The sequence below is a fragment of the Podarcis vaucheri genome (assembly GCF_965113315.1).
Source record: "Podarcis vaucheri genome assembly, chromosome: 16".
In the NCBI taxonomy this organism is placed as follows: domain Eukaryota; kingdom Metazoa; phylum Chordata; class Lepidosauria; order Squamata; family Lacertidae; genus Podarcis; species Podarcis vaucheri.
The window spans coordinates 34,729,500-34,975,122 of NC_138754.1; the positions used below are offsets into that span (position 1 = coordinate 34,729,500).

Here is a 245,623-nt window from a genome sequence, read left to right on the forward strand (position 1 = left end):
GGAAGCTTCCTATTGAGCCAGAAAGAGAAAATTCTTCGTTTGATAGAGCAGTTTGGCATGGAAAACTGCAAGCCAGTTCAGACTCCCATGACACCAGATTTCCCAAAGACAGTGTGTGAGGATGAATTTGATCAGCCTGAGTTGTATCACTCAAAAATAGGATCACTGCTGTATTTAAGCCAGTGGTCAAGGCCAGACGTTGCATGTGCTACAAATGTTCTGAGCCAACGTGTATCTAAACCCAGTACTGCCAATTGGTGTGCTTTGAGAAGGCTTATCAGATATCTAAAGGGGACATTAAATGTATGTTTGAAGATATCTAGTACACAAGACGAAAAACTAGAAGTATTTGTTGATGCGGACTGGGGAAGCTGTGTAGCTACTAGAAAATCTACAAGTGGAATGGTTATGATGTTTGCCAATTCCATAATTGGATGGAGGTCAAAGAAACAAGGATTTGTTGCGACCTTATCCTGTGAGGCAGAATATGGGAGCCTGTCGCTAGCATGCAATGAATTCATGTGGTTTATAAAGATACTAAAAGATCTAGATTGTAAAGTAGATTTGCCTATCCAAGTGTATGAAGATAGCCAATCGTGCATTGTGTTAGCGGGCTTGAAAATAATGAAATCCGCATCAAAACGTATTGCTATCTGTCAAGCAAATGTTAAAGATTGTGTACAGAATGGGGTAATCAAACTGGAGTATTGTCAATCACAGGATAACATTGCTGATTTGTTTACCAAGCCTTTGCCAGCAACATGCCATAATTAATTGATGACAAAACTAGGTTTATGTATATAGTGTACTGTATGTATGTATGTATGTATGTATGTATTTGACCTGTTGGGGTTTTTCGCATTTAAGAAACAGAAGGGGTGTCACGGCTAAAATGGCCGCTGTTTCTTTAATGCTTAAAAAAGCTGGGTCAGCATAAGTCAGCGGTCTGCACCGGGTTGTATATAGAGAGAGAAATGTTAGTTTGGTGTTGGGTTGGTTGGTTGGTTAGTGAAAGCTGGTAGTGTTGAGGTGTGTACAGTTGGCCAGTCGCTTTTGCACAAAGACTTTTAAGAATAAAAGCAGAAAGCACTCTGCAAGGATATTCTTGTGGACTCTTTTATGCCGACAAGGGTCTGAGGAGACAAAGGGAGGTCAGAACCCTTTCCTTTTTTTTACAAGCACTGACAGGGATCCCATCGGATGGCTTCAGGGGAAGACAAGGCTCCCGAGTAAACCCTACACAGATGCAGAGTGGAGTCCCTAAGATGGTTGGGTGGCATTTTGTAGGCCTCCTTCTGGCAACTCCAGCAGCCCAGTTGGTGCCTTATGCCTTGCTCTTCTTTCCTCTGGACCACCTCAGGGAGGCTGAGGGGGGAGGGTTTTGCCGTCTGGGCACAGGGCTGACACCTTTGCTTTTGCAAAAGACAGGACAGGGCAGGGGGCAGAGAGAGATCCGAAAATTATTAACATTATTTTGCCTCAAAAGATCTCACGGAATTTTAGGTTTTTCCATTCCTTAGGATATATGGTCTACTCCCTGTGTAACTCCACGTGTCAAGAAGAAAAAGAACTGGAAGAGAATGGAATAAAAATACAGTGGTGCCTCGCAAGGCGAAAAGAATCCGTTCTGTGATTCTCTTCGTCTAGCGGTTTTTTCGTCTTGCGAAGCAAGCCCATTGACGGATTAGTGGATTAGCGCTATTAGTGCTATTAGAGGCTTATCGGCTTATCGGATCAGCTGATAAGCGGCTTAGAAAAAGGGGGGAGGGGAAAAAACCCGCAGGAACTCGCAATACATTTTCATCTTGCGAAGCAAGCCCATATGAGATTCGTTTTGCGAAACACCTCCAAAACGGAAAACTCTTTCATCTAGCGAGTTTTCCGTCTTGCGAGGCATTCGTCTTGCGGGGCACCAGTGTAAATATTTTTAATGGATTATGAATAAATGCACAATAAATTGTTACTGTCTTGAATTTCATTGTCTTATTGTCTTCCATTCATTGGGACACCTTTGTTGTTACAGCCTGAAATAGAATTAGCATTTTTTGCTGCTGCATCACTCTCAGGTTTACTCATCTTAAGCTTGTGGTCCACTAAGATCCCTAGGTTTCCCTACGAGCAAACCAGTGTCCCTCATGTTATATTGGTGCAGCTGGTTTTTCCTGAACCTTAGATTGGCTACAGGTCCTCTTTGCTCACCACCAGGGAGTGACCATGTCGCAGTCAGTGCTGTGGTAGATTTTACTCCAAAGTTGAAGTTGTTGAGCTTTTTTTAGACTTGAAGTTGAGGGTTTTTTTTAGGATTTTACCCCACAAAATAAACTGCTACAGGGGCTGGATTCAACCGACCGGTGGGCCAGATTAGGCCCCGAAACAGACTTTGGACATGCCTGCCAGGGTTGGACTTAGACTCTCATCGTCTGGAGGGATGGCTCTCCGTGAGAGAGGAGCTTGCCTCCACTGGAGACAAGCAGTTGCGTTGCTGAGCCGCCCTGGCTCACCACAAGTGGGAGGAAATGTCCACAGTCAATTTAGGCACACCTGCACCACAGCTGAAAATACACATTTTCGAAATCTGTTTTGCCTGCTGAAACCCTGAAGCGTAGAACTATGGAGGGTCTGTTCACTGTTCTCACCTATCATTAGACCAGGACCACATATTCTGCCTATTAGTTTTTCAGATCTAGAGTCATGTTGCTCATTTAAAAAAAAAGCCCATGTTCAATGTTTAAGCATTGCATACAAAATGTGCTGACACTTCCTTCTATCATTGTTTCTTGTTGAAAATAAGGAAAATGCCTGTGGTTTCAGGGCATCGTTAGATTGCTACTGCACTCCAGCTAAACTTCACCTCTGAATGCAGCATACAATGCGCTTCGCTGATCAGCGATCCTACAAGTGAATAATAAAGGATATTCTAGCCTGTGTTCCTTAGTTTCAGGCACTCCAACACAGAAGCATACCCCACAAAGTGCAAAAATACTTTCTTCCAAGTAAATTGCCCTCAGATAGGAAAGTTGCACCCAGAATGATTGGCGGCAGCAACATAAAAGAAACGAGGCAGAAAAGAAAGCAGGGCAGAGATTAGCTGGAAGGGGCATAGGAAACAGCAAAGAACTGCAGTTAAGAGACGGGGAAAATTGGATAACCCAAAAGCCATATGGCCAAGCAAATCGCCACCTATTCTAATTGGTTGTGTAACCTTCACTGTGCCAGCTAGTAGAAAGGCAGATTTCATATGTAATCGGCATGTAATCCGATCAGTATAAACATCCTATGGTTTGTCTGAAAAAACTGAAGGAGCAAGTGAAAAAAGAGGCCGTTTTTGAGACTGGTGCAGATGGAGCTTCTTTTGCCACTGCAAGAATCTTATCTTCTTTCCCCAAAGTGCTAGGACTGAGCAGCAGAGGGCAGCCTGCACCTCCAAACCGACATGAGGAACTGCAGGAGGAGGAAGCTTTTAGGGGAGATTGCAAAGCCTGCCATGGGTACCAAGCGTAGTGTATACCACTCTCTTCCAAGAATCCCAGGAGCTGTAGTTTGCTTAAAGAGTGCTGGAACTGTAGCTCTGGGTAAGCCACAGTTCCCAGAAAGCAGGTGGGTGAGGGAGATATGCTTTAAATGCATCGTATGCCCTCTCATTTCCTGTTTTGTGAACCAGGGCTGGGGTACCTCTTTGAGCCTGAGGGGTGCCTTCCCTTCTGCACAAGCCGCCACACGCCAGGGGCAATCATGGGTAAAGCAATGATTGCAAAATTTACTTTTGTACAGTAGGATAGTTCAGGGGTCAGCAACCTTTGTCAGCCATGGGCCGGTCCACCGTCCCTCAGACCATGTGGTGGGCCAGACTGTATTTTTTGGGGGGGGGGCTGGAATGAATTCCTATGCCCCACAAATAACCCAGAGATGCATTTTAAATAAAAGCACGCATTCTACTTATGTAAAAACACACTGATTCCCGGACCGTCTGCAGGCCGGATTGAGAAGGCAATTGGGACACATCTGGATTGAGAAGGCAATTGGGTCGCATTCTCTGGAAAAGAAGAGGTGGTGGCAATGGCCGCTCATGTAGATGCCCTTTGAAAGGGGGCCAGACAAATTCACGGGAAGGAGACCTACCTATGGCAACTGGCACTCCTTCTATATGAAGCCTCCGCTGCCAGTACTGGTCTGCCACGGAATACTCTTTGCTGGGATGCAGCGCACGAAAACGAGAAGCCTAAGGTTACCAGGTGTCCCCGTTTCCCGGGACAGTCCCCAGATTTACGAATCAGTCCCCATACAAAATCCTATCACTCCTACTGAAGTTGAAAAGTGTCCCTGGATTCATTGGGGGGGGGGGAATCTGGTAACCTTAGACAAGCCCCTCCTTTACTCCAGATTTCTTCCCACACTTCTGAAGGGGAAACGTCTGCTTAGGTTTTCAAGCCAAGCAGGCTCCCGTTCTGAGATTCCCGGCAAACTTCTCAGGCCTCCTCCATCGTAGCTAAACTGCCCCAGAGGTCAGATTGTACGTCAGCTTCGGTCTGCAGAAATGTGTGGGGTTGAACTGTACACATTTCTCACTGGTTTTATTCAGCTTTGGCCAAGGGAAAGTACTTTTACAGAAGACGACAATGACGACACACAAACACACAGGCTGCATCCAGAGTACCCAAAAAGCTGCTATCCGATTGGCATCATTTAAACCAGAGGTGCTCCCATATTAAGAGGCAATTGCTGATAAGCTATTGGCATAATACACCCATGTCTAAGATCACTTTAGAATTTTAATGGGGGACCGCAGCCAGGCTAGGAAGGGCACACGAGCGGGGCGCAGCCGGGGTCCCTCTCCCTCTCCCTCTCCTTCCTTCCTCCACCAAGGGATCCCCTCGCTCCCCGCGCCTGCCCTCCGCCAAGAGCCGCTCCGGCCACTGACTCCGCCGCCGCCGCCGCCACCGCAGCTGCTCCTGCCCGGCAACCACGTGGGAGCCAAGGGAAGGGACAGCGGCAGCCGCGGAGGGGCGGAACGGGGCCGGCTTCGCGAAGGGGAGGAGCCCGGAGCTGGAGGGGAGGGCGAGCGCGCCGCGGGGCGGGCGGGGGAATGCGCGCTCCCGGGCATCGTCCCCCCGGCGAAGCGGCTGGAGCTGCGGGGGAGCGGGACCCGTCCAGCTGCGTTGGCAAAGGTGGTGCGCGCTCAGATATTCTCCAGCGTTTCTCCCACGCAAAATAGGGACGTCCTGTCCCGTGATATTGTTATAAGAAAAAGAACAACTCCTTTTCGCTTATGGGGCTCCCAAGAGCTCATCTAGAGTCCTAACGGTAGGAGGAAATAACAGAGGCCAAGCAGAGAATGTTGAGAAGCAAAGCAGCTCGTGATGGACTATATGGAATTGGCAGAAATGACTGGCAAAACCCGAGACCAGGGAGAAGAAACGGTGGAGGAAGATTGGAAGGAATTCAAAGACTATTTGCAGAAATACTGTAAAATTAATGAATGTTAAAATGATGTTGGACTGAAAAGAATTGGTTTTGGTAATAAGGTTAATAAGAACAGGTAAATATAGATATACGGATGAGAATATATAGTTTTAATAGGTTAAGATACAGAGTAAAGATAAATGAAAGAGGGTAAGGATTTGCTGAAAAGACTTTGAAAACGGGAATACAAAAGAGGAGGTGTGAGGAGGTCAAGGAAATAAGCAAATGAGCTTAAAGACACTGAAAATGGGTTTATCCTTTTTTAAAATATTTTTTTCCTTTTTTTATTTCTTAGTTATCTGGTTTTTGAATTTTGTACCATTTTCTTTCCCCCCCTTTTTTTCGTCTTCTTTCTAGGTTTTTTTTTGTTAACTTTCTCGTTAGCTTGTGTTTGTTAGTGTTTGTTTTCTTTTTATGTGTAATTTTTTGCATAATTTCAATAAATATTTTATAAAAAAAGAGAAGCAAAGCAGCTCGTAAGCCTGATCTTTCTTAAAGCTGTTGCAACAGGGTGCCCCCCACACACACACACAAAGGGGGAGAGGGACCCAGAACAATGGTGGGGAAACTCCTATACGTATTAACTTTTGAAATTCCCCGCCCTGGTGCTCAAGACCACCCCCATACATATATCACAGAAGGGGTGTAACCCAAGACCACCCCCCAATACCTCATACATCAGAGAAGGGGCTAGAAGGAAGCCCCTGCGTGGGTTTACCTGGAGAGCCTGGCCATTCTTTTGTGATGATAACTACTTAATTTCGGAAATCTGAAATGTGCCCTTAAGACAGGATTTGAGAGCAAAAAGACAATGGGGAGACAATATTTGAGGTAAATTTGGAAGGGACAAAATGCTTTCAGGACTTTTTCTGTGGGCTTCAGACATGTATATATATATGGGGGGGTGCTTGGTACATTTATGAACATTTATTTTATATATGTAAGACCTTAAAATTCTTAGAACAATAATAATATTGGATGGATCACTGCAGATGGTGACAGCAGTCACGAAATTAAAAGACGCCTGCTCCTTGGGAGAAAGGCGATGGCAAACCTAGACAGCATCTTAAAAAGCAGAGACATCACCTTACCAACAAAGGTCCGTATAGTTAAATCCATGGTTTTCCCAGTAGTGATGTATGGAAGTGAGAGCTGGACCATCAAGAAGGCTGATCGCTGAAGAATTGATGCTTTTGAATTATGGTGCGGGAGGAGACTCTTGAGATTCCCATGGACTGCAAGAAGATCAAACCTCTCCATTCTGAAGGAAATCAGCCCTGAGTGCTCACTGGAAGGACAGATCCTGAAGCTGAGGCTCCAATACTTTGGCCAGCTCATGAGAAGAGAAGACTCCCTGGAAAAGATCCTGATGCTGGGAAAGATGGAGGGCACAAGGAGACAGGGACGACAGAGGACAAGATGATTGGACAATGTTCTCGAAGCTACAAACATGAGTCTGACCAAACTGCGGGAGGCAGTGGAAGACAGGAGTGCCTGGTGTGTTCTGGTCCAGGGGGTCACGAAGAGTTGGGCACGACTAAATGACTAAACAACAACAATATTGGATGATAAAAATAGTATAATATATATACTATAATATATATACTATTATAATTATTATTTTTTTATTTATACCCCACCCATCTGACTAAGGCTGCCAGAACCACTCTGAGCTGCTTCCAACATACATAAAAACATAAGAAAACATTACGCACTTCCCTATACAGGGCTGCCTTCAGCTGCCTTCTAAAGGTTGCATAGTTACTTGATCTTTCTTGGCTCCAGGATCGCACGACTCCATGCCCTCACAACGTTTCTCTGATGAAAACAGGGACATCATACCACACCCTCCAACATTTCTCCAATGAAAATAGGGGCATCCTAAGGAAAAGTGGGACTTTCCTGGATCAAATCAGAAACCAGAATGACGCTTGGAGGATCTGTACTCTCTCACACACACCCCTGCAGTGTCAACCAACAATCCACAGCTGAGGGTCTTTCTTAAGGTCAGCTGAATTTATTTTTATTTTATACCAGAACATACGCCTCAGTTTGTAGAGCATGAGACTCTTAATCCCAGGGTGGAAGCCGTGCCATGTTGGGCAAAAGGATTCTTGTATTTCAGAGGGTTGGACTAGATGACCCTTGTGGTCCTTTCCAACTTTACAAGAGCTGCTTAAAATGCTGCTAAGTTACCCATTCCTGCAAAACTCTGGAATCCACAGCTAACGGTCAACAGACACTGGTGTCAGTAGTGGGATACGAACCATGCTTCCATTCAGAGACCAGAACAGAGGCAGAAGTACGAATGGCTTTCTGCTGCTAATGCCAGCAGGCAGACGCAGCAATACAGAGTTTTGCTGCTTAGCAAGAGATTTGGGGAATTTGTGACCGTTCTTCACTGTGATCAGAGTACTCGTCTCCCATTTACTGTGCAAGCAAGTCACCCAGGCCATAGCATGAGTACCTGCCAGCCATCTCATCCTAGGTCACCCCCTATGCAGCATCAGGCAGGTGAAGTCACTAACATAAAAAATATACCTACGGCGAATTCTGGGACTCCAGAATCCACAGATACCTGCACAGTCCAGCTCAGGTGTGGGGAACCTCTGGCCCTCCAGATGTTGCTGAACTCCTGCTTGCTGGAGTTGATGGGAGTTGCAGTCTAGCAAGAGCTGAGGTGGCTAAAGGTTCCCCACACCTCACCAGAGGAAAAGGATTCTGCATATGCTCAGGAGCACATTTGCCCTACGGTCTTTGAAATGCTACATCCCCCTTGGAGGTCAAGGATTTCTGTGCATGCTCCAGGACATTCAGCCAAGGTGCCAGAATTTTGATCAGCCAAAAGATAGCTGCTGCACTCTTGAGACACAACTTCTGCTGAAATTGCAGATAAATTTGCACTGGCTTCCTCGCCCTTTGAGACTATCTGAGGTGGGGACTGGAACAGGCCTGCCTCTTTGGGGACTTGTTAATTGATTTTAGCACTCCTTTGGAAAGAAGCAGGTATGTGCTCTTTGCGACTGGGCATATTTCCAAATGTGAATTTCGCAGAAAAACAACAGACTGTGAAGCATTCATGTGCCCCTGGCTCTGGAATTCATGTGCTCCCATGCCAGAGAGGTTTTATGAGCGAATTTGATGGTTCCTTTCCCCACTTAGGCCGGACAGGTCCGCAACATGCCTGCCTTTAATGTTATGGCCCACCATTAAACTTGCATGCACCACGAAATGTGCCCCCCACATGGAAAGAGCAGGCTGCATTTACCCTTTTCTCTCCCGATTTGAGTTCCACCTGAAAATTATGTGGCAGAAGTTACAAATGCTTTCAAATCCATGTCCTGCTTAATTCACTGAGTGCAGAAGGGTAGTGATATGATTAAGCCTCCCGCAGCAAACGTAGAAAAAGAGAGGCACCAAGCACCTTAGAAACAAATGGATTTATCGTGGCAGAGCCAGTCGTAGGGCTAGAGAGTTTGGGATCAGAGCATTCTGCAGGCAGAACAGCAGGTGCCTCCGAGTTCTGACAGAGGAGCATCACCACTCAGGAAGGGCCAGGTGGGGCCAGGTCCTGGGGGGGGGGGGGTTGCCACGGTGACAAGGCTCCGCCCTCCTTTGTGACATCTCTTGCTTCTCCTTTAAAAGCCACTGACTTGCAGGCGGCCATTGTGGGTTAGTGAGGAGTTGAGGAGAGAGGTGGCGGTTTCAGTTGGTGTGGCAGTTGGTGTTGAGTAAGAGGAGGAGGAGGAGTGTTTTGTTCTTTTTGTTTTCTTATTTTGATTTTGATTTCATTTATTACTTTTATTTGATTTGATTTATTTTGATTTTCTTTTATTCTTTTATTTTAACACTTTTATTTATTTTAATTTATTTTTTGTTCTTTGTTTTAATTTTTTTGTTTTGTTTTTTTGTGCACACCTGTGGACGGCATGGGCAGACTGTAAGTAGCACCCCTTTCTCTTCATCTCCGGGGGGGGGGGTGTCACAAACTGGGAGGTTTTTCTGGTTTGTCCCTGTCCCTCCCTTGACCTCCACCTTACACCCATTCAGTGAAACAAAGAAAAATATATACATGGTCCTGTTTCCCAGCCAAGTTGAGGACCCCCTATTGTCCTGGCCAAGTCCCCAATCCATGTACGATAGGTTGGATCCACTCTGGTCCTTGAGATGGCTACCTGTCTGGCACTCAGAGACCAGGAGGGCAGTGATGATCAGAAGGGTTGCTGTGTACGTGGTCTCATGCTTCAGGGATGATGGCTGCCCCTAGCCATGTCCCAAGTGCCTCCTCTGGTCGCCATCTTCCTTCTGAGCAGAAAAGAGTGTTTTAAGGCAGATCAAAGAAAAGGTTTTGCCAAAGAACAATCGCTATGGATGAAGAGGTAAAAGAAACAATGGTCAAATGGGCACAAGATATCGGCCATACTATATATTTAGAACAATGGGAGAAACTCTGTCGCGAGGATATTCGCTTTACCACCTGCTATACGATAAAGGAAAATTTGGTTAAAATGTTTTACAGGTGGTATTTAACACCAGTTAAACTCGCCAAAATTTATAAATTCAAATCCAACCTTTGTTGGAAATGTAACAAAGAACCTGGAATGATAATTCATATGTGGTGGGGTTGCAAGGAAATAAAGAAGTTTTGGGGAATAATACACGAGGAACTTAAGAAAATGCTAAACAAACCCTTGATAAAAAAAATCCCAAAGCTTATCTGTTCGGGTTGGTGGACAAAGCGAATATCTTCACGACAGATTTTCTCCCATTGTTCTAAATATATAGTATGGCCGATATCTTGTGCCCATTTGACCATTATTTCTTTTACCTCTTCATCAAATCATAGTCCAATAATAGTGTAAATTTTTGATAATAATTTCCTATTGTTTCGAAATATAATGGTGCTAAATAGCAATTGTTCTTTGGCAAAATTTTTGATCTGGCTCAAGCACACTTTTTAATTGTATATATTGCCAATTATCCATCCCATATTGTTTTAATTCTTCGTATGTTTTTAATTTTAACTTTCCTTGGTCTTCTTCCAGTATTTGTCTATATGTTGCCCAGTTCGGATTCATATTGTGTTTTTTAAATGCATGGGTTTCTAATGGAGAGATCCATAAAGGGATTTGTGGCTCTAATAGTTGTTTATTCCTAAACTTTAAAACTTTAAAGTTTATTCTAAACTTAAAGTTTATTCTAAACTTAAAACAATGAATTTCTGAGTATGTGCTTTTTGAAGCCATTATGTACCTTAACCTTCTCGTATGCTAGGTAGGTCTGCCATCCATACCTATTGTCAAAACTTTCTAGATTTAAAATACTAGTGTTTTCCAATATAATCCATTCTTTTAACCACACCAGACATTCTGCTTCATAATATAATTTTAGATTTCGTAATACCAGTCCTCCTCTCTCCCTTTTTGCTGTTAATAGTTTATACCTTATGCGTGGTTTTTTTGGTTTGCCATATGAATTTTGTTAGATCTTTTTTCCACTCATCAAAACAATTTTCTTTCATTATTATTGGTATTGTTTGGAACAAAGATATCTTTTTGGGTAAAACATTCATCTTAATTATAGATATTCTCCCCAGTAACGTCAGCTTTAATCTACTCCTGGTTTCTAGATCTCTTCTATTTTCCTTCCAGGCTTTTTCATAATTGTTTCCAAATAGATTAATATTTTTCATCGTCAATTCTATACCAAAATATTTTGCTTTTGTAACAATTTCCAAACCCAATTTCTCCTGTAGTTCGCTCTTTTCTAATTCCTGTATGTTTTTTGCCATAAGTTTTGTTTTTGACATATTTATCTTGAAGCCTGCTACTTTCCCGAACTCATTCATTATCCTCAGTGCTTTCATTAGACTGTTTCCTGGCTCCTCAGGTGCTAATATAATATTGTACGCAAAAGCTCTAATTTTGAAAACATCCTTGCCTCATGTAATTCCCTTTATCTCTTTTTCTTTCTTTCTTTCTAAAATCAGGATTTCCAAAGTTAGTATAAAAAGGAACGGTGAAAGCGGGCATCCTTGCCTGGTACCTTTCTCTAGATTTCAAGGATCCATCTTTTCACCATTTATTATTAAACATCCCTGCTGGTTTTCATATATTGTGTTTATTGCTCTGCAGTAGTTTTCAGCAGTCCTACTGTTTCTGCTACTTCCTGAAGGAACGATCTTGATAGGTTATCGAAAGCCTTCTCGGCATCTGTTAACATAAACGCCACTTTTTTGTTGGGTCTCATTTCCAAATATTCAATTAGATCAATTACTATTCTCGTATTTGCTTTTATATGCCTATTTGGGAGGAATCCTACTTGCTCTTGGTCTATTACATCTTTTAGGACCGATTTCAGCCTATTTGCTAATATCCCCGCGAACAATTTATAATCATTATTTAATAATGATATGGGTCTGTAATTGTTAACTCATTCTCTAGCTGTGCTTTGTTTGTGAATTACAGTGGTGCCCCGCAAGACGAATGCCTCGCAAGACGAAAAACTTGCTAGACAAAAGGGTTTTCCGTTTTTTTAGTCGTTCCGCAAGACGAATTTCCCTATGGGCTTGCTTCGCAAGACGAAATGTCTTGCGAGTTCTTGCGAGTTTGTTTCCTTTTTCTTAAAGCCGCTAAGCCGTTAATAGCCGCTAAGCCGTGCTTAGCAAGATGGAAAAACCGCAAGACGAAGAGACTCGTGGAACGGATTAATTTCGTCTTGCGAGGCACCACTGTAATACAATATTGGCTTCTTGCCATGACTTTGGTATTTTTCCTTCTTGCATGATCTCGTTCATTAATTTTTTTAAAGGCATTGTTATAGCATCTTCTAACCTTTGGTAGTGTATCGCGGATAGTCCATCTGCACCTGGAGCCTTCCCCAGTTTAAGATTGGAAATGGCTTCTTGTATCTCCATTGTTGTTACTGGTGCGTTTAGCTGCTTCCGTTTGGTTTCACCTATTTTGGGGATTTGTTTTCCTTGAAGATATTTTATAATTTGTTGTCGAGTTTCTGCACCTTTTTTATATAGATTGGTGAAGTCAATCAATCAATTTCTTTATTCGACCGATAGTCAGAATTAAAACATTGCACAATAATTATAAACTATAACATCATAGGAGATACAGATTGGTGAAGTATTTTACAAAGCATTTATTTATTCTTTCTTCTGCCACCACTGTTTTTCCTTCATATACTACTTTATTTGTCTTTCTCTTTGTCTTTTCTTTATCTGCCACGCAAGTAATTTACCTGGTCTGTTTCCAAATTCAAATGATTTCTGTTTCATCATTTAAGAGTGTTGAGAGCTGTGTTTGTAATATTTTAATGGTTTGGTTTGCAATCTCTTTTTTGGTGTTTTCGCTAATAATTTTTCTTGTTTGCCTATTTCTTCTTGTAAATGCTTGATTTTAGCCTCTCTTATTCTTTTTTGTATTATGTTTTGTTTATACAACATGTTTTTAGATTGGCCTTGAGATAGTCTTTAAACCTCTTTTGTTGGCCACCAGCATTACACCTTCCATTTTTAAGTTTGGAATAGAGTCGTTGCTTTGGAAGACAATCATCAGGCATCCGCACCACATGACCAGTCCAACGAAGTTGGGGTTGAAGAATCATTGCTTCAACACTGGTGATCTTTGCTTCTTCCAGGACACTGGTGTTAGTTCGCCTGCCTTCCCAAGTGGTGTGTCACATTTTTCGGAGACACCATTGATGGAATCTTTCAAGGAGTTGGAGATGGCGTTTATAAGTGGTCCATGTTTCACAAGCGTACAGTTGGGTTGGTAGTTCAAGAGCCTAGACTGAAACTTGAAAGACTAGTTTCAATGGACCAAGAATGCTTTTCATGGCTGGTTCTGACTTTCCCCTTTTCCCAGTGGGAATTCCTACTTGTAGAGCAGAAGCCATGGCTGGTCGGCAGCTGCAGTGCCTGTGTGCTTTGTTCTGTTGTTGTTGTCAGTGCTTTGTGCTGGAGGGCACTGTTTCGTGGCGCTCATTGGTTGCTGTTGGATATTTGGATAGTCTGAGCGGATTGGTTGAGCGCCTTGCGAGCAAAAGGCTCAGCCTTCATTAGGGCAAATGTTCTACCCTTATTTATGGCAGCCTTTGGAATAGAAAAAGGAAAGGACTGTGTCAGGATGTCTTTTGTGGGGACATTTGCAGACGTGAAGGTGTTGATCTGGGGTACAGTCGGAGTGGGGCATGGTACCTGCTGGAGGGCGAAACCCCCCGCCACCCTTTCCAAAAATTCTGGTAACAATGCTTCATGAAATTTATACACTGCTTGACTGCATGAATGAGGGGGCCAGGCTCTCTGGGCCCTGACATGGCGGTAGCTCTTGAACCCAGAGCACTTGGGACCTCCTTTCTCTCTCTGCCAGCCCTTCATGCTTTGGGCTGCCTCTTTCAGGCTCTGGTGATGCCCCTTCAGGTCACTGAACTGCAGAGAGATGGAAGGAATTGGTCAGAGTGGGCCGGCAAGGATCAATTAGGCTCCACATACGTATTTCTGTTCTGCCAATTCTGCAGTGGTTCACTGTTTTCTCCAGACTCCCCTCCTCACCCCCCAAGAATTGGGGCTGCCAGCATCTGAGTCACTCTTTCCGCTCATCTCTTCTAGGATCAGGTGCTTAAGGCGCCTCTTCAGGCGCTGCCACAGGGTGGCCCCCCAGCCAGACACAGAGCAGCCCGTGGCACCAGGTAAGCCAGTAGCCCTCCTTTTTTGGACAGAGGAGGGCAGGGATGGGCATGGGGGGCAACTGGTCCAAGAATGCAAAAGAGGACTCACCTCTTCCCCTGTCCTTCTGTTTGCAGTGCTGCTGCGGTTCAGCATCCCAGCCCCAGGGGTAAGTATTGGAGAAAACAAGAGCAGGGACTGGATCCCTCAGACCTGCCCCCGCTGTCCTCTGGGCTCTTTGCCCCTCATTCTGCACTCTCAGATGCGGAGAAGCCCTCCCCTCACGAGGAACTGACAGCCTGACTTTTGCATTTCAGCTGCTAGAGGATGAACAGCTTTACATCCTGGGGGTCATCAACAGCTGCCAGGCAGCTGAGCTCAGGGGGTGCCGATCCCTGACGTGCTCCAAGGAGGAGACAGCCCATAAAATTCTGGTGAGTGGTGGGGGGAAGGGGTTGTGCATCTGTGGGGAGGAGGACCCTGCTGGCTTAGGCCATGGGGTTGCCATTCCCCTGCAAAGCCAAGCCTGGTGTTTGGGGTCAGAGCTGATTTTCCTCCTCTGTTCTCTTCCAGGACATCTTGGGGCCCTTGGAGCACTTCAGGGATCGGCCCCTGACCTTGGCCCTTGCCTTGGAGGCCCTCCTCCAGCTAAGGTGAGTGGGGTCTTTGGCGTCCATGGGGTTGTGGGTGGGTGGGGCAGAACTCCAGGGGGAAAGAGCAGGCGGGAGGGAAAAGGGGCAAGCGAGAATCTAACCCTCTCCCTTTCATTTCTGCAGCACGATGAGGCCCAGATTCACCACTGACATGATTAGTGCCATACTGCATAGGATGTTGGAGGCTGTGTTGTGTGGGGCCAAAGAGGAGGAGGAGGAGGAGAAGAGAGAAGTATGTCCTTTGTTTTGACTTCCCTTCACAGGCTCTTTCTTCCTCTTCATCACACCCTTGCAGAATCCAACTCTCTTCTCTCTTTTCCCGCAGGAACTGAAGAGGCACTACCGGCTTCTGCTGGGCAGTCTTCTCATGGAGACACCCAACCCTGGCACCCTCCTCCAACTTCTAAGTGTAAGTGTCCCTATGGCATCCGGGGTGATTTTAGGGTTGTCCCCCCCCCCGTCCCTTACCCAATGGACTGCCCCATTTCTGGGGCACAGAGCCTGTTTGGCCCCCAATTTGGTCCAAGACCAAAGCTGGCAACCCCTCATGGTCCAGAAGTACCAGGGACTCCGTGGTGGGGGCAGTGGGGGCCGCTTTGGGCCAGACTGGCCCCTGACTCTGAAATGCTCTTTCCTCCTGCAGGACCTCAGAGGATATGCCCTGGGGGAAAGTGGGGAGGCACAACAACTTGCGGCCAGCAGCATCTCTTTGCTGCTGGCCATTGCCAGGAAATACCCCAAACTCAGAGTAAGTACCTTGCCTTCTTCTATTCATTTCTTTGGTTACTTCCATCCCCCCCAAGATCACATCCCCAAGTGATCTTTAGCGCAGAATTTGCGGGGGGTGTCCCTGGGGGCCAGGATGAGGCCAGAGGCTTTTACTGCCCCCTTTCCTGCTGCTGCCCTTCCACCTCTGCCCAGGAGGCTGCAGGGCCCAGGGAGGTCCTCTGGAACAAGGGACTGGGCCCAAGACAGAGGGAGACCTGTCCTTCCTGGCTTGGCGCTGCTTCTGTGCTCTCTTGCTCCCATCTGACCCCGATTTTTCTCTCCCCTGCAGATGACAGTCATTCGGCCGGAACTGGCGTGCTTCCGCCGGAAGCCAAAAGAAGGTAAGCCCCACACCTTGGAGACAGCGCCCTTTGACTAAAGGCCTGTGGGGAAATCTCATTTTCATTTGCATTTGCATTCTCTTCTCATTCTCTTCCATCCAGATGACATCCTCATTGAGGATTTGTAGCCGTAACTGTCTGCAGCGACACTGGAGCGGCCAGGATCTGAGGATCAGGAAAGCACTCAGCGTCGGCTACTGGAACAGTTTGAACTGCTAGAGCACCACAGTAGGCGACTCACAGAGCGGCTACACCAGTTGCAGAGCCAGGCGGGACCTGAGGGTCAACAGAGGCAGCAGCTAGAAGCCGGTGAGTGCCAGCCAGGACTGTCCAGTCGGACTCTAAAGATTAGAGAGTCAGGAGAGATTGCTGGAGACCCCACAGAAGGGGCTCAGCAAGCACCAGCAGAGATGGCAGATTTCCAGTCTTCCCAAGTTGTAAATATTGGGGGAGGCATCCCTTTTGAACTTCTCTCAGAAAGCAACTGGCTGAGTTGGTCAATAAAAATGCAGCAGTTGTTAAGGAGAGATGGACTATGGGACTGTGTTGAAACTGAGGTTTTGAGACGGGACTCTACTGAGAAAAGATGGCTGGATGAAAGGGCTCGTGCCCAAATTATGCTGTGTTTGAGCAACTCTCAGTTATTGCATGTAGCAAATGCCAGCACAGCGTTTGAGTGCTGGAATTTATTAAGGGCAATGCATGTCAGAGAAACTGCTGGAACTATAATTTCTCTGACCAAAAGGCTGTTCAGGACTGTTATGAAAGAAGGTGAGAGTTTGGCAACTCATCTTCAAACACTGAAACAGAGAGGTAAGCGTTAGGATGAAACTGATCAAACCTACATTATCCTTTCAAGTTTGCCTGAAAGTTGGTTGCCTGTGATTAACAGCATAGAGAGTATGCGTCCCCGAGATCTGACCCTTGAGTATGTGGTTGGAAGATTGACCGAAGAAGCAGAAAGAAGGTCAGACAGAGAGGCTGAACTCCAAGAGCGGAGGAGTTACAGCCGAGGGGGCCAGCAGCAGAATCTGCCAATGGGGCAACGCCAAGTTTGGGACTTGGGCATGGCGGTGAGGAGATGCTATAGATGCCACCAACCCGGGCATCTCCAACGTCAATGCAGGGCAAGACTTCCAGGAGACGACATGGAGCAGAGACAGCAATTGATGCAGCAATGTAAGCAGAAGGGGTTCTCTTCAGGTAAGAAGAAGACGCGTTCTGCTCATCTTGTGTCTGCATTTTCTCGAGAGGAGAGGAAGATACCTTGAGGAACATGGTTGCTGGACTCTGGTAGCAGCAGGATTATCTGCAACAGTCGGGAGGACTTTAAGACCCTGGGGAAGCCAGCTGATGGAAAAGACTCAATCTATCTTGCTGATGGTCATAGAAGCAAGATTGATGGCCAGGGAACATGTTTCCTGCAGTGCTTCAACACTACTCTACCAGAGACTCTGTTTGTCAGCAGTTTGGACTATTGTTTACTGTCTGTAAGCTGTTTGATTAATGCAGGGTATAGTGTTAAGTTCACGCAGGATGGTTGTCTGATAAAGAATGGAACTCAGGTATGTGGCCATGCAAAGTTGGAAAATGGGTTATATGTAATGCAGGTCAAGCCTGTTAAAGCAGCCCAGGTGGTTCAGGATAATTTGCCAGTTCATAAGGGGTGTGTGTGTATGAACTGCACAGAAAACTGGGTCACGTCAATTTCCATGTGCTTTCAGAGATGCAAAAGGTGTGCAAGAACCTAAAAGTAAATAGCTGTAACTGTGTCCTAGATTGCAATGTATGTAAAATGGCCAAATCTAAGAGGAAGCCTATGGCTTCTAAAAGTGACAGAGTATCTAAAGAGGTTTTAGAACTTGTCCATTGTGACGTGATAGGCCCTTTTCCACAGAAGACTGAAGGGGGCGCCAGATACGCTTTTCTGGTAACAGATGATAAATCACGTTTTAGTTGGTTGTTTTTGTTAAAGCAGAAATCGGAGTGTTTCCCCACATTCAGAGAATGGGTTGCCCAAGCTGAAAAGCTCTTCGCTCGCCCTGTTGTGCAGTTGCAAACAGATAGGGGTGGAGATTTTCTGAACAAACAATTTGGAGTATGGTTGCGACGTAAGGGGATCACTCACCGTTTGACTAACCCTTATAGCCCTGCTGAAAATGGTCTGTGTGAAAGACGTGGGGCTGTAATACAGTCAGTAAAGGATTGCGTGCTAGTGGATGCAGGATTGGGTAACAACCATAGGCTGTGGGGTGAGGCTTTCCTTACAACAAACTTTTTGATTAATAGAACCTAGTCTAGCTCTATAAAAGATATTCCTTATCGTGTGTTGTTTGGGAAAGAACCAGAGTGGACAATGCTCCATAACTGGGGTTCTTGGGCACATGTAAATATCCCCAAAGCTCAGCGCCAGAAAGGGGGCGCTAGAGCGCAGAGACTGCAGTTTGTGGGATATCAGCCCTATGGCAAAGAGTGGTGTTTCAATTTACGCCCAGAACGCGTGGTTCTGTCACAAAGTGCAGACTTTGCTGACCAGGACAGATGGACTGCGATCCATGCCAACCCAGATTGCCTACTGCTTCTGCAAGTAAGAGAAGAGGCTTCTTCTCAGCCATTGGCAACACAGGAGCAGGATGAGGAGGAGGCACAGATTTCCCCAAAAGATGTGGCAATAGATAATACTTCTCTAGAGGAAGAGGAAGAAGGGCCAGAGATAAGGAAGGAAGAAGAAGTAGTTGTGCCTAGGCACTCCCAGCGTTCAAACAAAGGTGTACCTCCTCAGTGTTTGACCCTAGGAGGAATGAAAGTATGCAGTGTGAGTTGTGTGGAACCACAAAGTTATGATGAAGTCTTACACTTATCCCCTGGGGAACGTGCTTTGTGGGAACAAGCTATGAAAGAAGAAATGGACTCTTAAACATAACAAAGTGTTTGAGGTCATAATGCCGCCACCTGGTGGCGGAGTGGTGTCATGCAAGTGGGTTTATCAAAGAAAAACCCTTGCATCTGGGGAACCACGTTTTTGAGCCAGATTAGTAGCCAGAGGGTTCACTCAGATTAAAGGGGAGAGTTATGATGAAGTGTTTTCTCCAACTGTAAAGAGTGAAACTTTTCGTTTAATGCTCTCTATTGCTGCTGCAAGACAATTAGCAGTGCACCATTTTGATGCTGATACTGCATATCTGCATGCAAATTTAGACCATGAAGTGTTAATGAGACAACCCCCTGGGTTTGAAGAGGGAATGGTGCAGTCTGGCCTTTAAAAAAGGCTGTTTACGGTCTCAAACAAAGTGGAAGGTGTTGGAACCAGTGTTTAAATGAAGCCCTTGTAAAACTTGGTTTTAAAAGGAGTGTGGCTGATCCATGCCTGTACACCAAGGGGACAGGCAACAAATATCTAATGCTCTTAGTCTTTGTTGATGATTTGCTTGTAGCAGGGAGTTCCACAGATGAGATCCAGAAGCTCACAAGTCAACTGGAAAGAAGTTTAAGCTTAAAGCCTTAGGGCCTGTAAGCAATTACTTGGGAGTAGAAGTAAGTTAGGAAGCTTCCTATTGAGCCAGAAAGAGAAAATTCTTCGTTTGATAGAGCAGTTTGGCATGGAAAACTGCAAGCCAGTTCAGACTCCCATGACACCAGATTTCCCAAAGACAGTGTGTGAGGATGAATTTGATCAGCCTGAGTTGTATCACTCAAAAATAGGATCACTGCTGTATTTAAGCCAGTGGTCAAGGCCAGACGTTGCATGTGCTACAAATGTTCTGAGGCAACGTGTATCTAAACCCAGTACTGCCAATTGGTGTGCTTTGAGAAGGCTTATCAGATATCTAAAGGGGACATTAAATGTATGTTTGAAGATATCTAGTACACAAGACGAAAAACTAGAAGTATTTGTTGATGCGGACTGGGGAAGCTGTGTAGCTACTAGAAAATCTACAAGTGGAATGGTTATGATGTTTGCCAATTCCATAATTGGATGGAGGTCAAAGAAACAAGGATTTGTTGCGACCTTATCCTGTGAGGCAGAATATGGGAGCCTGTCGCTAGCATGCAATGAATTCATGTGGTTTATAAAGATACTAAAAGATCTAGATTGTAAAGTAGATTTGCCTATCCAAGTGTATGAAGATAGCCAATCGTGCATTGTGTTAGCGGGCTTGAAAATAATGAAATCCGCATCAAAACGTATTGCTATCTGTCAAGCAAATGTTAAAGATTGTGTACAGAATGGGGTAATCAAACTGGAGTATTGTCAATCACAGGATAACATTGCTGATTTGTTTACCAAGCCTTTGCCAGCAACATGCCATAATTAATTGATGACAAAACTAGGTTTATGTATATAGTGTACTGTATGTATGTATGTATGTATGTATTTGACCTGTTGGGGTTTTTCGCATTTAAGAAACAGAAGGGGTGTCACGGCTAAAATGGCCGCTGTTTCTTTAATGCTTAAAAAAGCTGGGTCAGCATAAGTCAGCGGTCTGCACCGGGTTGTATATAGAGAGAGAAATGTTAGTTTGGTGTTGGGTTGGTTGGTTGGTTAGTGAAAGCTGGTAGTGTTGAGGTGTGTACAGTTGGCCAGTCGCTTTTGCACAAAGACTTTTAAGAATAAAAGCAGAAAGCACTCTGCAAGGATATTCTTGTGGACTCTTTTATGCCGACAAGGGTCTGAGGAGACAAAGGGAGGTCAGAACCCTTTCCTTTTTTTTACAAGCACTGACAGGGATCCCATCGGATGGCTTCAGGGGAAGACAAGGCTCCCGAGTAAACCCTACACAGATGCAGAGTGGAGTCCCTAAGATGGTTGGGTGGCATTTTGTAGGCCTCCTTCTGGCAACTCCAGCAGCCCAGTTGGTGCCTTATGCCTTGCTCTTCTTTCCTCTGGACCACCTCAGGGAGGCTGAGGGGGGAGGGTTTTGCCGTCTGGGCACAGGGCTGACACCTTTGCTTTTGCAAAAGACAGGACAGGGCAGGGGGCAGAGAGAGATCCGAAAATTATTAACATTATTTTGCCTCAAAAGATCTCACGGAATTTTAGGTTTTTCCATTCCTTAGGATATATGGTCTACTCCCTGTGTAACTCCACGTGTCAAGAAGAAAAAGAACTGGAAGAGAATGGAATAAAAATACAGTGGTGCCTCGCAAGACGAAAAGAATCCGTTCTGTGATTCTCTTCGTCTAGCGGTTTTTTCGTCTTGCGAAGCAAGCCCATTGACGGATTAGTGGATTAGCGCTATTAGTGCTATTAGAGGCTTATCGGCTTATCGGATCAGCTGATAAGCGGCTTAGAAAAAGGGGGGAGGGGAAAAAACCCGCAGGAACTCGCAATACATTTTCATCTTGCGAAGCAAGCCCATATGAGATTCGTTTTGCGAAACACCTCCAAAACGGAAAACTCTTTCGTCTAGCGAGTTTTCCGTCTTGCGAGGCATTCGTCTTGCGGGGCACCACTGTAAATATTTTTAATGGATTATGAATAAATGCACAATAAATTGTTACTGTCTTGAATTTCATTGTCTTATTGTCTTCCATTCATTGGGACACCTTTGTTGTTACAGCCTGAAATAGAATTAGCATTTTTTGCTGCTGCATCACTCTCAGGTTTACTCATCTTAAGCTTGTGGTCCACTAAGATCCCTAGGTTTCCCTACGAGCAAACCAGTGTCCCTCATGTTATATTGGTGCAGCTGGTTTTTCCTGAACCTTAGATTGGCTACAGGTCCTCTTTGCTCACCACCAGGGAGTGACCATGTCGCAGTCAGTGCTGTGGTAGATTTTACTCCAAAGTTGAAGTTGTTGAGCTTTTTTTAGACTTGAAGTTGAGGGTTTTTTTTAGGATTTTACCCCACAAAATAAACTGCTACAGGGGCTGGATTCAACCGACCGGTGGGCCAGATTAGGCCCCGAAACAGACTTTGGACATGCCTGCCAGGGTTGGACTTAGACTCTCATCGTCTGGAGGGATGGCTCTCCGTGAGAGAGGAGCTTGCCTCCACTGGAGACAAGCAGTTGCGTTGCTGAGCCGCCCTGGCTCACCACAAGTGGGAGGAAATGTCCACAGTCAATTTAGGCACACCTGCACCACAGCTGAAAATACACATTTTCGAAATCTGTTTTGCCTGCTGAAACCCTGAAGCGTAGAACTATGGAGGGTCTGTTCACTGTTCTCACCTATCATTAGACCAGGACCACATATTCTGCCTATTAGTTTTTCAGATCTAGAGTCATGTTGCTCATTTAAAAAAAAAGCCCATGTTCAATGTTTAAGCATTGCATACAAAATGTGCTGACACTTCCTTCTATCATTGTTTCTTGTTGAAAATAAGGAAAATGCCTGTGGTTTCAGGGCATCGTTAGATTGCTACTGCACTCCAGCTAAACTTCACCTCTGAATGCAGCATACAATGCGCTTCGCTGATCAGCGATCCTACAAGTGAATAATAAAGGATATTCTAGCCTGTGTTCCTTAGTTTCAGGCACTCCAACACAGAAGCATACCCCACAAAGTGCAAAAATACTTTCTTCCAAGTAAATTGCCCTCAGATAGGAAAGTTGCACCCAGAATGATTGGCGGCAGCAACATAAAAGAAACGAGGCAGAAAAGAAAGCAGGGCAGAGATTAGCTGGAAGGGGCATAGGAAACAGCAAAGAACTGCAGTTAAGAGACAGGGGGAAAATTGGATAACCCAAAAGCCATATGGCCAAGCAAATCGCCACCTATTCTAATTGGTTGTGTAACCTTCACTGTGCCAGCTAGTAGAAAGGCAGATTTCATATGTAATCGGCATGTAATCCGATCAGTATAAACATCCTATGGTTTGTCTGAAAAAACTGAAGGAGCAAGTGAAAAAAGAGGCCGTTTTTGAGACTGGTGCAGATGGAGCTTCTTTTGCCACTGCAAGAATCTTATCTTCTTTCCCCAAAGTGCTAGGACTGAGCAGCAGAGGGCAGCCTGCACCTCCAAACCGACATGAGGAACTGCAGGAGGAGGAAGCTTTTAGGGGAGATTGCAAAGCCTGCCATGGGTACCAAGCGTAGTGTATACCACTCTCTTCCAAGAATCCCAGGAGCTGTAGTTTGCTTAAAGAGTGCTGGAACTGTAGCTCTGGGTAAGCCACAGTTCCCAGAAAGCAGGTGGGTGAGGGAGATATGCTTTAAATGCATCGTATGCCCTCTCATTTCCTGTTTTGTGAACCAGGGCTGGGGTACCTCTTTGAGCCTGAGGGGTGCCTTCCCTTCTGCACAAGCCGCCACACGCCAGGGGCAATCATGGGTAAAGCAATGATTGCAAAATTTACTTTTGTACAGTAGGATAGTTCAGGGGTCAGCAACCTTTGTCAGCCATGGGCCGGTCCACCGTCCCTCAGACCATGTGGTGGGCCAGACTGTATTTTTTGGGGGGGGGGGCTGGAATGAATTCCTATGCCCCACAAATAACCCAGAGATGCATTTTAAATAAAAGCACGCATTCTACTTATGTAAAAACACACTGATTCCCGGACCGTCTGCAGGCCGGATTGAGAAGGCAATTGGGACACATCTGGATTGAGAAGGCAATTGGGACACATCTGGATTGAGAAGGCAATTGGGTCGCATTCTCTGGAAAAGAAGAGGTGGTGGCAATGGCCGCTCATGTAGATGCCCTTTGAAAGGGGGCCAGACAAATTCACGGGAAGGAGACCTACCTATGGCAACTGGCACTCCTTCTATATGAAGCCTCCGCTGCCAGTACTGGTCTGCCACGGAATACTCTTTGCTGGGATGCAGCGCACGAAAACGAGAAGCCTAAGGTTACCAGGTGTCCCCGTTTCCCGGGACAGTCCCCAGATTTACAAATCAGTCCCCATACAAAATCCTATCACTCCTACTGAAGTTGAAAAGTGTCCCTGGATTCATTGGGGGGGGGGGAATCTGGTAACCTTAGACAAGCCCCTCCTTTACTCCAGATTTCTTCCCACACTTCTGAAGGGGAAACGTCTGCTTAGGTTTTCAAGCCAAGCAGGCTCCCGTTCTGGGATTCCCGGCAAACTTCTCAGGCCTCCTCCATCGCAGCTCAGCTGCCCCACAGGTCAGATTGTACGTCAGCTTCGGTCTGCAGAAATGTGTGGGGTTGAACTGTACACATTTCTCACTGGTTTTATTCAGCCTTGGCCAAGGGAAAGTACTTTTACAGAAGAAGACAATGACGACACACAAACACACAGGCTGCATCCAGAGTACCCAAAAAGCTGCTACCCGATTGGCATCATTTAAACCAGAGGTGCTCCCATATTAAGAGGCAATTGCTGATAAGCTATTGGCATAATACACCCATGCCTAAGATCACTTTAGAATTTTAATGGGGGACCGCAGCCAGGCTAGGAAGGGCACACGAGCGGGGCGCAGCCGGGGTCCCTCTCCCTCTCCCTCTCCTTCCTTCCTCCACCAAGGGATCCCCTCGCTCCCCGCGCCTGCCCTCCGCCAAGAGCCGCTCCGGCCACTGACTCCGCCGCCGCCGCCGCCACCGCAGCTGCTCCTGCCCGGCAACCACGTGGGAGCCAAGGGAAGGGACAGCGGCAGCCGCCGAGGGGCGGAACGGGGCCGGCTTCGCGAAGGGGAGGAGCCCGGAGCTGGAGGGGAGGGCGAGCGCGCCGCGGGGCGGGCGGGGGAATGCGCGCTCCCGGGCATCGTCCCCCCGGCGAAGCGGCTGGAGCTGCGGGGGAGCGGGACCCGTCCAGCTGCGTTGGCAAAGGTGGTGCGCGCTCAGATATTCTCCAGCGTTTCTCCCACGCAAAATAGGGACGTCCTGTCCCGTGATATTGTTATAAGAAAAAGAACAACTCCTTTTCGCTTATGGGGCTCCCAAGAGCTCATCTAGAGTCCTAACGGTAGGAGGAAATAACAGAGGCCAAGCAGAGAATGTTGAGAAGCAAAGCAGCTCGTGATGGACTATATGGAATTGGCAGAAATGACTGGCAAAACCCGAGACCAGGGAGAAGAAACGGTGGAGGAAGATTGGAAGGAATTCAAAGACTATTTGCAGAAATACTGTAAAATTAATGAATGTTAAAATGATGTTGGACTGAAAAGAATTGGTTTTGGTAATAAGGTTAATAAGAACAGGTAAATATAGATATACGGATGAGAATATATAGTTATAATAGGTTAAGATACAGAGTAAAGATAAATGAAAGAGGGTAAGGATTTGCTGAAAAGACTTTGAAAACGGGAATACAAAAGAGGAGGTGTGAGGAGGTCAAGGAAATAAGCAAATGAGCTTAAAGACACTGAAAATGGGTTTATCCTTTTTTAAAATATTTTTTTCCTTTTTTTATTTCTTAGTTATCTGGTTTTTGAATTTTGTACCATTTTCTTTCCCCCCTTTTTTTCGTCTTCTTTCTAGGTTTTTTTTTGTTAACTTTCTCGTTAGCTTGTGTTTGTTAGTGTTTGTTTTCTTTTTATGTGTAATTTTTTGCATAATTTCAATAAATATTTTATAAAAAAAAGAGAAGCAAAGCAGCTCGTAAGCCTGATCTTTCTTAAAGCTGTTGCAACAGGGTGCCCCCCCCACACACACACACAAAGGGGGAGAGGGACCCAGAACAATGGTGGGGAAACTCCTATACGTATTAACTTTTGAAATTCCCCGCCCTGGTGCTCAAGACCACCCCCATACATATATCACAGAAGGGGTGTAACCCAAGACCACCCCCCAATACCTCATACATCAGAGAAGGGGCTAGAAGGAAGCCCCTGCGTGGGTTTACCTGGAGAGCCTGGCCATTCTTTTGTGATGATAACTACTTAATTTCGGAAATCTGAAATGTGCCCTTAAGACAGGATTTGAGAGCAAAAAGACAATGGGGAGACAATATTTGAGGTAAATTTGGAAGGGACAAAATGCTTTCAGGACTTTTTCTGTGGGCTTCAGACATGTATATATATATGGGGGGGTGCTTGGTACATTTATGAACATTTATTTTATATATGTAAGACCTTAAAATTCTTAGAACAATAATAATATTGGATGGATCACTGCAGATGGTGACAGCAGTCACGAAATTAAAAGATGCCTGCTCCTTGGGAGAAAGGCGATGGCAAACCTAGACAGCATCTTAAAAAGCAGAGACATCACCTTACCAACAAAGGTCCGTATAGTTAAATCCATGGTTTTCCCAGTAGTGATGTATGGAAGTGAGAGCTGGACCATCAAGAAGGCTGATCGCTGAAGAATTGATGCTTTTGAATTATGGTGCGGGAGGAGACTCTTGAGATTCCCATGGACTGCAAGAAGATCAAACCTCTCCATTCTGAAGGAAATCAGCCCTGAGTGCTCACTGGAAGGACAGATCCTGAAGCTGAGGCTCCAATACTTTGGCCAGCTCATGAGAAGAGAAGACTCCCTGGAAAAGATCCTGATGCTGGGAAAGATGGAGGGCACAAGGAGACAGGGACGACAGAGGACAAGATGATTGGACAATGTTCTCGAAGCTACAAACATGAGTCTGACCAAACTGCGGGAGGCAGTGGAAGACAGGAGTGCCTGGTGTGTTCTGGTCCAGGGGGTCACGAAGAGTTGGGCACGACTAAATGACTAAACAACAACAATATTGGATGATAAAAATAGTATAATATATATACTATAATATATATACTATTATAATTATTATTTTTTTATTTATACCCCACCCATCTGACTAAGGCTGCCAGAACCACTCTGAGCTGCTTCCAACATACATAAAAACATAAGAAAACATTACGCACTTCCCTATACAGGGCTGCCTTCAGCTGCCTTCTAAAGGTTGCATAGTTACTTGATCTTTCTTGGCTCCAGGATCGCACGACTCCATGCCCTCACAACGTTTCTCTGATGAAAACAGGGACATCATACCACACCCTCCAACATTTCTCCAATGAAAATAGGGGCATCCTAAGGAAAAGTGGGACTTTCCTGGATCAAATCAGAAACCAGAATGACGCTTGGAGGATCTGTACTCTCTCACACACACCCCTGCAGTGTCAACCAACAATCCACAGCTGAGGGTCTTTCTTAAGGTCAGCTGAATTTATTTTTATTTTATACCAGAACATACGCCTCAGTTTGTAGAGCATGAGACTCTTAATCCCAGGGTGGAAGCCGTGCCATGTTGGGCAAAAGGATTCTTGTATTTCAGAGGGTTGGACTAGATGACCCTTGTGGTCCTTTCCAACTTTACAAGAGCTGCTTAAAATGCTGCTAAGTTACCCATTCCTGCAAAACTCTGGAATCCACAGCTAACGGTCAACAGACACTGGTGTCAGTAGTGGGATACGAACCATGCTTCCATTCAGAGACCAGAACAGAGGCAGAAGTACGAATGGCTTTCTGCTGCTAATGCCAGCAGGCAGACGCAGCAATACAGAGTTTTGCTGCTTAGCAAGAGATTTGGGGAATTTGTGACCGTTCTTCACTGTGATCAGATTACACACTGAGTACTCGTCTCCCATTTACTGTGCAAGCAAGTCACCCAGGCCATAGCATGAGTACCTGCCAGCCATCTCATCCTAGGTCACCCCCTATGCAGCATCAGGCAGGTGAAGTCACTAACATAAAAAATATACCTACGGCGAATTCTGGGACTCCAGAATCCACAGATACCTGCACAGTCCAGCTCAGGTGTGGGGAACCTCTGGCCCTCCAGATGTTGCTGAACTCCTGCTTGCTGGAGTTGATGGGAGTTGCAGTCTAGCAAGAGCTGAGGTGGCTAAAGGTTCCCCACACCTCACCAGAGGAAAAGGATTCTGCATATGCTCAGGAGCACATTTGCCCTACGGTCTTTGAAATGCTACATCCCCCTTGGAGGTCAAGGATTTCTGTGCATGCTCCAGGACATTCAGCCAAGGTGCCAGAATTTTGATCAGCCAAAAGATAGCTGCTGCACTCTTGAGACACAACTTCTGCTGAAATTGCAGATAAATTTGCACTGGCTTCCTCGCCCTTTGAGACTATCTGAGGTGGGGACTGGAACAGGCCTGCCTCTTTGGGGACTTGTTAATTGATTTTAGCACTCCTTTGGAAAGAAGCAGGTATGTGCTCTTTGCGACTGGGCATATTTCCAAATGTGAATTTCGCAGAAAAACAACAGACTGTGAAGCATTCATGTGCCCCTGGCTCTGGAATTCATGTGCTCCCATGCCAGAGAGGTTTTATGAGCGAATTTGATGGTTCCTTTCCCCACTTAGGCCGGACAGGTCCGCAACATGCCTGCCTTTAATGTTATGGCCCACCATTAAACTTGCATGCACCACGAAATGTGCCCCCCACATGGAAAGAGCAGGCTGCATTTACCCTTTTCTCTCCCGATTTGAGTTCCACCTGAAAATTATGTGGCAGAAGTTACAAATGCTTTCAAATCCATGTCCTGCTTAATTCACTGAGTGCAGAAGGGTAGTGATATGATTAAGCCTCCCGCAGCAAACGTAGAAAAAGAGAGGCACCAAGCACCTTAGAAACAAATGGATTTATCGTGGCAGAGCCAGTCGTAGGGCTAGAGAGTTTGGGATCAGAGCATTCTGCAGGCGGAACAGCAGGTGCCTCCGAGTTCTGACAGAGGAGCATCACCACTCAGGAAGGGCCAGGTGGGGCCAGGTCCTGGGGGGGGGGGTTTGCCACAGTGACAAGGCTCCGCCCTCCTTTGTGACATCTCTTGCTTCTCCTTTAAAAGCCACTGACTTGCAGGCGGCCATTGTGGGTTAGTGAGGAGTTGAGGAGAGAGGTGGCGGTTTCAGTTGGTGTGGCAGTTGGTGTTGAGTAAGAGGAGGAGGAGGAGTGTTTTGTTCTTTTTGTTTTCTTATTTTGATTTTGATTTCATTTATTACTTTTATTTGATTTGATTTATTTTGATTTTCTTTTATTCTTTTCTTTTAACACTTTTATTTATTTTAATTTATTTTTTGTTCTTTGTTTTAATTTTTTTGTTTTGTTTTTTTGTGCACACCTGTGGACGGCATGGGCAGACTGTAAGTAGCACCCCTTTCTCTTCATCTCCGGGGGGGGGGTGTGTGTCACAAACTGGGAGGTTTTTCTGGTTTGTCCCTGTCCCTCCCTTGACCTCCACCTTACACCCATTCAGTGAAACAAAGAAAAATATATACATGGTCCTGTTTCCCAGCCAAGTTGAGGACCCCCTATTGTCCTGGCCAAGTCCCCAATCCATGTACGATAGGTTGGATCCACTCTGGTCCTTGAGATGGCTACCTGTCTGGCACTCAGAGACCAGGAGGGCAGTGATGATCAGAAGGGTTGCTGTGTACGTGGTCTCATGCTTCAGGGATGATGGCTGCCCCTAGCCATGTCCCAAGTGCCTCCTCTGGTCGCCATCTTCCTTCTGAGCAGAAAAGAGTGTTTTAAGGCAGATCAAAGAAAAGGTTTTGCCAAAGAACAATCGCTATGGATGAAGAGGTAAAAGAAACAATGGTCAAATGGGCACAAGATATCGGCCATACTATATATTTAGAACAATGGGAGAAACTCTGTCGCGAGGATATTCGCTTTACCACCTGCTATACGATAAAGGAAAATTTGGTTAAAATGTTTTACAGGTGGTATTTAACACCAGTTAAACTCGCCAAAATTTATAAATTCAAATCCAACCTTTGTTGGAAATGTAACAAAGAACCTGGAATGATAATTCATATGTGGTGGGGTTGCAAGGAAATAAAGAAGTTTTGGGGAATAATACACGAGGAACTTAAGAAAATGCTAAACAAACCCTTGATAAAAAAAATCCCAAAGCTTACCTGTTTGGGTTGGTGGACAAAGCGAATATCTTCACGACAGATTTTCTCCCATTGTTCTAAATATATAGTATGGCTGATATCTTGTGCCCATTTGACCATTATTTCTTTTACCTCTTCATCAAATCATAGTCCAATAATAGTGTAAATTTTTGATAATAATTTCCTATTGTTTCGAAATATAATGGTGCTAAATAGCAATTGTTCTTTGGCAAAATTTTTGATCTGGCTCAAGCACACTTTTTAATTGTATATATTGCCAATTATCCATCCCATATTGTTTTAATTCTTCGTATGTTTTTAATTTTAACTTTCCTTGGTCTTCTTCCAGTATTTGTCTATATGTTGCCCAGTTCGGATTCATATTGTGTTTTTTAAATGCATGGGTTTCTAATGGAGAGATCCATAAAGGGATTTGTGGCTCTAATAGTTGTTTATTCCTAAACTTTAAAACTTTAAAGTTTATTCTAAACTTAAAGTTTATTCTAAACTTAAAACAATGAATTTCTGAGTATGTGCTTTTTGAAGCCATTATGTACCTTAACCTTCTCGTATGCTAGGTAGGTCTGCCATCCATACCTATTGTCAAAACTTTCTAGATTTAAAATACTAGTGTTTTCCAATATAATCCATTCTTTTAACCACACCAGACATTCTGCTTCATAATATAATTTTAGATTTCGTAATACCAGTCCTCCTCTCTCCCTTTTTGCTGTTAATAGTTTATACCTTATGCGTGGTTTTTTTGGTTTGCCATATGAATTTTGTTAGATCTTTTTTCCACTCATCAAAACAATTTTCTTTCATTATTATTGGTATTGTTTGGAACAAAGATATCTTTTTGGGTAAAACATTCATCTTAATTATAGATATTCTCCCCAGTAACGTCAGCTTTAATCTACTCCTGGTTTCTAGATCTCTTCTATTTTCCTTCCAGGCTTTTTCATAATTGTTTCCAAATAGATTAATATTTTTCATCGTCAATTCTATACCAAAATATTTTGCTTTTGTAACAATTTCCAAACCCAATTTCTCCTGTAGTTCGCTCTTTTCTAATTCCTGTATGTTTTTTGCCATAAGTTTTGTTTTTGACATATTTATCTTGAAGCCTGCTACTTTCCCGAACTCATTCATTATCCTCAGTGCTTTCATTAGACTGTTTCCTGGCTCCTCAGGTGCTAATATAATATTGTACGCAAAAGCTCTAATTTTGAAAACATCCTTGCCTCATGTAATTCCCTTTATCTCTTTTTCTTTCTTTCTTTCTAAAATCAGGATTTCCAAAGTTAGTATAAAAAGGAACGGTGAAAGCGGGCATCCTTGCCTGGTACCTTTCTCTAGATTTCAAGGATCCATCTTTTCACCATTTATTATTAAACATCCCTGCTGGTTTTCATATATTGTGTTTATTGCTCTGCAGTAGTTTTCAGCAGTCCTACTGTTTCTGCTACTTCCTGAAGGAACGATCTTGATAGGTTATCGAAAGCCTTCTCGGCATCTGTTAACATAAACGCCACTTTTTTGTTGGGTCTCATTTCCAAATATTCAATTAGATCAATTACTATTCTCGTATTTGCTTTTATATGCCTATTTGGGAGGAATCCTACTTGCTCTTGGTCTATTACATCTTTTAGGACCGATTTCAGCCTATTTGCTAATATCCCCGCGAACAATTTATAATCATTATTTAATAATGATATGGGTCTGTAATTGTTAACTCATTCTCTAGCTGTGCTTTGTTTGTGAATTACAGTGGTGCCCCGCAAGACGAATGCCTCGCAAGACGAAAAACTTGCTAGACGAAAGGGTTTTCCGTTTTTTTAGTCGTTCCGCAAGACGAATTTCCCTATGGGCTTGCTTCACAAGACGAAATGTCTTGCGAGTTCTTGCGAGTTTGTTTCCTTTTTCTTAAAGCCGCTAAGCCGTTAATAGCCGCTAAGCCGTGCTTAGCAAGATGGAAAAACCGCAAGACGAAGAGACTCGTGGAACGGATTAATTTCGTCTTGCGAGGCACCACTGTAATACAATATTGGCTTCTTGCCATGACTTTGGTATTTTTCCTTCTTGCATGATCTCGTTCATTAATTTTTTTAAAGGCATTGTTATAGCATCTTCTAACCTTTGGTAGTGTATCGCGGATAGTCCATCTGCACCTGGAGCCTTCCCCAGTTTAAGATTGGAAATGGCTTCTTGTATCTCCATTGTTGTTACTGGTGCGTTTAGCTGCTTCCGTTTGGTTTCACCTATTTTGGGGATTTGTTTTCCTTGAAGATATTTTATAATTTGTTGTCGAGTTTCTGCACCTTTTTTATATAGATTGGTGAAGTCAATCAATCAATTTCTTTATTCGACCGATAGTCAGAATTAAAACATTGCACAATAGTTATAAACTATAACATCATAGGAGATACAGATTGGTGAAGTATTTTACAAAGCATTTATTTATTCTTTCTTCTGCCACCACTGTTTTTCCTTCATATACTACTTTATTTGTCTTTCTCTTTGTCTTTTCTTTATCTGCCACGCAAGTAATTTACCTGGTCTGTTTCCAAATTCAAATGATTTCTGTTTCATCATTTAAGAGTGTTGAGAGCTGTGTTTGTAATATTTTAATGGTTTGGTTTGCAATCTCTTTTTTGGTGTTTTCGCTAATAATTTTTCTTGTTTGCCTATTTCTTCTTGTAAATGCTTGATTTTAGCCTCTCTTATTCTTTTTTGTATTATGTTTTGTTTATACAACATGTTTTTAGATTGGCCTTGAGATAGTCTTTAAACCTCTTTTGTTGGCCACCAGCATTACACCTTCCATTTTTAAGTTTGGAATAGAGTCGTTGCTTTGGAAGACAATCATCAGGCATCCGCACCACATGACCAGTCCAACGAAGTTGGGGTTGAAGAATCATTGCTTCAACACTGGTGATCTTTGCTTCTTCCAGGACACTGGTGTTAGTTCGCCTGCCTTCCCAAGTGGTGTGTCACATTTTTCGGAGACACCATTGATGGAATCTTTCAAGGAGTTGGAGATGGCGTTTATAAGTGGTCCATGTTTCACAAGCGTACAGTTGGGTTGGTAGTTCAAGAGCCTAGACTGAAACTTGAAAGACTAGTTTCAATGGACCAAGAATGCTTTTCATGGCTGGTTCTGACTTTCCCCTTTTCCCAGTGGGAATTCCTACTTGTAGAGCAGAAGCCATGGCTGGTCGGCAGCTGCAGTGCCTGTGTGCTTTGTTCTGTTGTTGTTGTCAGTGCTTTGTGCTGGAGGGCACTGTTTCGTGGCGCTCATTGGTTGCTGTTGGATATTTGGATAGTCTGAGCGGATTGGTTGAGCGCCTTGCGAGCAAAAGGCTCAGCCTTCATTAGGGCAAATGTTCTACCCTTATTTATGGCAGCCTTTGGAATAGAAAAAGGAAAGGACTGTGTCAGGATGTCTTTTGTGGGGACATTTGCAGACGTGAAGGTGTTGATCTGGGGTACAGTCGGAGTGGGGCATGGTACCTGCTGGAGGGCGAAACCCCCCGCCACCCTTTCCAAAAATTCTGGTAACAATGCTTCATGAAATTTATACACTGCTTGACTGCATGAATGAGGGGGCCAGGCTCTCTGGGCCCTGACATGGCGGTAGCTCTTGAACCCAGAGCACTTGGGACCTCCTTTCTCTCTCTGCCAGCCCTTCATGCTTTGGGCTGCCTCTTTCAGGCTCTGGTGATGCCCCTTCAGGTCACTGAACTGCAGAGAGATGGAAGGAATTGGTCAGAGTGGGCCGGCAAGGATCAATTAGGCTCCACATACGTATTTCTGTTCTGCCAATTCTGCAGTGGTTCACTGTTTTCTCCAGACTCCCCTCCTCACCCCCCAAGAATTGGGGCTGCCAGCATCTGAGTCACTCTTTCCGCTCATCTCTTCTAGGATCAGGTGCTTAAGGCGCCTCTTCAGGCGCTGCCACAGGGTGGCCCCCCAGCCAGACACAGAGCAGCCCGTGGCACCAGGTAAGCCAGTAGCCCTCCTTTTTTGGACAGAGGAGGGCAGGGATGGGCATGGGGGGCAACTGGTCCAAGAATGCAAAAGAGGACTCACCTCTTCCCCTGTCCTTCTGTTTGCAGTGCTGCTGCGGTTCAGCATCCCAGCCCCAGGGGTAAGTATTGGAGAAAACAAGAGCAGGGACTGGATCCCTCAGACCTGCCCCCGCTGTCCTCTGGGCTCTTTGCCCCTCATTCTGCACTCTCAGATGCGGAGAAGCCCTCCCCTCACGAGGAACTGACAGCCTGACTTTTGCATTTCAGCTGCTAGAGGATGAACAGCTTTACATCCTGGGGGTCATCAACAGCTGCCAGGCAGCTGAGCTCAGGGGGTGCCGATCCCTGACGTGCTCCAAGGAGGAGACAGCCCATAAAATTCTGGTGAGTGGTGGGGGGAAGGGGTTGTGCATCTGTGGGGAGGAGGACCCTGCTGGCTTAGGCCATGGGGTTGCCATTCCCCTGCAAAGCCAAGCCTGGTGTTTGGGGTCAGAGCTGATTTTCCTCCTCTGTTCTCTTCCAGGACATCTTGGGGCCCTTGGAGCACTTCAGGGATCGGCCCCTGACCTTGGCCCTTGCCTTGGAGGCCCTCCTCCAGCTAAGGTGAGTGGGGTCTTTGGCGTCCATGGGGTTGTGGGGGGGGGGAGAACTCCAGGGGGAAAGAGCAGGCGGGAGGGAGAAAGGGGCAAGGGAGACTCTAACCCTCTCCCTTTCATTTCTGCAGCACGATGAGGCCCAGATTCACCACTGACATGATTAGTGCCATACTGCACAGAATGTTGGAGGCTGTGTTGTGTGGGGCCAAAGAGGAGGAGGAGGAGGAGAAGAGAGAAGTATGTCCTTTGTTTTGACTTCCCTTCACAGGCTCTTTCTTCCTCTTCATCACACCCTTGCAGAATCCAACTCTCTTCTCTCTTTTCCCGCAGGAACTGAAGAGGCACTACCGGCTTCTGCTGGGTAGTCTTCTCATGGAGACACCCAACCCTGGCACCCTCCTCCAACTTCTAAGTGTAAGTGTCCCTATGGCATCCGGGGTGATTTTAGGGTTGTCCCCCCCCCGTCCCTTACCCAATGGACTGCCCCATTTCTGGGGCACAGAGCCTGTTTGGCCCCCAATTTGGTCCAAGACCAAAGCTGGCAACCCCTCATGGTCCAGAAGTACCAGGGACTCCGTGGTGGGGGCAGTGGGGGCCGCTTTGGGCCAGACTGGCCCCTGACTCTGAAATGCTCTTTCCTCCTGCAGGACCTCAGAGGATATGCCCTGGGGGAAAGTGGGGAGGCACAACAACTTGCGGCCAGCAGCATCTCTTTGCTGCTGGCCATTGCCAGGAAATACCCCAAACTCAGAGTAAGTACCTTGCCTTCTTCTATTCATTTCTTTGGTTACTTCCATCCCCCCCAAGATCACATCCCCAAGTGATCTTTAGCGCAGAATTTGCGGGGGGTGTCCCTGGGGGCCAGGATGAGGCCAGAGGCTTTTACTGCCCCCTTTCCTGCTGCTGCCCTTCCACCTCTGCCCAGGAGGCTGCAGGGCCCAGGGAGGTCCTCTGGAACAAGGGACTGGGCCCAAGACAGAGGGAGACCTGTCCTTCCTGGCTTGGCGCTGCTTCTGTGCTCTCTTGCTCCCATCTGACCCCGATTTTTCTCTCCCCTGCAGATGACAGTCATTCGGCCGGAACTGGCGTGCTTCCGCCGGAAGCCAAAAGAAGGTAAGCCCCACACCTTGGAGACAGCGCCCTTTGACTAAAGGCCTGTGGGGAAATCTCATTTTCATTTGCATTTGCATTCTCTTCTCATTCTCTTCCATCCAGATGACATCCTCATTGAGGATTTGTAGCCGTAACTGTCTGCAGCGACACTGGAGCGGCCAGGATCTGAGGATCAGGAAAGCACTCAGCGTCGGCTACTGGAACAGTTTGAACTGCTAGAGCACCACAGTAGGCGACTCACAGAGCGGCTACACCAGTTGCAGAGCCAGGCGGGACCTGAGGGTCAACAGAGGCAGCAGCTAGAAGCTGGTGAGTGCCAGCCAGGACTGTCCAGTCGGACTCTAAAGATTAGAGAGTCAGGAGAGATTGCTGGAGACCCCACAGAAGGGGCTCAGCAAGCACCAGCAGAGATGGCAGATTTCCAGTCTTCCCAAGTTGTAAATATTGGGGGAGGCATCCCTTTTGAACTTCTCTCAGAAAGCAACTGGCTGAGTTGGTCAATAAAAATGCAGCAGTTGTTAAGGAGAGATGGACTATGGGACTGTGTTGAAACTGAGGTTTTGAGACGGGACTCTACTGAGAAAAGACGGCTGGATGAAAGGGCTCGTGTCCAAATTATGCTGTGTTTGAGCAACTCTCAGTTATTGCATGTAGCAAATGCCAGCACAGCGTTTGAGTGCTGGAATTTATTAAGGGCAATGCATGTCAGAGAAACTGCTGGAACTATAATTTCTCTGACCAAAAGGCTGTTCAGGACTGTTATGAAAGAAGGTGAGAGTTTGGCAACTCATCTTCAAACACTGAAACAGAGAGGTAAGCGTTAGGATGAAACTGATCAAACCTACATTATCCTTTCAAGTTTGCCTGAAAGCTGGTTGCCTGTGATTAACAGCATGGAGAGTATGCGTCCCCGAGATCTGACCCTTGAGTATGTGGTTGGAAGACTGACCGAAGAAGCAGAAAGAAGGTCAGACAGACAGGCTGAACTCCCAGAGCGGAGGAGTTACAGCCGAGGGGGCCAGCAGCAGAATCTGCCAATGGGGCAACGCCAAGTTTGGGACTTGGGCATGGCGGTGAGGAGATGCTATAGATGCAGCAAAGCCGGGCATCTCCAATGTCAATGCAGGGCAAGACCTCCAGGAGACGACATGGAGCAGAGACAGCAATTGATGCAGCAATGTAAGCAGAAGGGGTTCTCTTCAGGGAAGAAGAACACGCGTTCTGCTCATCTTGTGTCTGCATTTTCTCGAGAGGAGAGGAAGATACCTCGAGGAACATGGTTGCTGGACTCTGGTAGCAGCAGGATTATCTGCAACAGTCGGGAGGACTTTAAGACCCTGGGGAAGCCAGCTGATGGAAAAGACTCAATCTATCTTGCTGATGGTCATAGAAGCAAGATTGATGGCCAGGGAACATGTTTCCTGCAGTGCTTCAACACTACTCTACCAGAGACTCTGTTTGTCAGCAGTTTGGACTATTGTTTACTGTCTGTAAGCTGTTTGATTAATGCAGGGTATAGTGTTAAGTTCACGCAGGATGGTTGTCTGATAAAGAATGGAACTCAGGTATGTGGCCATGCAAAGTTGGAAAATGGGTTATATGCAATGCAGGTCAAGCCTGTTAAAGCAGCCCAGGTGGTTCAGGATAATTTGCCGGTTCATAAGGGGTGTGTGTGTATGAACTGCACAGAAAACTGGGTCACGCCAATTTCCATGTGCTTTCAGAGATGCAAAAGGTGTGCAAGAACCTAAAAGTAAATAGCTGTAACTGTTTCCTAGATTGCAATGTATGTAAAATGGCCAAATCTAAGAGGAAGCCTATGCCTTCTAAAAGTGACAGAGTATCTAAAGAGGTTTTAGAACTTGTCCATTGTGACGTGATAGGCCCTTTTCCACAGAAGACTGAAGGGGGCGCCAGATACGCTTTTCTGGTAACAGATGATAAATCACGTTTTAGTTGGTTGTTTTTGTTAAAGCAGAAATCAGAGTGTTTCCCCACATTCAGAGAATGGGTTGCCCAAGCTGAAAAGCTCTTCGCTCACCCTGTTGTGCAGTTGCAAACAGATAGGGGTGGAGATTTTCTGAACAAACAATTTGGAGCATGGTTGCGACGTAAGGGGATCACTCACCGTTTTACAAACCCTTTTTGTCCTGCTGAAAATGGTCTGTGTGAAAGACGTGGGGCTGTAATACAGTCAGTAAAGGATTGCCTGCTAGTGGATGCAGGATTGGGTAACAACCATAGGCTGTGGGGTGAGGCTTTCCTTACAACAAACTTTTTGATTAATAGAACCTAGTCTAGCTCTATAAAAGATATTCCTTATCGTGTGTTGTTTGGGAAAAAACCAGAGTGGACAATGCTCCATAACTGGGGTTCTTGGGCACATGTAAATATCCCCAAAGCTCAGCGCCAGAAAGGGGGCGCTAGAGCGCAGAGACTGCGGTTTGTGGGATATCAGCCCTATGGCAAAGGGGCTTCTTCTCAGCCATTGGCAACACAGGAGCAGGATGAGGAGGAGGCACAGATTTCCCCAAAAGATGTGGCAATAGATAATACTTCTCTAGAGGAAGAGGAAGAAGGGCCAGAGATAAGGAAGAAGTAGTTGTGCCTAGGCACTCCCAGCGTTCAAACAAAGGTGTACCTCCTCAGTGTTTGACCCTAGGAGGAATGAAAGTATGCAGTGTGAGTTGTGTGGAACCACAAAGTTATGAGGAAGTCTTAGACTTATCTGCTGGGGAACGTGCTTTGTGGGAACAAGCTATGAAAGAAGAAATGGACTCTTTTAAACGTAACAAAGTGTTTGAGGTCATAATGCCGTCACCTGGTGGCGGAGTGGTGTCATGCAAGTGGGTTTATAAAAGAAAAACCCTTGCATCTGGGGAACCACGTTTTTGAGCCAGATTAGTAGCCAGAGGGTTCACTCAGATTAAAGGGGAGAGTTATGATGAAGTGTTTTCTCCAACTGTAAAGAGTGAAACTTTTCGTTTAATGCTCTCTATTGCTGCTGCAAGACAATTAGCAGTGCACCATTTTGATGCTGATGCTGCATATCTGCATGCAAATTTAGACCATGAAGTGTTAATGAGACAACCCCCTGGGTTTGAAGAGGGAATGGTGCAGTCTGGCCTTTAAAAAAGGCTGTTTACGGTCTCAAACAAAGTGGAAGGTGTTGGAACCAGTGTTTAAATGAAGCCCTTGTAAAACTTGGTTTTAAAAGGAGTGTGGCTGATCCATGCCTGTACACCAAGGGGACAGGCAACAAATATCTAATGCTCTTAGTCTTTGTTGATGATTTGCTTGTAGCAGGGAGTTCCACAGATGAGATCCAGAAGCTCACAAGTCAACTGGAAAGAAGTTTAAGCTTAAAGCCTTAGGGCCTGTAAGCAATTACTTGGGAGTAGAAGTAAGTTAGGAAGCTTCCTATTGAGCCAGAAAGAGAAAATTCTTCGTTTGATAGAGCAGTTTGGCATGGAAAACTGCAAGCCAGTTCAGACTCCCATGACACCAGATTTCCCAAAGACAGTGTGTGAGGATGAATTTGATCAGCCTGAGTTGTATCACTCAAAAATAGGATCACTGCTGTATTTAAGCCAGTGGTCAAGGCCAGACGTTGTATGTGCTACAAATGTTCTGAGCCAACGTGTATCTAAACCCAGTACTGCCAATTGGTGTGCTTTGAGAAGGCTTATCGGATATCTAAAGGGGACATTAAATGTATGTTTGAAGATATCTAGTACACAAGACGAAAAACTAGAAGTATTTGTTGATGCGGACTGGGGAAGCTGTGTAGCTACTAGAAAATATACAAGTGGAATGGCTATGATGTTTGCCAATTCCATAATTGGATGGAGGTCAAAGAAACAAGGATTTGTTGCGACCTCATCCTGTGAGGCAGAATATGGGAGCCTGTCGCTAGCATGCAATGAAATCATGTGGTTTATACAGATACTAAAAGATCTAGATTGTAAAGTGGATTTGCCTATCCAAGTGTATGAAGATAGCCAATCGTGCATTGTGTTAGCGGGCTTGGAAATAATAAAATCCGCATCAAAACATATTGCTATCCGTCATGCAAATGTTAAAAGATTGTGTACAGAATGGGGTAATCAAACTGGAGTATTGTCAATCACAGGATAATATTGCTGATTTGTTTACCAAGCCTTTGCCAGCAACATGCCATAATTAATTGATGACAAAACTGGGTTTATGTATATAGTGTACTGTATGTATGTATGTATTTGACCTGTTGGGGTTTTTCGCATTTAAGAAACAGAAGGGGTGTCACCGCTAAAATGGCCGCTGTTTCTTTAACGCTTAAAAAAGCTTCATCAAAAAGCTGGGTCAGCATGAGTCAGCAGTCTGCACCGGGTTGTATATAGAGAGAGAAATGTTAGTTTGGTGTTGGGTTGGTTGGTGAAAGCTGGTAGTGTTGAGGTGTGTACAGTTGGTCAGTCGCTTTTGCACAAAGAGCTTTAAGAATAAAAGCAGAAAGCACTCTGCAAGGATATTCTTGTGGACTCTTTTATGCCGACAAGGGTCTGAGGAGACAAAGGGAGGTCAGAACACTTTCCTTTTTTTTTTACAATCACTGACAGGGATCCCATCAGATGGCTTCAGGGGAAGACAAGGCTCCCGAGTAAACCCTACACAGATGCAGAGTGGAGTCCCAACTAAATAAACTGCTACAGGGGCTGGATTCAACCGACCGGTGGGCCAGATTAGGCCCCGAAACAGACTTTGGACATGCCTGCCAGGGTTGGACTTAGACGCTCATCGTCTGGAGGGATGGCTCTCCGTGAGAGAGGAGCTTGCCTCCACTGGAGACAAGCAGTTGCGTTGCTGAGCCGCCCTGGCTCACCACAAGTGGGAGGAAATGTCCACAGTCAATTTAGGCACACCTGCACCACAGCTGAAAATACACATTTTCGAAATCTGTTTTGCCTGCTGAAACCTGAAGCGTAGAACTATGGAGGGTCTGTTCACTGTTCTCACCTATCATTAGACCAGGACCACATATTCTGCCTATTAGTTTTTCAGATCTAGAGTCATGTTGCTCATTTTTTTTAAAAGCCCATGCTCAATGTTTAAGCATTGCATAAAATCTGCTGACGCTTCCTTCTATCATTGTTTCTTGTTGAAAATAAGGAAAATGCCTGTGGTTTCATGGCATCGTTAGATTGCTACTGCACTTCAGCTAAACTTCACCTCTGAATGCAGCTAACAATGCGCTTCCTTAGTTTCAGGCACTCCAACACAGAAGCATACCCCACAAAGTGCAAAAATACTTTCTTCCAAGTAAATTGCCCTCAGATAGGAAAGTTGCACCCAGAAATGATTGGCGGCAGCAACATAAAAGAAACGAGGCAGAAAAGAAAGCAGGGCAGAGATTAGCTGGAAGGGGCATAGGAAACAGAAAAGAACTGCAGTTAAGAGACAGGGGGAAAATTGGATAACCCAAAAGCCATATGGCCAAGCAAATCGCCACCTATTCTAATTGGTTGTGAAACCTTCACTGTGCCAGCTAGTAGAAAGGCGGATTTCATATGTAATCGGCATGTAATCCGATCAGTATAAACATCCTATGGTTTGTCTGAAAAAACTGAAGGAGCAAGTGAAAAAAGAGGCCGTTTTTGAGACTGGTGCAGATGGAGCTTCTTTTGCCACTGCAAGAATCTTATCTTCTTTCCCCAAAGTGCTAGGACTGAGCAGCAGAGGGCAGCCTGCACCTCCAAACCGACATGAGGAACTGCAGGAGGAGGAAGCTTTTAGGGGAGATTGCAAAGCCTGCCATGGGTACCAAGCGTAGTGTATACCACTCTCTTCCAAGAATCCCAGGAGCTGTAGTTTGCTTAAGGGTGCTGGAACTGTAGCTCTGGGTAAGCCACAGTTCCCAGAAAGCAGGTGGGTGAGGGAGATATGCTTTAAATGCATAGTATGCCCTCTCATTTCCTGTTTTGTGAACCAGGGCTGGGGTACCTCTTTGAGCCTGAGGGGTGCCTTCCCTTCTGCACAAGCCGCCACACGCCAGGGGCAATCGTGGGTAAAGCAATGATTGCAAAATTTACTTTTGTACAGTAGGATAGTTCAGGGGTCAGCAACCTTTGTCAGCCATGGGCCGGTCCACCATCCCTCAGACCATGTGGTGGGCCAGACTGTATTTTGTGGGGGGGGGGCTGGAATGAATTCCTATGCCCCACAAATAACCCAGAGATGCATTTTAAATAAAAGCACGCATTCTACTTATGTAAAAACACACTGATTCCCGGACCGTCCGCAGGCCGGATTGAGAAGGCAATTGGGACACATCTGGATTGAGAAGGCAATTGGGTCGCATTCTCTGGAAAAGAAGAGGTGGTGGCAATGGCCGCTCATGTAGATGCCCTTTGAAAGGGGGCCAGACAAATTCACGGGAAGGAGACCTACCTATGGCAACTGGCACTCCTTCTATATGAAGGCTCCGCTGCCAGTACTGGTCTGCCACGGAATACTCTTTGCTGGGATGCAGCGCACGAAAACGACAAGCCTAAGGTTACCAGGTGTCCCCGTTTCCCGGGACAGTCCCCAGATTTACGAATCAGTCCCCATACAAAATCCTATCACTCCTACTGAAGTTGAAAAGTGTCCCTGGATTCATTGGGGGGGGGGGAATCTGGTAACCTTAGACAAGCCCCTCCTTTACTCCAGATTTCTTCCCACACTTCTGAAGGGGAAACGTCTGCTTAGGTTTTCAAGCCAAGCAGGCTCCCGTTCTGAGATTCCCGGCAAACTTCTCAGGCCTCCTCCATCGCAGCCAAACTGCCCCAGAGGTCCGATTGTACGTCAGCTTCGGTCTGCAGAAATGTGTGGGGTTGAACTGTACACATTTCTCACTGGTTTTATTCAGCTTTGGCCAAGGGAAAGTACTTTTACAGAAGACGACAATGACGACACACAAACACACAGGCTGCATCCAGAGTACCCAAAAAGCTGCTATCCGATTGGCATCATTTAAACCAGAGGTGCTCCCATATTAAGAGGCAATTGCTGATAAGCTATTGGCATAATACACCCATGTCTAAGATCACTTTAGAATTTTAATGGGGGACCGCAGCCAGGCTAGGAAGGGCACACGAGCGGGGCGCAGCCGGGGTCCCTCTCCCTCTCCCTCTCCTTCCTTCCTCCACCAAGGGATCCCCTCGCTCCCCGCGCCTGCCCTCCGCCAAGAGCCGCTCCGGCCACTGACTCCGCCGCCGCCGCCGCCACCGCAGCTGCTCCTGCCCGGCAACCACGTGGGAGCCAAGGGAAGGGACAGCGGCAGCCGCCGAGGGGCGGAACGGGGCCGGCTTCGCGAAGGGGAGGAGCCCGGAGCTGGAGGGGAGGGCGAGCGCGCCGCGGGGCGGGCGGGGGAATGCGCGCTCCCGGGCATCGTCCCCCCCCCCCGCGAAGCGGCTGGAGCTGCGGGGGAGCGGGACCCGTCCAGCTGCGTTGGCAAAGGTGGTGCGCGCTCAGATATTCTCCAGCGTTTCTCCCACGCAAAATAGGGACGTCCTGTCCCGTGATATTGTTATAAGAAAGAGAACAACTCCTTTTCGCTTATGGGGCTCCCAAGAGCTCATCTAGAGTCCTAACGGTAGGAGGAAATAACAGAGGCCAAGCAGAGAATGTTGAGAAGCAAAGCAGCTCGTGATGGACTATATGGAATTGGCAGAAATGACTGGCAAAACCCGAGACCAGGGAGAAGAAACGGTGGAGGAAGATTGGAAGGAATTCAAAGACTATTTGCAGAAATACTGTAAAATTAATGAATGTTAAAATGATGTTGGACTGAAAAGAATTGGTTTTGGTAATAAGGTTAATAAGAACAGGTAAATATAGATATACGGATGAGAATATATAGTTATAATAGGTTAAGATACAGAGTAAAGATAAATGAAAGAGGGTAAGGATTTGCTGAAAAGACTTTGAAAACGGGAATACAAAAGAGGAGGTGTGAGGAGGTCAAGGAAATAAGCAAATGAGCTTAAAGACACTGAAAATGGGTTTATCCTTTTTTAAAATATTTTTTTCCTTTTTTTATTTCTTAGTTATCTGGTTTTTGAATTTTGTACCATTTTCTTTCCCCCCCTTTTTTTCGTCTTCTTTCTAGGTTTTTTTTTGTTAACTTTCTCGTTAGCTTGTGTTTGTTAGTGTTTGTTTTCTTTTTATGTGTAATTTTTTGCATAATTTCAATAAATATTTTATAAAAAAAGAGAAGCAAAGCAGCTCGTAAGCCTGATCTTTCTTAAAGCTGTTGCAACAGGGTGCCCCCCCCACACACACACAAAGGGGGAGAGGGACCCAGAACAATGGTGGGGAAACTCCTATACGTATTAACTTTTGAAATTCCCCGCCCTGGTGCTCAAGACCACCCCCATACATATATCACAGAAGGGGTGTAACCCAAGACCACCCCCCAATACCTCATACATCAGAGAAGGGGCTAGAAGGAAGCCCCTGCGTGGGTTTACCTGGAGAGCCTGGCCATTCTTTTGTGATGATAACTACTTAATTTCGGAAATCTGAAATGTGCCCTTAAGACAGGATTTGAGAGCAAAAAGACAATGGGGAGACAATATTTGAGGTAAATTTGGAAGGGACAAAATGCTTTCAGGACTTTTTCTGTGGGCTTCAGACATGTATATATATATGGGGGGGTGCTTGGTACATTTATGAACATTTATTTTATATATGTAAGACCTTAAAATTCTTAGAACAATAATAATATTGGATGGATCACTGCAGATGGTGACAGCAGTCACGAAATTAAAAGACGCCTGCTCCTTGGGAGAAAGGCGATGGCAAACCTAGACAGCATCTTAAAAAGCAGAGACATCACCTTACCAACAAAGGTCCGTATAGTTAAATCCATGGTTTTCCCAGTAGTGATGTATGGAAGTGAGAGCTGGACCATCAAGAAGGCTGATCGCTGAAGAATTGATGCTTTTGAATTATGGTGCGGGAGGAGACTCTTGAGATTCCCATGGACTGCAAGAAGATCAAACCTCTCCATTCTGAAGGAAATCAGCCCTGAGTGCTCACTGGAAGGACAGATCCTGAAGCTGAGGCTCCAATACTTTGGCCAGCTCATGAGAAGAGAAGACTCCCTGGAAAAGATCCTGATGCTGGGAAAGATGGAGGGCACAAGGAGACAGGGACGACAGAGGACAAGATGATTGGACAATGTTCTCGAAGCTACAAACATGAGTCTGACCAAACTGCGGGAGGCAGTGGAAGACAGGAGTGCCTGGTGTGTTCTGGTCCAGGGGGTCACGAAGAGTTGGGCACGACTAAATGACTAAACAACAACAATATTGGATGATAAAAATAGTATAATATATATACTATAATATATATACTATTATAATTATTATTTTTTTATTTATACCCCACCCATCTGACTAAGGCTGCCAGAACCACTCTGAGCTGCTTCCAACATACATAAAAACATAAGAAAACATTACGCACTTCCCTATACAGGGCTGCCTTCAGCTGCCTTCTAAAGGTTGCATAGTTACTTGATCTTTCTTGGCTCCAGGATCGCACGACTCCATGCCCTCACAACGTTTCTCTGATGAAAACAGGGACATCATACCACACCCTCCAACATTTCTCCAATGAAAATAGGGGCATCCTAAGGAAAAGTGGGACTTTCCTGGATCAAATCAGAAACCAGAATGACGCTTGGAGGATCTGTACTCTCTCACACACACCCCTGCAGTGTCAACCAACAATCCACAGCTGAGGGTCTTTCTTAAGGTCAGCTGAATTTATTTTTATTTTATACCAGAACATACGCCTCAGTTTGTAGAGCATGAGACTCTTAATCCCAGGGTGGAAGCCGTGCCATGTTGGGCAAAAGGATTCTTGTATTTCAGAGGGTTGGACTAGATGACCCTTGTGGTCCTTTCCAACTTTACAAGAGCTGCTTAAAATGCTGCTAAGTTACCCATTCCTGCAAAACTCTGGAATCCACAGCTAACGGTCAACAGACACTGGTGTCAGTAGTGGGATACGAACCATGCTTCCATTCAGAGACCAGAACAGAGGCAGAAGTACGAATGGCTTTCTGCTGCTAATGCCAGCAGGCAGACGCAGCAATACAGAGTTTTGCTGCTTAGCAAGAGATTTGGGGAATTTGTGACCGTTCTTCACTGTGATCAGATTACACACTGAGTACTCGTCTCCCATTTACTGTGCAAGCAAGTCACCCAGGCCATAGCATGAGTACCTGCCAGCCATCTCATCCTAGGTCACCCCCTATGCAGCATCAGGCAGGTGAAGTCACTAACATAAAAAATATACCTACGGCGAATTCTGGGACTCCAGAATCCACAGATACCTGCACAGTCCAGCTCAGGTGTGGGGAACCTCTGGCCCTCCAGATGTTGCTGAACTCCTGCTTGCTGGAGTTGATGGGAGTTGCAGTCTAGCAAGAGCTGAGGTGGCTAAAGGTTCCCCACACCTCACCAGAGGAAAAGGATTCTGCATATGCTCAGGAGCACATTTGCCCTACGGTCTTTGAAATGCTACATCCCCCTTGGAGGTCAAGGATTTCTGTGCATGCTCCAGGACATTCAGCCAAGGTGCCAGAATTTTGATCAGCCAAAAGATAGCTGCTGCACTCTTGAGACACAACTTCTGCTGAAATTGCAGATAAATTTGCACTGGCTTCCTCGCCCTTTGAGACTATCTGAGGTGGGGACTGGAACAGGCCTGCCTCTTTGGGGACTTGTTAATTGATTTTAGCACTCCTTTGGAAAGAAGCAGGTATGTGCTCTTTGCGACTGGGCATATTTCCAAATGTGAATTTCGCAGAAAAACAACAGACTGTGAAGCATTCATGTGCCCCTGGCTCTGGAATTCATGTGCTCCCATGCCAGAGAGGTTTTATGAGCGAATTTGATGGTTCCTTTCCCCACTTAGGCCGGACAGGTCCGCAACATGCCTGCCTTTAATGTTATGGCCCACCATTAAACTTGCATGCACCACGAAATGTGCCCCCCACATGGAAAGAGCAGGCTGCATTTACCCTTTTCTCTCCCGATTTGAGTTCCACCTGAAAATTATGTGGCAGAAGTTACAAATGCTTTCAAATCCATGTCCTGCTTAATTCACTGAGTGCAGAAGGGTAGTGATATGATTAAGCCTCCCGCAGCAAACGTAGAAAAAGAGAGGCACCAAGCACCTTAGAAACAAATGGATTTATCGTGGCAGAGCCAGTCGTAGGGCTAGAGAGTTTGGGATCAGAGCATTCTGCAGGCAGAACAGCAGGTGCCTCCGAGTTCTGACAGAGGAGCATCACCACTCAGGAAGGGCCAGGTGGGGCCAGGTCCTGGGGGGGGGGGGGTTTGCCACAGTGACAAGGCTCCGCCCTCCTTTGTGACATCTCTTGCTTCTCCTTTAAAAGCCACTGACTTGCAGGCGGCCATTGTGGGTTAGTGAGGAGTTGAGGAGAGAGGTGGCGGTTTCAGTTGGTGTGGCAGTTGGTGTTGAGTAAGAGGAGGAGGAGGAGTGTTTTGTTCTTTTTGTTTTCTTATTTTGATTTTGATTTCATTTATTACTTTTATTTGATTTGATTTATTTTGATTTTCTTTTATTCTTTTCTTTTAACACTTTTATTTATTTTAATTTATTTTTTGTTCTTTGTTTTAATTTTTTTGTTTTGTTTTTTTGTGCACACCTGTGGACGGCATGGGCAGACTGTAAGTAGCACCCCTTTCTCTTCATCTCCGGGGGGGGGGGTGTGTCACAAACTGGGAGGTTTTTCTGGTTTGTCCCTGTCCCTCCCTTGACCTCCACCTTACACCCATTCAGTGAAACAAAGAAAAATATATACATGGTCCTGTTTCCCAGCCAAGTTGAGGACCCCCTATTGTCCTGGCCAAGTCCCCAATCCATGTACGATAGGTTGGATCCACTCTGGTCCTTGAGATGGCTCCCTGTCTGGCACTCAGAGACCAGGAGGGCAGTGATGATCAGAAGGGTTGCTGTGTACGTGGTCTCATGCTTCAGGGATGATGGCTGCCCCTAGCCATGTCCCAAGTGCCTCCTCTGGTCGCCATCTTCCTTCTGAGCAGAAAAGAGTGTTTTAAGGCAGATCAAAGAAAAGGTTTTGCCAAAGAACAATCGCTATGGATGAAGAGGTAAAAGAAACAATGGTCAAATGGGCACAAGATATCGGCCATACTATATATTTAGAACAATGGGAGAAACTCTGTCGCGAGGATATTCGCTTTACCACCTGCTATACGATAAAGGAAAATTTGGTTAAAATGTTTTACAGGTGGTATTTAACACCAGTTAAACTCGCCAAAATTTATAAATTCAAATCCAACCTTTGTTGGAAATGTAACAAAGAACCTGGAATGATAATTCATATGTGGTGGGGTTGCAAGGAAATAAAGAAGTTTTGGGGAATAATACACGAGGAACTTAAGAAAATGCTAAACAAACCCTTGATAAAAAAAATCCCAAAGCTTACCTGTTTGGGTTGGTGGACAAAGCGAATATCTTCACGACAGATTTTCTCCCATTGTTCTAAATATATAGTATGGCTGATATCTTGTGCCCATTTGACCATTATTTCTTTTACCTCTTCATCAAATCATAGTCCAATAATAGTGTAAATTTTTGATAATAATTTCCTATTGTTTCGAAATATAATGGTGCTAAATAGCAATTGTTCTTTGGCAAAATTTTTGATCTGGCTCAAGCACACTTTTTAATTGTATATATTGCCAATTATCCATCCCATATTGTTTTAATTCTTCGTATGTTTTTAATTTTAACTTTCCTTGGTCTTCTTCCAGTATTTGTCTATATGTTGCCCAGTTCGGATTCATATTGTGTTTTTTAAATGCATGGGTTTCTAATGGAGAGATCCATAAAGGGATTTGTGGCTCTAATAGTTGTTTATTCCTAAACTTTAAAACTTTAAAGTTTATTCTAAACTTAAAGTTTATTCTAAACTTAAAACAATGAATTTCTGAGTATGTGCTTTTTGAAGCCATTATGTACCTTAACCTTCTCGTATGCTAGGTAGGTCTGCCATCCATACCTATTGTCAAAACTTTCTAGATTTAAAATACTAGTGTTTTCCAATATAATCCATTCTTTTAACCACACCAGACATTCTGCTTCATAATATAATTTTAGATTTCGTAATACCAGTCCTCCTCTCTCCCTTTTTGCTGTTAATAGTTTATACCTTATGCGTGGTTTTTTTGGTTTGCCATATGAATTTTGTTAGATCTTTTTTCCACTCATCAAAACAATTTTCTTTCATTATTATTGGTATTGTTTGGAACAAATATATCTTTTTGGGTAAAACATTCATCTTAATTATAGATATTCTCCCCAGTAACGTCAGCTTTAATCTACTCCTGGTTTCTAGATCTCTTCTATTTTCCTTCCAGGCTTTTTCATAATTGTTTCCAAATAGATTAATATTTTTCATCGTCAATTCTATACCAAAATATTTTGCTTTTGTAACAATTTCCAAACCCAATTTCTCCTGTAGTTCGCTCTTTTCTAATTCCTGTATGTTTTTTGCCATAAGTTTTGTTTTTGACATATTTATCTTGAAGCCTGCTACTTTCCCGAACTCATTCATTATCCTCAGTGCTTTCATTAGACTGTTTCCTGGCTCCTCAGGTGCTAATATAATATTGTACGCAAAAGCTCTAATTTTGAAAACATCCTTGCCTCATGTAATTCCCTTTATCTCTTTTTCTTTCTTTCTTTCTAAAATCAGGATTTCCAAAGTTAGTATAAAAAGGAACGGTGAAAGCGGGCATCCTTGCCTGGTACCTTTCTCTAGATTTCAAGGATCCATCTTTTCACCATTTATTATTAAACATCCCTGCTGGTTTTCATATATTGTGTTTATTGCTCTGCAGTAGTTTTCAGCAGTCCTACTGTTTCTGCTACTTCCTGAAGGAACGATCTTGATAGGTTATCGAAAGCCTTCTCGGCATCTGTTAACATAAACGCCACTTTTTTGTTGGGTCTCATTTCCAAATATTCAATTAGATCAATTACTATTCTCGTATTTGCTTTTATATGCCTATTTGGGAGGAATCCTACTTGCTCTTGGTCTATTACATCTTTTAGGACCGATTTCAGCCTATTTGCTAATATCCCCGCGAACAATTTATAATCATTATTTAATAATGATATGGGTCTGTAATTGTTAACTCATTCTCTAGCTGTGCTTTGTTTGTGAATTACAGTGGTGCCCCGCAAGACGAATGCCTCGCAAGACGAAAAACTTGCTAGACGAAAGGGTTTTCCGTTTTTTTAGTCGTTCCGCAAGACGAATTTCCCTATGGGCTTGCTTCGCAAGACGAAATGTCTTGCGAGTTCTTGCGAGTTTGTTTCCTTTTTCTTAAAGCCGCTAAGCCGTTAATAGCCGCTAAGCCGTGCTTAGCAAGATGGAAAAACCGCAAGACGAAGAGACTCGTGGAATGGATTAATTTCGTCTTGCGAGGCACCACTGTAATACAATATTGGCTTCTTGCCATGACTTTTGTATTTTTCCTTCTTGCATGATCTCGTTCATTAATTTTTTTAAAGGCATTGTTATAGCATCTTCTAACCTTTGGTAGTGTATCGCGGATAGTCCATCTGCACCTGGAGCCTTCCCCAGTTTAAGATTGGAAATGGCTTCTTGTATCTCCATTGTTGTTACTGGTGCGTTTAGCTGCTTCCGTTTGGTTTCACCTATTTTGGGGATTTGTTTTCCTTGAAGATATTTTATAATTTGTTGTCGAGTTTCTGCACCTTTTTTATATAGATTGGTGAAGTCAATCAATCAATTTCTTTATTCGACCGATAGTCAGAATTAAAACATTGCACAATAATTATAAACTATAACATCATAGGAGATACAGATTGGTGAAGTATTTTACAAAGCATTTATTTATTCTTTCTTCTGCCACCACTGTTTTTCCTTCATATACTACTTTATTTGTCTTTCTCTTTGTCTTTTCTTTATCTGCCACGCAAGTAATTTACCTGGTCTGTTTCCAAATTCAAATGATTTTTGTTCATCCATTTTAAATTTCTTTCTGTTTCATCATTTAAGAGTGTTGAGAGCTGTGTTTGTAATATTTTAATGGTTTGGTTTGCAATCTCTTTTTTGGTGTTTTCGCTAATAATTTTTCTTGTTTGCCTATTTCTTCTTGTAAATGCTTGATTTTAGCCTCTCTTATTCTTTTTTGTATTATGTTTTGTTTATACAACATGTTTTTAGATTGGCCTTGAGATAGTCTTTAAACCTCTTTTGTTGGCCACCAGCATTACACCTTCCATTTTTAAGTTTGGAATAGAGTCGTTGCTTTGGAAGACAATCATCAGGCATCCGCACCACATGACCAGTCCAACGAAGTTGGTGTTGAAGAATCATTGCTTCAACACTGGTGATCTTTGCTTCTTCCAGGACACTGGTGTTAGTTCGCCTGCCTTCCCAAGTGGTGTGTCACATTTTTCGGAGACACCATTGATGGAATCTTTCAAGGAGTTGGAGATGGCGTTTATAAGTGGTCCATGTTTCACAAGCGTACAGTTGGGTTGGTAGTTCAAGAGCCTAGACTGAAACTTGAAAGACTAGTTTCAATGGACCAAGAATGCTTTTCATGGCTGGTTCTGACTTTCCCCTTTTCCCAGTGGGAATTCCTACTTGTAGAGCAGAAGCCATGGCTGGTCGGCAGCTGCAGTGCCTGTGTGCTTTGTTCTGTTGTTGTTGTCAGTGCTTTGTGCTGGAGGGCACTGTTTCGTGGCGCTCATTGGTTGCTGTTGGATATTTGGATAGTCTGAGCGGATTGGTTGAGCGCCTTGCGAGCAAAAGGCTCAGCCTTCATTAGGGCAAATGTTCTACCCTTATTTATGGCAGCCTTTGGAATAGAAAAAGGAAAGGACTGTGTCAGGATGTCTTTTGTGGGGACATTTGCAGACGTGAAGGTGTTGATCTGGGGTACAGTCGGAGTGGGGCATGGTACCTGCTGGAGGGCGAAACCCCCCGCCACCCTTTCCAAAAATTCTGGTAACAATGCTTCATGAAATTTATACACTGCTTGACTGCATGAATGAGGGGGCCAGGCTCTCTGGGCCCTGACATGGCGGTAGCTCTTGAACCCAGAGCACTTGGGACCTCCTTTCTCTCTCTGCCAGCCCTTCATGCTTTGGGCTGCCTCTTTCAGGCTCTGGTGATGCCCCTTCAGGTCACTGAACTGCAGAGAGATGGAAGGAATTGGTCAGAGTGGGCCGGCAAGGATCAATTAGGCTCCACATACGTATTTCTGTTCTGCCAATTCTGCAGTGGTTCACTGTTTTCTCCAGACTCCCCTCCTCACCCCCCAAGAATTGGGGCTGCCAGCATCTGAGTCACTCTTTCCGCTCATCTCTTCTAGGATCAGGTGCTTAAGGCGCCTCTTCAGGCGCTGCCACAGGGTGGCCCCCCAGCCAGACACAGAGCAGCCCGTGGCACCAGGTAAGCCAGTAGCCCTCCTTTTTTGGACAGAGGAGGGCAGGGATGGGCATGGGGGGCAACTGGTCCAAGAATGCAAAAGAGGACTCACCTCTTCCCCTGTCCTTCTGTTTGCAGTGCTGCTGCGGTTCAGCATCCCAGCCCCAGGGGTAAGTATTGGAGAAAACAAGAGCAGGGACTGGATCCCTCAGACCTGCCCCCGCTGTCCTCTGGGCTCTTTGCCCCTCATTCTGCACTCTCAGATGCGGAGAAGCCCTCCCCTCACGAGGAACTGACAGCCTGACTTTTGAATTTCAGCTGCTAGAGGATGAACAGCTTTACATCCTGGGGGTCATCAACAGCTGCCAGGCAGCTGAGCTCAGGGGGTGCCGATCCCTGACGTGCTCCAAGGAGGAGACAGCCCATAAAATTCTGGTGAGTGGTGGGGGGAAGGGGTTGTGCATCTGTGGGGAGGAGGACCCTGCTGGCTTAGGCCATGGGGTTGCCATTCCCCTGCAAAGCCAAGCCTGGTGTTTGGGGTCAGAGCTGATTTTCCTCCTCTGTTCTCTTCCAGGACATCTTGGGGCCCTTGGAGCACTTCAGGGATCGGCCCCTGACCTTGGCCCTTGCCTTGGAGGCCCTCCTCCAGCTAAGGTGAGTGGGGTCTTTGGCGTCCATGGGGTTGTGGGTGGGTGGGGCAGAACTCCAGGGGGAAAGAGCAGGCGGGAGGGAAAAGGGGCAAGCGAGAATCTAACCCTCTCCCTTTCATTTCTGCAGCACGATGAGGCCCAGATTCACCACTGACATGATTAGTGCCATACTGCATAGGATGTTGGAGGCTGTGTTGTGTGGGGCCAAAGAGGAGGAGGAGGAGGAGAAGAGAGAAGTATGTCCTTTGTTTTGACTTCCCTTCACAGGCTCTTTCTTCCTCTTCATCACACCCTTGCAGAATCCAACTCTCTTCTCTCTTTTCCCGCAGGAACTGAAGAGGCACTACCGGCTTCTGCTGGGCAGTCTTCTCATGGAGACACCCAACCCTGGCACCCTCCTCCAACTTCTAAGTGTAAGTGTCCCTATGGCATCCGGGGTGATTTTAGGGTTGTCCCCCCCCCGTCCCTTACCCAATGGACTGCCCCATTTCTGGGGCACAGAGCCTGTTTGGCCCCCAATTTGGTCCAAGACCAAAGCTGGCAACCCCTCATGGTCCAGAAGTACCAGGGACTCCGTGGTGGGGGCAGTGGGGGCCGCTTTGGGCCAGACTGGCCCCTGACTCTGAAATGCTCTTTCCTCCTGCAGGACCTCAGAGGATATGCCCTGGGGGAAAGTGGGGAGGCACAACAACTTGCGGCCAGCAGCATCTCTTTGCTGCTGGCCATTGCCAGGAAATACCCCAAACTCAGAGTAAGTACCTTGCCTTCTTCTATTCATTTCTTTGGTTACTTCCATCCCCCCCAAGATCACATCCCCAAGTGATCTTTAGCGCAGAATTTGCGGGGGGTGTCCCTGGGGGCCAGGATGAGGCCAGAGGCTTTTACTGCCCCCTTTCCTGCTGCTGCCCTTCCACCTCTGCCCAGGAGGCTGCAGGGCCCAGGGAGGTCCTCTGGAACAAGGGACTGGGCCCAAGACAGAGGGAGACCTGTCCTTCCTGGCTTGGCGCTGCTTCTGTGCTCTCTTGCTCCCATCTGACCCCGATTTTTCTCTCCCCTGCAGATGACAGTCATTCGGCCGGAACTGGCGTGCTTCCGCCGGAAGCCAAAAGAAGGTAAGCCCCACACCTTGGAGACAGCGCCCTTTGACTAAAGGCCTGTGGGGAAATCTCATTTTCATTTGCATTTGCATTCTCTTCTCATTCTCTTCCATCCAGATGACATCCTCATTGAGGATTTGTAGCCGTAACTGTCTGCAGCGACACTGGAGCGGCCAGGATCTGAGGATCAGGAAAGCACTCAGCGTCGGCTACTGGAACAGTTTGAACTGCTAGAGCACCACAGTAGGCGACTCACAGAGCGGCTACACCAGTTGCAGAGCCAGGCGGGACCTGAGGGTCAACAGAGGCAGCAGCTAGAAGCTGGTGAGTGCCAGCCAGGACTGTCCAGTCGGACTCTAAAGATTAGAGAGTCAGGAGAGATTGCTGGAGACCCCACAGAAGGGGCTCAGCAAGCACCAGCAGAGATGGCAGATTTCCAGTCTTCCCAAGTTGTAAATATTGGGGGAGGCATCCCTTTTGAACTTCTCTCAGAAAGCAACTGGCTGAGTTGGTCAATAAAAATGCAGCAGTTGTTAAGGAGAGATGGACTATGGGACTGTGTTGAAACTGAGGTTTTGAGACGGGACTCTACTGAGAAAAGACGGCTGGATGAAAGGGCTCGTGCCCAAATTATGCTGTGTTTGAGCAACTCTCAGTTATTGCATGTAGCAAATGCCAGCACAGCGTTTGAGTGCTGGAATTTATTAAGGGCAATGCATGTCAGAGAAACTGCTGGAACTATAATTTCTCTGACCAAAAGGCTGTTCAGGACTGTTATGAAAGAAGGTGAGAGTTTGGCAACTCATCTTCAAACACTGAAACAGAGAGGTAAGCGTTAGGATGAAACTGATCAAACCTACATTATCCTTTCAAGTTTGCCTGAAAGTTGGTTGCCTGTGATTAACAGCATAGAGAGTATGCGTCCCCGAGATCTGACCCTTGAGTATGTGGTTGGAAGATTGACCGAAGAAGCAGAAAGAAGGTCAGACAGAGAGGCTGAACTCCCAGAGCGGAGGAGTTACAGCCGAGGGGGCCAGCAGCAGAATCTGCCAATGGGGCAACGCCAAGTTTGGGACTTGGGCATGGCGGTGAGGAGATGCTATAGATGCAGCCAAGCGGGGCATCTCCAATGTCAATGCAGGGCAAGACCTCCAGGAGACGACATGGAGCAGAGACAGCAATTGATGCAGCAATGTAAGCAGAAGGGGTTCTCTTCAGGGAAGAAGAAGACGCGTTCTGCTCATCTTGTGTCTGCATTTTCTCGAGAGGAGAGGAAGATACCTCGAGGAACATGGTTGCTGGACTCTGGTAGCAGCAGGATTATCTGCAACAGTCGGGAGGACTTTAAGACCCTGGGGAAGCCAGCTGATGGAAAAGACTCAATCTATCTTGCTGATGGTCATAGAAGCAAGATTGATGGCCAGGGAACATGTTTCCTGCAGTGCTTCAACACTACTCTACCAGAGACTCTGTTTGTCAGCAGTTTGGACTATTGTTTACTGTCTGTAAGCTGTTTGATTAATGCAGGGTATAGTGTTAAGTTCACGCAGGATGGTTGTCTGATAAAGAATGGAACTCAGGTATGTGGCCATGCAAAGTTGGAAAATGGGTTATATGCAATGCAGGTCAAGCCTGTTAAAGCAGCCCAGGTGGTTCAGGATAATTTGCCAGTTCATAAGGGGTGTGTGTGTATGAACTGCACAGAAAACTGGGTCACGTCAATTTCCATGTGCTTTCAGAGATGCAAAAGGTGTGCAAGAACCTAAAAGTAAATAGCTGTAACTGTGTCCTAGATTGCAATGTATGTAAAATGGCCAAATCTAAGAGGAAGCCTATGGCTTCTAAAAGTGACAGAGTATCTAAAGAGGTTTTAGAACTTGTCCATTGTGACGTGATAGGCCCTTTTCCACAGAAGACTGAAGGGGGCGCCAGATACGCTTTTCTGGTAAAAGATGATAAATCACGTTTTAGTTGGTTGTTTTTGTTAAAGCAGAAATCGGAGTGTTTCCCCACATTCAGAGAATGGGTTGCCCAAGCTGAAAAGCTCTTCGCTCGCCCTGTTGTGCAGTTGCAAACAGATAGGGGTGGAGATTTTCTGAACAAACAATTTGGAGTATGGTTGCGACGTAAGGGGATCACTCACCGTTTGACTAACCCTTATAGCCCTGCTGAAAATGGTCTGTGTGAAAGACGTGGGGCTGTAATACAGTCAGTAAAGGATTGCGTGCTAGTGGATGCAGGATTGGGTAACAACCATAGGCTGTGGGGTGAGGCTTTCCTTACAACAAACTTTTTGATTAATAGAACCTAGTCTAGCTCTATAAAAGATATTCCTTATCGTGTGTTGTTTGGGAAAGAACCAGAGTGGACAATGCTCCATAACTGGGGTTCTTGGGCACATGTAAATATCCCCAAAGCTCAGCGCCAGAAAGGGGGCGCTAGAGCGCAGAGACTGCAGTTTGTGGGATATCAGCCCTATGGCAAAGAGTGGTGTTTCAATTTATGCCCAGAACGCGTGGTTCTGTCACAAAGTGCAGACTTTGCTGACCAGGACAGATGGACTGCGATCCATGCCAACCCAGATTGCCTACTGCTTCTGCAAGTAAGAGAAGAGGCTTCTTCTCAGCCATTGGCAACACAGGAGCAGGATGAGGAGGAGGCACAGATTTCCCCAAAAGATGTGGCAATAGATAATACTTCTCTAGAGGAAGAGGAAGAAGGGCCAGAGATAAGGAAGGAAGAAGAAGTAGTTGTGCCTAGGCACTCCCAGCGTTCAAACAAAGGTGTACCTCCTCAGTGTTTGACCCTAGGAGGAATGAAAGTATGCAGTGTGAGTTGTGTGGAACCACAAAGTTATGATGAAGTCTTACACTTATCCCCTGGGGAACGTGCTTTGTGGGAACAAGCTATGAAAGAAGAAATGGACTCTTAAACATAACAAAGTGTTTGAGGTCATAATGCCGCCACCTGGTGGCGGAGTGGTGTCATGCAAGTGGGTTTATCAAAGAAAAACCCTTGCATCTGGGGAACCACGTTTTTGAGCCAGATTAGTAGCCAGAGGGTTCACTCAGATTAAAGGGGAGAGTTATGATGAAGTGTTTTCTCCAACTGTAAAGAGTGAAACTTTTCGTTTAATGCTCTCTATTGCTGCTGCAAGACAATTAGCAGTGCACCATTTTGATGCTGATACTGCATATCTGCATGCAAATTTAGACCATGAAGTGTTAATGAGACAACCCCCTGGGTTTGAAGAGGGAATGGTGCAGTCTGGCCTTTAAAAAAGGCTGTTTACGGTCTCAAGCAAAGTGGAAGGTGTTGGAACCAGTGTTTAAATGAAGCCCTTGTAAAACTTGGTTTTAAAAGGAGTGTGGCTGATCCATGCCTGTACACCAAGGGGACAGGCAACAAATATCTAATGCTCTTAGTCTTTGTTGATGATTTGCTTGTAGCAGGGAGTTCCACAGATGAGATCCAGAAGCTCACAAGTCAACTGGAAAGAAGTTTAAGCTTAAAGCCTTAGGGCCTGTAAGCAATTACTTGGGAGTAGAAGTAAGTTAGGAAGCTTCCTATTGAGCCAGAAAGAGAAAATTCTTCGTTTGATAGAGCAGTTTGGCATGGAAAACTGCAAGCCAGTTCAGACTCCCATGACACCAGATTTCCCAAAGACAGTGTGTGAGGATGAATTTGATCAGCCTGAGTTGTATCACTCAAAAATAGGATCACTGCTGTATTTAAGCCAGTGGTCAAGGCCAGACGTTGCATGTGCTACAAATGTTCTGAGCCAACGTGTATCTAAACCCAGTACTGCCAATTGGTGTGCTTTGAGAAGGCTTATCAGATATCTAAAGGGGACATTAAATGTATGTTTGAAGATATCTAGTACACAAGACGAAAAACTAGAAGTATTTGTTGATGCGGACTGGGGAAGCTGTGTAGCTACTAGAAAATCTACAAGTGGAATGGTTATGATGTTTGCCAATTCCATAATTGGATGGAGGTCAAAGAAACAAGGATTTGTTGCGACCTTATCCTGTGAGGCAGAATATGGGAGCCTGTCGCTAGCATGCAATGAATTCATGTGGTTTATAAAGATACTAAAAGATCTAGATTGTAAAGTAGATTTGCCTATCCAAGTGTATGAAGATAGCCAATCGTGCATTGTGTTAGCGGGCTTGAAAATAATGAAATCCGCATCAAAACGTATTGCTATCTGTCAAGCAAATGTTAAAGATTGTGTACAGAATGGGGTAATCAAACTGGAGTATTGTCAATCACAGGATAACATTGCTGATTTGTTTACCAAGCCTTTGCCAGCAACATGCCATAATTAATTGATGACAAAACTAGGTTTATGTATATAGTGTACTGTATGTATGTATGTATGTATGTATGTATTTGACCTGTTGGGGTTTTTCGCATTTAAGAAACAGAAGGGGTGTCACGGCTAAAATGGCCGCTGTTTCTTTAATGCTTAAAAAAGCTGGGTCAGCATAAGTCAGCGGTCTGCACCGGGTTGTATATAGAGAGAGAAATGTTAGTTTGGTGTTGGGTTGGTTGGTTGGTTAGTGAAAGCTGGTAGTGTTGAGGTGTGTACAGTTGGCCAGTCGCTTTTGCACAAAGACTTTTAAGAATAAAAGCAGAAAGCACTCTGCAAGGATATTCTTGTGGACTCTTTTATGCCGACAAGGGTCTGAGGAGACAAAGGGAGGTCAGAACCCTTTCCTTTTTTTTACAAGCACTGACAGGGATCCCATCGGATGGCTTCAGGGGAAGACAAGGCTCCCGAGTAAACCCTACACAGATGCAGAGTGGAGTCCCTAAGATGGTTGGGTGGCATTTTGTAGGCCTCCTTCTGGCAACTCCAGCAGCCCAGTTGGTGCCTTATGCCTTGCTCTTCTTTCCTCTGGACCACCTCAGGGAGGCTGAGGGGGGAGGGTTTTGCCGTCTGGGCACAGGGCTGACACCTTTGCTTTTGCAAAAGACAGGACAGGGCAGGGGGCAGAGAGAGATCCGAAAATTATTAACATTATTTTGCCTCAAAAGATCTCACGGAATTTTAGGTTTTTCCATTCCTTAGGATATATGGTCTACTCCCTGTGTAACTCCACGTGTCAAGAAGAAAAAGAACTGGAAGAGAATGGAATAAAAATACAGTGGTGCCTCGCAAGGCGAAAAGAATCCGTTCTGTGATTCTCTTCGTCTAGCGGTTTTTTCGTCTTGCGAAGCAAGCCCATTGACGGATTAGTGGATTAGCGCTATTAGTGCTATTAGAGGCTTATCGGCTTATCGGATCAGCTGATAAGCGGCTTAGAAAAAGGGGGGAGGGGAAAAAACCCGCAGGAACTCGCAATACATTTTCATCTTGCGAAGCAAGCCCATATGAGATTCGTTTTGCGAAACACCTCCAAAACGGAAAACTCTTTCATCTAGCGAGTTTTCCGTCTTGCGAGGCATTCGTCTTGCGGGGCACCAGTGTAAATATTTTTAATGGATTATGAATAAATGCACAATAAATTGTTACTGTCTTGAATTTCATTGTCTTATTGTCTTCCATTCATTGGGACACCTTTGTTGTTACAGCCTGAAATAGAATTAGCATTTTTTGCTGCTGCATCACTCTCAGGTTTACTCATCTTAAGCTTGTGGTCCACTAAGATCCCTAGGTTTCCCTACGAGCAAACCAGTGTCCCTCATGTTATATTGGTGCAGCTGGTTTTTCCTGAACCTTAGATTGGCTACAGGTCCTCTTTGCTCACCACCAGGGAGTGACCATGTCGCAGTCAGTGCTGTGGTAGATTTTACTCCAAAGTTGAAGTTGTTGAGCTTTTTTTAGACTTGAAGTTGAGGGTTTTTTTTAGGATTTTACCCCACAAAATAAACTGCTACAGGGGCTGGATTCAACCGACCGGTGGGCCAGATTAGGCCCCGAAACAGACTTTGGACATGCCTGCCAGGGTTGGACTTAGACTCTCATCGTCTGGAAGGATGGCTCTCCGTGAGAGAGGAGCTTGCCTCCACTGGAGACAAGCAGTTGCGTTGCTGAGCCGCCCTGGCTCACCACAAGTGGGAGGAAATGTCCACAGTCAATTTAGGCACACCTGCACCACAGCTGAAAATACACATTTTCGAAATCTGTTTTGCCTGCTGAAACCCTGAAGCGTAGAACTATGGAGGGTCTGTTCACTGTTCTCACCTATCATTAGACCAGGACCACATATTCTGCCTATTAGTTTTTCAGATCTAGAGTCATGTTGCTCATTTAAAAAAAAAGCCCATGTTCAATGTTTAAGCATTGCATACAAAATGTGCTGACACTTCCTTCTATCATTGTTTCTTGTTGAAAATAAGGAAAATGCCTGTGGTTTCAGGGCATCGTTAGATTGCTACTGCACTCCAGCTAAACTTCACCTCTGAATGCAGCATACAATGCGCTTCGCTGATCAGCGATCCTACAAGTGAATAATAAAGGATATTCTAGCCTGTGTTCCTTAGTTTCAGGCACTCCAACACAGAAGCATACCCCACAAAGTGCAAAAATACTTTCTTCCAAGTAAATTGCCCTCAGATAGGAAAGTTGCACCCAGAATGATTGGCGGCAGCAACATAAAAGAAACGAGGCAGAAAAGAAAGCAGGGCAGAGATTAGCTGGAAGGGGCATAGGAAACAGCAAAGAACTGCAGTTAAGAGACGGGGAAAATTGGATAACCCAAAAGCCATATGGCCAAGCAAATCGCCACCTATTCTAATTGGTTGTGTAACCTTCACTGTGCCAGCTAGTAGAAAGGCAGATTTCATATGTAATCGGCATGTAATCCGATCAGTATAAACATCCTATGGTTTGTCTGAAAAAACTGAAGGAGCAAGTGAAAAAAGAGGCCGTTTTTGAGACTGGTGCAGATGGAGCTTCTTTTGCCACTGCAAGAATCTTATCTTCTTTCCCCAAAGTGCTAGGACTGAGCAGCAGAGGGCAGCCTGCACCTCCAAACCGACATGAGGAACTGCAGGAGGAGGAAGCTTTTAGGGGAGATTGCAAAGCCTGCCATGGGTACCAAGCGTAGTGTATACCACTCTCTTCCAAGAATCCCAGGAGCTGTAGTTTGCTTAAAGAGTGCTGGAACTGTAGCTCTGGGTAAGCCACAGTTCCCAGAAAGCAGGTGGGTGAGGGAGATATGCTTTAAATGCATCGTATGCCCTCTCATTTCCTGTTTTGTGAACCAGGGCTGGGGTACCTCTTTGAGCCTGAGGGGTGCCTTCCCTTCTGCACAAGCCGCCACACGCCAGGGGCAATCATGGGTAAAGCAATGATTGCAAAATTTACTTTTGTACAGTAGGATAGTTCAGGGGTCAGCAACCTTTGTCAGCCATGGGCCGGTCCACCGTCCCTCAGACCATGTGGTGGGCCAGACTGTATTTTTTGGGGGGGGGGGCTGGAATGAATTCCTATGCCCCACAAATAACCCAGAGATGCATTTTAAATAAAAGCACGCATTCTACTTATGTAAAAACACACTGATTCCCGGACCGTCTGCAGGCCGGATTGAGAAGGCAATTGGGACACATCTGGATTGAGAAGGCAATTGGGTCGCATTCTCTGGAAAAGAAGAGGTGGTGGCAATGGCCGCTCATGTAGATGCCCTTTGAAAGGGGGCCAGACAAATTCACGGGAAGGAGACCTACCTATGGCAACTGGCACTCCTTCTATATGAAGCCTCCGCTGCCAGTACTGGTCTGCCACGGAATACTCTTTGCTGGGATGCAGCGCACGAAAACGAGAAGCCTAAGGTTACCAGGTGTCCCCGTTTCCCGGGACAGTCCCCAGATTTACGAATCAGTCCCCATACAAAATCCTATCACTCCTACTGAAGTTGAAAAGTGTCCCTGGATTCATTGGGGGGGGGGGAAATCTGGTAACCTTAGACAAGCCCCTCCTTTACTCCAGATTTCTTCCCACACTTCTGAAGGGGAAACGTCTGCTTAGGTTTTCAAGCCAAGCAGGCTCCCGTTCTGAGATTCCCGGCAAACTTCTCAGGCCTCCTCCATCGTAGCTAAACTGCCCCAGAGGTCAGATTGTACGTCAGCTTCGGTCTGCAGAAATGTGTGGGGTTGAACTGTACACATTTCTCACTGGTTTTATTCAGCTTTGGCCAAGGGAAAGTACTTTTACAGAAGACGACAATGACGACACACAAACACACAGGCTGCATCCAGAGTACCCAAAAAGCTGCTATCCGATTGGCATCATTTAAACCAGAGGTGCTCCCATATTAAGAGGCAATTGCTGATAAGCTATTGGCATAATACACCCATGTCTAAGATCACTTTAGAATTTTAATGGGGGACCGCAGCCAGGCTAGGAAGGGCACACGAGCGGGGCGCAGCCGGGGTCCCTCTCCCTCTCCCTCTCCTTCCTTCCTCCACCAAGGGATCCCCTCGCTCCCCGCGCCTGCCCTCCGCCAAGAGCCGCTCCGGCCACTGACTCCGCCGCCGCCGCCGCCACCGCAGCTGCTCCTGCCCGGCAACCACGTGGGAGCCAAGGGAAGGGACAGCGGCAGCCGCCGAGGGGCGGAACGGGGCCGGCTTCGCGAAGGGGAGGAGCCCGGAGCTGGAGGGGAGGGCGAGCGCGCCGCGGGGCGGGCGGGGGAATGCGCGCTCCCGGGCATCGTCCCCCCGGCGAAGCGGCTGGAGCTGCGGGGGAGCGGGACCCGTCCAGCTGCGTTTGCAAAGGTGGTGCGCGCTCAGATATTCTCCAGCGTTTCTCCCACGCAAAATAGGGACGTCCTGTCCCGTGATATTGTTATAAGAAAAAGAACAACTCCTTTTCGCTTATGGGGCTCCCAAGAGCTCATCTAGAGTCCTAACGGTAGGAGGAAATAACAGAGGCCAAGCAGAGAATGTTGAGAAGCAAAGCAGCTCGTGATGGACTATATGGAATTGGCAGAAATGACTGGCAAAACCCGAGACCAGGGAGAAGAAACGGTGGAGGAAGATTGGAAGGAATTCAAAGACTATTTGCAGAAATACTGTAAAATTAATGAATGTTAAAATGATGTTGGACTGAAAAGAATTGGTTTTGGTAATAAGGTTAATAAGAACAGGTAAATATAGATATACGGATGAGAATATATAGTTATAATAGGTTAAGATACAGAGTAAAGATAAATGAAAGAGGGTAAGGATTTGCTGAAAAGACTTTGAAAACGGGAATACAAAAGAGGAGGTGTGAGGAGGTCAAGGAAATAAGCAAATGAGCTTAAAGACACTGAAAATGGGTTTATCCTTTTTTAAAATATTTTTTTCCTTTTTTTATTTCTTAGTTATCTGGTTTTTGAATTTTGTACCATTTTCTTTCCCCCCCTTTTTTTCGTCTTCTTTCTAGGTTTTTTTTTGTTAACTTTCTCGTTAGCTTGTGTTTGTTAGTGTTTGTTTTCTTTTTATGTGTAATTTTTTGCATAATTTCAATAAATATTTTATAAAAAAAGAGAAGCAAAGCAGCTCGTAAGCCTGATCTTTCTTAAAGCTGTTGCAACAGGGTGCCCCCCACACACACACACAAAGGGGGAGAGGGACCCAGAACAATGGTGGGGAAACTCCTATACGTATTAACTTTTGAAATTCCCCGCCCTGGTGCTCAAGACCACCCCCATACATATATCACAGAAGGGGTGTAACCCAAGACCACCCCCCAATACCTCATACATCAGAGAAGGGGCTAGAAGGAAGCCCCTGCGTGGGTTTACCTGGAGAGCCTGGCCATTCTTTTGTGATGATAACTACTTAATTTCGGAAATCTGAAATGTGCCCTTAAGACAGGATTTGAGAGCAAAAAGACAATGGGGAGACAATATTTGAGGTAAATTTGGAAGGGACAAAATGCTTTCAGGACTTTTTCTGTGGGCTTCAGACATGTATATATATATGGGGGGGTGCTTGGTACATTTATGAACATTTATTTTATATATGTAAGACCTTAAAATTCTTAGAACAATAATAATATTGGATGGATCACTGCAGATGGTGACAGCAGTCACGAAATTAAAAGACGCCTGCTCCTTGGGAGAAAGGCGATGGCAAACCTAGACAGCATCTTAAAAAGCAGAGACATCACCTTACCAACAAAGGTCCGTATAGTTAAATCCATGGTTTTCCCAGTAGTGATGTATGGAAGTGAGAGCTGGACCATCAAGAAGGCTGATCGCTGAAGAATTGATGCTTTTGAATTATGGTGCGGGAGGAGACTCTTGAGATTCCCATGGACTGCAAGAAGATCAAACCTCTCCATTCTGAAGGAAATCAGCCCTGAGTGCTCACTGGAAGGACAGATCCTGAAGCTGAGGCTCCAATACTTTGGCCAGCTCATGAGAAGAGAAGACTCCCTGGAAAAGATCCTGATGCTGGGAAAGATGGAGGGCACAAGGAGACAGGGACGACAGAGGACAAGATGATTGGACAATGTTCTCGAAGCTACAAACATGAGTCTGACCAAACTGCGGGAGGCAGTGGAAGACAGGAGTGCCTGGTGTGTTCTGGTCCAGGGGGTCACGAAGAGTTGGGCACGACTAAATGACTAAACAACAACAATATTGGATGATAAAAATAGTATAATATATATACTATAATATATATACTATTATAATTATTATTTTTTTATTTATACCCCACCCATCTGACTAAGGCTGCCAGAACCACTCTGAGCTGCTTCCAACATACATAAAAACATAAGAAAACATTACGCACTTCCCTATACAGGGCTGCCTTCAGCTGCCTTCTAAAGGTTGCATAGTTACTTGATCTTTCTTGGCTCCAGGATCGCACGACTCCATGCCCTCACAACGTTTCTCTGATGAAAACAGGGACATCATACCACACCCTCCAACATTTCTCCAATGAAAATAGGGGCATCCTAAGGAAAAGTGGGACTTTCCTGGATCAAATCAGAAACCAGAATGACGCTTGGAGGATCTGTACTCTCTCACACACACCCCTGCAGTGTCAACCAACAATCCACAGCTGAGGGTCTTTCTTAAGGTCAGCTGAATTTATTTTTATTTTATACCAGAACATACGCCTCAGTTTGTAGAGCATGAGACTCTTAATCCCAGGGTGGAAGCCGTGCCATGTTGGGCAAAAGGATTCTTGTATTTCAGAGGGTTGGACTAGATGACCCTTGTGGTCCTTTCCAACTTTACAAGAGCTGCTTAAAATGCTGCTAAGTTACCCATTCCTGCAAAACTCTGGAATCCACAGCTAACGGTCAACAGACACTGGTGTCAGTAGTGGGATACGAACCATGCTTCCATTCAGAGACCAGAACAGAGGCAGAAGTACGAATGGCTTTCTGCTGCTAATGCCAGCAGGCAGACGCAGCAATACAGAGTTTTGCTGCTTAGCAAGAGATTTGGGGAATTTGTGACCGTTCTTCACTGTGATCAGAGTACTCGTCTCCCATTTACTGTGCAAGCAAGTCACCCAGGCCATAGCATGAGTACCTGCCAGCCATCTCATCCTAGGTCACCCCCTATGCAGCATCAGGCAGGTGAAGTCACTAACATAAAAAATATACCTACGGCGAATTCTGGGACTCCAGAATCCACAGATACCTGCACAGTCCAGCTCAGGTGTGGGGAACCTCTGGCCCTCCAGATGTTGCTGAACTCCTGCTTGCTGGAGTTGATGGGAGTTGCAGTCTAGCAAGAGCTGAGGTGGCTAAAGGTTCCCCACACCTCACCAGAGGAAAAGGATTCTGCATATGCTCAGGAGCACATTTGCCCTACGGTCTTTGAAATGCTACATCCCCCTTGGAGGTCAAGGATTTCTGTGCATGCTCCAGGACATTCAGCCAAGGTGCCAGAATTTTGATCAGCCAAAAGATAGCTGCTGCACTCTTGAGACACAACTTCTGCTGAAATTGCAGATAAATTTGCACTGGCTTCCTCGCCCTTTGAGACTATCTGAGGTGGGGACTGGAACAGGCCTGCCTCTTTGGGGACTTGTTAATTGATTTTAGCACTCCTTTGGAAAGAAGCAGGTATGTGCTCTTTGCGACTGGGCATATTTCCAAATGTGAATTTCGCAGAAAAACAACAGACTGTGAAGCATTCATGTGCCCCTGGCTCTGGAATTCATGTGCTCCCATGCCAGAGAGGTTTTATGAGCGAATTTGATGGTTCCTTTCCCCACTTAGGCCGGACAGGTCCGCAACATGCCTGCCTTTAATGTTATGGCCCACCATTAAACTTGCATGCACCACGAAATGTGCCCCCCACATGGAAAGAGCAGGCTGCATTTACCCTTTTCTCTCCCGATTTGAGTTCCACCTGAAAATTATGTGGCAGAAGTTACAAATGCTTTCAAATCCATGTCCTGCTTAATTCACTGAGTGCAGAAGGGTAGTGATATGATTAAGCCTCCCGCAGCAAACGTAGAAAAAGAGAGGCACCAAGCACCTTAGAAACAAATGGATTTATCGTGGCAGAGCCAGTCGTAGGGCTAGAGAGTTTGGGATCAGAGCATTCTGCAGGCAGAACAGCAGGTGCCTCCGAGTTCTGACAGAGGAGCATCACCACTCAGGAAGGGCCAGGTGGGGCCAGGTCCTGGGGGGGGGGGGTTGCCACGGTGACAAGGCTCCGCCCTCCTTTGTGACATCTCTTGCTTCTCCTTTAAAAGCCACTGACTTGCAGGCGGCCATTGTGGGTTAGTGAGGAGTTGAGGAGAGAGGTGGCGGTTTCAGTTGGTGTGGCAGTTGGTGTTGAGTAAGAGGAGGAGGAGGAGTGTTTTGTTCTTTTTGTTTTCTTATTTTGATTTTGATTTCATTTATTACTTTTATTTGATTTGATTTATTTTGATTTTCTTTTATTCTTTTATTTTAACACTTTTATTTATTTTAATTTATTTTTTGTTCTTTGTTTTAATTTTTTTGTTTTGTTTTTTTGTGCACACCTGTGGACGGCATGGGCAGACTGTAAGTAGCACCCCTTTCTCTTCATCTCCGGGGGGGGGGGTGTCACAAACTGGGAGGTTTTTCTGGTTTGTCCCTGTCCCTCCCTTGACCTCCACCTTACACCCATTCAGTGAAACAAAGAAAAATATATACATGGTCCTGTTTCCCAGCCAAGTTGAGGACCCCCTATTGTCCTGGCCAAGTCCCCAATCCATGTACGATAGGTTGGATCCACTCTGGTCCTTGAGATGGCTACCTGTCTGGCACTCAGAGACCAGGAGGGCAGTGATGATCAGAAGGGTTGCTGTGTACGTGGTCTCATGCTTCAGGGATGATGGCTGCCCCTAGCCATGTCCCAAGTGCCTCCTCTGGTCGCCATCTTCCTTCTGAGCAGAAAAGAGTGTTTTAAGGCAGATCAAAGAAAAGGTTTTGCCAAAGAACAATCGCTATGGATGAAGAGGTAAAAGAAACAATGGTCAAATGGGCACAAGATATCGGCCATACTATATATTTAGAACAATGGGAGAAACTCTGTCGCGAGGATATTCGCTTTACCACCTGCTATACGATAAAGGAAAATTTGGTTAAAATGTTTTACAGGTGGTATTTAACACCAGTTAAACTCGCCAAAATTTATAAATTCAAATCCAACCTTTGTTGGAAATGTAACAAAGAACCTGGAATGATAATTCATATGTGGTGGGGTTGCAAGGAAATAAAGAAGTTTTGGGGAATAATACACGAGGAACTTAAGAAAATGCTAAACAAACCCTTGATAAAAAAAATCCCAAAGCTTATCTGTTCGGGTTGGTGGACAAAGCGAATATCTTCACGACAGATTTTCTCCCATTGTTCTAAATATATAGTATGGCCGATATCTTGTGCCCATTTGACCATTATTTCTTTTACCTCTTCATCAAATCATAGTCCAATAATAGTGTAAATTTTTGATAATAATTTCCTATTGTTTCGAAATATAATGGTGCTAAATAGCAATTGTTCTTTGGCAAAATTTTTGATCTGGCTCAAGCACACTTTTTAATTGTATATATTGCCAATTATCCATCCCATATTGTTTTAATTCTTCGTATGTTTTTAATTTTAACTTTCCTTGGTCTTCTTCCAGTATTTGTCTATATGTTGCCCAGTTCGGATTCATATTGTGTTTTTTAAATGCATGGGTTTCTAATGGAGAGATCCATAAAGGGATTTGTGGCTCTAATAGTTGTTTATTCCTAAACTTTAAAACTTTAAAGTTTATTCTAAACTTAAAGTTTATTCTAAACTTAAAACAATGAATTTCTGAGTATGTGCTTTTTGAAGCCATTATGTACCTTAACCTTCTCGTATGCTAGGTAGGTCTGCCATCCATACCTATTGTCAAAACTTTCTAGATTTAAAATACTAGTGTTTTCCAATATAATCCATTCTTTTAACCACACCAGACATTCTGCTTCATAATATAATTTTAGATTTCGTAATACCAGTCCTCCTCTCTCCCTTTTTGCTGTTAATAGTTTATACCTTATGCGTGGTTTTTTTGGTTTGCCATATGAATTTTGTTAGATCTTTTTTCCACTCATCAAAACAATTTTCTTTCATTATTATTGGTATTGTTTGGAACAAAGATATCTTTTTGGGTAAAACATTCATCTTAATTATAGATATTCTCCCCAGTAACGTCAGCTTTAATCTACTCCTGGTTTCTAGATCTCTTCTATTTTCCTTCCAGGCTTTTTCATAATTGTTTCCAAATAGATTAATATTTTTCATCGTCAATTCTATACCAAAATATTTTGCTTTTGTAACAATTTCCAAACCCAATTTCTCCTGTAGTTCGCTCTTTTCTAATTCCTGTATGTTTTTTGCCATAAGTTTTGTTTTTGACATATTTATCTTGAAGCCTGCTACTTTCCCGAACTCATTCATTATCCTCAGTGCTTTCATTAGACTGTTTCCTGGCTCCTCAGGTGCTAATATAATATTGTACGCAAAAGCTCTAATTTTGAAAACATCCTTGCCTCATGTAATTCCCTTTATCTCTTTTTCTTTCTTTCTTTCTAAAATCAGGATTTCCAAAGTTAGTATAAAAAGGAACGGTGAAAGCGGGCATCCTTGCCTGGTACCTTTCTCTAGATTTCAAGGATCCATCTTTTCACCATTTATTATTAAACATCCCTGCTGGTTTTCATATATTGTGTTTATTGCTCTGCAGTAGTTTTCAGCAGTCCTACTGTTTCTGCTACTTCCTGAAGGAACGATCTTGATAGGTTATCGAAAGCCTTCTCGGCATCTGTTAACATAAACGCCACTTTTTTGTTGGGTCTCATTTCCAAATATTCAATTAGATCAATTACTATTCTCGTATTTGCTTTTATATGCCTATTTGGGAGGAATCCTACTTGCTCTTGGTCTATTACATCTTTTAGGACCGATTTCAGCCTATTTGCTAATATCCCCGCGAACAATTTATAATCATTATTTAATAATGATATGGGTCTGTAATTGTTAACTCATTCTCTAGCTGTGCTTTGTTTGTGAATTACAGTGGTGCCCCGCAAGACGAATGCCTCGCAAGACGAAAAACTTGCTAGACGAAAGGGTTTTCCGTTTTTTTAGTCGTTCCGCAAGACGAATTTCCCTATGGGCTTGCTTCGCAAGACGAAATGTCTTGCGAGTTCTTGCGAGTTTGTTTCCTTTTTCTTAAAGCCGCTAAGCCGTTAATAGCCGCTAAGCCGTGCTTAGCAAGATGGAAAAACCGCAAGACGAAGAGACTCGTGGAACGGATTAATTTCGTCTTGCGAGGCACCACTGTAATACAATATTGGCTTCTTGCCATGACTTTGGTATTTTTCCTTCTTGCATGATCTCGTTCATTAATTTTTTTAAAGGCATTGTTATAGCATCTTCTAACCTTTGGTAGTGTATCGCGGATAGTCCATCTGCACCTGGAGCCTTCCCCAGTTTAAGATTGGAAATGGCTTCTTGTATCTCCATTGTTGTTACTGGTGCGTTTAGCTGCTTCCGTTTGGTTTCACCTATTTTGGGGATTTGTTTTCCTTGAAGATATTTTATAATTTGTTGTCGAGTTTCTGCACCTTTTTTATATAGATTGGTGAAGTCAATCAATCAATTTCTTTATTCGACCGATAGTCAGAATTAAAACATTGCACAATAGTTATAAACTATAACATCATAGGAGATACAGATTGGTGAAGTATTTTACAAAGCATTTATTTATTCTTTCTTCTGCCACCACTGTTTTTCCTTCATATACTACTTTATTTGTCTTTCTCTTTGTCTTTTCTTTATCTGCCACGCAAGTAATTTACCTGGTCTGTTTCCAAATTCAAATGATTTCTGTTTCATCATTTAAGAGTGTTGAGAGCTGTGTTTGTAATATTTTAATGGTTTGGTTTGCAATCTCTTTTTTGGTGTTTTCGCTAATAATTTTTCTTGTTTGCCTATTTCTTCTTGTAAATGCTTGATTTTAGCCTCTCTTATTCTTTTTTGTATTATGTTTTGTTTATACAACATGTTTTTAGATTGGCCTTGAGATAGTCTTTAAACCTCTTTTGTTGGCCACCAGCATTACACCTTCCATTTTTAAGTTTGGAATAGAGTCGTTGCTTTGGAAGACAATCATCAGGCATCCGCACCACATGACCAGTCCAACGAAGTTGGGGTTGAAGAATCATTGCTTCAACACTGGTGATCTTTGCTTCTTCCAGGACACTGGTGTTAGTTCGCCTGCCTTCCCAAGTGGTGTGTCACATTTTTCGGAGACACCATTGATGGAATCTTTCAAGGAGTTGGAGATGGCGTTTATAAGTGGTCCATGTTTCACAAGCGTACAGTTGGGTTGGTAGTTCAAGAGCCTAGACTGAAACTTGAAAGACTAGTTTCAATGGACCAAGAATGCTTTTCATGGCTGGTTCTGACTTTCCCCTTTTCCCAGTGGGAATTCCTACTTGTAGAGCAGAAGCCATGGCTGGTCGGCAGCTGCAGTGCCTGTGTGCTTTGTTCTGTTGTTGTTGTCAGTGCTTTGTGCTGGAGGGCACTGTTTCGTGGCGCTCATTGGTTGCTGTTGGATATTTGGATAGTCTGAGCGGATTGGTTGAGCGCCTTGCGAGCAAAAGGCTCAGCCTTCATTAGGGCAAATGTTCTACCCTTATTTATGGCAGCCTTTGGAATAGAAAAAGGAAAGGACTGTGTCAGGATGTCTTTTGTGGGGACATTTGCAGACGTGAAGGTGTTGATCTGGGGTACAGTCGGAGTGGGGCATGGTACCTGCTGGAGGGCGAAACCCCCCGCCACCCTTTCCAAAAATTCTGGTAACAATGCTTCATGAAATTTATACACTGCTTGACTGCATGAATGAGGGGGCCAGGCTCTCTGGGCCCTGACATGGCGGTAGCTCTTGAACCCAGAGCACTTGGGACCTCCTTTCTCTCTCTGCCAGCCCTTCATGCTTTGGGCTGCCTCTTTCAGGCTCTGGTGATGCCCCTTCAGGTCACTGAACTGCAGAGAGATGGAAGGAATTGGTCAGAGTGGGCCGGCAAGGATCAATTAGGCTCCACATACGTATTTCTGTTCTGCCAATTCTGCAGTGGTTCACTGTTTTCTCCAGACTCCCCTCCTCACCCCCCAAGAATTGGGGCTGCCAGCATCTGAGTCACTCTTTCCGCTCATCTCTTCTAGGATCAGGTGCTTAAGGCGCCTCTTCAGGCGCTGCCACAGGGTGGCCCCCCAGCCAGACACAGAGCAGCCCGTGGCACCAGGTAAGCCAGTAGCCCTCCTTTTTTGGACAGAGGAGGGCAGGGATGGGCATGGGGGGCAACTGGTCCAAGAATGCAAAAGAGGACTCACCTCTTCCCCTGTCCTTCTGTTTGCAGTGCTGCTGCGGTTCAGCATCCCAGCCCCAGGGGTAAGTATTGGAGAAAACAAGAGCAGGGACTGGATCCCTCAGACCTGCCCCCGCTGTCCTCTGGGCTCTTTGCCCCTCATTCTGCACTCTCAGATGCGGAGAAGCCCTCCCCTCACGAGGAACTGACAGCCTGACTTTTGCATTTCAGCTGCTAGAGGATGAACAGCTTTACATCCTGGGGGTCATCAACAGCTGCCAGGCAGCTGAGCTCAGGGGGTGCCGATCCCTGACGTGCTCCAAGGAGGAGACAGCCCATAAAATTCTGGTGAGTGGTGGGGGGAAGGGGTTGTGCATCTGTGGGGAGGAGGACCCTGCTGGCTTAGGCCATGGGGTTGCCATTCCCCTGCAAAGCCAAGCCTGGTGTTTGGGGTCAGAGCTGATTTTCCTCCTCTGTTCTCTTCCAGGACATCTTGGGGCCCTTGGAGCACTTCAGGGATCGGCCCCTGACCTTGGCCCTTGCCTTGGAGGCCCTCCTCCAGCTAAGGTGAGTGGGGTCTTTGGCGTCCATGGGGTTGTGGGTGGGTGGGGCAGAACTCCAGGGGGAAAGAGCAGGCGGGAGGGAAAAGGGGCAAGCGAGAATCTAACCCTCTCCCTTTCATTTCTGCAGCACGATGAGGCCCAGATTCACCACTGACATGATTAGTGCCATACTGCATAGGATGTTGGAGGCTGTGTTGTGTGGGGCCAAAGAGGAGGAGGAGGAGGAGAAGAGAGAAGTATGTCCTTTGTTTTGACTTCCCTTCACAGGCTCTTTCTTCCTCTTCATCACACCCTTGCAGAATCCAACTCTCTTCTCTCTTTTCCCGCAGGAACTGAAGAGGCACTACCGGCTTCTGCTGGGCAGTCTTCTCATGGAGACACCCAACCCTGGCACCCTCCTCCAACTTCTAAGTGTAAGTGTCCCTATGGCATCCGGGGTGATTTTAGGCTTGTCCCCCCCCCCGTCCCTTACCCAATGGACTGCCCCATTTCTGGGGCACAGAGCCTGTTTGGCCCCCAATTTGGTCCAAGACCAAAGCTGGCAACCCCTCATGGTCCAGAAGTACCAGGGACTCCGTGGTGGGGGCAGTGGGGGCCGCTTTGGGCCAGACTGGCCCCTGACTCTGAAATGCTCTTTCCTCCTGCAGGACCTCAGAGGATATGCCCTGGGGGAAAGTGGGGAGGCACAACAACTTGCGGCCAGCAGCATCTCTTTGCTGCTGGCCATTGCCAGGAAATACCCCAAACTCAGAGTAAGTACCTTGCCTTCTTCTATTCATTTCTTTGGTTACTTCCATCCCCCCCAAGATCACATCCCCAAGTGATCTTTAGCGCAGAATTTGCGGGGGGTGTCCCTGGGGGCCAGGATGAGGCCAGAGGCTTTTACTGCCCCCTTTCCTGCTGCTGCCCTTCCACCTCTGCCCAGGAGGCTGCAGGGCCCAGGGAGGTCCTCTGGAACAAGGGACTGGGCCCAAGACAGAGGGAGACCTGTCCTTCCTGGCTTGGCGCTGCTTCTGTGCTCTCTTGCTCCCATCTGACCCCGATTTTTCTCTCCCCTGCAGATGACAGTCATTCGGCCGGAACTGGCGTGCTTCCGCCGGAAGCCAAAAGAAGGTAAGCCCCACACCTTGGAGACAGCGCCCTTTGACTAAAGGCCTGTGGGGAAATCTCATTTTCATTTGCATTTGCATTCTCTTCTCATTCTCTTCCATCCAGATGACATCCTCATTGAGGATTTGTAGCCGTAACTGTCTGCAGCGACACTGGAGCGGCCAGGATCTGAGGATCAGGAAAGCACTCAGCGTCGGCTACTGGAACAGTTTGAACTGCTAGAGCACCACAGTAGGCGACTCACAGAGCGGCTACACCAGTTGCAGAGCCAGGCGGGACCTGAGGGTCAACAGAGGCAGCAGCTAGAAGCTGGTGAGTGCCAGCCAGGACTGTCCAGTCGGACTCTAAAGATTAGAGAGTCAGGAGAGATTGCTGGAGACCCCACAGAAGGGGCTCAGCAAGCACCAGCAGAGATGGCAGATTTCCAGTCTTCCCAAGTTGTAAATATTGGGGGAGGCATCCCTTTTGAACTTCTCTCAGAAAGCAACTGGCTGAGTTGGTCAATAAAAATGCAGCAGTTGTTAAGGAGAGATGGACTATGGGACTGTGTTGAAACTGAGGTTTTGAGACGGGACTCTACTGAGAAAAGACGGCTGGATGAAAGGGCTCGTGTCCAAATTATGCTGTGTTTGAGCAACTCTCAGTTATTGCATGTAGCAAATGCCAGCACAGCGTTTGAGTGCTGGAATTTATTAAGGGCAATGCATGTCAGAGAAACTGCTGGAACTATAATTTCTCTGACCAAAAGGCTGTTCAGGACTGTTATGAAAGAAGGTGAGAGTTTGGCAACTCATCTTCAAACACTGAAACAGAGAGGTAAGCGTTAGGATGAAACTGATCAAACCTACATTATCCTTTCAAGTTTGCCTGAAAGCTGGTTGCCTGTGATTAACAGCATGGAGAGTATGCGTCCCCGAGATCTGACCCTTGAGTATGTGGTTGGAAGACTGACCGAAGAAGCAGAAAGAAGGTCAGACAGACAGGCTGAACTCCCAGAGCGGAGGAGTTACAGCCGAGGGGGCCAGCAGCAGAATCTGCCAATGGGGCAACGCCAAGTTTGGGACTTGGGCATGGCGGTGAGGAGATGCTATAGATGCAGCAAAGCCGGGCATCTCCAATGTCAATGCAGGGCAAGACCTCCAGGAGACGACATGGAGCAGAGACAGCAATTGATGCAGCAATGTAAGCAGAAGGGGTTCTCTTCAGGGAAGAAGAACACGCGTTCTGCTCATCTTGTGTCTGCATTTTCTCGAGAGGAGAGGAAGATACCTCGAGGAACATGGTTGCTGGACTCTGGTAGCAGCAGGATTATCTGCAACAGTCGGGAGGACTTTAAGACCCTGGGGAAGCCAGCTGATGGAAAAGACTCAATCTATCTTGCTGATGGTCATAGAAGCAAGATTGATGGCCAGGGAACATGTTTCCTGCAGTGCTTCAACACTACTCTACCAGAGACTCTGTTTGTCAGCAGTTTGGACTATTGTTTACTGTCTGTAAGCTGTTTGATTAATGCAGGGTATAGTGTTAAGTTCACGCAGGATGGTTGTCTGATAAAGAATGGAACTCAGGTATGTGGCCATGCAAAGTTGGAAAATGGGTTATATGCAATGCAGGTCAAGCCTGTTAAAGCAGCCCAGGTGGTTCAGGATAATTTGCCGGTTCATAAGGGGTGTGTGTGTATGAACTGCACAGAAAACTGGGTCACGCCAATTTCCATGTGCTTTCAGAGATGCAAAAGGTGTGCAAGAACCTAAAAGTAAATAGCTGTAACTGTGTCCTAGATTGCAATGTATGTAAAATGGCCAAATCTAAGAGGAAGCCTATGGCTTCTAAAAGTGACAGAGTATCTAAAGAGGTTTTAGAACTTGTCCATTGTGACGTGATAGGCCCTTTTCCACAGAAGACTGAAGGGGGCGCCAGATACGCTTTTCTGGTAACAGATGATAAATCACGTTTTAGTTGGTTGTTTTTGTTAAAGCAGAAATCGGAGTGTTTCCCCACATTCAGAGAATGGGTTGCCCAAGCTGAAAAGCTCTTCGCTCGCCCTGTTGTGCAGTTGCAAACAGATAGGGGTGGAGATTTTCTGAACAAACAATTTGGAGTATGGTTGCGACGTAAGGGGATCACTCACCGTTTGACTAACCCTTATAGCCCTGCTGAAAATGGTCTGTGTGAAAGACGTGGGGCTGTAATACAGTCAGTAAAGGATTGCGTGCTAGTGGATGCAGGATTGGGTAACAACCATAGGCTGTGGGGTGAGGCTTTCCTTACAACAAACTTTTTGATTAATAGAACCTAGTCTAGCTCTATAAAAGATATTCCTTATCGTGTGTTGTTTGGGAAAGAACCAGAGTGGACAATGCTCCATAACTGGGGTTCTTGGGCACATGTAAATATCCCCAAAGCTCAGCGCCAGAAAGGGGGCGCTAGAGCGCAGAGACTGCAGTTTGTGGGATATCAGCCCTATGGCAAAGAGTGGTGTTTCAATTTACGCCCAGAACGCGTGGTTCTGTCACAAAGTGCAGACTTTGCTGACCAGGACAGATGGACTGCGATCCATGCCAACCCAGATTGCCTACTGCTTCTGCAAGTAAGAGAAGAGGCTTCTTCTCAGCCATTGGCAACACAGGAGCAGGATGAGGAGGAGGCACAGATTTCCCCAAAAGATGTGGCAATAGATAATACTTCTCTAGAGGAAGAGGAAGAAGGGCCAGAGATAAGGAAGGAAGAAGAAGTAGTTGTGCCTAGGCACTCCCAGCGTTCAAACAAAGGTGTACCTCCTCAGTGTTTGACCCTAGGAGGAATGAAAGTATGCAGTGTGAGTTGTGTGGAACCACAAAGTTATGATGAAGTCTTACACTTATCCCCTGGGGAACGTGCTTTGTGGGAACAAGCTATGAAAGAAGAAATGGACTCTTAAACATAACAAAGTGTTTGAGGTCATAATGCCGCCACCTGGTGGCGGAGTGGTGTCATGCAAGTGGGTTTATCAAAGAAAAACCCTTGCATCTGGGGAACCACGTTTTTGAGCCAGATTAGTAGCCAGAGGGTTCACTCAGATTAAAGGGGAGAGTTATGATGAAGTGTTTTCTCCAACTGTAAAGAGTGAAACTTTTCGTTTAATGCTCTCTATTGCTGCTGCAAGACAATTAGCAGTGCACCATTTTGATGCTGATACTGCATATCTGCATGCAAATTTAGACCATGAAGTGTTAATGAGACAACCCCCTGGGTTTGAAGAGGGAATGGTGCAGTCTGGCCTTTAAAAAAGGCTGTTTACGGTCTCAAGCAAAGTGGAAGGTGTTGGAACCAGTGTTTAAATGAAGCCCTTGTAAAACTTGGTTTTAAAAGGAGTGTGGCTGATCCATGCCTGTACACCAAGGGGACAGGCAACAAATATCTAATGCTCTTAGTCTTTGTTGATGATTTGCTTGTAGCAGGGAGTTCCACAGATGAGATCCAGAAGCTCACAAGTCAACTGGAAAGAAGTTTAAGCTTAAAGCCTTAGGGCCTGTAAGCAATTACTTGGGAGTAGAAGTAAGTTAGGAAGCTTCCTATTGAGCCAGAAAGAGAAAATTCTTCGTTTGATAGAGCAGTTTGGCATGGAAAACTGCAAGCCAGTTCAGACTCCCATGACACCAGATTTCCCAAAGACAGTGTGTGAGGATGAATTTGATCAGCCTGAGTTGTATCACTCAAAAATAGGATCACTGCTGTATTTAAGCCAGTGGTCAAGGCCAGACGTTGCATGTGCTACAAATGTTCTGAGCCAACGTGTATCTAAACCCAGTACTGCCAATTGGTGTGCTTTGAGAAGGCTTATCAGATATCTAAAGGGGACATTAAATGTATGTTTGAAGATATCTAGTACACAAGACGAAAAACTAGAAGTATTTGTTGATGCGGACTGGGGAAGCTGTATAGCTACTAGAAAATCTACAAGTGGAATGGTTATGATGTTTGCCAATTCCATAATTGGATGGAGGTCAAAGAAACAAGGATTTGTTGCGACCTTATCCTGTGAGGCAGAATATGGGAGCCTGTCGCTAGCATGCAATGAATTCATGTGGTTTATAAAGATACTAAAAGATCTAGATTGTAAAGTAGATTTGCCTATCCAAGTGTATGAAGATAGCCAATCGTGCATTGTGTTAGCGGGCTTGAAAATAATGAAATCCGCATCAAAACGTATTGCTATCTGTCAAGCAAATGTTAAAGATTGTGTACAGAATGGGGTAATCAAACTGGAGTATTGTCAATCACAGGATAACATTGCTGATTTGTTTACCAAGCCTTTGCCAGCAACATGCCATAATTAATTGATGACAAAACTAGGTTTATGTATATAGTGTACTGTATGTATGTATGTATGTATGTATGTATGTATGTATTTGACCTGTTGGGGTTTTTCGCATTTAAGAAACAGAAGGGGTGTCACGGCTAAAATGGCCGCTGTTTCTTTAATGCTTAAAAAAGCTGGGTCAGCATAAGTCAGCGGTCTGCACCGGGTTGTATATAGAGAGAGAAATGTTAGTTTGGTGTTGGGTTGGTTGGTTGGTTAGTGAAAGCTGGTAGTGTTGAGGTGTGTACAGTTGGCCAGTCGCTTTTGCACAAAGACTTTTAAGAATAAAAGCAGAAAGCACTCTGCAAGGATATTCTTGTGGACTCTTTTATGCCGACAAGGGTCTGAGGAGACAAAGGGAGGTCAGAACCCTTTCCTTTTTTTTACAAGCACTGACAGGGATCCCATCGGATGGCTTCAGGGGAAGACAAGGCTCCCGAGTAAACCCTACACAGATGCAGAGTGGAGTCCCTAAGATGGTTGGGTGGCATTTTGTAGGCCTCCTTCTGGCAACTCCAGCAGCCCAGCTGGTGCCTTATGCCTTGCTCTTCTTTCCTCTGGACCACCTCAGGGAGGCTGAGGGGGGAGGGTTTTGCCGTCTGGGCACAGGGCTGACACCTTTGCTTTTGCAAAAGACAGGACAGGGCAGGGGGCAGAGAGAGATCCGAAAATTATTAACATTATTTTGCCTCAAAAGATCTCACGGAATTTTAGGTTTTTCCATTCCTTAGGATATATGGTCTACTCCCTGTGTAACTCCACGTGTCAAGAAGAAAAAGAACTGGAAGAGAATGGAATAAAAATACAGTGGTGCCTCGCAAGACGAAAAGAATCCGTTCTGTGATTCTCTTCGTCTAGCGGTTTTTTCGTCTTGCGAAGCAAGCCCATTGACGGATTAGTGGATTAGCGCTATTAGTGCTATTAGAGGCTTATCGGCTTATCGGATCAGCTGATAAGCGGCTTAGAAAAAGGGGGGAGGGGAAAAAACCCGCAGGAACTCGCAATACATTTTCATCTTGCGAAGCAAGCCCATATGAGATTCGTTTTGCGAAACACCTCCAAAACGGAAAACTCTTTCGTCTAGCGAGTTTTCCGTCTTGCGAGGCATTCGTCTTGCGGGGCACCACTGTAAATATTTTTAATGGATTATGAATAAATGCACAATAAATTGTTACTGTCTTGAATTTCATTGTCTTATTGTCTTCCATTCATTGGGACACCTTTGTTGTTACAGCCTGAAATAGAATTAGCATTTTTTGCTGCTGCATCACTCTCAGGTTTACTCATCTTAAGCTTGTGGTCCACTAAGATCCCTAGGTTTCCCTACGAGCAAACCAGTGTCCCTCATGTTATATTGGTGCAGCTGGTTTTTCCTGAACCTTAGATTGGCTACAGGTCCTCTTTGCTCACCACCAGGGAGTGACCATGTCGCAGTCAGTGCTGTGGTAGATTTTACTCCAAAGTTGAAGTTGTTGAGCTTTTTTTAGAGTTGAAGTTGAGGGTTTTTTTTAGGATTTTACCCCACAAAATAAACTGCTACAGGGGCTGGATTCAACCGACCGGTGGGCCAGATTAGGCCCCGAAACAGACTTTGGACATGCCTGCCAGGGTTGGACTTAGACTCTCATCGTCTGGAGGGATGGCTCTCCGTGAGAGAGGAGCTTGCCTCCACTGGAGACAAGCAGTTGCGTTGCTGAGCCGCCCTGGCTCACCACAAGTGGGAGGAAATGTCCACAGTCAATTTAGGCACACCTGCACCACAGCTGAAAATACACATTTTCGAAATCTGTTTTGCCTGCTGAAACCCTGAAGCGTAGAACTATGGAGGGTCTGTTCACTGTTCTCACCTATCATTAGACCAGGACCACATATTCTGCCTATTAGTTTTTCAGATCTAGAGTCATGTTGCTCATTTAAAAAAAAAGCCCATGTTCAATGTTTAAGCATTGCATACAAAATGTGCTGACACTTCCTTCTATCATTGTTTCTTGTTGAAAATAAGGAAAATGCCTGTGGTTTCAGGGCATCGTTAGATTGCTACTGCACTCCAGCTAAACTTCACCTCTGAATGCAGCATACAATGCGCTTCGCTGATCAGCGATCCTACAAGTGAATAATAAAGGATATTCTAGCCTGTGTTCCTTAGTTTCAGGCACTCCAACACAGAAGCATACCCCACAAAGTGCAAAAATACTTTCTTCCAAGTAAATTGCCCTCAGATAGGAAAGTTGCACCCAGAATGATTGGCGGCAGCAACATAAAAGAAACGAGGCAGAAAAGAAAGCAGGGCAGAGATTAGCTGGAAGGGGCATAGGAAACAGCAAAGAACTGCAGTTAAGAGACAGGGGGAAAATTGGATAACCCAAAAGCCATATGGCCAAGCAAATCGCCACCTATTCTAATTGGTTGTGTAACCTTCACTGTGCCAGCTAGTAGAAAGGCAGATTTCATATGTAATCGGCATGTAATCCGATCAGTATAAACATCCTATGGTTTGTCTGAAAAAACTGAAGGAGCAAGTGAAAAAAGAGGCCGTTTTTGAGACTGGTGCAGATGGAGCTTCTTTTGCCACTGCAAGAATCTTATCTTCTTTCCCCAAAGTGCTAGGACTGAGCAGCAGAGGGCAGCCTGCACCTCCAAACCGACATGAGGAACTGCAGGAGGAGGAAGCTTTTAGGGGAGATTGCAAAGCCTGCCATGGGTACCAAGCGTAGTGTATACCACTCTCTTCCAAGAATCCCAGGAGCTGTAGTTTGCTTAAAGAGTGCTGGAACTGTAGCTCTGGGTAAGCCACAGTTCCCAGAAAGCAGGTGGGTGAGGGAGATATGCTTTAAATGCATCGTATGCCCTCTCATTTCCTGTTTTGTGAACCAGGGCTGGGGTACCTCTTTGAGCCTGAGGGGTGCCTTCCCTTCTGCACAAGCCGCCACACGCCAGGGGCAATCATGGGTAAAGCAATGATTGCAAAATTTACTTTTGTACAGTAGGATAGTTCAGGGGTCAGCAACCTTTGTCAGCCATGGGCCGGTCCACCGTCCCTCAGACCATGTGGTGGGCCAGACTGTATTTTTTGGGGGGGGGGGCTGGAATGAATTCCTATGCCCCACAAATAACCCAGAGATGCATTTTAAATAAAAGCACGCATTCTACTTATGTAAAAACACACTGATTCCCGGACCGTCTGCAGGCCGGATTGAGAAGGCAATTGGGACACATCTGGATTGAGAAGGCAATTGGGACACATCTGGATTGAGAAGGCAATTGGGTCGCATTCTCTGGAAAAGAAGAGGTGGTGGCAATGGCCGCTCATGTAGATGCCCTTTGAAAGGGGGCCAGACAAATTCACGGGAAGGAGACCTACCTATGGCAACTGGCACTCCTTCTATATGAAGCCTCCGCTGCCAGTACTGGTCTGCCACGGAATACTCTTTGCTGGGATGCAGCGCACGAAAACGAGAAGCCTAAGGTTACCAGGTGTCCCCGTTTCCCGGGACAGTCCCCAGATTTACAAATCAGTCCCCATACAAAATCCTATCACTCCTACTGAAGTTGAAAAGTGTCCCTGGATTCATTGGGGGGGGGGAATCTGGTAACCTTAGACAAGCCCCTCCTTTACTCCAGATTTCTTCCCACACTTCTGAAGGGGAAACGTCTGCTTAGGTTTTCAAGCCAAGCAGGCTCCCGTTCTGAGATTCCCGGCAAACTTCTCAGGCCTCCTCCATCGCAGCTCAGCTGCCCCACAGGTCAGATTGTACGTCAGCTTCGGTCTGCAGAAATGTGTGGGGTTGAACTGTACACATTTCTCACTGGTTTTATTCAGCCTTGGCCAAGGGAAAGTACTTTTACAGAAGAAGACAATGACGACACACAAACACACAGGCTGCATCCAGAGTACCCAAAAAGCTGCTACCCGATTGGCATCATTTAAACCAGAGGTGCTCCCATATTAAGAGGCAATTGCTGATAAGCTATTGGCATAATACACCCATGTCTAAGATCACTTTAGAATTTTAATGGGGGACCGCAGCCAGGCTAGGAAGGGCACACGAGCGGGGCGCAGCCGGGGTCCCTCTCCCTCTCCCTCTCCTTCCTTCCTCCACCAAGGGATCCCCTCGCTCCCCGCGCCTGCCCTCCGCCAAGAGCCGCTCCGGCCACTTACTCCGCCGCCGCCGCCGCCACCGCAGCTGCTCCTGCCCGGCAACCACGTGGGAGCCAAGGGAAGGGACAGCGGCAGCCGCGGAGGGGCGGAACGGGGCCGGCTTCGCGAAGGGGAGGAGCCCGGAGCTGGAGGGGAGGGCGAGCGCGCCGCGGGGCGGGCGGGGGAATGCGCGCTCCCGGGCATCGTCCCCCCGGCGAAGCGGCTGGAGCTGCGGGGGACCGGGACCCGTCCAGCTGCGTTGGCAAAGGTGGTGCGCGCTCAGATATTCTCCAGCGTTTCTCCCACGCAAAATAGGGACGTCCTGTCCCGTGATATTGTTATAAGAAAAAGAACAACTCCTTTTCGCTTATGGGGCTCCCAAGAGCTCATCTAGAGTCCTAACGGTAGGAGGAAATAACAGAGGCCAAGCAGAGAATGTTGAGAAGCAAAGCAGCTCGTGATGGACTATATGGAATTGGCAGAAATGACTGGCAAAACCCGAGACCAGGGAGAAGAAACGGTGGAGGAAGATTGGAAGGAATTCAAAGACTATTTGCAGAAATACTGTAAAATTAATGAATGTTAAAATGATGTTGGACTGAAAAGAATTGGTTTTGGTAATAAGGTTAATAAGAACAGGTAAATATAGATATACGGATGAAAATATATAGTTATAATAGGTTAAGATACAGAGTAAAGATAAATGAAAGAGGGTAAGGATTTGCTGAAAAGACTTTGAAAACGGGAATACAAAAGGGGAGGTGTGAGGAGGTCAAGGAAATAAGCAAATGAGCTTAAAGACACTGAAAATGGGTTTATCCTTTTTTAAAATATTTTTCCCCTTTTTTTATTTCTTAGTTATCTGGTTTTTGTATTTTGTACCATTTTCTTTTTCCCCCCTTTTTTTCGTCTTCTTTCTAGGTTGTTTTTTTGTTAACTTTCTCGTTAGCTTGTGTTTGTTAGTGTTTGTTTGTTTTCTTTTTATGTGTAATTTTTTGCATAATTTCAATAAATATTTTATAAAAAAAGAGAAGCAAAGCAGCTCGTAAGCCTGATCTTTCTTAAAGCTGTTGCAACAGGGTGCCCCCCCCACACACACACGAAGGGGGAGAGGGACCCAGAACAATGGTGGGCAAACTCCTATACGTATTAACTTTTGAAATTCCCAGCCCTGGTGCTCAAGACCACCCCCATACATATATCACAGAAGGGGTGTAACCCAAGACCACCCCCAATACCTCATACATCAGAGAAGGGGCTAGCAGGAAACCCCTGCGTGGGTTTACCTGGAGAGCCTGGCCATTCTTTTGTGATGATAACTACTTAATTTCGGAAATCTTAAATGTGCCCTTAAGACAGGATTTGAGAGCAAAAAGACAATGGGGAGACAATATTTGAGGTAAATTTTGAAGGGACAAAATGCTTTCAGGACTTTTACTGTGGGCTTCAGACGTGGTATATATATATGGGGGGGTGCTTGGTACATTTATGAACATTTATATATGTAAGACCTTAAAATCTTAGAACAATAATAATATTGGATGGATCACTGCAGATGGTGACAGCAGTCACGAAATTAAAAGACGCCTGCTCCTTGGGAGAAAGGCGATGGCAAACCTAGACAGCATCTTAAAAAGCAGAGACATCACCTTACCAACAAAGGTCCGTATAGTTAAATCCATGGTTTTCCCAGTAGTGATGTATGGAAGTGAGAGCTGGACCATCAAGAAGGCTGATCGCTGAAGAATGGATGCTTTTGCATTATGGTGCTGGAGGAGACTCTTGAGAGTCCCATGGACTGCAAGAAGATCAAACCTCTCCATTCTTAAGGAAATCAGCCCTGAGTGCTCACTGGAAGGACAGATCGTGAAGCTGAGGCTCCAATACTTTGGCCACCTCATGAGAAGAGAAGACTCCCTGGAAAAGATCCTGATGCTGGGAAAGATGGAGGGCACAAGGAGAAGGGGACGACAGAGGACGAGATGGTTGGACAGTGTTCTCGAAGCTACAAACATGAGTCTGACCAAACTGCGGGAGGCAGTGGAAGACAGGAGTGCCTAGTGTGTTCTGGTCCATGGGGTCACGAAGAGTTGGGCACGACCAAATGACTAAACAACAACAATATTGGATGATAAAAATAGTATAATATTAATGATATAATATAATGATAATAATTATTATTATTTTATTTATACCCCATCCATCTGACTAAGGCTGCCAGAGCCACTCTGAGTGGCTTCCAACATACATAAAAACATAAGACAACATTACGCACTTCCCTATACAGGGCTGCCTTCAGCTGCCTTCTAAAGGTTGCATAGTTACTTGATCTTTCTTGGCTCCAGGATCGCACGACTCCATGCCCTCACAACGTTTCTCTGATGAAAACAGGGACATCATAGCACACCCTCCAACATTTCTCCAATGAAAATAGGGGCATCCTAAGGAAAAGTGGGACTTTCCGGGATCAAATCAGAAACCAGAATGACGCTTGGAGGATCTGTACTCTCTCACACACACCCCTGCAGTGTCAACCAACAATCCACAGCTGAGGGTCTTTCTTAAGGTCAGCTGAATTTATTTTTATTTTATACCAGAACATACGCCTCAGTTTGTAGAGCATGAGACTCTTAATCCCAGGGTGGAAGCCGTGCCATGTTGGGCAAAAGGATTCTTGTATTTCAGAGGGTTGGACTAGATGACCCTTGTGGTCCTTTCCAACTTTACAAGAGCTGCTTAAAATGCTGCTAAGTTACCCATTCCTGCAAAACTCTGGAATCCACAGCTAACGGTCAACAGACACTGGTGTCAGTAGTGGGATACGAACCATGCTTCCATTCAGAGACCAGAACAGAGGCAGAAGTACGAATGGCTTTCTGCTGCTAATGCCAGCAGGCAGACGCAGCAATACAGAGTTTTGCTGCTTAGCAAGAGATTTGGGGAATTTGTGACCGTTCTTCACTGTGATCAGATTACACACTGAGTACTCGTCTCCCATTTACTGTGCAAGCAAGTCACCCAGGCCATAGCATGAGTACCTGCCAGCCATCTCATCCTAGGTCACCCCCTATGCAGCATCAGGCAGGTGAAGTCACTAACATAAAAAATATACCTACGGCGAATTCTGGGACTCCAGAATCCACAGATACCTGCACAGTCCAGCTCAGGTGTGGGGAACCTCTGGCCCTCCAGATGTTGCTGAACTCCTGCTTGCTGGAGTTGATGGGAGTTGCAGTCTAGCAAGAGCTGAGGTGGCTAAAGGTTCCCCACACCTCACCAGAGGAAAAGGATTCTGCATATGCTCAGGAGCACATTTGCCCTACGGTCTTTGAAATGCTACATCCCCCTTGGAGTTCAAGGATTTCTGTGCATGCTCCAGGACATTCAGCCAAGGTGCCAGAATTTTGATCAGCCAAAAGATAGCTGCTGCACTCTTGAGACACAACTTCTGCTGAAATTGCAGATAAATTTGCACTGGCTTCCTCGCCCTTTGAGACTATCTGAGGTGGGGACTGGAACAGGCCTGCCTCTTTGGGGACTTGTTAATTGATTTTAGCACTCCTTTGGAAAGAAGCAGGTATGTGCTCTTTGCGACTGGGCATATTTCCAAATGTGAATTTCGCAGAAAAACAACAGACTGTGAAGCATTCATGTGCCCCTGGCTCTGGAATTCATGTGCTCCCATGCCAGAGAGGTTTTATGAGCGAATTTGATGGTTCCTTTCCCCACTTAGGCCGGACAGGTCCGCAACATGCCTGCCTTTAATGTTATGGCCCACCATTAAACTTGCATGCACCACGAAATGTGCCCCCCACATGGAAAGAGCAGGCTGCATTTACCCTTTTCTCTCCCGATTTGAGTTCCACCTGAAAATTATGTGGCAGAAGTTACAAATGCTTTCAAATCCATGTCCTGCTTAATTCACTGAGTGCAGAAGGGTAGTGATATGATTAAGCCTCCCGCAGCAAACGTAGAAAAAGAGAGGCACCAAGCACCTTAGAAACAAATGGATTTATCGTGGCAGAGCCAGTCGTAGGGCTAGAGAGTTTGGGATCAGAGCATTCTGCAGGCGGAACAGCAGGTGCCTCCGAGTTCTGACAGAGGAGCATCACCACTCAGGAAGGGCCAGGTGGGGCCAGGTCCTGGGGGGGGGGGGGTTTGCCACAGTGACAAGGCTCCGCCCTCCTTTGTGACATCTCTTGCTTCTCCTTTAAAAGCCACTGACTTGCAGGCGGCCATTGTGGGTTAGTGAGGAGTTGAGGAGAGAGGTGGCGGTTTCAGTTGGTGTGGCAGTTGGTGTTGAGTAAGAGGAGGAGGAGGAGTGTTTTGTTCTTTTTGTTTTCTTATTTTGATTTTGATTTCATTTATTACTTTTATTTGATTTGATTTATTTTGATTTTCTTTTATTCTTTTATTTTAACACTTTTATTTATTTTAATTTATTTTTTGTTCTTTGTTTTAATTTTTTTGTTTTGTTTTTTTGTGCACACCTGTGGACGGCATGGGCAGACTGTAAGTAGCACCCCTTTCTCTTCATCTCCGGGGGGGGGGGTGTGTGTCACAAACTGGGAGGTTTTTCTGGTTTGTCCCTGTCCCTCCCTTGACCTCCACCTTACACCCATTCAGTGAAACAAAGAAAAATATATACATGGTCCTGTTTCCCAGCCAAGTTGAGGACCCCCTATTGTCCTGGCCAAGTCCCCAATCCATGTACGATAGGTTGGATCCACTCTGGTCCTTGAGATGGCTCCCTGTCTGGCACTCAGAGACCAGGAGGGCAGTGATGATCAGAAGGGTTGCTGTGTACGTGGTCTCATGCTTCAGGGATGATGGCTGCCCCTAGCCATGTCCCAAGTGCCTCCTCTGGTCGCCATCTTCCTTCTGAGCAGAAAAGAGTGTTTTAAGGCAGATCAAAGAAAAGGTTTTGCCAAAGAACAATCGCTATGGATGAAGAGGTAAAAGAAACAATGGTCAAATGGGCACAAGATATCGGCCATACTATATATTTAGAACAATGGGAGAAACTCTGTCGCGAGGATATTCGCTTTACCACCTGCTATACGATAAAGGAAAATTTGGTTAAAATGTTTTACAGGTGGTATTTAACACCAGTTAAACTCGCCAAAATTTATAAATTCAAATCCAACCTTTGTTGGAAATGTAACAAAGAACCTGGAATGATAATTCATATGTGGTGGGGTTGCAAGGAAATAAAGAAGTTTTGGGGAATAATACACGAGGAACTTAAGAAAATGCTAAACAAACCCTTGATAAAAAAAATCCCAAAGCTTACCTGTTTGGGTTGGTGGACAAAGCGAATATCTTCACGACAGATTTTCTCCCATTGTTCTAAATATATAGTATGGCTGATATCTTGTGCCCATTTGACCATTATTTCTTTTACCTCTTCATCAAATCATAGTCCAATAATAGTGTAAATTTTTGATAATAATTTCCTATTGTTTCGAAATATAATGGTGCTAAATAGCAATTGTTCTTTGGCAAAATTTTTGATCTGGCTCAAGCACACTTTTTAATTGTATATATTGCCAATTATCCATCCCATATTGTTTTAATTCTTCGTATGTTTTTAATTTTAACTTTCCTTGGTCTTCTTCCAGTATTTGTCTATATGTTGCCCAGTTCGGATTCATATTGTGTTTTTTAAATGCATGGGTTTCTAATGGAGAGATCCATAAAGGGATTTGTGGCTCTAATAGTTGTTTATTCCTAAACTTTAAAACTTTAAAGTTTATTCTAAACTTAAAGTTTATTCTAAACTTAAAACAATGAATTTCTGAGTATGTGCTTTTTGAAGCCATTATGTACCTTAACCTTCTCGTATGCTAGGTAGGTCTGCCATCCATACCTATTGTCAAAACTTTCTAGATTTAAAATACTAGTGTTTTCCAATATAATCCATTCTTTTAACCACACCAGACATTCTGCTTCATAATATAATTTTAGATTTCGTAATACCAGTCCTCCTCTCTCCCTTTTTGCTGTTAATAGTTTATACCTTATGCGTGGTTTTTTTGGTTTGCCATATGAATTTTGTTAGATCTTTTCTCCACTCATCAAAACAATTTTCTTTCATTATTATTGGTATTGTTTGGAACAAATATATCTTTTTGGGTAAAACATTCATCTTAATTATAGATATTCTCCCCAGTAACGTCAGCTTTAATCTACTCCTGGTTTCTAGATCTCTTCTATTTTCCTTCCAGGCTTTTTCATAATTGTTTCCAAATAGATTAATATTTTTCATCGTCAATTCTATACCAAAATATTTTGCTTTTGTAACAATTTCCAAACCCAATTTCTCCTGTAGTTCGCTCTTTTCTAATTCCTGTATGTTTTTTGCCATAAGTTTTGTTTTTGACATATTTATCTTGAAGCCTGCTACTTTCCCGAACTCATTCATTATCCTCAGTGCTTTCATTAGACTGTTTCCTGGCTCCTCAGGTGCTAATATAATATTGTACGCAAAAGCTCTAATTTTGAAAACATCCTTGCCTCATGTAATTCCCTTTATCTCTTTTTCTTTCTTTCTTTCTAAAATCAGGATTTCCAAAGTTAGTATAAAAAGGAACGGTGAAAGCGGGCATCCTTGCCTGGTACCTTTCTCTAGATTTCAAGGATCCATCTTTTCACCATTTATTATTAAACATCCCTGCTGGTTTTCATATATTGTGTTTATTGCTCTGCAGTAGTTTTCAGCAGTCCTACTGTTTCTGCTACTTCCTGAAGGAACGATTTTGATAGGTTATCGAAAGCCTTCTCGGCATCTGTTAACATAAACGCCACTTTTTTGTTGGGTCTCATTTCCAAATATTCAATTAGATCAATTACTATTCTCGTATTTGCTTTTATATGCCTATTTGGGAGGAATCCTACTTGCTCTTGGTCTATTACATCTTTTAGGACCGATTTCAGCCTATTTGCTAATATCCCCGCGAACAATTTATAATCATTATTTAATAATGATATGGGTCTGTAATTGTTAACTCATTCTCTAGCTGTGCTTTGTTTGTGAATTACAGTGGTGCCCCGCAAGACGAATGCCTCGCAAGACGAAAAACTTGCTAGATGAAAGGGTTTTCCGTTTTTTTAGTCGTTCCGCAAGACGAATTTCCCTATGGGCTTGCTTCGCAAGACGAAATGTCTTGCGAGTTCTTGCGAGTTTGTTTCCTTTTTCTTAAAGCCGCTAAGCCGTTAATAGCCGCTAAGCCGTGCTTAGCAAGATGGAAAAACCGCAAGACGAAGAGACTCGTGGAACGGATTAATTTCGTCTTGCGAGGCACCACTGTAATACAATATTGGCTTCTTGCCATGACTTTGGTATTTTTCCTTCTTGCATGATCTCGTTCATTAATTTTTTTAAAGGCATTGTTATAGCATCTTCTAACCTTTGGTAGTGTATCGCGGATAGTCCATCTGCACCTGGAGCCTTCCCCAGTTTAAGATTGGAAATGGCTTCTTGTATCTCCATTGTTGTTACTGGTGCGTTTAGCTGCTTCCGTTTGGTTTCACCTATTTTGGGGATTTGTTTTCCTTGAAGATATTTTATAATTTGTTGTCGAGTTTCTGCACCTTTTTTATATAGATTGGTGAAGTCAATCAATCAATTTCTTTATTCGACCGATAGTCAGAATTAAAACATTGCACAATAATTATAAACTATAACATCATAGGAGATACAGATTGGTGAAGTATTTTACAAAGCATTTATTTATTCTTTCTTCTGCCACCACTGTTTTTCCTTCATATACTACTTTATTTGTCTTTCTCTTTGTCTTTTCTTTATCTGCCACGCAAGTAATTTACCTGGTCTGTTTCCAAATTCAAATGATTTCTGTTTCATCATTTAAGAGTGTTGAGAGCTGTGTTTGTAATATTTTAATGGTTTGGTTTGCAATCTCTTTTTTGGTGTTTTCGCTAATAATTTTTCTTGTTTGCCTATTTCTTCTTGTAAATGCTTGATTTTAGCCTCTCTTATTCTTTTTTGTATTATGTTTTGTTTATACAACATGTTTTTAGATTGGCCTTGAGATAGTCTTTAAACCTCTTTTGTTGGCCACCAGCATTACACCTTCCATTTTTAAGTTTGGAATAGAGTCGTTGCTTTGGAAGACAATCATCAGGCATCCGCACCACATGACCAGTCCAACGAAGTTGGTGTTGAAGAATCATTGCTTCAACACTGGTGATCTTTGCTTCTTCCAGGACACTGGTGTTAGTTCGCCTGCCTTCCCAAGTGGTGTGTCACATTTTTCGGAGACACCATTGATGGAATCTTTCAAGGAGTTGGAGATGGCGTTTATAAGTGGTCCATGTTTCACAAGCGTACAGTTGGGTTGGTAGTTCAAGAGCCTAGACTGAAACTTGAAAGACTAGTTTCAATGGACCAAGAATGCTTTTCATGGCTGGTTCTGACTTTCCCCTTTTCCCAGTGGGAATTCCTACTTGTAGAGCAGAAGCCATGGCTGGTCGGCAGCTGCAGTGCCTGTGTGCTTTGTTCTGTTGTTGTTGTCAGTGCTTTGTGCTGGAGGGCACTGTTTCGTGGCGCTCATTGGTTGCTGTTGGATATTTGGATAGTCTGAGCGGATTGGTTGAGCGCCTTGCGAGCAAAAGGCTCAGCCTTCATTAGGGCAAATGTTCTACCCTTATTTATGGCAGCCTTTGGAATAGAAAAAGGAAAGGACTGTGTCAGGATGTCTTTTGTGGGGACATTTGCAGACGTGAAGGTGTTGATCTGGGGTACAGTCGGAGTGGGGCATGGTACCTGCTGGAGGGCGAAACCCCCCGCCACCCTTTCCAAAAATTCTGGTAACAATGCTTCATGAAATTTATACACTGCTTGACTGCATGAATGAGGGGGCCAGGCTCTCTGGGCCCTGACATGGCGGTAGCTCTTGAACCCAGAGCACTTGGGACCTCCTTTCTCTCTCTGCCAGCCCTTCATGCTTTGGGCTGCCTCTTTCAGGCTCTGGTGATGCCCCTTCAGGTCACTGAACTGCAGAGAGATGGAAGGAATTGGTCAGAGTGGGCCGGCAAGGATCAATTAGGCTCCACATACGTATTTCTGTTCTGCCAATTCTGCAGTGGTTCACTGTTTTCTCCAGACTCCCCTCCTCACCCCCCAAGAATTGGGGCTGCCAGCATCTGAGTCACTCTTTCCGCTCATCTCTTCTAGGATCAGGTGCTTAAGGCGCCTCTTCAGGCGCTGCCACAGGGTGGCCCCCCAGCCAGACACAGAGCAGCCCGTGGCACCAGGTAAGCCAGTAGCCCTCCTTTTTTGGACAGAGGAGGGCAGGGATGGGCATGGGGGGCAACTGGTCCAAGAATGCAAAAGAGGACTCACCTCTTCCCCTGTCCTTCTGTTTGCAGTGCTGCTGCGGTTCAGCATCCCAGCCCCAGGGGTAAGTATTGGAGAAAACAAGAGCAGGGACTGGATCCCTCAGACCTGCCCCCGCTGTCCTCTGGGCTCTTTGCCCCTCATTCTGCACTCTCAGATGCGGAGAAGCCCTCCCCTCACGAGGAACTGACAGCCTGACTTTTGCATTTCAGCTGCTAGAGGATGAACAGCTTTACATCCTGGGGGTCATCAACAGCTGCCAGGCAGCTGAGCTCAGGGGGTGCCGATCCCTGACGTGCTCCAAGGAGGAGACAGCCCATAAAATTCTGGTGAGTGGTGGGGGGAAGGGGTTGTGCATCTGTGGGGAGGAGGACCCTGCTGGCTTAGGCCATGGGGTTGCCATTCCCCTGCAAAGCCAAGCCTGGTGTTTGGGGTCAGAGCTGATTTTCCTCCTCTGTTCTCTTCCAGGACATCTTGGGGCCCTTGGAGCACTTCAGGGATCGGCCCCTGACCTTGGCCCTTGCCTTGGAGGCCCTCCTCCAGCTAAGGTGAGTGGGGTCTTTGGCGTCCATGGGGTTGTGGGTGGGTGGGGCAGAACTCCAGGGGGAAAGAGCAGGCGGGAGGGAGAAAGGGGCAAGGGAGACTCTAACCCTCTCCCTTTCATTTCTGCAGCACGATGAGGCCCAGATTCACCACTGACATGATTAGTGCCATACTGCACAGAATGTTGGAGGCTGTGTTGTGTGGGGCCAAAGAGGAGGAGGAGGAGGAGAAGAGAGAAGTATGTCCTTTGTTTTGACTTCCCTTCACAGGCTCTTTCTTCCTCTTCATCACACCCTTGCAGAATCCAACTCTCTTCTCTCTTTTCCCGCAGGAACTGAAGAGGCACTACCGGCTTCTGCTGGGCAGTCTTCTCATGGAGACACCCAACCCTGGCACCCTCCTCCAACTTCTAAGTGTAAGTGTCCCTATGGCATCCGGGGTGATTTTAGGCTTGTCCCCCCCCCCCCGTCCCTTACCCAATGGACTGCCCCATTTCTGGGGCACAGAGCCTGTTTGGCCCCCAATTTGGTCCAAGACCAAAGCTGGCAACCCCTCATGGTCCAGAAGTACCAGGGACTCCGTGGTGGGGGCAGTGGGGGCCGCTTTGGGCCAGACTGGCCCCTGACTCTGAAATGCTCTTTCCTCCTGCAGGACCTCAGAGGATATGCCCTGGGGGAAAGTGGGGAGGCACAACAACTTGCGGCCAGCAGCATCTCTTTGCTGCTGGCCATTGCCAGGAAATACCCCAAACTCAGAGTAAGTACCTTGCCTTCTTCTATTCATTTCTTTGGTTACTTCCATCCCCCCCAAGATCACATCCCCAAGTGATCTTTAGCGCAGAATTTGCGGGGGGTGTCCCTGGGGGCCAGGATGAGGCCAGAGGCTTTTACTGCCCCCTTTCCTGCTGCTGCCCTTCCACCTCTGCCCAGGAGGCTGCAGGGCCCAGGGAGGTCCTCTGGAACAAGGGACTGGGCCCAAGACAGAGGGAGACCTGTCCTTCCTGGCTTGGCGCTGCTTCTGTGCTCTCTTGCTCCCATCTGACCCCGATTTTTCTCTCCCCTGCAGATGACAGTCATTCGGCCGGAACTGGCGTGCTTCCGCCGGAAGCCAAAAGAAGGTAAGCCCCACACCTTGGAGACAGCGCCCTTTGACTAAAGGCCTGTGGGGAAATCTCATTTTCATTTGCATTTGCATTCTCTTCTCATTCTCTTCCATCCAGATGACATCCTCATTGAGGATTTGTAGCCGTAACTGTCTGCAGCGACACTGGAGCGGCCAGGATCTGAGGATCAGGAAAGCACTCAGCGTCGGCTACTGGAACAGTTTGAACTGCTAGAGCACCACAGTAGGCGACTCACAGAGCGGCTACACCAGTTGCAGAGCCAGGCGGGACCTGAGGGTCAACAGAGGCAGCAGCTAGAAGCTGGTGAGTGCCAGCCAGGACTGTCCAGTCGGACTCTAAAGATTAGAGAGTCAGGAGAGATTGCTGGAGACCCCACAGAAGGGGCTCAGCAAGCACCAGCAGAGATGGCAGATTTCCAGTCTTCCCAAGTTGTAAATATTGGGGGAGGCATCCCTTTTGAACTTCTCTCAGAAAGCAACTGGCTGAGTTGGTCAATAAAAATGCAGCAGTTGTTAAGGAGAGATGGACTATGGGACTGTGTTGAAACTGAGGTTTTGAGACGGGACTCTACTGAGAAAAGACGGCTGGATGAAAGGGCTCGTGCCCAAATTATGCTGTGTTTGAGCAACTCTCAGTTATTGCATGTAGCAAATGCCAGCACAGCGTTTGAGTGCTGGAATTTATTAAGGGCAATGCATGTCAGAGAAACTGCTGGAACTATAATTTCTCTGACCAAAAGGCTGTTCAGGACTGTTATGAAAGAAGGTGAGAGTTTGGCAACTCATCTTCAAACACTGAAACAGAGAGGTAAGCGTTAGGATGAAACTGATCAAACCTACATTATCCTTTCAAGTTTGCCTGAAAGTTGGTTGCCTGTGATTAACAGCATAGAGAGTATGCGTCCCCGAGATCTGACCCTTGAGTATGTGGTTGGAAGATTGACCGAAGAAGCAGAAAGAAGGTCAGACAGAGAGGCTGAACTCCAAGAGCGGAGGAGTTACAGCCGAGGGGGCCAGCAGCAGAATCTGCCAATGGGGCAACGCCAAGTTTGGGACTTGGGCATGGCGGTGAGGAGATGCTATAGATGCCACCAACCCGGGCATCTCCAACGTCAATGCAGGGCAAGACTTCCAGGAGACGACATGGAGCAGAGACAGCAATTGATGCAGCAATGTAAGCAGAAGGGGTTCTCTTCAGGGAAGAAGAAGACGCGTTCTGCTCATCTTGTGTCTGCATTTTCTCGAGAGGAGAGGAAGATACCTCGAGGAACATGGTTGCTGGACTCTGGTAGCAGCAGGATTATCTGCAACAGTCGGGAGGACTTTAAGACCCTGGGGAAGCCAGCTGATGGAAAAGACTCAATCTATCTTGCTGATGGTCATAGAAGCAAGATTGATGGCCAGGGAACATGTTTCCTGCAGTGCTTCAACACTACTCTACCAGAGACTCTGTTTGTCAGCAGTTTGGACTATTGTTTACTGTCTGTAAGCTGTTTGATTAATGCAGGGTATAGTGTTAAGTTCACGCAGGATGGTTGTCTGATAAAGAATGGAACTCAGGTATGTGGCCATGCAAAGTTGGAAAATGGGTTATATGTAATGCAGGTCAAGCCTGTTAAAGCAGCCCAGGTGGTTCAGGATAATTTGCCAGTTCATAAGGGGTGTGTGTGTATGAACTGCACAGAAAACTGGGTCACGTCAATTTCCATGTGCTTTCAGAGATGCAAAAGGTGTGCAAGAACCTAAAAGTAAATAGCTGTAACAATTTGGAGTATGGTTGCGACGTAAGGGGATCACTCACCGTTTGACTAACCCTTATAGCCCTGCTGAAAATGGTCTGTGTGAAAGACGTGGGGCTGTAATACAGTCAGTAAAGGATTGCGTGCTAGTGGATGCAGGATTGGGTAACAACCATAGGCTGTGGGGTGAGGCTTTCCTTACAACAAACTTTTTGATTAATAGAACCTAGTCTAGCTCTATAAAAGATATTCCTTATCGTGTGTTGTTTGGGAAAGAACCAGAGTGGACAATGCTCCATAACTGGGGTTCTTGGGCACATGTAAATATCCCCAAAGCTCAGCGCCAGAAAGGGGGCGCTAGAGCGCAGAGACTGCAGTTTGTGGGATATCAGCCCTATGGCAAAGAGTGGTGTTTCAATTTACGCCCAGAACGCGTGGTTCTGTCACAAAGTGCAGACTTTGCTGACCAGGACAGATGGACTGCGATCCATGCCAACCCAGATTGCCTACTGCTTCTGCAAGTAAGAGAAGAGGCTTCTTCTCAGCCATTGGCAACACAGGAGCAGGATGAGGAGGAGGCACAGATTTCCCCAAAAGATGTGGCAATAGATAATACTTCTCTAGAGGAAGAGGAAGAAGGGCCAGAGATAAGGAAGGAAGAAGAAGTAGTTGTGCCTAGGCACTCCCAGCGTTCAAACAAAGGTGTACCTCCTCAGTGTTTGACCCTAGGAGGAATGAAAGTATGCAGTGTGAGTTGTGTGGAACCACAAAGTTATGATGAAGTCTTACACTTATCCCCTGGGGAACGTGCTTTGTGGGAACAAGCTATGAAAGAAGAAATGGACTCTTAAACATAACAAAGTGTTTGAGGTCATAATGCCGCCACCTGGTGGCGGAGTGGTGTCATGCAAGTGGGTTTATCAAAGAAAAACCCTTGCATCTGGGGAACCACGTTTTTGAGCCAGATTAGTAGCCAGAGGGTTCACTCAGATTAAAGGGGAGAGTTATGATGAAGTGTTTTCTCCAACTGTAAAGAGTGAAACTTTTCGTTTAATGCTCTCTATTGCTGCTGCAAGACAATTAGCAGTGCACCATTTTGATGCTGATACTGCATATCTGCATGCAAATTTAGACCATGAAGTGTTAATGAGACAACCCCCTGGGTTTGAAGAGGGAATGGTGCAGTCTGGCCTTTAAAAAAGGCTGTTTACGGTCTCAAACAAAGTGGAAGGTGTTGGAACCAGTGTTTAAATGAAGCCCTTGTAAAACTTGGTTTTAAAAGGAGTGTGGCTGATCCATGCCTGTACACCAAGGGGACAGGCAACAAATATCTAATGCTCTTAGTCTTTGTTGATGATTTGCTTGTAGCAGGGAGTTCCACAGATGAGATCCAGAAGCTCACAAGTCAACTGGAAAGAAGTTTAAGCTTAAAGCCTTAGGGCCTGTAAGCAATTACTTGGGAGTAGAAGTAAGTTAGGAAGCTTCCTATTGAGCCAGAAAGAGAAAATTCTTCGTTTGATAGAGCAGTTTGGCATGGAAAACTGCAAGCCAGTTCAGACTCCCATGACACCAGATTTCCCAAAGACAGTGTGTGAGGATGAATTTGATCAGCCTGAGTTGTATCACTCAAAAATAGGATCACTGCTGTATTTAAGCCAGTGGTCAAGGCCAGACGTTGCATGTGCTACAAATGTTCTGAGCCAACGTGTATCTAAACCCAGTACTGCCAATTGGTGTGCTTTGAGAAGGCTTATCAGATATCTAAAGGGGACATTAAATGTATGTTTGAAGATATCTAGTACACAAGACGAAAAACTAGAAGTATTTGTTGATGCGGACTGGGGAAGCTGTGTAGCTACTAGAAAATCTACAAGTGGAATGGTTATGATGTTTGCCAATTCCATAATTGGATGGAGGTCAAAGAAACAAGGATTTGTTGCGACCTTATCCTGTGAGGCAGAATATGGGAGCCTGTCGCTAGCATGCAATGAATTCATGTGGTTTATAAAGATACTAAAAGATCTAGATTGTAAAGTAGATTTGCCTATCCAAGTGTATGAAGATAGCCAATCGTGCATTGTGTTAGCGGGCTTGAAAATAATGAAATCCGCATCAAAACGTATTGCTATCTGTCAAGCAAATGTTAAAGATTGTGTACAGAATGGGGTAATCAAACTGGAGTATTGTCAATCACAGGATAACATTGCTGATTTGTTTACCAAGCCTTTGCCAGCAACATGCCATAATTAATTGATGACAAAACTAGGTTTATGTATATAGTGTACTGTATGTATGTATGTATGTATGTATGTATGTATGTATTTGACCTGTTGGGGTTTTTCGCATTTAAGAAACAGAAGGGGTGTCACGGCTAAAATGGCCGCTGTTTCTTTAATGCTTAAAAAAGCTGGGTCAGCATAAGTCAGCGGTCTGCACCGGGTTGTATATAGAGAGAGAAATGTTAGTTTGGTGTTGGGTTGGTTGGTTGGTTAGTGAAAGCTGGTAGTGTTGAGGTGTGTACAGTTGGCCAGTCGCTTTTGCACAAAGACTTTTAAGAATAAAAGCAGAAAGCACTCTGCAAGGATATTCTTGTGGACTCTTTTATGCCGACAAGGGTCTGAGGAGACAAAGGGAGGTCAGAACCCTTTCCTTTTTTTTACAAGCACTGACAGGGATCCCATCGGATGGCTTCAGGGGAAGACAAGGCTCCCGAGTAAACCCTACACAGATGCAGAGTGGAGTCCCTAAGATGGTTGGGTGGCATTTTGTAGGCCTCCTCCTGGCAACTCCAGCAGCCCAGTTGGTGCCTTATGCCTTGCTCTTCTTTCCTCTGGACCACCTCAGGGAGGCTGAGGGGGGAGGGTTTTGCCGTCTGGGCACAGGGCTGACACCTTTGCTTTTGCAAAAGACAGGACAGGGCAGGGGGCAGAGAGAGATCCGAAAATTATTAACATTATTTTGCCTCAAAAGATCTCACGGAATTTTAGGTTTTTCCATTCCTTAGGATATATGGTCTACTCCCTGTGTAACTCCACGTGTCAAGAAGAAAAAGAACTGGAAGAGAATGGAATAAAAATACAGTGGTGCCTCGCAAGACGAAAAGAATCCGTTCTGTGATTCTCTTCGTCTAGCGGTTTTTTCGTCTTGCGAAGCAAGCCCATTGACGGATTAGTGGATCAGCGCTATTAGTGCTATTAGAGGCTTATCGGCTTATCGGATCAGCTGATAAGCGGCTTAGAAAAAGGGGGGAGGGGAAAAAACCCGCAGGAACTCGCAATACATTTTCATCTTGCGAAGCAAGCCCATATGAGATTCGTTTTGCGAAACACCTCCAAAACGGAAAACTCTTTCGTCTAGCGAGTTTTCCGTCTTGCGAGGCATTCGTCTTGCGGGGCACCACTGTAAATATTTTTAATGGATTATGAATAAATGCACAATAAATTGTTACTGTCTTGAATTTCATTGTCTTATTGTCTTCCATTCATTGGGACACCTTTGTTGTTACAGCCTGAAATAGAATTAGCATTTTTTGCTGCTGCATCACTCTCAGGTTTACTCATCTTAAGCTTGTGGTCCACTAAGATCCCTAGGTTTCCCTACGAGCAAACCAGTGTCCCTCATGTTATATTGGTGCAGCTGGTTTTTCCTGAACCTTAGATTGGCTACAGGTCCTCTTTGCTCACCACCAGGGAGTGACCATGTCGCAGTCAGTGCTGTGGTAGATTTTACCCCAAAGTTGTTGAGCTTTTTTTTTTTTTTAGGGTTGAAGTTGAGGTTTTTTTTTAGGATTTTACCCCACAAAATAAACTGCTACAGGGGCTGGATTCAACCGACCGGTGGGCCAGATTAGGCCCCGAAACAGACTTTGGACATGCCTGCCAGGGTTGGACTTAGACGCTCATCGTCTGGAGGGATGGCTCTCCGTGAGAGAGGAGCTTGCCTCCACTGGAGACAAGCAGTTGCGTTGCTGAGCCGCCCTGGCTCACCACAAGTGGGAGGAAACGTCCACAGTCAATTTAGGCACACCTGCACCACAGCTGAAAATACACATTTTCGAAATCTGTTTTGCCTGCTGAAACCCTGAAGCGTAGAACTATGGAGCGTCTGTTCACTGTTCTCACCTATCATTAGACCAGGACCACATATTCTGCCTATTAGTTTTTCAGATCTAGAGTCATGTTGCTCATTTTTTTTAAAGCCCATGCTCAATGTTTAAGCATTGCATATAAAATCTGCTGACACTTCCTTCTATCATTGTTTCTTGTTGAAAATAAGGAAAATGCCTGTGGTTTCAGGGCATCGTTAGATTGCTACTGCACTCCAGCTAAACTTCACCTCTGAATGTAGCTAACAATGCGCTTCGCTGATCAGCGATCCTACAAGTGAATAATAAAGGATATTCTAGCCTGTGTTCCTTAGTTTCAGGCACTCCAACACAGAAGCATACCCCACAAAGTGCAAAAATACTTTCTTCCACGTAAATTGCCCTCAGATAGGAAAGTTGCACCCAGAAATGATTGGCGGCAGCAACATAAAAGAAACGAGGCAGAAAAGAAAGCAGGGCAGAGATTAGATAGATAGATAGATAAATTTATTGTCATTGTCCGTATATACACAGTATACACAACAACGAAAATCAAACACCCACCCAAAGACCGGGTTCACATATACATTTGCACGTATCTCCGAACTCTCATCCTATTTAAACATAAACTATAAAACATAACATAATCCAGAATATAGCATGACCTATTAAAAGCATAACATAACCTAAAACCTATCTCATTCCTTCTACTCCCTACTTACTAAACCTTGCAACTGGCCCTGAGATCGTTATTTAGTGCAATCAGAGCTCTTGGATAGAAACTATTCAGAAGGCGTGTGGTTCGTGTTTTCATTGTCCTATATCTTCTGCCCAAAGGCAATAGTTCAAAGAAGTTGTGAGCAGGGTGGGTGGGATCTCTCAGGATATTATGTGACTTCTTCAAGATGCGAGACGTGAAGATCTCATCCAGGGTTGGTAGTCGGAGCCCAATAACGTTCTGGGCAATTTTAATTGTTCTCTGTAGAGCTTTTTTATCCGTTTCAGAGCTGCTCCCATACCACGATAATATACTATAGGTTAAGACACTCTCGATGGTACTATGATAATAGGACAGAAGTAGGTGCTGGGATAGATTCAGTCCCCTGAGCATTCTCAGGAAATACAACCTCCCCTGCACCTTCCTCACAACCATATTAATGTTTGCAGTCCATGAGAGGTCCTCCGAGATATAAATGCCCAGGTATTTAAAACTACCAACCCTCTCCACTTCCTCGCCATTTATGTGCAATGGTAAAAATACACTTTTCTTTCTCCTAAAGTCAATTATGAGTTCTTTGGTTTTTTTGGTGTTAAGCATAAGATTATTTTCTTTACACCATTGAATTAACCCCTGTACTTCTTTCCTATAAGCAGTCTCATCGTTCTCACTGATGAGCCCCACCACTGTTGTATCATCCGCAAATTTGATGATTGTGTTGGACTTATACAGTGGGGTGCAATCAAATGTGTACAGAGAATAGAGAAAGGGACTTAGCACGCATCCCTGAGGGGCTCCTGTGCTTAATACTAGAGTAGAAGAATAGTAAGGTCCCATTCTCACTGCGGCCTATCAGTCAGGAAATTCCTTACCCACAGACAGATCTTCTGATGTATACCCAAGTTGGTCATTTTAAGAAATAACCTGTCTGGCAGAATTGTATTGAAGGCAGAACTGTAGTCCACAAACAACAGCCTTGCGTAGGTTCCCTGTCGTTCTAGATGACTCAATACAGTATGGACGGCGGTGGAAATAGCATCATCAGTAGATCTGTTTCTTCTGTATGCAAACTGGAACGGGTCTAAAGTGGATGGAAGACTAGCCTTAATATAATCTAGCACCAATCTCTCAAAACATTTCATAACAACAGATGTTAAGGCTATTGGTCTATAATCATTGAGAGATACCACCACTGACTGCTTGGGGACTGGCACTATAATCGATGTCTTCAGGCAGGTAGGGACAAAACCCTGCAAAAGGGATAGGTTGAAAATGTCCGTAAATACGCCGGCTAATTCTGCAGCGCAGTCCCTAATAGCCCGTCCCATGATTCCATCCGGTCCAGCTGCCTTCCTGGTGTTAATGCTCCGAAAGGCACGTTGTACGTCACAGGTCTGTAATAAAAGTGGTTGTCTATCAGTAGTAGTTTCTTATGATGTGCTGGTGGCCAATGCTGTAGTGACGGTAGTTCCAGTTCCCTCCTCAAAGCGGCTAAAAAATTGATTCAGTTGATCAGCCAGGTGCGCACTGCTGCTAGCCAATTCGTTTTTAGTATTTTGCCCTGTAATTTGTCTCAATTAGCTGGAAGGGGCATAGGAAACAGCAAAGAACTGCAGTTAAAAGACGGAAAAAAATTGGATAACCCAAAAGCCATATGGCCAAGGAAATCGCCACCTATTCTAATTGGTTGTGAAACCTTCACTGTGCCAGCTAGTAGAAAGGCAGATTTCATATGTAATCGGCATGTAATCCGATCAGTATAAACATCCTATGGTTTGTCTGAAAAAACTGAAGGAGCAAGTGAAAAAAGAGGCCGTTTTTGAGACTGGTGCAGATGGAGCTTCTTTTGCCACTGCAAGAATCTTATCTTCTTTCCCCAAAGTGCTAGGACTGAGCAGCAGAGGGCAGCCTGCACCTCCAAACCGACATGTGGAACTGCAGGAGGAGGAAGCTTTTAGGGGAGATTGCAAAGCCTGCCATGGGTACCAAGCGTAGTGTATACCACTCTCTTCCAAGAATCCCAGGAGCTGTAGTTTGCTTAAGGGTGCTGGAACTGTAGCTCTGGGTAAGCCACAGTTCCCAGAAAGCAGGTGGGTGAGGGAGATATGCTTTAAATGCATAGTATGCCCTCTCATTTCCTGTTTTGTGAACCAGGGCTGGGGTACCTCTTTGAGCCTGAGGGGTGCCTTCCCTTCTGCACAAGCCGCCACACGCCAGGGGCAATCATGGGTAAAGCAATGATTGCAAAATTTACTTTTGTACAGTAGGATAGTTCAGGGGTCAGCAACCTTTGTCAGCCATGGGTCGGTCCACCGTCCCTCAGACCATGTGGTGGGCCAAACTGTATTTTGTGGGGGCGGGGGCTGGAATGAATTCCTATGCCCCACAAATAACCCAGAGATGCATTTTAAATAAAAGCACGCATTCTACTTATGTAAAAACACACTGATTCCCGGACCGTCCGCAGGCCAGATTGAGAAGGCAATTGGGACACATCTGGATTGAGAAGGCAATTGGGTCGCATTCTCTGGAAAAGAAGAGGTGGTGGCAATGGCCGCTCATGTAGATGCCCTTTGAAAGGGGCCAGACAAATTCACGGGAAGGAGACCTACCTATAGCAACTGGCACTCCTTCTATATGAAGGCTCCGCTGCCAGTACTGGTCTGCCACGGAATACTCTTTGCTGGGATGCAGCGCACGAAAACGACAAGCCTAAGGTTACCAGGTGTCCCCGTTTCCCGGGACAGTCCCCAGATTTACAAATCAGTCCCCATACAAAATCCTATCACTCCTACTGAAGTTGAAAAGTGTCCCTGGATTCATTGGGGAAAAAATCTGGTAACCTTAGACAAGCCCCTCCTTTACTCCAGATTTCTTCCCACACTTCTGAAGGGGAAACGTCTGCTTAGGTTTTCAAGCCAAGCAGGCTCCCGTTCTGAGATTCCCGGCAAACTTCTCAGGCCTCCTCCATCGCAGCTAAACTGCCCCAGAGGTCAGATTGTACGTCAGCTTCGGTCTGCAGAAATGTGTGGGGTTGAACTGTACACATTTCTCACTGGTTTTATTCAGCTTTGGCCAAGGGAAAGTACTTTTACAGAAGACGACAATGACGACACACAAACACACAGGCTGCATCCAGAGTACCCAAAAAGCTGCTATCCGATTGGCATCATTTAAACCAGAGGTGCTCCCATATTAAGAGGCAATTGCTGATAAGCTATTGGCATAATACACCCATGTCTAAGATCACTTTAGAATTTTAATGGGGGCGGGATGGGGTGGGGGTTATACAAGACTGCATATAAAAATGAAACAATGGCTTATGAGCATTTCCTGGATCTAGGCTTGACAGGGTGTTGGTGTAACCTCCCAGAACAGATTCAGAGGGGAGCTAGCTAGTTCCTTTGGGCATCTCAAAGTCCTTGTGCACCTCAAAGTCCTCATGCCAGTGTAGCTGAATACGTGTTTTAGAAAACATCCCTTTTTTGTTAACTGATGGAAAGGTATACAGTAGCGGTCTTCGCACAAAGAACGAACAATTAAAAATCAGTTTATTTTCTTAAGTCGGCATTGTACAATTTAAAGCAAGAACGAACAAAAAAAAAAGTCACACAACATGAAATTTTAAAAAATAACAACCAACAAAAGTTATCAAGCATAACCATGTGGGGGAAAAACCCCCATACAGCACACTTTCTCACATACACGTTATCAGGGCTGAGGTTCCTTGAAATCTAGTGAGGACGCTACAAACGGGACGCTGAGACAGTAACAAATCCATGAATGAGAGTGAATAGACTGGATTAGCCACTTCTGCTTGGTTTCCTTGCTCTCTTTCCCAAACCTCTCTTCTATTCCTTAAACAAAGCAATAAATACTAGTTTTCCCACCGAAAGCAAAACAAAAGCACACAAACCCACCCACCTGACGTTTCATGCTTGCGTGCAGTTTTAAGATTGAAAAATAATATTAAAATCACCCACATGGTGGCAAAAAGAGATAGCTTGCCTCTACTATTTGTAATCCAAGCGCAGTGGCTAAATTTCAAGTATTGAGGAAAATATATCTATATCTGTCTATCTGTCTATCTATCTATCTATCTATCTATCTATCTATCTATCTAAGTTCTGTAAACCACATAATCTTTTTTTGTGTGTGATGTGAAGGACATGGGGAGAGCAACTAGGATGGTTGTGGACAACTTTTGATACATTCAAGTAACTACATACAGCTGGAAAGTTAAATGCAGAGCTGGCAGAGAATAGGTGGCTGTGTTAAACCCCACGGCTTTTGAAAGCTGGCTTCTAAAGAACTGCCTTTCAGAAGCAGCTGGGAAGGAAAAGGTAGTTTCTTTGCGAAGCGAACCTTGGAGCAAAGCTACTGGCTTGAGTACTGGGGAATCCGGAAGAGCAAGAAGCGATGGCTGGGGTGATGGGACCCTCTCCTAGGTCTGTGGGTCCCTACGCAGGAGGGTGAACCCAATGGAATTAAGCTTGGCAGCCCCCACAAGGGCCTGAGTGCCTGGCACTGACTGGAGGAAAGATGGGAGCAGGCCTGAGCAGGCGAGGACCACAGCAGCTTCTCAAGGATCCTCCATGCTGGCAGTGGGCCTGGTTCACAAGCATCTCCAGTGGTGTGAACCAATTTCTTTCTCTTAAGGCTGCCATGCTGTTATGGTTCCGCTTGTCTGTTTCGCTCTCACCTGGGTCCAGTGGACCTTTTTCTATGGAACCAACTCCAAGGCTATCAGAGATCTCGTCGCAAGGTATGTAAGAGGGTCGGCTGATTAGGGATGCAGTGTTTAGTCAAGCAGCTAGATGAACAGCTTGAAAACCTCTTGATCGACTGGGGAAAAGCAGCCTCAAATTCACTGGGCAACATGGGTTATTATTATTATTATTATTATTATTATTATTATTATTATTATTTTAAAAGTTCTTCTAAAAAATTGAAGAGCATGCATTTTCTAAGATGGTGCTAATTGCAACACACACACACACACACACACACACACACACGTGCACAACTGCCATCCTGTTTATATGAAAACAGGTGCAAACTCAGATGAATGGTTTAAAACTCAATTGATCAAGCAACAGCTTGGGATGACTTGAAATGCCCAGCATTAGCAGCCTATGTTTTTGCGAGGAAAAGCAGAATTATCAGGCAGTGGGGAAACATGAGAACCTGGGAAAGGATGCAAATGATAAAAGTAGGAACGAAGGAAGAAAGAAACACATTGTGGGGGTGATTTGAGTCTCTGCTTTTATCTACTGGTTCTGTTCCCCCAATCTGTCTCTGATATTGTTGCAGGCACTCGTCGTGACCAGTTTTGTTAATATTTTGTTTGGCAGGCAGGTGTCAGAATGAATGGAGCCCAAGAAGGGTGTGTGTGTGTGTGTGTGTGTGTGATCACTGTGGCATTGCCAAAAAGATAAAATGCACTGCCAACCGTACCAAACCCAATAGGGCAATAGAGGACATAACATTTGCATGGGGTAATATACATGCAAATCTAGAAATGATTAATTTAAATAGAAATACAATACGGGTCTCACAATAACAGGGAAGATGGTGCCCAAGTGGCCCGTTTGCTGTTGGGAGACAACTTGTGAGGCCTCTGATCTCCCTTCTGCCTCTCACAGTCCTTGCAAAGGAGGGCAGGGGGGGGGGGTCATCCTACGTTGAAATGCTTTGCGTAGGATTCCTACTACGTGCATTGCCAAGCTAAGGAAAGACTTGTAGGTGCACAGTAAAACCCTAAGGAACTTCAAATCCATCTCGGGTTGTGTGTGTGTGGAATACTACAGGGTGAATTGTACCAGCCTAGAACCCCTTTCACAAGCAACCACCTGCTCCCTAACAATAAAGTGACACGTCTTTATGAAATTGGCATCGTATCAGAAGGACAGAGGATCTTTCCTTTGTGCTAGGCACTGCTGAGTTGCCATAGAAGCGGAAGATAAGAGAAGCCATGCAGAAGGGCTGGGGCAAGCGACAGATTCCATCAAAATGTGCTGATTGAACACATGGAGGGGTGAGTGTGAGAAATGATTCCCCACCCACTGGGCGACACCTATTTCAAGGAGCTTTGAAACAGGGTTTCCAAAGTCAGTACGGCTGTTCCTTACATATTTTCGGGGGGATACACACAAGTGATGAAAAGCAAACCATGTGCAAATAGATATACTTGACCCACTCTTTGAAAAACAAAACCAAACAAAAGCCTGAAATCCAGGCTTTGTTTGCCAAGGATGCTTTCTTGCCCAGCACAGACAAAATACAGCTGCAGACTGGATCAGCTGCATTAAGACCATGCACAAGGGCCGGGGGGCGGGGCGTGAAGGACATCACTCAAAAAAGGTAGCCTATCAGGCATTTGCTTGCAGCCACAACACCCCCAAGCCTAAATGAACACACACAAAAAGCACAGCCTTACACGAAACACACACACAGTGTGTGCCTCCTCTTTCTCTTTGGCTGCTTAGTCACCTTAAATCGAGGTGGGGAAGAGAGAGAAAACTTTGAAGAGGTTAACAACAACAGCCAAAAAAGGGGGGGATTTGTTTTTATAAACAATGGAGGGGGCAGGAATGAAGCATGCACAATATCGAGATCTCATCCTTGAGTTTTCAAAAAACCTGGACCTCCAAACAGCACATCCGTTTTTTTAAAAAAGGAAAAGACAAAATAGTACTGATTTTTTTTCACGCTAGCGCCGCTGGTCATGAAAAGGACATAGACTGCTTGATTGTTAATTTTCTTTTTCTCCTCACAAGCATAAAATACAGTACAGTTAACACATAGAGTGACATTATATATTATATACCATATACATATTAATATATATTAACGTGGTAATATATATGAATATGTATATACACGCGCACAAAAACACATACACACTTGTAGTGCAATTTCTTTTAAAACAACCACAACAACCACCCAACAGACAAACAACCAACAACGCGTGAGGCAATGGGAGGGCAGGCGAAAGGCAGAGGAACAGCATTCCTAGAAGTTGCGACGTTTTTGGATCACTGCGGGGCTGCCAAGTATCCAAAGCCCAGGTTCATGTTGTCCGTAAAGTGCTCCTTTGATTCACAAAGCTAGTATGTGTGTTATGGTGTGTTTTTCTTATATTGCTTCCCACCCTTCTGGGAGGAGGGATTGCTTATCTGGGCAGCAGCCAAAAGCAGCACAGATGCTTTCTCATGCTTAGACGCAGGCCATGGGAGGAGAGGGCTGCAAGCATGCATCTATTGAACGACTCCCTTTTGGGCGAAGAAAAAACATTTTGGCTGCTTGAGACCAAAGCAAGAGAGTGTGGAGTCCAAGTCCCAGTGCTCCAGTCTGGATAGACAAGCTCTCTTTAGCTCTGCCCATGTCCACGTAGGAAATGAGGAACGGCTTCCCACCCCAACCCACCCTGCTTCTGTCTGTCTTGTAGGTGAGGGACTCTGAACTCAAGATTTCCAGCACTGCAGCGGGGAAAAAATAACGTAAGAAGCCACGATTTCTCAGAGCAAGGTGAGCTTCTGGCTTCCATGCCTGCCACATAACCGCTGTTGCTCTTCCCGTACGGCGAGCAATGAGAGGCGTAGTAGGAACAGTGCTCCCAAGTGATTGGCTATCAGCAGACGAGGGTTTGGATTGCAGAACTGGCCAACAGAGACATTCCCCCTTCCGGAGAAACCTCTTTCATTCCAAGAGCAGAAACGTCTGGATCATTCACCGCCAGCAGTGGACCTCAGTGCTCCAGGCAAGGCCAACTCAGCAGAAACCTTGCTCTCCGAAAACAGGCATGAAAGGAGGGCTTGATCCGTCTTCTTTTTTTTCCACCCAGCTGTTTCCCACCAGATGGTGAGTTGGGGCAAGGGGAACAAGCCTTCTGGATCATCATCTTTCCCTGGTTTGTATTGTGGCCACATACACACACACAAAAAAAGATTGTAGCAATTCCATGTCCGACCCAGGGGAAGTTCTCCTCGAAGGACGCCAAAACAGGGAAACCGCCATGGACGTCCGATAAATTCGTTGCTGACGGGCTTGCTCATACAGTGCTTTGCCATCTTGGTAGCAGGTGCTTAGAGACGGAAAATGATCACCTGCAGAGTTAAGGGCTATTTTCCTCATGCACAGATGCCGGATAGTAGAGCCGACAGCCGGCGTTCAATACACATTTTACCTGGAAAGAGAAAGCAAATGGGGAAAATGAGATTTTTTTGGGGGGGGGGTCAGCTGTCCTTGCTGCAACACCAATATCGTCCTTGTTCACACACAACACTAAACCATGGTTTGGCACAGCTGTCTCAATCTCTGTGCCCCCCAGACATGGATGGAGTCCTCTCCCCATCTACCTTGACCATTAGCCATGTTTGCTGGAGGTAACGGGAGCTGGAAGTAGAACATCAGGAGGGCACCACACTGAGGAAGGCTGGTTTGAGCATCATCTGCAAGAGCTTTTGGGAGTCTGAGCAAAAGTTTGGACTTGAGCACTCTCAGTTTCACTTTCCCCAGTTACTGGTTTGCTGTGATGTGCAAACCAAGACTTGTAGTTTAAGGTAAACTCTAGTTTGCTGAATTAGACAGCTTTGTAACCCATAGCTCGAAGGTAGCTTCTTTTGCAACTGCATGCATTTGGAATCATGACATCCTGGTTCATATCTAATGATAAAGCCAGGAATCAAGACAAGTGAAACAGAAGATTGCTTTATTCCTTTTCTCAGCTGCACAGATGTTGGGGGTGGGGAGCATTATTGGTGAACCAGGCACACATATGGATGGATGGATGTATAATCCACACTTTTATAAACATACTTCAAGACAGAGGAAAAGGTAAAGGTAAATGATCCCTGGATGGTTAAGTCCATTCAAAGGCGACTATGGGGGTATGGCGCTCCTCTCGCTTTCAGGCTGAGGGAGCCGGCGTTTGTCTACAGATAGCTTTCTGGGTCATGTGACCAGCATGACTAAACTGCTTCTGGCACAACGGGACACAGTGACGGAAACCAGAACGCACGGAAATGCTGTTTACCTTCCTGTTGCAGCAGTACCTATTTATCTACTCACGCTGGCATGCTTTCGAACTGCTAGGTTGGCAGAAACTGGGATAGAGCAATGGGAGCTCACCCCATTGTGGGGATTCAAACCGCCGACCTTAATATTGACATGCCCAAAAGGCTCAGCGGTTTAGACAACACCACCCGTGTCCAACATCAACACATTGAGTACAACACACAATAAAACCAGCATAAAACCACCAACAGATACTGATTACTGATTGGCTAAAAACAGATGTTCCAATGAAAGCAGGGATTGGTTCCTGCTGAATCACTGCTGGCAGGGAGTTTCACGGGGCACAACCTGCCACGTTAAAGGCTTGGTCCCTAGTGATAGCCAAAAAAAACCCTCAGGGATGCGGGGAGCCATTAGAAGTGCTCCATCCGAAGATCTCAGTGATTGAGTTGGAACATAAGAAATCAATCCCTAAGGTGTGCGGAGTTGATTAGAATAAAGTAGAAACTGAAATGTAACAACCAAGACTGCACTCTTATAACCCTGTCCTGTCCTGGGATGAAGTCCAAGGGGCCTTCTGAGTAGGCAGCTATAGGACTGCATTGTAAAGGTGTTAAGAGGTTATGAAATTTCCTTGCATTACACTATCCTGAACTCTGATGTGCCTCCAGCTGGGGAATTACAGATTCTCCTTCATCGGAGGTTTTTAGGCAGAGGCTGCCTGGCCATCTGCTGGGGTTTTTTTTTTATCTTGGACTAGATGAGCCTTGGAGTCCCTTTCCAACTCTACAATTCTACGGTTCATTTGATTTTCTACTGTCCTGCTCTTTTATTGTTCCTCCCATTTGCTCTGCCTATGATCCACTCACTCCACCTGCATTCTCTTTTAAGCTAGGAGAATTTAACATGGAATTGTTTGCTGTGCCTTTTAGTTTTTCAGCTCCTCAGAGTCTCCCCTCTGTTATAGATGCACCTGCACAAGCACTGCATATACACATACACACACACACCATATGCAGGAAAAGAAGCAAGGTGATTTCTGAGCAGTGCTTTACCAATTAGCATCAGGGAACGCCCCACAAAAAGAATATGGATGGCACGGCCATATTGTACCATCACATCTATACTTTTTTACTTAAAGAAAAGAAAAGAAAAAAAGCATTTCCCGACCCTTACATTTATTAATGTTCTCAATGTCGCCTTGCTCAGTGATGATGTTCAGGAGCCCCTCCATGAGCAGCAGTGCCTTGTGGTATCGTTGTGCACAATCTTCTCTGTGATGAAACATCTCATCCAGCGCTGCTGCCTGAACCTGGAGAGAGAATGCCTTCAGTGGTTATTCTGCCAGCGAATATAATGCTTGCGCAACTCTGCCTCAACAGACTGGATCTGCACACAAGCAAAGATTCACACACACACCCCGCATTGCACGGCTGCTGAAAAGCGTGGAATGCATTTTCACACTGCCCTCTTAATAAGCTCGCATCTCTCTGATGTGGCTTTCTGACTCCAGTTCGCTGCCAGCAGGGATGGGCAAAAGGGGCTGATTCTGCGGCACTCCTGCAGGAAGATCCTATGCACTGACGCATCTTTTTAGCTTTATTAGCTTTTTATTTATTTATTTACGGCTATTAGCCCATAAAATATGTACAAACATAAAAGGACAGAGGCATAAAAACCAATATATTCGGCACCAGAAGGAGAACATCACGATGCAAGGGTGGGTCATTGAGCAGAGCCAAATAACAGCTTGGGGCCCGCGGAGCTCCAAGGGACGGATGGCAGAAAAAGGAAAACTGAAAACGAGATCCGACATGCACTCTCATCATAACTGTCCAATTAGTTTTAGTGATGTTGTTATTTTTTAGTGATTTTTGTGTGTGAGATAACCGCGTTCAGGAATCTCGCCACTTGCAGAGTTACAGAGGGATCTGTGTCCTGCAAAAGTAGTGCGGCGTGTAACAACAGGCCTGCCAACCAAGCGCAATAAAACAGGACCCAGGAATTTAGTCCTGGCTATGCTATGTAGGGGACAGTTGAACATTATATGTGGAAGAGATTCAACAGTTTTCCCGTCACACACGCATAGCGGAGACACCAAACCCTTGGCTCAGCAGGTTCGATGGAAGGACATTGAACCTTGCACGAATAAATGCAAGTCGGTGTGGTACAGATGAAAGAGATGACATGTATGATGGAAGGCCAAGTGGTGGGGTTATTCCGTGATACCTGGGGGAGCAGACACCCCCACCCCAGGCGAGGTTGTGTTGATTTTCAATGTCTGCTAATCTTTGCTCTATAAGGCTTTTGGCTGAGCGTAAGTTCGTCTTTAAGGAGTCCGCTGGGGAAATTCCGATGCTCAGAAGTTTGGCTTGGATTTTTCCTACCCACGGATTGACAAAGTCGTCCCGCCAGAGGCACTGGAAAAGGTAATGGTCGGGAAGCCTATGCCAGCTAGACAGCCAATAGCCAAAGACTCGCTTCCAGATGACAGTCTCCAATGATGCAATCCTTAACTCCAAACGTATGGCTGCGTTGCTCACACACATGGGGAGTTTCAGGAGGCGACGGAGAAACTGACTCTGCAATGTCTCAAGCGATGTTAAATTGGACCCTGGGGCCCAGAGCGGGGCAGCATAACAGAGGGTGGAAACCACTTTTGCGTGGTATACCTTCAATGAAGAAGGGATGTGGGAGGCTCCGTCAGCCGCAAAAAATTGGAGTAGAGTATAAAGTATTGTTCTCCCTTTGTAGCACTGACGCATCATGGGGAGCATCACCTGACTATTTCAAACTAGGAACGTGCCTCTCATGTGGATGTTGCCCAAGGAGAGCATCGTCAAAAGGTGTAGGCAGAAAGCAGGAGACTGACAATAGCAGGGAGTTCCTTCTTGCTTTGGCCGCGGGGGGGGGGGGGGAGCAGCAGGATGCAGTACGTTCAGAAGAGGCACCCAGAAAGGATGCTTAAAAATATGCTGAAGACAGCAGAGGGATGTGACTGGGGAGGCATGGCTGGCACTAGGGATTGGTACAGTTGAGCACCTGCCAAAGCCCAGAGGCTGGTAAAAATCCCTGAGGACCATTTTCACTCAGAGCACCCAGGGAGGTTTTCCGTCTAGTTCTGCTTCCAATCTCTCTGGGGTACTCTGTGCAAAGAGGACTCTGTGGTTTGAGGGAGTGCAAAAACCCCAAAGATACGCCAGAGGGATGCAAAGTGACCATCTGATGCTGCCTTATATCTCATCAGGTCACTGGTACATCTAGGCTAGTTCTAGATCTACTGTGTCCATTCCAAGGTTTCCCCAAGTTACTGGAGACCCTTTTATCCCTGTGGGTGCCCAGGATTGATCTGTCTACATGCATTCTACCACCATGCTCGGTGCAAAGAACGCATTCCCAGAGAACTGTGGGGTTCTCTTTCGGTTTGCACGGCCCTTGCTGCTACTTCTACTTTAGGTGATTATGTGTTAAAACTCTTATTAGGGCCCCTTCGTATCCTGCAGAGAGGTGAGGCCCATCCCTAGGGCTCAGCAAATGCCACCATACTAACCCCCAAATACTGCACACATGCAACCCAGTATACATGAGAAGCATTTCGCCCTACCATCTGCACAGCGTGGCTGAAGATGAGCTTCTCGGCCGTGATGCTGTTGATGCGATCCATGAGCTTCTGCTTGTCCAATAACCACCTCTGCAACCTCATGTTCAGGCAATGGCAGGAGGAAACACTGGATTTATACAGATCGTTGAGCTTCCTCACAACTAGGAGAAGGAGAAGAAGAAGAAGGGGTGAATGACACTACTTTACAGGACGGCCTCCGCTTCTGGCCACTCCTTATCCACATCAACAGTCTCTTGCCACAGTGTTTGCAAAGGGTGACCAAGACCAATGTTGTCAACCGACTGCCCATCATTTGCCCAACATTTGATGGAGGTTTGGGGAACTGGCTTATTGGGGGAATGGCTTCCAACTGGGGCATCCGAAGGACTCCCAGGTGCCTGAGCCTATCTGAGCCCTGAGGTCCTTAGAGGCCCTTCTTTGAGTGACCTCACTGTCCCAGGTACAGCATGTAACATCTGGGGAGAGGGCTACTTCAATGATGATGATAATGATACCCTATTTATGAGATGCCTTCCATAAAGAGGTTGGTCCATCAGGTATCTCCCCTCTTAAATTTTAGGCACCTTTCAACTTGCCTAAGATGATGATGATGATGATAACAGCAGATGTTCATTTTATTTGCTGTGGTTTATTATCTGCTAAAAATGCTGCTAATAAAAATAAAAATGCTAAGCTCCCCCTCCCAGCAGCTTTTCTTGTGTGCAGTTTTGGAAACATAATTTAAAACTGAGAATGGGGCTGTGCAATCTTGAAATATCATCAACAACAACATCATCATCATTTTATTTGCATGCTCAAGCAGAATCTTCTTCCACAGCAGAACCCAGAGAGTTGCAGCAAGGAATAATCCTTTTCAGCCATACACTCTTCCAAGATTTGTCCCTCTGCCCACGCCCAACAGCCAGTCAGCATTCTGTGGCCAAAATTCTTTGCTTGCCCTGTCCTCATTGGGCCAACTCAGGATTACTGCTGAAGGCTGCACTCCACAAAGACTTCTGATACGTATGCAAAGCACTGAGTTCCCCAAGCTCACCAATACCCCTGGTCTTGTGCCCTAGATGGTGCTGTAATACGATGCTTACGTATATGTAAACATCATTCCTTTCTGTGGACTCTGCTTTTGCCTCCAGTACCCGCAGAGGATCCCGTGCCAAGGAACAAAATGATTCAGCCTGCTGAGTGACTGTGTGTTATTTAACAGCAGAGGCACAACATGTAATTATTAAGTTGCACCCACATCAATTATCGTTAAGCCCTTGCACATAGCTAAGAGCTGAAACATTCAGATCAGGCGACGTGTTTTCCAGACGGGCAACTGGAATACATGTGGAGACCCGTAGCACCGATCACATTTTACAGAGTGCAAAACAGTGCTGTCCCTAATTTGAGAGAGATAGAGGAAGATAAAAACAAGTACGCACAGGACAGATTGATCTTGTATGCTTGGCTAACTCAATTTTCACTTCACCCTGGAATGTAATAGCAGGGGGGCTGGGGGAGAAAAGAAGTAGGACCTCTCTGAGTATTGCCTGAATACTGCTCAAACCAGCAGTACCTCTCTGGGGTCTCAGGCAAGGGTCTCTCAGCCTCTGCAACTGTATCCTTTTAATTTCAGGTGCCGGGGACCTTTGGCACGCACAGCCTGGACCACCTAAACACCACCTCTTGTCACCCTGTGGTCAGCATCGCCACCTGTCTGTGGCCAAGCAAACTGCAGCATGACAACACACTTGTGTTTTATTATATGTAACAAATGCATCAGTTCTGATGGCACAAGAGTTGACAGTGATGAACACGTTCTCTCAATACAAAGAAACCACTTTCTCTCTCTTGGTGTCTGTCTGTTTTATACCTTATTTTGTTTTGGCAAGTTGCCATTTTGTATTTGTATGATGGCTCAGGGTTTCAAAAGCCAGAAGTGGCCAGGGCCTCTTGAGACCTCGGGGGGGGGGGGCGGCGGCGGGGGGGGGCTGGACATGGATCAATGCCATCACTGGATGCAAGGATTATTTTTCTGAGCAGGTATTGCTCGCTGCAAAGGTGAGAGAAACGGACAATTCTATCAGCATCACAGGAGATAGATGCTAAAAATATAGGGGCATAGCAAGCTAACAGAAGTGTGATTAAAGAATGAAAACGTAAGATGTGTATACTAAGTCTGTGAAAGTGCATAAATAAAAAATTTTTAAAAGAGAAGTGGGTTGCAGCCTATGGTTGTCTTAATCAGAGTTGACTCATAGCTATTACTAATTTTAGTGGGTCCAACCTAAGTAGGACTACCATGGGATACAACCCACAATCAGGAATTCCCCTGTGTGTGTGCATTGAAGAAGAGTGCTTACTTTGTTTGACGGTGGAGGAGAGGCACAACTTGCCTGCCCGGATCTGGTCTATGGCCATCTGCAGGCCTGCGGACAGCAACTCTGCTACTTTCAAGTACAGCACCAACTGTTCTGCATAGCTGAAAAAAGAAAGCACCAGCAGATTAATGGAGCTGCCATCCACACAGCTGCAAAGGAAGATGCACAAAGCTGCTCTGAGCCCAAGCCAGGCCATCGCAGTGCTCTCGGGGACCTCTCCAAACATCACCCTTTACCTCCATTCTTTGCTGAGCAGGCTGATCTGGTCAGCCACGACGCTTTCCTGGAGCTGGTACTCAGAGGCCACCGAGCTGCTCATCTCGCTGGTGTTCCCTTTGATGGCCGCTATCTCCATCACGTAGTGGACAAAGGCCAGGGTGAACCGCAGGCTGCGAAGGATGTCCGTGTGCTCTTGCTGTGAGCGGGGAAACAAAGGGAGACGAGGTTTCATTAGCAAGCCAGCTCTAGAATGCAGAAAGCAGCAGATTCACGGAAAGACCAACGCCTTGTCTTAGGCTGTGAGCTTTACACTACAGGTGGGCAACCTTTCCCCTGTCGAGGGCTGCATGCCCTTGGGAGTCATCTGGGGAGCGGGCCTCCAGCAGGCCTTCTCTCCCTCAACCTCCCCCTGGCATCAGGCTGCCTCACTGGGACAGCAGGGAAGCGGGCCTCCTTCCATCAGCACCACTGAAAGACATGCTCCATCAGGTACTTCCTCTGCCCCTGAACTGTTCCTATGCCAGATGGTCATTATTTAATAATCCGCTTTCCCCTGCCTCTTCCCTGCCTGTGTATTTCCCTTTGTGTGTAGTTCTGTTTGTTTTGAGGATTGCACTCCTGAGAGCAGCGACTGTCCTGCTTTAACTGATAGTATGCCACTCTGGGAGCCTTTTTGGCTGAAGAGAGGGATACAAATGCTCTAAAAAACAACAACGCTGTATGGCCTTTAACCAAGCCAGTTGCTCTCTCACTCAGAATCCAATACAGTCCACAGGCTTCTTTTAATAAACTGGTTTGCATTTAAGATGCCAGAAACATATCTGTTGTTTCTGCTGCTTCATAGGGTTATTGTAACTGCACTTTTTCTAGAAACTCATGAAGTTGTTATGGTAAGTGTCACACTTTTTAACAAACAAAAAAGTGGTGCCAGTACTGCATAACCTAGAGTAAACCCTTAAAAAAAGCACTGGTTATTGGGAAGATAAGTCTGGGGGAAGGGAGAGAGAGTTAGGAATGCCCCTCTGAGCTCCGAGAAGGAATGGCTGTGGGGGTAAGGCCTATGCCAACACTCTCCCTGGCCACGGTTAAGCAAAGTGGAAGGAAGAGGCAGGATGGGTGGAAGACATGAACGACGCTCCCAGGGCTCCCGACGCAGCTCTACAGGTGAAACTCGAAAAATTAGAATATCGTGGGAAAGTTCATTTATTTCAGTACACCACAATCATCACAATTATAACAAATAAAGGCTTGACATATCTCGCTTTGCATGTCGTGAGTCCATCTCATATATTAGTTTCACCTTTTAAGTTGAATTACTGAAATAAACGAACTTTTCCATTATATTCTAATTTTTCGAGTTTCACCTGTAGTTCAAGGGGAGCCACAGGTGAGGAACATTCCCATGGCTCCCACTGTGGTTCTCATTCAGAGGGAGCCGGTGCCAAATCAGCAGCCGCCTTTACGGGCCTGTCCAGTCACGGAATTAATGACTTAAAAAATTAAAAAGCTGGGATTCAGACTTGTTGCAGAGCCTGTGTTTGCACAGCTCTATAGAAACTGCTGAGAGTCTATAAATAGAGATGAAACAGTGACCTACTTTCCTTCACTGCCCCCTCCCCCCTCTTCTCCCTCCCATCGCTTTCATCTAGGTGCACATTTGCCAGAGGTTTTTGCTCAATTCACATACAAAAGGAGTGGGTGGGAGGGCTTGATGTCTTTGAGCTCAACAGCAACCTGAACCGAGTGAGTTTTTAAAATATTTTTAAAGGGTTGGAATCCCATCTCTCTGAGCGCCAATACAGCCAACCACATGGGGTTTGTTTTCATCTGTCTCCCTAGCCCAACTCCTTTGCACACTCATGAGATAGCAGCTTGGAACATGGAGAACCACGTCTTCAGCCAGGATCACTGGTTATTTTTAAACACGCGTGCAGCTTTGCAGACAATGCGAAAGAGCAGATCTGACTCAAGAACTGGAAATGGTAAGAATGCAATGCCCTGGTCGCTTGGGAGTGGGGGTGGGAATCAGGCTGCTGTGACTCCAAGAGCCTGACATTCAGTCTCCTTCAGAAAGCACCGGCGCGATCCAAATATCAGGTGTAATTCAAGCTTTCACTACTGACAAGACAGCATTCTGACAACACTCCACTAACATTTCACTAGGTATTTATTACCTAGCAACGGTCTCAACTTTTACGGTTCAGAGCTTTCAATTCTACTCCCCTTTCCAGATCCGCAGGCTTCCTCTAAAGACATTCTCTTCTTCCTGTATACAGATGGAAAACTGAGGCTGGCTTTATCCCTCAGCGAGATCCTGGCTTAGTTGAGAGGCTTCCCATAGCCAAACAACAACAACCCTCTGCTCCATTCATGGGAACACAAGCCCCAATGTGATGCTGCCTCTCCTTCACTGTCCATAGCAACCAAGTGAGCCAAGGGAGAGCCTTCTAATAATACAAGAGGGAAGTTTTAAAAAGGCCTCTTTTGCTTGGAAAAGGAAGCAGCTGGGAGTCAAGTGGCAGAAGCATATATCACAAAGATGAATGGAAGGAAAGAAACCGCAAATACATAGTATTCAGTGATAATTAACACTGCAGCTCTACACATACACACACACACACACACACAGAGAGAGGGGGGGGAGGGAGAGAGAGTATTATCCCCAGATGTGGTGCCTAAACGACTTTTGGAACTCCCTCCCACTTGACCTTATTTAACATTTCTAAGCTACAAGTATTGCCTGCAAGTCCCTGGAAGCACAAGTCAATTAATAAAAAAAAATGTTAAAGAACAAACTGGCAGCCATAAAACGATGCCCTAAATGACAGTGTGCCATAGCAGATCAAATACCGGAATAGAACCATGGAGATCTTGGTTCAAATCCCCATTCGGACATGAAGGTCTTTTAAGTGGCAAATAACTCCCTTAGCCTAACCTATCTCATAGGGTTGTAAAGCCTGAACAAGACCTCAGAGGGCAAAGATGCTAAATATTCACCTAGAATATGTGGAAAGCCACATAGCGGCGGAGGCACTGGAGAGTTTTACAATACAGCATCTTAAAGTGGGATAGCTAGAATCTTTTTCCAGCAACTGATTCCATATCTCATGATTTGTGCAGAAGTAGCAAACAGGGACAGGATGGGGAGCTGCTGTGTTGAGCTACGTAAGGCACTGGAGCCCCATCTCAGCGCTGCTGAACCCCCCATGACACTGACAACGTATTTTTGTTCTTTTACCTCCCAACAGTCACAAGGACCAGCATTTTGCTTTTAATAAAACCCAGGGAGGCCAAGAATGTTAACTTCCGCACCCAAACTGTGTCTGTGTCTGACAAGGTGAGAAATGCGAGGAACACTGATGAACCTGTGGAGGACCAAATGAATTTCAGCCTCATGTTTTAATCTTGGGTCTCTGGGGTGGCTGGGGAGGTGGGTTTCAACTCACTTCCATGAGCGTCTCCTCCGGTAGCTCGGGTGCCTCAAAGGTGACTGCTCCCTCCAGGTTGGCAGTGATGGGGTCGGCAAAAGTATATCTGACACCTGATGGGGCTTCGAGCACATCCCCGCCAGCGCTCATGATGAAGTGCCGCCCGCTGAAAGACCCTCCCGAACTGTGAGAGCTGGAAGATCCCACTAAAAGGGTTGAAACAGAGAAGCAAAAGTTACCTAGACATGACTCTTCGGGCCAAAGGAGAAAAAACAAACAAACACTAATTTATTGATTCAGATTAAGCTCCAATTTAGGGCTCATCCAGGCTTCCTTTTGTGCCATGTTTCTGAATTTCAGGAATTTTGGGGAAACCCGAATTTCTGCTTGTTCTGAATCAGCATTAAAGAACAGGTTTTCCTGGGGAAAGTTAGATGGGGTGCACTCAGACAAGGAGCTTTGAAGCAGGGTGAAAGGTAAGTGTGGATGAGCCCATAATTGTGACATTTTAATCCTCAGTTATCCTTATTAATCCATTTCCACCAAGCAAAGTCCAAACACAGCCTTATTTCATAGGACTATCATCCCAATGACAATGAGAACGGCAGTGCTTGTAAGCAAAGCTCCATGTGAGCAAGAGCTTCCTCATTTATGGTGCTTCTCCTAAAATAAAAATAGTCTCCATGTGTGCACCAGTACTCCAGTGGGTACCCAGAACTTAGTGAAGCTTTGGGGTGGGGCAAATCCCCTGAGCTTCCTTAGATCTCAAAAATTCACATTTTTTTTTTTAAAAAGGAAGGTGTCTGTATAATTGCTAGCTCAAGATCTGTGACATAACAGGGAAGCAAGTCTGTCAGGCAGCTCACAGTGTGTGTATGTGCATGTGAGACACTAGATTCCTTGTTCATAGAATACACACATCCCTGAGTTAGGACACAAAGCCAGGACAGTAACTATGAAGATAACTCCAATTTCCTTCTGGACAGCAGTATCAAGATGGCAGGAAGCGCTCATTACCTGAAAACATTCTGGTCCTGGTGGTCTGCGGTGGGGTTGTCCCACTGGGAGGGGAACCAACAGTAAAGACCACTGGAGAAGGGCTTGCAGAGCCGCCATCCCTGGCCCCTGAGTGTAAGTTTCCTCCACAGACAGCAGAAGGAGCTACGAGGAAAGAATGAGTTAAGATTTTATGAGAGCCATAAAAGATATCAAGATAGAAACACAGTCAGCGTAGAAGTTAAGAGTGCTGGGCTGGGACTAAGGTTCAAATCCCCCAACTGGATATTATGGATCTGTGGGAGAGGGTGAGGGAAGAGGACCCTGTGTATAGCTCCTCCAATTCGAGTAACTAAAAAAAGGAGCACAATGAAAAAGGAGCCCCAGAGTTTCCCATCTCCCCGTACCTGTGATTTCCATGGGCTTCTCATTGTTCAAACTGTCATTGCTTCCAGCTTCCCCAAAAGCAGCTTTGAGGAGGAGATCAGTGAGGCGACCGGTGCTGAGCGACCTGGAGGAAGGAGAGAAACAAGACAAGTGAATGTGAGGGGACGGACGGACGCACAGCTGTTGTGGATTTCTGCTCCCTAACAGCTGGTTGCAGTGAAAAGCACAGTGGCCTTTGAAGAGGGACAAAAGGCCTCTCTAGAACAGGCATCCCTAAACTTGGCCCCTCCAGCTGTTTTGGGACTACAACTCCCATCATCCCTAGCTAATAGGACCAGTGGTCAGGGGTGATGGGAACTGGTAGTCCCAAAACAGCTGGAGGGCCGAGTTTGGGATGCCTGCTCTTGAACAGTGTTTTTCAACCACTGTTCCGTGGCACACTAGTGTGCCGCGAGATGTTACCTGGTGTGCCGTGGGAAAAATTGAAAAATTCAAAAGATTTTTTTAAAAATCAAATTTTCGCCCACTAGGCGGGCGCCGGACTGTGTCCACCCTATTTTCCATCCATCCTGGGTGGGGATCAGATCGGATGGGATTGGATGAGAGCGGACAGGCGGTCTCCTCTCATCCGATTCCCCATAGAGAGCAGCGGGGCTCTGACATCTCCCTCTCCGCACACAGTGGTGGTGTGCCTCGTGATTTTTTTCATGAAACAAGTGTGCCTTTGCCCAAAAAAGGTTGAAAAACACTGCTCTAGAAGACATCTGAAGGCAGCCCTGTTTAGGGAAGCTTTTAATGTTTGATGTATTACGGTATTTTAATATTTTGTTGGAAGCCGCCCAGAATGGCGGGGTATAAATAATAAATTATCATTTTTATTATTATTATAGAACATCAAGCCTGCAGGCCGGGAGGGCTCTATCTAAGGCAAAATGGAGCCCACCTTAGCTAGCAGATGCAAGCTGGCTTGCTGGCTGGGGAGAGCTATGCTGAATGTTTGGAATGGAGCTCAGCCTCAGCCCCCAAGAGGGTAGATTTGCAAGGGTTGCCTCAGACCTGCCAATGAGGCAACAGATCTGGGTTGCCAACTCATGAGGTAACCCATCAGCCTAAGCCTGATGGAAACTGTAGTCCAAAACATCTGAAGGATGCCAGCCTGGAAAAGACTGCTCAATTTTTTTTTAAAAAAAGCCAGTTTCTTAGAGCACAGGTGGGCAATCTGCAGCCTCCTTTTATGCAATGCCCACCTCCAAAAAGTCCTCCTGAAACCATCCCATTCTCCTGTCCCATCGGAGTTCCTTCCTTCCTCTCTATTGTTCCTGGCTTCAAAAAAACTGCTCCCCACCTATTTTTCCTGGGTAGTTTCAGAACAAATGGAAGCAAAAAGCTCGTCACTTAGTTTTTTGATAACAGTAAACAAAATTGATGTATCTAGTTTTGAAGATATAAGACAGTTAGTGACAGACTGGCTGCAACACCACCAAGGAAATGATGTCTTGAAAATAGATAAGAAAAATGGATTTAGTACAGAAATTTCAAGGTTTGAAAAGGAATTATTGGATTATAATGTGAAGTTACTTTCCAAAATGTATAAATTGTTGCTAGAGTGGCATACTAAGGACGAATAAGTTGAATCAGTAATAATAAAATGGGCACAAGACACTGGGCACAATATTCAATTTTCATCTTGGGGAAAATAATGGAGGGAAGACTTAAAATTTACAGCGTGCTTTGCATTGAAGGAAAACTACATGAAAATTATGTATTGGTGGTATTTAACACCTGTAAAACTAGCAAAAATGTATAGAACTGCTTCCAATGTTTGCTGGAAATATGTGGTGGATGTGCAAGATAACTAAAGCATTCTGGGAAATTATTTAAAATGAGCTGATTTTTTAAAAATAATAAATAAATAGAAAATAAGATAAGCAGATGAAAAAGAAAGATTGATAATGGTAACCACGGAAGGGCGGAGGGAAGTCAAGGGATTCAGAGAATCCTAAATGAGGAGATGAATAATGTGTTTTAATTTTTGTTATGTAAAACTTATTAAAAATATTTTTTTAAAAATGATGTATGTATGTTTGTTTTACTTCCCATGGCTTCAAGGAAAGAATTTCCGTCCCCTGAAATGTCTGAGAATCGAGAGCCTAGATCAGGCATAGGCAAACTCAGCCCTCCAGATGTTTTGGGACTACAATTCCCACCATCCCTGACCACTGGTCCTGTTAGCTAGGGATCGTGGGAGTTGTAGTCCCAAAACATCTGGAGGGCCGAGTTTGCCTATGCCTGGCCTAGATGAATACCAAGGAATAGAATCATAAATAGATTAGATCTGGCGCTGAACCAAGCCTCCCCATGTTGGGCAATCCAGGATATCATCACAGGAAATGACAGGAGGAGGAGGAGGAGGAGGAGGAGGAGGAGGAGGAGGAGAGGAAGAGAGCAATTAAGGAGTCATTCCATTGGATGCTAGCCATTAGTGTGGACCTCTCAGCAGTTAAAGCAGGAAAAGTGTGGCATCTCTTTGGCAAACTAAGCTATGCACCTGTTTAGCCTGCCTGAGACAGCACTTCTTGTGTGCACTTGCTGCGCAAGGAGTGTCTCACATGCCCAACTGCTAAGTTTGTGCTCCTCATCCTAAGGAATATGGAAAGCTGCCTTATACCGGGCCATGCTAGCTCAGTATTGCCCACTCTGATTGCCAGCAGATCTCCGGGCTCTGAATCAGGATCCTTCCCCTCACCTTATCCTTGGTAACTGACGATACCAGGGGCTTCCTCTGCTGCCAAAGCTACTCATCACCAACCACAGTTGCTGGATATAGGGCAGTGGGCCGAAGCACACTCTCTTGCCTTGCCCCACATGTCCAGCACAGGACATTCCCCCCCCCCCATTATTTGATAAAAGGAGCCTTCATCCTGTTGCTTCACAGGACCCTATTTGACACATGGGCAAAGCAGAGGCAGTTGTGGGAGCTGGTGTGAGGCACAGGAAAAGGGGACCATGGTGGAGACAAGGATGGAGATGGAGGCGGCAGTTTGAAGCAGGTGAATCATGGAGACAGGAGCCTATAGCCATGGAGGTGGCAGGGCTGTAACTCAGTGGCACACAGGAAGTCCCAAGTACAAGGCTCAGCATCACCACGCAGGGTTGAGAGTCCCCTGCCTGGTCAATGCACACAATTATGAAGCTAGGCGAACCAATGGGCTGACTCAGTTTTCTACCTGCCCCTGCTATATCTGACCTTGGGGGTGAGGAGATTAAAGGGTTGCTGGCATGTGGAGCCACCGGAACTCCCAGAAAGGGACTGTGAATATGGTTTGCTGGGAATCCTATTTAGCCTGAGAAATAACCAACACAGGAAATTTTGAGGCGCTTTGAAGATTCCTTGATGCGAAATAAAAAAGTACCGTATTTTTCGCTCTATAAGATGCACTTTTTCCCTCCTAAAAAGTAAGGGGGAATGTGTGTGCGTCTTATGGAGCGAATGCAGGCTGCGCAGCTATCCCAGAAGCCTCTTCAGGGCAGCGGGAAGAACACTCCCCCTGCCCTGAAGAGGCTTCAGAATATTTTTTTTCTTGTTTTCCTCCTCCAAAAACTAGGTGAGTCTTATGGTCTGGTGCGTCTTCTAGAGCGAAAAATACGGTATGTGGATGCAAGGAGAGTGGCAAATCAGCATCTATCCCCCTCAGCCTGGCCCATCATAACAGCAAAACTTGTCGTGTGCATTGCAAATGCCTTTCTGGTCAGCTTCGTACCTGCCCTTGGCTTCTTCCATAGGCCTCAATCCTAGGCCTGCCTGCTGGCAGTGGAAATGACCCATGTCCTTCAAGTCTGGCAGAGTCTTGTTCCTTGTCGGGATCATGACGCCCTGGTGCGCCAGGAGGGCAAGCAGGTTTTGGGAGCTTGGGGTTTTGTTGAACTCAAAAGGAGGCATGACCTATTATTTTTTTATTAAAAACAAAAAGTGGGGGAGGAGTGGAGAGAGGTGGTTCACTAGTGTTCAGCGTGAGAGAGTGCCACTGTTTGCACCATGGCTTATCTGTGCCGCTATTAATAAAAGCCCCCACCCACTCCATACACACATAAACAGGCATTAAATTCAATCACAAACAGGGGCTGCATCTGCTACCCCCACCATTTCATAACATTGCCCTCTACACAACCTCCTAAGATCAGTGGGCACCCAAACTTCTCCCCTCACACTCTTTAAAACTTGGGGATATATTTTCCTGCTTGTTGTGGCAACTGTCATGAGCTGCGCTAGATAACACACGGTTTTTAACTGCATTTTTAATTGCGTCTTTTAGTTCTTATATTCCGTTATATTGCAATGCAATTTGAATTCCATGGAATATCATTTAGAATACAAAACACAATACAATAAATATGGGACACAAAAGCGCTATTAAACATAAATGTGACTGCTTAATATGCCTGCACCTGATGCTCATTTGCAAATCTCTGTCCTAGATTTACAGCTTTAGGAGACCACAAGCGAGAGCCCATTGAAGGCAGGGGGAAAACAATACCTTTGTTGGAGAGCCCATTATGGTTGGCAAGGGGCTCCTCTGCATAAACTCAGAGAACTTTGGCGAAGACCTCAGTGGGCGGCAAGGTTGCAGGCCGTGTGTCTGTGCTGGCTGGCCTGCGGCAGCCTGGTTGAAATGAGGAACCAGAGGATCAGAGTACTGCTTTGTAATCTTCTGCCGGCAGGAATGCAAATCTGACAGGTTGGGAGCACTGTGGAGACGGGAGCCCATCCCTCTAGGAGACGGGTCAGGCACTGAGGCACCTGGAGGGACGAGAGGGGAAGCAGGATGCCCAGAGTTATGCATCAGTAAGAAAGAATGGCAAGGGAAGGGCAGAAATCTCAAGATAGTGCCAAGGGCAACCTACCAGGTATGGGCACCCGACTTCTCATCTCTGTTCCAAAGGGAGGAGAAGGGAGAACGGTCTGGTCAGGCTGCTCTGGAATTGTTCCAACTGAAAAATTAAAAAGCACATCAATGCACTGACAGACAATAAATTGAACGCTCCCTATAGCAAACATTTCGTTTAGATTACTTATAGCAATATTGCTGTTGTTTTTAAAATCAAATTGGGGCACCGTTATACCAGTCAAACTTCTGGAAACCTATATAGGAAACAATGAGGTCTTGTCAAGATACAATTAGTCAAAGGTTCATAAGCTCGCTTAGGTTATGAGTGCTTTCAGATGTTCGAAGCAAACAGTAAAGCTGGTTTATATCAAGTCAAATCATTGGGACATGTAATTAGAAACCTCACACTCTTGGTTTCTTTTTGAAAGGAATGAAAGATTTATTTCTTCCAGCAAGGTTTCAGTTGAAGACTTCTTACACCTGTTTAGTTTGATTATGGAACTTTGATATTGCTGCATTTTGTGTTATTTTTATCTCTTTATATTTCACAGCAAACAACTCAGTAACTAGAAAAGTTCTCTCTCTCTCTCTCTCTCTGTGTGTGTGTTAGTAAAAACAAAAGTATAGGAGCTGAGGCCTTCCACTTGTGTTGGACTCCAACTCCCATCAGCCTGTCAGTGACGATGGGAGTCCTGCAATACACAGAGGAGTGACAGACCCCACCCCACAACCCTGGGATAAATAAACATATATAATAGCTCAGCATAGTCTGCTGTGATGGCTTCTTCTTTTCCTGAGCTCTCCCCTCCTGAGATCCTTTCAACTGAGATGATAGGAATTGAATTTTGGACCCTCAACATGGAGAGCATTGTGGTACCTCTCACTGGTAGTCCCTCCCTTAAACCATTGTCATTTTCAAACAGTTCCCTCTCAGTCCTGGGGAGGAACAGGCACATATGGGACCAAGTATAGTTAGGACACTTCCAAACCAGAGTCACTGCTCTAATTATGCTACTATATCTGCATTCACCCACAAAATGCTGGTTGGAATTAAGGAAAGTGCACACACACACACACACACACACACACACACACACACACGACACACAATCGCTGGGGTTTCTAGAATTTGGAATAAGCAAACCCAATAATTTACCTTGTGGGGATGGCGTGTAAGGCTTCGCACCCCCAAAGGAGAACCTTCTGGAGGTTGGGACAGCTCCATGCTCCCCAGCAGCAAAAGGAGGGGAAGGGCTGGCCTTCAGGAAACCAAGTGGGCTGTTGCTGCTGCTTGATCTTCTGACTGTTCCGGACCTAATGGGAAAGGATTTGATCTCTCATTATTCCACGGGGAACGTAGTAGGCAGACAAGATTTTAAGAAAGGCAAATGGTGAACAAGCTCAGAAGCATAGGAAGGTACAGAGTCAGGCCAATAGTTCACTCATCTAGCTCACTCATTTCTGTACTGACTGGCATCAGCTCTCCTGGGCTTCAGGCAGGGGACATTACCTGGAGAGGCCAGGGACTGAAGCTGAGATCTTTTTCATGATTGAATGCATGCCTCCATGGCTGGAAACAGTAAAGCTTCCTTCTGCCTTAAGGAGGAGGTGGTTTTGCTGGCATCACTGGCCAGGCCAACCAATCTGGTTGGTCTGGGGGTGTGGCCTGCCCATTAAAGGCAGGACACAGCCAGGAGATCTCTCTCTTTCCTGCTTCCAGCTGCTCTGTTTTTCCCCACCCTCCTGCCCTTTAAAGGTTTTCATCTCTTTTGAGCTTGCTATGGACTTCGGTTGCTTGCCGTTGAGGGGCCTGGTAGGAATTTTTCCACTTGGTTTTCGCCTACCTCATAGCAAATTGTCACAACTTTTAAGGTTTGGCGGTTAGGCATTGGAATATTTCTGGAGAAGAGAAGAGGTGAGGTAGCGCCATCACCTCCCCCGCATATTGAAGGGTATTAGGATTCAGGGGTGTGGCCCTGTCCAAAGCCTAGGGAGGTGAGGGCCTAAGGCACGACCCCTATCAGTGATCCCCGGGGGAGCTCCTAGTTGATGTGCACCAGCAGGACCTCCCCTACTGGTGGTTAACCCTTCCTGGACTCCTTACAGATGGGCTGGAGTCAGATATAGTTGGTTAGATCTAATGCCTAAGCCAATACCGCTCATCATCTGTAACCAATAAAGTTGTGGCCTTTTTAGCCCATTAACCTTAACTATTTGAGTCATGTGTCTTTATTCTACTAAGGGGGGTGGGGTGGGACCTTGCCACGCAACTTTTCTAATGCTGTAAATCACCTTGGGATTGTCAGATGAAGGGCGGTATAATTAATAATATTAATAATAGTAATATGCAAAGCATGTGCTCTACCTCTGAGTCTTGCCCCTACAGAATTATATCAATAACATCCACAAGTCAGTGGGAAAAATGGGCCTGAGACCCATTGAACCTGCAACACTACAAAGTGGCGCGACCAATGACAGAGGTGCAAGAGAGGCTTTAAAAGGGGGGACAGGGAGACATTTGCAGCAGACACAAGAAATGCCATCTTAGTTCTTTATTTCCAGATGAAAGACAGTCACTGAAATATTGTAACACTCATGTGACACCAGACTTTGCGGCTGCTCGGCATGAGATGCTTTTCATAAAGGCCAATGTGGAAGACCTAAGATGGAACTGACAGGACGGGTTCCGTGGCAACAGCAGCAGCCTGACTGGAGAAGAATCAGGGCGAAAGCCCTCTGACCTGATATCTCGGAAAAGGATACCAGGAAGAACAATCCAAAGGATGCTCTTCACAACAGGTTTATCTTTTGGTTTATTTGTTTACACTTCTTGCCAGCTTTTGCTCTAGATCCTTCAGGGAACAGCACGAACCTCAGTTGTTTTTCCAAGTCCTTCACTCTTTAACAGCTGCAGCGGGAACACAACCACAGCAAAAGAAAAGCATCATGCTGCTGGCAGCCTCTGTGGTTGCACTGAGAAGGCAGACCACAGCCTCAGAAAGCTGCTGTTCAAATGCAGCTAGCACACTGCGGTCCCTTTGGCGATTCGGGCTCAGACTGATGTGCATTGTGTCCACCCAACTCCACTGGCAACTTGGATAGAAGCATTACACCAGCAGGGGCCATCAAGAGTCTGTCGGCTGGCAACGGACTGGGGTCTAACTGCTTGCTACCTCTTCTAAGGAGAAGACCATTGTCCAGAGCTCAGAGGCTGAACCAGAAAGCCGGGGGAGGAATCCACACAGCAAGGAAGTGCACAGACAGGTACACGAGAAGCAGAGGGGCATGAAGGGGAGGTTGATTGACCACAGGTGGCAATCGATGCCAGGCACTGGTGGCTTGCAGCACAGGAACGTGCGCAGTGGTTTCCCTGACCAGTGGTTTCCCGACCCCAGTAATGCAGTAGCTGCCAAAGACTGCGTGGAATGTGAGGGCTGACATGGAAAACACAGAGATGGTAAGAAGATAAAAGTCCCTACCAGAGAAGAATGGCAGATCAAGTTGATGGGATTATGCCAAAATGACCGGAAGAATCAGAAATCAGGAAGACCAAAACTTTAATAAGGAATGGGGAAATTTTATAACCTATCTTAAAAACCATTGTAAACAGTTAAAATCGTTAGTAGGATTGGAATATCACTTATAGTTGGACGCAATGGAGATGTAAAAGACTGGGATTATCATAAAAGATGCAGGAGGAAATGATTAACAATAGGACCCACAAAGGGCAGGAGGGAAGTCCTAGAGATTCCTTGGAATCTTGTTTTTTATGTTGTATGTTCAATATGTGACTGTAAAGCTTTAATCTGAAAAACCAAATAAATAAAGGTGTGGAAAAACAACAACACAGGAAATAAAGGACAGGTTAGGCAATCAAAAGATCTATGTTGTAGAACAAGGTTTCTTAAAAAGACACCTGAACAGACATTTTCAGACTGTACTGGCTGAGGCTAATAAATAAAAAGAATTCAGGAGGGCAACAGCTTGGAGGAGACTACACCAGTGACTCTTCCTATTCAAGGGGTCCTTTGCTTCCCTGACTTAGAAGAACTATAAAGGCTTCTAGGAATCTGCCTGGGCATGTTTCAGTTCTGGCTGCTGGTGCCAAGGCCTAATTCCTGGCTTCACCTCCTCTCCCCTGAGCAAGACCCAGTGCTGACCGTGATACTAGCGGGCAGGCACACGCTGTGGAAAGTCTGAAGAGAAACTCACCTCTTCAAATGACTGCACCCTTGAGGAGCCTTGCTTTCTCCTTTGCTTCCACTTATCAGTGGGAACTTGGCCCCCAAATAATTCAGTTCCACTCTTTTAGAGAGGCTGTATTTCTCGTATGGCTCCCCCATCCCCACTTGTTCGTGTTTCGGGAGAACCATGGAGGAGGAAATGAAGCCTGGAATTCCGGAGCACTGCTGCTAGAACAGCGAGTGTGAGAGCCGAGCAATTTCATAGAGGAGGAAGATCCGCCCGCACAGGATGGAAGGAGTCAGTCACACAGCCTGGGGCCATACATCCGGTGGAACTTGACTGCTCCCCAGCTGAAGTTCCAAGCCACAGTCATGGATTGCTCATGCGGCAACTGGATGATGTGACTGTGGCAGAGAGGCCTAAGACGCACGGCTGAGATGCCTTACTAAGCACATAAGCAAATGTAAATAAACACATACATTAAAGAAAGGAGCAGTCTGGCAGGGCCGATATCACGCAATAATTACAGCCGCAGCGCTCAGGCAACTAATCCAGCCTTGTAAATAGGCTCATAAACGTTACTAGCCTACGGAAAGTTTCACTTGACTACTGTTGGCAGAAGGCGAACAGGACAGAAACACAAGATGAGCCAAATCACTTTGATCAGGGGGGTGGGTAAGTTGGTGCCCCTCCAGGTGTATTTGGACTACAACTCCCAGCATCCTTTACGGTTGTGACCAGGCAAGCTGGGGTTGATGGAAGCTGGAGTCCAGTAACATGGGGAAAGCCAGATGATCCTCACCCTTGACTGACTTTAAAATAAACATAAAGCCTTTTGATTGACTAGAAAAATGCCACTGTTCCATCAGGAAGTCATATCTATAACTTTTCCAATGCAGATGCAAATTTAAAAAAAATGCAAATGACAAACAAGAGTCTGAAAACAAGTATTTGTGCCTCACTTCGACCTCTCTTTTATCCACCACACACACACACAGGAGGGAAGGCTTCTCTTAAGAATGCACCTGCAGTGACACATGTATTCAACATCTGAAATCCCCCAAGAAAGTATGCTTTGTTCTCCTTCAGAAATATTGCCGCATGAACATGCAAATTCCAAGGAATTTAACTTTGCTATTAAATCAAGTAACAAGTTGTTCTGAGTAACCACTGTCTTACACAGCTCCGTGGTTGTTACTCTGCAGTAACTCTGCAGTTGTTCTGAGTAACCACTGTCTTACACAGCTCCATGGTTGTTACTCTGCAGTAAGATTGCTTAGGATTGTATCCTAAATCCGATATGGTTCATTGAATGATATCTAGGGGCTGCCATACGTCTGAATCTTCCTGGACATTGCCGGGATTTCAAAGGCAGAATATCCGAAAGGCGGTGGGATCTTAGGCAAGTCAAAATCGAAAAAAAGAAGCTCAACAACTTTGATAAAAGAACCATGTTAAACGGTGCAACGCAGAGTAAAACCAGCTTTAAAAAGAAGTCCCTGCCTCAAGGATCTCCCAATCCAAATTTGGGCAGGGTAGGTAGCTAAGTAGCCCAAGCTTTGAACCAGGGACCTTGTGCATGCCATCTCTCACATCTCTAGCTAGGGCTCAAAAAGACCACTGCTTGCAAAACCCTGGAGAGCCACTGCCATTCAGTCTGTAGCAGACTCCAAGTCTGTCTTTGGTATAAGGCAACTTCCTTTGACGACAATGGAGAAAGAGGAGTGAAGATAACAGAAACAGAGACAGCAGGAATAGAAGAGACAGAGGATGAAGGAATTATGCAAACAAATGGAGATGTATAATACTTAAGGCTCCCCTTCGGTATGCAACTCACCTGGCAGGATTGCACCGTAAGGCTCATTTTTACATGAGGAGGAAGAGGACTGAGAAACAAAGTTTGAAGCATCAAGGGGGAATATAAGTGAAACGAACACAGTTTTCCCCTTTTAGACTCCCTTTCCTCTCCCTGTTGTCTCCTCTGTATCAAATTTTAGATTGCACTTTCCTCATAGCAGGACCATTTATTGTTAATCTAACATGTTATGCATATTGAAAAAAGGAAAGGCATAGATGTTCAGGGATGGAGTTCTGAGCACAAGGAACAGCTATGAACAAAGTGCAGAGTCATTTACAAGAGTGGACCATTAGCTGGCCAAATGTCCTCAATCAACTAGAACTAAAAGCCTATCAAAATGCCCATGTTTGTATTGCACGCATTTTTAGCCTTTTAGTGCATCAATGCTCCGAAGGCAGGACGCAACCTATTAGTATGCTATAATATGAAAATCCCAAACAAACAGTTCTTAAAAACAAAGACAACATAAAGTCACCCAAATGCAGGCTGATATAAAAAGATCTTCAAAGCTTTCCTGAAGTCCAACTAAGAATGAACCACACTCGTTTCTAGGGGAGGGAGGTATTCCAGAGATCCTGGATCACCACAGAAAAGGCTCTGACCTGGTACACGCCAACCTAAGAGCTTTCACTGGAGTGAGAGAGAGTAGCCTTGAGAGCATGTTTATAGTCATTTACTAAAAAGTTCTTTTGTGACATAGCACCAAAATGAGATCCCACAGATGAGGAAACGGCAAGACAGGTTCCCAAGGCATCCCTAATCTGCGTGTAAATTATTTCAGAGCAAGACCATTTCTTAATCCCGGTGAGATCATAATGAGCCTTCAGACAAGCTTCTGAAAAGGATGTTGGAGACAGGCTAATTGCATGCCACTGGACAAGTATGCAATTCTGCAACCTGCCGCCTGGTGCTCCTCCTTCATTTCCATGGGGCATACCAGACATTCTCTAGACTGCACCCAGGTGTTCTCTAGATTGCTCATGAACAACCCTCAGGGTTGCTACCTTTCGACACTGATTGATGCCGAGTCAATTATACCAAAGAACATTGGCAGCGAGACAAGATTACAGCCTCCCAGACATCTCAGCGCTATCAAAGCCTCAGTACTCACCGTGGGGAAGTGTATTGATTAGGAGACTGAAGGTTCTGCTCAATCCGCCGGTAGTTGTGGATCTGTGTGGGGACTGGGATGGGGACCGACTGCCCATGCTTGCTGCCGGATGAAAACTGCCCAGGCCGGCTGCAGGACAAAAAGCACAGAGCACTTTTAGGGGAGGACGGGTACTTGGAAAAGTGGAAGGGTCTGTTGAGAGGAGGAAACAGAAGGAAATGGGTGGTCGGAGCCTGGGAGCAGTGGAGAATTGGATCACAGAAATGTTTACGGCTGTGGGGCAGGGGAGCTGGGTACTGTTTTTGCAAACAGAACACCGGCTGCAGGTTTTGGACAGGGAAGATACGTTCAGTGGGCTTCCCACTCCTTCCTTGATACAGACACCAATTGCCCTCTCTTCTCCTTGATGCAAGTGGAGAATGTTGCCTCGCTGCTTGCATGCTCAGAGAGGGCACCGAAGGAGGCAACAGCAGCCAAGAGGCTCTGGGGTGGCGGCCCTGCAGGCTGCAGCTCAATGGTAGAGCACCTGCTCCGTGTTCAGAAGAAGGTCCCATTGAGCTCAATAGATCAACAGTCTGGCTCTGTATAAGGCAGCTTCCTAGGTGCCTAACTTACTGGAGGTTCTGGGCCTTGTCAAACGCCCACCAATACTGACCCCAATGCTGGACCAGGGAGAACGAAGTTTTACTGGAGAACAATATGGTAACTGACACAGTGTGAGAGCTGTTTGGGCCCAGAGAGGGAGATGGAAAGCTGGCAACTGGAGGGTGTGGTGGTGCCAGTGAAGGGATTTTGGTAGGCAAGTTGTAGAAAGTGGCACATTAGGATTGCCAATGGTTTTCGAAGGAGCCCAAATCAAAATATGAGGTCTCCTCCACCCTAGGAAAAAAATGTGGCTTCTGCTAGGTTTGGCTTTCCAGCTCGTTTCTGTTCAGTGCCCTCTCTCCACCCCTATAAGAGTACAGAAGCAACAGTAAGCTCAACAACTCTGGTTGCTCTTTGCTGCTGGTAGGGGAATTCAATTCTCCCTTTCCTCCAGTACCAAAAGCTCCATGAAAGTATAGCCAAGCCCCAGAGATACTCCATGAGAGTTAAATCAAATCTGCACACACAGAGTCACACACTCCTCTTTTTTTAGGGGGATGAGGAGTGCCAACACTCTCATCCGATTTTCCTCTTACCCTGATGGGCTCGGAGAGCTGCTGTAAGGAGGGGAAGGAGATGGGGTTCGTCCTTGGCTTTCCAAGCCTGCTGAAGCCACCAGGGAACTCCTGGAAAAAGGCAAGAAAAAACAACAGCAACATTATTTGCAGTAGAGGGAGATGCCAGTACTTCAGCGAACCTTGCCAAGCCTACTACAAGTTGTAGTGAGAGCTACCAGCTTGGACAGCCTGAAAGGATGATCAGACAAATTGTGGAGGGTAAGACTATCAATGGCGATTAGTCATGCACAATGCTGCTGAATCACAGTTGCCGGGGAACATGAGCTTTTGCACTCACATCTTTCATGTGGGCTTCCCCTGGTTGGCCAATGAGGGAGAAGGATTTTGGACTACATGGGCTATTGGCTCGATCCAGCACGGCTGCTCTTGTGTTCTCAAGTTGCAAGCTTCTTAGTCACATTTGTTGTTTGCAACAAATGATTTATTCGCAACTGTTCCATGCCAGGAACAGAATTGGCTGGATCCACTGTATACAGCTTGCCCCATGGATTCTCCTGAGCCTCTATGGAGGCTGCCTCAAGGGATCCATGGGCTCTTTACTGCAAGACCACAAGTCAGTGGTAAGAGCGCATGATTTATACACGGAAGCTGCAGAGTTCAGTTGCTGGTATCTCCAGCCGCGGTCTCAAGAGAGCGACAAGGGGAAAGACTTTGGAGAGCTGTTGCCAGGTCAGGGACCGTGTTACTGGGACTCTCAACTTTCCAGCAAGCATGGCCAATGGGAGTTCCAAGGGGAAAGGCCACATGTTTTCATCCCTGGAGCAGACAATACTGTGTTAAGCTGGTCAAATGGCCTCAGTATAAAACTGTTCAAGATGGTATCTAATACCAAGTAAGCTGGCAAAAATGTACAAGTCTAAATCAAATACCGTATTTTTTGCAAGATAGGACGCACCGGACGATAGGACGCACTTTGTTTTAGAGGGGGGAGAACAAGGAAAAAAAATTATCCCCCTCTCTGCCCAGCGCCCCTTCAGTGAAGCGGCAGGAGGCGCTGCACAGAGAGGGGGAGAACTTTCTCCCTCTTGTTTTCCCGCTCTAAAACAAGGTGCCGTTTAAGGTGCGTTCAGGCGGCTACCTTGGAAGCCTGGAGAGCGAGAGGGGTCGGTGTGCACTGACCCCTCTCGCTCTCCAGGCTTCAGATTCCTTTCGACCTGCTCTTTGGGGCTGGCGGGGAGAAGCCCACCACCAGCCCCAAAGAGCAGGTCAGGGAGCAGCGGAAAGGTGCAGCGGAGGGGCTCCTGCCATTGCCGCGCGTCACCTCTCCAGCCGGAAGAGGTTCGCGGGGTGCTTCTTTATCCCCGCGCGCGCTCTCCCGGCTGGAGAGGTGACGCGCGGCTATAGAGGCTCCTGCCATAGCCGCGCGTCACCTCTCCAGCCGGGAGAGGGTCGCGGGGGGCTGCTTTAGCCCCGCGAGTGCTCTCCTGGCTGGAGAGGCTCCTGCCATAGCCGCTCTCCCGGCTGGAGAGGTGACGCGCGGCTATAGAGGCTCCTGCCATAGCCGTGCGTCACCTCTTCAGTCGGGAGAGGGTCGCAGGGGGCTGCTTTAGCCCCGTGCGCGCTCTCCCGGCTAGAGAGGTGACGCGCGGCTATGGCAGGAGCCTTTAAAGCCACGCGTCACCTCTCCAGCCAGGAGAGGTTCGTGGGGGGCTGCTTTAGCCCCGCGAGTGCTCTCCCAGCTGGAGAGGTGACGCGCAGCTATAGAGACTCCTGCCATAGCCACGTGTCACCTCTCCAGCCGGGAGAGGGTCGCGGGGCTATGGCGTCTTCGCTCCATAGGACGCACACACATTTCCCCTTCATTTTTGAAGGGGAAAAAGTGCGTCCTATAGAGCGAAAAATACGGTAAGTGTTGGAAATGTAAAGAGAAAGGAAGTTCTTTTTATCATATGTGGTGGTCTTGTAGTAAGGTTAAGGCTTACTGGGAAATGATATACAATGAAATGAAAAAGGATGTTTAAAATAACATTTGTCAAAACAAAACAAAACAGAAGCCTTTCTCTTGGGAATTATAAGGATAGAACTACCTAAATTGTATAGAAACTTATTCATGTATGTGATTACAGGAGGCAATAATGCTACTTGCCCCAAAATGGAAAGAAGAAGTCCCAGCAAAGGAAGAATGGATACAAAAACTTATGGAATATGCAGAAATGGCGAAACTTACCAGGAGAATAAGAAATCAAGTTAACAAACTTTTTATAAAAGAATGGAAATGGTTTATTGAATATTTACAGATAAATTGTAAACTGATAAAAACACTGGCAGGATTATTGTAATAACCTGCAGTTTACATAAGAGTATATATTAAAAGAAGATAAATAAATGAGTAAGTTAAGTTAATTTGGATATGCAGAAGATATTAAAAATAAATTCAAGCAACCACAGAAAGAGAGGGAAGGAAAAGTCAAGTTTTAAAATGTTAAAAGGATTGTAAAATCAGTTAAATAAATAACTAAATAAAAAGTATAAATAAAATAAGAAAACACACACTAAAGTTCCTTACCCACTACACATCAGACTGTCCTGGATAGTTTTTCCTCCTGCAGCCTCCACAGCGATATCACCTAAGTTTTAAAAAGTTCTGAAAAGATTAATTTCAGGCCTATGCTGCAGTAATAACATAAAGAGCATGGGCATGCACAATTAATTCCCCCCCCCCCCGTCCTGTGGACATGTGAGAACTGCACATAAAGGAGAGGTCTTTGAAGGCCCTCAAATGTTGTGTGAACTTTTATAGAATTCTTTTTAGAAGAGAGACTGAAGCCACAGAGGCCTCTCTTGCTTCCTCTCTTTGGGAACGGCGGCTTCTTCTCAACACCACTAATGTGACCTTTCCCACAATTAGGCTAAAAAGAAAGGGTGGGGGACCTGTGGCTCTCCAGTTATAGCTGGACTCCAACTCCCATCAGCCAGCATGACCAATGGTGGGGGGAAAAGGGACCTGTAGTTTGGCAACACCTGGAGGCTGCAAGTAGAGATTCGGTACGGACATTCATGCCTGTGACGACCCCATTATTCACACAGTGGGGGGCTGGCTAGACCTTAGCCGTGCAATAACCAGGTCTTGTGTGACCGTCTGTACAAACTTGTATGATAGGATGGGAGTGAAGACCCTTTGCTCATATGCGAAGAGGCGTGATTGCGCAAATAACACAAAAGATGTCACTGGCCCAAGGCTTGTAATATCTGAAAAGTTGGGCCTGCAGCAGGGGCAGAGGGCTCCTGCTCAAGGACCAAACAAGCCCCTTTCTTGCATACTACAGCCAATCCCATTCCTTATGACTCTGAGCATATTCAGCCCTCAGTGGGCTGCACAATCCCTCAATGACATTTTGAACTTCCCCAAGCCTACTGCCACCTCCCTGCTTTTGTGTGTGGAGGGTCTCGTTTTGGCTAGATAAAAGACTGGCGTTCAGAGAATGAGCTTCCTATTGGGAGCCTGTAGGGTATTTTTCAAAGAAACAATTTCAGTTTTGCAAATCCTCAGTTTTTTGTTTTTTTAAAAAAAATACATGTATGATTTCATTTCTGTTTGCAGAAGACAGGAGATTTTCCAGCACTCTGTGGCATCATGGTGTGCTTGTGTCACATCCCTTTGAAAATGTATCAAGGTTGAAACACACACATATGCACACCACAGCACCCTTTGCCTGGTGCCTGTAGCTCATCCCAGCGGATAAGTATTACTGAGGGTTCAAACATCAAAAACGGGACCAACTTGCAGTGCCTCTTTCCCCGGTAACACTGGTTTCAGGGGACCCTGGGCAAAGTGTTCTCTGGAAGGCTTCCAGCATCTCTGGTCCCTCTTGGGAACTTATTGAATGGAGGAGAACTGTGGCACTTCAAGGAGGGACAGGGAATCATCAGTGTGGGCATGGGGGGCACCATTTTCATTCCCCCAAACACCCCCAATATGGCATCACTCTGGGGCAATGAGAGGAATTTAAATAGAGGCCCACCACAAGGAAAATGACTGGGGTGGGGGGCTGGGCAAGCATGAAGTGTGCTCCCTACTAGCTGGGTCCCCAGCACCTGCCTACGAATAGTGGGTCATGCCAGTGTGCCTTTTTCCAGTTCCTGGACATGTAATTGGATGGCAGGAGCTCCCAAACACAGACCTAAAACACTGGTTCCCAACAAGCCTGCCTGCTCAGCTATCTCCCCACCATGGCTTCTCGCTACAGAAAACCCCAAGCTGAAGAACAACCAATTTCAAATCTCAGCAGCTTTGTGAACCGGGAAGCTGTTCCCCTTCTCCTGTTCAAAGCATGCAACACTATCTGGACATTAATCTGCCCAAATAAATCTGTTTGCAAAGGGGAGAGTGGGGCTAACCATGCTAGTTTGCCCCCTTTACTCTCTGCAGTTAGAGGGCAGCTGCCTGTCCCAGGCTGCCTGCTCTGCTTGGGTTAGCCTCCCTGCACAACAATGGAAGGAAGGACCCATGGAGAGGGGCAGAGCTCTTGCACTCATCCCTGCTCCTTCCTGTCTCTCATGCGCTGCTGTAGCACGGAAGAGGAGTACCTAAATATAACAATATATTACTTGCCCTTCACCTCCTGAAGTCCTAGTGCAAGTCACAGCAATTTGAAATACAACATTAAAAACAGCTTAAGAACAAATCGCAACCGCGAGAATAGGACGGGTCCTAAAAACATACACCGGGGTAAAGCTCATATGAGAAAAACTGCACAGATGCCCCTCTGTAGGGCAGGAACGCCCCAACTTTGTGGCTGCCACAGAGAATGCCCTCTCCTAGGCTGCTGCCACCCTGAGCCTCTGATAGCGGTGGAGCTACTTAAAAGGCTGCCATTGCTGATCTCAACAGCAGAGAGCGGTTTTCCAGATATTTGGGGCCCAAGTCTCTTAGGGCTTTAAACACTAAGGTGAGCACATTGATTTCAGCCAAGATGCAAACTGGCAACCAGCAGGGCTCGTGAGATTATGGTTGCTGTCTCCTGCCATTGAGGCATGCCCACAACCTCTTCCGCCACACCATCAGCCATGCCTCTGCTTCGAAAAGAAACCAGACTGCTTACTTGCAAACTGGGCTGGCACCATGACGAAGTCGTCGGTGTCACAGGAGGAGTTCTTGCTGCTGCCGCCAGCCGACTCCTTCGACCCATGAAGGAAGCCGGGTTGGGTAGGAGAGGCTGAAACCTTCTCAGGGAGATGTGCCATCTCTCCAAGGGACTGTTTGAGGGAAGGGGAAGGAGAAACAGGAGTGAAAACGCAAACCTCGGAAGCAACTCATTCTGCAGGCTCTTCCGCACCAAAAAGCAGTCCCAGAAAAGGAGTTTCTGCCAGCACATGGTGCCTATGGAACAGCTGCTTCTTTCAAGGCAGTTCTCCAAAGGCCCCAAGACAAAACTATGCCATTTCAGTGGCCCCAGAACCATCAAGTGGTGCAGTCGGCAGGGAATTGGGACGGTTCTTTGACACAGAAAGTCCCCCAGTATGTGATGGCTGTTATCCCATTGCTACCTTACAGAAGTCCCACTTATGGGGCTAGCGATGTTGTGACAATACAAAAATTGCCACCAAATTTGCTTTTAGTCTCTGCTTTCTTACGATATTTAGAGGGTTGAAGGAACAAACCTTCAAATTTGCAGGTGGAAATGAGAGCCATATTCTGAGTTGGGGTCACTCAGCCCCTTTGGGTGGAGGGTGCCATGACACCAACAGTGCAACCGCAATTAGAATATAGTGCACATGGTTCTGCTCACTGTATCTCAAGCAAAGGATACTGTAGAGCTGGAAAAGCTATAGAAGAGGTGCAATAACTCCCTTAGGAGGAGTTTTTGGGTTTGTTTTTGAAGTGAGCAAGGGAGGACATGATAGAGGTTTAGAAACTGATGCACAATACAGAGAAAATGGATTAAGCGAACTAGTTTTTCCCCTCTCCAGAACCCAGGTTCACCCAATGAAACCGAATAGAGCAAGATTAAGGGCAGACCAAAGAGATAGAGAGGACGGGCTCTTCCTCCTCCCCCCACAAGCGCACAGTTATATTGTGGAATCTACTTCCATAAGATGTGATAAAGTCCACGAACTAAGGTGGCTTTAAAAGGGGATTAGACACATTCACAGAGGATAAGGCTACCCACATGCTGCCCCCAGGATCCAGAGGCAGCCTGCATCTGAATACAGACTGCTGGGGGCGCCAAGTGGGGAGAGAGCTGCTGTGCTCATACCCTGTTTGTGGGCTGGTCATTGTGAGGAAGCACGATGCTAGACTAGACAAGCCTTCAATCCGAGTGCTTCTTACGTGGGCTGACTTGGGATCTGCCACACACCGCTTAAGATGGTTCTCTCCCTTGAAAATGCCACCCTGCACGGTGGACTGGCGGTGTGGTGGGCACCCAGAGGAAGACGTCGTCAGCAGCCACCAGAACGACCCAGTGGCAAACAAGAGGGAGGAGGAAAACCAACAGCGCTTAAGAGGCGTGCATTGTACTTACGGGAGGAGATGCGAGATGGGACGTGGAAGAGCTGCTGGACGAACTCCCAGACCCAGAGCTCGGATAAGAAGGCATTGGCACAGAAGCAGCTGAAGAGGGCAGGGGGAGGGGAGAGAAGAAAGAAAGGTCATGCTTTCTAGGTTGTCAACAGCGGGATTAGAACAGCTTTCTTGGCTTCCTCACGCTAACGGATTTACCTCAGGTGCCAGGCGACGTCACTGAACTGAGGCAGGGAAGGGGGGAGGGAGAAACAAGTTGGCATTCAGTGCAACTGAATGTGGCAGGCGCTCTTTCGCTTGCCCCCCGTCTGTGAAGCTGTCGTTTATTTCACTCTGCAGCAGATTCTGAAGTCTGAGGCGCCATTTTCTGGCTTCTAAATGCCTTTGGTCTCTGTCGGGGTAGTCAATGCAGACGGTGGACTCCCAGCTCCCATCAGCCCCATCTAGCATGGCCAATGGTTGGAGGGGGGGGGAGTGCAGGCCAACAATGTTTGAAGGGCACAAGATTGGCCCAACCTGCTGTCTGCCTTCTAGAACGCAAACATCTTTTTTTGTTGCAGCACCACAACAGTGGCATCTCAGGTCTAATATATTTCTTAAAAAACCAGGGGTCCTTTCTCCGTCCTCATGCGCAGATTCTTGTGGTGTTGTTGCTTTAAGTATTTTTTAGGATTTGGTTGGTGGTTTTTAATTGGAAGCCGCTCCGAAAGTCCTCCGAGCCAAATCGCAGGGTCCGAAATAATGCAGACAGTAGTCAAGTACACTTGACAGAGCCTTCCCTAAATGCCCTTTGGAATTCCTTACCCAGATAATCTGGAGTCCTCCAGATCTTGTTGGGACTCAAACCCCCATTGCTCCCAACCACTGGGAGCTGGAGTCCAGCAATATCTAGAAGGTCGCAACTTATTCTAATTTATCGATCACCTTACACACATGCCTCAAGGCAATGTACCAAATGCAGCAGAACCAGCTGAAAACAGTTAAACACCACCAAAAAATAAATAAACAGCAGCAGATAAATTTCTGAACAACACCAAATATACCCATGGCAGAAACCTAGTCATGCTGTTGGGAAAGCTGTTGGAACAAAAAATGCCTTCGGTAGCTTCCAGAAAGGGCAGATAATGGGCATCTGTTGTATCTCAGCAGGAATGCTGTTCCACAGAACAAGGGCAGCAACAATAAAAGCACTTCTCCAAGTTACTGCAGAGCGAGCTTCCAATTTTTTTGGAAGTTGGAGGAGAAGCTCTTCCATAAACTGCACTGGAGGATAAGCTGGTCTTTTAAGAAATCTGATCCTGAGCTGTTTAGAGTCTTAGTACCAAAATGTTTGAACTTGGCCCAGTAGAGGACGGGCAAAAATCCAAATCCTGCGGCCTTTGAGGTGCTGCATCCTGGTGGCAGCTTGCCTTCACAAGCAACCTGGCTATGGTGTCCTGCCCCACCTGCTCCCTCTGGGTCAGCCCCAAGGTAGCTTCACATGGAGAGCATTGCAGGTATCCACCCATGAAGTTACCAGCACATGGAGAACTGTGGTGAAGTTCTCCATTCCTGCCCTAGAGCTATCGGTATGGCTTCCTCCAATGACATTCCAAGCAAAAGAGAGGGTGGGGAAAAGATAAACAGATATTGTTTGGCAGGCTTCCTACCATTATCAGACATTTCAGAGGTATCTCAAGCACTGTGTCTGGTTCTTCACACAATTTGAAGAATTTATTATTGTTTTGTCTTTCTGTGTTTTGTGTTGGGTTGTGTTTTGTAGGCATTCAATGATGGTTTGTTTGTTTGTTTGTTTGTTTGTTTGTTTTTAAAATAATTTCTGAGCTGCCTTGAGTAGCTCACATTGATGCAGAAAAACAGAACTGGAATACTTTCAATTAAAGAAATAAAGCGCGAGAGAAAATATAAAGAAAACTGAGCGCTGGAGCACAGTGAAATTGATTGATTCTGAATTTTCACATCATGTGTGAAAAACGTTTTAAAGCATTGCTATTTGTTTTGAAGGGTGGAAGGCTATAATTAATTTTGAAGGGTGTAAAGCTGTAATTAATTAACACACCCCAGCTGCAGCTGTTTTCTCTCTCTCTGTACAACAGCAACAGGAAAATTACTGTCCAGCTATAGCTTCTATTACTCCAAAAGAATGAGATGATGTACTTTTCTCCAGTTGATAACTAGAAGGCTAAGACAATGGTGGTTGCACACAGAAGAAAAATGTTCTCAGTAAAGTCAAAACATATTATTTAATGAAAACATCCCTGGGGACTACCATAAAATGACATCATATTGCTGATGTTTTAACAGCCAGGTGTTCACTTGCCCTGTGAAACCACGTTTTGACTGCCTGCGCTTAGCATATTTTGGCAGACAAGCACCATTCTGAGGTAAGGCACTGGTTGGATTGGTGTGAGGAAACCAATGGGATAACCCAATAATAAAAAGAGGGAGGGAATTATTTGTACGCTGCAAGGGAAGGAGAAAACAAAGCAGGATTTTTGTCTATGCAAGCCTGGATGATATATGCTCAGAAAGGGAAAGAGGGATTAATCAGGATATGCAGTAGCAATGGGTAACTAAAATGAACCATGGAAGGGGGGCGGGGAAGGGAAGTCAATGACTACCGTATGGTTATCTTTTGGCTTGAATGTGAAAATTTGAAATGGAACATTTTTTAAAAAAAATTAAAAGAACAGGGGAGGGGGCCAGAGCTTAGAGGTAGAGCTCATGCTTTGCATGCCAAACACCTGAGCTCCAGTCCCCGAAATTGCTAGTTAAAACAATATGAGATACTGGGTGATGAGAACAACCTCCTCTGGAGGTTCTACAAAGTCACTGCTGGACCAAACAGACAGTCTTAAGACTAGATGGCCAAAATAGTTAATAGGGTAAGTTCCTTCCTATGTGGTGACAAGAACTTCTGCTTTCAGTGACACCCATGTGTGGTGGTGGGGAACCAAGTGTTTGAAGATTTCATACTTGCATGATTGCATACGGAGCGCTTGCCTCATTGTGTGTGCATGATGGAGCAATGGAGGACCAAGCACTCCGCTACACAAACTGCAGCACTGACAGTGCATGACGAACCACGTCTATACAAAAATGATCTTGCTATTCCCACCCAAATCTTAAGGGGAATTCAGCATAGACTTGCTGGTATCTCAGCCAGGACTCACAAATCCACACAGCATTTACAAATGGCTCATTACAACTGCCAAACTATTTACACTGCAGGTATATATGGATATAGATGGGGCACCATCCAGGGAACTGCTTTTGTATAAATGAGCAGGGTTACATATTCCTCCAGGCAGGGGCCATTCACAAGCACAACTGCAGGAGCTCTCACACACTCGACCCCTGCCAGGGTTCCCTAGGACTGGAGGATTCATGTTGCATATGACTCTGCACCACTGCAGATGATCACAAAGGAAAATCATCTGCCAGGCTGAAGAAAGTAGTCCAGGGAGTTTAGTGCCAAGCAAGAGGCAAAAAGTAGGACTCAGCAAAAGCAAGAGTCTGGGCAGAACAGGAATGAGTCTGGTGAATCAAAGGAAGTAGCATGTGGAGAGAGGCTGGAACAGGAGATGAACAAGATTATTATTTTTGCCCCCAAGCAGGTGTGGGAAGAGAGGGGCAAAGGGATCGGTGGAGCAATGAGACAGAGGGGATAGCTGGTGTCTCCTGCCTTGAATCCTTAAAGCGCTTTAAAAGGTCTCTAGGTGAAGATCTGGCATCCTTTAAAAGAAACTAGCTCCACCAACCTGATTATTTCACCTTGAGCCTGGAGAGACAGTGATATTATACTTGAATTAGGTGTATCCACCCACAAATCTTCAGATTACCTATATAATTCCTCTCCTCGCAAAAGGAGGCCTGCTGAGTCTCCAAGTCCTTGCTTAATTGAGAAAGATTAGGTCCCAGCTCTCTCCACCACAGTCTGTTCTAAAAATGCAGCACAGCTCACTTGGGGGAGAAATCTTCCTTAGATGAACAACACCACAGCTGAATTGTTGAGCTGCGGTGGTTCTTGCCTAGTGAAGGGCTCTGCATTAAGCAACAATTACATTGGTGAATTTATAAAGTGATAGTGGGGTGGGATTTGTGGGACACACACACACACACAGAGGTATTTTAAAGGGGTTCTAATCAGTTCCAAGGTCCATTCTTAACCTGAATCTGTTCTTAACCTGAAGCACCACTTTAGCTAATGGGGCCTCCCGCTGCCGCCGCACAGCCAGAGCACGATTTCTGTTCCCATCCTGAAGCAAAGTTCTTAACCCGAAGTACTATTTCTGGGTTAGCAGAGTCTGTAACCTGAAGTGTCTGTAATCTGAAGCATCTGTAACCTGAAGCGTATGTAACCCGAGGTACCACTGCATTCCTTTTTCACTTGCCAAGAGCTTTAGAAACTGTTTTTGCCCAATAGATTAACTGATAAAACTGAATTAAAACTGTCATGATTTAGCAACTGGCACTTCTTTAACTGAGCTGCAGCTCTGGCCTTACCACTGCCGGTACCACCAATATGACCCCACACAGGTTATTGTTGCCATGCAATATCATTAGTTATCATTAAATGGGGGGGGGGGGAGGAAATCCACTAAGCAACTTTTATGGCAAAACACAAACACTTCTGCCCAAGTTATACAGTTTCGTTTTTAGAAAAATATTTATTTTTCATAATTCAGAAATACAGATGTCTCACTTTACAGATATATATAAATAGAAAAAAATAGGAACAAAGCATATAAATAGGCTATAAATAAATAAAACTGGAACGAACATATAGAAAACAAGTTTCCAGTTAACAGAATGAAGGAATCCAAAAGGACTCGGTGGTGCTGAGAAAAGATAAAGAACTTGCACCATGCCCAGTTTCATTATTGGGCAGGCCAAGGAAGATTTAAAAAAAAAAAATCAAGGAAAGAGAATTGTATGAGGCAGAAACCACTGACCATATCTTGGTGGAAGGTACCATGATCAACACAATACATTCTCTGTTGCCAAGCTCATTGGTTTCACCCAGCTCCATTGCATCTATCCTGACAAATATCTCTCCAAGGTCTCACAGAGATATTTTCCTGTCCTGACACCCTTCTGACTAGAGGGCTGTCTGCACTGTGCACTAACTGAGTTATGGTGTCTTCCAATAACACCACCAGGAGACCAGGCAAATAGCCACAGATAAAGCAAGTGCTCAGAGAATCGTATGAATAAGACTCTTAAAAAGAAGCACAAGCAAGCTGCTCCTGCCATTTATCCATCACAGCACAGGTAACAAGAAATCAGAGGATGAAGAAGCCACCTCTTTCCTCAAAATGGTTCCCCTAAACACTGAGATCTCTAGGCACCTTCAGCTTTCTGGTTCTTCTCTCGAGAGTCCTGATTAATGCACATACACAAGCAGCAACCTGACAGCCACTCACCACACAAGAGTCACTCGCCACATGGATCTGGAGCCTTTCAAACCTAACACCACAAATCTTTGGAGGGCCTGTCCAGGTGTGATGATGAGGGAATGGGGGAATGTGGGTTACATCCAACTAACTTTTAGAGTGGACCCACTGAAATTAATGGACCTTAAGTTAGTCATGTCTACCCTAAGCATGAATAACTTGGACACAACTGCTGGAGTCACATGATCAGCTGCCTTCTGGTATTCGACTGACTACCATGTTCCTATTCTTTATGAACTGGGCCTGAGGCCGCTACAGACAAGTATTAGGACTGAAGTACATGATTACAAGTCTCTGGACAAAAGCCCTCTCGTATACCAAGCACCAAAAGATGAAAAACTCGAGCTTCTCTTCTCAGTTTGGTTGTGCAGCATAGTTTTCTTTTCTGGCTGAAGGCTGTGACCTGATGAGCTTTCTTCCCGATTCACACCCAGATGTAGCTGTGCCGTGACCTGGGGCGTGCAAGCGCCTGTTGGCATGGGCGTCTCATGGGACCAGTGTCCCAAGGCAGTGGGCTGGACGATGCAGGAGACAGTGGCCGGAAGATGGGAGCTCTTCTCTGCCTCTCTTGGCTTGGCCGTTTTGGCGGGGTCACCCCACGCAGCGGTTGTGAGGAGGCTGGCAGTGAAGGAAACGGAGGCCAAGTCAAGAAAATCCTTTCTTGCTTCTGCGGGAATCCCCGCGGGCTGCAGCTCGGCTTCCATAATGCCGGAGCCGATGGCGGTACTGTTCGCGGTGGCTGCCAGGCTGCCTGGGGCGCAGAAGATCCTTCCTGGTTGGCAAGGGGCTCAGATTTCGTAGAAATGTTTCTCCACTGGGGCACCGTGGTGGGAGCAGGGAAGTCTGCAGGTCTGTAAGTGCCCTTGAGTCGGGAAAACGCTTTCCGGTTTCGAGGGTGGCCTTCCCCCCAGGGTGACACTGCGGTTGTAGGTAAGGACCGCGAGGGCTTGGAAGCGCCCCTAAACCAGGAGAATATTTTTCTGCCCGTGGGAGTGACACCTAAGTATAGTTAAGGGAGGGGGGGATTGTATTATTTAAAATTACGATCAGGGAATGAAATCATAACTCTCCTGCTTCGAAGCAATGGTGACCCAAGGCTTAGGTTTCCCTACAGGCGTCCAGTGTTAGGACACCTTGTGGCAGGCTTACAACAGGTTTAAAGCAGAATGTAGAAGTCCCCAGTGTCTCCCATCGTTTGCTGACTGGCTGACTTGATAAGAGAATTGATCCATGATAATTGCTCTCTCTCTCTCTCTCTCTCTCTCTCTCTCTCTCACACACACACACACACACACACACACACACACACACAGGCTACAACTATCACTACGTAGTTCCAAAAACACTATTTGGTAAACCCGCTCCACTGAAGGGGCACTTTGTCAGGTGAGAATTGGAAAAGTAAAAGCCCCCAGCCCCCATTGACCCAGTCTTGCACGTGGTTCTCACCCCACACATTCCTATGTCAGAACCCACATTTTTGCCGAGATAATGTCTAGCTCCACCCTTGAACTAATCCTGTTGCAGATGGATTATGCTATAGCATACCCCATGCCTGATTTAAGTTCTGAAATTCACTGTACAAAGCCACTTTATACACAGAGTCAGATTACCGGTTCATCAAGCCCCTCTTCGCCAACCTGGTACCCTCCACATGCTTTGGAATATAGCTCCCACGAGCCCCATCTAGCCCCACGATTGCCAACAGTTATAGTTCTGAGACAACTGGAGGGCATCTGGTTGGGGCTAGCTAAATACTGCTTCTTCTCAAAGTGGTAGTGGCTTTCCAAGGACTCCCAGATTCGTGCCCTAAGATTCTTTCAATGATAACATGTGGGAAACTCAACCTTGACCTTTTGCATACAAAGCATCTATTCTACCACAAAAGTCATAGCGTGTGTTCTTTGGGAAATTCTTAATTTTTCATCTCTCTCCTAAGGAGAAACTTCTCAGGTGTCATTTAGATGTATCCTCAACATGTAAGAAAGCCTCTATTTACTTTCAGTTCTGGAACTGTTCCACTTTCCACCCCTCCAAAATTCTCCATCTCTTAGACCTCATAAGTCAATGGATTGCTGTCCTGTTTCAGTGTATGCTACAGTCCATTACTTCAGGCACAAAAATGAGCTCAACAAAAAGCAGAAACCACCATTATAAAGATTAAATCTAAAGCGGCCAGACAAAGTCATGATGACATGACTCCCTTTATCATCGTAAAAAACCCCAGACAGAATTAATGTGACAAACTCAATGCCAAAACATTGTTCCTATGCAGTGATTACATATCTTTTAAAAATGCCAAAGGGAATTGGATTTACATATTTCAGCTACATGATTAAAACTGCCAGTTTCTGAAACACTGCAAGAGATGATATGTGTCAATTCACAAAGATGCTTTAGTCTCACCGACTTGCTGGCTATCACAGTTGAAAGGATACTTACATGTAATTTTGTCCCTCAAAAGAGGGTCTTGAAGTGTAACAAAAACCCCACCCTCCAAAAAACTAAGCTACTCCCGCCACTCCCACAGTTTTTAGAAGGCTGAGATTTTGTCAGCACCTAGTCAAGTTACTAATAAAGGTCTAAAAACTTGGGAGGTGCAATTTGCTTCTCAAGAGAGGCAGCCTTCTAGCACAGAGAAAGCCAAGTCATCTACAGAATGGAATGGTCGGGCTGTGGAAGTTCTGCCGCCTCTTCTCACACCTGAATGAGCCTAAGAGAGAACCACCAATAACGTGCTTCTAAGCTTGCACAGTGCAAGCTAAAATCTACAGCACAGGTCCGTGTATGTATTACAAAAAAGAGACTGAGATAACGAAACAAACTTACATTTTTTCATAGAGGCACTTGCATCCAAGAAAGGGTGATGGAAAAATTCATCTGAAGAAAGAAAGAGAAAGAAAATGTCAATATCGATGTTTTACAAAGTTCGAGTTCAATCATGCAAAAAACCCAAAAACCAAACAATGTTTAATGATCTTACTTGTTTAAGCAGGATTTGTATCCTGCTTTTGAGCCCTCAAAAAGCTCTTGGGTAATGTGCCAAGTCTAGCTTGAGAGCATTTAAAACAGTCCTGGCAATCTTCTTCAAGAGCCAAGCTATCAGGTGCAGGACAGAGGCCTTGAGAACAGGAGATTTTTAACCTATTGCCCTTTACTGTGGTTCCAACCTTGATCTGGGGAGGACTGAACACAGTATTTCTCCTCTAGCCTGCATGCAGTTTCTTCTTGCCTGTGGCTACCAGGCTAGACCTTAATTCAGCCTCCCCCAGCCTTGGGTCCCTGGATGTGATTGGACTACAGTTGTCATCAGCCACAGCAAGCATGGCCCATGGTCAGGGATGGTGGATGCTGTAGCCCAACTTCAGCTGTGGACCCAAGGTTGGCGAAGGAAGGCTTAAATGCAAGACAGCACCAACATTCAGGAGTGGCATGTCTTTACTCCTCCAAGACCACAGAGTGTCTTGCTTTGAGGCATCCTACAGCCACCTGGGAAAAACCACAGACAGCTAGTTGACAGAAGCTTACCACCGCCCAACAAAATGGCATTATTAGGTCACCCTATTAGTTTAGTTTAAAGTACAATGACCATATCCACCCCACCCCCCTCAAAAATAAATAAATCACAATGGTTTTGCTAAATCCGGCCATGCTTCATCTATAAATGTACAATTAAAACTGGGATCAGTTAATCCCTGGCCTTGATTTGGCCAGCTGCTTGGGGATGTTCTCTAAAGCCCAGTTTCATTGACAAACATAATCGGAAAGAATAACAGACGGCAAACCAATTAGGATTAAGCCGGGGTTGACAGCATGATGTCTGCAAAGGATCAGTGGTGCTGGGGGAGGGGAGGGGCTTGAATCAAACTTGAATGAAGAGAACAATCAGCAAAACTTTGCCATGCGAGATGCTGATACCTCAAAACAATGTCCACAAACCTCCTTCAAGCAAAGGGGTGCACTGAGCTATTGTCAACCCTCTGGGGGCACAGCCAAAGTGTGAAAGTCGGTGTGTCTGAAGTGTAAGGGCAGAGTCAATTTTATTAAAGGGTATCTCTTTCTTTGGTGTGGTTCTGGTCTGACTTGATTACAAAGTGTCTCAGAAGGCAAAATTCCTTACCAAAGTCCATGCGGTCCTTGTGGTTCCGTTGCAAGAGTCTTAGCAGCAGCTGCCTCAAGTGGGCTGATGTCTCCCTCGGAATGCTTAAAAAGAAAAAAGAAAGAAATCTTATATTGTGCCACACAGGTTGTTGTTTTTGTTTTTATTTTTTTAAAAAAGCTACTTTTATACTACTCTTACTAGAGATTCAAAGTATTTTACAAGATCAAACGCAGTACAATGAATGGTCATAAAACAACACACAAATGACAGATGCTAATTAAAAACGGGAAAATCAAAGGCAACCAGATGGGGTGAGGAGAAACCAGTTTAGCCAAAAGCTTAATGGAAGCATTAGCTTTTACAACTGCTTAATAATATCAAGAAAAAGCACTTGGGCTCTATCTATAAGGCATAGAAAACCTGATATTCTATCCTGCTGTGGGGATGGATCCAACAACCTTGTTGCCTGGATCTCGCTCAGTGCTGTCCGGAGAGAAACTAAATGGAAGAGAAGCTACTCCGTCACCTAACTTGAGGGAAAATGCCATTTTTACTCCATTAGCTATGCTGGCTGGGGGAGATGGGAGATGGAATCCAACATCATCTGGAGGCACCACATTGCCTAACCCTTCCCTACTGGAAACCACAGGTACTTTTTCCAATTCAGGTACCAAACTACCTTAAGCTTCCCTGCAGTGAACAGAACTAGTCCCTGCACACACAAAAAACTAGCTTTGCAGGGAGAAGGTTTTCATCTAACCTTCTTTCCAACATGTTCAATTTCAACACAAAGTGCCCCCCATTTTCTTTTTCACAACACTTGAAGCAGCAATTTGAAAAAAGCAAAAATGATCACACACACACACACACACACACACACCCCGCCAATCCTGGTAATATATACCAGGCAGAGACACATTCAGAAGAGAGAAGGGAGGGAGCAGAGGAAGGAAAAACATGGCAGAGCAGTTTTAAAATTCTTGCACAGGCGAAACCAGGCCGTCTTGGCATTTGCTGTGTACACAACTTGGTGCCTGCCGCCTGTCAGGTTTGCTTGGAGAGGTCAGGTCAGGTAATGGCATATTCACGGCAAACATCCCAGATCTTTAAAACTAACACTACTCCACTTAGCCTGGCACGGCTCAGTCCCTTGCAGGCTTGCCCTCTCTCCCCACATCGATGCCTACTCAGAAATGTCTAAGTAAACAACTGTGTGCCAGGGGCTAATATTTGGGAAGCATTTCCAAACGGATCTCTCTCTCTCTATCAACTTTCTGCTGAATTCCAATGCTGGGGAAAACAGTAAAACCGAAGGTGGGGGCACACATGCGAAAGGGAGGGAGGGAGGGAGGGAGGGAAGGAAGGAAGGAAGGAAGGAAGAAAGGAAGGAAGGAAGAAAGAAAAGGGCTAGTATGGAAAACTACAGGACATTCCTTAGAGCTCTCTGGCCCAGTGCAAAACAGGAGCTGTTGTGCAGGGGCACCTTCTGAAAAATGATCTAGGTTTTCTACGAAACCCACAGCTCTCTCTTACAGGCACTTCCTAGAAATCATAAAGCAACAGCAGCTGCAAGTAACGTCTGATTCGGGCGGGTCAACAAACAGGAATTTTCCAGCTTGGCTGGCTGGGATGTTCACGTGAGAAGCAGTGCTGCAGGCACGTGGAATGTCAGGACAGGAAATGCTGGGCACTTTGAATGCTGCGTGGTCCTCCTTAAGGACAGCTGCATCCAAACACGCCAGGTGGTAAGGCAGAGGGATTAAGACCTGTCTCCCAAATCAGGTAAAAAAATCCCATCAAGTCCCAACATTGCAGGAACACAGAAGTTGCATTTTTCACAACTCAGGCTATTTCTCCACCTAGCTCAAATACTGCAGGATTGGAAAACTAGTAACCTCCATAGGCTGCTAGAGCCCAGCTCCCATCATCCTTGACCACTGACCACACTGGCTGGGGCTTGTAGAAGTCCAACCATGTATGAAAGGCCCCCAGTCCCTGGTTTACTGTGAGTGGCAGACAAAAACGGTCTTTTGCATCGCTAGCTGCCTGGTCCTTTTGTTGATGATGCATTACTTGCTTTCACAAACAGGGCATGGAATCCCAGCATTATGTATTGCAGAAGCAAACTGCCTCCGAATGAGGATGCTCCTTTCAGTGAAAATAGTTGAAAGCCGGTAATAATCTCACCCTCTCCTGTCCTCTCCAAGACCATAAATATATTAAGATCACGAGATGCAAAACCAGGAAGCCTTCAGTTCAAATTTCTACCCCTGCTCAAGTTCTTTGGTAGCTCTATGCAAGCCACCAATAAATAGTTTAGGGATACCTGGCCTGCCTTAGAGGGCTGGTGCAAGACAGGGGTGAGGAACATGTGGGGCGCACCATGGGTTGTTGGACTACAACTCCCATCACCTCTGACCATCACCCATGCTGGCTGGCTGGGGCTGATGGGGAATCCACCAACATTTGGAAGGCTGGCTAGAGGGACGAATAGTCTGCACTGGTGTAAGACGGTAGCTTCACGGATTGTTATCTTCTCTGCAAAACCTAGCCACAATGGCTCACAATGGAAAGGCACAAATGCAGTTTTTCCTTCCCAAGAGAACACAAGACATGTTGTGCATCCTGTCCTGCTAACAGTTTCCAATGTGGATGAATAGGAGCCCTCGGGATTCCAAACAGGAAGACTTGGACTTTTTATCCATGCAGTGAAACCAATGCCTGAACCTGAGCCCAAGCAGGTTCGCACACGACGTTCGTACACGACGGTAAACATTTTTTGGCACCTGCCAAAATCTAGGTCCTTTCCCCAGTTGGAACATGCATAGGATTTGAACGGACTCTGTGTGCGCTATGCTGTTTTAAACTGTGTTGGTGTAGAAAGCCTTGTGCAACTTGAGACCAGAATACCGGTTGTTCCCTGTGTTATGGAAGTCCGCCTCGCCTATAGCTATCAGGAATGCAGCTCCACTGTACCATTTTCAGCGCCTGCTAAAAACATTTTTGTTTAGATACCCAGATATCTAGAATCCTGATGTGTCATTATTTCATTGCCATTTTTAGTTTTTTGAACGTTTTAAACAGTTGTTACAAATAATTTTATTGCTTTATTCATTTTCGTAAACTGCTTTGAAGCTTGTTTGTATATAAATTTTATGAAATAAGTAAACCAGACATCATGCATTTAATGTTCCCAGCCCTAAAAGGTGCTGCACCTCCTCTATAGCAAAGATTTGGCAGGCTTCATCGCTTTTGACTTCCAGACATCTTTCTAAACCAGACATCAGGCCTATGCAGCTATTTAAAATTTTCTTGAGAGGCCAGTCCTTTTAAAGATAGTTCTGTACTGCATTTTTTTTTTTAAAAATGTTGCTATACAGTACACCATGGGTAGGGAAACTAAGGCCTGGGGGCCGGATCTGGCCTAATCGCCTTCTAAATCTGGCCTGCAGACGGTCCGGGAATCAGCGTGTTTTTACATGAGTAGAATGTGTCCTTTTATTTAAAATGCATCTCTGGGTTATTTGTGGGGCATAGGAATTCGTTCATATTTTTTCCCAAAATACAGTCCGGCCCCCCACAAGGTCTAAGGGACAGTGGACCGGGCCCCTGCTGAAAAAGTTTGCTGACCCCTGCTATACACCATCCTGATGTTTTGCAATAGGGCATTGTATAAATGGTTCAGTGTTGGTTTTTATATGTGCAAATGTTTTAACTGATTCATATATGTAATGGTTTTATTATATTGTAATTCATTTTGGGAGTTCTCATTTAAAAAGCATTTATAAATGAAATTAACACTAGCACATAGGTAACAGCTGATATTGAGTTTGCTATCCACTGTGCTCCTCTTTACTAGCACACACAAGAAACGAATCCCAATCCACTTGAACCTAGGATCATGGTTTGGTTTGGCTCCCAACAAACCATGGTTTGTTCTTAATTGACTGTTCATGGCTTACTGGCTCTAAACAGTTTGGATAACAGGCTAAGTACTAGCAGGAAGGAGCAAAGTGGTCAGAACTGATTTACTGGGCCAGTGACCCAGTAAGGGTCCCAGTAAGTGCAAGGAAATTTATTCCTGTCCACACACATCTGAAATAGATCTTGGACGTCACATTCTGGGTTGTGTGATATGTATTCAGCTCCAACTTGCAACCCTAATTTAATTATTCTCACTGCAGAGGACATAAATAGCTTTGTTTATCTGCTGCTCCCCACCCTCCTACCCCACCCCTTCCTTCATACAGCTTCTAGGCGTATTACACAGCCAAGAAACAGGGAGAGCCCACAGCAAACCCAGGGGTCACGTCGAAGCCCTCAAAAAGAGCTGACAAACAGGCTGTCTCCGTCCCACACCCAGTTCATCTGACATTTCCAGTCTCTGCTGAACAGTGTTGTTTCCTAGTCACCTTGTTTAAAAACAAAAGCATGCCGCCCAAAGCGTTATGGGTAGGCAAGCCAGCTTATTCAAAGGGAGAAGGCAAGCACAAGCTATTTCACACCATCTGATTAAAATAGCACGCCCTTTTGGATCAAAGCCGAGAGCACGGGCTTCCCCGCCTCAGAATGGCATTCACCTGTGTCAGCAAATCTTAGGCTTGAAATGGCATGCTACGTGAGACAAGGGGGTGCCACCAAAATAGCGTCCCCAGGTTGAGGCTCCCTCCTTCTCCACGCAGATTTGCATCACTTGTAGGGGAATGGTGATGTAAATGAGGGTCCTGGGGTGGGGCTGGGGGAGGAAAAAAGCACAGGGTCTTGAGGCAAGGCCCCCCACTCCAGTAACACCAACCTAGGGGATAGTGGCTGGCTTGCTCGGTGTACAAGCAGGGAGGAACAGAGGGACCAAGACTGGCATGCTTGCAGGAAACTATTAACTTTGTTTTACTGCTATGTGCAAACTGGGCCAGTAAATAAAGTGTATAGAGAGATTTAATCATGTGAGACAGATGTTAAGCTTCCATGGGCTAGAGTCAAATGTAGGATAGATTATTGAATGATGTGTGTGCGCACAGTTATGCAGGTATACAAACAGGTATGCAGGCATACAAGCAGAAGTTTGTATGGAAATCGTACGGAAATTGCTGGGCAGGAAATTGTAAGCTGTGAGGTCAGAAGGAAATGATGCATAAAAAGTATAGATTGTGCTAATTACATTAAATCTTAAATAAATATAAAGAGCTTATATGCATGCAAAGGGCTGGTGATGCAAATTTTATTGTAATTATCTGTATGTTTTATATATATCTTTTAATTCTATTACTGTTTAATTGCTTCTTAATGACTGCTTTTTCTACATTTCAGGCTGCTTCTATTTTATATGTAAGCTGCCTTGAGTCGCTGTCTGGGAAAAATGCAGGATGTAAATAAATATAGTATGTAAAATAAGCACACTGGCTCATTCACAAAGCGATGTTGACGTTAACACAAACATCCTGGCCTGGCACTGCACTGAGAAGCTGAATCAAACGCCCACAGTGAAATTAAAAGCTTGGTTATCTCTGTTTAAGACCAGAAATTGTGTGAAGAAAATGAAACTTGCAGCATGATGATGGCACAACAGTGGGGGGGGGGGCATAGGAGGATATCTCAAACCCAGGGATGCAATTTGCCAGCGGCATCCCTGTGTTTCACACACACAATATATTTTCTCGGCACTAAAGTGGCTAAAACTAAGAGAAGCTCCTTCTCCCAACCTTTAGGCTTCAGAAGTATATTGAATCCTGCAAGGAGTGTGGCCTGCACAAGGGACACCTAGGAATCAAATCTAGGGATCGGATGGGTTGAAGGAGGTTCAAGCCTCGAACTGCCTGAATTCTGGCATTGTGGTGAGCTATGTTGTAATGGAAGTGAATCTAGGCAAGTCTCACATCTCTGCACTCTTCCCCGGTCACTCTCCTAACATGCCCATGAGTTTTTGCTTCCAATTTCAACTAACCACACTTTAGTACTGCATCCAAACTTCAAACTGTGGCTAACTGTAACTATGTCTTGCTCCAACAGGTTAGCTTCATTTGAAGCTGGCTTCGTTCAAAGAAACCAAGTTAAAAATAGCCACAGTTTGTTAAGTATGGACAACATGATGAGCTACAGGGTTAATTAAAAATGGAACTGAAAGCTTGTACATTCTTCCTTGAGCCTGCGGTCTAGGAGGAGAACAAAAAGCTCACCAAGGCTCATTCGCGTCACAACAACCCATGGTTTACTGTGACACCCAAACACTGTCAGTGGTTCGTCCACTGTGGAACACTTAAGCTTTGCAGAGGAGTCTGGCAAGTATCCTACAGTGAACCCTGGTTCACACACAATGACTAGGCCCAAACAGACTGGGCAGTCACCTTCACAAGAGGTATGAGTGTACATCCAGGAAGATGATAGCAAAAGGAAACTTCTTCACTACTACCATGGTTTCAGAGAGCTGTGTAACCCCAGGATTCACAAACACAGTTTGAATAGCAATGCGTTGGGGGGTTTCAACATAGCTGGGAAATCCTTGCTTACTTGAAGCACATCCTGCAGAGTTGTCTTTCTCCTACAACCATGAAAACCAACAGATTCCTCAGATCACCATTCCATGTGAAACGAACCAGAAATCAGTCTGGTTTCCAAGAACGGTCAAACACTTAATTCAGCGTTTCTCTAACTTGGTTCTCCAGCTGTTGTTCGACTACAGCTCCCATCATCCCTGACCACTGGTCCTGCTACCTAGGGATGATGGGAGTTGTAGCCCAACAACAGCTGGGAGGAACCATGTTCGAGAAACACTAATTCATTCATAACACTCTCTTGGCCAGTTACTGGAAATGGCAGGTGGATCCACCACCAACCCCGGCCAAAAAATTAGAATAAAATGAAATCCAGCTCTCCAGTGATAAAAGCCATCACACTAGAAGGAATTCAAAGCTCCTGTGCAGTATTAATGAAGCTCAGCTGTTTCAAAAAGTAGTCTGACCCCTGCAATGAAGGAATTGCAGCTAAAGAATCCCTGTCAGATAGCCATCAATTAGAACAGTTTAGGTGCTATAGGCATATAATGAGTGAATTAATGAGTGAATAGTAATACTACTAATAATGTTGGCAGCCCCAGTTCCCACCCTGGAATTCCCAGTGAGGAGACAGTTGGTCTCATAGAATTATAGAGTTGGAAGGGACCCCAAGGGTCATCCAGTCCAACCCCCAGCAACACAGGAGTCCCAGCTAAAGCATCCATGAGAGATAGCCATCGAGCCTCTGCTTAAAAGCCTCCAAGGAAGGAGAGTCCACCACCTCCTGAGGGACAGTTCCCCTGTTGAACAGCTCTTACTGTCAGAAAGTTTTTCCGTATGCCTAGTCAGAATCTCCTTTCTTGTAACTGAAAGCCACTGGTTCGAGTCCTACCCTCCAGATCAGGAGAAAACAAGCATGCTCCCTCTTCTGTGTCCCCTCTCAGCCTCTCCTGTCTAGGAATGATGAATGCTAACCCACAACCACACAGGGTTCTCCCTGAGATAATGGTTATAAAATGCTATATTATAAGTATAAGGGTTTGGACCTGTTTTCATCAGGGATGGCGCAAATGGCACTTGGGTGAAACGGACGTATTTTGCTAAGCTCAGCTGGGGATGTTTTTGCCTGTTAAAGCTGTCCAAGCCTCCTCCCTCCCTCAAAAAGAATGAAGCAATTGCGAAAAAGAATCTGCTTGGATTGTTTTTGTGCTCCTGGACGGGGTCAACCGAGGTGACCAAGTTTCAGCTTGCCAGCCTCTGGGCTCTGTCATTCCAGGCTAACAGACGGAGGAAGCAGGTTGCCAAGTTATTTCTAAACATTCCCAGCTGAGAGCACAAGGGGACAGGTGTTGAGAAGAGTAGAGCAAGTGGCAGTGAAGTTCGAGGGAGAGAGAAAGCAGAGAATAGCAGCACCGAAAGAACGCTTACTTGGGCATGAGCATCTTGTTTTTCTCATAGAAGAGCCGAAGGTCTTGAGGGCTGCTTGCCTGTGAAGGAGTGGGAGAAAGAGGAGAAGGGTGATCAGCAAATTCATACAGCCATCTGGAACCCTATCTATCTATCCATCATCTATCTATCATCTATCTGTCTATCATCTATCAATCAATCTATCTATCTATATTGCACAAGCAATCTCTTTTTTTAAAAAAACATGTAACAAGCTTTATTAATAGTCTTCCAATACATTACATATATATAGTACATCTCTTAAAGTAAATTGAAATTTCAATCATGTACACAAAAAAGAGAAAAAAACCCATATACTTATCTTTTCTTACATAATTATGAACCTTAAGCTTCAGCTGTAATTATGCTACTTTTTATGCGATTATTAACAAAAAATATTAACAAAAAATATCATAAAGACTTTGGACTTCGTCAATTCCCATTGTATGATTTTATTCTAATAGTGAATGTACCTACCATTATCAATCTATTCTTTATATATTCTCTAATACAGTTTTACAGCAATTCGTACCGTTGCTCTTTCTCATATATTTCTTTATCCAAGGTCAATTAAATGCTGCCATAGACGAAAAACCTCTGGTATATTTTTGTACATATCTCTTTTATTTATCATATCCGATCTCAATTCTCCAAAAGCCTGGTTCTTCTGCGGCTAAAGCAGTGTCATCTCCAAACACAACTGGGGAGGAACTCAGATGTTTACAGAGGTGCACAATCACACACATGCTAAAAATTTTTTTTTAGCGAAAAACCCTCAATGGTGCAATCTCCTACCACCAAAGAATAAAGTGCTCAGTAAGGACTTAACATGGTTACTTGGCAAAGGATGCAGAGTGTCTATTGGGATAGGGGGAAATGAAAGGAGAATTAGCTGGGCTACAGCCCAGAACGGGCTCTTCGCACATTAACGTTCTGTTGATATACTGAATCTTTCCTTTAAAAAATTATAAGGCCCCAAATTTTATCATCTGAGGGCTGCCTCAAGTTAAAAGTGTGCTCTAAAAGAAGCTGCCCCTTGGAAGGATGTGTAAATTATGAAAATCAAGCATATATTTGCATGTTTAGTCGCATCCAGGTACACTAGTGGCCAAAATTGTGGAAACCTTTTGAAAAAAGTGCATTTCCGAGGCTTGATGGCTCATAACACGATTGGCTCTCTAAACCATGGGTAGGCAAACTAATGCCCGGGGGCCAGATGCGGCCCAATCACCTTCTAAATCCACCCAGCGGATGGTCCGGGAACCAGCGGTTTTTATATGAGAAATTTTTATTTATTTAAAATGCATCTCTGGGTTATTTGTGGGGCATCTCCCCCCCCAAAAAAAATAGTCTAGCCCCCCACAAGGTCTGAGGTACAGTGGACCGCCCCCCTGCTGAAAAAGTTTGCTGACCCCTGCTCTAAACACTCATGCTCATTGGCTACATTCAAATGAAGGAAACCTACTGCAAATCAACCCAAGAAAGTTGTGCTTCCTTTTTCTGTTTATTTGGCTCTAACTTTTAACAGAAAACAGATAATTGAAGAAACTTTGTTGCATTACATTCTTCATTAAATTATCTTTCCATTGATATATAATTTTATGGTAGTACTCCAAAAAAGTGGTGTTATGAGCCATCAAACCTCAGAAATATGCTTTTTCCAAAAGGTTTCCACAATTTTGGCCTCTAGTGTACATTCTGCTAATGGCGTGTGGAGGAGGGCAGGGAAAGAGTAAGGAAAGCCCTGAAGTCCAGCCACTAGAAATCCACTTTGATCCCCATCAGGCTTCACACCCTGCACCAGACATAATTCACATACTTGGACTTTACAGCCCTGAGGACTAGGAGCTTCTGTTCTTTTAAAAAAAAGTATCCTTTGGATGCCAAATGCTGAAACCAAAGCTAAATTTCCCCAGGGTGAATTCCAAAACATATATATCCCAGATACTTCTAGTGATACTTTTTATTTTTAATTGTTATTTTTGTAGCGCCCTTGGAAGTTTACTGAGAGGTAGTATATTAATTAGTCTACAGTTATTACTTAAAATAAGCACATTCATTGTTTTACACTGCTGCTGCTATGCTAGAGTCCCTGTTCATTTTTACAATTAAAAATGCATTATTATTATTCATTAAATTTATATACAGCCCTTCATCCGAGGATATCAGGGTGGTTTACAATATAACAACAAAAAATGAAGTGGGGAGCTTTGGAAGTGGTGAGTAAAACTTTAGGAAGGTCTACAGGGGTCAGGGTCAAGGAAATGGGTAAATTAAAAACAAATAAAAATAAGTAAGCTAAATCCTATAAGTCTCGTACAGTGCTTCATTTTTAAAAAAAAGTAAACTACAAAAGGCCCCAAACACATTCTTACAAAAACATGACAGCAAAAAAAGGGGAAACATAAATATATCAACTCTAGAAGACAAGAGGATTAACTGACCAAGAGCCACATGTGAAAAGGGGATAATAGTTGATGTTAAAAATACAATTCACCAGGACACAATCTTCCTCCATGCCCAGAATATTGCCCCCTTGGCAGGTATCACTATCGCCAAGTGCAGCCTGAGCCAGGGACCCCCTTTTTTCAAAACCAGATGCTCTTCAGTGAAGCTAAAATGCATACAAACCAAAAAGGAGATTGAGAGAGAGTTCAAAACACAAAATGAGGGGCAGGGGGAGAAAGAAAACAGGTGGAAGCTGGTGCTGCTGCAACCAAGCCAGAGACTGGCTGGGCAGCTGGCCCCACAATAATAGCAGCAAATGCTTGTAAAGTGTTCACCCAACACCACAGAACAGCACCCACCATTACAAAACATGACCTGAGCCGCTTGGCTGGGTGAGACAGAAGCTAAAGCTCAATTAAGGAAAGCCTGAAGAATGGGACAGTCAATTCAATTGCATGATCTCACTCTCTTCCACTCCTCTCACAAGTGGGTTCTCTCCTCCAACTCCAGGTTGCAAAAACCACACATTGTCACGAAGTTCAAAATATGGCAACCCCCAAATCCAGTGCAGGGAATTGGAGGCAATCACCACTGCCAAGAGTCATTGCGTCTGCAATCCTAAAGCACACTTACTAGAGGGTAAGCCCCATTCAATATAGTGGAATTTGCTTCTGGAGTAAACCTGGACTGTGCTGTGACAGTCCATGCACTAGGGATGGACTACAACTCCCATCATCCCTGACCATTGGCCATAATGACTGGGGCTGATGGGAGTTAAGAGCCCAACAGCATGTGCAGGTTTCTCATCCCTGCTCCAAACCCTAGTTTGGAAGTTAACGCTATCTTAAGTTTGCCCAACTCAGATGGTCACTGCAAAAAACTATGGTTATTGCAACCAAGAAACAGAAGAACAAATCTGCAAGAGGGGAGCAGGAGGCAGGCTGTGTAAAAATCCTGGCATTGCTTTGAAGGATTTTCCAAACTGATCCTGAGTTGTGTACTGAGGATATCAGAGGATAGCAGAGTTAAGGCAGCCCTGTTTAGGGAAGTTTTTAATGTTCAATGTTTTATCATATTTTAAATATTCTGTTGGTAGCCGCCGAGAGTGGCTGGGGAAACCCAGCCAGATGGGCGGGGTATAAATAATAAATTATCTATTATTATTATTATTATTATTATTATTATTATTATTATTATTATTATTAATCTCCAGTCAGCCCTGAAATTCAAGAAGTAGCCCTGGGTGAACCCACAGGTCTTAGCATAACTTGCCTCACAGGTTTATTCAGAGAATAAAAATAGATTACATTTTCCTGAGGTTATTGGAGGGAGGGATATAAATTAAATAAATTTCAAAATGAAAGGCAAGCTTTAGGGGGAAGACAGATTAATTTCTTCTGTCTCTCTGTACATACTCCAGTATTTCCAACTCTTGCACCCTAATATGCCAGGGTTGGCCAATCATAACTGCAAAACCAGTGATATTAAGGAGTCAGTGTGTAAGACAAGAAACATGGCTTATATGTTTACACAAGTATTAGAATGAGTATATTAACTATGCTTCTGTTCCTCATCGTCATTAAAAAGCCCTTCAGTGGCATGCCTTGGGGGTGGGCAGGGTCGGGAATTGAATTAACAACTCAATAAACTGTCATACAATCTGTTTACAAGGATTATGGATCCCATTAATCTCATCCCTCTGTTAGGGTCCATTGTTTTAATTTAGAGACACTGGTGAGCACAAAAAGCTCCTTAAAATTAAAATAAAAAGACCTGTCAGACATCTGGCTATTATTTAGGATGTGGGGGGCGGGAGAGGTAAATCTGCTGGGTGTCACGCAGCACAAGTATGGAAGTGTGTTCCTTTATTTTTTTAAAAAGGGGGGGGCATGCTACACATTATAACCTAGCAGACTATGTTCTTTTCTCTCTTCCCATTAATGTGGAATCTATGTGTGCCTTTTGCTGTCACCGCTTCACATTGTCAGCTGCCAACAGAGCATGGAAACACCCAACCTGATGACATTAAATAAAGAGTAACTGGGTGGATGCAGATGTTACAGGGAGAGCAGGAGGATATGGCTCATGGAGACCATTTTCAGTAGCAGCCATGGTACTTGGTCCAGTATACCTGAAGGAGCATCTCCACCCCCATCATCCTGCCCGGACACTGAGGTCCAGCTCCAAGGGCCTTCTGGCGGTTCCCTCCCTGCGAGAAGCGAGGTTACAGGGAACCAGGCAGGACCTTCTCGGTAGTGGCGCCCTGTGGAACGCCCTCTCATCAGATGTCAAGGAAATAAGCATCTGACTTTTAGAAGACATCTGAAGGCAGCCCTGATTAGGGAAATTTTTAATGTTTGATGTTTTATAATGTTTTTAATATTCTGGGGAAACCCAGCCAGATGCGTGAGGTATAAACTTATTATTATTATTATTATTATTATTATTATTATTATTATTATTATTATTGAAGTGCGGTACTTCTTTCAACTGTTGATTATCAGTCGTGAGAACCTCTCCTGTACTTAAAATTTCACAGTTGGCTGAGCCTTGCTTGGGTAGGTGGGAGAGAGAAGGGACAAGGGAAGGGGCACATTTATTCTAGTTGATTTAAAATTTGGTTCGTAAAGAGAGATGGACTGTCAGCTCACATCCATTCAGATGGAAAAATACTCCCAGCAGGTTTCATATGTGTTGGAAGTATAAAGACAGCTGCAACTCGCCCCTCACAACTTACAGGACAGTCTTTCAAAAATCCAGGCACGCCCTTGCAATAGTTTTGCAAAGGCCATGCTGCCGCCGTTCCCACATCCCCGATAACTGGATCCTCGTGCACACATATTGCACCTGCCAGACATCACTGCAAGGCACCAGGAAGCCTTGTGCCAGCTCAAATGCAAGGAGAACCAATGGAGAGCAAGGAATCTGTATCTCGTTACAGAGGGTGCTGGATGTAACGAGATACAAATACATTTCCCTATTGATCCTTAAGATTGGGAGGGGAGAATTTCAAAAAGGGATTTTTGCAGGTTCTCCCTCGAGAACTTAAGGAAAGCCCTGCTTGCTCGCAGTCTTAAAGTACATCTACTGCAGCTTCCCATTTCAAGGAAATCTTGGCTAAGCCAGGAGTCACCAACCATTTTGGACTATGGGCCCATTTTGAATTTTGAGAGTGAGCTGGGGGTGCCAGTCACAAAATGGCTGCCATGGCGAAGCATGGCATAATTTAAAAATTAGAGGGATAGCCACCCCTGACAACCTTAGGCTTAACATGGAAAATCAGCTATATGTAGCTGGTCCTGGCTACTGAGATATCACACAAACTGTTGTCATAACAGAAAGCATTCCTCAGCACCAGGAAAAATATACAAGGCGCCACAGAAATTACTTAGAAAGTAAATGCACATTTTCTTCCATAATTTCCTTTCTAGGAGAGATAGAGACTTTTGTCAAAATGAAAGATCAAGAGTCTGAGGCACCGGTCCAGGAACAACGTGGTGCTGGGTTGGTGACTTGTGGGCTAAGCAGTGTTTCCAAGAAGCTTTAGTAAACCTCCACCCCACTGCCACCATCTGTTTGTCCCCCAACACCTGTTAACTGAAGGGACACAGTCTCTCAATCTGGTTTTTTTTTTGCTTTGCTCCCGTGATCAACTGACCATCGTTGCTGAACTTTTTAGACAACCATTTTCAACGGGCTGCTGGATTAACTTGTTTCAAACCCTTTTATTAGCTGCCAAGATCGCTGCTTTTCACTGTGGGGTCAGAACAATTACTCCTATAATCAAGAGTGGCTAATTAAGCGATGAGAGATTGCCAAAAATGGACAAGGTTCTGGGCAAGATCTGGACAGAAGAAACAGACGGGGATCTTTCTACATGACAAAGCTCAAGCATTGTATAAAAGCTCAGGAAAGGCATAATATACAAAATAACTTTATAAAGGAAACAACTGAAGTTTATGCCCATAATATTTACCCCCCCTTTTTTTTTTAGCCAAGGCAGACTCTCAATGTATTATTACTATTCTGGAATGATAAATACATTATTCTGGAATGATAAATCAAGATGATGAATCCGGATGTGCCCTTCTCCGAATAATGAGTGTTTTGTGCTTTTCAGTCTATTGTGGGGTCTCCTTGTTGTTTTTTTAAAAAGAATATTTTTGTGTATGGATGTTTGCATAATAGTAAGTAATAAAATATAACCATATGAAGAAGCAAACTGAGGACGTTCAGGAGCATGCAAACCTATCAGCTTTGCATTATCATTACCCCCTTTACTTCACTCTCACTGCTTCTTTGCACAGAATCTAGAGTTGGCCTAACTCTGCACCCTTTCTGTTTTCTGTTTTGTCTAATCAGCACAACTCCAGACACCAACTGTGTTGACACAGATTGAAGGATTATCAACCCACGGGCCTACACCTACTCCAAATGCCCTGGGCAAAAAGGAAGGTCAGCGGTGGACCAATGCAGCAGCTTAACAGTAGAAAAAATGACCTGTGATAACAAGAACCATCATGTGTTATATTCACACGGAGCTCTTCCAAGAGCTCACCAAGGATAGTGTACAGTGGAGGCTGTGGGGGTCACTCACCTATCAACCTCATTCTACCCTCAGCCAGCCCCCACCTGCTTGCCCCTTTTTTTATAAGCAGTTCAAGGGGACAGGACTGCTTATCAGTTTCCTCTTGCTCAGTTTCAGCATTGTCCTTGTAGAACTCAGCAGGGAGAAGGATGAGGCCAAAGCTGGAGTTAGTTGGGTCAGGCCTCAACTACGGTTGGTCTCCCTGGCTTTCCGTCCCAATCGGCACCAGTCGCCATTACCTGAACATACTGAGCTGGTGTAGCAAGTGCGATTAAGTGTACGAACCAGGAAGTCTCTAGGTGTAAATCTCGCCTTAGAAAGGAGAGAAAGGAAGTCACTGATCTACGAAAGGAAAGACCTCAAAAAGTGGTCTGCCTGGCAGTTGCATCACCACTTAGCATGGGCCTAATTAATCTGGTTCTACCAAATTAATTATTATATCAGACCCGAAAGTCCCAGACACCTCTCGGTTATTATTAAAAATCACGCCCACATGAAAACTCCAATTCTAGTTTCTCAAGGCTGGAAGAGAACTGCTGTTGTGCAAGTCAAAACATCTTCAAGATCTGCAAAAACCTGACTGCACTACTTTATTATGTTTTTAAAAAGAATATTTGTTTAGGAAGACCTTTGAAGATCTCCTGTTATCTTTAGAATGCTCCAGGGGGCCCTTGCAACTCATTTTACTACTTAATTAACAAAAACAATTGAAGAAAAACCACACAAAATCCCACTTCCTCCTCTCCCTCCTGCTCCCGATGACCTCTCTCACGATCAAGATATAAAGAGCAATCCCGGGGCAGGGTGGAGCCAGGAATGGTAGGAGGCAGCACATTTAAATATGTATACCCCAAGCATCTTTGTAAAACCTGGGGTTTTACAGACAAGGAGACTAGAAAAGTTAAGTCTTGTTTGTGATCACTATTTGAGCTTTGCCAACCACAAAAAAGAGGAGCATTGGGGGGAAATCATCTAAGAGAGGAAGCAGCTTTTTAAAAAGTACTGAATGTTATAACGTGGCTGCCGCCATGCTAGATTTTCTAGAAAGCTTGCCAAATCAGTTTTATCCTTCCTAGCCAGGTCCTTACTGTCTATGGCAATCATACTGGCAGCTGGTATCACTCACTTGCTTGCTGAAGCCGAAACTTTGGGAGGTCCACAAATCTTAGCTGGCCTTGGGATCCAGCCAAAATGTATGCTTGCCACACACACAGCCTGCAGACAAAGGGGCAAAGGATGTGCTCGATGTTACGCCATGCTCAAAGCTTGAAGCGATGGGGAGCAAGAAGCCCCTGTCCTCCTCAGCTGGGGTACTAGAAGGCAGGGGGAAAGATGGCTCACCCCTCTTGCACAGAGTCTCAAAAAACACAACAGGTAGTTTTGATGCTCTTTCCAAGTGCTTAGGACACCATCAGGCAGATTTCCTGCTCTTCTCCATGCTCGGCAGTACAGCAATTCTCCCTGAGGTTGAACTTGCCATGCTCAAAAGAATACTTGCACACCCTTGATTATTCTCTACACCCATTCTTAAGTCTCTCAGAGCAGAATGGGTAACACTTCCTGGTTAACTATCCCTCACGCGGTGATAAGAGGTAGCTGGTAAAGTCAGCTACAGTATGCAAGCATAAAGCTGAGCATAATCTGATTGCAAAATCAAGCATTGCCTTTCAAAAACATCCAGAACACAGTGGGCAGATTGTTAGGCAGACCTTGGTGGAACAGCCCAAAACCTTTTGCTGCAGAGACAGAAAAGCCAATGGCACATGAACACACAGACACAGACACAAGGGTCAAAGCCAGTCAAGTTATTTTGGCAACTGAGGCAGAAGATTCACAAGTGCCTCTCCCACTTCCTGGCAGTAAAAATAAATTCAAGCAACGATCATCCAAAATCAACTGCCCAAGGCAGCTGCCTCATTTTGCCTAATGGTTGGGCTGGCCCTCTGTATTGAACAGATTACTAAACTACTTAAGAGATATTACTCAGTACTTCTGGTTTGTTTCTGGGCAGTGTTGGTGTTGACCTACAAAAGCTCCAATGCCCAAGGCAAGGTTATCGGAAGGCTTGCCTTCTCCTGTAGGAACCTGCTGAGGACATCAAAAGGCCTGTCTTCAGAAACAGGTGGGTGGCTACCAGAGACAGGCTTTAACTGTTGCAGCATTTGGGGTTTCCCCCTCTACTTTTCTTACCTACTGATTCATTCCACTGCTGCTACATCTGAGGGGAAAGCGGTTGGGCTCAGAGAGTGGAGGAGGAGCTGGTATTGATTTTAGGGTTTGCTCGTTTTCATTTTGTATTTTTATATTCTGATGCAAGCCACTCTGGAAAGCTGCATTATCCAGAGGAGATGTGAACGTATTTTAAATGGGGAAAGGCTTTCTAAAACCTTTTCTCCCAAAACGGTGCGGAGGAGGATGGCATTAAAAGTCAAGAGTGGGAGAGAGAAAGTGCCCCGTTTCAGTCCTTGCACAGCGGATGGTGCCTCCTACCTGGGCAGGAAGTTCTATAGTCTACCCCAGGGGTCGGCAACCTGCAGCCCATGGGCCACAAGCAGCCCACGGGGGTCGTTTAAACAGCCCACAAGCTGCCTCCGAAACAAGCTGCCCGCACGGCGAGTCCCCATATGCATAGTGGGGAGTAAAGACTCGCTTCCACGGTGCCGGAAATTGCGTCTGCGCAGATGCCAGAAATCGATCCGGCCCACGAAGCGATCTCCGCGGGAGTGAATCAGCTCAGGCGAGGTAAACCTTGCTGACCCCTGCTCTACCCCATACAGTTGCTAATCCCCAAAGAAGCTTCCCCTCAGGCCAATGGCCTGCCCAGATAGTTGCTAACTGGGAAACAGGCACTAATCGCAGCTACTTGACCCCAATCTCCTCACACTTGGTTTCATTTTTCTCCAAGTACAGCAAGGGAAGAATCGCCCTGGGATCTTTGGATGAAGGGCGGCATACAGATTCAATAAACAGAGTAAATGAAAGGAAGGAAGAAAAACAGTGCTACCATCCACCGAGACTTGTGGCATTTGTAACAGACGGCTTGTGTCCCTCAGAAGGCCAAACCCAAAGTTTCTCCCCATGTGACATGGATGATGCTCAAGTTGGAGGCTGGAATTCTTTTTTTCAACGAAAACAACCTCCGAGGAAAGGCAGGTGAGCAATCCAGAAGGCCTAATGAGCAGCCATGAAACTAAACCACAAAGGTAACTCACCTGGAAGGGGGCTTTTCCAGTCAGACACTGGTAAATGATGGTGCCAATACTCCACAGGTCAGCTTTGGCGTCGTAGTGTTGGGACATAATGACTTCTGGGGCCTGCAATAGGAGAAGAAAGGGAACATTACATTTTGTTTTAATGCCTCAGCTTCTGATTTATTTTATTTTTAAAACCTTTTTCTTGGTAACTGTGAAAGAAAGTGAGTCCCTTCCCAAACAGCATGCATAAGCATATACACACACACACACACACAGAGAGAGAGGCCAAGATTCCACAAAAGAGATTAGAGATTTTGTTCCCAGCTCAGAACGATGTAGTTATACAGGCATGGAGAAGGTTATTTCATAACTCTAATCATGTTAATTCAGGCATGATTCTGCTTTAATGAGATAAAGAAACTAACACCTTATCTCCTGACCTGCTGGAGATTGGGGGGGGGGGGGAGAGGTCCATGCCCTTCTCATGCATGCATGTTTCTGTTTGTGAAAATATATAATACACATTTGCATATACAGAGCCATAGCGGGGGGGGGGGGGGCTGGGGATGCTAACCAGGGTTTTTGTCCCGGGTGAAGCCTCCAAAGGGGCGTTACTGATGCTCCCAGCCTCTGTATGTGTGTACGCAAATGTGGGTGCCAAATTGGGTCTTTGACCTGGGTGAAATAAAGCCTATTTTCACTTGTCATATGTACTTGCATCCATTATGTATCTGCATTCTGTATTTCAAGGGTAGCCAACACAGTGCTTTCCAGATGATGCTGGACTACAACTCCCATCATCCCTGGCCATTGGGCTGGGGCTGATGGGAGTTGTAGTTTAACAACAACATTTGGAGGTCATCACGTGGGCTAAACCATGTTCTATTGCAGGGTTAGGCAACCTAAGGCCCGGGGGCCCGATGTGGCCCAATTGCCTTCTCAATCCGGCCCGCAAACGGTCCGGGAATCAGCGTATTTTTACATGAGTAGAATGTGTGCTTCTATTTAAAATGCATCTCTGGGTTATTTGTGGGGCATAGGAATTCGTTCATTTTTTTCCTTCAAAATATAGTCTGGCCCACCACATTGTCTGAGGGATGGTGGATTGGCCCACGGCTGAAAAGGGTTACTGACCCCTGTTCTATTGCATAGACACATAAGTCACCACACTAAAGCAAAGTTCTCCCCTAAAAAACTAAAACCAATCTGCACACATGTTTGAAATACAGCAACATCTTTTACCACCTGCCACCCAGGTGAACAAGAGAGTCAAGCCAGGACAGGTAACACCAGACTTCACAGCCTGAATGACAATCTACAACAAGCTTCCCAAGAATATGGCCTACTACAAAGGAGAGTGTGAGGACAACTTCCAGGGATGGCGGAGAAAGCTCCCCAAAGTCTGGCAACCACCCCTAGGCCTTGGCAGTGAAAAACCCACAGTCAGCTCCCTGCTTTAGGGCTGCACCAGATGAGGGCAAACAGACCAGTCTGCATAAACCTAGACTTGTCCTGATCACACAGAGTAATATTTATTACAGAATTCCCCACCTCCCCCTGAATAATCTCTTTGCAATTCCTCCCATGCATATTCCCCACTTCAAACAAGATCCAAGCAAATTTGGCTGTGAGAAAGAGTGGAACAAAAGCTGCAGTGGGGTTTTTTCTAAGTGTGGGTGGGTGGTATCCTTCCTTATAGAGTCTGGATGTATCCCTCTGGATACATAAGCTTCAGGATGTGAAGGCGGCAAACCTGGAAGTATTTTTCCAGGTTTCACCCCGCACGCACGTGCAGAAGCGGTCCTCCGGTTGCGAATTCCTTGAGATGCAGGTGGACCTCCAGAATGGATCCTGTTCGCAACCGGAGGTGCCACTGTATTTCTTACACTTTTATTCCACCCTTGTCCCAAGGAGCTCCAAGAAGTCCACCATTTCATTCTCACCATAAGCCAGTGCTTCCATTTCCAACATTTGTGCAATTGACACTAATCTAGGTTGGGGAACCTGTGGGCACATCTGAATAGGACTTCAACCCTCATTGGCCAACAATCAAGGCAAATGGGAACTAAGGCCCAGAAACATCAGGAGGGCCATAGGAAAACAATAGCAAGCTCAGTAGCCTGCAACAAAATAAAATGGACAGAAACAGTTTTCCTAAAAGCAATCAGATATTGCCTGCATGCCAACGCTTTCCTTCTGGGAAAGCCTGCAGAAATAAAATGTTTTTAGCATTAGACGAAATGTGTATGATGTTGGAGCCTATCTAACCCTTTGTTTTACACAGCACATCTAGTTTGGTCATCAGCCAGGAGCCCTTCAGCCATTCTCTCCCTCTCTCCCTCCCTTAGCCTTGCATCCCTCATAGTGCCAATTTATCTTCAAAGCCATGCCCAGAGTTCCTTGGAAGAAGATTGAGATGTTTAAATGCCTTAAAGAAGAGACTTGGGAGTTTGCTGCCTCCACCTGCAATGTAAAGTGGAACAGTCCATTCTAACATGGCAGCCTTTTACCATGTATGCTGCGATTAGGTCTTGATTCACACTGAGAGCCATGATGACAGGTCTATCCAATGCCCTTGGTGAATTAGACGTCAAAGGCAACTGCTCATTTGCCAGGTTACCTGCAGGTATCTCCTGTGTGCAGCTGTGCCGGGTTTTTATTTGCCTTATTAGAAGTTCCTTGGCAGAACACTGCTGTGGGAAAGGCTAATCTGAAAACAAGATTTGATTTGATTTTTGCAGGGGGGGCATTAAACACAACAAACTGGTCTAGCCCAGCCGGCACCACCTAAAGTAGTCCAGTATTGTCTGCTCATGCTGGCAGCATCTCTCTAGGGTTTAAGACAGGGAGTCTCTCCCATCATCTACTACCTGATCCTATAAAAGCAAGCAAGCAAAAACTTGGGAGATGGTAAGAAGTGAACCTGGGATCTTTTGCACAAGAAACAGGAGTTGCACCACTGAGCTATGGTCTCTTATTAGCTGGAACAGAGGGACAAGAGTTGCGTGGGAAGATTGTGAACTGTTTTCTTTTCAACCGCCACATGAAACTAAAGCACACACGTAAAGAGTCGCTATGACTCGATTCCCGTTATTCTTTATTTGGGTTGTGCACCAAGCTGCTATTGCATGTTTGCTAACCTCATACAAACAAGCCATTGGCTGCATCGCCTAAGCCTGGTCCTTCGCCAGGACTTCCTCCCCCTGCTGATCTTTGCAATCTTAGCAAACACTCTGCAGGCAACCTAGTCATAACAACAAAGAGGCCAGAGAGAAGAATTAGATGCCATCGAAGGCTATCCTTTGAAAATGAGGCCTTGGCAGCAGCAACAGACCTCAAGGAACCTCTCCCTTTCTGAGGCAGTGCATAATGGAACAAGAATTCATCTCTCCCCAGGGCTGAGCTAAAGATCACACCACAGGGTAGCAAGCTAGGCATGGATATGTGGGGGCGCGGGGGGGGGTAAAGTTAGCATTTTGTTAACACGTCTTTAGCAGTTACACATGAGGACAAACTTGAAGTTTTGAGAATGTGTTCATCATACACAGAGGCTGGATTTACACACACATCATGCACATATATGATGTTCGGTGTGTTTGTAATTTTATTAATGTACACCTGGTGATTTGCAGCTTGATGTGCAAATTGGATTTATGAAAAAGTAGGGCCAGGTTCGGATGTCATGACCAAGCCATGGTTTGAGTCATTCGGGCCATTCCTTGAAGTCACTTACGCTCGTCCTCCCCTCGCATGCTCCGATACTGTGATAGGAATTTTGAGGTCTTAGATATATGTTAAATGTTCATAAGTGTACCAACTAAGCACATACATAGATCAGCACCTGAAACCATTTTTGACCTGAAACCATTATTGATTCCCAAACTGTCCCAAACTGACCAAATATTTTCTCTGCAAGGTCAAAGGAAAATGGAAAAGCCTCCCCATTGTCTTTTCTTTCACAAAATCCTGTCTTAAGGGTATCTCTGTGTTTGAATAGGGTGTGAGCCTGTGACATGGCCCAGGAACTAAGTATTTATCATTACAAAAGACTGGCCAGGCTCCCCAGGGTATCCAATCAAGTAAGCAGGCAATCCAATCAAGTGACCATTAAACAGGTAACCTGCCACTCAGATTTCTGTTTTAGACCACCTTTTCTGTGATGTAGGTGCGGGGTGGTGGTCTTGGGTTACACCCCTTCTCTGATGTATGGAGGTGTGGTCTTGAGCTCCAGGGCCAGGGATTTAAAATGCCTTGTGTGCCACTGTTCTGGGTTCCTTCTCCATTCCTGCATGTGAGGGGAGCACCCTGTTGCAACAGATCAATAGAGATCAGGCTTACTAGCTGCTTTGTTTCTCAATATTCTCTGGTTGGCCTCTGTTATTTTCTCCTACCAATAGGGAACCTACGTAAGGACTCTATATGGGCTCTTGGATACCCCATAAGGGAAAATGGAAGATTTTAGGTAAGAACAATACCCAGCCTCACTTCCAGGTCCACCGTAACCACGGCTTGTTGTTATGTCCGATTCACACAAACCATGAGCACTGCAAACCAAGTCAGAATTGGAAACCACTGTTTGGTTTGCTTGATTCATATACACAGAGAAATCCACTGTAGCTCTTGTGAGCCAGGAAAAGAAAAAAGAGGGAGATCGGAGAATGGAAGGCGGAAGCACTCAAGACCAAGGCATAGTCCAAACAAACCAAGTCATGATAAGTCCATGACACCTGATGTAGGCTATTCACACATGCAATTCATCACTTCACTGCCAACTGAAACACTAGAACTTGTGAACCATGTCACAGTAACTGGCAAGCTGGGACTGTCAAGTGCACTTTCAGAAGTAGACCAGGCTTGCTGTTACTTAACATGTAAAGGTCCTAAGGCAGACTCTTCAGGTGGGAATCAAGTGCCCAACATCCATACACAAACTGTCTTTTCCAACATAAGCTTGGTAGCCAATCTCATGGCAATGAGGAAAGATTCCACCCCACCCCACCCCGCAAATTCATCCTGTTCAAACCAGACAAGTCTCTCTCTTTCCTCTTCTTTCCATTAGAAGATGCAGCACTATTACTGTGGAACAGGATTATATATTAATGACAGGAGATAGAACTGGAGGCATTACCAAATGGATGCTGTATTTCTGTCTCATAGCAAAACAATACCATCAAATGGAAAGTAAAGAGAGCAAGGAGACAGACTTCTTGTGATTGCTTTCAATCTCAGACTTCATTGCCTGTTCTCCTAGACTGCTGTTTTTTATATATTTTTTGCAAAGAATCCAGCTGAGTCCCAAAGGAGAGGGGGCAGTTTTACAAAAATCAAAACTTCTGTCTCCAGCTGAAAACATGGCATGATCCAGAGTAGAGAGGGGGAGCTCCTTCATGAGTACATCAGAAGGAATGCTTTTAGTCAGAAAGTGATTCCCTTTCAGATCGTCTCACCCCAAATCAACTTCAAATGGGGCCCAGCAGAAAAGCCCCTGAACCTATTTGCCCATAAAGTGGTAGGCTCTTTCCACTCTGGAAGGGCTATTGTGCCTGCAGATTTCAATCACTCCTGTCCTTTCCTGAGTACTAAGAGGCAAGCATGGCTTCTTTGTTAGCTAGGACTACAGAATGCTTTCCTATCAAGAATATACTTCCTTTAACATAAGCTTTCTTATTTTATACCAAGTACCGTATTTTTTGCACCATAACACTCACTTTTTTCCTCCTAGAAAGTAAGGGGAAATGTCTGAGCGTGTTATGGAGGGAATGCCTATGGGTGGCATGCCTACGGATTTTCCTCCTCTAAAAATTACATGTGTGTTATGGTCGGGTGTGTGTTATAGAGCGAAAAATACGGTATATATTTTATACTTATTTTATACCTTTCAATTAAAGGTGTGCTCCAAGCAAGGATTCATTTAACTGAAGTTAATTTCTGCTGCTGCATATAAACCCTAAAAGCAGGCAGAAAAACCCTTTCACAAATACAAAGCACTGTCTGAAGGCACACTATACTGTAATATTGCTGAAGCTAAACAGGCCTGCATCTGGTGCCTAGGTGGGAGACCCCCCCCCCCCCGAAATCGGTTCATGTCACCTTGAGTTCCACAACAAAAGAGAGGCAGGTCTAGGTAAATAAATACAATCATCGCCCAACTGATAATTTCAGAGCCAAGCTTTATCATGGAGTACAGGCCCTGGAGCTGAGCCCTGGCTAAGCTAACCTCTGAATGAGACTACTCTATGGCTTTTTTCCCCTGCACAACAGCAGAAAACACAATAGGCCAGAGTAACAGAAGACCACCTGTGCTCACACAAAGCAGTAGCGACAATGGAGATTGGTTTATGACCCCGAACAGCATCCCTTTGCATAGTAAGTTATGGGGAGATACATCGTTTACAATCAGGATTCTAAAATCAATACATTAATCCACACTCAGCTGGCACAGCCCGTAGGCCCAGAGCCAGCTATCAGTTCAGTTGAGCATTGGCTGAGGGCCAAAGGAGTGTGCAAAGGCCCCTCACCAACACGACCCACTTTTGAATGGGAGCTGCCCAGAGGGTGCAGAATTCTTACAGTAAATATCAATCACTCACACATGCACAGTTCATCACACTCAATGAGGGCAATGAATCACAGGGTGGAACAGGGCAATGCAGAGCAGCACAGGTTAGATTCTCAGTGGCTTCCATTAAGTTCTATGGTACAAAGCACAGGCAAGACTGGGGAGGGGAGTCCTGGGTTCAATCCCTGGGAGAGAGATAGGGAAGATTCTTGTCTGAAACTCTAGAGAACCATTGCCACCTACACAACAGTGCGGCAGATGGCCAAGTGGTCAGACCCTATGTTCTACCTCCTCGCGATCCCACAAAATGGGAGATTGCCAGAAGCAAAGTAACAGAGAGACACCACACCTTTAACAGGGAGCTGTAATACAAGAACTGTTCTTTGCCCCGCTCATCACCACTGTGGTGGTTTGACAGGAAAATGCAGGGTTGATTTGTTTTAATCAGGCATTTAAAGGCACATGGCAGCAGAGATACAAAACAGGACATGGCAGGGAACATCATACAGCAGGAAGTGAGAGAAGACACAATTGGAACAGAGCCTTACATTCACGTTCAATAAGCTTCATTAACGGATGGTTGTTTTTAACTCCCCACATTCCGCAGTGATAAAGAATAGTTCCTACTGCGGGCAAAATGATAACCAGAATGGACTTACCATGTACATGGGGGAGCCACAGAGAGTCGCAGCCATCATATTGCTCTGCAGGTATCGTGCAAATCCAAAATCAGCTACACGCAGAACCAAAACAAGCCAAAAGAAAGGAAAAAAGAGCAAGGTTAAAATAAATGACAGCTCACAAACACAGTACACGTACGTGAGTGACCACCACTTGGTGACGACAAAGGCGCACTTGCATGTGCCAAAACAATCGTCGTTGATTGCAGACAACAGTTTTTGTATCGCCCCAAAACACAGAATATATTTTAACAGAGGAAATAGTTGCACTCAGCTGTCAAACACACTTACTATAGAGTAAGCTGAATACTTCTGTGTAAATTCACACAGAACTGCAATATAACAATTGACTGAGTGAAGCGGACAAAAATAAATAAAAATGCATGACTTTTTTTTACTTTTTTTTAAAGCTAATTACTTGGCCTGGTTTGGAATTCCACTTGTAACATTTGGAAAACCAGTTTCAACTACAATATCTGTTACACATTACCAGCAAACATTTTTAAATTTTTTAATGAAATCAATGGACAGCTCCAGGGGCTTACCAATCTTAATGCGAATGTTGTTGGGGTTCGATTTTTTGCCCCCCACAAAAGAAAGGAGGATGTTTTGAGGTTTCAGATCCCGGTGGATTATCCCTTTGCTGTGTAGCACCTTCATGGCGCCGGCAATTTGCTGCAGAAAGAGTCTGATCGTATCTTCGCTGAGGGTCCTCATACCTAGAGAGGGCGAAAGGTGGGGGGAGATTAATAGCTGCAAAACCAGCTATTATAATAACTGATAACCATCTATGATAAGGAGCGAATATCACCCATAAATATCTAGTGCTGCAAGGAAGACATACGAGGTGCAAGGGCCAATAGGGATAAGCATGGTACAATTTATTTAAAATTGTTGCTTCTCCCAAAGTCAATGCAATTTACAAAAGCCATTGCAGCATAATATCACAGCCCCCTCCCAAACAGCAGCAGCAATAAAAACACATAAGTTTCCATATTATCAAGGAATGCCCCCCATCCCCCAAAAAGGCTCAGAGTTCAGAAGAGTGAACACTTCTATCCCTTCATTTTATCCTTACAACAACCCTGAAAAGTAGGCTGTGAGGTGGAGATTAGCCCATGCTTCATGACTGAGTAAAGATTTGGACCCGGGTCTCCCAGTCACCATCCAACACTCCTGCCACCTCGGCTCCATAATGAACATTTACATTATTATTTTTGTAACTGTCTTAAATGCAGGTGACAAATCAACTACGAATCTGTTATCATTTGTGAGCCGCAAGTTCAGGTCAAGTGACAGAAGTGAGCAGAGTCCCGTTTCCCAAAGCCCTCAGGGAACCGGGCACGAGTTATGAGACATGACGCATTAGAAAATACCTCAAGAGCTATTAAAGAGGTGTGCGCGTGTGTGCGCACGCCATGCTTTTGCTGCGTTTACCTTGGAGCAGCTGAGCAAGATGAGGCTCACACACACACACATAATGCATCATGGGGGATTTAGCCACTTCCTTGGACACAAGTCACCCTCTCGCCATCCCCTCAGGCGGACGGTAGACAACGTTCCCTCTTGCACTCAGTAAAAGTCAAATTAACCAACGATTTGCCTTATTTTCACACCATTCAAGATGTGATCCCCGAGGGAGACACCTTACTCAGCCTAATGGCCTGCCTGCCGCCTAATAACTCGGTTCTCTAGGACTCCTTTTTTTTTTTATAATATTTTTTATTAGTTTTACAAAAGTTTTTATAACAGACAAACACAAAAAAGAAAACAAACAAACAAACAAGTATAATTTCATAATGTCATTTCATAAACTTCTTTCCTCGGACTTCCCCATACCTCCCCTTTCTGCATCCTCATGTCCAAATTTTATAGCAACTTATAAATGTTTTTTCCAACTCTAATTCATCATAGTCCTTTCTTATTCTAATCTTATGTTACTGCAACCCTTTCTCTCTATAGAATCTCGACATTCTAAACTTCATCAAGTTTATAGTAGTCCTTAAGATAAATCTTGAATTTCTTCCAATCTTCTTCCACAGTCTCCTTTCCCTGGTCTCGAATTCTGCTCGTCATTTCCGCCAATGTCATATAGTCAATCACTTTCATCTGCCATTCTTCCACGGTGGGTAGATCTTGTGTCTTCCAATACTTTGCGATCAGTATTCTTGCTGCTGATGTTGCGTACATAAAGAAAGTTCTATCCTTTTTTTGCACCAATTGGCCGACAATGCCCAAGAGAAAGGCCTCTGGTTTCTTAAGAAAGGTATATTTAAATACCTTTTTCATTTCATTATATATCATCTCCCAGAAGACCTTAATCTTCGGGCATGTCCACCAAAGATGATAAAAAGTACCTTCAGTTTCCTTACATTTCCAGCATTTATTGTCAGGCAAATGGTAAATTTTTGCTAGCTTAACTGGGGTCATGTACCACCTGTATACCATTTTCATCACATTTTCCTTTAAGGCACTACATGCCGTAAATTTAATTCCGGTGTTCCACAACCTTTCCCAGTCAGCAGACATAATATTATGACCAATGTCCTGTGCCCACTTAATCATAGCTGATTTAACTATTTCATCTTGTGTGTTCCATTTCAACAGCAAGTTATACATTCTTGACAAATTCTTAGTATTGGGTTCTAGCAGTTCTGTCTCGAGTTTTGATTTTTCCACCTGGAAGCCAATTTTCCTGTCTTGTTTAAAAACCTCCGTTATTTGATAATAGTGGAGCCAATCTTGTACTTTGGGTTTTAGTTTTTCATGGCTCTTTAATTTCAGTTTCTCTCCATCCTGTTCTAAAATCTCACAATACTTTGGCCATCCGACCTCCATATTAACTTTCTTATGGGCCTTCGCCTCTAAGGGTGACAACCATCTAGGGGTTTTGTTTTCCAACAGGTCTTTATATCTCATCCAAACATTGAACAACGCTTTCCTTACAATGTGATTTTTAAAGGCACTGTGCACTTTGATTTTGTCATACCATAAATATGCATGCCAACCGAATGCGTTATTGAAACCTTCTAAGTCCAAGATATCTGTATTCTCGAGGAGCATCCACTCTTTCAGCCAGCAGAATGCTGCTGCCTCATAGTACAATTTTAAGTCCGGCAGGGCAAATCCCCCTCTTTCTCTTGCATCTGTTAATATTTTATATTTTATTCTGGGCTTTTTGCCCTGCCAGACAAATTTCGCAATATCTTTCTGCCACCTCTTGAAACAGTCCATCTTGTCAATAATCTGCAAAGTTTGAAACAAAAATAACATTCTAGGCAATACATTCATCTTAATTACTGCAATTCGGCCTAACATTGATAATCTCAAATTTGACCATATTTCTAAGTCTTTTTTAATTTCTAACCAACATTTTTCATAATTGTCCTTATATAAATTCAAATTTTTAGATGTTAAATTAACCCCTAGGTATTTCACCTTCTTAACCACCATCAAACCCGTCTCTTCTTGAAACTTATTCTTCTCCATATCTGTCAGGTTTTTCCCTAAGACTTTAGTTTTTTGTTTATTCAATTTAAATCCAGCTACCTGGCCAAATTGTTGAATTATCTCCAACACCTTTTTCGTGCTAGTGTATGGCTCTTGTAAAGTCAGAACTAAGTCATCTGCGAAAGCCCTTAACTTGTAATGTTTTGCTCCGACCTGTACACCTTTAACTTGCTGGTCCTCTCTAATCATGTTCAGCAACACCTCCAGGACCGAAATAAAAAGCAATGGGGAAATTGGGCACCCCTGTCGTGTTCCTTTTTCTATCTTAAGTTCCTCAGTTATTACATTGTTTACAATCAACTTAGCTTTTTGTTCGGAATATATTGCACCCATACCATTCTCAAAACCTTGTCCTACCCCCATCCCATGAAGGTTCTTTTTCATAAAACTCCAAGAAATGTTGTCAAAGGCTTTCTCCGCATCCACAAATATCAAAACTGCTTTAGTATTTATGTTCACCTCTAACTTTTCCAAAATGTCTATTATATTCCTAACATTGTCTGAGAGGTGTCTCTTTGGGAGAAAGCCTGCTTGGTCTCTATGAATCTTTTCCATCAATACTCTTTTGAATCTTTTTGCTAAAATGTCTGCAAAAATTTTGTAATCCACATTGAGTAACGAGATTGGGCGGTAGTTCTTCAATTGAGTCTTTTCAGTCTCTGTCTTTGGTATGAGCGAAATATATGCTTCTTTCCACGATTCAGGTGCCTTTTTTCCCTCTAAGATCTCATTACAGACATCCTTTAACGGTTGTATCAACCATTCCTTTAACGATTTGTAATATCTGGAAGTCAGTCCATCTGGCCCTGGAGATTTGCCCAATTGCATGTCCTGAATGGCACCCTCTATCTCTTGTTCTGTTATTCTCTGGTTTAGATCCACCTTACTTTGAGGAGAGATTTTTTGTAATCCATGTTTATTAAGGAATTTATCTATGTCTTCTTCATTTTGTAATCCTTGGGAATAAAGTTTTTTGAAATAACTCACAAAACAGTTTCTTATCTCATTTGGTTTAGATATGGTCCTTCCATCCACTTCCAAACTTGAAACTGTATTTAATTTCTGTCTTTTCTTGAGTTGCCATGCCAAGAGTTTGCCACATTTGTCTGCCGACTCAAATGTCTTTTGTCTCATTTGCTTTATTTTCCACTCTATCTCTTGGTTCATCAATTCCATATATTGTGTTTGATACAATTTAATCTCCCTCAAAATCTCCTGGGACTTTGGTTTTAACCTTAATTTTTTCTCTCCTTCTTTTATCTTTTCCAAAATTTTTTCTCTTTTCTCCTTCTGCTTTCTCTTCTTTATTGAGTTTTGTTGAATCAAAAACCCTCGCATCACAGCTTTACTTGCGTCCCAGATCACTCTTCTTTCCACATCGCCCCTTAGATTGATTTCAAAATAGTCCTTTAAGGTTTTTTGGGCCTTCAAGTGGAACTCTCTATCTCGAAACAGGGTGTCATTCATTCTCCATCTAAACTGACCAGTTGTTGTAAGTTTCATTTCCATCTTCACGGCGTTATGGTCGGAGCAGGTTTTTGGGCAGATTTCTACCTTCTTAATCTTCGGAGCCATTCCACTAGTAATCCAGATTTGGTCGATTCTGGTCCAGGTCATCTTTGCTTGGGAGAAAAAGGTTCCCTCTCTTTCAAGAGGGTTCCTTGTTCTCCAAATGTCTATTAAGTCCATATTTTCAGTCATTTCAAAAAAAGTCTTCGGGAGTCTCCCTTCTTTAGTGAGTATCAGTCTTTGTGTCTTGTCCATGTTTGTAGAAACTACACCATTCATATCTCCCATGATTATCATGTTATATTCCAAATAGTCCATCAGGGTTTCATGAAGTTTTTTGAAGAATTCTGCTTTACCTTCATTTGGTGCATAAATCCCAATTATCAAAAATTTTTCTCCTTGTGCTTGAATCTCCACCGCTAAATATCTTCCTTCTTCATCTTTAAAAATCATTTTTGGGGCCCACTTCTCTTTTACATAAATCACAACTCCTCTTTTTTTCACTTTGTCCGACGAGATAAATTCTTGTCCCAATTTTTTATTCATAAGCAGTCTCCTGTGGGCTCTGGTTATGTGAGTTTCCTGTAAACAAATCACGTCCAGTTGTTCTCTGTACAAAATGTGGAATACTTGTCGTCTCTTCAAAGGCATGTTCATCCCATTACAATTCCAGCTAAGGAATTGCAGGGCCATCTTGTTATTTTTCTGGTATTCCTCCAACTGCTCCCAATTGTTGTTCCTCCTCTGTTGGTGGTGGAAGGTTCTGTCCAAATGAGAGGTTCAAGATATCTATTACACTCCTTTGCTCAGCAATTGGGTCTACAGTTCCTTTCTGTAGATCTTCTTGATTTTTATGCAGGAAGCTGTCTTTATCCTGTGTCGTCTTTATTTTCACCTTCTTCCCCCTATAGTCAAAGGACAGTCCCTGTGGGAATTCCCACCTAAAACGAATGTTGTTCTTCTTGAGCAGGTAAACCAGGTCCTTATAAGAAGCTCTCAAGTCCAGAATATGTTTAGGGATATCTTTAAAGATCTGTATCGGTGAATTCCCAATTTGTAAGGCCTTTTCAAAATGCAGTCTTAATATTTTGTCTCTTTCCTCCTTCGATCTCAAGGTGATCAAGCAGTCTCTCGGTACCTTTCTATTCTGTCTTCTGCCCAGTCTGAATGCCGTTGTGATTTTGATTTCTTCTTCCTCTAAGTCTTCCCAAGCATCAGCAAACTCCTTCGTTAAAAAGTCCGTGAGATTGTCTCCTTCGTCCTCTGGAATTGATCGTAATTTCAGATTCCTTTCTTTTCTTTGTAGTTCCCACAGTGCCAGAGTTGCATCGTGGTCATAGACCTTCCTGGCAATCGGTTCTAATTTTTCCTGAGTCTCTCCAGCAATAGTTCTGGCTTCCTCCGCAATTTGACGTGTGGCAGAGTTCTCTTGCGTAAGCTTATTTATAGATTCTGTATTCAAATCAAGTCTTGCTGTCAAGTCTGTCAATTTCTGTGAGTTCTCTGTCAATTTCTTAGTGTTCTCTGCCGTTTGCTTTGTTAAATTCTCCAGGGATTGATTTATCTTAAGAAGGGCTTGCGATACTGCATCCATGGAGACTACTGTACCTCTTTCTTGTCCTGTTGTCACTGTAGAAGTTATTCCTGAGATCGAGCCTCTTTTCTTGTGTTGCTGCAGCTGTTGTTGATATTGCCTTGTCTTGGCTCTCGTGCTTATCTCGTCTGCTGGGCCACTCATATCCCAAGGTCGTTTCCCACAAGAGCCTTCTCCTAAGAAAATTCCACTGTCCCAAAGCGTAGCAACTTTTAGTTTACCCTCTAGAGGGAGCAAATCAGAATGTCCGCAAACCGAAATAAAGAGTGTTAAAAAGCAAATTTATCAGGAGGCTTCTATAAGTATAATGCAACACTTTCCCAGTAAATAGAGTCCCAGCCTTCCCTGATATAATGTATCCACAAAGTCCCAAAACTTTGTAACAAATAAACAATAAAGCTTCCACTTTGTTACTTTCACAGGAATCTGAAGTCAGTTCAGTGTTCCTTTGTTTTATGAGCAGTTCGTACCAGGTTGGAGGCTGCAGAAAGTTTCCTTTTCCTTTAAATTAGTCATGCAGCTTATAAAGTCACTTTTTCCTCCCCTCTGCCCTGCAAGCTGGAGGGGATAGTCAAAGTCCAAATGTCGGGTTCAAGCATTTAAAAACGATTTTCCCTTACGGATGCAGCTTAGTAACTTTCGTTGCTTTGATTATCATGCAGTCGGGGGAAGGCAGACTTCCTTAATTTTTGCCTTTCCCGTTTTCAGCCTAATTTCAGGTAGTTTTAATTCGAATAGAGGTTCAGTCTTACTCACGGGTCTTTTTTGTCCAGATTATTCAGGAAGGGAATCGGCGCTCTCCACTAATGGCGACGCGGCTTCACTCTGCGGGCTGGGTAGCGATTCTCAGCACCGCGCTCCCCCGTTGTCGTTCCGGAGCCTTTAAAAAGGCTCTTTCTGCGGTAAAGAGGGGGCGCTTCGGGTGCCCACCGAATCTCCTTGTTCACAGGATCCGTTCCTGTGATTTTAGGGGTCCCCCGCTTGCCGAAGCGGGTCAGACCCGAACTCGCAGAGCCGTCCTCTCTCCGGAGCTCGGAGAGAGAGCAGCCATTAGCGCTGGCGCCGAACCGGAAGTCGGTTCTCTAGGACTCCTAAGAGGATGTAGTTTTCTTTGCTTTAACGCAGGTGTAGGCATCCTAAGGCCCCGATCCGGCCTAACCGCCTTCTCAATGTGGCCCACGGATGGTCAGTGTGTTTTTCATGTGTGCTTTTATTTAAAACAAACCTGTGGGTTATTTGTGGGGCATAGGATACATAGCTGCCAACTTTTCCCTTTTCTTGAGAGGAATCCTATTCGGAATAAGGGAATTTCCCTTTAAAAAAGGGAAAAGTTGACAGCTATGCATAGGAATTCATTCTCTCCCCCCCCCCCCAAATATAGTCCGGCCCCACCACATGGTCTGAGGGATGGTGGATGGATGGCCCCATGGCTGAAAAAGGTTGCTGACCCCTGTTTTAACGTATTCCTTAGGGCTGCCTTTTGGTGGCGAAGGCCTCATAAAGCGGCATAAAATACAGTAACCACAATACAGTGGTACCTCACAAGACGAATGCCTCGCAAGACGAAAGAGTTTTCCGTTTTTTGAGTCGTTCTGCAAGACGAATTTCCCTATGGGCTTGCTTTGCAAGACGAAACATCTTGCGAGTTTGTTTCCTTTTTCTTAAAGCCGCTAAGCTGTTAATAGCCGCTAATAGCCGCTAAGCCACTAATAGCCGCTAAGCGCCGTGCTTCGCAAGATGAAAAAACCGCAAGACGAAGAGACTCGCGGAACGGATCAATTTCGTCTTGCGAGCCACCACTGTACAATAATCCAGAACAGGATTAAGTGGGTTGAGTGCGCACGCACGCACGCACACACACACCAATGTTTCTCGACTGCAATGTCCATCATCCCCGACTACCAGCCAAGCTGGCAGGGGCTGATGGGAGTCGGAGTCCAACAACATATGGAGGGCCACTGGGTTCATCATGGCGACTTGCCATTTTGGCTACTACATTTTGCTGGAAGCAGAACTCCTCTCAATACCACTTGCTGGGAGCTGCAGATGGACTTCAGTTCTGCTTTTGGACTGCCCATCACACACACAAACACACGTCCCACTGGGTAAAACACACAGGACTAGGCCCTTTTGCTGAGGAAATTGGGATATATATATATATATATATGCTTTCGTAGATTTTCACGGGTACAGGAATGCAGGTTTTGGTGTCTTCGGGTGTCTTCCCGTGTAAGAGTTGGGGTGTCTGACCTCGTCGAAACGTCGCCCAGACACCCCAACTCTTACACGGGAAGACACCCGAAGACACCAAAACCTGCATATATATATATATATATATATATATATATATATATATATTACACACAGAGAGAGGGGGGGGGTTTAAACACGGGAGGAGGAAGGGGAGCGGGCAGAGGCCATCCAAAACCAAGCTTAGTCAGTAGCATATCACCAACCCCTTCACCTGTTCACAGAGCCAATGCCAGCCCTGGGTGCTTCTTGCAAGGGCTTGCCAATGTGCACATTCAATGCCAAGGCATGCTGACTAATGCCGTGACAACGTTTTGGCAAGAAGCAAACCCTTCTCCTCTTCCGCCACGTGGAGGGACAAGCTGAGCTCATCCTCAACATTTGGGCCAGGGAGTAAACACACAGGTGCCTGGGCTGGGGGGGGGGCAGCGCAATTCAAAACCTGCCATTGCCTTGCAGTTGAGGGATAAAGGGAGTCCAGAACAGGAGTGGAATCTAGGAATCGGGGCAAAGTTACAAGCGCCGAATTGCTGCCATTTCAAGGACGGAGGGCCTGAAGCACAGGCTCAATGCCGGATTACCAAACAGGCAGAGTAGGCATCGGACAATGGGCCCCACACCTTTTAGGGGCCCTGCGAAATCAGTTCAAAATAATCAATTTGATCTTGAGAGAAAATTACAATCAAGCTTTCTTAGCTCAACTTGCTCCTCCCTGCCCAATAAATCCAGAGGCAAAGCGGTCGCTGAGCACCAAGGTTACATACACTGCAGCAATGCTGTCCCACATTTGCAGTTGTTTTGCAGCATGTTGGTGTCATTGTAAAACAAAACAAAACATGTTTCTAGTCCTCATTGATTCAGAAAAAGCTTCAAAACAGGTAAGAGAGCAAACATTATGGAGAGAAAGCTGGGAAATGAAGATGAAGGATTCTATGTGGCAGAGCTATTGGCAAATTTGGGGAACTGGAAGGAAGCTTCAGTGTGGCTCACAGCTTTCCAGCTCATTCCTATTTTTCCTGCCTTCTAATAACATCAAGGAGTGTCTGTTCTATTTCTTATACACAAGTATGTAATGTTCTTATCATTCCCAGCTGATCTATCTTTTTTACAGATTGAGGTGTTGGAATTGCAGACCCTCCAAGTGTCCCTATTTTCCAGGGACAATCCCGGATTTACAGAAGCCGCCCAGGTTTCTGATTTTATCCCAGAACGTGCCAGTTTACCTTAGGACGTCCCTATTTTCAGCAGAGAAATGTTGGAGGGTATTGAGGCAGTCCTGTATAGGGAAGGTTTTTTAATGTTTTATTATGTTTTTATATATGTTGGAGGGCACCCAGAGTAGCTGGGGAAGAAGGAGGAGGAGGGGACCTCCCTAATTTCATCAGAGAAATGTTGTAGGTTATGGAATTGAACAATTTCAGACTTACTGTTCTTCCACAAAAAGAACTCCCTCTCCCTGGCCTAAACTATTCCTCATATGCTCCAAGGCAGCCCTGTTTAGGGAGGTTTTTAATGTTTGACGTTTTATTGTCTTTTTAATATTCTGTTGAGAGCAGCCCAGAGTGGCTGGGGAAACCCAGCCAGATGGACGGCGTATAAATAATAATTTCTTATTATTGCTATTGTTATAACCTTTTTATTGTAATTTTAATTAAATTTTCAAATTATACGTTTCAAAATGAACATTTTGCACAATGCCATATATCCATTGACTTCCCTTCTTTTCCTTCTATGGTTCAATTTACTTATCATTCCTGCATATTTTACCATTCTCATATGCTAACTTTCTAACTGCAGGCTTTAAAAATGTTCAAAGAGGTGGCATCCCAGCCCTTAACATTGGTATTGTGAATGCAGTCCTTTGTACCTTGTTCTATCACACTCGGCCTCAGGGAACACAATCTGGATGGTAGTAGCTGTCATTTTAAATGCCACACCGAAGAAGCGTAGCTAATCTTTAAAAGGTCTCTGTTGTTAAGAAGAAGAAGAAAGTTTTCTAAGAACAGAACCAATTATTCAGATTGGCTGGCTCCTGCTATAGGAAACATAACTCCATTAAGACCAAAGATTAGCTACCAACTAATGGAGAAAGTGAGGGGGCAGACAAAAGAGCATTACAAAACAGTAAGCAAATTAGGAACCACTTAAAAAAAAACCACAATTGTCAAAATGCCTCTATCAGTAACATTTTTCAAAAATCTTGCAGAATGGTGTCCCTGTGACTATGTCCATGAATAAAACACATAAAATATGGTACTAGGCTGAACAACTGTCTTTTGAAAAACCACAGCTTCCCACTCCCCCATCTTTTCTTTTTAAATTTAAAGGAAGTTTCTAGTCCTGTTGGTGTAAGGATAAACTTGAAAGAGAAGTCTAAAGGTGGAGATTTCAGAACCCAGAGAGAAAGCCAAAATAAGAATTCCAACCTTCAAAGGGAGGCATTTCCCCCCTCCCCCTATTGACAAGCAAAAGCTGAATAACGTAAGCAAATTTACATAATTTATCCAGGTCACTGTATCTGGGCATTCTTGGTACAAAGATCTGGGGCCAGATGTAGCGTGCCAGAGTAACCAGGTGAAACAGGAACCAAAATAACTACACCATCAAGTGGCAGCAAATAATCACCTTGCAAATTAAGCTCACACTCCCATTTCCACAAATGGGAATGGGAACATTAAGACCCCTATTCTCACCCACAAGGATCATTACCCAAGGTCCTTCCTTCACCCCCACTGGACGCTCAATTCTGTCTGTTGCTGTCATTTACTGGGGGCACCAGCAATAACTCATCAGCTACAGTGTGGGAAGAGGCAGGTTGCGCACTGCTAGGTGCCTTAGTGTTCACATATAGGAGTTTAGATGCATGCATGCTCGAGGTAAGAGCATAGACCATGGGTAGGCAAACTAAAGCCTGGGGGCCGGATGTGGCCCAATCGCCTTCTAAATCCGGCCTGCGGACAGTCCAGGAATCAGCGTGTTTTTACATGAGTAGAATGTGTGCTTTTATTTAAAATGCATCTCTGGGTTATTTGTGGGCCATAGGAATTCGTTCATTTAGATAGATAGATAGATAGATAGATAGATAGATAGATAGATAGATAGTCCGGCCTCCCACAAGGTCTGAGGACAGTGGACCAGCCCCCTGCTGAAAAAGGTTTGCTGACCCCTGGCATGGACTCAATGTAGTAGGCGCCCAACCAACCAGATCTACTCACTTTAAAAGAGGAATAGGCAAATTTGTGGAGAAGAAGGCTGTCAATGGTTAATTCACTTTGCAGGACCTTTATACATCTTGCCTGGGACTCGTGTAATCCCATTCTGATATTTGAAATCGTAGACACAATTCAGTCCCTAGCTAAAGAGGCTTCCTCTACTTAACCTGAGCTTTGGAAACTTGCCTGACTGATGTCCATAGGGAAAGCATTCCAAAGTTTGGGCACCACCACCAGAGAGACCCTGTATTTGCAGTGGGGACATGCCAGATTGCAAGGCATCTGAGACTAATATTCTTATGGTTTGTGCAGATCTATATAGAAGGCCCTGTCTGACAGGTGTTGTTCCCTTTGTTTGTTTTTTTGCCACAGCTGAGACATTTTGGAGCATAATGGCCTGATCTTAAAAGTAATAAGTTTATCTATATTTTTAAAAGCTACGTGGTATGCACAGTTCTGCTGTCAAGACTTCTCTGCATTCCGGCTGCTAAAAGCCAAATAAATGATCTGAACCCATCATTCATAAAACATTTACAACGCTAGCTCCGGAGGGGAAATAAGAATCCAGTTTTTTTTTTAATATTTCCGTTCCAGCAGCTCAACATGAAAGAGGTTTAAGCGGCCATGATCAGTGAGGCTGGGATAGGAGAATTCATCTTTTTTTCCCATTGCTCATGAACCAACTTAGCACCAAATTAGCAAAAAGGAGGATGACAGCCTTGATTAACATTGTTTTGTTTAAACATGGCCGAAAAAAACATTCTGAGAGATGATTAAACATGGAGACACAGCTTTAATCTTTTAAGTTAGCACGTGAGACTAAAGGCTTTTAAAAAGGAAGAGTGTTTAGCCGCAGGAGGAAGAAGTGAAGGGAAACACATTCTAAATTCACTGTGTATTCAGAAGAGTGGCTACTTTAAATCCAGAACTATAGAAGCCTGTCTCCATTTGGAAGAATAACAAACATTTGTAGATCTGGTGTTAGCTTGTGTTTTTTAACTTTTACTGCTAAAGGAAGACTTACTGGGATGAAGGAGAACAGCAGGAGATAGGCCCATTTCTAGTCTGGGGTAACTGGGACAGCTAGTTTTTGGAGGCGCTTTATAGGAACTATCTCCCTGGTATCAGAGTTGGAGGGAGCCTTGCAGACGAGCCAGTGCAACTCCCCACAAAATGGAGGAGAAAGGGCTGCGGGCTCAGTGGTGGGACACTGCTTTGAAAGCAGAAGGTCCCCGGTTCTCTCCCTAGCATCTCCAGGTAGGACTGGAAACCTGTCATCATGAGGACCATACTGAGTTAGATGAGCCCTTGGTCTGACTTGGTACAAGGCAGCTTCCTACGCATGAAGGTTCTCCATGCAGGTGGGGTTGGGAAGCGCTGTTTCTCAGCAGGAGAGCACCTGCTCTCCTGGAGAGCCAGTGTGGTGTAGTGGTTAAGAGCGGTAGTCACGTAATCTGGGAAACCGGGTTCATGTCTCCGCACCTCCACATGCAGCTGCTGGGTGACCTTGGGCCAGTCACACTTCTCTGAAGTCTCTCAGCCCCACTCACCTCACAGAGTGTTTGTTGTGGGGGAGGAAGGGAAAGGAGAATGTTAGCTGCTTTGAGACTCCTGAAGGGGAGTGAAAGGCGGGATATCAAATCCAAACTCTTCTTCTTCTTCTTCTTCTTCTTCTTCTTCTTCTTCTTCTTCTTCTGCTTTGTATGTAGAAGGTCTCAGGCTGACCAGTAGAAGGTAGCTTCCTAAGTTGCTGCACAGGAAATGCAGAGCAGCCCCAGCATTTGGCTGCCTGCACTCCTCTTGAAGACTTCCAACAAGGAAGAGGCCACCAGCCCTCTGAGTAAAGGTTATATCAGGGGTTGCCAACCTGGTCCCTACTGCCCACTAGTGGGTGTTTCAGGATTCTAGGTGGGCGGTAGGGGGCTCTATGGCACAAGCTGAATCCTCCTTCCATCAAGCACTGGTGGGCGGTAAGGAAATCTTACCATCAAGAAAGGTGCATTAGTGGGCAGTAGGTATAAAAAGGTTGACTACCCCTGGGTGATATCATTGTACTGCCCATAACATGAAGCTTTGCTGCAGAGGAAGCAGATGTGGACAGGGCCTCCTGGATGGTGTGGGAGAACTCAATGATGTGAGCTTTGTTTTGCTAGTTCCTGGGAATTGCAAGCAGGTAGAGTGCTATTGCCCCGAAGGTCTTGCCTGCAGGTTTCCCAAAGGGATCTTGTTGACCACTGTGAGAACAGGATGCTGGACTACATAGGCCTTTGACGTGATCCAGCACAGCTCTTCTTAAATGTTATTTTAAAGGTAAAGGGTCCCCTGACCGTTAGGTCCAGTTCTCAGACGACTCTGGTGTTGCGGTGCTCATCTCACTTTATTGGCCAAGGGAGCAGGTGTACAGTCCGGGTCATGTGGCCAGCATGACTAAGCCGCTTCTGGCGAACCAGAGCAGCACGCGGAAACACCATTTACCTTTCCACTGGAGCGGTACCTATTTATCTACTTGCGCTGCACGCTTTCGAACTGCTAGGTTGGCAGGAGCAGGGACCGAGCAAAGGGAGCTCACCCCGTCGCAGGGATTCGAACCGCCGACCTTCTGATCGGCAAGCCCTAGGCACTGTGGCTTAACCCACAGTGCCACCCGTGTCCCTCAAAATGTTCTTTTACTGGATATTAATTCTGTATTTGTTCAATGTTATTATACGTCACTTTGCGGGCTTGTTTTAGGGTCAAACAGCAGGGGTTCATGTAACTTACTGCGACTTTTAGCTAATACTAGAGGTTTTTTAAAAAATAAAAATAAAAGAGGAATAGTTGTTGCAAGGAGGGAAAAAAACCCCTAGAGTCCCATCTCCTTCGCCCCAAATTGGGTAGGGGAAGAGGTATTAAAACTGGGTTTTGTTTTGGGGTTTTCCAAGGTTAAAACATGAGATTAAAGGGCAAGATGTGGTTGTTGAGCAGACAAACATTTCCTAATTTCTTTCATTCAATGAGCCTGGATTGCTAAACCTTGCTTCAGGCAAATCATTTGCAGTATTTAAAAACAAACAACCAAATCAGCAAAAGGAGGGGGGCGGGACTTAATTGCAATGGTCTTGTAAACAGAAAACCAACTGTTGAAAAGTAGTCCAAACAAAACCAGTCATTACTGACCTAGATTATATACAGCCGGTAAATGAGGGCTCAGGGCTTGAAGATTATCAATGAGGAAGTAATGTCCAAAGGAGCAGAGATGACAGGCTGCAAACTAGTCATTAGCATAAGTAGTGTTACTCCAGACTTTGCTTTCACAATAGAAGACAACAAATGCTGCACTTTTCAGGGTCCATGTCAGACTTTAGTGGACCTCCTTTGTAAGCAAAAGCCATAGCTCAGAGTCAGAACATGCCTTGTATGCAGAAGTTTCAATCTCTGACAACTTCAGATAAACTTGCAAGAGAACCGTCTGAAATCCTGGAAAGTGGCCACCAGTCCGTGGAGACAACCTGGAGCTAGACGGACCAACAACAACTCCTTAGATGTCAGCTTCCTATGTCCCCCCACCAAGTCACCCATCCACTCCTCCTAAACACATTCACCATCGCATACAGTGGTGTGTTTGGGTGGCAGGGTGGGGGGCACCACTAGGTTTTGATTTGTGGTGGGTTGTCATCAGGTTAAAGATGTCCATGCAGGACCACCTCCTCCCTTGAGGTCATTGTTAGTGACAGGCTGGGCTTCTAATTATACTGAACCACAGCATACCGGAAGCAAAGTCCTAATAGTACACACGGTCCCAAGAGTGGTCAGAAAGTGCAAATGGTCAAATACCAGTCCAGGTCCAACACAATGAGCAAGGTCCAAAGTCAAGATCCGCAAGGTCAGGTCCCTGCTTCTGCAGAATCTCCACGGTATCTGGGGTCAGTCCTAAGTCACAGTCCAGTGACGTTGCCAAAGCATGGTCCATCAATGGAGAAAGTTGGGCAGATATTTGGTCTCCACCTTCAGGGCCTCTGAGTACTTCATAACATTACATGCCTCCACATGAAAGCCATAGAAAAGTACTTCTGGCATGTGGATGGGATCATGGAGTCATAGAATTGCACAGTTGGAAGGGACCCTAAGGCTCATCAAGCCCCCTGCAATGTAGGAATCACAGGTAAATAATCCCTGACAGACGGCCATCCAACCTCTGTTTTAAAACACCCAATGAAGGAGCGTTCAACAGCTTCCAAGTTGTTGTTATCATTGAGCCTACTGCTTGAGTCAGCACAGTTGCATGGAACTTCTCCATATACCAGGCAAAGTGGTAGGAGGAGCTTATCTTGCCACGCCCCTCGTGAGGGGGCAGGGCAAGGTCCAAGCCAACCTTGGCACATCACAGCAACACTTCCAAATTCCCTAAACCCCTAGAAGAGCTGAAAGCTGATCAGAACTCCCCCAAAACAGGGACAACAGCACAAAAACCTTAAGCACAAGTTTTGCAGAATAAAAACAAACAAACAGTGAGCCACTTACATATTCCAGGCGCCACATTGGAGTGGCAAACATTTCAACATGCTATTTAGGTTTGCCAAAAAGAGAAGAGACATCAAGGATGATACTTACTGTGCAAGTAATCTGCCAGGTCTCCACCATTGCAGTACTAGATCAGGGAAAGGAGATAAAGAGAAGTCTGTAAGCAAGAATTTAGTTAAAAATTCTGTCTCACCAAGGCCCTACAATAAAGCACAGAAACAATCCTCTAGTTGTTTCCTGCCTCCAGCGGCAATTCACAGAACTCTGGCCACTTCATAAACGAAGGAGACTGGCCTTTTCCAATTGCAAAATGCCAGAGCTTAGGATCTGGTAAGTGCAGTGTAGATTTGTTTCCTTCATTTATTCATCTTACAAGTATTGATTCTTGAAATGAGGGAGACATTCGGGCAGGGGTAATCAGCCAGTGCCCTCCAGATCTTGTTGGGCTCCAAATCCCACCAGCTCTAGCCAGCATAAGCAATGGTCAGAGATAGAGGGAGTTTGGGATCTCAGGTTAGGGCTTTCTGGACACACGTGAGTGTGGATCACTGTTTCCACTCAATCCCTTCCCCCAGCCCACCCTCTGCTTCTGGGGCCTGAACAGAAAGTCTGCATGCCTATACATTCACAGAGATTGGGGTGGACCCAGCAGGCACCACCACAATCCCTCTCTCCCTACCTTCGAGTAAAAAGCCCCCTTCTACTGCAAATATATTATCCCAAGTTCTGCCCCACTGACATAGTCCAGCTAATATGAGCCAATCCTGTTCCTTCTCCAATGTTGCTTTCAAGAGGATGTCCATGGCTAATTTAGTGACCCTTGAGACCAAAACAGCAGAAGCCTTCCAACAAGAGCCAAGCATTTCATTTTGGAAGGTCTACACTGGCACCGAGATAGTAACCCAGGCAGTGGCGTAGCGTGGGGGGTGCAGGGGGGGGCCGGCCGCACCGGGCGCAACATCTGGGGGGGGCGCTCACACTCGCAGCTCTCTGCCCCTACCTGGCTCACTCACTCTCTCTCACTGCAGTGCTGGCTGTGCGAATCCGCCGCCCACTGTGGAGGGGGTGGGTGCCAGGCGTGCGGTGCGGAGAGAGAGCGAGGGACTATCTGGGGGAGCGACAGTGCAGCAGCCGCCCAGCGCAGCGCTGAGCGCAGGAGAGAACCACACCAGACCAGACCAGGCAGCAGCAAGAAGAAGCAGCGGCGGCAGGTTCAGGGTTAGGGGGCGCAAATTACTTGCCTTGCCCCGGTTTAGGGGGCGCAAATTACTTGCCTTGCCCCAGGTGCTGACAACCCACGCTACGCCGCTGAACCCAGGCAATAGGTTGGCTTCCTGTTCTCCCTTCCCAAATAGCGGTTTTTAATACAATAGCCTTGCAGGCAACATTATGATTTTTTAATGTGAGTGCATCCTTTTTTCTGAATTAAAACTAGAGGCATATTTTACTCTTACACTTAAAATATAGGTCATTGACTAATTATTTACATACAGGCATGGGAAACTGTGTCTCTCCATGTATTATTGTACTCTCAAGATGCTTGGACAACTCAGGACACTGTATGGACATCTCAGTTGACATAGATCACTTTGAGAATTTTTTACTTACAGAACCATACCCTACAGAGTATCACGCTGGTCACCAAAAAATAGTAATATTTCCCTCCTTTGCTCTTGCACTCTGGAGTGCTCTCCATCAGTTGCTTCTGACATCTTGTTGCAAACAGTCATGGCTTCCCCCAAAGAATCCTGGGGACCATAGTTTGTTGAGGGTGCTGTGAGTTGTTCGGAGACCCCTATACCCCTCGCAGAGCTAAAATTCCCAGAATGGTTTTACACTCAATCCCATTTCCCAGGGGACTCTCTGAGCAGAACATGATTCACTTGGCAACTCTCAGCACCCAGGATTCCTTGGACGAAGTCGTTATAGTTTAAAGTGGAAAGCTGATGCTTTAGGTGTCTAGTGCAGATGAGACCTAAGAATAACCTTCACCTTTGATAAGAGTTCAGAATTACTCACCTCCATAACCAAGTAAACAGAGTTGGCCATTTCCTAAAAGAAAAGAAAGGGGATGGGGGAGAATCGGTTATTATTATTTTTTTTAAAAAGGTTTGGATCCAGTCAACAAAGCAGAATACACTATGGGTGCCAGAGAATTTAATGCAGAGTTTACCAAGGCGTTCAATTCTACATGCCTTTCCCTTTTAATAAATCTAAATCATTTAGGCCCCCTTCCATATTCCTTGGAGGCTCCTGGGTACTCCTAGCTGCACATTTAACAAACACACTTGCTTGAGTGCAGTATCAAAAGCCTTTGCTGTTTCCAATTTAACACAGCCTTCTGAGGCTTCATAACTACAATTCCTGTAAAAGTAACGTGTGCACTGGAAACTGAGGATGGGAGATTTTTTAAAAATAAACCATGGATTATTGGGAGAGACAGAAAAACCAAAGCACTAGGACTAGAAACTGGAAAACTTCTAAACCTCCACATTATTATTTTTTTGCGGGGGGGGGGGGCGCAATTCAGTTACAATTTATAAAAGTGAATCTATAACAGGACTAGTTGCTTTCAACGAAAAATAAACACACATGAATTTTGCACCTTACACAAGGCTGACCCCTAATATTCGGCAGAGACGGGGCCTGTACCCCACCCCAGGTGTTGTCGAACTCCCATCACCCCTTGCCAGCACCTCCAATGGTCAGAGGCGATGGGAGCCAGAGGCCAGAAACATCGAGATCGCCAACAATTCCCTGTTCCTATGGTATATATAAGCATGTGTCAATAACCATCTTTTAGCAGAAAAAAACTCACAGGGTTGTTATAATTGTGGGAAGGGGGAGGGAAGCAGGTTGGAGAGACCTTAGACCCCCATCCTGAATTCTCTGGAGGGGTAGCGCCATTTCCTGTTAAAATTTTGCAAGGTGTGTGTCCGTGTGCGCTGTCTTTCCTTTTACCAATTCTCATTCTGCTTCATTTTTACTCTTTTATTTTTTTTTAAAGTTACTTAGTCTGCATTTGGGCAGAAAAAAGCATAATAGAAAATTGCATTTAGGCTTAAGTGCCTATCACATTATGCCTTAACTAACTGCAGGTAGCTTGCAGGTGATTGCTCAATATTTATTGATAGAGTGGCCATCATCACAGAGCAGGAATTGTGTATATCCCTGAAATATCACATTCGACACCGACCAGCTAAAGTCACACTGTCAGCATGCAGTCAAAGTACTATGCAAATGTGGAAGCCAACTGCTTTGCATACAACGGATTCTGACACAAATCCAAAATTGCATGCCGTTAAGTTTTATGGCTCCTTATATCTTCCCCCAAGTTGCCAGGGCATCTCTCAGGAAGTGAATGTTGCATAAAGATTAACACAGTTCTTTTATGGACCATTAAATATAATAAGAACCTCAGGTGATGGAGGCGGATAATGGACTACTTGCCAGCTAGCAGCCAGAGACCCTCCACCAGCCATTAGCCAAGCTGCTGTGATTGCACAGAAAGTTCAAGCAACCCAGATGCTGAAGGGGAAATGTGGATTATGGGATGTTGGCAATCACTGTAGTTCTGTTTGGTTGTGGCAAGGGAACCCGAGATGGGGCTAAAGTGCAGAAGGATGGGTGAGTCAGACAAATCTGAATTGCATTTACTAACTGAAAATTAATCAGCCAGGGTGTCTACTGCACAGAATTAGAAGAGGCTTTCTCCTCTATTCTTCTAGAAAACATTGTGGGTGAGGGGTAGAAAGAAACAGGAGGAAGATGAGCTGATAATCAGGTGAATAAATGGTTTGTTGGCCAGCTCAGCTGTTGCAGCTGCTGTTTCATAGGGAAGGAGGCTAGGAAAGGGATTTGAATGTATCCAAAACATCCATACAGTTTGGGGCTTTTGTTTCTCCTCTGACAAATGGACCGTGGCTTGCCCTACTCACTCCCACCCTGCCAACTTCCCAGCTACCCCCCCCACCCCAGTCATTTAAAAAAAAAAAATGCAGAATCAAGGTTTTAAAACTACTTTCGATGAGGAGGCAGAAAGTGGGTTAGTAACGTCACTGTTTCTAACCACTCGCTGCTGAGCACAGAGCTTCTGCCGCAAACACACACACAATCAGTTTCTCCCAATTTCTGAAGATAATATTCTGTGAATCTAGACAAAGCAGGGCAAATGTGCTTTCTCAGCAGGGGGTCACTGCTCATATTACGCCCATCGCTATAAACACCTTGCCCAATCCTACTTTATTTTATTTTATGCATGGAAATCTCCACTCTCTGCGAAAGAGGCTTTGTATGTTTTTCCTGCCTCTTCTGCAAAGATTGGGAGAGGTATGCAAAAATAATAATTATTATTCCTTTCTCCCAAAAGCACAGGTGGCACCAGGGTTCTTTGGGAGACAGCAGTGGCAATGATCAGGTATTTAAAGCAAAGACCCTTGAGCTGATAGAACTGTCTGTAGTGGCTGAAAAGTATCAGTTTCACCTATCTAAGTACAGTGCTGCCTTGGTACTTGAACAGCTTGGCTCCCGAACAAATCAGATCCTGAATGCTGCAAACCCAGAAGTGTTCCTGTTTGTGAACGATTTTCGGAAGCCGAACGTCCGACGCGGCTCCTGCAGCCAATCTGAAGCCACGCCTTGGTTTTCAAACGGTTTCGGGAGTCGAACGGACTCCCGGAACTGATTAAGTTCAAGAACCAAGGTACCACTGTACACAGATAGTGAAGCAAAGATTCCCCACTTCTTGCAGGGGGAAATTAACGATACAAGGAAATGAACAGCTTGTCAGTATGTGTTCAATGGGACCCATCACCACCCCAAACACAAAACATTCAACCAGATGCTGAAGTTTCTGAATGTCTGCAGTTCTGGCAGCTATTACCCTTACAAGTTGAAGGTAGATATGGAAGGGAAGAAAAGGATCCCTTTTGCTTAAGTCACAGCGTCATTCCCCTAGCTCCATGAGATTTCAAGAGAGCCTTAATCAAATTTCTGCAAATGACAAGAACGGCTTGGCTTGCATTCCAAATAAAAGCAGGTCAGGTCAACTTGGTTGGACACATTCAAATCAGTTTTTCTTTTTTAAAGTTTGGAGATAACATCCCGGCACTACCTTACGGGGTAGTCCTTGTAAAAGCACTACCTTATTGTAGTACAGTGGTACCTCGGGTTACGTACATTTCAGGTTACATGCGCTTCAGGTTACAGACTCCGTTAACCCAGAAATAGTACCTCAGGTTAAGAACTTTGCTTCAGGATGAGAACAGAAATCGTGCCCCCGCGGCGCAGCGGAAGCAGGAAAGCCCCATTATTTAAAGTGGTGCTTCAGGTTAAGAACAGTTTCAGGTTAAGAACGGACCTCCGGAACGAATTAAGTACTTAACTTGAGGTATCACTGTATTTGGATTTCTTCAAAGAGACCAATAATTTATTTTATTGAAGGATTTATATAATACCATCTTAGGTGAACTATCAAGGCGACGTACAGGACCATAAAACATAACATATAATAAAACCAACATGAAATAAACGTTACAGTGGCTGCCTAATCTTAAACTGTCTAATCTCAAACTGAATAGGCCCATCTGGAGAAAAAAGGTATTTGAGAGACACATGGAAGTTAATGGCAAGGGTATCTCTTGGCCTCTTCGGTAGCACAGGGGCAACTGACAGGCATTCCTCCAGATGATCTCTGCGACTGAATGAATAATAAGGGGAGTAGCAGAAAGAAGCTAATTTCATAACCCTTACTGTGTATTCCTATTTCAAAACCTTCATTCGTCAGGGACAGAGTTGGTCGTCATTTCTCACAAAGAAACAAAATCCCAGTGGACAAGATGACCAAATGTCACATAATTTCCGAACACCAAAGTGAGTATTCTTTCCCAGGGGATGCAGAGTAAATTATTCTCAGTGAAGAAAGTGGTTAGTGAAATGTTTCCTCCCCTACTCATAATACTAGAACTCAGGAATATCCCTTTTTATAATATTATTTTATTTTTTCTTCCGTATAGAAAGTTACTTTCTTTACTCAACCATTATACAGTCGCACTTTGGTTGTTGAATGCCTCGGTACTTGTACGTTTTGGCTCCCGAAAGATTGAAACCCGGAAGTGAGTGTTCTGGTTTCTGAACGTTCTTTTGGAAGCCGAACGTCCGATGCGGATTCTGCTATTGTTTCCACAGTGCCTGCACAATTGGGAGCCGCGCCTTGGTTTCTGAATGTTTCAGAAGTCGAATAGACTTCTGGAACGCATTGTGTTCGAAAACCAAGATATGACTGTACAGTGGCACCTCGGGTTATAGATGCTTCAGGTTACATACTCTGCTAACCCAGAAATAGTACCTCGGGTTAAGAACTTTGCTTCAGGATGAACAGAAATCACGCGGTGGCGGCACAGCGGCAGCAGGAGGCCCCATTAGCTAAAGTGGTCTTCAGGTTAAGAACAGTTTCAAGTTAAGAACGGACCTCTGGAACAAATTAAGTTCTTAACCCGAGGTACCACTGTATTGCAAATCAACAAACTAGGGACTTCCTGCTCTCCCAACATCAATGTTTATAACCCAAAACACATACAATTTGTTTTAAGGTTCCGTTTTATCTAACTTCATCCCTTCCAACATGTTTCTTAATATGTTGTGCTATTTTCTTACACTTCAAACCCCTCTGTGGCCTTCATAGAAATGCTCAGGGATATTCAATGAATCTGAAATGTTGGGAGTATTCAGGACGGATAAAAGCAAGTACACACCACAAAGCTAAACTGTGGAACTCGCTCCCACGGGAGGCAGCAATAGCCTTTGGGTACTGGCTGCGGGGAATCGCAAGTGGGGAAACACAGTTACACACACAGCAGGGGCTGCCCAGCCCCTGAGGCAGGATGAAGCCCCTGAGGCTGTGTCCCTGTGGGGGCACTGTGCACCCTGCCAACTCTGGCTGAGAAGCAGCACTGGCATCACCACCGATTTCCGGAAACATGCTGCCAGAACCCGCCATCGCTGCACAACCGAGGTCAGGAATGCTTTGGCGAGGGCAGTGCAGCAGCGGCAAAACGGGCATGGCATCCCTGGCACTCAGGTGCTGTTTATGGGCTTTCCATGGGTACCGTATTTTTTGCTCTCTAAGACACACTTTTTTCCCTTCAAAAATTAAGGGGAAATGTGTGTGCATCTTATGGAGCGAATGCAGGCTCCTTGGCTTCAGCGAAAGCAACGCGAAGCCTCCGAAGCGCAGAGGGAGAGCTCCCCCAGTGCTCCGGAGGCTTCGCATTGCTATCACTGAAGCCGCCTGAAGCCCCCGGAGCGCAGTGGGAACTCCCACTGCACTCTGGAGGCTTCAGGCAGCTATCCGCAAGCCTCCGGAGCACAGCAGGAGTTCCCGCTGCACTCCGAAAGCTTGCGGATAGCCGCCTGAAACCTGGACAGCGAGAGGGGACGGTTAAGTCCAGTCAAAGGTGACTATGGGGTTGCGGCGCTCATCTCGCTTTTCAGGCTGAGGGAGCTGGTGTTTGTCCACAAACAGCTTTCCGGGTCATGACTAAACCACTTCTGGTGCAATGGGACACCGTGACAAGTGCCTGAGCGCACAAACGCCATTTACCTTCTCGCCACAGCGGTACCTATTTATCTACTTGCGCTGGTGTGCTTTTGAACTGCTAGGTTGGCAGGAGCAGGGACCGAGCAACAGGAGCTTACGCCGTTGCAGGGATTCGAACCGCTGACCTTCCAATCAGCAAGCCCAAGAGGCTCAGTGGCTGTGACCAGGACAGACTATTCACCCATCTAACCCAGTATTCAATTGGAAATAACTGTCTTTGCTCTTGGGACAGAGCTCTTTCCCCATCACCAATACTTTAGACAGTGAGTAAGCCTGGGGTGACCAATCTGGCTGCTAGGCAGGTGCTTAGCTGCTGAGCTATGACTGCTATGATAAGAAAAGGTGGTCCAACCTGTTTTTCTTCCCCCCCCCCCTCCAACACCAAAGCAACATTTCCTGTCTGGGCTCCCTATAACAAGATGATTGTTGCCATCCTGATTCCTGACTGCTGGTTCAGGCCTTCTGCTACCCACGTAAATAGGATGGGTGGAGGGGGTGGGAAAAATGTACTGAAGCCAAACAGGAACCAGGTTTTTCAACACCTGTGGCTATAGAATGGATCTAGGACAACCACTGACTCTACCAACAAATGGGGAGAGGGGTGGGATTCAAATGGCAGCATGGGTTGACGCCACTGAAGTAGGAACATACAAAGCTGCCTTATGTGGAGTCAAGCCATGGGTCCATCTAGATAGATAGATAGATAGATTCTTTATTGTCATTACACAAGTGCAACATTGCACAAAGTGCAACGAAATTGGATGCCATCCCTTAAAACAACAAAAGCAAGACAACAACAACAACCAAACAAACCACATTCCAGCCACACCCACACCACACCCATCAAACTCCCAGGTCACACTAACGAGTTACAGCATTCAAAAGGGCCACAGCTCTTGGATAGAAACTGTTTTTCAGTCTATTTGTCTTTGACTTGATGTTTCTATATCTTCTGCCAGAAGGCAGTAGTGCAAACAGACAGTGTCCCGGGTGAGATGAATCCTGCAGGATGTTATTTGCTTTCCTAAGACAACGGGAACCGTACAGTTCTTCCAAAGATGGGAGAGGATGACCAATAATCCTTTGGGCTGTGGTTATGACCTTCTGGAGCACCTTCCTCTCCCTAGCTGTACAACTGGAGAACCAAGCACAAATACAGTATGTAAGAATGCTCTCTATGGAGCCTCGGTAGAAGGACACCAGCAGTTCTACTTCAGTACTGTCTACACTGACTGGCAGGATTTCAGAGAGGGTTCTTGCTAGGCACTACTTCGGAAATGCTAGGGATTGGGCCTACAGCCACTGCAAGGCAGACACCATTATTTATTGAGAACTGGTATAAACACAGTTGCTGGAGGAGACTCTTGAGAGTCCCATGGACTGCAAGAAGATCAAACCTATCCATTCTGAAGGAAATCAGCCCTGAGTGCTCACTGGAAGGACAGATCCTGAAGCTGAGGCTCCAATACTTTGGCCACCTCATGAGAAGAGAAGACTCCCTGGAAAAGACCCTGATGTTGGGAAAGATGGAGGGCACAAGGAGAAGGGGACGACAGAGGACAAGATGGTTGGATAGTGTTCTCGAAGCTACCAGCATGAGTTTGACCAAACTGCGGGAGGCAGTGGAGGACAGAAGTGCCTGGTGTGCTCTGGTCCAGGAGGTCACGAAGAGTCGAACACGACTAAACGACTAAACAACAACAACAACAACAACAACAACAACATCTTGTCTGTGTTTCCCCAGCCACTCTGGGATGCTTACAGCATATATAAAACATAGTGAAAGCACAAACAGAGTTCAGGGTACATGGGCAAGGTGAGAGGTTCATAACCAGGAGTGCCTGGCATGCTCTGGTCCATGGAGTCATGAAGAGTTGAACATGACTGAACGACTAAACAACAACAAATAAACACAGTGGCTAAGAGATGGGCTGGAGAAAATCAGGAAGAACCCAGTATCTTGGCTCTACCACAAACTCATTGGGTGGGCTTAAGCAAACCAGTCTTTCAGCCTCTGTTCACAACCCTACTGCAGTGTGTGGGATAATAATCCTGATATCCCATAAAGGAGAGCCGCTAGGAATTCCAACTCGGTAATGTATACAAAGCGCTTTTTGAACACACTTGACAGCACTGCCCATGTGGTGCTCTCCAAATGTCATCGGAAAAGAACTCTCATTATTCCTGACCGCTGGATGGGAATTGGAAGATCAACGCTATCTGGAGATCACCACGCTGGCTACCCATGCCCTAATACTGTAAACCAGGCATGGCCAAACCTGGCCCTCCAGCTGTTTTGGGACTATACCTCCCATCAACCCTAGCTAACAGGACCAGTGGTCAGGGATGATGGGAACTGTAGTCCCAAAACATCTGGAGGGCCAAGTTTGGCCATGCCTGCTGTAAACCAAGAAAAGCAGTTGTCACAGAAGTTGGGTGTTGGATACCACGTTGGGTTTCTTAAGCATGCCTTTCCAACGCCACCCAATGAAATAAGGCATATTAAATCAGCCTGTTTGATCAACTCAGCATAAGCTTAGAAATAATACCGGAAGCGAAGAGCAGAAACTTCTGTTGCTTTAATTTCAACACTTCCTGTTTACTGATGTCATGGCAGGCCCCAAAGCTTGGAAAACCATGACCTCCTATGTGACAGCGAAGGCGGAATGCTTTTTCTCAGATGCTGCCTCCTGCCTGTAATCTTCTTTATAAATAATCATATTTAAAAATTAACATTTCGTACTAAATAATGTGCTACCCAATTAATTGGAAAGGCCTTTTGATTTGCAGGAAGTCAGCCTCACTGAACACACTGCAATTAACAGGGAGGTATACAACCATAATAAACAATACTGTAATTGAAATATAGTTTTTAGCACAGGTTGTGGTTGATGACACTTAAATCTGTTGGGCTCCAATCTCCAGCTGTGTCCCAAAGTGAGAGGCAAACAGATTTTCATGTTTCGTTTCTTTTCCTTTTTCGAAAGAATCAGATAGGCAAAGGGACAGACTGAACCATGCCCAACGCCCTGGGGTGCTGCTGCCAGTCAGAACGGACAATATTGGGGCTAGACTGAAATAGTCAACTGGCATAATAAGCCAGCTTCCCTACTTTAATTTATTCATTAAGATTTTAAATAATGAAGAAAACACAACTGTGGCATATTTGACAAGCTTGCTGCACAAGATGGCACGTGCCTGTTTCGTTGGAAACAAACCACCGGCCGTGCGAAGGCACAAGCCAACTTCTTATGCCATATTCCCTTGCCCATGAAAATGCAGCTACGGTGTCTCTCTCCGCAACACCTGCAGCAAAAACGGCGTCAGCATCTCACAGCAACAGAGACAGACCAAGGTTGATTTGCAAAGGTCTTCCTTTATTGGGAGTTATAAGACGCTTTGCTAATTGGATCCCAGGAGGCATTAAATTCAGCTCCCCTCACTATTTATGCGTGATATTTAACGTCTGGTCGATCAAGGGATTGCCAGCTCCGATGACCTAATTCTGCCTGTTGTCCTGATGCTAACTCGCCTGCCGCTCTGTCTAGGGAACCAAAAAAACTGTTCCGAAGCAGAGGTGCCTGCTTTCTGTGTCTGTGTGCTTTCGTTTCATCCGCTTGGCTTTTGCAAACACAGCGTTTGTTCGGGGATCACAGGGAAATACAAACAAACGGCTGCGGCTATTTTTAAAACCATAAGCGGTTCTAGTAAAAGCAAAGAGGGAAAAAGAGAAACAGGGATATTTAACCTTCAGTAGACTACACAATGAAGGCTCTTTACACAATTATGAAGCCTGGAAGCAGGTCAAAATTAATCTTATGAGAGGAGGAGAAAGAAAAATATTTTTAGAGCAGCGGCAGAATGACCTTGCCTGCTTTGCAAAACCTAGATTAGGCTCACAAGACATTCTGCATTCCGTGGATTAGCTTTACATCGAGCCAAATAAGGTACAAAGGCGCCATATTACAACAGACTGAAAAGAACCCAATATTCCAAGATATGGAATATCTAGCTGTTTGCATGAAAGGTGTCCAGGATTTCTCAGCTAATCTAATCTATACCTGCCACACACAAGGACTGCAGCAAGATTGGAGTGCCTGGGAAAGGAGAAAGGACAGGGCAGAGAAACACAGGCTATGCTTGAACATCAGTTTAAACGAGGGGAACCAATTTTCCATCTGAGGGCCAAATAAATTCCCCTGGGAGGGGTCTTCCAGGGGGCCACATTCCAGAGATGGGCAGAGTAAAGGCAAAAGTGGGTGGCACAATGGGTAGCCTACCTTTGCACAGTAGGCTACATTCCAGCCATGCAAAAATAAGTTGGTTTCCATGTGCACAGAGAAAATTAGACAGACAGATATCCATTCAGGAAAGAAAAGGCATTCACCATTCCAAGACACATTTCAAGCAGACAAAAAGCGCTTGAGGACAACATGGAGCTGGACCAGTGAGCAGAACAGTTTGGGAAGTGGTTCCCAAATATTCTCTCCCCATTTGAAAATTGCTGGTGCTCTTAGTGGACCAACGTATTTTTCCACGGGTTACAGCAACTGCAATAGACACTGCATGGTTTTCAGTCATGCATCTCTATGGCTTCTTTCATTTCTTTCATTTTATTTTACTGCATTACAATCCGCACTCCATACAGTTGAAATACAATTAGAAATCAATATGAACGGTTAACGTGGCCATGCTAAATAAAGTTCGCAGACCACTGGTGGTCCATGGACCACGGCTTGGGAAGCCCTGGCACAGGGAAAGCCCCCGGGGGCCAGTCTGGTTGCGGGGCCACATTTGTCCCCTGGACCCGATGTTCCCCACCCCTGGGTTAAACTATAGGGCAGCACAGAGATTGCAAACTTGCGGCACTACAGATGCTGTCAGAACTAAAATTCCCCATCATCCCTGACCATTTGCCATTGCCAACTCAAGTTTATATGCACAAACACAAACAGTGAATTCACGGGCAACACAAAAGTCACAGGTGAGCAAGCCTCTTTCACTGTTATGAATTGCTTCCACTGTTACAGAAGCCACCAAAGTCTGCGGGGGGGGGGGGCAGGGCATCTGTCCGGTTTTCCTGAGGACAGTCTCCTGTTTCTAAGAGTCTTCTGCTTGGAAGGTCTGTCCAGTCCAAGTCCAATTTAAAGGGGAAAAAACCCTAAGAAGGGACAGCAGGTGGGGGTTGTAAAAAGCAAAGTGAGCAGGCACACAAGACACACTATGGCTAACTATACAGTGAAATTTAATGCATTTCTGTTTAAAACATAGCAATTATTCTTGCTTTTGCTCCTATACATCGAAATCGCCATAAACTGATATAGTGCAACCTGATACCCCCATTTGTATTTCTTCTCTTGGGTGTCCAATGCTTATGTGGCCATCCTAGTTTCCTATAATATCTGAAGCAGTGAATGACGACTGGCATAATAAGCTTGCAAAACCAGAGTTTGCTAGTTTGCACGTAACAGCAAATCCATATTTTCCAGTGAAAAGCATAAGAAACTCATTAAGGAAGCAAGCGTCTGAGGCTGAAGGCCAGGAATATGCTAGGACTGGGTTTATTTATGCAAATGCCAAACCATGATTTTCATGTTAGATGTGAACCAACCAAAGGTTGCGTGACCATAGCATAGAGGGGTGAGGAAATACTATTCGGACACAACGAAAGCAGGAGTTAAATGCTATTAAAGACATTGAGAGACTGATTGCACATGAGTTCACGGCTCTCTCAATAAGGGTGAACTTTCTCTCCCCTCCCCTTTTTCTTCTTTTTTTAATTCCCAGCCCAGAAACCTTACACCATGGGCAAATGTCATCCCTCAAAACCCCACGCAGACCAGCTTTGGGCAGAGAGAGAAAGAGAGAGACAAGAAGCAAGTCATAAAATAGCTTCTGAAGTGGATATTTTCATAATGGAGACGTTGACAGGGCCTGGAGAAAACAGCCGTGTGAACAACACACGAGTAACTGGAGATGATCCACCGTTGCATTCAGAGAAGCACAACCACATGCCAGTTTCCAATTACTCTTGGGAAACAGCCACGAAGCCACCTTACTAAGAGCTGTGAGTAATGCTGCCCTGGGCTCCAGAAGGAAGTTTTAGAGGATGGTAAATAGCCCATGTCACCACCCCCTTCTCCAATGTACCATCAGGTGAGGAGGAGAGAAATATGAGGCCTGCTAAGGCAAACATGACAAATCCACAACCCTGACTAAGAGCACAATCACCATTTTGAAAATGACAAAATGGACACACCCTCCAAAATCATCACGTCACGTTGCCCTCGTGAGATAATTTAGATTTTAGAAGGATGTGCTCACTCAATGAGACTTTAGCTGATGTTAAATTCTTCCCTCGCTCAATGTTTCGACATTCATTTTCAATGTATTTTAAAACATTTTTTAAAGACGGGGTGGAATAAGGCATTGCACTTCAGACTATAGGGTAATCACATTAAAAAAACACCACAGAATTGATTTAATAATTCCATAAGTTTTGCTTATGCTATTTGTTTCCTCAAAGGATTCAAAATCGCTTAAATGGTTCTTCCCATACACACGATTTATCTTTACAACAAAGCTGCGAGGGAGGTTAGGTAGAGAGAATATTTGAATATGGCTCTCCCAACGCATTCATGAGAGCACATAGTGCTCTCCTTTGCAGGACACAAATCCACAACATCCTCTCCCCGCAAGGAGAAAACCAGCAAACAAGGACAAGCCTGGGCTTAAGCCACCCGCTCCTTGGTGAGCTAAAAGTGGCCCTCCAGATGTTGCTGGACTCTAACTCCAAGCATTCTTGATCATTGGCCATTCTGGCTGGGGCTGATGGGAGTCCAACACCATCTGGCAGAGCCAAAGTTTGCCCATTCCTGGCACAAGAAAAACATTTTTAAAAACTGCCCTCCCACTTGAAGTCTTAAAATGGTGACCTATCCATTCTGCCACCTGGTGAATAAAGGAAGCCTCAGACTGCATCAAACAAACCTCTCTTAGACTATGGCGTGGTTCAATGTAAACAGTAAGCCAAAAATCTGGATTACTGGGACCACAAGAACATGCTAGCTCACAAAGAGAGGGAGGAGTTAAACCAACTTTCTTCCTTCTCCAACCTCTAAGCTCAGATTGTGGTCAAGAAAGAAAAAGCTTTAACTGTTTGGGTAACACCCTAAGCCGAAACAGAGTTTACCTGCTGCACCACACCAACCTAAAAAAACCAGGGGGGAGCAAAGCAGCCAGCAATCTCATCTCCAAGAGCCAGCACATTCGCGCATTAGTGCTAAGCCACGGTTTTATGTTGTGTGTGAAAGCAGCCACTATTAGTAGTTCATCAAAATCACTGCTGCTTTGCAGAAGCAGTGTAAGTCATGGGTAGGCAAGCTAAGGCCCGGGGGCTGGATCTGGCCCAATCGCCTTCTAAATCCGGCCCACGGACGTTCCGGGAATCAGTGTGTTTTTATGTAAAATGCATCTTTTATGCAAAATGCATCTCTGGGTTATTTGTGGGGCCTGCCTTGTGTTTTTACATCAGTAGAATGTGTGTTTTTATTTAAAATACATCTCTGGATTGATTATTTGTAAAGGTAAAGGGACCCCTGACCATTAGGTCCAGTCGTGACCAACTCTGGGGTTGTGGCGCTCATCTTGCTTTATTGGCCGAGGGAGCCGGCATTCAGCTTCCGGGTCATGTGGCCAGCATGACTAAGCCGCTTCTGGGGAACCAGAGCAGCGCACAGAAACGCCGTTTACCTTCCCACCGGAGCGGTACCTATTTATCTACTTGCACATGACGTGCTTTCGAACTGCTAGGTTGGCAGGAGCAGGGACCGAGCAACGGGAGCTCACCCCGTCATGGGGATTTGAACCGCCGACCTTCTGATCGGCAAGTCCTAGGCTCTGTGGTTTAACCCACAGCGCCACCCACGTCCTGGGTTATTTGTAAGACATAGGAATTCATTCATTTATTATTTTTTCAAAATATAGTCCGGTCCCCCACAAGGTCTGAGGGACAGTGGACCAGCCCCCTGCTGAAAAAGTTTGCTCACCCCTGAGTGTAAGTTGTTCTCCCCACCCCAATTCAGTTAAGTAAACCAAGTCTGAACTCTTTCTAGATCTAGTGTGGAACCTTAAGCAGCTCGCCAAAAATTTGAGGCGGAGGTCTTTCCAAGACCCACCTGCAGACGCTCGGGAACTAAGAAGGGACCCTTCTGGATGCCAAGCACATGTTCTGCAACGGAGTTACAGCCCTTCCTGTAAACAGTGCATTGCACAGGAAACCCAAAGTGCTTCCTCCCTCCTTTTTACAGACTGACAAAACAGTTCTCTTTTCTTTATAGCAGGAGAAACCCAGCCAACTTTTAAAAGCATGTCTCAATGAAAAAAGCTGGTACGGTTGTTGGGGCGGGTGCACAGAGACCAGGTACAGTGGTACCTCGGGTTACATACACTTCAGGTTACAGAAACCACTAACCCAGAAACAGTGCTTCAGGTTAAGAACTTTGCTTCAGGATGAGTACAGAAATTGTGCTCCAGTGGTGCGGCGGCAGCAGGAGGCCCCATTAGCTAAAATGGTGCTTCAGGTTAAGAACAGTTTCAGGTTAAGAACGGACCTCTGGAACTAATTAAGTACTTAACCCGAGGTACCACTGTATATGGTACATGGCTTTCAGGGACTACATCAGACCACCACAGTTGGCCAGCCCTACTGGAAGACCACCTTGCATCAACAGTGTTTGAAATGGTTTAGACCAAAGTAAGTTACAGTTTCTACTGAGGAGTCACGTCCCATTGAATTAAGTGGGAGCCTGAGCCCTGGAAATTAAGCTTACAATGGCAGCCTTAGGAAAACAGGAAGCTGCCTTATACAGAGTCGCATCCATGGTCCATCTATCTCAGTACTGTCTGCCATGGCTGGCAGCTGCTTTTCAAGGTTTCTCCCAGCCCTATCTGGCGACGGCAGAGATTGGATCGGGTCAGCAACCTTTTCCAGCCGTGGGCCGGTCCACTGTCCCTCAGACCTTGTGGTGGGCCAGACTATATTTTTTTTTTTTTGGGGGGGGAGAACGAATTCCAATGCCCCACAAATAACCCAGAGATGCATTTTAAATAAAAGCACACATTCTACTCATGTAAAAACACCAGGCAGGCCCTACAAATAACCCAGAGACACATTTTAAATAAAAGGACACATTCTACTCATGTAAAAACACGCTGATTCCTGGACCATCCGCGGGCCAGATTTAGAAGGCGATTGGGCTGCATCCGGCCCCTGGGCCTTAGGTTGATCTAAGACGTTCCTAGTGCAAAGCAGGTGCTCTACTGCCAAGTTACAGCCCTTTACCTTCAACATTTCTCTTTCCCGCCTTGCCCTTGATGCAGGTTTGCAGCACAAACTCATTCACAGCAAGCTTGAAAACAGTTTCTAAAAATACTCGATTCCACCCTCATCGGGGTCAATCTCACTAGGTCTTCTGCGCACTGCTGGCCCCATTAGCACTACTCAATAATACATAGCTACAAACTAACTGGGACACGGTAGATTTCCAAAGCTTTTGAAACACCATTCAAGATCATGATGAAGACTTGTTACAGTGGATCCTCGTGTTACGTACAGTGGTACCTCGGGTTAAGTACTTAATTTGTTCCGGAGGTCCGTTCTTAACCTGAAACTGTTCTTAACCTGAAGACCACTTTAGCTAATGGGGCCTCCTGCTGCTGTCACGCCACCGGAGCACGATTTCTGTTCTCATCCTGAAGCAAAGTTCTTAACCCGAGGTACTATTTCTGGGTTAGCGGAGTCTGTAACCTGAAGCGTATGTAACCCGAGGTACCACTGTACGTCCTCCTTGAGAACGCTTTGGGTTATGAGCTCTGCTAACCCGGAAGTAGATGCCCCTTGTTATGAACTTTGCCCTGGGATGCAAGTGGAAGACGAGCAATAGCAGCGGGAGGCGCCATTAGCGAAAGCGCACCTCATGTTAAAGCCAAAACCGGCGGTACAACTGTAATAGGAAACAAGACACAGGTGGGCTGGCTCTTGTATCTCATCCCCTTAACACAAATTTAACATGCCCCAGCGAAGTGGGAGAACGCCTGTTTCTCATGCAGAAGGTCCCAGATTCCATCTGCCGCCATCCCTAGGCAGGGCTGGGAGATTGAGGAAAGCAAAAAGCCGGTTAAAAAGATCTGAAATATTTTTTTTGAAGCTAGGATTTATTTTATTCTGGGCTTGTCTTATTTGATGTTTTAATGTGCTGTAAACAGCTTTGAGAATTGTTCTTTAAAATGTAAAGTGGTATAGATATTATTATTATTATTATTATTATTATTATTATTATTATTATTATTATTTCTTTCCATTGGGGGGAACAGAAACCTAGACATTCCATTGTGGTGACCATAACCTTGGTTTAAGGTACCATTTAGCTGTTAGCTGAGTTTCTAACACTGGCAACCAGCTATCCTAGAGTCGCTTGCTTAAAATCTCTGATGTCAAGGGACTGTTTGGATGCTCAGGGCTCATCCACACTCTGCCTCTCTCATGCCTAGAAAGCAGGCATAGGCAAACTCGGCCCTCCAGATGTTTTGGGACTACAACTCCCATAATCCCTAGCTAACATGACCAGTGGTCAGGGATGATGGGAGTTGTAGTCCCAAAACATATGGAGGGCCGAGTTTGCCCATGCCTGCCCTAGTGGTTCTCCCCTTGCCCAGCATCTTTCCCAAGGAAACCCCACCCTTGAAGCTCTAAAAGGGAGCAAATTTCAATCTGGAGAAAACCAGAATTGTCATTTGCTCTGATTGAGCACTAAAGAGCAGTTTTCCCCTGGGTAGAGCAGCAGACCAGAGGAAGTGTGGACAAGCCCTCAAGCTGCCGAAGGTAATGGCCATGGAATGTTGACAAACAGAACTGCAACTGTGAGGAAAGGGAAAGGTCAACTTAAAACAAGAGAGCCACTTTGCAAATGTCCTCAAGGACAAAAAAGGGATGAATACTTCTGATGGGAAAGAAAGCAAGAAACTGTAGAAAGGGTCTTGTAAGTTAATGAACTGAGGTAGACATGGAAGTTACAGAATTTACAGTGTAGAAGCAGGCAGGTCATTAGGGAAAGAGTTCCTTTGAGATCTTGCGATAGCAGTGCTCTCTGGTTTCAAGATTATTTCAATCTCTGGCTGCGGTAAAGTTGTTGCTGTCATTTGTGGTGAGCGGACAGCTAGTTCATGCCATCCTGGTTTCAACACTATTTAGATTTTGTAAACTCTCACAAAATTCAAACATAGCTTCCTGCTATGAAATCATTCACTCCTCTCAGGTAGCAACATGTGCCACTCGAGATGCTGTTGGACAACAAACTCCCATCAGCTCCAACCAGCATGGCCATGGACAAGGGATGATGATGATGATGATGATGATGATGGGAATTGCAGTTTGGCAACATCTGACAAGGGTTCCCTATCCCTGCTCTAAGAAATCCTTTAAAAGGAGTGCTCACTCACATGCGCAGATTGTGCTCAGAGTATTGCAGCCTTGCAAATAAGCCCACAAAAGTTACTAGCCTGATAGTGAACCATATCCGTTCAACAACAGCCCGCTCTGGGTACACTCACCCACATGTTAATTCCTTATTGCCTACGGCTACCAAGCCTGTGCTTAAATACAAGTTTGGATTAATAATGCCTTTGACATGTAAGGGCACTTTATCGCTGCAAATCAGGTGAATGCATTTGCATAAAAGCTTGCCAATTATTGAATTGTATTTACTGCACATAATATGGACACCTGGGCAGCACAGGGTTAACAGGAGTGGGCAAAGCACATGACCTCCCCCCTTCTCCCTCCACCCACAAGTCAAGCTGCAGGTCTAGTTCTGCAATTTTTACAAAGCTGTGTGGACAGGTGGAATGGGGAGGGGCACACCCTGTGCATGGAAAAGTTGCTGGGTTTTGACCCTCACTTCTTTAGATAGAGCTGGGAAAGACTCCCACCCCTGAGAGCATGAACTGCTTCTATGCAGGCCAGGATTGGGCAACATGTACCCATTCAGAAGGGACACGGGTGGCGCTGTGGGTTAAACCACAGAGCCTAGGGCTTGCCGATCAAAAGGTCAGCGGTTTGAATCCCCACGACGGGGTGAGCGCCCGTTGCTCGGTCCCTGCTCCTGCCCACCTAGCAGTTTGAAAGCACGTCAAAGTGCAAGTAGATAAATAGGAACGCTTTGGCAGGAAGGTAAACGGTGTTTCCGTGCGCTGCTCTGGTTTGCCAGAAGCAGCTTAGTCATGCTGGCGACATGACCCGAAAGCTGTATGCCGGCTCCCTCGGCCAATAAAGCGAGATGAGCGCCGCAACCCCAGAGTCGGTCACGACTGGACCTAATGGTCAGGGGTCCCTTTACCTTTACCCATTCAGAAGCTGTTGGACTCCCATCATCCCTGGGCATTGGCCATTCTGGCCGGGCCAGACTACAGAGGCCTATAGCTTCTCCATCTTTGGCAGATGATAAAGAGCTAGATGGACCAATGGCCTGAGTCCGACTTGCATAAGACAGAGAGAAACTACAACACAGTGGAAGAACGCATACAAAACGTTTGTTGTTGTTGATGTTCCCGGGAATGGAAGAGGAAGCAACTTCTTGCGGCACAGAACAGCAACATTTCAACAGAATGGCAGACTGGGTATTGCATCTTCCGATGTTCTATTACCAAATTAAATCTAGTATTATGTCAGTTCATGGCTTGTTTAAAAAATAAATAAATCATACGAACAAATAAAAAACTCCCCGTTTAGAAATTAAATGCAAGGCAAGTAGTGGCTGTGTAGTGGTCTACAGCATAGGTCCTCAACGAGTGGCTATTCCAGGTGGGTTGCAGCCAAGTTATTGCCACCATATGGCTCTCTAGCTAAGGCTTACTGAACCAAAGGAGCAGCATATGCCATTACTGGGCTGAGAAGCATTCTTCCGATGAGACCCTCCTTTTGTCTATTTCCATGAGCGCTGCAACTTGGCAGGGAAAAGGCACAAGCCCTTTTCAATAGGATACATATTTCTAATTAATCATATGCCCCTCTTTCCTATAGCTAGGCTTGTAGGGAGGGGGCTCTCTCTGGAGCAGGGGCATTCTGTTCACTTTTGAGTCTATGTCTATCGTTTTCCAGGCTTCTCCTTAAATGGAATTTTGCAGAGGGGACTGGCATGCGGAAATTTCAGCTGCGGTGGGTTAGTTAGGATTAGCTTGGTTGCCCACCAGGGCAGCAATGAGGGTCCTGGGATTAGCGATGGCAGTGAGAGCGCTTGGAGGGAGCAGGAATTCCACATCAGGATCACCTCACTTCTTTTAACCTGAAACAGGTCTGGGTCAACTCACGGGTCTCTCTCCCCATGACGCAAGCTGGAAGTCAGGGGTGGGTCTTGAGACTGGTCTACAAGCATGGGAGGTTAAGAAGTACACCCCTGAACCTATGGAGATAACTGCTGACTGATATGAGGTAGATCTGCAAGGCTGACTTCCTAATGGACAACAGCAACAGCAAAACTACTTTCCCCAATTAAGCTGGGGAAGAAAGCTAACCGGGTTAGCTTGGCTAGTGTGTAAAAGGACTGCAAGCTCAGCTCAATTCGGACACTGAAAACAAATTCCAAGGATCAGAATGTGCTGAGATGTACCCCAGTCTAATTCTATTGGTTAAGGTCATAAACACAACAAGCCTGAAGGCTTGCCCACACCAGTCTACAGTCACTGTGGTTTCATCAACCATTTCCTTTGTGTGGTGGGGGGCAGGGAGAGTTACAGAGAGATTCCCAATAAAGCCAGAAACAGAAAGATTTGGAGGGGGAGGGAGGGAAGAAACCACAAAACAGGTAGCAGCATCAACCCTCCAAAAGAAGCTATGATGTTTACAGCTTCCAGGGTGGCAGCTGTGTTGTATCTGCTGCCGCAGATAAAAAGCATTCAGCACCACAGAAAAGGCAAAATATTTTAAGGTGGTATCTGCTTATCCAGTTGGGAGGTGGGAGAGTTTAGGCGACAATCAATCTTAAAAGATTGGGAGCGGGGGAGTAGCACCAAATTGTACTTAAAAGGATCTCTCAAAGGCAAAACAATAAGACCTGCAAGGGGTTCTCTTTTGCATTTGAACAAAGAAAAGGGTAAACAAGGAGCTTGCTGCTTAAAAAAACCAAACAGCTTTCTGAACCAGCTGAATTACTACCATCCCGGCATCTCTGTGAGAGAACAGGATTTGGGGGCACTGAACGTCAGGGATCATGGGAGCTGTGGACTGACAACATCTGTCCCGACACACAGTGTCCATCCCTGGCCTACGGTTTACAACTGGTTCACTTTCGATTTAAGTACCAGGGCTGACACTGCTGCAGCTACCATGCACATACAAGCAGACACAAACAAACCCACAAACTAGCCTGAATTTCAGTCGTGCGAGAGCGCTCAAAACATCTCCAATTTATATACTGCCTCTTAAAATACCAAGGCTGTGTACAATAACACAATTCAAGACAAAAGAATCCCAAATATGATAAACCCCAATCTAATAAAAAAAGAACGTATCACAAATATAGCAGCCTCGAATCACTCCACTGGTATCTGAGGCCAAGGGAAAGCTTGAGTACATAGATATGCTTTTAAAAGCTGATGGAAGCTCACCCTGGCAGATGCCTAGCTCAGGCCACAGACCGGGGGCCACCACGGAAAGGGCCCTTCAAACTGCCATAAGATGAACCTCTGCAGACCACAGCATAACAGGTTTATTTATCATTTTCTCCGTAAGAGCTCTGTGTATCAGAGACAGATTTAATGCTGCAATTCAAACCTCACCAAATATAATGCAACTTACTTTCAAGTTCAACGTGCATGGGACTGCAGCTTTATGTTTAAAAATCACAACGCAGCAACAAAACAATAAAAGCACAAGGGTCATACGAAATGTGAGGCGAGTAGGCCCACTGAGATTAATAGACTTGACTACCTAAGTTATTTTGCAATACTATACATTTCAAAAGCGGTGCTCTAGAGAAGACTACATCACAGGAAACTATAAGAGAAATCAAAAGGGATAATTCCATCAGCTTCCTGAGATATAGTTCCCGGAATTCCAAACAACAAGGAAGCCAAGAACCATTAAAGTGATTTACGTTTCGTCACATAGACACACCCAGGCAGATGCTTTATGATGCAGAACGGAGACCCGGTGACACATTTAGCTCCCTGGCAGATCTGGCTTCAGGAAAGGAATTAGGATTCCCTCAAACTGGTTTGTCCTCGCTGGGCAATGGCTGCAAGGCAGTCTTGGCCAAGAGGCAACCCACAAAAGCCATTTGATAGCTCACCAGCAGCAGCTCTTGAAAGACCCCAGTAGGAAGCAACAGCAGAAAGGTCCCATTCAGATGCTAAAACACAACTGATGCAGGCTTTGTGTGGTTTGTGGGAGTGCTCACATGTTGTGTGTGTGTGTGTGTGTGTGTGTGTGTGTGTGTGTGTGTGTGTGTGTGTGTCAGAAAGAGGCCCAGCAGGGCCTCAGGCTCAAGGCAGGGGTGGGGGTGTACACAGCCCACTTAATCCTGTTCTGGATTATTATGGAATTCAAACACTTGTTAATTTTTTAGACTCTGCACCCTTCAGGGTAGTCCCTTTCACTTTAATTCTGTACAGAGCCATGCACATTGATCGTGCTATATAAACATTGAAAATAATGTTTTTTAAAGCCTTTGTGAAGTTTCACCACAATATCAAAAATATTACTCTTAATATTTATTACTTGCTTTACTTATTTTTTAAAAAAATGGCTCGAAGCAACTCACAAACCGAAACACTGAAACCAGCTACAATAAACACAACCCATAAAAGCCTTTTTTAAAAATAAACCAACAAGCAAATGCATTTCTACAAATAAAAGGGAGGTCTGGCAGCTCTTGCCCAGCCAAAACAGGTCACAAAGACCCTTCAAAATCCTGTTCATAAATATGAAAGCAAAGTTCATGGGTTCTAAATCTTTCTCTTTCTGGTTTTGTTGACCAGGCAGCCCTGCAAATAGAGCAGAGATGGGTAACTACTTGCTCAAGGGTCCAACATGGCCTTTCCAGGCCTTCTGCCTCACCTCTGTGGCTTTCTCCAAGGCCTCACCTGCTCCCAAGACCACCCTGCCCATGGTCACTCATGTGTTCCGGCTTAGCTGGGACATATACTGGAATTCTGATAATGCCTTTTGTTTGACTGCATGTAGAATGAAGAGATCTCTGGCTTTTTGCCTCTGGCCCTGGTAAGTTTGTCCATAATAAGGCCCTTCGCCCCTCCCCAAAAGGTTTTGAACCCCTGAAATAAAGGACTGTCCTCTATAAAGTATGATACACAGCAAAGCTATACTTTGGAACTCACTGCCTAGTGAAATCAAACAGGCACCTTCACGGTATTCTTCTCAGCACCTGCTAAGAACATTTTTGTTCGGACGTGACTCTGAAGACATGTGGAATGTCAACGTGTATTTTAGTCTGGCTTTTAGCTTTCTGTTGATTTTAATTATTATTTTTTGAACTAAAAATGGTGGATTTAAACTGTTTTTGACTGATCATTTTCTTGCTCTGCTCTTTTTGCAAGCCAGCTTTGAGGTTTTGTTGCAATCAAGCAGCTTGTAAAACAAACAAACAAATAAATACTTATTGCATTCTGAAGTAATATTCGTTACCACGTTAAGCTGGTGTGCTGTAAGACCAGAGTCTTGAATTACATAACAACACCTGCTACGGGAAAGGCCTTCCGAAACTGTGGCTTCCAAGGAATCCAAGTCCAAGTGCCACTGAGACCCACCCCAAAATGAAAACCGAGAATCTCATGATGTTGCAGATCCATGCATCTTGTGATTTGACATTCATGCACACAGATGCACACAGAGAAATATGACCGCCACCTCATCTAGTAAAACAACATAGTTGGTGTGGAAAGATACTAGCTAAGCAGGACTCAGTGGGGTAAGATACAGAAACTGCTGTCCACCTCCAAGGTCCTTGAACCAAGTCTACAGGCTTGGGCTTAGTTCCTGCCGACGAAAGCACGGGTCTTGGATGTGCCGCTCCAGAGTTCGCATGATGGAATGCTCCTTCATGCCAGTTAAGATACAGGATATCCCCGAAACTAGAGAACTAACATGGCAGGGAGAAAAATAAGCTGGGCTGGAACCATCCCTGAGAAGCATTTTCTACATGCTGGGATTAACTGTTGGTGCAAAAGAACCAACGTGTCCGTTCCTACCAGAGACACATGTTTATTAACTCAGGAAGATGCTTTGGGTTGTATTCAATGATAGCTCTACTCACAGAGTAGGTCCACTGAAATCAACAAACATGACTAACTGTAGTTCATCAATTTCAGTGGTTCTGGTCTGAGTAAAATTTAACTGAACACCACCCAATGGGGCTCAATTAAGATTCAGATTAAATGCCGGAGGCAGTAAGGACCTAGTCAGGTTCTCCCCTGGAGGCAGATTTTGGCAGCATCCCACATCAGGTGTAGATAACTCACAAATAGCCAAACTGATGCATCACACAAGGTACTGTTTCTGGAAAACACCCTGAGTGGATGGGGCAACAGTCAGATGGGTGGGGTATAAGGAATAAATTATCATCATCATCATCATCTCCAGGTAGGGCTGAGAGAGACTTCACCTGAAACCCTAGAGCAGGCTTCCTCAACCTCGGCCCTCCTACGAGGCCTAGGACCCTCGTACCTGCAGGACCACCTCTCTTGGTATGCCCCACGGAGAGCCTCAAGGTCCATAAATAGCAACACCCTAGTGGTCCCGGGCCCTAAGGAAGTTAGATTAGCTTCAACCAGAGCCAGGGCCTTTTCAACACTGGCCCCGGCCTGGTGCAATGCTCTGCCTCATGAGACCAGGGCCCTGCAGGATCTGATTTCTTTCCGCAGGGCCTGTAAGACAGAGTTGTTCCGCCTGGCCTTTGGCTTGGAGCCAATTTGATTCCCTTCTCCTCCCCCTCTTTCTTTTTCCTTTCTCCTCCTGTGATGAGGCTGCATTTTAATAATGTTTCAATATTTTAATTGTTGTATTTTAATCTTGTTTTTAAGTTGTATTCATTCAACTTGTTTTTTTTATTGCTTTTTAGCCATCCTGAGCCCGGCCTTGGCTGGGGAGGGCGGGGTATGAATAATAATAATAATTATTATTATTATTATTATTATTATTATTATTATTACAACTCCCATGATCCCTAGATAGCAGGACCAGTGGTCAGGGATGGGAATTGTAGTCCCAAAACAGCTGGAGGGCTGAAGTTGAGGAAGCCTGCCCTAGAGAGCTGCTGCCAGTCAGTGTTGACGATACTGAGCTGGATGGACCCTTGTATGAATCATATTCCTATGTTTCCACCTATTCCATCTGCCTAATCCACATGGGTGCATCTATCAAAATGGAATGAATAATACAGTGGTACCTCGGGTTACATAGGCTTCGGGTTACATACACTTCAGGTTACAGACTCTGCTAAGCCAGAAATATTACCTCGGGTTAAGAACTTTGCTTCAGGATGAGAACAGAAATCGTGCTCCGGCGGCGCGATAGCAGTGGGAGGCCCCATTAGCTAAAGTGGTGCTTCAGGTTAAGAACAGTTTCAGGTTAAGAACGGACCTCTGGAACGAATTAAGTACTTAACCTGAGGTACCACTGTAATAATAATAATAAACGGGGTCTTACTACAAAGTGTAAATTCTGGACTGCAGCTGGGTGACCGAGGTTTCCTTAACACTAAGCAGAAAGAAAAGTAGCTCATGTGCAGATTTTTACACACAAGAGCTGGCCTCTGGGATTTGCATGCATAGCATGGTGTTTTGCCACACCAAGGTAACAAAAGCAAGGGTGTTGACCCAATGACTTTCGCAAGGTTTTCGAGGGAACAAAATCAGAATATTTATCCTTTGATTCTGCAAGAGAAAAGGCCTTGCTGCATTTCCTTAGGGCAACTGGAGGGCGGGAGGGGAGGAGAGAGAATTAAAGACTGGGGGTGGGGTGGGGGAAACATGCTGCTTTGTGCAAAACCGATCTGCTTCCTGATTATTTGACCTGAGATAACCCCACCCCCAGCAACATCCAGCCCCTATTTTTGAGACTGCAGAGGTACGCTGGGAAAAAGAGTCCTTGCACCGGAGAAACCCAGAACCGAAAGGAAACAGAAGCCGAGAACTAGAGACTACGGCTCCCAGAAAGCATTGCACGCAGCCTGCGCCAAACACACAGGCAGGAATTTGGTTGCACTGATGATGCAAAGCCCTGACTCAACCAATCCCAGAGCGCAGGAGGAATGTCAACAAACAAGGAGGTCTGGAGGCCACATGACACCAGACAGCAACAAAGCTCAGATAAGCAACAGGGAGAACTAGGGTTCAGAGCTGGAACTCCTCCTCCTGTGGCTATAAAAGCAACTGAAGGCTGTTCGTACCCAAACAACAAGAGGACCTCCAAGGTGGAAATTGACACAGTGATCCAGTTCAAAACAGGATTTCTGGGCACACACCTTGGTCTGCCACAACTTAGTGGTGCCATTGTCATGTAAATAGATAAATAAAACCTGCTTAAAAAATCAAAGGGAGATTTCATGATGGGGGGGGTAGGAAAGGAGGGCTAACTAATTTCAGCAGTAAAGTGACAAATGTCCCTACAGATTTTGTAGAGTGAGCTAGTTCTCAGTCTGGGGAGCATCACAAGAGGAAAAATTAAACCCCAAAGACAGAAAAGAATCTGGCATATGAGTATTTGCATAGTACATCGCAGACTGACAGCAACACGGCCAAATGGATCAAAAGTGAGATTCAGCCAAGCCTCCCTAAACTTTTGTCTGCATATACTGTACATTCAAAATACAATCCAACTGTGTAGCAGAACATGCCAAAGGGAGCAAAAGCAAACAGCCGGCCTAACAAGATGACTTTAGGTTAAGCACATCTACTGGACGCACACTCCATTTCAATGTCCATATTTTGAAGATGAAGAACCCTCCTTCATTTCAAGGTACTGCCCCACTGATGAGATCCTGGCCTACAGTTAAAGCTTTCTGCCCCACAGTTAAGCCTGTGTGCTCCCTTGCTTATATTGGGTTATATATAGTTTTTACAAAGTGTACAGACTTTTCTCCCGTCACTCTCCAAAACCTCCAATAATCCACAGCTCTCAGCAAAGTTTTAAAGTATCACACCTTAACCCCTCCCTACAACACCCTTCCAAGATAGAAGTAAACTAATACCTGGAAGTCATACAAGGCAACGATATTTTCATGCTTCAGTTCCTAGAAGGAAAGAGAGAGGAGATGGTGGTATAAGCATTTATAAAATCGCAAACAGCCGCCTTAAATCGAAATGTCAATAGCAGCAAAAACATTCTCCCCACCCCCTTACCTTGAGTATTTTGATTTCCTTTCCCAAGAGAGTCTGGGATTTTGCCAAGTTTTTCTTGTTGATGCACTTTATTGCTACCTCCACTTCAGGTTTCTGAAAGTTAATAATAATAATAATAATAATAATAATAATAATAATAATAATAATAAAACAGATGCAGAATGTAAGTTGGAAGTGGCAAAGCTCGCATTTTATTTTCACATGCTCAGAAACACACATGCGTGTCTCTCTAATGAGTCCATATGCTTTAAACCACAAGAGAGGTGTTCAGAAAACCCTGTTTCACTATCCCAAACCATATAGAGCACATGCCCAGGCTTGCCCTTTACTGAATTTGCATTTGTCCGGCACCGGGAAGAGATATTCATTTCAAATGGCTCTTTACGCTGCCATTATCCTCTTAATTTAAGCAATACAAATATTTGGATTGTAGAAGTTTATCCCCAGCTTTACGGATGATGTGAAAAAAGGTGCCCACCAATGGACTGTGTGTTTCTTTTGTTTAATCATTAAGTGATGTAGGAGACATATTTAACAATGCCAAGGACACTTTGGAGACATGGGCTAATCTTTAGGGATAAGGAAGCCAGACAGCAGCCATGCTACAGAAGTCAGTCCAGCTTCCCAGGAACTTTCACCCCCTTGTTCAACAAGACAGTACAATGGCCTGGTAAAGAAAGCCGACCTTCCCTCCTCTGCCACCCTGTTTGGATTCCAGCCTGAATGCAGTTATTCTGTCGCCTATGGACTACCAGGCTAGTGTGCCTTAAATACAAAGCTGCAGAGCCACATAGCCGAGTATTTATAGTTCCTCCAGTACTGCAATGTGTTTGTTAGCTTGTGGCCGCTTTAGATAGGCAGGGTTGCCAAGCCGATAAGGCCTGTTTTCATTTTGCCTATCCAAAGTCTCGGATTTCTTCTTGGCATGTTGAGAATAAATTGCATCGAACCTAAAGCTGATCAACTCCCTGCGAAAGTTAACTTGCAGCATAGTAGCAATAGATCCAAATTGTTATAATAATAAAATAACAACAGCAACAGCAACAACTTGGGAGTTTCTAAGCTCCTTTTCTTGGAAGTGCATCCCTTGAAGTCAAGTGAGTCTGTCTTCTGAGTTGACTAGTTTAGAACTGGTCTCATCCTGACCCGATTTGCATGGCCAAGAGTCCTGTTTATTACAACAGAGTGTTGCCTGGATCCACAGGACGAGCAAGCAAAGTGATCTAGTTCAGCTGTGTGTTTATTTAGGCTCTTCCAAAAGTAGATACGTGTATTGCCTAAGAGAGCAGTAGGGAAGGTGTGTGTGGCATACATATTACAAAAAGGAACAAAATAGTTTTAATATAAAACCCCCGAGAGGGGGAGAGGGCTGTGTGTGTGTGTGTGTGTGTTAAACTGCTACTTATCTCCCAAGTACAGATGAGTAGAGCCACTAAAAAAAAGTTTGGAAAGAAGAATAAACATTGTATTTACCTCTTTGTGCCTCCCTTTGAAAACGACGGCGAAAGCTCCATGCCCGATCAAATCCTTCCTGCTGAACTCAAATTTCCCAACCGTCTCCATGCCTTTCCACGTTTGGGCCTCAAGTGTGAATGGCGAGAAGGAGCTTGGTAGCAACAGCAACAATATATGTATAGTTGAAAAGGGGGTGGGGGGTGGGAAGGCGAGTCGAAGGCCTCCCCCAAACCCTCTTTGTTAAAGCAGGGGTGGGACCCTAAGCACACACAATAAAAATAATAATAAAGTTTTGAAAGACACCGAAGCCCTCTCTTTCAAGTACAATCAAGAGGAACTAGAAACTTGAAAAAGCAAAACTTCTCTCCTGTCCAGCTCTCGGCAGTTAAATTTCTGGCTTTGGACTCCCACCTCTTCTTCGGCCATCGGCTGTCTTTTTCTGTAAAAAGGCCGGGATTTAGTCATTGTTACGAAGGGACGGGAGGGGAGGGAGTTCGAGTCCCGGCTACCAAACTTTCCCCATTTTTATTGCAGCCAGGAAAGTGGGGTGGGGGGAGAGAATTAAAACCAATATTTAAAACACGTATATAATGTGCAGATAGAATAGGTATCAAGTCTCCAAAATAAAGACCTTGTGAATGAGCCCCAGCACTAGAAAGAGCTCGTCCAGTTGGGCCACCCGGCTACGAAGACCGACCCATCTCCGGCCATCCGGAGCTCAAAAACGCAAGCTGATGCAAGACGCGTAAATCCACACCAAAAAAACACACCAGCCTCTCCAACCTTGACGTCAAATCCACCTTAAAAAGAAAGACCCAGCAAAAAGACCACCATCCACCTTAAGACCAAGTCCACCTTAAGAGTTGTTGTTGTGTTTTTTTCACCCCCTCTCTGCCCCCCCTTCCTCTTCCAACCAGTTTTTTGTTTCTACAAACAGCTGCCCAGATGCGCGCCGGGGATGCCCTTCCTTCTTTCTTTCTTCTTCTTCTGGGATTCTTGCGGAGGGGGGAAATCCCTTTTTTGTTGTCTCTCGCAGGAGAAGGAGGAGAATTAAGTGTGTGGGGGGGTCCAAGCCGAGGCTCCCTTCTGGCTTGGCTGGCGGAGGAGAGGATCCGCGGAGCAGCCGCTGCTGTTTCCAGCTTCAGACAAAAGACCTGCGAGGCTCAGGGCGCAGGAGAGCTCAGCTCTGCCTCTCCGCCTTATTTATTTATTTCCCTGGGAGCGCAGGCGCCGTTGCGACCGGAGAGAGAGAGAGAGACTAAATAAATGGAGACAGCAGCAGCAGCAGCAGCAGCAGCCACCTAAAGGCAAAAAGGAGGGATAAGCCGGGCGGCTTTTAAAGGCACAGCAAAGATCTCGTGAGTCACGCAGAGCGAAGCGCGCAGGCACACGCGCGCGCGCAAGTGGTTGCAGTTGGGCATTCTGCAACGAGTCAGGGATCGCTCAGCTTCGAGCATCACCTGAGACAGCACATGCTGTAGCTGGAAGAGGGAGGGTGTCCCAAGTCCCTCCCCCCCTCCCCAGCCCAAGGAGATTGTTGTTTTAACCCACGCTTTGTGTGGCGATGAGAAAACGATCGGTGGTATTCCCTGCCTCTTGAAGTTCGCAAGGTCAGCAGGAAAGAAAGAGGGGCGGGGCTTGCAGAAGAAATGGATGGCCGGTGGCAATTTAGGCGCATGGGTTTCGAAGGGTCTACCCCTGAGGTGAAAGAGGAGAGCACAAAATATGGTCCGAAACTCAACATCAAAAAAACTAAGATCATGGCCACTGGTCCCATCACCTCCTGGCAAATAGAAGGGGGAGAAATGGAGGCAGTGAGAGATTTTACTTGGGCTCCATGATCACTGCAGATGGTGACAGCAGTCACGAAATTAAAAGACGCCTGCTTCTTGGGAGAAAAGCAATGACAAACCTAGACAGCATCTTAAAAAGCAGAGACATCACCTTGCCAGCAAAGGTCCGTATAGTTAAAGCCATGATTTTCCCAGTAGTGATGTATAGAAGTGAGAGCTGAAGGCTGATTGCTGAAGTATTGATGCTTTTGAATTGTGGTGCTGGAGGAGACTCTTGAGAGTCCCATGGACTGCAAGAAGATCAAACCTATCCATCCTTAAGGAAATCAGTCCTGAGTGCTCACTGGAAGGACAGATCGTGAAGCTGAGGCTCCACTACTTTGACCACCTCATGAGAAGAGAAGACTCCCTGGAAAAGACCCTGATGCTGGGAAAGATGGAGGGCACTAGGAGAAGGGGACGACAGAGGACGAGATGGTTGGACAGTGTTCTCGAAGCTACTAACATGAGATTGAGCAAACTGTGGGAGGCAGTGGAAGACAGGAGTGCCTGGCGTGCTCTGGTCCATGGGGTCACAAAGAGTCAGACACGACTAATCAACAACAACCCTTGAGTAGAACGCGATTGACTATAACCCCATTATAGGAGACAGCTCCTAGGGGCAGAGGACCCTTTGCCCCCCCCATAAAATATTTGAGGGGGCCAGTCCCCCCAAAGTTGATGGGTTTCACCATTCGAATGATATTGTGATTGATGATGTTGGCCTGTGATGTGGTTTAATTTATTAACAAAAAGGGCTGCATGTAGCTTCCAGGAAATAAAGCTGCTGAAAGCAGTGTGTGAGAAGGGGAGAAAAGTGAATCCCTGCGAAGAGAAGCAGTCTGCAACTGAAGGCGATGGGGGCAAGACCACACATTGGAGAAGGACAGGCTGCCTGCACTCAGGGAGTTGGAGGTGCATGCGAGCGTGCAAGGAAGAGCAGCGGAAGACTGCTGGATCGGTGCCTGCGGGGGTGCCAGGAAAAAGGGAACCAAAGCTTCTGCTGAATGTGTGGTGGGAGAGGAAAGTGTGCTGGTGTGCCTGGGAGCATGTTGGCACTTTCCCTAATGGGAGGGAGCACCCAGGAGCATAGCAAGTCTTTTGTGCCTGCAGAGCTGGCTGAAATAAAAACCGCCAGTGATTTTGCCCCAATATGGCCTTGTGGGGTGGAGAATGGCCCCAGTGCTGGGTGCAGCCACCTCCTCCCGGGATCGGAAGGGGGCAAGAGTCCTTGGGAGAGTTACCTGCCTTGGTTGGGCCCAGTGCTGGATTTACATATAAGCTAAACAAGCTATAGCTTAGGGCCCCTCTCTTTTGGGGGTCCCCCAAAAAATGTAAAGGAAAAGAAAACACTGTGTGTACATTTCCGAAAAAATAAGATAAAAAACAAATAAAACCTACACACAGCAACAGTTTTTGAATTATGGTGCTGGAGGAGACTCTTGAGAGGCCCATGGACTGCAAGAAGATCAAACCTATCCATTCTGAAGGAAATCGGCCCTGAGTGCTCACTGGAAGGACAGATCCTGAAGCTGAGGCTCCAATACTTTGGCCACCTCATGAGAAGAGAAGACTCCCTGGAAAAGACCCTGATGTTGGGAAAGATGGAGGGCACAAGGAGAAGCGGACGACAGAGGGCGAGATGGTTGGACAGTGTTCTCGAAGCTACCAGCATGAGTTTGACCAAACTGCGGGAGGCCGTGGAAGACAGGAGTGCCTGGCGTGCTCTAATCCATGGGGTCACGAAGAGTCAGACACGACTAAACAGCAACAACAGCACAGTGTTTTGTGTTGTGTATGGATCTATGGGGTCCATAAATTACCATATAGCATATATTCAACACAAAAAACAGTGAGAATTTGTTGTTGACAAAGGACAGCTGGACATATAAAAAGGTAAAGGTACCCCTGCCCGTACAAGCCAGTCTTGACAGACTCTAGGGTTGTGCACTCATCTCACTCTATAGGCCGGGAGCCAGCGCTGTCTGCAGACACTTCCGGGTCACGTGGCCAGCGTGACAAGCTGCATCTGGCGAGCCAGCGCAGCACACGGAAACGCCATTTACCTTCCCGCCAGTAAGCGGTCCCTATTTATCTACTTGCACCCAGGGGTGCTTTCGAACTGCTAGGTTGGCAGGCGCTGGGACCGAACAACGGGAGCGCACCCCGCCGCGGGGATTCGAACCGCCGACTATGCGATCGGCAAGTCCTAGGTGCTGAGGTTTTACCCACAGCGCCACCCATAGCTGGACATATAAAGGGGACCCATTACCTACAGTAGCTTAGGGCCTCATCAAACCTAAATCTGGCCTTGGTTGGGCCCCCTGAAGGGTTCAGAGAAGTTGGGAGTAGGCAGAGAGAGAAATTTCTGGCCTCCAAGGACAGGGGCGGGGGGTGGTCTGGATCAATCTGTTTGGAAGAAGTTTCCCTCCAACAGGGACTGGGCGCAGCCTGCTTCTTAATTTGCTTCCACTGTGAACAGTGTGAAGAGCCAATGAAAGAGGAATTCTGTGTTAAACTACTTAAACAAAAAACTCTGTGGAAACCCCAAGCCAATGGACCACTCAGGCAGCTGCCTGGAGGAGTGGGTGAGGGGTTTGGTCTATGGGGGCTCTTTGCTTTTCCTGCAAGTTAGCAGTGGTATTGTAATGCTGCTAAATTGTACTTTTTACATGTTTCTCATGGTCAGAACTGGTTAATTTTATTAAAATTGCTCAGATAATCATTGTGTGTAAAAGTTGTCTTTGAAATGCAGATGTGTCTGGAGTATGTGACCAGAAGGAAGGAAGAGGCTGGAAGATCCCTAAGGAAATAGATAGAAATAGTAAAAGGAATCAGCACCATGCTGGGTTGGGAGAAATGTGTAGTTGTGCTTTACGAAATGTCTTTATTAACATTCTGCTATTTTTCTATAGGAGAAGTATTTTTGTTAATAGTAAATCCGGAAGCAGATGTGTCTTTCAGAAAGTGAGGCTATTAGTTTGTGAGGTGGGGCAGATTCCCCCAAACTCTTAAATGTAGTAAAAGTTAGAATTTAGCTAATATTTGGAGTATTAAGGAAAGGTGCCAGATACTGAAATTAGCAGTGTAAAAATACAGACTATACTGGTTTTCCGTGTTCAGGAAATCAGCCGATACAGGTGACATTAAGAAACAAAGAGAGCAGAGTTCTGGGCCATTAAGGGCGATTGACAAGGCAAATACTATCCTTCCCCTGGGAGGTTGCAGGGGGTATGATGTCACCACAGGAAAAAGTGTCATTTTCAGAAGGTTTTTGGCAAGACTAAAAAGAAAGGTGAGTCAGAACTGCATGCAGGCTGAATGAGAGAGGCTATACCCAGAGCATGGCCGGCTTCTGCTCTTGAGGTGAAATATTCTGCACTCCCCCTATCAAGGCTCAGGTGTATGTACAGTGGTACCTCGGGTTAAGAACTTAATTCGTTCGGGAGGTCTATACTTAACCTGAAACTGTTCTTAACCTGAAGCACCACTTTAGCTAATGGAGCCTCCAGCCGCCACCGTGCAATTTCTGTTCTCATCCTGAAGCAAAGTTAATAACCTGAGGTACTATTTCTGGGTTAGCGGAGTCAGTAACCTGAAGCATCTGTAACTCGAGGTACCACTGTATATGTAAATAAAACCATGCATCTTAAAGACACTACAGTCTCTGCTGCACTGTGCCTTATTTTTCCAAAGGAAACACAAATCCTGGTTTAGTGTCAAGACCCTTTGGAATCTTGCAAAGATTGGTGTAGCTTGTAACAATATGTTTGAAATTATGTATTTTATTTTATTTATTGCTGAAGCTGTTATAATAATTTTAAGGTCTTAGATATGTAATAGATGTTCATAAATGTACCAAGCAAACACGTACATAAATATATAAGCCACATGTCTGAAACCCCACAGAAAAAAGTCCTGAACAAATTGACCTCAAATATTTCTCTGCAAGGTCAAAGTGGGAAACCTCCCCATTGTCTCTTTCCTCACAAATCCTGTCTTAAGGGCACATTTAAGATATGAATAGGGTGTGAGCCTGTGATCTGGCTCAGGGACTAAGTATTTATCATTACAAAAGACTGGCCAGGCTCCCCAGGCAATCCAATCAAGTGACCATTAAACAGGTAACCTGCCTGGCAGGAGATGAACAACACACTCAGATTTCTGTTGTGTGGTGTATGTATGATGTTTCTGGGGGTGGTCTTGAACTCCAGGGTGGGAAATTTAAAATGTCTAAACAAGCTATAGTTTAGGGCCCCACTCTCATGCCCCCCCAAAAAAAAGTTAAAGGGGAAAAAACCTGAATGTACATTTCCTAAATATAAGATAAAAAACAAATAAAATAAAACCTCCATACAGCAACAGTATTCTGTGTTGTGTAGGCTCCTATGATGTAAGTAATGGGCCCTGCCTGCTAGCCTGCTCCCTAAAATATCACTGGTTTGTTCGTTTCTATATACAGTGATACCTTGGTTCTCAAACTTAATCCGTTCTGGATTTCAGTTCAACAATTACTTCGAAAAAATACGTATTTTGTTATGTGCAAATGGCTTTAGATACCTATTAGGTCCATAAATTACCATATAGCATATATTCAACACAAAAAAACAGTGACAATTTGTTGTTGACAAAGGACAGCTGGACATATAAAGGGCCCCATTACTTTCAGTAGCTTAGGGCCTCATCAAACTTAAATCCAGCCCTGCAAGTGTAGAGCCACTTGGACTGATGCTTTCTAGGTATGAGACAACCAGAAGTGTCCCTAAGAGCACAGGACTTAGTGTGTCTTGCAAAAAAAGAGCAGGAAACAATAGGAATGAATGGCCATACTGGAAGAATCAATGGGGACTCCAGAGGTTCGCTATTGGGACCTGTGCTTTTTAACTTGTTTGCAAGCGAGCTGAACTTAGGGGTGAGCAGGCCGGATTTGCCAGTGACACCCAACTGTTTGAGGTGGGAAGAACAAAAGAGGGATTGCAAGGAACTCTGAAAGCAGCTCTCCAAACTGGGTGAGTGGGCGTTTAAAGGGGCAAATGTGATTTAGTGCAAGCAAGTGTACAAGGATGCACGTTGGGGCAAAAATAAAATAGAAAATAATCCTAAAGGGGTTTGAACTGGTAGTGACTGGCCAGCAAAGAGATCTTGTAGTGGCGGATATAAATAAATAAATAAACCTTTATTGTCACTACACCACCTGTGTGCAGTGAAACTAAATGAGCCCCCCCCCCCATTCACTCAGTCTTGTTCGCACTCTGTGTGCTTGTCAGGAGTCAATTACACCACTTTTTCCCCATTCAGCAGCCCAATAGCCTACGGATAAAAACTGTTCTTTAACCTGTTGGTGCTGCTGACTATACTTCTGTATCTCCTGCCCGAAGGTAGGAGATTAAAGAAGTGCTGGCCAGGGTGTGAGTCGTCCTTAAGAATTTCCCTCACTCTCCTGAGGAGGCAGCGGTTTCCTGTGATGTCATCTAGCGAACTCCGAGGACAGCCCATGATGTCATGTGCTGTATTCGCCACCCTCTGTAGGGACTCCCTGTCCGTGGTTGTCATGATGAAAATGTCAAGCATACCTGCAGCAACTGTGGGGGTGTGTGGAAATGTGGGGTTCCATTTGGGGGGTTGTTAGGAAAAGGGATTGAAAATAAAAATTATGAAAATCTGTGGTTTGACTGCTCTTAGAATACTGTACAGTGGTACCTCGGGTTAAGAACTTATTTTGTTCTGGAGGTCTGTTCTTAACCTGAAACTGTTCTTAACTTGAGGTACCACTTTAGCTAATGGGGCCTCCTGCTGCCGCCGCACCATTGAAGCATGATTTCTGTTCTCATCCTGAAGCAACGTTCTTAACCTGAGGTACTATTTCTGGGTTAGCGGAGTCTGTAACCTGAAGCGTCTGTAACCCGAGGTACCACTGTATATAATTCCAGTTGCCCCCACCGCAAAAAGGCTACTGCAGAGCTGGGGAAAGATGCAGAAAAGAGCTACCCAAGTGATCAAGGGCAGGGGCACTTTACCTATAGAGGCTAGTGGCGTGGGGCGCCGGGGCGCCAAGTTCTGGAGGACGCCAGGAAAGAGGCGGAGGCTGGACGTGACGCCTCCCGGCATCAGCTCACCACCCTTGCCTGCCTCCGCCATGCTATGCCGAAACAACGCCGCGCCTGGAGCTTCCGTCTGCCATGACCACCGTGGCACAAAGCGGCCAGCCAGTGGCGTAGCGTGGGTTGTCAGCACCCGGGGCAAGGCAAGTAATTTGCGCCCCCTAACCCGTGGATTTGCGCCCCCTAACCCGTGGATTTGCGCCCCCTAACCCCCAGATGTTGCGCCCGGTGCGGCCGGCCCCCCCTGCACCCCTCACGCTACGCCACTGCGGCTAGCTGAGCCGGGAGGTGTCACGTCCAGCCTCTGCCTCTTCCCCGCTAGAGGAGCCGCCCTCCAGCCGCTGCCTGCCTCCTCCAGCCCCACTGGCAGCACCATCCTCCCTAAAAAAACTCTGGGAAATGGGTGGTGGGCGCTGGAGGGAGCTTTGCACCATGGCGCCAGATATGCTTAAGATCAAGGGCAACTCCTCTGTGAGAAAATGTTAGAATTCTTTGGATTCTGATAGTTCTTGTTTTTTTAGTTTGTGCAGTAAAGGTAAAGGGACCCCTGACCATTAGGTCCAGTCGTGGCCGACTCTGGGGTTGCGGCACTCATCTTGCTTTACTGGCTGAGGGAGCCAGCGTACAGCTTCCGAGTCATGTGGCCATCATGATTAAGCTGCTTCTGGTGAACCAGAGCAGCGCACGGAAACACCGTTTACCTTCCTGCCGGAGTGGTACCTATTTATCTACTTGCACTTTGATGTGCTTTCGAATTGCTAGGTTGGCAGGAGCAGGGTCCGAGCAATGGGAGATCACCCCGTCGCGGGGATTCGAACCGCCGACCTTCTGATCGGCAAGTCTTAGGCTCTGTGGTTTAACCCACAGCGCCACCCGCGTCCCTTTTGTGTAGTAGGGGGAGGCAAATAAGGAATATTCTTGAAAAAGCATGCATGTTGTGGAGTGGAGAATTGGGATAGAGGCTCATCTTCTCTCACAAGACACCTGGGGGTATCCAATGAAGCTGAATGATGAAAGATTCAGGTGTGGGGAGTATACACCAGTACAGGAAAACCAGTATCCAGAGGGAACTGTTGTATGCATGCCTCCCAGTCTGGTGTAATGGTTAAGAGTGTCGGACTATGACCTGGGAGGCCAGCGTTCAAATCTCCACTCAGCCACAAAGCTCACTAGGTGACCAGCTGCCGCCTCTTCCTGCAAATCTACTTCGAAGGGTTCTTGTGAGGATAAAACCGGGAGCGGGGAACCATGTACACGCCACCTTGAGGAAGAAATTAATAAAAAATTAACAAAATGGTGTGCTTCCCGGAGAAATCTAGATGGCTACATATGTGGGATGGCGGGGAAGTCTGCTGCATTAGATGGGCTATAGATGTGATCTTGCGGACACTGACTTTTATTAACAAGCACACAGCCACTAAAATGAATACCGCCCACTGCCCATGTATAGGATAGCCTCCAACATTTCTCCAATGAAAATAGGGACGTCTAATAATGCAGCGGACGCTCGGGTTGCAAACGTGATCCGTGCAGAATGCACGTTCGTAACCCGCAGTGTTCACAACCCGTAGCGGCGCATCTGCGCATGCGCGGGTTGCGATTTGGCGCTTCCATGCATGCGCAAAGTGCGATTTTTCGCTTCTGTGCATGCACGACCACCGAAACCCGGAAGTAACCTGTTTCGGTACTTCCGGGTTTTGGCGGTGCGCTACCAGAAAAAGTGCAACCTGAAGCGTCTGTAACCCGAGGTATATATATAGGATTGCTAGATGCTTACCCCCCCCCTCACAGACACCTCCCTTTGCAGCAGTTCTAGGCAGGCAATAAAAAAATGGGAAGTTTCAGGAGCCTCTGAGGGTTCTCCCTGCCTCTTCTGGTTTTTGACAGTATGATTTACATAGCCATAAAAAAGAAAAAAGCCACAGTCACCTGGGGCATCTGAATGCTCTAGCCCATTGTGTCTACATTGTGTAACTTCCAGCTGTTTGTGCCTCAGAGAGGACTTTGCTAGAACTGTTTGGACAGAGGCGGAAGAGATCATCTCTCACTGATTTGCGATGGGGCTATTTATTTATTTATTTTTCCTTTTCAGCGGAGGACAGGTGTGTAATAGGTCACCAAATGTTTCCTACTCTTGACTGTGAAAAGAATTACAGTGGGAAGAATTGTCCCTAAGCTAGTGATTAGGATACATTTATGGATGCCCAACCAAATTTAGAGATAGTTTATTCATTGACTATGACGGTCGTGGCCAATTATGTTTTACTCAGAATGAAGCTGCTGAGTGACATTAATGGGCTGTTGTTTTTAATGTGACTACTCCTGAGTAGGGCTAACACTGAATGCCACTCTTTGTATTCCTCCCTTCAACCTGAAGGGTTATGATCATCACTACAATCACTGTAATGTACCATCCAGTGACTAACTGTGTTTTAAGTTTTTTTAATGTTTCGGATAGTGCTATACATATATACATATGTACAGTATATGTATACTATACATATACAGTGATACCTCGGGTTACAGATGTTTCAGGTTACAGACGCTTCAGGTTACGGACTCCGCTAACCCAGAAATAGTACCTCGAGTTAAGAACTTTGCTTCAGGATGAGAACAGAAATCGCGCGGTGGCGGCACAACGGCAGCAGGAGGCCCCATTAGCTAAAGTGGTGCTTCAGGTTAAGAACAGTTTCAGGTTAAGAACGGACCTCCAGAACGAATTAAGTACCGTATTTAACCTGAGGTACCACTGTATGTTGAATTCTGTATCAGTTTGTGCATTCTGTGTTGATCCCTGCTTCGATTGACTGAGAAGTATAGATATTTGTATATCGTTGTCATTAATTTGAATATCCTAATTTATATACTGCTTGATATTATATATATATATATATATATATATATATATATATATATATATATATATGCATACACACACATATACAGCAAACACATATAGAGCAAAGAATACAAAAATGATACAAAGTGTGTGTGTGTGTGTGTGTGTGTGTGTGTGTGTGTGTGTGTGTGTGTGTGGTGTGAGACTCTTAATCTCAGGTTTGTGGGTTCAAGCCCCATGTTGGGCAAAATATTCCTTCATTGCAGGGAGTTGGACTAGCTGACCCTCACAGTCCCTTCCAGCTCTATGATTCTATGAGTTCATATCTATCTCTCCAATCATCTATAATTTTATGTATTCTTTGTATATACAGTGGTACCTCGGGTTACATAAGCTTCAGGTTACAGACTCTGCTAACCCAGAAATATCACCTCGGGTGGCGCGGCAGCAGCGGGAGGCCCCATTAGCTAAAGTAGTACCTCAGGTTAAGAACAGTTTCAGGTTAAGAATGGAACTCCGGAACGAATTAAGTACTTAACCCGAGGTACCACTGTATACTATACAGAACAATATTATTAATACTACTAATAATATACAAAGTTATATATTAATCAAATAAAACTTATCCAAGCAGTTAACGAGGAAGAATACAGAAAATGTGTGTGTGTGTGTAGGAATTTTACATTGTGTTTTGTATTTTTTTGTTTGTGTGTGTGTGTGAATAAACTATCCAGAATAACTACAAACTCACTTCTGGTCACAGGACAGGACGTAACAGGGTATTGTATCTTAAGTTCTTAGAGTATATCCATTGAAATTAATGGAGCTAACTTAGTCATGTGCATAAATTTCAATGGACCTACCAGGAGCGTGACTAATGTTGGACACGGTACACAAATCAATACAAAATTATAGTGTGTGTGCGTGCGTGTGCAAACAACCCACAATCACCCTTGGCATCGTTTAATAGAGTGGCAGGTCAGGACTGTACAGGCAGACAACAAGTCCTCTTCTTCCTCCTACATTTAGATCCCACCTTTTTGTCTATCCAGATCTCTCTCCTCCCAATTTCATCCTCACAACTGTGTTGTAGGTACTGCTGAAAGACAGTGACTGGCCCCAGGTTACCCGGTGAGATTTCTGACTGAGTGGGGATTTGAACTCGCCTCCCAGGCCCTCTTTGGGCCCTCTAGCCACAACAGTAATTCCCCAAGTATGTGCCACAGAAGAACTGCTAGTTCATTATCAGGCAATTAGCATTCAGCTGCTAAGAGAACCTGTGAGCAAGGCATCCAGCTTCAATTAGTTGCACTTAACTCCCACTGAAATGAATGTGAAAAGTTAATCATTATTAGCTTATGGGCCATCTATTTCAAGTGTGACTAACACTGCAATCCTATGCAGACTTACCTGGGAGTAAGACTCACGGAAATCAGTGGGATTTGCTTCTGAGTAGACAATAAAGGGATTGTGCTGCAACTTAGCTTGGACCCAACTAACAATGGTTGACCATTATTTCTTAACACCACTACTACTAATAAAAAACAATTGTTGACCATAAAAACACCAGGACGAGCAGTGATGGTTCAGCACACCCTCCAACATTTCTTTGAGGAAAATAGGGACGTCCTAAATAATAATAATAGAAGGGACGCAGGTGGCGCTGTGAGTTAAACCACAGAGTCTAGGACTTGCCGATCGGAAGGTGGGCGGTTCAAATTCCCGTGACGGGGTGAGCTCCCGTTGCTCGGTCCCTGCTCCTGCCAACCTAGCAGTTTGAAAGCACATCAGAGTGCAAGTAGATAAATAGGTACCACTCCGGCGGGAAGGTAAACGGCGTTTCCGTGCGCTGCTCTGGTTCGCCAGAAGCGGCTTAGTCATGCTGGCCACATGCCCCGGAAGCTGTACGCCGGCTCCCTCGGTCAATAAAGCGAGATGAGCACCGCAACCCCAGAGTCAGTCATGATTGGACCTAATGGTCAGGGGTCCCTTTACTTTTAAATAATAATAATAATAATTAAATTAAATTAAATTAAACAAATAAATAATTTTACTATTTATACCCCACCCATCTGATTGGGTTGCCCCTGCCACTCTGGGCAGCTTCCAACATATATAAAAACAGTAAACATTAAGAAACCTCCCTATACAGGGCTGCCTTCCGATGGCTTGGGGGTCAGATAACTCCATACCCTCCAACATTTCTTTGATGAAAATAGAGACATCCTAAGGAAAGGTGAGACATTCCTGGATCAATTTAGAAACCGGGACGGTTTCTGTAAATCTGGAACTGTCCTTAAAAAATAGGGACACTTGGAGGGTCTGGATCAGGGCAAAGATCCATTCTTGTCCAGCCTCTTGTTTTCATAATGGCCAGCCAGATGCTTGTTGTTGTTGTTTAGTCGTTTAGTCGTTTAGTCGTGTCCGACTCTTCGTGACCCCATGGACCAGAGCACGCCAGGCACTCCTGTCTTCCACTGCCTCCCGCAGTTTGGTCAAACTCATGCTGGTAGCTTTGAGAACACTGTCCAACCATCTTGTCCTCTGTCGCCCCCTTCTCCTTGTGCCCTCCATCTTTCCCAAAACCAGGGTCTTTTCCAGGGAGTCTTCTCTTCTCATGAGGTGGCCAAAGTCTTGGAGCCTCAGCTTTAGGATCTGTCGTTCCAGTGAGCACTCAGGGCTGATTTCCTTCAGAATGGATAGGTTTGATCTTCTTGCAGTCCATGGAACTCTCAAGAGTCTCCTCCAGCACCATAATTCAAAAGCATCAATTCTTTGGCGATCAGCCTTCTTTATGGTCCAACTCTCACTTCCATGCTTATAGGAAGTTTAAAAGCAGGACCTGAGCTGAACACTCTTGTGATTCTCAGCATCTCGTATTTAGAGGCATACTGTCTCCGACTTATTCCTTATTAAGGCTCCATCTGCTACAATTTCTGGAGTGGAGTCAATCCCTATGCTCAGGGAACTCTGAGAATTATAGCTCTATTAGGGAAACAGTTATTTCCTAAGAACTCTCAGCACCCTTAACAAACTACAGTTCCCAGGATTATACGGTGGGCAAGGAAGGGGAGTCATGTCTGTTCAGGGTGGTATGTTTAGGATTGCAGTCTCAGTGGTGCAGAAAAGTGGGTTCCATTAAGGATAGGTAACCCACAACCATTACACACCCCAAATATTTAAAAATCATGTCCAATTCCCATTTCAGAACTGCTGTTAAAGGCACAATTTGTAAGTACCTCCTCTAACAGAACCCTGGGGAACCTCTGCTGTAGATAAAAGAACGTTTAGAAGATCACAGTCACCCTCGGACAAAAGAGGAATAACTGTACACCTGGCATTAGCTCACCTTTGTTCAGCGTGAATCAGAGGCATTGCTGCTTAATTTGTGGGATGGGACACGTTATGCTCAATGAGCCTGTGGTAGCTTGTTACCCAGTTATATAATACAATCAGTGACGTAATGGAGGAAAAGCGGGAAACAATGTTCATGGAGCATGGGACATCACTGGACATCCATGATCTTGGATGAGTTCCACTAGGGACTTTTGGGGGCTTCATACAGCTAAGATACTTCTGTGGCTGTTGGGTGACTCTTCTTTCGCTAGGCTAATAGTTATGGGGGTGGGAAGGTGCTGGTTAATGCTTAATTTCAGGGATGGAGGGTCCTCCAGATATTTTAGGGCTTCAGGTGCTATGAGTGGCAGACAGGGGCAAAACAACCTCACACCCTCCAAGATTTTTCAGATGTAAATAGAGACATCCTATTCCACATTGGGATGCGGGTGGCACTGTGGTGTAAACCATTGAGCCTTGGACTTGCTGATCGGAAGGTCAGTGGTTTGAATCCCCACGACGGGGTGAGCTCCCGTTGCTCGGTCCCAGCTCCTGCCAACCTAGCAGTTCGAAAGCACATCAAGTGCAAGTAGATAAATAGGTACCAATCTGGCGGGAAGGTAAACGGCATTTCCGTGCGCTGCTCTGGTTTCGCCAGAAGCAGCTTAGTCTTGCTGGCCACGTACCCGGGAAAACTGCGGACAAACGTCGGCTCCCTCAGCCAGTAAAGTGAGATGAGCGCTGCAACCCCAGAGTCATTCGCGACTGGACTTTACCTAAAAAGGGGTCCTTTAACTTTTTATTCCACATCAGGGAGCTTCTGCGCTTGATCTCGCTGCACACGTTGACGTCATATACACATCTACATCAGTCACCTTGAGCCAGTTACAACCTCATCAGGAACATACCAGAGAGGAAATCCGAGTGAACTCAATGGGACTTAGTTCTAAGTAAAAATACTTGGGGATGCAGCATAAGGCTGCACAGTCTGTAGCCAGTTACCTGGGAATAAGCTCCATTGAATACAGTAGGACTTCTCAAATGGCATATTGCATTTTTAAAAGCTCCTTTGGATTTCCCCCCGAAAACCAAACAAACTTTCTACAAGTAGAAAACTAGCAGATTAGTACGTCTGCCCTGAGGTGCTAGCCTGCTACTTGCAGTGGCTTTTATTTTTTTCCCTATACTTTGCCTCTCTCTCTTTCTCTCAAAGGAACGTTTAAAAATGGCATCTTCAGCCCACATCAGCCCACTCCAGCCTACCATCTTGGGATTCTACCAAGAATAGCCTGCATTTTCAAGGTGGCGCTACAGCACCCTGCTCAAGAATGACCTGTAGACTCAGCTGTGTTTCTCAGTGGCCCAGTCTTGTCCGTTCTTTGCAACTGTCCGTCTGTCCCTGCAAAAAAGCCAAAATTAAACTCAAACACTGGGGTGGTTGCCAGTTTACAAAGGAAGTAGCAGCTGAATACGCAAAGCTTGACTTAAAGCCTCTGTTTAGCCTCAGGGGCATCAGTCAACAAATATTTGGAGAGGGAAAGAGCACCAAAGACAGCAAGGATGGACAGTTATATATGCAGCAGTAACTGAAAGGGTTGAAAGAGTGCCTTTCTAGCTCACAGCCAGAATCTGAAAGCCAGGTCGATGTCTGCTACACTCCAGAGTTGTTTTATGGTGGTGACTCCCTGTTTGTGGAAAGGCCTCACTGGTCCATCTGCTTTTGTTGTTGTTATCAATAATAATAATGGGCATGAATAATAATAATAATAATAATAATAATAATAATAATAATAATTTTTATTTATACCCCGCCCTCCCCTCAGGGCAGCTAACAAGTAATAATAAAAACAAGTTGAATGAATACAACTTAAAAACAAGATTAAAATACAACATTAAAATATTGAAACATTAAAATATTAAAATACAGCCTCATCACAGGGGTAGAAAGGAAAAAGGAAAAGGAAAAAAGAAAGAGGGGGAGGAGAAGGGAATCAAATTGGCTCCAAGCCAAAGGCCAGGCGGAACAACTCTGTCTTACAGGCCCTGCAGAAAGAAATCAGATCCTGCCGGGCCCTGGTCTCATGAGGCAGAGCATTCCACCAGGCCGGGGCCAGAGTTGAAAAGGCCCTGGCTCTGGTTGAAGCTAATCTAACTTCCTTAGGGCCTGGGACCTCTAGGGTGTTGCTATTTATGGACCATGATGCTCTCCATGGGGTATACCGGGAGAGGTGGTCCCGTAGGTACAAGGGTCCTAGGCCGTGAAGGACTTTAAAGGTCAAAACCAGCACCTTAAACCTGACCCTGTACTCCACTGGGAGCCAGTGCAGCTTGAAAAGCACTGGGTAAATATGCTCCCATGGCAGAGACCCCGTGAGGAGCCTCGCTGCAGCATTCTGCACCCGCTGGAGTTTCTGGGACAGCTTCAAGGGCAGCCCCGCGTAGAGTGGATTACAGTAGTCAAGCCTGGAGGCGACCGTCGCATGGATCACTGTGGCCAGGTCGGGGCGGGAAAGGTAAGGGACCAACTGCTTGATGCGGCAAAGGTGGAAAAATGTCGCCTTGGCTGTTGCTGTAACCTGCGCCTCCATGGAAAGGGAGGCGTCAAGGATTACACCCAAACTTTTAAGAGACATTGCGAAGCTCTCTCTCTCTCTCTCTGTGTGTGTGTTTTAAGGGGACCATTTCAGACTATTTGATTCTAAGGATTTCCTAAATCAGAACTCCTTTTCCAGTTGAAGATACTTGTGGTTTATTGTTAGTTTGGCTGGTTTATTTGATATCCCCACCCCGCCACCCTGCTTTGAATTAAAATCAATGGGAGTGAAAGCAATTATGGAAAATAACTGAAGCTTGAAGAGGGATGATTTGTAACACAAGGGAAACAAAACGTGAAAATAAACAAATCAGAATTTGATGAAATTTATAAAAAAGAAAACAGAATTGGCTTAAACTGAGAAATGGCATCCTGGGCATTGAATTCAGGTTGGAGAGGTTCGAGTTCAAATCCCCAGCTTCACTCCTCAGATGACCCTGGACCACTCACTACCTCTTAAGCCAAGCCACCTCCCCGGAAGCTGAGTTCACAAGTCCCATAATACTGCGCATGTATTTTCTTTCCTGGGTTGTTAATGTCAGGAGTTCAGCCTACACTCGAGTAGGACCCTGGCAGAGACACATGCCCGACTGGCATGTTCTCTCCCTCCTGGTCGATCGTTCAGGAGCTTCAAAAGCTTTCTTCAGCCTGAACATCACAGCGACCGATGCCAACCGACACCGGCACACTTAGGAATCTGCAGAGTTTGCGCATCATGCGTGACAGACCTCAGCAACTCAGCATTTTGGCTAATCTACTTTATTTACATATAAACATACATGGAGCACTGCAACATGGCTCCCTCTCTCTCTAGACAGCAAAGAGAAAAAGAAGAAAGGACAATAGTCCCACTTCACGGAACGCAGTAACACAAACATCCTGTCTCCGTCACTTCCCACTCTGTGGAGTCAAAACATATACCGTCATGTGAAAGACAAAAATCCCATGACTGCAATCATGGAGCAGGAATTCTAACAGTTTAACCACGTTAATGGTAAGCTCCGGCACCTCCTTTTTTCAAAAGAAAAATAACACTGTATATGTCGTACTACTAGCACTCAGGGCCATTCAGTGAAGCTGGATGTGGGAAGATTCAGCACAGACCAAAGAAAAGTTTTTCACGCAGTGCACAGATAAAGCATGAAACTCATACAAGAGGTAGCGAGAGGCACCAATTTTGATGGTTTTCAAAGAGGATTTTATTTACTTTTTTGAACAAAATTTATATACTGCTTGATTGCTTGTTTTTGTTTGTTTGTTTGTTTTTAAAATCCTCTAAGCAGATTGGACAAATTCACCTGACCCGGTAAAGTTTAGACAAATTCATAGAGGTTAAGGCTATTGATGACTACTTGCCACAATTGCTATGTTCTCCCTCCCTTGTCAGACACAGTATGCCCCTGAATCACATCCAGGGAGAATACTGTTAAATTCAGGTGCTGCTTATAGAACCATTGCAGAGTTGAAAGGTACCCCCAGGGTCATCTAGTCTGACCCGCTGCAATTCAGCTTTCTCATGGACATCTGGCTGGCCCCTGTGAGAACACAGGGTTCGATCCAATGTTCTTTCTATTCCAGAGATGACCCACTGGACTTAATGGGTCTGACTAACCTACGAACATTCATTTTGTTTTTAATAATAAAATAATAATAATAAATAAAATAATAAATAAAAGACAAAGAAAATACAAAATCACAAAAAACAATACAATACAAAAATACAGACGTTAAACACATCAAAAGAAAAAGAAAAAAGAGATAAAAACACATATAATAACAAAAAACAAAAATTCCCTCTTTCTTAATTTCTCATCTTCAATTAGCTTATTTTCCGGACTTCCTCACGTCTCCCGTTCTTGTATCCCTTTTTTTAAAAAAAAATTAATTCAGCAAATTCATATCCTATAATGCAATCTTACATTTTGCTTTGTTGCTAAAACCCCTGCGATTCATTTCAATGTCCTTAACATTCATAAATTTTACAATATTTCTGCAAATAAATTTCAAATTTCTTCCAATCTTCCTCCACCGTCTCCTCTCCCTGGTCTCGGATTCTGCCAGTCATTTCCGCCATTTCCATGTAGTCCATTAATTGCATCTGCCAATCTTCCAAGGTGGATAGATCTTGTGTCTTCCAGTGCTTTGCGATGAGAATTCTTGCTGCTGCTGTAGCATACATAAAAAAAGTTCTATCCTTCTTTAACACCGATTGGTCCACTATGACCAGGAGGAAGGCCTCTGGTTTCCTGCAAACATTCATTTTGATGATTCTTTGCTGAGTAGAACTTAGTTGGATACAACCAGGAGCGCTGGACTCAATGGGCCCTTGGGCTGATCCAGCAAGGCTCTTCTTATGTTCCCTGACTCAAGACTGAGACAGCTTCCTCGAGTCCTAGTTCACTTTAACAATGTGATCTAGCACCACCCTGCATGTCTGGAACATTGAGTCTGGGAATTTAGTAAGGGAGGGAGTTTCATGCATGTGCGTGTGCGCGCACGTGTGCACGTTAGTGTGTGTGTGTGTGCATGACAAGCTTCTGACGCGACAAGCAATTTGGAGAACAGAGGAGCTCCTTTAAACCAGATAATCCAATTTGTCCCCTCACTCCAGTGTCATCTTCTGGGAGAGCTGCAAATTCAGTTGCAGGGCCGTCTTACCCATAGGTGCTAGGGGTGCGGGGCACCCGGGCGCGGGGCTCTCAGGGGCACCAGGCCGAGAGTCTGGGGCCAGAGAGTTGAGTCTGGGGAAGAGCCCAGGCAGCTCTGCGTTGTGAGTTCGGGGGCAACCAAGCCAGCGAGATGCTGAGGTGGCTGGCCAGCTCCGCTGTTATGTACTGAGTTGAATAGGATCCAAACTGCAGCAGTCTGATTGGTCCTAGAACAATAGGATCCAAAATGCAGCAGTCTGATTGGTCCTAGAACAATAGGATTCAGAATGCAGCAGTCTGATTGGTCCTAGAACAATGCAGCAGTATGATTGGTTGGCAGGAACCACCCAATCCTGCTCCAGATAGAAGTGAATCCACAACCTGATTGGCTTACAGTAGAATTCCGGAATTAGCCAATCATGTGCAGCCCATTGTGTAAAGAATGTATATAAAGCAGATACTGTGAGGGGACATTCATTCATTCCTCCTCACCACTATGAGCTGAATAAAGAGCATGAAATCACTTTGCAACTCTGAGTGTATTTCATCCGCCCTCCTGCGCGCCTGGGACTGGGCAACCCGTGGGGGCGGGGGCGGGCTCCAGGTGGATCTTTGCACCCCAGCACTGCATATGCTTAAGACAGCTGCTCACAATATGCATTTGCCAAGAGATTTTCCTCGATTCCAAAAGGTTCTGGATGGCAAAACAGGAGCAAACAGGTGCTGCAAGTGCAACAGGCAGAGAACATTCAGTTTTTATTACTTAAGAACTAGTCTTGTTCTCAACCAACTAAGATGGTGGTGGAAGAGGAAGTGTTGCTCAGCAACCAGCTGGGTTTACTGAGGTACCACATACGCTAATTGGTTGTGTAGTTCTGAGGGAGTTTTCCTGTGTATATCTGGTTGATCAACACAGTACAAGACCTGAGGTTAGACAGATAAAACCCCTCTGTTCTTTCCCACAGAAATAATGCAGGTTTTTTCCCAGCGGTGTTATTAGGGTATATTTTCTCTCTGGGCACTATGTTGTTTAAGGGATTTAGCTCATGATAGGGGCATCACGAGTGGCGTGTTTAAACAGGGATAGATGTAGGGCTTATACCATTTTATAGAAGAAACTGTGCATCTGAGTATTCTGGCTTTTTTTTTTTTTTTTTTACCTTGTTTACTCAACTCCCCATCTGGTTTAACCTTGACATTTCTTAAAGGCTTTGTTTTTGTTGATCTGAGAGGTGTGGGTGGGAACTGTGCATATGTGTTGGAAATCTGCTTTGATGCAACCAAGTTAATATCTCTCCAGACAGTTCATAGCCTCCAGGGAAGGCAGAATTCGTCCACTCTCCTTTAGTGAGTCAGTTTCATTGAAATGTTGAGTCAGTTTCTTTCAAATGTCACCTGCCAGGTTCACAGTCTTTCTGACACACAATAGCCAATAGCCAGGCTGCTGATGGAACACAAGGTCCTGTTTCAAAAGCAACAGAGAACGTTTGCTACCCTTAAACCTCTGCTGTGATGAGGCAGGAAAAAGTTTGACCTGACTCACGCCCCTTGTGAACTAATGACATCATTAAATTAATGAATTGGGTAACAGCCTGGAGGTGTCCTTGATCTCAGGAATTCACTAAGTGACATGGGTTGTACAGTATGTACCCAAGACAAGGCTTCTGGATTCTAAAAGATGAATAGAGAATCACAGGATGAGAGAAGAGAAGAGGCTGGAATATCTGAGAAGCGCCATGCGTTTAAAGCACATGACTTCCCCCCAAAGAATCCTGGGAACTCTGGTTTGTTAAGGGTGCTGGGAATTGTAAACTGCAGTTCCTAGGACTCAAGGGGTGTGTATGTGTGTAGCTACTTGGTTCAGTTTTATGGTGTGAAAGGCACTGGCAGTAGGAACCAAAGGTAGAGCAGTCATTTGTCCTGCTGTAAAGAGGGACGTCTTCTGTTTCAGGGACAGGGAAACCTTTCCCAAGTTTGAGGGCAGAGCCAGAGGCAAAATGTGTGTAAGGCCAGAGGCAGGAAAAGGAGGATGGGGTGGAGCACATGGATGCCACTGTACCATGGTCAACATTCCGGTCGTGCAAAAGCCAGAGGTTTCGATGCACATACAGCTCTCCATCCAGGCAAGAAAGAAGCATTCTCACAGCTTGAGAAGCACATCCCGGTCAGGAAACAGAACTGGGAGGTGGGGGGGCCTGGGGAGGAGGCAAGTCTTGGGGAGAGTCCTGTGTGTCTGCAAGAGAGGCCAGACTTCCGGAGGCGGCGCGAAGCAAGCAATGGCGGTCCTCTTTGCGCTGCGAAGAGGGGCTCCGCAGAAAAGGGTCGTTCGCTGCGGCAAAGCGACGACCCACTAAGAAAAACCACGAGCAGAGTGAGCTCGTGGCCGTGGGATCCGGCGGGCACCTAGAGCGACCCCCAAAACGAAGAAGGGACCCCGTAAGGGGCTCCGGAAGCGCGGAGGGGAAGCGGTGCTGTGGATTCATCGCTCTTTCTGCGGGAGTGAAGCCGCGCGGCTGTTGCGGATGAGCGCCGACCTTTCTTCCTTTTACATTGGATTACAAACCAACTACTCGTGAGTAAGATTTACTCAAAATTGGATTACAAATTTATGAATTTGGCTGAAAGCGGGAGGCGAGAAAAAGGAAGTCCGTCTCCCGAGGATGCTAGTGATCAAAAGCAAAGATTTGACAAGCTGGAAGCAGTGCGGAGAGATTTTAAAGTGAGACATCATACGTTCGGAAAAGTCGGAAACTGAAGCAGGCAAGTTACTTTTATTTCCTTGCTATTTTCTGTACCTTATTTGGGGACTTTCTCCTCTGCTGGACTTTTCTAAATTCTAAAGACTTTAAAACCCCCAGTCCCGGACTTGCAGTGGGACAAAAGGCTACTTTGCGGATACACTTATAAATTTGAAATGGACACTTAGAGGCATTACTGTTGGATACAATTAAACAACTGTACTTTGCACCTTTTAAGAAACTTATGGCAACACTGTGAGAGCTCTGCTAGAGGGAAAAGGTCTTTTCCAAGGATCATCGTTAATTTACTTAACTTAAGGAACTTTAATGGCGTCTGAAATTTTGTTTCTTCTTCCCTGAATTGCAACATTACTCCCTCTAGTGGAACTTGGGACTTACAATTTCCTGAGAACCAACTTTGCTTTGTCTTTCTGTGGTTAGATTGTTTACGCTTGCGCCTGCCTTTCTCATGAAACTTTTGACAGTCTGACCTTGAATCCAAAGACAGGTGTGGAATGAGCGACAGGGTAAAAACAAGAGCTGCGTCGAAGGCAGGGAAAGGCAAACTGACACAAACAACCCTGTTTTCTCAGGGACGTAGATCTTCAGTCCCTGCTGTTTTACAGACTGCACCCTCGCCAACAACACCAGCTGAAGAAGCTGAACAACCAATAGGTGAGGATATGGCATCTGGAGGATCTAACACTCTTTTAGAGGAAATGTTACAACAATTCGCAATTTTGAACAAAAAAGTGGATGATCAAACTGCAAAAATTGACTTAGCCACATCTTCAATTACCAAACTTTCGGAACAGGTGGCCAAGCATTCACAAGATATTGGAAACTTAAACGACGCAACATCTGAAAATCGAAAATTGGCGGAGGCTGCGATTGGAAAAGCAGAGGCTGCAGCCAAAGGAGTGGAGGAACTGAAAGGAGAGGTAAGACCGCTCCACAAACATATTACAGACCAGCAGGCCTACCTGTCTTTGGTGGAACTGCGAAACAGGGAAAATAACCTGAGATTACGCTCTATCCCAGAGATTGAGAAAGAGGATTTGACCGGCTTTTTAACGGCAGAATTTTCCAAATTCTGGGGTATAAACCAAGACACAGATTTCAAAATAACGACTGCATTTAGATTGGGAAGAGTCGTTGGGAAGGACAGGCCTAGAGACTGTTTGATTATTTTAAGGACTAAACAGGAGAGAGACAAGCTACTTGATTTACACTTCAATAAAGCACTTGTGATCCAGGATAGAAGAGCACAAATTTACAAAGATATCCCTAAACAATTACTGGATCTAAGAGCCAACTACACTGACCTAACTGGACTTTTGAGAGGTAACGGAATACTTTACAGGTGGGAGTTCCCACAAGGTGTCTTATTTAAATACAAAGGAAAGAAGATAAAAATCAAAACGAAAGAGGATTGCCAGAAGTTCCTACACGAGCACGGAGAAGACCTACAGAAAGGAGCAGCTATTTGGCCACCACCAGAGTTAGGGAAAGAGTTACCACCTTCGGACTCGGACAAAAAAGAGGACACCCCACAAGAGTAACAACAGATTGATACAAGATGTCTCTGCAGCTGTATAGTTGGAACATTAATGGCGCGAATTCCCCAGAAAAACGCAAACGGATCTTCCATATCCTAAAGAAAGAGAATTTGGATATAATTTGTTTGCAAGAAACCCATGTGACAAGGGTACACAGGAAGGTGTTAATAAATAAAAGATTAGGCCAAGAATTCATCTCATCAGACAGAGTCAAGAAGAGAGGCGTGGTGATTTACGCCAAAGAGACTCTTTCACCGAAATTTTTGTTTAAAGATGAACAAGGAAGAATCCTGGCTATTGAGATTTCGACCCAAGGAGAGAAAATTTTGATATTAGGAATTTATGCACCAAACGAGGGGAAATCAGAATTTTATAAGAAGCTGCATGAGACATTATTGGACTATCTGGACTATTCTAACATCATTATGATGGGAGACATGAATGGGGTTGTCTCTACTTTTATGGATAAGTCACAGAACCAGAATTTGACTAAAGATGGAAGACTACCAAAAACTTTCTTTGAACTAACTGACAATATGGATTTAATTGACTCATGGAGGACGAGAAACCCCCTAGGTAAAGAAGGAACTTTCTTTTCTGAGGCCCACCTGTCATGGACAAGGATCGACCAAATTTGGACAACTAGAGGGCTGGCACCTAAGACCACAAAAATAGAAATCTGCCCAAAGACTTGCTCCGACCATAACGCTCTGAAAATGGAAATGAGATTTACTACTGCCGACTCCTTCAGATGGAAAATGAATGACAATCTGCTAAGAGATCAAGAGATTGTAAAGAAGGCCCAAAAAGCTTTAAAGGACTATTTTGAAATCAACTTGAACACCTCGGTGGAAAAAAGAACAATCTGGGACGCGAGCAAAGCTGTTATGAGAGGGTTTCTGATACAACAGAATACGATTAAGAAAAAACTCTGGAATGGTAAAAAGGACAAGATATTGGAGAAGATAAGAGACGGCGAGAAAAAATTAAGATTAAACCCAAAATCCAAAGAGACTTTAAGAGAAATTAAATTCCACCAGTCACAATATGCGCAACTGATTAACCAAGAAGTGGAATGGAGAATTAAACAAATGAAACAAAGATCATTTGAATCGGCGAATAAATGTGGGAAACTGCTAGCTTGGCAGTTGAAAAAGAGACAAAAATTAAATTATGTTACCAATCTAGAAGTTGAAGGAAAGAACATTCAGAAACCGGGAGAAATTAGAAAGTGTTTCCAGAAATATTTTAAAAAGCTGTATACACAAGGACCCGAGGATGTAACCGAGATAGAACAATTTTTGAAAGAAAATGGTCTTCCAGAAATATCTCAAGAGAAGAGATCAACCTTGAATTGTAAAATAACACAACAAGAAATCGAGGATGCCATTCAGAATATGCAGCTGGGCAAATCTCCAGGACCTGATGGACTCACCTCCAAGTATTATAGGACGTTAAAAGACTATTTGATACAACCACTAGAGGAGGTTTGTAACCAGATTATGGGGGGAGGGAAGGCACCAGATACGTGGAAAGAAGCATTCATCACATTGATACCTAAAGTGGAAACTGAAAAGACTCAACTCAAGAACTACCGTCCCATCTCACTCCTAAATGTGGATTATAAAATATTTGCGGATATTCTGGCCAACAGATTAAAAAAAGTATTAAATGAGATAATCCATAAAGACCAGGCCGGCTTTCTCCCAGGCAGACATTTGTTTGACAATACCAGGAACATTATTGATATCTTGGAACTTTTACAAACAAATATTAACACCAAAGCAGTATTGATCTTTATTGATGCGGAGAAGGCCTTTGATAACATTTCCTGGAAATTTATGAAGAAAAATTTGGAAGGGATGGGAGTGGGAAGGGGGTTTGAGAATGGAATAGAAGCAATCTATTCAGAACAAAAAGCTAAGTTGATAGTGAACAATGTGGTGACAGAAGAACTTCATATTGAAAAAGGAACACGACAGGGATGCCCCCTATCCCCCTTATTGTTTATTTCAGTCCTGGAGGTTTTGCTGAACATGATAAGGGAGGATCGGCAGGTACAAGGAATACGGGTCGGAGCGAAACAATATAAACTGAAAGCATTTGCAGATGACCTG

General features: G+C 45.3%; 6 protein-coding genes across 7 annotated transcripts; 5 read left to right on the top strand and 1 right to left on the bottom strand.

Moving 5' to 3' along the window:
• Window positions 1–3,433: 3,433 nt before the first annotated feature.
• On the top strand, window positions 3,434–15,993 carry LOC309521687 (uncharacterized protein; the record flags this gene model as incomplete). Its single annotated transcript, XM_082204399.1, has 10 exons — window positions 3,434–3,488; window positions 4,864–5,168; window positions 13,953–14,160; window positions 14,275–14,306; window positions 14,455–14,571; window positions 14,711–14,790; window positions 14,914–15,022; window positions 15,116–15,199; window positions 15,434–15,538; window positions 15,848–15,993. 10 exons carry the CDS (start codon window positions 3,434–3,436, stop codon window positions 15,935–15,937), a joined length of 1,185 nt encoding a protein of 394 aa, XP_082060525.1. The 3' UTR covers window positions 15,938–15,993.
• Window positions 15,994–22,872: 6,879 nt separating this feature from the next.
• Window positions 22,873–36,157, top strand: LOC309521688 (uncharacterized protein; the record flags this gene model as incomplete). The annotated part of the gene is made up of 11 exons (XM_082204400.1): window positions 22,873–22,927; window positions 24,332–24,636; window positions 28,345–28,499; window positions 33,564–33,643; window positions 33,758–33,789; window positions 33,938–34,054; window positions 34,194–34,273; window positions 34,395–34,503; window positions 34,597–35,018; window positions 35,328–35,379; window positions 35,482–36,157. The coding sequence occupies 9 exons, from the start codon at window positions 22,873–22,875 to the stop codon at window positions 34,885–34,887; spliced, it is 1,224 nt and encodes a 407-aa protein (XP_082060526.1). The 3' UTR covers window positions 34,888–35,018; window positions 35,328–35,379; window positions 35,482–36,157.
• Window positions 36,158–52,309: 16,152 nt separating this feature from the next.
• Window positions 52,310–54,400, top strand: LOC309521500 (uncharacterized protein). Of its 2 annotated transcripts, XM_082204060.1 has the most exons (6): window positions 52,310–52,516; window positions 52,640–52,748; window positions 52,842–52,925; window positions 53,159–53,263; window positions 53,573–53,624; window positions 53,727–54,400. In XM_082204060.1, the coding sequence occupies exons 2-6, from the start codon at window positions 52,644–52,646 to the stop codon at window positions 53,750–53,752; spliced, it is 372 nt and encodes a 123-aa protein (XP_082060186.1). In that variant the 5' UTR covers window positions 52,310–52,516; window positions 52,640–52,643; the 3' UTR covers window positions 53,753–54,400. The 2 variants fall into 2 exon arrangements, with proteins under 2 accessions (XP_082060186.1, XP_082060185.1); XM_082204059.1 differs by lacking the exon at window positions 53,727–54,400 and having other exon boundaries at window positions 53,573–53,718.
• A 6,498-nt stretch (window positions 54,401–60,898) lies between these two features.
• LOC309521689 (uncharacterized protein) lies at window positions 60,899–73,160 on the top strand (the record flags this gene model as incomplete). Its single annotated transcript, XM_082204401.1, has 10 exons — window positions 60,899–60,902; window positions 62,032–62,336; window positions 71,120–71,327; window positions 71,442–71,473; window positions 71,622–71,738; window positions 71,878–71,957; window positions 72,081–72,189; window positions 72,283–72,366; window positions 72,601–72,705; window positions 73,015–73,160. 10 exons carry the CDS (start codon window positions 60,899–60,901, stop codon window positions 73,102–73,104), a joined length of 1,134 nt encoding a protein of 377 aa, XP_082060527.1. The 3' UTR covers window positions 73,105–73,160.
• Window positions 73,161–80,051: 6,891 nt separating this feature from the next.
• LOC309521690 (uncharacterized protein) lies at window positions 80,052–93,337 on the top strand (the record flags this gene model as incomplete). Its single annotated transcript, XM_082204402.1, has 11 exons — window positions 80,052–80,106; window positions 81,510–81,814; window positions 90,612–90,819; window positions 90,934–90,965; window positions 91,114–91,230; window positions 91,370–91,449; window positions 91,574–91,682; window positions 91,776–91,859; window positions 92,096–92,200; window positions 92,510–92,561; window positions 92,664–93,337. The coding sequence occupies 11 exons, from the start codon at window positions 80,052–80,054 to the stop codon at window positions 92,687–92,689; spliced, it is 1,173 nt and encodes a 390-aa protein (XP_082060528.1). The 3' UTR covers window positions 92,690–93,337.
• Window positions 93,338–102,641: 9,304 nt separating this feature from the next.
• On the bottom strand, window positions 102,642–221,210 carry ULK1 (unc-51 like autophagy activating kinase 1). Its single transcript, XM_082204119.1, has 28 exons — window positions 219,879–221,210; window positions 218,406–218,498; window positions 218,255–218,296; window positions 192,419–192,451; window positions 190,490–190,526; window positions 174,370–174,543; window positions 173,804–173,877; window positions 166,604–166,705; window positions 156,338–156,396; window positions 148,440–148,522; window positions 147,149–147,199; window positions 138,865–138,953; window positions 137,443–137,596; window positions 134,907–134,967; window positions 132,359–132,448; window positions 131,178–131,306; window positions 125,180–125,337; window positions 124,040–124,126; window positions 123,673–123,935; window positions 122,899–123,080; window positions 119,158–119,261; window positions 118,772–118,915; window positions 117,773–117,960; window positions 114,344–114,522; window positions 114,090–114,208; window positions 111,730–111,887; window positions 109,302–109,437; window positions 102,642–107,295 (listed from the first exon to the last, which is right to left on the bottom strand). Exons 1-28 carry the CDS (start codon window positions 219,966–219,968, stop codon window positions 107,240–107,242), a joined length of 3,135 nt encoding a protein of 1,044 aa, XP_082060245.1. The 5' UTR covers window positions 219,969–221,210; the 3' UTR covers window positions 102,642–107,239.
• Between the last annotated feature and the right edge of the window lie 24,413 nt (window positions 221,211–245,623).

What these genes read in the sequence shown, in the direction of transcription:
- ULK1 (XM_082204119.1), bottom strand. Translation starts at nt 219,968, where the DNA reads ATGGAGACGGTTGGGAAATTTGAGTTCAGCAGGAAGGATTTGATCGGG. An exon ending in CAAGGACCGCATGGACTTTG is followed by an intron (nt 147,200 to 148,439) that starts GTAAGGAATTTT and finishes TTCTTTCTTCAG; the next exon opens with ATGAATTTTTCCATCACCCT. An exon ending in GGTGCCAGCCCAGTTTGCAA is followed by an intron (nt 134,968 to 137,442) that starts GTAAGCAGTCTG and finishes TTTAAAACTTAG; the next exon opens with GTGATATCGCTGTGGAGGCT.
- LOC309521500 (XM_082204059.1), top strand. Translation starts at nt 52,644, where the DNA reads ATGAGGCCCAGATTCACCACTGACATGATTAGTGCCATACTGCATAGG. An exon ending in AGGAGGAGGAGAAGAGAGAA is followed by an intron (nt 52,749 to 52,841) that starts GTATGTCCTTTG and finishes CTTTTCCCGCAG; the next exon opens with GAACTGAAGAGGCACTACCG. An exon ending in GGAAATACCCCAAACTCAGA is followed by an intron (nt 53,264 to 53,572) that starts GTAAGTACCTTG and finishes TCTCCCCTGCAG; the next exon opens with ATGACAGTCATTCGGCCGGA.